The sequence below is a fragment of the Scatophagus argus genome, chromosome 7 (genome assembly GCF_020382885.2).
Source record: "Scatophagus argus isolate fScaArg1 chromosome 7, fScaArg1.pri, whole genome shotgun sequence".
NCBI classification, from domain to species: Eukaryota; Metazoa; Chordata; class Actinopteri; family Scatophagidae; genus Scatophagus; species Scatophagus argus.
Window position 1 is genome coordinate 20,445,789 of NC_058499.1, and position 284,662 is coordinate 20,730,450.

Sequence of the window (284,662 nt, forward strand, 5' to 3'; positions counted from 1 at the left end):
TTCAAAAATGTTAAAATGTATAATACCGCCTCTGATTGTCTGATAATGCACTGATCAATAGTCTGAGTAGAGTGTAGAATGCACACGTCTGCAGTGTAAATTATGTGCTAATCTCAAAACACAAAACAGTAAAACGAGCTCAGACTGTAAACTTTTTTGTGTGTGTAAAAGTCCAACATCTAAAAACATTTCACCCATTTTTTCTCACACTATTAGAACTGAAAGTCATAACTTATTTTTGTTATCTGCAATAACAAACTGGAGATGTGATTCTGAGGTCTGGACCCAGGTCACCATGGTCTGGACCTGTTACCCAGTGACACATAGTCGGCAGTGAATTTTCACAATGTCACAAGATGTTGCATTATTGTGGATCTATTTTGAAGCAGTTCTTGCCCAAAATTATGTCCACAGATGAGGTTAAAAAATTCTTACTTATTACCTACAGTTACATACACTATATTGACAAAGGTATTGGGACACCTGATCAATACCTGAACAGAGAATTTATTGACATCTAAATACACAGACAGCTTTGCAGCTATAACAGCTTCCATTCTTCTGTTTCTGTGGGATTTTTTGCCCATTCCTGCAGTAGTGCATTTGTGAGGTCAGACACTGATGTTGGACCAAAAGGCCTGAATCACAGTCTCTGTTCCAGTTCATCCCAAAGGTGTTGGATGGGGTTGAGGTCAGGACTCTGTGTGGGCCAATCAAGTTCTTCCACACCAAACTCATCCAACCATGTCTTTATGGATTTGCTTTGTGCACTGGGACACAGTCATGCTGGAATAGAAAAGGGTCTTCCCCAAACTGTTGCACCAAAGTTGGAAGCATAGCATTGTCCAACATGTGTTGGTATGCTGAAGCATTAAGAGTTCCCTTCACTGGAAGTAAGGGGCTGAGCTCAGGCCCTGAAAAACAGCCCCATCTCAATACTTTAGTCTAATGTATCTTTCTATCTACAGTTGCAGACTGTACATGGTGATAATGAAGGATTAAAGTTGCATTAATGAGTGTATTTGAGATTAACTCTGATCTGTCATGGATTACGGTTAACATTATTTAAATGTGTGTTTAGCATGATGGATAGACAAAAGGATGACCTGTTACATCTATTCACATAGGGAAACAAAATCTAACAAATGAATAAATGAAATGTTAAAAGAATCTTCAGTATATCTTCTATAGTTAAAGTCAGCCACTGACTGGTTGTTATCTGATAATTCATAAAAGCCCTAAACTGAATATGTGAGATTTATTGTCTTCCTTTAATCAATACGCACATTATCCAGAAAAGACACATAACCAGAACATTTTCTCATTTCATCAATTACTTTATTATTATTACTGTGATTATTATTGCATCAAAATATAAAAACAATTATTTGTATCTTTTGCTCTGCAAAACCAGGCTTTTATTTACAACATGTTTACACAGTAAAATATATTCAGGGCTGCAGACCACTGCTAACAGTGTTGTAGAGACGATTGTACACATCCAGAGCCCACGGGAAGGTCTGACTGTAGCAGATCTGTTTTCCTCTGATAGTTTGGACTCTGCAAAACACACAGAAGAGAAAATTTAAATCAACACTCGTGATGAAATCCATTTCCGTTAGAAATGACAATCCCAGCCTTGAATTGAATCATTTGCTGATTGTGTAAATCTCTACTCCACTGAAAGAGGACTGTGTACTGTAAACATAATCATAATCCTACATGTAGCTCAATATAAGCAAGCAAAAATATCATTCAAGATCCTGACTTGAGCACTATTAATATTTTTGATGGCTGTGGTTTTAAACAATGATGTTCAGTAGTTCAGTAGGACCCAGTGAAACTCCAGTTTATCCAACAACATTTGTTCATGTTTTAAAAGAAGTGTAATTAATTATTATGGACAGTGGAGCCTGGTGATAAAGGTGGTTGTCCAACTTTCCATTCATTTAATTATAAATTCTGAGAAATAACAGAAGAATGAAGCACAAACTTACATGAATGCCTTATTCTGACAGGAGCTGTGGGTCTTAATTATGCCAGATACTCGCTTTATCGGTAAATCACGTGTGAAAAAGTTGAAGCAGCAGTTTCCAGGTGATGTGCTGAGCTGCAGACCATAAGCTGTGAGGAAGGTAAACGGATGAAGTTACTATAAACGTGTGAGTGAGAAACCAACAAACAATTATAGCGAGGCACAAAAGAAGCCACTTACGCATGGCGTTGCAGCAGCAGGCGATGAGCAGCAGCAGCCACAGAGTCTTCATGATGCTATCTGTAAATTTGGTGATGATGATGTTTTTCTTCTGTCTCTGTTGTGATTGATTCTTGGCACTGCTCCATCCCATATAAACCCTGTCCACTGGATTACGTAATCTTTTCCACTGTCTAAAATTAAATCAGCTTTCTATTAATTCCACCATAAGGAGACGAAGAAATTCGCCCCCTCACCTACTGTCTGTTTTAGGAAAGGAAGTTGCACTGAGGGGACATCCCACAGAAAGCAGAAGTCTCAGCATGATCTTATCTGTGAATTTTGAGTTGGTGGAAAAGATATCAAGAGCGTTAAGTTTGTTACATGCTTTTTAGACCGTCCTTAAATTTATACAGAAGAATAAAATACATAAACACAATTTTAGATTATACTCAACCTTTATTTTTATGTTTCAGTTAAAGGGACATTCTTTGATGCTTTACTTTTCGTATTTCCAGAAGAACATGACTTTCTCATCTAACTTGGAACCAACTAAACATATATCCCAAAATATATATTGTTCCTTCAATGACTTGCACAGAACACAGCCTTGAGCTTTTGACCATCTTCAACATTACAGCTAAAGCACCTTTCTCTGGGCACCTTTGTATAATATATGATGACATGAAGTTTTTCCATCAGATCTAATTCTACTCATATTTAGAGGGTTAGATGTGATTTAAAATGCATTAAGTAAACATTCATACAAGCTGAGATGGATTTGTTTTCATCTTCATCTTCTTCCATTCCACCCATCCAGGTCTGAGTCGAGGGGGCAGCAGTCTCATCAGGAAAGTCTGGACTGTCCTCTCCCTGACCAGCTCATCTGGGGGGACACCGAGGTGTTCCACTGGGTGGAGCAGCGGCTCCACTTTGAGCTGCCATGCAAGATGCTGACCTGCTGATCAGGAGCGATAGAGCGCTTACCCAACTCTCACACATACAGTCAGGGATCATTATCTGGCACCGGGACACTTCATCATACAGACTGGTGGAGGTAGTGATTGACCCACTGATCCTCCAATTAGTGAACGACCTGCTCTACCTCCTAAACCACCTGTAATGGACATAGTGCTGTTGACTGTCCAGGTGACAGTTCTCATTTTAAAATAGCGTTATAAATAAATAGGATTTATTGAGCTAAAATGTCAGAGGGCTGGGGAATTATAAATTCAAATGCAAAAATACCAAGCACCAAAAAAATAACATTGGTTTCCATCTTCAAGGAGGTGGAACGCAATATGAAAAATACCCACCACCAAAAAAGAACATACTGGTTTCCACCTCCTTCAGTGTAAATTACATTACTTTGTTTGTCATCATGAGTCAGTTCAGTTTCCACTTTTATGCAAATCTGTGTGGTGCAGACCAAAGTCATGGCTGCAGTATGATGTTCACAAGATCTTATCACAGCTTTCGGATGCGTGCACAAACACCCAGCTTAGCAATGAATCTATGACCTATTTAAAACACTACTTTGCATGCATACACAACTCCATCATCACAATCTCTCAGCCATTTTTGTACTACCTCCAGAACCATATTTATTTCACTTATTCTATTTTGTTTTACCTTATTCTATTTTATTTTATTTTATTCTGCTATTATATGTTACTCTTTCTTACGTTCTATGTATGCACCAATCACCAAGACAAATTCCTAGTAATGTGAAACCTCTTCACTTACAATGGCAATAAAGACGATTCTGATTCTGATTCTGATTCTGAAATGAAAGAGAGAATACATTCAGACCTTTTCTTGTCCACAGACGAATGTAAGACTAATATCCACCATGTTTTGAATTCTGCGATACGTCAGACTAGGCAGTGTCACAAGGTGGTGAAAAACTGCCAGAGTATTCTTCTCCTTACTCAAGCATTTTTACTTAAGTTAAGTAAAATAGGTTTATATTTAAGTAATGCAGCAGTGTCAAAATTCTCAACCACAAGTTTAAGTCTTCATTACAAGTGCATAAGTATTATCAAGAAGAAGTAAGGGTTTTATTGTAAGTGATATATCACAGTTGTTGAGTTGTTTTTATTGATTGAAACTGTATTTTTAATATCATAGCTGGCTGAATTGGAGCTAATTCTAATGAATCAAGACTGTAGGCTGTCTTGAATTGAAAGCACTGAGAAACCCCCATTTTAGGCCACCATATTTAAAAATCTTCATTTTTGCTACACTGAATACATTTTCAGATGACAGTTGGTATTTTATTGATGTGATGGTCTGGAGTACAAAACAGCATATACAACATGTGACTAAACAAGGGCACATGGCAGGAATAAAATGCTAATAAACTGCATCATTTATTTGATCCAAGATAAACAAAACCTTTATAATGTATGTATAACTTTTGGCTTATCCAAATGTGATAATCAAATTAATTTAAACATAATAGTTGCACTAATTCTCGTTTTAATTCTTTTCTAAATGCTACAGGTGGTGAAGACGATTCATAAACTGACAGTTGGATTTATTGAGGGTTGCAAATGTATTTCAGGATTTAACTTTGATACACAGTTTGTTTCACATGACACTCCTGAAGTGAAGAAGAACATGCAGGCAAAAGGCTAAGAGGAGGAAGTTGCTGAAGATTCAAGACCTTTATTGTCATTGAACAGTTGCCTGTACAGCAAAAATAGAAGAGACAACAGACAATGGAAGAGAAAGTAAGACACAAAAGAAAAAGAACAAAATCAAGAGGTGGGTGATATGGTAGTTGAAAAGAAAGTTTTTCAAAATAGATACTATATAGATATGTAAAAAAATAAATTCTACAAAACACATTATACGTGCTGTCTGTATCCGTCTTAGAGTAACATGTCAGCACAAATAAAAGATTAAGGAGTATTATGATTTCTACTAAATTGCTCGATATACCCACAATGCAGAACACACTTGAGACTTGGAAGCAGTAAAAATGGAGTCTTTATCACACACAAATGAGAGTTCTTAGCTGAGTACAATGAGTCCAACTGTATCAGAATCAGCTTTATTGGCGGGGCTTACATATACAAACAAGGAATTTGACTCTGGTTAGTATTTGCTCGCAATGTACACAACAGATTCTTAACATATTAGAGTATGTTATGTCTTGAAGACAACAGCTTATGGCAATTTGCTAATTCAGACTTACATCTATTCCTTTCACTTAATACGGTTTTGCGTCAAAGGTACTGTATTTGTCCAAAGGGGAAGCACATGAGGGTGGAGCTGGAGGTTGAGCATAGGAAGCTTACGTAGTGAATAGTCTCATGAGATCCTGACCAGATTTTATTTCCTGAATCACAATGAGTGGATCACAGTACGAAAAAGTCATCTTTAATCCCAAAGACAATCACCTGCCTATAAGGTTCCTCAGCAGATTTAAAATTCACAGACCAACCCTCAGTATGTGCAGGATGTTACTGGTGTCTCAAGAAAAGTCACATTTTACCATTAATGACTTACTGTACTTATCCATATTGTTTACAATGTATGCTGTCTGTTCCATGTGTCAATTGTCTTATTGTCTATTGTATGTCTGATGCACTTCCCAAGTTAAGTCATTATTACTTGTTGTCCTCATAATAATACTGCCTTACAGACAACAGGTTTTGGCAATTCATTAATTCGGGCTTACATCTTTTCCTTTCACTTAATACGGTTTTGCATCAAAGGTGCTGTACTTGATTCACTGGTTAAATCCTATTCCATGCACGGCAGGTGGCGCTGTATCGGTTTTCTTCTGGAATTTGTTCAAGTAGCACTTCCGGGTTCTAATGTTTACAACTGTGAGCAGCGTTGAAGGCATAGAGCTGACTTCTTGGCTCATGAAAAACGTATTTTATGTCAAAAGCAGCATGTACTTCAAGTACTAGGATTTATATGCTGTGACGGTAAGTTGTGCTACAGGACTGCAGTAGTGATAACGTTAAGGCAAATGTTTTAACACACTAGCTGGCTAATGTAGCAGTCTCGCTCAGGCTAACTAGCTAACGTTAGCTGGTTGAAATCAACACCAGCTACTGAACACTAGCTGTTTGTTGTAATGTAAAAGTTATAATATTCTAGACGTGTTTGTTGCTCTTACTGGGAAAAAAAGGAAATGGATATTAGGGATTGTAAATACAGACAACGACGTTCATATGAAAATAACATGTTGATGTGTTTGAATGTACCTCCAACTACTCCAACTGGTGACTGCAAACTAAGTAGCCATGTATGATGGAAATACGGTTTGTCAAATAGATGGCAAAGTGAAATAAGTAGTTTTATTCAGTGGTTCATCATATTTTCAATTGACAGCATAACCACAGTGATGTTAAGTTAATAAATTGTTTATTATGTAGAATAGATAAGACGAAGATAAATTAATTGGGACTTGGCTTACATTGCAAATCTTTACAGTGGACAAGGCAGCAGCACACCATCATTGGGATCAGCTGCTGAGAATCCAACTGTAGGATAAACTATGAAGAAGAAAAGCAGATGCCCAAGGTCCAGCAGGACACAGACAACAGTGAGCATCAGTGAGGATAAGAGGCCACCCGGAAACAGAGGGAGGCCACGCAAGACTGTGCCTCTAACCACAGACAGTTTCTACCATGAGAACACTGCAAAAGACAAGACTGCAACCTTCAGTGTACCAGCAGCTGGCAACACACAAAAACATCCAGAGAGCAAGCCCAAATCTTCAGGTGAGTGCCTCGGTACAAGATTTAATGTGTTGCCTCTTGTCTTGTAAAAATAGAGTCGTACCAGACGGCATTAAAAAAAAAGGTACTTTGTTCATCTCTGGCTTCCTCACAAAAGACTTCAGTATGACAATGTCTGTTTCTTTGTTCCTTTGTGACGTCACCAAAATTCTGTTGATCGTAGTAAACAGTGGAAGGTGGATTATCTTCAAGAAGATGCTGCTTTTGGATGAACATTTAATTGGCATTTTTGGTTGGAATTTGGTATGATGTCCTTTTCATTTAAATAAAGATCATGTGCTTGAAGTCAAGGTTCCCAACTTGACTCACGGAGACTAGGTTAAAAATAACATCCACTTGGTGACTTTGGGTCACTACTGGCAGTATAGAAACACACTGATCTTTGATTTATCCCAGCAGGTAGACTGTCAGCCGCTATCTGTCGGCTCTGCCATGGAAAGTTTTCTCCACGCAGCCTGCGGCACGCATTCAAGTGGCCTCAGGATTCCATTGATATCATTGACGATGAGTCAGACACCACTTCCCGATCGCCCCTTTTATTCCACACAGACTTCCAGCAGCTGGTAGGGGTCCAGTTGGATCGTGACCCACGGTTATCTGAGTTTATCTGCAAAAAATGTCATGCTAAGTTCTACAAGTGCCACAGCATCCTGATCAGTTTTCTGCAGAGAGTCAACCTCCCTCCAGTTTGGAAAGATAACCCAAAAAGCCGGTAAGTTCAGTTGTCACTTTTGCAGTGTGTATTTATTGGATAGTTTTCAATTGTTCAGGCAGATAATCTACAAATACAAGCAACTGTTTGTTTCTTTTTCAGGAAGAATGCAAAGTGTCCAGAGTCCTCAGTAAACCATGACTCAACAAGTAAAGAATTTTTTTTTTCATTTGGCTTTGCTTTTGTTTACAAAAATTACATAAAACACATGTCAAGCTAACTGATTGCATTACTGTCATTCTGCTGTTTTTTTTTCCCCAGCACCACCATCCTTTACCTCAGACCCTAAGTGCCTCCACAGTCTGGTGTCCTGGGCTCACCACCACGGAGAGGCCTGCCGTTCCTGCCCCGACCTGAAGGAGGTGCTGGAGGGCCAGTGCTGGGGTTCTGTTAAGGCCATTTGGGGTTGCGTTGATGGTCACAGATACATCATGGACACTCAGTGCACAACTGCCTCAAAGCCAGGGTACACAAAGAACTTCAGCTGTGGAGTGTTAGGGAGTGGCAATGGTGATGGAGTGATGTCAGAGGAGGAAGAACAGGAGGAGGAGGAGGAAGACGAAGAAGAAGAGCAACCAACTGGACAGGCCCCAGTTGGAAGTATTAGCACCCTGACTCAACACAGTCCGCCTGAAGTCACAGCACAGACTCAGAGCTCAGCGTTGGCTCACTGGACCGGTAACACTGAAGGTGAGACTGAGATCCAGAGAAGGTGTGAGGCAGCATCACATAGAAAACTGTCAAAATGTTTGAAGGTCCACAGCCAATACTGTGATTTTCTTTCTTCTGGGGATATGTGATGGATGTTTTTTGATGTATTTTTTGATCAAGCACTGTGAAATTGAAATACAAACTATTACTCCTAATAATTAGTTTTCAACAACAACAACCCATTCAGTGTGTTAAGAACTGCTTGTCTTTCTTATGCCCAAGAGGTTTCTAGCTTCTGAGATTATTTCCTGTGCATGTGGCCCACTGAATATCTGCAATAGTGCTGCTGACCCTCGAGGGCAGTTAGATAATAATACATAATATATGGATTAAAAAATTACAATATAAAGAGTCATACCTTATTTGCAATTCGAGATATCCTGTCAACAGTTTACAAGCGCACCATATAGACAAAAGTATTGGCGCACCCGACCAACCAACAGGGACTTTAATGACGTTGCATTCTAAATACATAGACAACTTTGCAGCTATAACAGCTGGAACTAAGGGTCCTAGCCAAACCCCTGAAAAGCAGCCTGTCTGGATACTTTGGTCTATACAGTGTATATCTGGGGTCATAGAATTTTTTTAACTGTAACACCACAAGTGGCCACTGGGCAAAACTAGAAGCAAAGCTGAGCAGCTGTGCTGTTTCCAGGATGGGTTTTCAGTACATGTTTAGTAATACTAACAGTATAGCTCTAAGGATAGCAGTCTTGATTTTTGGTGATGCAGTTTAATGTGTGTGCTGATCTGTGATCTGTGTGTTACATTTAGTGTCTACACTTGCCTTGTTCATGAGATGATTTTTGAACTGTTTTATGCATACTAGTCCTGGTGTTTTTATGGAAATATTAACCTGTTCTTCTACTGCAGATGCAGACCCAAGTGTTAAGCACTCATCACCGTGGCTCCTTTTAAGTGTTTGTCTGGCTTGCGGTGTGTCTGTATGGATCCCGGACTCACACTGTGGTGGTTTCCCCTCCCTTAGATTTTACAGGTCATAACGAGGCGCTGTCTCTTGCTCCCGCCCGGCCAGAGGACCAGGCTGCTGACAGTGATCTGTCTGACAGGTTGGTTACGCTGTTCATGTTTCTCACCTGATTCTGTCTTTCCCATTGTCTTATAACCACCAATTTGTGGGGTGGACGCAATACTTGTAGATTAGTAAGTACTTTTCAGCCTGTAAAGTGACTGAAATCAAGTGATCGAGACTGACAGAAGGCCGTAACTGTGTGTGTTTGTACAGGGTCATCTCCGAGGATGATATAGAGGAGAATAGAAAAGAAGGGTTATCAGATGATGAGTTGTTCGAGCCGTACTCAGACAAGAGGTGGGCACAGGTTTTCTTCAGCAAAGCTTGTTGTTCTGCTAAAACAGCAGAGATGAGCTGGAAATGACTGCCGACAGGAACCCACGTACTGTGTTTTATGTACCTTACTCACTTTCCTCCCAGAGCTCGCAGGGGTGCAGTCCCCAACAAGAGAAGACGAAGCCCTAAAGCGCCAGAGGAGCCTAAAATCAAAAAGAAACCTGGACCCAAACCTGGCTGGAAGAACAAGTTCAAACCCAAAGGGTACGTTGGCAAATTTGCCACAATTTCACTCTTGCTTTTCCTTTAATACATAACCTTCATTTGACACAAGTTAGTGTAATATTTAAATATGTAGTTTAACTACTATTGTTACTGTTTTCATTTTCAGAGAAGAGCTGCCCAACATCTATAAGTGTACTTATCCAGGCTGTACAGCCGTCTATAGAGCTCCTGATGGTTTAAAGGTCAGAATTCACAAACTCCTCTGTTTGCTTAAGTGATTAACGTTCAATAATTCAATCAGTCATGGTGTATATCAGTATTAGGAATGCTGTAGTACTCAGTGTTAGGTGTCAAGCCTATAACAAGCTAATTTCACTTCATTTTTATCAGTAAAAGAATGATATCTCATATGGTGTACATTATTAATAGTGATAATTTATTATTAATCTATACATGTATAGCTTTTAATCCTTATATAGACAGAGACGATGTGGCCTATCATATTAAGAGAACAACTTTACTGCATTCATTCTTAATCCACCACCAGATGAGACAGCTCTTTTTCTCCACACTACTAAGAGAAGTCATTATTTGACACCTGGATGAACTAAGTGACTGCTTTTTTTATGGGCTGCGTCTTTAGAAGCACATCAAGGAACATCATGAGGAGGTGAGAGAGCGACCCTGCCCTCATCCTGGCTGCAACAAGGTTTTCATGATCGACCGCTACCTGCAGCGGCATGTCAAGCTCATCCACACAGGTATGGTCAACAGAAAGGTTTTTGTTTGTTTGTAAAACTGTGTTTTACATGTGCTTGAGGCCTGCATCACTAAACAAGCTCAGGTGAGTGTGGCTCTATGTAAGAGTTGATTAAGTGGGGTTTATTTTTTTGGCTGTAGGAGCAGCAACAGACTAAAGAAATCTGTCATGAGTGTTTACCTTACCACAGTGTTAACAGTAGGAAGAATAACAACTTCATTTGTACTCAGAATATCAGCCTAGGTTGAGCAGCTTAATGTAAGGAAGTAACTACTATATTTATTACAACAATGTGAGTGGTGCACACTCAGTGGGCTGACTCACCTGCCACATTAACACCTGCTCCTTTTGTTTTGCTGTAATGGCTAAATGAATCAGCCTGAACTTGGGCTGTGCCACATTAAACACACTGTACCAGTTCAACCAAGAAGACATTTGCTTTAGGTGTTAAATTGTAGTTCGACTTGTATTAAAGTTTGTCATGTGTCTGTTTCCAGAGGAGAGGAACTACATTTGTGACCAGTGTGGCCAAACTTTCAAGCAGAGGAAACACCTTTCAGTTCACCAGATGAGACATTCAGGGGCCAAGCCACTGCAGTAAGTACCGATGATGTAATTAGCCGCTTTAAAACTTCTGTAGGTCACAAACATGACATGACTTGATGGATGATTTAGAATTTGTTTTCTAGTTTCAATATCAGAAGCGCAAACAGGAGACACACATTGTTTTTTTTCCCCCCTTTAGGTGTGAGGTGTGTGGCTTCCAGTGTCGCCAGCGAGCATCACTAAAATACCACATGACCAAACACAAGGCAGAGGCCGACTTGGAGTTTGCATGCATGTTGTGCGGGAAACGTTTTGAGAAGGCTCACAATCTTAACGTCCACATGTCCATGGTGCACCCGCTGACTCAGGTGGATGCTCAGAGAGGCAGCAGCCAGCAGCAGCAGCAGCCGCCGCTTTACGACCTGCACACCATCACTCTGACTGGGGAGGTGGTTCAGCAAGACCAGGACAGGTGACAGCAGGCAGGCCAGGTCTGCTGCACAGGTACATAAACTGTGGGACAGGGACCAGTTCTGTGCATCTGTACTGTACGTTCCATTTGTTCACATTCAGATCATGGATTTTTTTTTTTTGGGGTCTGGCAGTACAAAACAGACTTTTATATCAGTTCTCTACCAACAAAGCCATTTTAGCTCGGCTTTGTGTCATAACGTCAAACTGTTGCCTTCAACATGAAGTGTATCAACATTTTAGTGGATCTTCACCAATAACTGTCATATGGACAGGTTATTACAGTTTTCAGGAATTACTTGTCATTCCAAAATGAGTCTGTTTCAATGTCAGGACATCTTCCGACCAAGTATGCCCCAAGTTTCGTTTTTCGCTTGTTTTTGGAGAAGCTCCAGTCTTTCCTACACTGGCAGTCGCTGCATTGCAACCAGACTCTCTTCCTTTAGTTTGTGACAGTAAAATACATTCTAAATAATAGATTAGAATAGATTTTAAAAGTGTTATCCTGAGTTTTAAAATTGTAATTCGTAAGTTCTCAGTTCTCTGATTTGGTGACACCTGCGGTTACTGCAGTAACAACAGCAAACGCTCATTGTACAGCAGCACTAAAACATGTTGGATTTGCATTAGCAGTAATTTGATACAGGTGAAGAGTGACCAGTGAGTGATGTCACTGAGATCAAATTACAAACAGTAACACTGGATTACATGCTGTATGGTTCCTGACAAATCCAAACCCCTCAATTTAAATCCAGTGCAGTCATTAACAATAAAACGCAATATACAGAAAGAGATAATTAGAGAATGTAAGTACATTGTATGATTATTCCTAAAAATGTCCACCATTATAATCTCCTGAAAATCACAAGGATTATAACTAGAAAAGACAACTACTACTTCTGATGCCTCTGTTACCGATCTGATGTGAAGTTACTCCCTGCCTGTGGAGTATATGGATCTATACAGACATTTTTATTTGATAGCTCAAGTACACAGTAGGAGCCACATATAAATGACCATATGTCCTACATAAATGCAATTGTAAGTTCTATAATGCAATATTCTTGCGACGTAAATATATGTAAAGCACTTGTATGTGCTGTGTAACCACCTCACAGTTGGGTAGAAATGTTTTCCAAGAATATTCACTTTAGTTTTATCAGGTCACTGTTTTTTATTAAGTTATTACAATGCTAAGTACTCTGTTTAAGAGTGTATCTCTGTATTGTAAACAGTGAAAAGGGCTTCAGATGTACATGTGTATAATAAAGTCCTTTGTGCAATATGTACAAAAAGACATGTCAATAAAATGTAGACTTTTTTTTTTTTTTTTTTACAAAGCTGAGTGTCTAAAGTTTTTTAAACTTTACGTAAAATATGAACAGTGAAGTGATTTTGATAAATGGCACTACAGGTATGAGTTTGTGTTACATCAGAACAAATGAAGTAACGGCTGTATATTAAGTTACCGTTACTCAGACCGTGAAACCAGTTCACTTCAGTTTCTCCACCTCATTGTCAGTTTGCAGCTGTTCAGAGGAAGTCCATCTCTGGGCTGAGGCTGTGAGAATCAAGGTGCACAGAAAGAGCTGCTGCCACCTCTGGGTCCAGGTCTGCACACTGGGACTCCAGCTGGACCAGGAAACCCATCAGCAGAGAAACGAGACAATAAGGAGTGATGAAGAGAGAGGGAATGTTTTGTTAACAGAAGCTCTTACCGAGTGGCTTAATACAGATGTGTCCTGTTTTTATTGGTTACCTGTCTGAGTTGGCCGGGGGACAAAGCCGCTGGAGACGACTGCGAGATCTCTCTCAGAAGAAATTGCTTGGCATCGCTCAGAATCTGAAAAGGCTCCATCTAACATTACATATAGATTTGATGTCAGAACAATGTCAGAGGTGAGGGAGTGTTGTTGCCCTCATCATGATATAACCACTCACCTGACTGTCAGTGCGTTCACTGGTTGGTCTAAGTGTGTGTCCATCCAGGAAAAGCTGCAGCAGACTGATGTAGCAGAGGACAGCAGTATGGAGGAACCCTGGACAACACACAGCTCTCTGTTGGAGGTCGGCACTCAGCTGGAGCAGCAGGCTAAACACACACACATTAAGTGCAATAAAAATAACTTACTGTTAGGACTGTAAGTCATGTACATACAGTACATGGGGAGAGTATATTTTCTGTGCCTAGAGTGACTCTGCTTTGCACATTCTAGATAAGAAATGCTGGAAATTGATGCATTTCAACTTGTGGTTTTGGGTGTTTTAAAAACATGAAGCAGCCACATGTTTACTTTCCCACTTCCTAGCTAGTTTTGGTCATATAATGTTAAAATCTGCCGACTGATTTATAGGGTAATATTATGGAAATACGATGCTCCCAAGAACACACACACACACAAAAACAAACCTGTAAAAAGCCCAAGGCATCAGTCGAGTAAACTCATCTGATGTCACCATTGTAATCGACTGGTAAACACCTCGCTCTAGAGCTGGGAAAAACAGACAGCAGACTAAATTAACAATGCATGCATATACCCGAGACAAACCCATCTAATGTCAGTGCTAACATTATATTTTATCTGCCAAATAAAGATTACCAAGCCAAACTGGAAACAAAATTGACAAACACTACTAGCAACTGATGTTAGAAGATATACACTGTACTGTTTGACTTAAAGATGAGCAGCCAGTCAGGGAAGTCCACCAAGACGAGCAGGAGGTCTGTGCATAAAGTCCTGGCTCTGTGATGGCACTTCCCCTACACAGATAATCTCAGTCAGAACACAGTGCGTTTAAAGCCTTTACTGCCTTAAGGGAGGCATTTTAGCAAGCAGGTCTTGGGTTTATTAGTGTCATATTGTTTCTGTGACTTTGTTCAAAGCTTAAACATTTGACCTGAAGGAGTCTATATGGCATAAATCAACACGTAATTCATTTTCTTTCTGAGAATTAGATGACATGACAGATACCACTTTCATGCCTGTACACTAACTTTGAAGCTGGTTAGCTTAGCATAAAGACTGGAAAGAGCTAAGAGCTTCAGAGGTAACAATCTGCTACAGCTGCCTTTTGACTGTAGTTTTAGATTTAATGGACTAAGGTGAGAGTGAATTGTGATCCAACACTTGGCATGAAAGCAAATGAGCGTATTTTCCCAAATGTCAAAACTCTGTCTTTAACAATGCAGCCATTTGACACTCCAGTTGAAAGAGGAATGCAACAGTGCAGCAGTACACTTCAATCCTACATTATTTATCCATTATTTTCATAAAGAAATTTCACAAGGTGTTGGTGGACTGGGACGGTTGGTGGTTAATTACCTGAGGATACAGGAGTGCTGACAGATAGTCGTTTACACACAGGAAAAGCAGAAAAACTAGCACCTGGAAGAAGAAATGAGACAGTAACAGGTCAGCAGCAGCAACCCCTGGCTGTCTACAGAGCAAGTGTATAATAAACAACAAACCAACTATTACTCACCAGATTAATCACCATAACTGGCTGCCATTACCAGTGTAACATGGGGTGGTGAAATGGCGTTAATATCTCACCTGTCTGTGCTGTATGTCCATCTCTGGTTGCAGCATTTTCAGAGCAGCACTGAAGCTGTCGCACCCACGGCATCGGCAGGCTCGGTGCAGGCTGGCAGCCAGCAGCAGAGCCGTGGCTGCAGGCACCGGCGATGACAAAGGGCCCTCCTCTAAACTGAGCACAGGTCACAAATTAAAAATCACGTTAATATGAGCCGTCAGGAAGACAAACCTGACAGTGAAATGGAAGCTGAGGGAGCAGTTGCGTTCTGCCACTTCTTGTTATTCCTTAGTCTAAAATGGAGATTCAGAGATGGTGGTTTGTGAGAATCGCGTTTTACCTGCAGGCCCAGTTCTGACAGCCAATGAGGAGCTGCAGCTGCTCTGGCACAGGCTCCACATCACATAGACGACGCCACAGGGACAACAGCATTGGAGACAGATGCTCCCACCAGTGCTACACACATACAAAATCATCACAAAATTTATTAATCATAAAAATTCTCTGGCCAACCTGAGAAAGCATGCGCATTAGTATCAGTGGTGGACAAAGTAATGCAGTAAAGGATGCACTGATGGTAAACAACTTAATGCAGGACCATTTTTTACCATTGCTACATCTCTCACCAAATGTACAGTTTTCATGACATAAAACAAATCCCACTTGTTGCCCTGTAGTTTCATTTTTTTTCTTTGCATTCACAAACAACACATGAAAAAGTGCTGCAAGAGAATCCAGAAAATGATGCTTGAAAAGTTCATCAAAGTTTGTTAGCTGTGTGGAGAACAAACGCTACCACTGTGGAGACCAGGAGCAGAGGACAGCGTAAACTGATCTGAGACCAGGCTTTGTTGACTTCTTCTGCTGAACGTCCACAACGTACACTGGCAGATAACATGCCCTGCAGAGGAAACAGACAGTAGATTTACTCTTGATCTTTTTTACAGTATGAAATGTGTGTCAGCTTTGATTTCTCTTCAGATTTAAGTGAAGTGATTCTCACTCTCAGGAAGTGTGCTGTTAGATGGCAGGACAGCAAGCCAGCTGGGGAGCACACGTTCCTCTGTAGAATGAGCAGAAGGAGAGGAATTCAGACAAGGAAAAAGAACACACACACACTCATGACTGCACTTTTCCAGACAGCTGATGATCAGAAATGCCAGAGAAAAAATTCAGCACCTCACCTGATGCTGGTTGACATGTTCTATAAGCTGGTTACACTCCAGACTCGTCCTTCCTCCTTCAGTCTTTACCTTAATGAATAACACCGCTGGGAGAGCCAGCAGTACTCTGTGAGACACACACACACACACACACACACCAAGTTTTCAGCGGCTACGTATTATTTGACAGAGATGATCTGCATGATATATTTGTGTGTGTACCTGTTCCATGTGTTCACAGTGTGTTGCAGGCTCAGCTTGGTGCTGATGCTTGGTGAAGCTGACGTCACTGTGGACAAGCATCTCTCAGACACCAAATCAAACAGGAAGTCATGCACATCAGCTCTGCTTCTGCCAGACAGGTCGGTCACTTCCATCTCATAGACAAGTTCCTGTAAACAAACAAACACACATGCCCTCTGATACTCATTACACATCTGCTTCTTATACACAGCTTTTCCCCCATTCATATGAATGTTAAGAACCCCGACATCACTATAATAAACTGTTTTTCTTGTGTCAGCGTACACACCTGTACTCTGGACAGGATGTCTGGCAGACAGGTCCCAGTTTCTGACACTCTGTTGTCTAGTTTTCCCAGGGTCTGATTGCTGTTGACACAAAATACACAGAACAGTAAAACTTTTACAAAAGGTAGAAATACAGGTGTATTAAATATTTTAAAGTCCTTCAGGCTACTACAGTATGACTGTTGGGCAAATTCACACAATATATTGTATTATACTGCACTATAATAAGCTATATCATGTTATATGTTTGCTTATACATACACATATGTATATTACAATTAGTAACCCACCAGTTATGAGTACTGTATGTGTACTGCTGCCTGTATTTTTGTGCTGTGTCTAATTGCTCTTGTAAAGTTTGGTTTTATCATATTCTTTGACATTATTATACTCTTATACATTTTTAATGATTTATTCTCTGTAGAGTCTCTACTTAACTATTTACTTATTCTGTCCTTGTGTTACTGTAACACCTGAATTTCCCCTCTGGGAAAGGACTAGCACTCACAAACTGTCCTCTTGCATCTTTTTATTCTTATTTCTATTTTATTTTTACTAAACACCTCAGACAGTTGGTTCTTTGTTTCCCTAAACACGTGTTTTAATTAGGTTGCTCCTGATGCAGTCCAGCTGGGAGCTGAACCACCAACCCTGCCACAGTTAAAAAGAAATCTATCACAATTTGCTGTCTTTGGTAAGTTTGTGCATTAAAAGCATGAATTACATTCATACAAGATTTTACTGTGAATATGTATGCAAAACCTTAAATGCTGATCCATGACAGCATTAAGCAAATGAGAGCAGAGCTTCTTCATGTCTCCTCCACAGCCTCCCTGCTCCTCTGGTCGAGGCAGGTAGAGTTCGAGGCAGGCCCACTGCTGGTACTCCTGACTACACACACACGCACACACACACAACAAATAACAGTTATTAGCTGTGCTGACTTTATTTCCAATGTATGTCAGATGGCACCTGTAAGTGTGTGTGTGTTTCCTGTCTTACCGTTCTGGGTCTGACAGGGCGTCTTCACTTCTGTGTACTCTGAGCTCATTAGCGAGCCATTCTGAGAGCAGCAGCTTGACAAACAAAACAGAGGTTTTGTTGTCAATAGGATCGACTGCTTTCCGATGCACACTGAACATGATCTTCTACACCATTAAACACTCACTGAGATAAGGCTTCATTCAAACCAAACGACCCAGTGGAGCCATGTTTTACCTGATACTGTGGTATGTCTCCCAGCAGACGGAACGCAGGGTGTCTCCACAGACACCAAGCGGTCTTCCTCCAGGTGCTGCCGGCGTCTGTGGCGCTGCTCCACAGGCCGGGCAGGCTCTCCTCCTGGTATTCAGCAACTGGACCACCAGCAGAGATGGGAGCTCTTCTGGCTTCAGGCAACAGTCTTGGGATGAGGTACAGAAGCTGAACATACACACAGTTATATGGAGAGTTAAAGCAGTAAAAATAATATTGTCAGAAAATAAAAAACTTACAAACACGTGCTTTGTGCTTCATTGGAACTCATCTGACTGTTTGATCTGGTGTTTTTATTGACCACTGCAGCAAATAATCTGTGGGGTAGATGACTGAACATCTGCTTTGGAGTGTGTGTCAAGGAATAGCATATATTAACATGTTCAGTAAACTGTATGAGCAGTACCTTTTAGTGTATGCGGCCTGCTAAAACAAGATGAACTGATTAATCAGTTGACAGAAAATAAATTTTCTTTTTTGATAAAAAGATTAATCTTTTAAGTCATTTATTAAGAAAAAAGGCCAACCCTACTCTGGTTCCAGCTTCTCAAATGTCAGAATCCACTGCTTTATTCTATTTTATGTTATGTTATCGTCACAAATTCAGTACCTTTGGATTCTGATAAGGATGCAAATCTTGGCAAATAAACTGCACTATTGACTCTTTTTTTTAAGAATGTGAAGATGAAGATGAAAATTTGTTAGGGGTATCAAGAGTCGTTTGTCTTCTGTCCACAGGTTGCTGCTGTTGTAGTTGAGTATCTGGATGTCGCCTATTCAGGTGAGTTCGCAAATTCGTTGTGTTCCCACAATATTTAACACAAACGTGACAAAGCTTGCAAATGGCATTTCCCATGTCCACATCGTTGGTACCTGGTTTGCTGTAGAATCCAAAGTGTGCCCACACATCTGCTTTAAAATGCGAGGGAGCCGCTCTTAACTTTTCCACGGTCTCAGCCATGTTGGACTTTCTCTAAAGTTCCCTCTTAGTGACCGCCGGACCACCGAGCCATACGCCGGCATCTATAGGACTGGAGGTTGTATTTGTTTTTGGCTGATGTTCGCGAACCGTGCAAACAATGTTTTTTTTATTCATTTTATTTTATTAAAAATCGATTTTTGGAGTCAGAAATCGATGTAGTATAAAGAAGTATTGCGATACATTGCCATAACGATATTTTTGCACACCCCTATTTCTGACATTTTATAGACAAAGTGGAAAATTGAATAAATTGAAAATATCAACAGCTTCAGGTTGGAACTGACAGATACAATCAGAGCTGTCCATGTAGCAAAAGTAGGGAATGTGAGTGAAAGACAGACAGTAGAATGACACACCTCTTCACTTTGTCTAAACACAGTAGATGGTTATATACAGTATAGCACAAGTCTGACCTACCTTCTTGTAGAGGCTGTTGAGGATGTAGTCCTGCTGTTCTTGCTGAGGAAGTGAGTCCCCTCTGCACAGCCCATAACACACAGCTGCCACACACAACCTGGACAGCAACAAGAAGACTGTGAGTCAACATGGCAGCCAGGCCAGGTGCCAACAACAGAGACATCTTCTGCAGTAAGCGTATAATGAGTCAGCTGAAGTTTGTAACCTCACCTGACACAGAAGACCATGTTGGTGTGTGTGCTGCAGACCAGCGCAGAGCTGAGAGCTTCTCCAACAGGTACCGGCTGAAGCAGAACGGGTGGGACCAGCTGAACTAAGGGACTGTGCGACATGGAGGCGTGGAGGTGGACCACAAACGCTGTCAGACCGAGTAAGTGGGCGCCGCTCAATGACGATCCCTTTTTAACAAGAGGAGGTTTGTACAACTGATGAGCGAAAAATTAAAAATAAAACACTCCGGGCATAAAGTGAAACAGACACAAAGTGGCAGACGGACAGAGAGTGTATAAATATGGGTTTATGTACCTGGTTATGAAACAGGTCCCAGAGTCTGTGTATAAGGCTGGAGAGGAGCTCTGTGTTCCCGAGCAGCACGCTGACAAACCTGGAGGCCCACAGGTTTTGCCTGGAGAGACGAAAAAGTTTCTGGTGAATCACACACCACAAAGAAACACAGTCTGAATGTGATCTGTGCTCCGAAAAGTGAATTCAATGACTTTCAATGTATTTTTCAGAAGTTGGCAATAATCAAACCCCTTTTTTCATTTGTAAGACTTTGAAAAAAGTTGTACTCCTCACTTGTTAGGAGGGTTAGCTCGGGAAGCATCTAACATGCACTGGCAAAAGCTTCTCAGGATCATGTTGACGACCTGAGGATATGAGGCAGAGATTTTTTAGAGTATACACAGAATTACTAATGCATATAGACAACAGATATAGCAGTATAGGCTATCTAAAAAAACAGAAACAATAAATTTCATCACAACATACTTTGAAGTGGAGCTCAGAGGATGGAGGAGTGCTTATGTCAAGCGTGATTACTGCCCGTCCAGTCGGCTCATCAGGACGACCAGGAAAGACGACACTCAAAGTGTGTGAGATCCTGGACAGCTGGGCTGACATCTCTGAGGATACAGAACCAACATGACAGGTATGGAAATGAGGTTGCGGATGTCAGCTTGGAAGAAACTGAATGACCTACACATTCACTGTATGCTGAATCATAAAGGTCCCCACACAGTTCTGGGTCTGGGAAGACTCATGAAAGGCAGAGGTTTGGAAAATACGAATTGAAAAGTTGAAAAGTGTTGAACACAAACAGTGTACTACCAGCTGTAACTAAAACCAGAGTGTGTTCAATAAGATGCCATATTTAAACCCACAGTGGGGAACTTTTGTCTCCTCCTTCTGGCAATGAGAGTTCAGATTTAAAAAGTCTGATATACTGCAAAATACAGAGAGGTTTATCTCATGGTGATTAATCAGCACTGTGTAATCTCATTTTGCAAGGGCTTTGATTTAATGGACAACATTTACATGAAAAAGTCTGACCCCACAAGCTTATGGAACACACACACACACACACACAACCGGATTAATAGCTCAATTTAGGAAAAGCAAACAGGAAGCACACATCAGCTTTGGATACACATCGCTGAAACAAACCAACAATAGACTAAAGAAAAATTTAAAAACTTCTTCATTACAGAACTGGAGCAGCTTTCTGTCAACCCCTCCTTTCAGCAGTTCAGTTCAAAAAATTCTTGTTTCTTAAAATTAAATCATGAAGTCTTTTCAAGAATTAGAGTATATTAGGGGTCTGTGTGTGTGTGTGTGTGTGTGTGTGTGTGTGTGTTGCACTCAATCCCCCTCCACCATATCGTCGTACCTCCGTCATTTCCCTTGACAAGCAGCTCTGTGAATTCCTGCAGATGAATCTTCAGGACCTCCAAAGGATCATCACTAGTGGTCAAACACACTAAGCTGCCTGAAAACACAACACAGTGTTCATGAAGGCATCTGTCAGTAAATGATATGACTGTACAGCATTACACTTGTCACCGTTTTCTACTCTTCATTTCAGCCATACGCAATGTATGTGTGCTGTGCCACTCTGGGATCTAATTCTAACGAAACACTGACTCATTTTCAAATATCTTCTCTGTATTATGTGGGCTACACTGAGGCCAACATGAAACACATGTCCACAGGTTCAAGATGTAGCTGCTGTTTTGCATGTAGTTGTTACATCATTAGAGTAAATTAGATGCATGTAATTGAAAAAAAAAACTACATAAAAAAAAATCAATGATGTTATTTTGTCAGTCAACAACAACTGAACATCATAAAGAATACCCACAATCCTGCTGCCTCTGTTTCTGGCAGGATTCCACATAAGCTGAATACTGTGCAGCAGGGATCTTATCTGCTCTGAATACAAACAAACAACTGTCATCACAGTGAAAAAACACAAAACAATCACAGGTAACCATTACTGGTAAAGTGTAACATTAAGAGTCTGAGAGAGACGCAGTAACACTGGATTTGAAGAGTTAAAATGCATATTTTACAAGCTTCTGATAATAACTCACTTTTTCAGAGCTTCTATGAAATTCATCCGAGGATCTGCTTTCACGGGCAGCTGAAATTGAAAGACAGGAAAACTTGGACTCGTGTGATGTGAAGAGTTGTGATAATTAAAATAAATTTAAAAAAAAACACACACATCTGAGACTGTGCAGATCAGACAAAGAATAATAGTGAGGTGAAGCTGCTCACCACTCTCGCTGTCAGCAGAGCGGGGAGGAATCGTGTTATGAAATACGGCCGCCGGAAAATACTGTGAGAAAAGATGTGTGAAAAACCTCTCAATTTTTACATCTACGCGAAACCCAGATTGAAAAGGACCCTCTCCTTCTGGGATGCAGCTGATAACCTGACTGAATACCTGGCCTCCATGACTGTGGCAGGGATTCTTCCTGTGCTCTCAAACAGAGACACTGCCTTCTCCACATCCTGGACAGCCTGGCACTGCAGCGACATACATGCAAACATTACACTCTTATACTGCTAAGATATTTAAAACAAAGCTCAAAAATTGTGTTGACAACACAAACCATAACATTTTGTCTATGAATTATATTCAGCAGACGATTGCCCTTAGAATGTATTGCTATTGTTGCACTGTATTTTTAAGGTAGAAAACTAGATTGTGCGCCACCTAGTGGTAGTAACCAGCAGTCTGTGTAAGAAACCATGGTTAGAAGACACACCAATGAATTACATACAAACCCATCACCATTTCGCTCAGTAAAAAAACTAAGGTATTGTAATGAGGGCTACACCTGAGACAGCCATTATTTTGGTAACGACCAAAATGTTTTGACGTTAATCTTAAAGTTAACATCAAAAGTCTGATAAGATCAAATCTTATGCAATTTTAATAAGTTGAGTTTGGTATTTGGTTTGTTATTGCAACCAAAACTCAGGAAAGAATGAACAAGAACTGAAAAAACTTAACTGAATTGAACTGAATAAACTGAAAAATAGATTTTTACTGCACATCTGTAAGGGGGTTGTGGTGGTTGGCAGTTGATTAATATACTTTGCTACTTCAACAATTATTTAACCAGGCGCTGAGGTGTCTGGTTGTTTAAATCTTAGTTCAAGCATGGTGCTGATTTTTGATTCTGATTTTCTTTGACACTCTCCTAAGTCTAGTAAATCAAAAAACACCTATTAAACTAAGGGTGTTTTGTACTGCGCCCTCTCATCATCTCTCGTTAGTCAGAATCAACAGGTGTTGATACCCCAAAATACCACTGGGTGTCACTGTTACCTGCACTGATGCTCCACCTGCACCAGAAACGTCTTCATATAAGGCCATGTCCTCCACCGACTCCTGCACGTACACACACAACACGTACAAAACACAAACGCAGGCGCACACACACAGACAGTACACTCAGTCTAGTACAGATTCTATTGGATTTTAGGATGTGTACGCTCATGGAAAGTGACCAAAATAATACAATTGTAATCACAAACACAATAATTCATATGTTTCCATATGAAAAATTCAAAATAAGGCAGTAATGATGTATTCGGGGTGTTGAACTTTTGGCCCTGCTGTTACCTTGAGATCTGCCAGTCTGGTCTTGGCCAGAGAGACGTACTCCATCAAGAGGCTGCGGTGTTTCACAGGGACGTATGGAGGGTGCAGGATGTGAACCTGTCAGGTGAAAAGCACAGTGAAGTGTTAAAATTCTCAGTTCATTTCTCTGTGTTTCCAGTGTTTTCTTAGAGCTTACACTATAACTTCTTCCTGATGTTGATGATTTGTTTCCAGTACTGCCTTTTGCAGTCTTGTAGGCAGACCAGAAGAGAAGTATTAGCAGCAAAACATAGTTGAAGAAGAAGTACACAGAAATGACATAGTGGTGTCTGTTATAGCTTGCAGAGGCAGAGCTGGTCTGAAATATTGAATATTCTTTGAACCTCAAATAGTTTTTACTAATAGTTATATGAAACCATATCAGAAGTCCACAGGTATAACACGAATAACTGGTTTGATGTTTTGAATCCATTGGATTTTAACAACTTACCATGTTTTCTCTATTGAAAAAATCTAAAACATTAATGAGTAAATATAGCCGTCAGTAAAAAGTATAATATTTCCCTCTGAAATGTGATGAGCTGGATGAATAAGGCAGTAAGCACAAGTGCTGTACTTCAAGCATACTGTACATGACTAAATGTACTCTGAATCCTGTTTCTACTTGCTCTTCAAGTATTTAATTTGGCTACTGGTGTCATTACAGGTTCATCTAATATACAACACATATCTTTAGCCCAGCAAAGTGAGGTTATTGTTAACCTCAGTAATGTTTCAGAGTCGGAGACATAAGCACAGGGTCACCTTGAGGTACTGTGAGGGTTCAAAAGGCACCAGGTCTGAGAGGAACTTCAGCAGAAACACCAGAGATTTCTTACTGGCTGCATGGTAGCCGCTGCTTCCACAGAAAGACATCTGAAAAGGCAAAAGAGAGTAATGCTACTGGTAAAAATGACAAACTTCTTAACATTAGCAGCATCAATTCAAATATATTAATAAACTCTGAGCTGTTGCAGAAAAGTCGATACGAAACCTTGAACCAGTCGCTGTAGGAAGGGAAGATGCCGGGTCCCTCCAGCGCACCCTGTCGAGCCAATAGGAATGCAGTTATCACGTTCTCCAGGTCGTAGCCTTCAAATGCAGAAGTCAGCAGTCTGGCCAGCAGCTCTGAAGGACGAAGAGAAACACAAGATTTTTAACACTGAAGTCAGTACAGCCACAAGTCCTTTTTACAACTGCCTGGTTTGAAACCAAAGTCTAATTGCTGTTAGTTTGTGCTTCCCTTGTGTATATACGAGTCTGATATATTACTTTACTGGTGTTGGAAATTAAGTTTTAATAGAAGAGCTATTTGCTAAATAAATCACACAACTACAAAACTGCTGACACATGTCCATTCTAATGTGTGAATCTGAATAAACACGAATGATAAGCTTTTATTATGCTGGTTTTTAGAGAAAACACAAATGCTTTAGCATAACAGTGGATAACAGTGGACATTGCATTTCAATATATTTATTCTCAGCACAAAATAATGGCCCCTTTTTTTAATCCACTATAACTAGTTTACCTTTGAGGCTGGACTGGGCACATGGATTGTAAACCAGCAGAGTGGACAGGAAGCACAGGACGTGTTTCCAGTTAACCTCATGGGTTTCCAAAACCTGCTGCAGGTGAGACAGCAGCTGCTCCACACTGAATATCACAGCCAGCTTTTACAGAAACACAGCAGCGATACAGAGGAGTTACAGCTTGTTGGAGCTAAGAACATCATCTCAGATAAATCAATACTCTCAGTGCTGTGTTGCTCTGGTCTGAAGGCTGTACACCTGAAGGCTGAAGTGATCTGACTGCTGTCGACAGCTGAGGAGTGAGGCTTGTAACTGCTGACTGTTCTAATGTTATGCTATTTTTTATTTTAATATAACACAGATATACAGAGTCATGCACTAGGAGAGACATCAGCTAGCAGTCAGAAATCCACAGATGGCTGTGAAATCCAAAGGCAAGAGAGAGTGACAGACTGAGAGCAGAGAATATTTATGAGAAGCTAGAAAATTGTTTAATACACGTATACGCTCTTACGTATAAAAAGTAATTTTAATCTTGGCAGAGCTCATTATATGTGAAGGTTTCCACACACACAGACACACGGCTGCATGGAAGATTTACCTTACGGAAAAGAGAGGTCATCAGTCGGCTGGATTTTGCAAAGGTCCACTCGTTCTGCTGAGCGATGGCATCTGAAACTGAGGACATATTATTTCATTTTTACATTCAACTTTTTGGAAATCATCTTTGTTATCATTATGCATGATAATATTGGCACATCATCTGTATCAGCGGATAATGGCTTTATAATGGAATATTGGCATCAGCAAAAAGTTAACATTTCTGCCAAAGCACTGAGTAAGTAAGTTAAGTTCTTATGTTGCACAGTGAACATGTGCAATTTTAAAAGTGTTGTGTATCTGCATCTGCCAGTTGGCTATTACTGCCTAATATATGAGATTCACTAAAGGACAGATTTGATGTTCCTGAAATTAGGTGGAAGTGCACGCCTGTGTTTTAAAGTGAAAATTAAGTGTAAGGGTTATAAAGAAAAAACAGCATTAAGCTGACAATAAGTTGTTTTTACCTGTTAGTCGAGGCTTGTACGTGAGGGTCTGTGTGAGGGAGTGTGTGAAGAAACACTGAAGGGTGTCTGCTGACGCTGACACTCCACACAAAGAAGCATCAAAGATCTGTATCCTGTACAAAGCACAGAGCAGAGGAGTAAGAAACAGAGATAGATAGATTGACAGATAGATAGATGGATAGATGGATAGATAGATAGATAGATAGATAGATAGATAGATAGATAGATAGATAGATAGATAGATAGAAATTCAAGAGACACAATACCATAAAAGCTCTCACAAATGACCCGTTTGCCCGGTGTTTTACTATGAGCAGCTGTTAGACCACCTCCATGTTTAACTGAACAGCTTCCTGCTGCAGACAGGAGGCTGTGAGTCAGTGTGTGAGGCATGCACACCGAGCAGAGAGAGCCAGTCACTGTTACTGTTAGATTGTTTTAAACAGCCTGATCACAATTGCCAGGTGCTCTGCTTTAGCACTTCAGGACCAGACAAGCACCAGGAATGTTCACACTCCAGTGTCAGAGTTCACAGAGAACAGGACACAGAGAGATCATCCAGTCAGCTGCAGTCCTGCTGGATTAAAGTGTTCAAAAAAAAAATGTGGTGAGGCTTCCAGACAAGCCAACAAGTCTGCACAGAAAGCATTGTGAGGGGCATCTTTTGAAGTTCAACGGCTACAGATGAATATGATGCTAAGGTGTGCAGAAAGAATGTAGAAACACCAGCTGGATTAGCAGCAGAAACCAGGATTTGCTGAGCAGCATGAAGCTGAGCAGCATGAATATTTCACTGTGGCTCAACACAGGAGCCTACATCCTTAAATATTTGTATCTTTTTCTCTCGGGATCCTCTAATCGGTTGCAAGCCAGTAAGTTGGATAACAGTGCACTTAAGATGATCCTCACCTACTCACAAAATCAGAAAATAACGTGTAAACATGTATTTAAAGAACCAGTTTTTGAAGATATCAGCTGTAGAGACGTCTGCACTTCCCTTGAATTAAAATAGAACAAGATGGCACTTCAAAGTGCCAAAATACCATGGAAAAACGCAACGTCTCCTTCCAGACATCCAGCCGGACACTCTAGATAATCCACAGACCTTGTTGTGAGCAGGTTCATGTAGGAACAAGTCATCCTTGAAGTCGCTCTTTAGGCCTGCACTATCCTCAGTTGGTAAGGGTTTGGTGCTCGTTCTTTGTCTTTTGTATTAATAAAGAGAACATCTTTCAGTTTTAAACTGTTGGATGGAAAAGGTAATAATATTAAGTTATTCTAATACGTCATCTTAGCTTTTAGGAAACTGGGAATGAGAAATATTGTAAAATTTTCTATTTACTGATATTTTACGGACCAAATGATTGAGAACAATAGATTGATTAAAAAAAAAGTCCCTGTGAGGTGTAAGAAATAGGAGCCAGAGAGATCTAACACAGTAAATGGTTCAATAAAAAGTTATGTTAAAATGCATGTATTGACTTGTTAGTTGATGAGGATCACAAAGTGCTATAGAATTCAGTAATAATAGAACAAGGTCACAGGACTGGTTTGTAATGTTTTAACTGAACCGAGAGGGAAACAGCACAGACTGTATGGTCACTATAAATAGTGTAGTGGTGCATAACTCTCTCTAAATATATTTTTATCTGTCTTTGTGATTTCAAAATTTATACAGAATAACACATTTTCTCAGAGGGCTGCAGCTGCTATTTCATTCAAATAAATGATGTCTTTGTATATTGCTAATTGTGCATGTTCTCCGACTATCTGACGTCTTCAAGGTTAATGAGACAAACAAAAGACACAGAACCATAGCTCGACTCCTGCTCCAGCACTCTGCAGCGTCAGGCTCTTTTCCACAGTGTCCAGAAACCCTGGGAAGTGGAGACAGAAAAACACTGTGTTAAAAAGTCAGACAAAGAAGGAAAGCACTAAAATAATACAGTTAAAGAATCAGGAAATGAGCTTTTGTGGTCCACAGGTGTGAATCAAAGTGCTTCCCTAAATGTTTCATTGACACAGGACAGGGTAAGTGGGGCAGGACCACGCAGACTCACAGAAGAGCATGTCGTCCAGCACTGAGCAGCAGAGCAGGGAGATCCTCTTGTCTGTAGCTGCTGACTCAACGCTCAGCTCAAAGCCAGTTCCCACCAAGACTCCAACCACAGCTAAAACACAGGAGGAGATCACCTTTAGCTGTAGCATATGTCATCTGGTGAACATTCAAGTGGACACCACAAAAGCATTTTGGTTGGCAGCTTTGTGGTTGCAGTTCACCAAATGGTAAAAGGTAGTTATTAAAATCACTGGTATACAGCAGCAAATACTACAGACACCTAACTCTGCAAGAGAAAACCCTGACTATTTTCTCTTTGAAATCCTCCTGTCTGGTCAGAGGTTTCTACAGCTCAGCTGAAGCAGATCCTTAGGCAGAAGAAAACAGCATCTCGGTTCCACACACAGTACACCATGATACGCTTTCTTTTCCCTTCTTGTCATTAAATTTGTTCTTTGCTTTTATTAAACAAACCTGATTGTATTCTGTATTGTGTGTATGGCACCAGCACTCTATAGGTGACAAACAGTTTTCAGTGTTGTAATCAGTTGTTTATTGATTAATTATTGAGCCCACGTCTTCCATGAGGCACAGCTACAAATAAGTGAGACAAATCTGTTTCCTTACTTGTCAACACTTTCTGTTGAACTTGTCTGGTCTCGTCTTCTCCTTGTGGAGGTGTCCAGCTGCACAGAGCCTTCAGCTGAGACACCAACCACAACCTAACTCCTTCATCACTGGAAGGGAAAAAAAGCGAGCAAGTGTGAGGGGTTAAGGGGGTGAGTGGGGTGAGTGACGGGTTAAACATCATGTCCTGCAGAAAGGTGTAGGTGTCAGCTATGCTTTTGTCTTTCACTGTCCTAGTGCCTTGGATATCCTTCTCTGGTGTGTCGTGCTTGTATTTGAGTCTTTCTGTGAACTGAACTCAGTGTGTGATTTAAAGATGGAACATCCACAGAGGGGCACTGTAACAACATAATCGACAACAAGGTGGTGTCGTGTGTGTGTGTGGCTTTCATCATCACTTCAGCCATTTCAAGGGTTCGAGGTTTGTTCATGTGTCGTTCTACAACACAGGATTGCGTGACGAAAGTTACAAGTTGCAGACCCTTTACATGACACTTTTTTTTCTATGGAAAAAATTATAATACTGACACTACTGTACTTGTAAAGCCATCTTAATTAATTGATGTAGTTTGATTTCCCATGTGTCATATTACTAGGTGATTTCAGGTTTCCTAAAATCAGAAGCAGCAGATTCACATGTTTAGAAAATATGTATTCAAATAAGATATTTCAATGCTATAAATTTATGAGTATTTAAATCTCAGCTTTAAGTGTTCAAAGGTGGCTTAACTTCACGGTTGTGTATTCTGTAGCTGATAAGATTCAAATTCTTGTGTTTGTGTTTGTAGAGGTATAAATAGTTCTGATAATTTTCTTTATGCCTTGTCATGTAGTAAACAGCTGCACGATGACTACACTCCACTGCCCGACACCCACCAAGAGGCAGAACAGAACAGAAAAAAATGCTTAATATCTCTTACCTCTCTAAAATGTATTTCAGAGTGAGGATATTATAAAAGTGAAGATGGTACACCACCTCCAGCTTGGGTATCCTCTGGAAAAAAAAAATCACATCAAATGTTTCATTTACTGAATTATTTCATTGTGTAAGAAGGCCAAGCTGAGCTGTCCCTTTTGTGGTAATTTAGAACAACTGCTAAAAGATAAACAAACTTAATTTTTGTTTTGTTTACTTTTGCACTTCATCAACTTTTACTTTGACTCTTCATAGAACTGAGAATCCAAAACAAATGCATTTTGAAGGAGCTTTAAGATTACAACTCATGCAAACATCATGGCAAGCAAATTACTTTATTTGGCTTCTCATAAAGAGCAAAGAGCATGAACTGTAACACACACACACACACACACCTGATCTCGTCTGAACTCCTGCCAGAACAATTTAGGGCAGAAAGCTCCCTGTGATAACAGTTCTCTGCTGGACTCGAGCAGAACACACAGCTGGACCTGCACAGAACAGGAATGGATATCTGCATGAATTGTTGGGGGACTTAAACTCATGTAAAGTACAAGTACCACAAAATCCTTTCAGTACTATCAGTACTATCACAGTATCAACTGTCAATCCCAACTCTACATGGGTCTATATTTAAAAGTTTAAAATCACCCAAACTGTCACTCTGAAGAGATACTGAGAAAACAAAATGTCTTTCTGAATATTTAATACTTAATATTATTGGTCAGTTTGTTTGTTTAAACATTACAGAGCTCACCACAACCCCAAATTTATTCTCTCCACCTGTGAGCAGCTCCTCCATTTCCTTTGTGTATTGGATCATGGGAGAATACAGAACAGCAACAGACAAAATCAACTGTATTTAGTTTGCATACTGCCTGTATTTTTTAGCATACTTCATTTTGTCACTTTATCCAGTGTAAACCCACTACATACTAGGCTTTAAGTTAGTGTGTAATTAGAGGATCTGGGACGCACTGATGGTCTGGTGAACAGCAGTCTTAAATTTGAGCGGGGATGTGATATACAGAGACCTCTACAATAAAAACGATTATAAACCAATGTTCTGCAGACTGAAGGTGCTGACAACTCGCTATGTTTTAGCTTGTTTCAGTTTTCTTCTAGTAGACCACAGCAGGAAAATATCTGAGATGCGAGTTACCTTCTCATCACTCCAGTGACACCTGCACTCACTTACTCGCCCATCATCATGAGATGGCTAACAGTTCAGATGGCCCTTTAGACTTAGCAAATACTCAACAGTCTACACTTTGGGAGGACACTGGTGGAACGTTCAGCTTGGATTTGGCCCCAAAGAAGTAAACTGTCAAATCCTACTGTCAAACACTCACTCGCTGAGCGAAAGGGAGCAGCTCTCTCCTCTTGTCATCTTCATCCTTCATTTCCTCAGGTCCAGTGATCTCCATCAGTCTCTCCAGCACCATCTTCACTGCCAGCACTGCCACTGGGACACCCAGCTGCGAGGCCTGACGCCTCAGCTCACACACTGTCCACAGACAATACAACACATCCTGTAGTTCACAGCATTTACTTTGTGTCAAAGTTAGGTTGTCACCATGCAGCACTGCTGTCAGGACCTGGTACAACTTCCATAAGTTTCCTTTGTGGTGCATAAAAAGAATCAAACAACATCAGAATACTGATAGCTGTCCTAGAGATAAACATTGTAAGAAGACAGACGTCATGAAAAGGTTATGTGAGAGTCCAAACACACAACAAACACTAAGAATGTCAGATGTTCTTGCTCATGACTGCAGAACCACACTTTTCTCCCTCCTTACACCCGTGTATCTCAGAATGTGTAAAGAACCAGATGTCTCTGGGAGTGTGTCACATGACCCTCCAATTTGACTTGTGCCACTTCGGCAGCATTGCTGTACAGCACAGAGGTTGCTTCTGAGACCTTGTGTCAAACACTTACCCACAAGTGAGCCTGCAATGGCAGATGAGATGCCTTCAGACCCTGCCTGTTTCTCCTCTCCATTCGGAGTGTGAAAAATGTTGCACAAATCTGGATTCTACAAAAAGCATAAAAAAAAAATACAGTAAAGATACACTGATAGCATATTAGTCAAAGATCAAGAACCACTGAATTTGAACATATCAAATCACTTTCATTTCCCCTTTTTAACAGGTTCCTAGCCAAAGCAGTCTTTAGCAGGTGTGCATTCTGCAGTGTATCAGATCATATCTTTCCTCTCTGCGTAGATGAGTATAAAATGTCTAGATTATTATAGTTTAATGTTTGTTCATTGGTTACGCAGCCCAGTAGATTCTGCCTTCACCCTGAGGTCTGCACACTCACCCCGACCTCCCTGAGCAGACTGCAGAGGTTCTGCTGCTGCTCCAACAGCTGTAACGTCGCCTTCTGCAGCCGCTGACCATCTTCCTGCTTCGGCCTCTTCACCACACGACCAGCTGAGAATACAACAGCAGCAAAGACACAGAAGCCTTAGAAAAGTGGAACCAAAACTTTTTTTCATTTCCATTTGATAAGATAATGCCCCAATGTCCCCCATCTAAGATTTTTTTCTTTAGATTTCTTTTATGTACAGAGAGCGTACATAAAAGACCCATGCCCAGAACAGTCATACATTTTGTCACTTGGTTATTTATGGATGAAATTATAGTGAAAATAGATCATTCTCCTTTTTGCTGGGGTCACCCTGGACCCCTTATCGGCTTGAAGAGCGTTTACTGAACGCCACAATCAAACAGTAATATTACAGCCATCAGTCGGTAATTACTGACGTACACTACGGACATGACACAAACGGTGAGAATGGACTGGGTTTATTTCCTTTTGAGAGAGCGTCTTCATTTCAGTCTCTATTCCCGTACGGCGTAATCTGATATTCCGTACATAGTAACGTGAGGGTCCACCTGTCAACTCACCGAGGAGGTTCGATAGCGTCCTTTTCTGAGAGACGGATTCACACGATGCACTCAGTGACATTTCACGGCTAAATGTTTAACATTCGTTGTTTAAGCAAATGAGACTTTTAAAATTAATACATGAACAGTGTTTCTGAAACGTAATCGCACTAAATGACAACATTAATTCCCTAGTTTGCTTTTTCCAACTGCAGCGGAACTATTTTGGGTCAGTTTAGCCTCCATGTTTTTCCCTCGCGCTCTTCTCTTTCATTGGTTCGTGCTAGAGCCAATGAGAACAGACTATCATAGTTTTTGAGTCACGTGACTGGTGCGGCGCCCAGGAGGGCATTTCCAATATTCTAACCATATTTAACACGTTTTCAACATAAAAGTCATTAATAATATGTCAATATAGTCAATAATATGCAATGCTAACTAATCAGGCTGGTGTCCAAAACCTTCATGGTTTGTTTTCTTAAATAAGTGCACTGTGAACCCATCTTTTACACTGGTAAAATGTTTTGTGTCATAATCTGACCTGGTTTTGAAGGCCTAAAAGGTCATCTCATTGTACTGTTGGAAACTGCATCAGGGTGTTTTCTCAAAGCTGAAGCCATCAGCCAGGTTGGGATGTGCAAGGCTAAATATGCTGAGAAAGAACATTTTAATAAGACCCACTTATCTTAAAGAAATACGTTTTTTGACATAGTCGGTGCCAGACCTCACCAAACCTCACTGAGTGACCATGACTGTACAGCAGCAGGCTCCATCTTGTCCTCACAAGGTGTGTTGGAGTGAAGATCATTCATCGCAGTGAACAGCGTCGTCTTCTCTCCTCGGTTTGCGTATTTTCTGGACTTCCCAGCTTTATTGCGGCAAGCAGCAGGAAACAACTTATCACTCATGGGAGTTGGTGAAAGGAACTCATGAAAACTTAATGCAATGTGTTCTCATGAATTTTTAACAGCCCCCTCTTCCTATTGTGCCACTAATGTGCGGGATGGTAATATAAACAGGAGTGCTGATGTACCGAGCTGAGTGCAAACCCACCAGCGAGGCACCGGGTCATCACATGTCAGCCCCATGAAGAACAACACACAGTGACACCTGGACCCACACACACCCACACACACACTTTCAGTTAATGTGACAGCTTTTCTCTGAGTCAGTCACTGTTGATGAAAGACCGACTGGTCCCGGGCCTCAGCAGGATTTCCTGTGTGTGTGTTAGTGTAACAAAGTTTGAGAAGGAGTGAATGAGGTCACTGTGAATAGCAGGTTATTTCACACATAAAGCAAACTAAATCTGAAGAACACCAAAATTCACACATAAATTTCAGGCACAAACAGGATGCAGCCTCTGACAGGGCCATTTTCAACTGTGGGACGAGAAACAATGTCATATTTCCTGCAACTCTGCAGTATAAAAGTGAATACAAAAGAAACAAAAGCATAACTCATGCAATGTTCAGTAAACATATTTGTTACTTAAAGTGGAAATATTAATTAAATTAATTAATCAAAAACAAAGATTTAGATTATACTGCAAATCAAGTAGAGAATGATTTTTTTTAATATTGTCTCTAAGGTGTTTATATATATTTGGACAGCAATCACAGTATCAGTATCACAAAAAGCAAGCTGAATGCAATTTATCCCTGACATCAACGTGTTGAACAGCAAACAGTGCAAACGATGCTTCGTTTAGTCTTTTATCCCCCAGTGTTAAAGGAATTCTGAGGAAAAAATGATAGGACTTTCTGAAAGGATTAGTCTAAGACTGACATATATTTAAAATTTGATGGATTTGTATTTTGCTTAATTACAGTTGCACAAATCCTTTCCATGAGCAAAGAATATGGAAAATTCAAGTCCTGGAAGAAATCCCATTTCAGTTCAGTGGAAACAAAATGGAGGAAATGGTTTCATTATGAAACCCAAGCAAACAAGATTATTATGTCTTACTAAGTGGATGTGCATTGGGCCTCTCTTACTTTTGTCATTTCTCTCAATAATAATCTTTCCTGCAATATTTGTGCTTTAATAAAATCACATTTGAGCTTGCTTACAGTGTCACAAATATTGTTTTTCAATCTGTTGTTTTTAATGACAGCAAAAAGGCCAAGTATTGAAAGGATAAAAGACATTTTTGATATTTAAAAAGTAAAGCGATCTTGTCCCCGGCTGCAGACATGTATTTAGTTCCAGTTACACTCATGTAGGTCAGGGAGCAGCTCTGTCCAGGAAAACATGCTTCTGGTGACAAAAATCAATAGCAGTCCAACAAAACGATGACATGTTCTAATAAATGAGCAAGAGGGACGCGGTAATGAACCAGAGAGATCTAGTTGCTCTTCCTGCAGTCATCATCCCCTTATGGGAAACCAAGAGAACTGGATTTCCCCTCCTGTGCAAGGCAGCCATAACAAACACACCAGCACTGACTGAGATGCCCAGCGAACCTCAGCTGCAGCCTGGAGGCTTTACAGCTGTGCTATATTCCTGAGAGCCCAGTCAAATCTGTCTGAACTCCTTTGTTTTCCACCACAGAAAGAGAGTTAATGAGAGCACAGAGAAGTCTGCTGCTCTTGAAGCATAAACAAGAAATGCAGTCTTTATATAAAAATGCCTTTGTAAAAAAAAAAAAACTTTCCCCTTCTTTGACTGGAGCTGCGAGCTGTTTTTTAGGCAGGAAAGGGAAGGTTAGTGTGCTGACTGTGAACAGTGAGCCTGTTTTCTGTTACTAGTGAAAGACCACAGAGCTGTTTAGTTCTTAGCATGAATCGCAGTGTGCTGTTCAACAAGAGTAAGCTGATAAGAAGTGAACCTTGTCCTCTTATAAAAAGTTACCAAACCAGAAGCATGTCACACAGATTTACTGCCCATACCAACCTTTTGCATGGTCTTTAACCCACCATGTGATTTTACTGCTCTGAGTTTACTGACTGTTCTTTCTTTTACTCTCTTTGATTCCTGTTTTCACTTCTTCCTTGAATTCTTTACCATTGTTATTTTATCTCTTCCTGTAAAGCACTGTGTAAACTGATTTCATTTGCCCAGACGTTCTTCCACTAATCCAAATGAACGACAGTGGTCTGTGGTCCTCACAGAGGTAAACAAATGATGTAAAAACCCTGCATCAACTTGTCTTTCCACAAACAATGTTCTCAGTATTCTGAATAAGGCATAGCACACACTGTAAACAGTGGAAGCATGCTGTACAAAAGATGCATGAACAAGTAAACATTGTTTCTAAGGCCCTTCTAAGGCTGTGTTTGTTTGAGGTGCCGCTGATTGAAGCTATTTTATACACTGTCAGGTGGTTTGATTTACCATAAACCAGAGAGGTGTACTTTCAGTGCTTTGGAAATCTTTATCTGCAAAGTAACTATGACTGTCAGATAATTGTGGTGTAAAAAGCACATTTTCCTCTTAAATGCAGTGGTATAGGAATATAAAGCCTGGTATATTATTATATTATTCCTGGTACAGTACTGAGTAAATCTACATAGTTACTTTTCACCACAAGTACTGGGGTGGCAGCAGATGTTTCAAAATTTAATATCTCAGAAGCTGCACAAAAGTCTCTGAAACAAAGTGTTTTGGTTTTTTGCATGTGAGCACACTGATCCTGTACAGTACGAGAGGCTATCGCCCCTGATTACAGTTGGAAAGGAAACAATGACCTCCTGTGCAGGTCAGTGCATGTAAAATATAAAGCTGGTATCAGTGGCTTTAAGAAATGTGATAAGCCAAAATGTTACACTGGGGAATTTCAGCACCTACTGTGAAGCTGATCTTTAATGCAAAACACTGAAGAGCCGTTAGCTTTACCATATGTGTGTGAAAGTGAAACCAAACAGGCACATGTTAGTATTCTGGTAAAACCCGGCCTGGTCACACTTTTGCTATAGCAAACAGCCCACTGCCTGCAACAGCTCTGACCTGTTAGACCTGCTTTTTTGGCATACATACTGCTGACAGACTGAAGCCAGTTTTAACAGTTTTCTTTATTTACTTTTTCTTCATTTCTCCTCTCTAATGTTCAAGTACATGGATTCGCAGATCCAGGAAACACAATCAGAAGCAAATACTTTCAAAACATCATTATGTTCTTGTTTGATTTTACGAACAATTCCATTTAACATCCCAAAATTCTCCCCCAGGCTAAGACACATGGACCTCTTGTAAACATAATGCAAATCAATCTTTGCTTTTTGATTACAAAAAGTAATCTGGTACAAAAATATCTTTTCTTTTATAGGTATTTCTCTTTTTAGGAATATTTACATTAAGTACCTCACAGTATAATCTGATTTTAAAAAGTACATACTGTAAAATAAACACAAAAAGGTCTCAGAGGGGTAAAAGGCCTTTGGTTTTCATGAAAAATACGAAAAAAACAACAAAACACAATAAAATTCATTCACTGTCCTGTGACCCACAACAGTGATTACTGGATTGGTGATTGTTGGGTGTCTCGTAGCCAAAAGTGTGGGACACCAAAATTTCCACAGGATTGAAAGGGTTCATTCTTCAAAAAGTTCGGAGCAAAAAAACCGCGGCTACAATCAAGCGTCACTCCTGGGGACGGCAGGTCCACACAACCTTCGCTGGGCAAAGTACCCCAGAACGATGAGCAGCATCTCAGAGGTGCTGCTGAGGGCCACGATGAAGGGTGCCTGGGAAGCAAAGTCGGCCTCCGACCGGCGGAAGGACAGCTGCATGACAGCGAGTGCCAACAGGCTGTTCTGGACGCCCACCTCTATGCTGACCGTCTTCCTCTGTGGTGGAGCCAGACCTGCCAGCTTGGCCAGTACGGCCCCAACGACCAGCCCCAGCAAAGGCACCGTCACCCCAACTGCCACGATCTGCGGCTTCACGTTGGCCAGGATGGACGCACCCATTTGGTAGGCCATGAAGATACCACCTATGATGAGCACGAAGCTGAATGGTCTTATGAGTGTCAGCAGGACACGTGTGAGAGCGGGCAGGCGCAGCTTGACCAGCATGCCCAGTGAAATGGGGATGGCAATGAACAGGAGGGTGCCGAGTATCTTCACAAATGGCACGTGTAGGGCAGCATGGACGCCAAGCAACCGACCATACAGAGCTGACGACAAAGGCATGGCCGCTGCCGCCACCACTGTGGAGACCAGGGTCATGGAGATAGCCAGGGTGACGTCTCCTCCGAGCAGCAGGCTGTACAGGTAGCCACCCCCACCACCTGGGGCAGAGCAGGTGATGATCAGGCCCAGTGAGAGCGCTTTGGGCAGTAAGGCCAGCCGGGATACACAGTAGGCATACAATGGCATCACTAGAAACTGACCCAGCACCCCTAAGAGCAGCGGCACTGGGCTCCTCAGCAGACCCCTCAGAACCTCCACCTCCACCTTGCACCCGAAGGCACACTTGTTGACAAAGATGAGGGGCAGCAAGGCAAATAGCACAGGGTTCTCAGAGAAATGGGACAGACCACCCGACTGGATGAGCCGGGTGGCCGGGTCATCACTACCAGGCGCCACTTTGATGGAGTAATCCGTCCTCTCTTCAATCAGTACCGGAACTGAATCCTGGTCCAGGTCCAGCAGCTGGATCTCCAGCTGAGCCTTGCCTGGGAACCCGGAGCGGATGCTGATGATGTAGCTCTTGGATGACCCTGCGTGGCCACTATCCGTCACATTAAGTATGGAGAGGACCTCTGGGTCCATAGACCGGACTCTCACCGTCTGCTTCCAGCTCTGTCGGCCCTTCCTGCTGGCCGCGGCGCTCCGGTACTGGCTGGAGATTACAATCACGCCATTGGTGTTTTCTGGAAACTCAAATTCCTGCGATGACCCGTCTCCTATTCTGATATACTTGCTACTGCTGCTGCTGCCGGCCGTCAGGTTGGTGTCGTTGCTGCTATCGACAGTCAGGTTTCCGGTGGCCCACGCCCGGTCCGCTCCACGGGTAAAAAGGAAGAGACAACAGAATGTAAATAGCGTCCTCATCTTACCGACGCACAGAGGCGGAGGGGCGCCGCAGAGACACGCTTCTCCCCCGCCAGCGGCCTCAAACGGTTACACCGCCGCCCTGTTACACCAGGAGGGTAAATTTATCATTCTAGTCTCCGGAAGAAAACGACAGCGTCGGCAGCCGACTCCACATCTCGTCTGGTTCCCATTTTCTCGCTGTCTTTATACCGGAACCTAAACATCACCCCGCCCTGTCCTGTCCAAGCCCAGCTCTACGACAGCAGTCCCCGGCACACAGGAAACACTCACACAGGTCTCTCACGGCTTGTCTTGTGTCTGCTCGGTACTAAGATGTATGTCTTCTGAAACTAAAGTCTCGCTTCGTCTTCCGTTTTTAGCCTCTCCCCGGGTGATGAAGACTGAGAGCATTGTAGCTCAGCCGCCGTCTGCTTGCTGCTCACAGCTATTTTGGTAAAGTTGGATTTAGTAAAAGTCAAACTTCCGGTCGTGAACGGCCAAAATAAAACCCTCTCATTTAGGTTTTGAAGGCTGTATTAAATAAGATCAGCGGGCACCTCCTCAGGACCCAGACTCCCCTAAAACCTGGGTTTAACTGTATGCCAACTGCGCTTGCACAATCTATTTTAAGGACCTTCATTTCATTAGGTTTTTCGATGAATAAATTCACGTGTTTAATCAAACTACCAGCAAATCTTGGTCAGGTAGTATTCTAGCGTATACTTCGTATATTGCACACAGGGGTGGAGGAGCTGAGTGAATGAGGGCCCAGTGATTAATTGTTTTCTTTCTTTACCAAGGCCACCCATCGACATTGGGCCACCTGCAGCTCCATCCAGCCATAATGCTAATGCACATGTAAATCATTTATGTTAAGTAATATATACTTGACTTGACACACTGCGATCATATAGTTTCTGTTACTGAATATTATGTCTCCAAATTGTTACGTACACTCGTTTATTTAATCCTATGGGCTCAATTTATCAGAGAAATTACACCACTTCCTGTCTCTCTCTGGGTGAATGTGACTACCTTGACATAAACCTTCATTAATCCAATCGAAGCTACCAAAGCACCCCCCCCCCCCCCCCCCCCCCCCCCAGGGGCGGTCACATGGGAGAGGGAACACCGTGGTTTCTATCGGCTGGGTGGTGGGGTGGGGGCAGTTAGGGATTACCCATGACACACAGACACAGGATGTCATGCTTTCAATTTCATTTACAAAGTAAAACGGCTGAATCTCAATAAAGCGAAGACATAACAATAAAGTGATAAATGAGCAGATAGTAAAACCTGTTCAAGTTACCTATAGAGGGATGTTTGGTGTTACACAGAGAATGCTTCCAGCTCATCTCTCATTTTTAGACTACTTTCACATTGTTATTGTCTTTAATTCTCTCCAATGAGCAATACAGTCTCCATAGAAACTGTATTGCTCATCTCTGTCGCCAGCTTTCACTGTCAGTTTACCTTATCTTTGATCTCTGTAGTATCTTGTGACTGATCCATTGTGCTCATAGAGGAAAATCAACACATTCACACGTCCTGAGCAGTTTCCAGTTTCAAACGCATTGCCAAGTCGACTATTGCTTATTTGTCATACACAAACAGCAGACACAATTGAGAAACCCGAGACTGCCGCCCATCTCAGGCATGTGGCATTAAAGGGGAACTCCATTCTGTCAACGTAACCCCATGAGCATCCCTTTTTATAGTAACTGGCTCCTGCTGCTAGTCGCTCATATATTCAAAAGCCATTTTCAAATCATGATCTCACGTTTTTTCCAGAGGGTCAGCGAAGTTGTCGGGTCAGTATTTTCTAGTGTGAGCACCACTCAGGTTTATCCTGGATGTCAACTACCTCTACCTGTGTTAAAGTCAGTCCTGGCCCAGCTTGTTCATCAGCTATTGTGTTTTCATGAGTTGCGTGTCCTCTTTCTGTCACCACGGCTAAGTCAAGGCTTCCAGAAAAAGAAAAAGCGGGGGTGGCCACAGTGGAAACACTCAGTGCACGCCAAGACAACCTGCTGGGGTGATCGCTCTGGCCTCTTCTTTGACATTTCATAGAGCGACAGCCAGTTGTTTCAGGCCTGCCAGGCATGCACTTTTCCTGCCTGGCATTTGTGCTGCTTCCTTCCCCAGGCTGTCTAATTATTTACTCATGATATGATAATTTACCTCATGACTTATTTCACAAACAGTGAAGAAAGCAGACAGCAGGAAAGGGGGATGCAGAAAGAGTAAAGAGGAATGCTAAAAAAGCCCCTCAGTTACATTTCAGCGAGAAATTACTGGAATATTTGTTGTTCCTGCTGCAGCTTAAACTGTTTACCCAGAGAATCCAGCAGCCTGGCTTTACCTTTATTGGTGAACACACTGCATCTGTGTAAATATTCATGAACCAGCTGAGATCAGTGGTTATGATCAACCTTGTGTTGTGTTGCAGATTAGATATCATCATCATAATCTAAAACCATTGTGCTGAAATACCAACTTAGTGCCAGTCCACAGGAGGTTATCCTCAAATAGATGGCCAGTTTAGCAGAACAAGGGCCTTAGCTAGGTTTTTATTAATACAAAGGACAGGAGTCCAAAGTCTTCCACCTGCCTAAAGGTGTGTTCAGACACACCAGTACTAATTTTAGAGGTGGTGTGAGTGCACAAAAAGCCAGTGGAAGTGGATGTGAACATACATGGCTTTGCTCTAGGCTGCGCAAACTGCGGCAAAGTGTCTGAACAGAATAAAAAAGTTTCAACAAGAGTGAAAATTTGCCCTTATTCCAAGCCTTATCAAGTCCACCTCATAAATAAACAAAGGTCAGAAAAATTGGAGAAAAGACTGGAGGAAAATAACAGAAAGAACTGGAGTTCCTGGTTAGGTGTAGCCAAAGCCTCCCACCTATCCCAGCCTATCCCAGCTGACTACGGGTGAGAGGCGGGGTTCACCCTGGACTGGTCGCCAGTCAATCACAGGGCTAACACACAAAGACAGATTGTATTTTTAGATTTATACTTATCTTGCTTGCTGCTTTTGTTTAACCTATTTCTATATCTTTCACTTTTCTTTCTTGGTCGGGAAAACTGCAAGTGCAATGTCTGTACGAAAAAGAATTTCCCTTCGGGGATAAATAAAGGAATTCTGATTCTGAACCACACATGCACACACTCACACCTAGGGGCAATGTAGAGTAGCCAATTAACCTAATGCACATGTTTTTGGGATTGTGGGGGGAAGTCGGAGTACCCGGAGAAAACCCACACAGGCACAGGGAGAACATGCAAACTCCACATAGAAGGATCCAGCCCGGGACTTGAACCTGGAACCCTCTTGCTATTGAAAGTAAAATACATTGAGGATTTCATCCTCAACTAACCTCACTGCTTTGATAAAGCTGCATTTGCAGCAGCTGATATCTAGCAGCAGCAGCAAATGCTTTTGAAGCATCTACTGCTTTTTGACATTTCATCATCATACTTTGAATTTTCATCATACTGTTGTACATACATCACCCTCTGTCTGCACTCAGTACACAAACCACTGAAGTCAAAGGAAAGACTGTTTCAGAGGGCAAGATTTTATTTTCACAAGATTCATATACAAAACAAAAGTGCTGAAAAGTCTGCTGAAGTTGGAGTATAAATAAACCCTCCCTGTGTTAAAATGGACAACAAACTGAAAACACTGACAAAAGGGTGAAACTGCTCTGTCACAGGTGGAGGTGTGGCTTCAGCCAAAGGCGGAGACATCAAAACCAGTCAAAGCACTTAGCAGGCTACTCAACACAGAGCTATGACCTCAAAAAACAAGCAAAAAAACACCCTTTGCTCTTGATATGAACCATCTTATTTACCTGCATTTACCTGAAACATTGACTTTTCAAGTAAATGTGAGGTTTACATGGCAAAATGGGGTAACAAAAATCCAGCATGTCTTCTCCTGAAACTGTTTGGGCTGAGACAGATGGAGATGATTACTTTATTTTGGGAGCTTCCAAAAATATCTGAGTGAGGTTTCAGTATCGCTGGGGGTTTCAACACCTTAAATCAAACACCACAAAAGAAAAGAAAAAAAAAAAAAAGGACAAGCACCCGGAGCTCAGCTCACACTCATCACAGTCGGTGTTGATGTGAAGCTGGCTAAGTCCGACACGCTAATGTCTCAAGCTCATCTGGCAGGAAGAGGAATGGAAAATTCCTTGTTCTGACCAAAGTCTGTTGAGTTTCGGTTCGATGCTGTTGGCTTTCTAAACTACCATCCTCCAGGCACTGGCGGGAGAAGCACCTATGCAAGCAACGGTATCCCATATAAGGCGTTCAAAGCAGAATGCAGGCATGAATAATAATAAGGAAAGTAAAATGAAACAGCAAAATAACAAATTTTGACAAACAAAAGATTTGGTGATTGTCCTTTGTTGTATACAGTGTTATAACAATGTCATGAAGATGGTGTTACTTGGATGAATCTGATGAGGGAGGAGACTGTTAGTGTTACCGACACATCACTAGATATTTTCATTGAATATGCGTCTCCTTCCTCTGAGCAGAGTCATCCATTTGAAACATTTGAAACTGACAGAGCCCAGAGAATTTAAAAACAACATGTAGATACATATTTAACCCACCCTGCACCTTATGAGAACCAGGGACTCCCTCATAATCACTATGACTTCTTATTAAAACTTTTTCATTTTCATCATTGTATATAATGCATTTTGTACAACGGGGATCCTGCTTTATACAATACTACATCCAGAAGTGTGTGAACTGAGGAACTGAGTGTAGACTCAGGAGGAGGGGGTGGTGGTGGGATAAAAATAAAAAAAGGGGGGGGGGGGCGGGCAAAAGGTAAACTGAGATCCAGTGGGGAATTAGAAAGGAGGATGGAAACGGGAATAGATGGATCGAAATGGGAAGGTGAACCAGAGAGAGATTCATTCCTTCTCAGGTGATATTTCTAGCCAATGTGTGTGTGTGTGTGTGTGTGTGTATTTATAGAGCAGGGGGGATGGTAATCAATAGGCTCATGAAGTCCTCCTGGTAGGAACAGTTCAATAGAAACACACACAGCTCCTGTCGGCGTCATTAAGCTCATCTGCTTCAGCACAGCTTGTAAGCTCCGTCACCACCTGGAGGAGGCTTCAGTTCCGTAGAGCAGCCAACCTGCAACGTGTGAGAAATGTGGGACACTTTAATTGTTTTGTGAAATGAGATACAAACCTTAAAAGTGCAGGGACTTGAATTCCGTTCCACAACTATTTAGATGGGGAAAAACACTCCGTCTAGTTGTTCACAAAGTCAAATGGTGTTTTTTCCTTATCCTATTGCCAATAAAATTAACTGACTTAAAAGTGTGCTAATTTGGCTCTGTTGCAGCATCATCTCCATCTATAGTCACCACTCTGTGCTCCCACTCAGCAGGAATTAAGTATATTTCTAGCAACATTTTCATTTGTAATGCAGATGTATCCATTTGGCCCTGAAAAACACATGTCGGTTAAGATTTTAAAATTATTTCAGCAGCAGTATCATGATTCATCAGGTATTTAATTCACTATTTTAGCCACAAACAAGATTAAACAAGATAATGTGAACTCAAGGTCTATTTATTAGTTTTTCTTCCCCCAGAGATTTTGACCACATTTTACTGTCTTCATCAGGGTTGTATGGAATACGCTCAGTCAAGTATACCATGGAAGAAGGCTGATAAATGTGTTGGGCCAATATATCAGCTAATATCGACTTTTGCTGTTGTACTGTCACCTGCACAAACACTGGTTGATAAGGAGCTGAGGTTCAGAAATGCTGAAGATATGTTCAACTGAATTCATAAACACAATCTCCATGATGACAAGATTATTCTTCAACTTTAAATGCCCAACCTCATAACACCCGAAGAATATTTGCTTAGATTATGTGTTTATGCACAAAATGATCATCATTGGATTTGATTTATCTAATTCATAAAATTTATGAACACTTCTGACAGACCAAGCGATCCAGTACTGGGGACTGGTTAAACAAAAGGGGAAAATGCTACAGTGTGAAAATTTGGACTTTTACACACCTGATCCTGTGGCAGTAATAAAAAAAGAAACTGTGACAGAGAACCACTCATGCTGAATTGCCTCATTTTTAAAGAACCAACAAACAGAGCAGCGTGAAAAATGCTGTAATCACATAATCATTGTACACAGAAGGGCCCAGATGCGACTATAAATCTACAGCAAGCTTTTCTTGACTATCATACTGTGTATTAACTTTCAGCTTCCAGCCGTCAGCCTGCTTCAACATTAAGAGAGAACAGACTCTTTAAGCTTAGCGACACACTTTCCTGCCAGAAAGCTGTCAGTAATGAGACAGTACCACCTCTACATTTTAACACGTGCTTAATGAGCAGCTCACAGGTTGGCACAAGCTCCTGTGGTTGTTCCTGTTTCCTGTGTTGACTTGCAATTATGTTTTCTAGAAATACCTTGTGATTAGATAGAAAGACCACCACAAGGACGCAGCAGACAACAACAGCACTTGACTGAAATCAGCATCAGATTTATTTTAAGCAGCTGTTCTTGGGTTGGGAGTCAAGAGCTTAAAATAAATCTTTTTAATATATATATACATATATTGTGAGAAAATTCTAAAAATACCTATTACAACTTCTTAGAGGTCACAGTGAAATCTTTCCAACGAACTGTCCCAAACTATAACATCTTCAGTTTACAGGATATAAAACAGTTTGACTTAATCACTGACTTAAATGCTAATCAGTAATCAAAGTAGTTCTTGATCAAAGTTTTCCTGGCCAGCTCATTATTATGATCATGTTTGTCTGAGCCATTGACAATGTTAGGGCTTAAGTCTTAGTCAACCTGCAATTAAAGGATTTTTACAATTGTCTGTTTAATTTAACTGAAAAAAATGTCTGAAAAGTTTGCATTTTTGTCCATCTGCAGATATTTTTTTAACCAAAAAACCTAATGGCCAGTTTCTACCAACTCGGAAGAAGCAACTCTACAACGTGTTGTGTGTGCCATGATTTTCATGACATTGTACTTTAGAGCTTTAAGTTAAGCCTTTTTGCTTCTGCATGTGTAACTGTCATCAAACCACAGTTCATCTGACTGCTCTGATAACCCATATCACATTACAGTGCAGTTTCTTCCTTCTGTCTTGAAGCTTCTCCATTTAAGCTGCACATATGTGTTTCTTCCTTGTTACTCATGACTTTGCAACCACAACAACAGTGTTGTGTGTATGAGAGGGTAGCTGCTGGCTGTGCAGTCCAATTTACTGACCTCATGCTCTGTTCTAACTGCAGAGGTGACTAACAGATAACATGCTACTTGTAAGCCTGGTGCCACAAAACGAGTTTTACAGTTTTAACAGCTGAAGAGTGAAGACAGTCAGTGTCAAGAGCCAGAGAGGCAAATGTCGTTTCTACCTTGTTAATCCAGTAGTTATGCACATATTGTCTTGTACCAAGGGCAGACACTCGTCCTTACCGTCGAGACAGCTGGTCCTCTTTCTCCTGGCTCCGAGTGCTCTCCGCGCCCACTGAGGTGGCTCCTGCAGGCAGCTGGTTGAGCTGGTCCATCACCTCCAAACCGCTTTCCTCTGCTATTTGGTGGATCAGGTCATCCACCTGCTCCTGAGGTGTGGTCAGTGTCATTGCCGAGCTCATGGAGTCCTCCATCACCTGGTGTAGGAAACACAGTGATGCATTACGTGGGAATGGGACAAAAGAAAACTCACGCAAGAGAGTGCAGATCTGGATTTGATTTCTTATGACTTAAATTCAAACTTTTTAAGTCCATATCAGTTCAACTACAGAATACCCACCCATGGAGAGTTCTCAAAAGCAAACACTTCACCCAAATGCTGTATGAAAATACACACAGCCTGCAGTTACTCACTGAAGTGTGGACGTCGAGGTTCTGGACTTGACTTTCAAACTTATCCATGACTGCAGAGACCTTTTGGAGGTCCATGGAGTTCAGAGCTTTGTCCAAGGCCTTGGTTACCTGACCCATGCTTTTGGTTACCTGATGGACAAAGATGCCTTTATAATGTGTTTGCTTCATTCTGGAAAAGCATAATATCTCATCATCAAAACAGAGAGACTGCTGTGATGCGGTAACATGTAAAGCCAGTCTTTATAGCATGCATGAGTGAGCAGACTGAACACAGTAACTTACTCCCTTCATGGTAACAGCAGTCTGGACTTTAGAAGCCACCGCATCGACTCGAGATGCCATGCGCAGCCAATTAAGACCTTCATTCTTTTTCCGGATAGCGTTCTCTGCATAGACTCTGGCACATTCCACATTTTTCTGTTGCAAAGCCTGGTGATGAGACAAAGACAATACTGAATCTGCATCTGAAACACACCTTAATATGATAAACACTACTCAGTATAATCATCATGTACATGTGAGCTATTTCCCGGCATTTCGTGGACACCATGTATTTATTGAGGAGAATACATCATTGTTGTGACAATGTACTGTTGCAGACTAAAATGTGACACGATACTGACTCATGCATGTTTCATTTTGTTTTTTGAATACATAAAAACACTAACCACAAAAAAAAGAAAAAATGTGAAAAAGAGAAAAGTGGGCAATTCTGCCTTTATGAAGCTGTTAACAGCAAGCGTTTTGTATTTGTTCCAAAAAAATACAAATATAATTGTTATATCAATTAACCAAAATGAAAGTTTAAATAACTCATTGATCACGTCGGCATAACGGATTAGTTGAAATCAGTCCTTTAAGCTTTTGAAATAATATTACTTGTTTAGTTTTCTGAATTTCGTTTCCAGTAGTCTGACTGAGTGGACAGCATAGTGTAGATCATAATCCTTTCAACAGTAATAAAGGAACAGCAGCAGCATCTCAAATGCATGTCAGCCTTCTCGACAGGATATGAGAAATGAAGACTATCATGACTCAACAGGGAAATATCTTTGACCTCTGATTGACTGTTCTAATCCCCACCGTCATCTGGGTATTAATCTTCAAATTAAGCATGCATGTAAAATTGGGACAGAGATCACTAATGACCTCATAGGAGAAATATTTACCTCTCAAAACAATTAGTCATCAATGAAAGATTAACATATCAATTTCAAAAATCACCCAAGGTGCTCCTCCCTCAGTGCTTAAGCTGTATTGCCCCCTGCTGGCTGATGTGTGCCACTGACCAGTACAATAATAACCAGCTGATTACAAAAACGTTCTTGTCATGGAGCCTCAAGACTCACTACAGGCAGTAAAAGTTTATCAGATAAGTTAAAAATCTAAATATCGTTATAACTTGATGGATTACTAAAAGGAATGCATATCTTTACACACATATCTTTATTGTATTAATGTTGTAAGTGTGCAAAATAGGCTAAAACTTTACTTATTTAACTTCTCTTCTAGCTCATTTAAGTAACAGTTCAAGCAGCTAACACTAAGTCAGCTTGCTAACACTAATTGTTTTCTCCAATATTTTTATTGGTTTTTAAATTTGCAATGCAAAACACACATGGACAGTTAGACCCACAACAGGTCTCAGTGAATCCATTCACTCACACACACATTCCACAAACCTGTATGGAAAATAAAAAAAAAATAAATGAAACAAATATGAATGCCCCTATTTTCTAGCTCACAGAAGGTTAGCAATACTCCGTCTGTGTATAAATCTTTGACTGATTGGATGCCAATATTTTTCCACATTTTAAATTTCTTGACTTTCCGGCACAACCCCAAACTGCCACACCTAAACATTATCATCACTCTCTACAGGTCAAAAGCAAAGATTACAACATATCGTAAGCGTCAGAGAAAAAGGATGAATAAACAAGATGGCAGAGAGATGTTCTATATCAGTCTGGATGCTTTACATTTTTCACATGTGCTAAACATAGACCAGTTAATGAACCAGAGCAAGAACTGCTGGTTAGACTACATTAAAAACAACTTTAAAAACCAATCTCTACTGCTGTCTATTTTCTTTTTTCAGTAATATTTCCCCCTCAATGAATTTACTGCAGATGAGGATGGACTTTTTTTTTAAAGATTATTTTTTGGCATTTTGCCTGCATAAAGAGCTCACAGTAGAGAGGAGGACAGAAACATTGTGGTCGAGGTTATGATCACACTATAAGGTCGGCAGCTTATCCACTAAGGTGCCACAATGCTGCAGTGGCTTAAGCTTGTTCCAGTTTGCTCACCTTCTTGACTTTGGCCTGCTCCTTCTCTGACTCTTTCTCGGCCTTCTTGGCTAGTCTCTCAAGCTGCTTGGAAGTGAACTGTTAACCAAAGAAATAAAAATAATAAATAATCTACTTTTATTATATATATCACGCTCATGAGAATTAAAACCTTTTAACAGATACACACCTTTAGCTGGAAGAGTGTTTCTGTGGATAATAAGAGACAGAGTTAGAAGTGTATATAATGTAAACCGTCACAATGGATTGTCTATTACATAACAAGATACTAACTCTACGCTGTACATAAATTCTTTACTAAAATGGGGTTGCTGGTGAACGGAGAAGAAATTTTCCAGCTTGTCTGGTACGTGTACGTGATTTCTCACTGAAAAAGTACAGCTTTCAGCTAAAAAAACAGTGGACAAATAAGCAGCAAGTACTTCTTACCAACTCCATACATACATCTAGTCATAACATTGCCTAAATAATTAACTTTTTATGTCTAACCCTGATACAGACAGCTCACTCTTGGAAATGTACACCTTCGGCCTGTACACTAATGTATATAGTGCATTACTCGAGAAAAATCCGTAAATGGAACTACTGTCCCCTCGGAGACACATTTTGTTCAGTTTGATTTTTTTTTAGACTCTGACTGATACTCTTTGTGATAAAATACATATATAATAGATATATAAATGCTATGGGCTGCTATAAGCTGTAGCAGGGCAAACCCAAGAAAGTGTCTGACCGTGTCAACGTTTGTCGAAGCTACACTTACCTAATACTAAATGGAGTGAGACATTCCTGATTTAAGTCTTTTGATAAGAAACGTTTCTGTAGCGGGCAGCGTTAAAACGAGATGTTAACTGAAATCAAACCAAAGACTAAATTCATAGTCCGCCTGGTGACTGTATTTAGACAAGAAAAGCGAATGATGTGAAAATAAAAACAAGTCTGACAGCTAACCTAGCTAACCACCCATCCATGCTAACAAGCTAATGTAAGCTACCTGTTTTGGTGATACAGCTAAAAACAGAGACAACGTCTACCGAGACGAACCGTACAGCTGTTAAAACACGACATACCATCCATGTCAAGACGAGTATGGTTCCAGATGATGACAGGAAAAAATATCGTTCAGCTCTCTCAACAAACTAGTCAAGATTTTGTTTTGATACAACCGTGTATCTGACGCACAACGTACTTCCTGATCCAACAGCAGTCACGTGATCAGACCCCCCCCCACTCCACTCCCTCCCCTTCTTCGTGATATATTTTTGGCGGTTGGTGAACAACGAAATGGTGCATTACCGCCACCAGCTGGTGAGAAATGCGAATCGGGAAACTTGATCTACAGATAACCAAAACAACAACCATCATATTTTCTAAACTGAATTCATCCTCCTCAGACAAAAACCAAAACCTCCTGAAATTATTTTCAAAATATAACATGAATCACATGAATCAAAGTAGGTTATAGTTTCATCTCTTTGAGGCTCTGAAATAGATACTCTCACCTTCATATCTTTGACAATGATTTTTAAAATATTTTTTTCAGAATTTTCCTGTTTTTCCCCCCTCCTAAAGTCTGAAAGAGTAAACGCAAATCCACATTAATTGACTGAATTCTCTGAAGCATCTGTTTAGACCTGGGTATAATTGTTTTTGTGACTTCTATCTATCCATGTAAAATCTATGGTTGGATCTCCCAAGTTTCAGTGGTTGTAGTGCTGGTACAGATGCACTAGTTTTAATATTTCTTGTTTTGTTGCTCTCAGGTTGTTCCCTTCTCTCCACACCCCAATAATCTAATGCCGATCTGATCTGATTAATGCAATATGAATGGTCCTCAATGAAATTCTTTGTGTTTTCTTACATGTTTATAACCTTGGAAGTCCAAACCTCAGAAGTTTTTTTTTTCTCTACAATTCTTGATTATGTCATTTTAGTTTTAAATGTCTAATCTAATAATTTTGTAGAACATTTTCTTGCTTTAACCACTGAATTTAAAATCTACATAAATGACCACTCCTCAACTTTCCCAATAGCTTTCCTTTTCTCCCAGTCACTGAATGTAAAATTGATGGTAATAATAAAGTACACACTATAAACTTCCACCCTTCATCCACTTACACATGCGACCTTTTACCCACGCACATCTTAAATGTAACCTAATTTGAATGGAAGGCGAGATTGTTAGCTGGACGGACTCATGAACACTGTGGGTCGTGTCCGCGCGTGGAGTTCACACCAACACTCCGCGCTTTGCCGCGATTTTACTCACGTTGCCACTCAGCTGCTTCACGCAGTTATGGTTAGCTCACGTTTTTCCACAAGATCTTCATAAGGTTTTCGTGAGGCTCATTTGACTGAAGCTTCCTCACAACTTGTCCCTAGCAGAGAAGCGTGTTTTCTTTCGAAAGCGGTGTCCAGGCTACAGGCTGCTGTGGCCTATGAGGGATAACGTCAGTGTGGTTATACTGAGTGCAGGACCAACCTCTGTCAATTGAAGTGTCGCTTTGTGTTTCAGACAAAATGTCTTTATTTGTTAAGATGTTTGGTGGAGGAGAAAAGGTGAGAAAGAAGCCCTGCCAACAGGAGGAGATCGAGAAACTTCCAGAGAGAGAGGAGTTGCTGATGAGAAAGAAAGAAATTCTGAAGAAAAAGATTGACCAGGAACTTTTGTTTGCCATGAAAAACAGCAGAAAAAATAGGAGAGGTGAGATATTTTAAATGAAGTTGCATATTCCTACTGTAATTCTTTAATAAACATACAAGTAGCCGCATAAAGCTAATGTGAATGTTAGCTGACGTATAGCATGCTGTTAAGCTAGCGCGCCGGCTAACTGCTGATTGACGATGCAACCAAAACCACTGTAAGCTAACTTAAATTTAGTAGAAGTAGCTGCTTATCCAGAAGTACATTAAGGTGTTGGCCACAGCTATGAAACAAGTGTAATTGACCTTTACTGTGGTCTACATAAAGAAGTCTTGAATTTAAATAATATAAATACATACTGTATATACAGGAGGCAAGTTAAGATAGCAGACACACATGATCTGAAATTAACACAATAACTGAGTGCCGCTTCTAAAATTATGGTTTATTGGTATGGTTAATTGTTGTTTGTAGTTTTATGTTTTTTTGGGGGGGTTTTTTGTTTGTTTTTTGCCGTTGTCTTACTTTGTGGCCACTGTAATGACCTTGTTTTATGGATTATTACATTGAAACTTTAAAATCAAGAGAAATCACTGAGAGCCGTTAAAGGTAGCACTGCCAGTGTGTAAATAGAATAGCAAAATGTCTCAATGAATCACCTGATACTAAACATTAAGAGCAACTGCATCCCAGACAGACATCCCAGTCGTGAGGTCAGCTGCAGGCTTCCCTCACAGAAAACATACAGTATCACATACAGCTGTCATTACACTGAACTGTCTGATTTTAAGATATAATGGCTCAACACTTGATTACTGTAACCTTGCTGTTTTGCTGGAAAAATCCCATGATTCTGTCTTTCTTTTCACTCTGTTAAGTACTTTCCAATTCTTATTTTCCATCTCATCGTGCTCTCCTCCCAGGGGCTCTGCAGGCTCTGCGAAGAAAAAAGTGGTACGAAAAACATCTCAAGTACATTGACTGTGCTGTTAAGGCCATGAGATCTGCTCATGAACACACGTAAGACGAAAGATATCAGCAGCGAGGTCGTTTGAGTTAATGATGTGCATCAGAGTATAATGTATGTTCATATTATCTATTTACAAATGTTAGCACGAGCTTGGATTCATTTCACATCCACTGTTATGAACATCCTCATGTTGTATACCTACATACTAATATAGTTTTAAAGAAAACTTTAACTGGAACACAAACTTTGCGCTGGTTGTTTCAGAGATATTATCAACAAGGTGAATGACCTGATCAAAGACCTCACTGAGGAGAAGGATCCAACTCAAGACTTATCTGAAGCCCTCTACACATCTGTGGGATTCGGAGTGGAATTTGATGAGGTACAACGAGATTTTATTTCAGTTTTCAGACATTTTAGACATAGACTTTGGTTATTTGTATGCATTACATTGATATATAAAAACCAGCCAGCAGGATCATCAGAATGATACAGTTTTACAGCAAGAACTCACAGCAAGTTTTTGTGGTGATCTTGATAAGATTTTTTTTTTATGCTGTGGGTGTGTGTTTACCTCAGAATGAGATGCTGGCAGAGCTGCAGAAGCTGGAAAAGAATCTAGACAAGAGTCTGTTTGAGAAGGACAGAATAGAGGAGAAAGTCTCTTGTCCCAGTGAGTCCCTGCCTGGTAAGGACCATGTGGTACAAAACACGCTCACTGGTTAGTGGGTAAAGCAGAGGATTATCAAACCTTAGATCCAACTGCAGCACGTGACAGGTAACCATTTGGTAGTATGACGCTGCAGTGGTCAACTTCACATTAGTGAAGTAACTGGAAAACTGATGACGACATCCTAGAATTACTATAATACAGCAGAAAGGGCAGTTGGCTGTTGTATCAATCAATCAATCCAAATTACTCACAGTTTTTTCTCTCCTTCAAAGCCAAGACAGAGGAAGACGAGGTTGAAGATGATTTAGAGTACCTGCGGCGCTGGGTGAACGAACCCTTGTAAACACACCTTCAGCCACAATGCGCTGACATTAAAAGGAAAAGGTGAATGTGCAGGCTGTAATAATAAATAGGAAGAAATAATATGTTATTGTTCATAAGTTTCATGTTTGTGCGCACATTGAACTCTGAAGTCTCAATGAAAACGAACATGTAATTAAATCTAATGTGAGGCAGACACTACTGTATACTGTAGTAAAGTATGAGCTCTATAATACATACATGTTAACATTACTACATGACTTTATGATGTGGTACACCAAGTCCCCTTTATGATGACGGCAGTTTGTACAGTTTGTATTATGCCTCAACCCTCTACAGTGAAGTCTCAATGAAAACGAACGTGTAATTAAATCTAATGTGAGGCAGACACTACTGTATTTATACTGTAGTAAAGTATGAGCTCTATAATACATACATGTTAACATTACTACATGACTTCATGATGTGATATGACCTTATCTGAACTTGGCAACATGCATTGTCCCTGTCCCCTCAACCTCTCGTTTCAGCTACGTGTGCCTAGTTGAACAGCCTCCTCACCAGTGGCTCTTATTGTTTGGTTTGTTACTACAAATTGGTCTTTTTTTTATGCATGGGCTTTGCTGCAGCTGAGAAGCTTTGTTCTGGGTTTGTGAAACACAGTGTTGGTTTCATCCTGTTGGTTTTCCCTCCTATAAGAGTTTGTGTTTCAAGTTTCTGAATGTTACAAAAATAAACATTTATACACAAATGTAATAATGGCATCTAGCCGATGATTTGTGCACATGAGATTTGAATAATGGATTTTAAATGAGGACTTCAAGCACCATCTGCCGCTCCAGATAGTTCGAGGGGCTGTCATGGTTTTTAAAATGAGGTGTTATTGTTACACAAAGTGCTGTGCTTTTGAAACCACATCCTTAAAATGTGTCATTATGATGCTGATATGGTTTGATCATATTCAAATTTGGCATGAAAACACAAAAAAATTCTGTGGGGACACATTTTTAGCTCTGATATTCCCTGTCCTCAAATGAGCTTTTCTGTGTAGTCCATAGGAAAAATAAATTTGACTGTCAGTTTGACTCTTTGACTGTCAGTTTTTGCATGCAGCATCTGTGAATAACATAAAAAACGGTCTGCACACTGTAGCTCAAGAAAATGCACACGAGTAAACTACAGAAATAAAAAATACTCTTAACTCTCTAACCTGAACATGCGCATATACTGCATAATAAAAACACACCAGCTCTTCCTATTTACCCTTTAAATCCAGCATTTCTTAATACTGCTGTGAGCAACTGTGCTGGATTAACGTGTGTCGCCAGACAGAGCGAGTGACGGAAACAGGGAGGGAGTGGCACACTCAGGGAGAGGAGAGCAGCCTGAGACACAGCACGGGCTCTTAAATGCAACACTCCGATTGTGCTGGAGCATAGACTGATCAAAATGTGAGCATCATGCATGTACACGTGTGAGGACCGTACAGCAGCTGACTGGAGCCTAATGGGGTCTGGAGCGAGCCAGAGGGAAGAGTCAGGTAGGGATGAACAACGTGGGACTTCAAATAAACCTCAGTGGAAAACTCTGTGGATAAGACGGAGAATGAAACATACTGACAATATCAACTAATCAGTAAATCTGTGAGTTCTACAGATTGGATTCAAGCATTGCTGCCTTAGGAAAAGATTGAATTTCACAATTTTGTGTTTGTGTTTGTCCAAACAAGTGCAGGGTAAGGACACAAACTATCAGTGAGAATATTTCTGTGTGTACTGACATGTACCAGGCTGTTAACTTTTGAAGTTGCCATTTCGTTTTGCTGTCAGCCATCAAGACTTTACAATTCATTTGACAATTGGTATGTATCATCACTACAGATGGAGACAGTGTGTGTCCTCTGAGGTGAAGGTGCAGATGACCACTTTAATACTGCAGCATTAATGCTGATCAGCATTAGTGTAGATCACACCGACAATGCGAGAACTGGTACACCAAGTCCCCTTTATGATGACGGCAGTTTGTATTATGCCTCAACCCCTTCACCTTTGGACGCAAGATACCATTGTGTTCGCTGGCTTGAAAATATCTGGTGCCTTTTTCTTAAAGCAGCTGAATGTATTGAGAATAGTTGATGATCATCATTAATGATAATCGTTGTTCCTCTGTGTAGAACTGTATGAGGTAGACACAGCCCTAACACTATTAAAAAATTAGCCCAATCCAATTTAAAAGGTGCTGTTCCTCTTCATGCTGAACAGAAACACAGCGCACATGCAGACTAACACACACACACACTGCTGAAAATCCTTCAGTCAGCAGGTATACCTCATCTGACCTGTAGGTCGGTTCCAGGCCAGTGACAGTCCAGTGTTCACTCATCTATCTGTGAGGGCTAAATTTAGTATACAGGAAATTAAAATAGCAGCGGGAGTAGATGGGGTGTTGGTAAGGAGCACTTTCATAACTTCATTGGGTTCATTATCTTATCTTATGACCGTTTACCCTGACTGAGTGCATATTGGTTCCACAAAGCTTCAATAATAGGATGACAATACAAATGTGTACCAGACTGATATGTGGTGTCAGTCAGTGTGCATCTTCCACCTTAGATATGTCAGTCATTTTCTCTCGGTCCGTTACAGAGAGACCGTCCGTCTCACAGTCTACTGAGTCAGTTTCAGCTAACTTCTCTTCCGGTCCACCCGCAATCCTCATCACAGCTCCGTCACGAGAGGACATCTATGTCTCACAGTCCAGCATGACTATAGCTGATGCTGTCAAAGAACGGAGGCCTTCTTCCACACCCATTGTAGTGGGGAGGAAATTCATGACCAAAAAGTGACTCAGCATGTCCTGCCTCCGAAGGTAATCTGAACTGCTCTGTGTGTAAAAACAAGAAAACTATATGCAGTACATTTTTTGTGTAGCCCTTTAAGTACTGACCTTACTGTTACTGTCACTACACCCATGCTCACTGACAACAATAAATAGCACAATAAATAGCATATGTTCCTCATAATTGTATGTGAGGACTCGTGTGACCGCATCATCAGATGGGTTTAAATGTTAAAAAACCTACACGTGTGTATTTTTTCTTTATCGCAGAATTCAAAGAAGGACTCAAAATGGACTTCACAAATATCACCCAGAACCGCGCAAAGGACGTGTTTACATAAGGTATCCCAGCCGGTTCAAACTCCGGGAAAGCAATTGGTTGTCCCTTTCGTGGCTCGGAGCAAAACAGTATGGCGGCGCCCATGAACTGCTGCTTGTCGAGTTGAAGCCATTACAGTCATAAAAGGGAGGATATTCGTGTCTTCTGAGGCTGAAAACTCAAGTGAACGAATGGACACCGTAGGAGAGGACGAACCGGACCCTATAAAGCTCAAGTCCATTAAAAACAATAAAACATTCACAGTGCCTCAAAATGACAGGGTAAGCTCCGTGGCACTGTGTGGGGAAGGAGTTACTCCAAACTGCTTAGGAATCTCGTAGTTTATATGTTATCCAGTTTATCAGCTGCGATACACCAATCGTAGAGCAAGTAAACGTCTATCACAAATGCAGATGATCTAGTCAGAAATTCGGCATATATTTGGCCACTACAACGTTATATATAACAGGACAATGTCACTGTGTTCACTTTTGCTCAGTACAATCACAACCCTCCTACAGGGCTGTGTAACGTTAATAGCAAGCGAGAGCACAGCGAACCCACTACTGTGCTCCACTGTACGAATTGAAATTTCAGCGATACACATGCACTTTAGAGCTACCAATAATGGGCTGGTGTTTCTTAGCAGCTCCCCAGGCGAATGTTAGCTAGACAGTTATTAAAACTGCAGATTTTTAAATGGAGTTTGGTAATGAGCTTGTTACCTGAGCTTCTTAGTGCATATTGTGGAAAAGTAATTAGTGAGGCACATCTTCTTCTGATTTACTTAATGCTCAAGGTAACGTTAAGGTCTGTACACTTCACTACTCCAGTCAGCAGCAGCCAATCTCATTATTGGTTTCCACCAACAGATAAGCCTGCATTAAAGCAGAAACTGTCCACGTCATCCAGTGTTTCCTTGGTGAATCCTCAGTGTGCTCACCTGCGGGATACCTAAAAGAGGTATCCTGCAAGATACGAGAATGTCGTTTTTCCTGTTGAGTTAATGGCAAATTCCCCACAGAGCCAATTCTTCTTAAAGGCTCAAGGTGACGGTTTTGATAATCACCATTAGATGTCTTTATTGGGTTCTTGTTGATCATCGTTTCACTTAAGCCTCACTAAATATTCACTGTAGTTGCCCTGAATATTCACACTTAAGGTGAACACATAAAAGAGCTGTATGTCACATGGAGTGATCCAGAGAAATGCAGTGACTATGTACAGTCTTCTTCTGTGCCCTCTCTTTATCTTTTCGCTCTGTTTCAGTTTGGTAGCTGCAGAAGTGTCAGAGAGTTTGAGAAACTCAATCGCATTGGAGAAGGAACTTATGGCATTGTGTGTAAGTCATTAATGTTGGGTTCAAGCAGGTAATTAAAAGAGCACTTCATTAACAAGTGCTCAATAGATAAACTGTTTTGTCTTCTTCATACAGACAGAGCCCGAGACACCAAGTCAGATGAGATTGTAGCACTGAAGAAGGTCCGGATGGACAAAGAGAAAGATGGTAAGAGTGCTTCTTTAATGCTGACTCATATATGACTCATGTTGTTTTGCATTAAGGAAACACATCATGCTCTGGAACACATCGCTGGACCAGCTAATTAATTAATAAATTGAATTCTGAGAGTTTTTTTTTTTGTTTTTTGTTTTTTTTTGCGGGAATTGTCCCATGATGTCCAAAATCCCTGAACAGTTTAATTCCTGGTTTTGTTTCTGTAGTTTGGTTGGTTAAAATGAGCTGCTGAACCTGCTCTTTCTCTGTCAGGGATCCCCATCAGTAGTCTTAGAGAGATCACCTTATTGCTGAGGCTGAGACATCCCAACATAGTGGAGCTGAAAGAAGTGGTTGTTGGCAGCCAGCTGGAGAGGTAGTTCACACACATGCATGCACATGCACACACACACACACACACACACACACACACACATTATACCACAATGGTGTTTAGGTACATACATGTCACAGAGTTCACAAGCATGAACTTTCTACATTAACAGTTATCGCTGCACCACTCTTTGTAAGAATCTCCACTATTGGAGCCATCAGATCAGACCTGGACTGTGTTTTCATGCTGTCCCAACTGTAACATTAGTCACCACTGATCGTTGTACCCTGTCCATTTAACACATGATCACCTTTTTTTTGTACAGTCTATTTCTGGTGATGAGTTACTGTGAGCAGGATTTGGCCAGTCTGCTGGAAAACATGCAGACACCATTCTCTGAGGCTCAGGTAGGACGTGAATGAATGACTGAATGAATTAAGTTTGTACGTCTGATATTCAAATCCGATTCTCTCAGGAAACCATAGTTTACCCACCCATAGTTTCTGAGCTTGGTTTTGGATAACCTGTCCCATGATAAATCTGAGGTATCTCGTAGACTAAGTAGAGCCCAGGTTGTAGCCATACACCCATCAGCCACAACATTAAAACCACCTGGCTGGTATTTCGTAGGTTCCTTGGGGCTCTGATCAGTGGGTTTAAGGCAGTGGCTGATGGGTGTACGTCCCTCTGACAAGACTAATCCCTGATTTGATCTGCGTGGCTCCTTGTTTGCTGGGTCAGTCTGCGCTCTCTGCATCATAATATTTTCTTCTGTTCTTTCTCAGGTAAAGTGCATAGTCCTTCAGTTGCTCAGAGGCCTGGAGTATCTCCACCACAACTTCATTATACACAGGTCAGTCACAGACATTTAGTGGAAACTCAACAACTAACTCTCTCGTTGTATCATTGTATCTATATTAAAAAGTGATTAGATTAAAGATTAAAACTTGCTCTTTGTCTAAATTTTTAACTCAGTACATTTATGTGTCTATAATGTCACCCTGTCAGCTATCTAACTATATCTTCAGCTGTCTTAATGACTTATTTAATCTATGGACTACAAAACCATCATACCACATCATGATGGCTTGGGTTACTGGCTGTCTGTGCAGATTTAAGTAAATTCACATGAAAGCATGCTTAGGTCTTTGGAAGTACTATGTTTGGACAAAGTATGAATATAAGGTTGTCAAATAGTATTGATACTTTGTTACTATATATTAAAAAGCATCTAATCCAATCAGTACATACACACATTTTATGAGAAATCTAAAAAAATATTTTGAGGTATAGATAAATTTAGAAACATAGCCTTTATTTATTATTTATTTTAAATTTCAATGTATTTTGGCTTTTTGACCTTCTTGCCATGATTCAACAAGTTGTTAGGGTGTCCTCTCTTGAGGCTGTTGAGCATTATTCTGGGAAACGAAAAAAAAAGTTGCCAACACATTCAATGGTGTCAGCACAAAAGATGTGCCGATGAGCTCAGAAAGAGTTAAAGCTGTGTGTGAAACACAGTTTTGAATCCATCTCCACAAGATGTGATGAGTGATATCATGTGGTCTGGCAGCTGGCTCACTGTCCTCTTCAATCTTATCATCAGGGATCTGAAGGTGTCTAATCTGCTGATGACAGACAAGGGCTGCGTTAAGATCGGTGAGTCATCATCATTACCATAACCACCTCTGCAGCTCTCACTGGAGTGACATTATACATGTGATAGCATACGCTCCAGACTCTCCCGGTGCTGGCCTCTGACCTCTGTGTCTCTCTCTGACAATGACTGCCTTAGATTATTTACTTACCTCTTTTCTTCTGACTGCTCATCCCTTTATGTAAAACAGGTTCATTTTATCATTTTATGTAAATTCAAGTTTATATATTCCCTAATTTGAAATGAACTAAACATACAACATACAATTAACATTATCTCTGCTTCAATCCTTAATCCTTCTTTCATCAAGAAGAAAATCTGACAGTCTTCTGCATCCTGTCTGGACTGGTCATGATAACTTGCAAATATAGTTCAGTATTTTTAAAAAAGGCTCAGTAATGGTTACTGTAGCAGCAAATGTTACTCAAACAGTAAGAGTAAATAATGCATTTGTCAGGTACTGTTTTCACCCACTGCTTGATACATGTTTGGTGCTCTACTTACAGCAGCAGGGATGTGTGTGTGTGTGTGTGTGTGTGTGTGTGTGTGGGATTGAGATTCCTGAAAACCATAGGCCGGCAGAAGCAACCACCTTGTTTTAAATCAGTCTTTCAAGTGTGTTCAGCTTAGTATCCTTTATCTTGTTACCTTTTATAGTAGTATGCATTTTCTGTTTGGATTTTATCTAAGGCATCAAAAAGTACATGTTAGAGCCGAGCTGAAATCGATTCATTGGACAAAAATAAATCTTTAACTTACTATTTCCAGAGCTGTCAACTGTGTTTCATGATCTTCATCAGCAGAAGGAATTTGTTCTGTTTAAGCTCAGCTGAGGGCAAAAAGAATCTTAAATAAAGCTCCACTTAGCTTTAGCATCTCACTGACTTTATGGGCGAAGGAAACGCTTCATCTTATGGATTTGTTTTTTTGTTTCTGCTGTGACTAGCTGATTTTGGGTTGGCCAGGATGTACGGCATCCCCCAGCAGCCCATGACGCCTAAAGTGGTCACACTGTGGTGAGTGTCTGTGGGCTCCTCAGACATGTTTACACTTTATTTGAAGTCATGTCCAGAAGACTGTCACTGTACACTGAAGATGACCCTTGTGTTGCTTACACTGTCCTTGTGCAGCCTCAGTGGAAACTCTTCCTTTTAATCTCTCCCAGTAATCCTCCTCTTATTAGCTACATTACCTCAGACTGGTCGAGTCTCTGTCACGATACGTTCTCCTTCCCCTCCCCCTGCTGTCTGCAGGTATAGAGCTCCAGAGCTCCTCCTAGGGTCAAAATCCCAGACTACAGCCCTGGATATGTGGTGAGTCTCCAACCATCGGCATTGTGAGAACATGCAGTATACACACTGTGCAAGTCCACTTCATGCACTCATCACATTGTGGGACATGAGTTCCTCTGCAGAACGCAGATGTTTTTTTTACAATTTCAATTTCAATTATCTGCATCTTTTTTATTCTTTATGACTGTGAGAGATTTTGCAGACTTTCTCTCACAGCTCATAAGGAGTCTACTGGTAACACAGAACTTACTGTGATGTTTTCTTTGCAGGGCTGTGGGCTGTATCCTGGCTGAGCTGCTGGCTCACAAACCTCTGCTGCCTGGATCCTCTGAGATCCAGCAGGTCGACCTGATAGTTCAGCTGCTGGGGACACCCAATGAAAACATCTGGCCGGTGAGACGTCAGCGTAACCTGAATTCTTTCTCTGTGATATGTGATGATGAGTAATATGCCAAAGTGAGTATGTGTGTTCCAGGGTTTCTCTCAACTGCCCCTCATCAGCCAGTACAGTCTGAGGAAGCAGCCGTACAACAACCTGAAGAATAAATTCATCTGGCTCTCTGATGCTGGACACAGACTGCTCAACCTGCTCTTCATGTACAACCCACAGCGACGGTACACAACAAACACACGCACGCACACACGCCTCTTTTTCACAGGAGATATTGTAAGATGCGACAGTAAGAAAAGCACAGGTGTAAAGAATGAATGATGGCAGGGCGGAAGTTTTGATCTTTGTATCAGGAAGTTGGGGGTTCACCACCCCCAACCACCCGCTCAGGGATGTTACCCTTTTCTGACTTATTAAGAATGTCAGTGTTCAGTGACATGTCTTACCGCAGTGTTTGACACCGTTCAGTCAACACACACAAGATTCAGTTAACTGCTAGCAAATACACAGGAATGAGGAGATGTAGGACTTAAATATTTGGTACTACTAACATCACTAACCTTAGCAAATATGGTATTTCATAAGGTTAGCTTTAACATTTGGTAACCAACAATACTGCTAGTGTTTGTTAGCTAATATTAGCTGTGAGGTAGCTAATGTTAGCATTGACTGCATTGCACTGTGTGGTAGACCAGGACTTGTAGTGGCTACTGCCCCTGGACAGAGATGAAAATTGAGAACTGAGAGATGAAAATTGAAATTGTTCTGCAAAAATAGAACCATTTCAAATTAAATAGTTTTCTCAAAATGGTGGCCCCCTGTGGCCACACGAGGTAGCTTATTAGCCCTTAATGTAGTTCTAATAACTTCCTGTTTTTGCAAGTAATTCTGTGTGTGTGTGTATTATGTAGTATATATTTTTGGTACCTTTTGCAGGCATAGGTAAAACATTATCTCACCAAATAGTGGCTTTAATCAATTTAGAAAGCAATGAGTTAACGTTTACTAACGTTTACCAGTCGTTCGAATGAAATTTTCTAGAAAACTGAAAAATGGAGGAAAATCATGTTCACATGGGACTCAGTAAACATGATCTGTATGCATAAAAACAGATGAGAAAATTTTTGGCTCAAATGGGTTTACAGTATTTACCCAAAAATGATTACACAAGGCTGATTTACAGCTGTTGGTCTACAGTTCTTTGTCAGATATGTTCATGTCAGTGTCTGATTCTTGTCTGTTTCCCCTGATCCAGAGCCACTGCCAAAGACTGTCTGGAGAGTTCCTACTTCAAAGAGAAACCTCTACGTGAGTGAAAGGATTTTAGATACAGTATGTATCAGATGTAGTCTCTGCCCTCTGATGTACTAAAAATCATTAATCTCGTCTTCTCTGTGCAGCCTGTGAACCAGAGCTGATGCCAACCTTCCCTCACCATCGCAACAAGCGGGCCGCTCTTCCGGCAGAGAGCCACTCAAAACGGAGCAAAGTGTGATGAAGGCAGCAGTGCTGACGAGACACTTGAGTCAAAGACGACCCCATGGTGGAAACACTCGGTAATGTCGGTTTCTGTTCACACTGCGAGCATGAAACGTGGATCTGGAACTTGCAGCAAATGCAAACCTGTTCAAACAGAAACACAGCTGAAGCCACTAAACTCCCAACACATTTGCTAGCACATGTAGCGTCCAGTCTAAAGGCTGAAACTGCACATTCTGCAGTGTAGATCCGCGCAGTAGAAATCTCTTGTTGGGTTTCTAGATGCTTTTATTACTGACAAGGTCTGCACACTAAATAAGGTGAAGGCAATGAGGACAAATTTGCCTTGATAAATATGAGGCATTGTGTGCATTGTATTGAACATTTGTTACATTTTAGATGGGCTATTACAACTGTTTCTGCTATTTATTGATGCAATCCAATCCTAAAATCAAACCTGTGAAAAGCCGTGACGTGAAGTAGGAACTGAACCAGCTTGCTTGAGCTCAGCCCACAGTTACACTGAATCCATTTTTTTAACACTGTACTGTTGAAAATAGGATTCAAAGTTTTTGTCAAAATTAAAGGAATGGCAGCCTTGTCAAGATCTCAGGTTTGATCCTCAGTCATCAGTATGTGGCGATGAGCAGCCGTCTCTCCTGTCAAAGTGTCCTTGAGGTAAAAATCTGAACCATCCTGAATGTGTTTGCTTAGTTTTACTTGGGGAAATATGCTTATTTACTTTAAGGGTAGGTTGGATAAGAAGATTGATAACATCATTTTTCTTTTCCAACTTTGGACAAATAAAGTAAATAAGCATATTTTCTAAAGTGTCAAACAACTGCATTAAGAGCCTCAGCTTAATGGCTCAAAATGTACTGTAAATGAAAAGTGGCCTCATCAGTAAAAATCACTGAGAAGTGGTTATATGTAGGGAACGTGATGTTTACCCAGTGGGACAGATACTGAAAGTGTTACTGCAGAGTCTTAACACGCTTAAACCCCCGGCTATTGAACATAATAAACATGTCAAACCAAAAACTGTGCCTTGTTTCATTTGAAATGTCAGTTTTTATTAATGCAGGATAAATTAGTAGTAATGGTTACGTGGCCAGCAGCAGGTGAAGTTCCCTTACAGGGAAGTTAATAGCTGACCTTGCACTGAACCATATGTACCTCCACAAACACACAGCACTGAGCTATCACAACAAAGTCCCATCACTGAGTTAGTCAGACAAGCCTGACGCAGTAGTGAGAGGACAGAGAGTTGGTGCAGAACAAACATCCAATAGCAGTTTGTTTTTAAAGAATATTTAAAATTGACTACCTGTGACTCTGCATCTCGACGGTCAGCGGAGATAGCTTTCCTTACTGTCAGCTAGCTGACAACAGAACAAATACTGCTGGGAGTGTGAGAAGGGGAGCCAGACATGAGCAAACGGTAACAAAACAATACAGTAGTGTACTTGGTGTCTCTCTCTCTAAAGAAAAGGGAACAAAAACAACAGCACACAAGAGCTTCATCTTGAAATATTTCAAATGTAAACAAAATGTATCTATTATAGTCACTGCGGTTAAATGGTGTGAATAGGTGTGATCAAATATGTACAGTGTCCTGTAACACTGTTGAACAATATATGCCACATCAAACAATCCAAAATAAAAAAATGTTGACAGTGAAAGATGTTTGACTTGATTCTCTTTACATTCAGCACTGACTCAAACAAATGTGGCCAGACTGAGAGAAACACAAACTTGAGTATAAGAAAATCCAAAAAGGAAGACGGTACAGAGAGATAAAACACAAACTAGGTCTATTTAGTAGCTGTCCCGGGGCTTTCAATTATGCCACATGATCTTCCTCAGCAGATTCAGAGTGATGAAGCGTTTCCACAGAATTCTTCTGAAAACTTAATAGACTTCTCATCCACACTGACTTATCAACTGTGGTGATGAACATGTGATATAAATGAAAGCTCAAGCACTGTTAATAAATGGATCATCTGCTGTTTTCAGTGTCAACCATGAACTTTAAAGCTCAGGCTTTAAGCCAACACTTGCAGAAAAACATGGAAATTTGAACATGTACGATACTACTACAAATGGGCAAACTCCATCTGCAGAGGAAGACCATGTCACATGACCAAAATGTCCAGAATGGCTACTAAATAAACCCTGTGATGAAACTATTTTCTCAAGGGCACATAGAGGATTAACACTGAGTTTTTAAAAATCTTTTCAAGTTTTTGGATTGAAAAATGTGGTGCTTGGTTCTCAGTCAAGCTTGTCTCCTGTAAATACTGAAGCTTCGCTCAGACTGCTGCTAGCGCTGATGTACAGGCCTGACATACATACACAAAGAGCTGCAGAGGGACACGAGGCAGCGAAGATCAAATAATTGAGCTCTTCATCAAATAACAAAATAACAGGGCTCTCAACATAGAGACAAATACATTAAGACACGCAAGTTTAATAAAAACACTTAGATGCATTCACACACTCGCATGCCTGGCAGGAGGGCTATTTTCTTATTTTCTTGTTCTTGTTTCTTCTTCAAATGTCAGTGTCCTTCATTGCAATCCAACGCAAAGTGCACAATGGCAACAAAATGTACAGTCCTTCAGTCAGATAGAATCTAGAGTTTAGATTCAAATGCAGCTTTCCTCACATCGATGCAGGTTAGGTGAGTTCTTGTAGTGAATACGCTGTAGTGGCTGCTTTGTAACTAAACTTTGTCTGAAATGGAGTAAAGATATGGGGCTCTACTGTCCAACTACCAAATCACACCAAGATTTTCTATTGCAGCATTTGGTCAACTTCCTCCAAGGATTCAAAAATAGTGGCCTAGCTGATCAGAAGTAAAAAAAAATGCAAGATTTCCTTCCTAGTTCGAGCAGACCAGTCATTTATTCTGAAATCCACGGGAGGCAGTGAACCAAGTGCTCAGCTGAGAGATGAAAGCTTACAGGATGGTACAGCAGTTGACGGGTGGGGTGAGTGCTGTCGGGAGCAGTTTGATCCTTCAGGCGGACTTTGGAGAGGTGGGGAAGGGTGGGATGGGGCTCTGTCTCTCAGCCCTCCATCCCAAAGTCCTCTGTGAACTTCTTGACTTTCAGCAGATCTTCAGTGTTGACTGTGGGACGGGTGGTGGACAGAGAGCGCAGCATGTCCGACTGCAATGGAAGCAGAGACACAAATCATTTCGGTTTGTAAATATTCAAGTTCTCCATCACTTTACCTCCTGTCGGATTTTCTGAATTCTGATACTGTGAACCATGTTATAATTTAAACATGATCCATTATGTCTGAAAAACATTTAGCATACAGCTAGGAGGTTTTGTGACTGATACTGGTGCTGTGCATCAGTGTTGTAGCGAGCAGCACTGTATGGCATATACAACCCCGATTCCACAACAGTTTGCGTGCTGTGTGAAACGTGAAACAGAATGTGATAATACGCAAAACCTTTTTGACATACTCAATTGTACTTACAGAAAGACAACATATTTTATGTTGTTCCAGATCAACTTAATTGATTTTTATGAATATCTGTTTATTCTGGTCTTGATGCCAGCAACACGTCTCAAACAAGTTGGGTCAGGGGGCTACAATAAGCTGACAAAGCTGTGTACAGCTAAGAAAACACCTGCTGGGAACATTCCACAGGTAAACAGGTTCATTGATAACAGGAGATAGGATCACGACTGGGTGTGAAAGGGGGTCCGTGAAAGGCTCAGTCGTTCACAGTCAAGGATGGATATGATGGATCGATGGATAGAGTTGTGGTTCCAAACTGTTTTGTAAGACGTACCTCGCACAGCCCAGGCAGATGAACTCGAGTGCCCCTTCAATACCACCAGTTATGTTTCAAATGTGTTACTCTGAATTCATTTCAAAGTAAAATGTCCATATAAAAATATTACTGGATGTTACAATAGTTTCATACAATTGAACCATCAGTGTTTAGTTAAATGTCGTCAAGTCTGCATTTGTACTACGACCACATGGAATTGTAAAACTGGGAAACTATTTATTCATTAACTTTAGTGTATTACTTTTAATTATTAACCAATTATTTTAGCTCACCATTTCATCTTGTCAGCTCTCTTGTTAGCTAGCTTTCACACATTCTTAATTATTCTTAACACATTTTTAATTATACTACCCCTGGCTGGGAATCACAGCTCAGGAACACACAGTTCACTTGCAAATCACTGCATTCTGCTTTTAATTTACATTTTACACAGCATCTCAACTTATTCTGGAACGAGGTTTATAATAAGGAGCACAAGGCAACATGTTGTTGTTGTTACTGTGAAGGTCTGAAATAAAGAGATGCAGCATTGTTGACCGTTTCTGTATTGTTCATTAATATGCGAGTATCTCACCATGCAGACTATGGGCTCCAGTAGCTTATCACTAGGCACATCCATCCAGGTCATCTCTATGGCCGCAGGGTCACCAGGGGAACAAGGAGTCAAGAGGTCGTCCACCATCACCTGGTTGTTGCTTCGGGATGGACCGCGAACCTGCAGGAGAAAGGAAAAAAAAAGACATTATCCATAACAGACATTAGACTAATGTGTGCTTGAACATGTTTTTTTATTTCTTTGGTTTCTAATGATGTCACCTTTTTGAAGTGCGTGGCGGACTGGACCTTCCTAACAGGCTGCATGAGAGCATCCCGGACGATGATGCTGATGTCAGCGCCGGAGTAGCCGTCTGTTTTGTGTGCGAGCTGCCGCAGGTCGGCCTCGCTCAGGCTGTGCGGCGTGTTGCCCAGATGAAGACGAAACATTTGAGCCCGAGCTGGCTCCTCCGGCAGAGGGATGTAGATACGCTTCTCAAATCTGACACAAAACATAGATTACATAAATGGTTTACATTCAGAAACCTGTGAAAAGTAGCCTGGGGATAAACGTTAGAACAAAGAGAGCCCTGAACATAATGTAGATAAACTCTCAGAGAGAGAGGAATGTACAAATGCAGGACAGTATTTCAGAATTGTATTTAGCGAAGCAGCAAGACTGAACACAGATCATATTTCAGACTCGACCACAGCTCGACAGTGTAGGTACAATTTCCAATCACTTGAGAGAAGCTACAGTATTAATTTGAGGCCCTAAATGTAGATGATTCAAGCTGCTCTGATATGTATTAGGACCTGCAGACACTTGTATAAGTCATGTGAATTGTCAGTTTAAATTAAGTGTGTAAGAGTTCAGGTAAACCTTGTTCTGTTACTTTGTACTGCACTGTCATAACTTCCCACAGACTCTGAAAAGACATAGAACACTGTTGATGTCTTTGAATGACTACTGAAATCCACTTGTGTAAGAACAATTGCTGCTGATTTTCTGCACAGCTCCCATGCAGTACTGCTTGCCAGTGACCGAAAGTCATTGGCAAGCAGTACTGGTGGAAAATAACAATGTGCCGCTGAGATGTGAAGATCAACGATATGCCATTGCAATAACCTTTGATTTAACTTAGAGACTCAGAACATACTCCAGTTGTCCTGAATCAAATGTTTTTTTCATAGTGCACAGCTGCAGTGAAATCTGCCTATAAAAACTCATAAAACAAACTCAGGGCAAGACAAACACATTTAACTGTGGGGTGCTGAAGGGACCTCTGACCTCCTGCGGATGGCAGCGTCTAGCACCCATGGGATATTGGTGGCTCCCAGCACTAGGATACCATCATTGTTGTTTCCCACACCTAGAAAAATCAGAGAGCTTTGGTCAACTCTGTGTGCACTTCCTCAGCATTCATGCATTTGCATATTTAAGATGACTTTTGCACTTTTCTATTGTCACTTCTGCAGTATCTATGACCTGACATTGCATATTCTTCATTGTGCTTTATCATTGTACATTGCTCATTTCATCTGGCCCACCCTGCATCTGGACCAAGAACTCTGTCTTGATGCGGCGGGCAGCCTCGCTCTCGTTCTCGTTCCTGGAGCCGCACAGCGAATCCACCTCATCAATGAAGATGATTGATGGTTTGTGCTGCCGAGCCAGGTCAAACAAGTTCTTCACCAGCCTGGGAGATACAGAGAAAGACGGAGAAAACGAGACAGAGAAACACAAGAGCAGTAATATTAAAGTGGCAATTTAGGTCCAAGTGGATTTGGCGACACCTACAGATTGGAACATAAAGTACAATTTAATACTACAGGTCACAGCAGTTTAATGCAAAAGGCAGGACATAATAGTTCTTTTTCTGTCCTTGTGTGATGTGGTTATACGCTGCACATGACATTTACTGCGACTACTTTGTAACAAAAATCCACTTGCGTTCGCCAGCTGAACACTTTTAATGTGCAGCTGCAGCAGAAGAAAAAGTTTGCTTTGCATGAGCACTAACTTAATATCGCATTTTTCCAGGAACATCACCACCAACACCTAGCTCGTACTACACAAATATATAAATATTGCAACACTTTAATCAGTGGCTGAAACACCATTATGTTACTTCATCATGGTTACCTCATTAGGTGACTTAACAGACATTTATTTAAAGACCTCAAGATTATCAGGTTAAAGGTGGCACTAGTGACTGTGAGCATAAAAAGGGGTATGTCCCTAACAAAGACTGTGAATGCTGCAAGTCTGGGCTGGAAATGGATTTACTGGGGGTTGTGGACATCTTATAATCCAACATTACACTGCGTTTGAGCAGCTTCAAAAATTTTATCACTTTATTTTATCACAATTAACTATTGCTATTTTTGTAATATTGAAAATCTGTTGAAAAAGGTGAAACCTTTTGAATAATAACAAATACCACACTGTTTCTATAGCAATAATAACAACGGCAAGAGACGTACTTCTCACTCTCTCCCAGCCACTTGGACATGAGGTCTGAGGAGGAGACAGAGAAGAAGGTGGAGTTATTGGCCTCGGTGGCCACGGCCTTAGCCAGGTACGACTTCCCCGTCCCCGGAGGACCAAACAGCAGGATGCCTCTCCACGGAGTCCGCTTGCCTGACAACAAAGAGACCAGAAGTAATGTTGGTCATATGGCAGCACATGGATCAGGGTATTGTTCAACAACCTGTTCAAGTCCACCATAAGCCACTAGTAAAACAGAAATGGAGATTAACATTAAAACAGTTACCTGATGTCAAACCACATGGATGGAAAGCTTGTACTAAAAGAATAGCAGTACAGAAGCCACTATAGAGGTGATGACATTTGACAATTACGTTAAAACACCTAAAGTGACTTTTTATCAACTTTTTTGGTCAAAGACAACTGAAAACAACATAAAGTAATATAATGACATTTATCAAATATTCCCAAAGAACATCTTCAGGTTGCTTTGTTTTACCCACAGTCCAAAAGACTCAATTTTCCAATAACATTGTATCAAATTACAGTAACAAAGGGTAGTACAGTAAGAAAAGCCACAAATCCTCACATTTAAGAAGCTAGAATCAGAGAATGTTTCGCGTCTTTGCTTAATAAATGATTCACAAAATACTAAATTGTTGCTAGATAATATTCTGGGGTGGGTGATATGGCTCTAACATCATATAACAATATTTCCAAATATCTACGATATTAATGATATTCTTGAAGATTTGGCAAAATATTTTTGGTTTAAACTAGTGGTTGAGCTCGCCTCACCTCAACCTGATGTTTCTGCTTGAGGTGGTGAAATAAATTTGCTGTGCTGCCTCCTTTTTGTTACAACCTTCTTGCACTTCTTACATACTATCGTATTTTGTTACATGTGGCTGTTTGCTTTCTGTCTGTGCAACGGTAAGACACTGTTACAACAACAAGTAGGAATATTGCATTCATAACATTAAATAATTATTCCAGTATCATTGCGACCGATTATGATAACACAATTTCCCCCAGGGATCAATAAAGTATTTCTGATTGTGATTCTGATGATAAGGCATCCCCATTACTGTTGACTGATCCAAGCGTTTCAGCTCATTTGACTATAGACAATCTGCCTTTTAGCTACAAACACCGATAACAAACAAACCACACTTTACTTCTGCCATGCAGTATCTTTTTAGTTTTTTGATGTCAGTGTACTATAATTAGGTGTAAACAGAATCAGACAGAGAAGAGAAGATCCCACAGTACCTGTAAAGAGGTGAGGGAATTTGATGGGCAGAATGACAGCTTCCTTCAGAGCTTCCTTAGCTCCCTCCAGTCCAGCAACATCATTCCACCTAACATTGGGCTTCTCCATTACAATAGCACCTAGACACAAAGGCAGAGCATGATTAGAAGTGGCAATACCACCCTTGATGTGCAGTCAAAAGAGCTACTTTAAAGGTGATTGCAGATCTGTGAGTGTGACAGAAAAAAAGATCTTATAACTCCACTGAAACCAAGACTACTACTGATAAACAAGAACATAAAGTTACATTTGATCAAAATTTTTCTTTACTTTCTTCTCAATCCATTTAAAAGCAGTGTGATTTAATATCACACAAACTCTAAAACAACTTGTGTGATAGCACATTTAATTACCCATAAGCTGCTCCTGCAGTTTCTTCTTCTCTGGATTTTCTCCCTCGCTATCACTATCACTCCTAGATCAGATACAAACACACGGAAAGGATGACACAAATACACTAAAGACCACAGGCTTGAAAATGTTTCCTGAGAGCACTGAAGATAGACAGCATACTTGTCATTGCTCTGTGCCTCTTTGACAGGCTTTTTCCCCTGTTTGTCTTTATTTTTCAAATAGTCCTTGAGCTTCTCTGCTCTGTCCAGGTACTGCATACACTTTGCTCGAATACTCTCCTTTGCCTTGTCACTGTGGGCCTCATCTGAAAGGAAAGACATTCCAAATGACAATATGCATGAAACCCAATGTTCAATGTTTGTATCGACATAAGCGTATAAAACTAGATGAACTGCCAGGCAGGCTGCAGTACTTACATTTGATGGCATGTAGGAAATATTCCACAGCATGCTGGTACAGGCGTAAGGCCTCCTCATAATTCTTTGCCTTGTCTTCCTCTGTGGCTTTGGTCACAAGATCAATAGCTTTCTGCAACAGATGCAGAGAAATACAGTGAGAGAGCAAATGTAGATGTAAGATGGATTGATGTTGGAAACACAGATGCACAACTGCACATGTCACAACTCTAGCATCAACCAAAACAAAGCGCAGTATACACTTAACATGTTGTACATGCAGTTTCTGTGATTCTACAAACAAAATATAATGTGCGATTTCTTAAGGCAAAGAATACTATAATGTGCCATGACTCAAAGCTTCGCTTTTTCATTCAATTTTGGCTGTGTGCGAACAGGAGCCACAGCCCAGCTAACGGGCAGATAGTGGTTCTTACGGTTATCAACATTCTCCCGGAGAGGTTAAACGGTAACTTAGTTAGCAATTACAAATTCACGACCTAAACCAGTATTATTTAATACTGTTATATATTATGTAGTTAGCACGTAAAGCAATGTTCGATATATATTAAAACTGTTATTTTCACCACCATGCATTGGAAGCACTGTTCGCAGGCTTAGTTAACTAAACTGTCATGCTAACAACGCTAGCTGACTTTAGCATCAGCTTGCGTTCGAGCTGCTGTATGGGCTAAGGCAAGTTATATCCATTTGGAGCAGGGTACCGTTAGCTAGCAAACAGTAGCCTACCTGTAATGTTGACGTTGTCATTTCATCTCACTCTTCTGCTCTCCGCCCAGATTTCTATCCTCAGACCCTACCCAAAGATGGATATGTGAAGAAATGAACTCCTTCAAAGCCCTATGTTGTGAGTGGACAGATCGCTCTTGACATGACAAAACAGTGGCTAATATGTTAGCTTGCAAATGTGACAGCTCTGCTTCGGCCCAACAAAACCACAGCAACACTGCGTATACCAACAAGCTAGCTGATCCAAAGATAACTTCCGGTTAAAAGTTTCAAAATATGATAGCCAATGAAAAACAAACGCCATAAAAATGACAGAATATACAATCCCAGGAAGAATATACTATGGCTAAGATTTTCGCTAAATGCAATTTTATTTATTGAAATTCTTATTTCCGGTTTTATGGCGAAAACCAGCGTCTTTGCTAAAACCACCAACTCGACAAATGGCAACAATAGAGGTATGCGCTTCCGCCACCTGGCGGCCTAATTCATGCTATAGCAGGATTACATCAATACTTGAAAGAGACACATATGCCCCATAATAATACAGAAAATATAAACGTGCACCCCAACGGCAACTCCAACAGAAAATATCAATATGTAAAATGTAAGTAATTATGGTCTATATTACCTTACTTAAGACATAAAACCTGCATCTTTGAAACAAACCACACATCAACTTATATTCTTTGTTTTAGTTTTCAGTTTTATTGGTAGGTATTTACATTTGAGATTATTACATTGCTATCATACACTGTATACTGTATCTTGGAAGGAAGTCTAAAATACTTTGCATACGACAGGTTATTGCAGCAGCACTTTATCCTTTTTGTGACTTTTCAGTTCAATGATTGTGTTGGACGCAAGCTGCCACAGATATTACCTTTGGTTCAAAACCCCCTCTTTTGAAGCATTGCTTTGCATAGACAGGATAGCTACACTATCAGAACAAAAAGAGAAAGAAGATCAAAAATAATCATGTGGAAGAAGAAAGGAGTTATACATTCACAGATTTAAACGGGTCTGATTGGTTAGTGCATCAAGCTCAAAGAGGGACGGCCTGTAGTTTGTTGAAAGTAGACCAACTCCAGACAATCAGATTTGTGCAGCGTCAAATATGGTGAAACAGTCAGATGACGCAGTGCAACACTTCCCTATTGCTTCAAATGTTGCAGGAGAAAGACTTCATGTCAGGCCGTGTAACTCAAACCTCCCACATACACGCAATGTTTTAGGGGAAGCACAGGCTGCTTCTCCTTTAATGGCAACTCATCAACTACAGCTTAAAAAAGAATATTAGAAACATTATGATTACACATTTTCACTTTCATATAAGATGCCAAACAAGGTTATTCAAACCAGGACATCAGAGTCCAAAATAGAACAGAAGTAATTCAGACTGGTGATTGTATTCCTTATCCGAGGACAGAAGGGTTATCTTGTTTTCCTTTCTTGCATGGTCAGCGGACACAATGCTTCATTATTTGAGGCCCAAAAGAACACAGAGCCTCTACTGAAGGGTCACTTTAGCAGCATGTACCATGAACCATCTGAAGGTTATGAAAATGTGTTATCTAGAGTCATGCTGAACTCATTAACGAGTTAAGTCTCAACACAGGCACTGGACCGAACAGATGACCTAAAGGGAGGATTGTAAACTCCGCTCACCTTGATTTTATTCCAAATGGCCTAACTTAGTACCTAAAACTGAGGGGGATATAGATATTGGCTGTTCTGATTGTATTTAGTACTAAATGAAATGATACAATCTGCAATGGGATTAGTTTTTCAGGAGCTTGAACATTCTTTCTTGACCTTGTAAAAACTCACCTTAAATCTTGGATTTATGAGACATTTCCTGAGCTTTCAAATGCATCTCATGGTCTTGCATGGAGTTTGCCCAGTTCTCACCAGATGATCTCACCACATCTTTGAAATAGACTGAATATGAATATGAATAGGACTGAATGGACACTGGAAACAGACAACATCATTTGTCTTTCAACAGCAGGGGCCAGACTGGCCAAACTGCAAAAAGTGAAATTCTGGACCTTAGTGAAAGATAAAAGAATCCACTTTGAATTCACTTTTACTCCTAGTTATTATTCTCTGTGTATGTATTCTGTGTGGTATAAAAATTTCTTTCATTTCATTATCTGTTTTCTCTGGAGTACCTTATCTACAGGTGGCAGAAATTCTGTCCTGCTCAAGTTTGTTTCTTTTTTGTTTCCATTTTAGTCAGCTTCCTGTTATTTCATCCCTTTTATATATGATAAATATTTTTATATTTATTTATTCATTTTTAAATCAAGATAACACAGTCCTTAATCTCCACTGCCAATATATGCACACCTGTAATATGGCAAGTTCCATGCTTAGGTCACGTGATGACAGCTGAGCCATCTCCATGACAACTGAGCAAAGGCATGTGGGGGTTAAAAACTCCAAAGGAAAGCCTGTAAGTGGACCTTGAATAAAGATTATTTCCTCAAAGTTTCCCAGGCATTTTAAGACTGAAATGGAAGGAGAAGACTGTTAATGAGCTCAAAGACATACAGTGTGTGGTCATCTTTCTGCTGCAGGGGTTCATATGAGGTACAACGTCTCGACCGTTATAGTCTGGAATATTAAAATACACTGGTACTTCTGTCACGTGATGGCCCACCTCGAAACCTCGAAAAGCCTGCTAAACAGTCCTTAGCCACAGAAATGCTACTGTACGAACGGTAACAGGAGACAAGTACTCTCAAGCAAATTGGAATGCAATGATAGCGAGACGGAGACGGCGTGGTAGTGTAGGTCAGTAAGGGGAGGTAACGCACGGTCATCATACATCATCATCTGATACAGAGTTCAATGTCCAGAAGTCATGCTATCATGAGATATACACTTATAAAAACAAACGACATAAAAACAAAGTAACATGGTTTACACTATAAGAGTAATACTATTGCTCGCGCATGTCGAAAGCTTGAAACTCTCTTTTTGTGTGAAATAAAAAAGGAAACATTACAAAGAATGTCTCTGACTACATGTAAAAAGGCACAGTTGGCAATCCTGATTACAACAGTAGTTTGGGATAATGTGCTAAAAGGTGAGTCTGTCAGACAGCAGGCACACTATCAAGCCAACAGAAACATGTAGTACGGACACACATGCACACACCAACACGCAGGCCTTTCTTCATTCACACAGTCTCCGATCAGTCAACTGCATTCTGACTCTAAAACATGTCGACACAAAGACAAACAAACACATCAAAAAGATACATTGGAAGGCTGTCATGGAATGATAGGCATAGAGTAAAAATAGGGAGCATTTGCCAATCCGTGCTTGGCTGTGTATTAATTGTCTAAAAAAAACCCTTCCTTTCCTTAATCTATTTCAGTAACATTTTGCTTGAAGTGCATTGGTAACGGACCCTCATAAGCACATTACAGCATCTTTGCTTGTTTTTCTTTTTACGTCATATCGGATCATCGTCATCAAATTGAATACATTATCACCTGGAATGTTATGAGATTGTTAATAGCTATTTTTGGCATTTTGTACCAGCCTACCTACACTTCATGACTTCAAGCAAAGTGCCACTTCCTTTTTACCTGCCCTTGCAATAAAAGTCAGTGCAAGAGGCAGAGGTGAAGTTGGAAGAGAAGGCACATTTTTGAGACAATCAACAATACGACTCCCGGGTTAAATTTCCCCTGCAGCGTCACCTCAGGCCTAACTTCAGCTGTGAATGGAGAAACTGGACCAAAATGAAATAAAATAACAATAATAACGAATGGACCACCAGTATCAGCATGCTGGGAGTGTCTTCCCCCTCTTCGCTGCGCCTGGACCCGTCCTCTCATCCATGCTGCTGCTGTTTGTTGATTCACGTGAGCAGGCCCATTCGAGTGAGCTTCGCTGACAGGAAGGAGTGGAGGACAAACACCACCGGCTTTGGACCCGAGTGGAGGTCAAATACCTTGAGGATGGAGAGAGGGAGGAAGCGAGGCAGGAGGAGAAAAACAGCAGGGAAGATGGAAACAGGAAAAGAAAGAAAGGGTAAAACCTCTGCTGTGATATTTTCCTGAGATGCTCGACTCCCTGGCAGAGAGTTTACAGTAAAATTTCAGTTGCTCCCTTCCTTTCATCACTTCTACTTGTTGTAACTTACCAATAGATTTTTTTTTTATAACAAATAAATTAACTGGCCAATCACTTTAACATAGAGTCATTTGTTCTGATCCTTGACTGTACTGTTCATTGCATGTTATTGCAGCAGCTAACAAAACCTCAAGCAGAGGTGAGAAGCAGCCCACAGAGGTCCCGTAAGTTCACCAAAGGTTTGAGGACACATTCGACTGAAATGCTCTACTGACGTCAGCGTTTTGGTTTAACTAAAGGTTTCCAAGTGAATTTGTGGTTCTTTAGTGTTTGCGCTTCCTTTTAAGTAAAAGCTGCAGTCAAACGTTTGAGATTCAGCTGAGATTAGGAAATCATGTGTACCTTAACTAACTGAGATAAGCTGTTTCATAGTCACTCTGACAGAGCTTCTCATTTACACTCAACACTAAACTATTGGTTAATTAATTCATAAAGAAAAGAAACAACTTCTGATACTGAATAAGTAAATAAGACACTTCACATTCTAAAATATAAATAAATATTCTCTGGCTTCAGCTCCTCAGTTGTGATGATTTGCTGCTTGTCACTGCAAGTATTTTGCTGAAATCACTTGGGGCTCAAAGAACCTGATTGACAATTGTCACAACCTTTTGTCTAAACAATTCATCAAAAAATAATTGACTGAAAGATAAATGATGAAAAAGTTACACTGTCCTCATATCACATGCTGAACTAATCTGATTTCTCTCTGGCCGAAGTCTTAACTTACCATTTCTCCCTCCGGACCCCCAAAATCAAGGTAGAGGTTGCGTATTCCATCGTCAGCGGACATTTTGAGCTTCTCATAGGGGTATCTGTACAGCACTGCGCCCCCTGCTGGATCTGCCGGCTCCCTTGTCACAGTAAAGCCCTTCTCATAGTGCAGCGTCAGGCGAACATCTTGTCTGTTCAATGTGCAACCTGAAAGAGGGGGTGAGAGAGACAGTGTGTGTGTGTGTGGAGGGTGAGTAATGTGTGTGCTCATCGCAATATGTAGTAGTATATAATAAACACCGCACTATAGTCAAAGTGCGGTGTTTAGAAGACACTGACTGCTGTACTGTGTCAATAGCAGCAGCTATAGTGAACACCAGGCCTTAGCAAACCTTCCTTGTGTGGTCGGCAAAGCATTTGGGGTCAAAAACATTTGTTTGCTATGACTGGACGGATAACATTTTGCATTTATTAAATATTCATGACTTGCCTTCACTATGCTTTTTGACCACTAAAATCTTCCTAGCACCTTCCCAGACTCATCCTCCAGCAGTCAGCCAGTGTTTTGTTCATGTGTTTAGAGGGGGGGTGGCTTTGGAGGGAGGCTTCAATAAAGGGGATCTGACTGTTTTTTCGCTTGGATACTTTCAAAATCTGGTTTCAGAATCAGAATTCCTTTATTAATCCCTGGAGGGAAATTCTTGTTTTTACAGACATTGCACATGCAGTATTCCCGACCAAGAAAGGAGAAAAGTGCAGAGTATAAAAAATAGGATAAACTTAATAAAGATAGGGTAAACAAAACTAAAATCTCAAAGTACAGGTATTTACAAAAAACTGTATTCGAATTTTTAAGAAAAATTTAAAATACAGGTATGTGCATGTGTAAAAAGCCAATATGTACATTGTATATATACAGTGAGTGTGTCTATCACAGTGCTGAGTTTAACAGTTTGATGGCGACAGGCAGGAATGATTTCCTGTGTCGCTCTGTGGTGCATCGTGGGAGTATGAGTCTGTTGCTGAACGAGCTCCTGTAGCCGATCAGCACATTGTGGAGAGGGTGAGAGGGAAAGTCCAGTATAGTTCTTATTTTGGACAACATCCTCCTCTCAGACACCACTGTCAGAGAGTCCAGTTCCTCTCCCACAACATGGCTGGCCTTCTTGATGATTCTATTGAGTCTGTTGGTGTCCCTCACCCTCAGGCAGCTGCCCCAGCAGGCAACGGCATATGTGATGGCACTGGACACCACCGACTCATAGAACATCCTCAGCATCGTCCTGCAGATGTTGAAGGACCTCAGCCGCCTCAGAAAGTAGAGGCGACTCTGGCCCTTTCTGTAGACCATGTCCACATTCTTGCACCAGTCCAGTTTGTGGTCTAAGTACACCCCCAAGTACTTGTACTGTTCCACCACCTCCACAGTGTCCCCTTTGATGTTGATAGGGGTCACTGGAGCCTTAGTCCTCCTCAGGTCCACCACCAGTTCTTTGGTCTTTGTCACATTGAGCTGTAGGTGGTTTTTCCCGCTCCATGTGACAAAGTTGTCCACTACCGTCCTGTACTCTCTCTCATCCCCCCCAGTAATACACCCAACCACTGCAGAGTCATCAGAAAATTTCTGAAGATGGCAGGACTCTGTGCAGTGCGTAAAGTCTGTGGTGTAAATCGTGAAGAGGAAGGGAGAGAGGACAGTCCCCTGTGGAGCCCCGGTGTTGCTGATCACTTCATCTGACAGGCAGCACTTCAGGCGTACGTACTGCGGTCTGCCCGTCAGATAGTCTGCGATCCAGGACACCAGTGGGGCATCCACCTGCATCGCTATCAGCTTCTCAGCCAGCAGAGCCGGCCTGATGGTGTCAAACGCACTCGAGAAATCGAAAAACGTGATTCTCACAGTGCTTGCCGGCTTGTCCAGGTGAGTGTAGACTCTGTTCAGCAGGTAGATGATCGCATCGTCCACTCCAAGGCGGGGCTGGTAGGCGAACTGAAGGGGATCCTGAAGCGGTTGGACCATGGGCCTGAGCTGCTCCAGGACGAGTCTTTCCAGGGTCTTCATGATGTGTGACGTCAGGGCCACAGGCCTGTAGTCCTTGGGGTCGCTGGGACGCGGCGTCTTCGGGACAGGAACGAGGCATGACGTCTTCCACACCACGGGGACCCTCTGAAGACTCAGACTCAGGTTGAAGACATGATGAAGTACTCTGCTTAGCTGGGGGGCACAGGCTTTCAGGACCCTGGGGCTCACACCATCTGGGCCTGCAGCTTTGCCTGCACGGAGTCTCTGCAGCTGTCTTCTCACCTGGTCAGCTGTGAAGGTCATCGTTGGGGTGATGGGTGGGGGAGGAGTGCTTGTGGTACCCAGGTGAGAGTGGTCCACCCAGGCTTCTGGGGACGAGGTGTGAGCGAGGCCATCCAGATGGAATGTGGGTGGAGGGAGAGAGGCTGGAGTGGCTGGTTGCTGCAGCCGTACTGCTGAGGAGTCGTTTGAAGTGTGAATTGGGGTCCCTGTGTCGAATCTGTTAAAAAAACTGATTCAACTCGTTCGCCCGTTCCACACTGCCATCAACTCCTCCGCTGTTTGGCCCGTAACCTGTGATGGTCCTCATGCCACTCCACACCTCTCTCGTGTTGTTCTGCTGGAGTTTCCACTCCAGCTTCCTCCGGTACCTCTCCTTTGCCTCCCTGATCTTTGATCTCAGGGTACGCTGGATAGCTCTCACCTCCTCCCTATTGCCTGCTCTGAAAGCCCTCTTCTTGTCATTGAGGATGGCTTTGATGTCCTTGGTTACCCACGGCTTGTTGTTGGGGTAACACTTTACAGTTGTGGTTGGGACAATGGTGTCCACACAGAAGTTTATGTAGGCAGTGATGCACTCAGTGAGCCCATCAATGTCCTGGCCGTGGGGCTCACAGAGTGCCTGCCAATCTGTCACCTCAAAACAGCCCTGGAGTGTCTCATTGGCCGCGTCTGTCCATCTCCTCACAGTCCTTGAAGTTGTAGTTTACTGCTACAGTACTACTTTCTCCACCATTACCAACCCTAGCAGTATCTGTGTACTAATTAATAACTTGCCCATGAAGGTTCACTCAAGCTTATGCATCAAACTGGATGGGATGCAGTTCTCTGCCGCAGCCCCAAAAGTAGCGTGTCTTTTATATAAAAATCCTGCCTGGTGCAGCTGTGAGTGCATTTGATCCGAAAGCATTTCCCTGTGTATTACTGTAACCCAACTGGCTTGAATATTCCTGCACAACTGTGAGCCTGTGTAGCAGCAGGACAGCAAAGAGGAAGGAAAAAAAAGGCTGAGTCTTTCCAGAGCTGTTCCGTCAGCCAACTATTGTTCTGCACAGAGTGAACGCATTCCCCTCTGCTGGCTCCAACTTCTGCTTTTCCTACACAGAGCTGCACTTTCTGAACTGCTGCAGGCCTGCTGCTGAGACAGTCACTGTCAGGAGCTTCCTGTCACAGTCAAAGTATTTTTCTGTATACAGGCCTATATAAACATGGCAATATTTTATCTGTGCTTACTTGGAAAAACTGTGATGATTATCATCATGTACAAATGTTATATGGTGTTTAGGCTGTAGAAAAGTAAAACACCATATAATGCTTGGCATCCACTTGTTAGCACAATGACTTCAAGCGAGCCCACATCCTCTGTCTGCTTACTCACTCTCCCACACTGCGACCAACCTGTGTGCACAAACCTAAACTACACAGGCAGCGTATAAAACAAACACACACACACCCCTACATGCATGTGGGCCATATGTGTCCAAGGTTCTAAATCAACACTGTGGTATCTGTGTGGTTGTAGTCTGTGGTGTTGTGTTGCATTGCACTGCACTATATGAGGTGTTTCCTGCGGATACATCTACACTGGGGGTGACATTAACTCTATCCAACAATCACCTTAACTATAGTTTTAGTTTTTTATAAATCACTGCACGAATTTCCTTTATCATTTTGGATAATGTCTGATACATTCATCTCATTTAATGATGAGATAATGAGATGATCAGTTAAAGATATTGGGTTGATTAGTCATAAGTCACGGCGGAAGTATTAGGTTTCTTTACTTAAAGGTGCAATAACTAATTATTTTTATTTCTTGTGATTTTTATTAGCCATTTCGGTGCAGCAGAAACAAAACACTGACATAATTTTAAAGCTGATGGTCTGAACTAGTAAACAGTTGCCTATTTATAGATCAGCAGATTCAAAGTAACATTAGCATTCATTTGGAGTCATGTTTCTGCCCAGCAGTCACCTTTTAGTTCTGGTTTGGTGTCCACTACCTCCTCCTGAGGGAAATATCTGGTTCTTTAGCCATTAAATGCTCCACTATATTCACCAGCCAGTCTGTCTGCCTACTGTTTGGTGCTGTGCAGGTAGAATACAGTGAGCTTAACAGGGATTTTTTGTTGAAAAGAGCTCCCTGCTGCTGCTGCAACAAAGCTGTTGAGAGTACACAGTCTGAACCAAAACGGCAGAGAGGACTTATAGACATTTTAAGTAAAGGAAATAATACCACAATGTAAAACACTTCATTGTAATGAAGTCCTGTACTAAAATATTCTTTAGGTAGAAAAATTACTCACTATGCAGTGGTCCTGTTATATTATTGCATATCATATTATTTGATAATTATTATCATTATTGCATTACTATGTATGGAGCATTTAAATGCTGAAGCTGGTTGAGATGGAGCTAGTTTTTATACAAAACATAAGATAAGTTTATTGATCATTTATCGATTTTATTGAATAAAATCTCGCAGTTCCGCTGAGAGCCATGATCAGTCATTACAGAAATGGTTAATAAGTTCCCAACATTCAAGCAGCAGGAGATCTGAGTGACTGAAACAACTGTCAGCCCCTTATGAAGACCAGTTGTCTCTTATGAATCAATGTCTCACATACACACTCACCAATGGAGACTTCTTTGATGAGCTCGGCGGCAGCATGCGCCCCCTGCACGAGGGCTCGCGTCCACGAAGACAGATCCCAGTGGGTCTCCACTCGGAAGATGTGGGACTCGATGCCCCGGCCTGTGCCCGTCCGAGTGGCAAACACCAGGTCTGAACCCTGTGCAGGAGAACCCCGGGCGCTGCCAGAATGAACCAGTCTGGAGGGAGCATGAAAACATGAACAGATTTAACGTTCTCAAAGACAACTGGTATAGATAATCTGCATCAAGTCCCTTAAGTGTAATCAGCCACCACACTGACTGGTCTAGTTAGTGTCATTTCCTCAATAGGCTGAACTGGGTTTTGACATTCGTGTTGTTCCTTATTTGTTTTTATCTTCACAGGAGGGGGTTCCCAAGTATAGTTTGTGATGAAACTCACCTTTGCATTGGGAAACCCCTCTCCCCACACTCTGAACTGACTATAATGTAACCTAGAAAGGGTTTTCACTTTCATTTAAAAGAGAGCAACTATAAACATCCAGGGACTTACCAAAAGTTACAGCCTGTTGAACATATGTTGACAGAGGTTGAAAAGCACTGAACTGACAGCCTGTTGAAACCTTTTGACACTCAGCTGGTATATTTACTGATACTGACAGTCAAAAAAAGCCCCACCCAAATGCACCTTAAGACGAATATAAACCTCTTTGTTATGAAACAACAAAAGACAAACCAATTTCACAACTCTGATGACAATTAACTGTCTATCAAATCTATCAGAGGGTCAAGTCTGTGATCTGTTCTCTGATTGGGATTCTCATTTGTCCCGTAGCACAATCTAAAGTGTTTCCTGATGGAAGTAAAGAAAACCAGTCAGATGAGATTCGAACACTGGCTTTATTGCTGTCTGCTGTCTTTACCTTGTGGCTAGCAGAGGGTGTGTGAGCAGAGGTATGGACCAGGACTCTCTGCTCCACGGCACCGATTCAAACAGCAGGATGTCCTTCTCCGTCAGTGCCATGACCACTGGTTTGTACTGCTGCCGTCCACCTTCCAGCTGGACCTAAAGAAGAAAGTCAGGAGACGTCACTGACTATATGTGGAAAACATGATAACACCAATGAACTGAGATATGGGGTTAGTTATAGTGATGCACCAGTTTGACAGTGTACAGGTACTGCTGAGTTTGACAGTTCGACCTGAATTCTGAAAGTATTGAGGTTTAAATGGGCGGCGTGTGTCTGAGTCATGCCAGAGTGAGTGGAGTGTTGGTGGAGTTACAGTAAAAAGTAGCAACATTAAATCAGATAGTGTGTTTGTGAGAGCAACTGTGACGAGTAGGTGGGCTCCGCAGGAAATAACGCAATGCCCTGGAAATTTCCATCAGTGTTTCCTGTTTGAACCCGGTGAAAATAAACAGAGGAATCCATACATTCAACAAGACCTTGAATGAACAGTTCATCAGCGTGAAAAGGTATTATTCAGAGTAAGAGTGAACTGAGACAAGCCCTGGTTCACTTTTCAGTGCGCATGTTTAAATTTAGGCTTAAAGCTAATTTGAGAAAACACACTCTTCCTGTGTGCTGTGCAGGTTATGACATTAGAGCAGAAATGCCAGCGTCTCTGTTTGAGGTCTGGGCATGTGCAGTGATGTAGGAGTACTGAAACAGAAAGCTAAGCTAAACTGGAATTATCTCCTCGCAGATGTACGCATCTGTTCACCAGTCAAGTTGCAGTTTACGTTCATGTCAGTCCACACTTCTACAATATATGTAGTGACTGACAGAGAGCTTCATCACATGGTGCAACAACAATCATTTGAAGGTCATTCATTCATTCATTTTTTATACCGTTTATCTGTCAAGGTCGTGAGGGGACTGGAGCCTATCCCTGCTGACCTTTGACCTTTTGGATATAAAATACCATCTCTCCACCATTTTATTCTGTCAGATATTTGTATGAAATTTTGTCCGAATCAGTGCATGAATTCTTGTGACCTCTTCTGTGAGATCACTGTGACCTTTTTTTCTAATCAGTTCATCCTTGGTCCAAATGGATGTTTGAATGTTTGAATTTGAAGAAATTTGCTCAATGGGTTTCTAGGATACTGTGTTCATGAGAATGGGATGGACATGAGGTGACAGTGACAGCGAGTATTTTTTGGGTCTGTGTGTGTCATGAAAAATTAAGTAATAAGTAAGTTATTAAGTTGAGTAAATTGCATAATTAAGTACTTCTTGGTGCAAAATTTCAAAAAGTACTGTCATCATAGATGGACTTGTAGGTTTCTCTGTTGGTCTTTGTTGAACTGCAAATTTTAAGTTCTTTTAGAGGAATGGAATTTATAACCTTTAAAACCTTTGAAAGCGGTAGCTGATCTTCACTTAGTGTTTCTCAAAACGGCAAACTACTTCTGATTTATTTGCCACTGAGCATAAAGGTCAGAGGCAGCTGAAAATGAGAGACCTGCCAGCTGAATGCTGGAAGACATGACTCTTAGCGGAGCTGCTTTATCAGTTTTGCCTGCTTTCATTGTTTGCTCTAAGCTGGCCTAAGCATGGCCTCCATTGTATCATAGCTATTTAAATCTCATTGCTATCAGTGTGATACCTTTGTTGTTTATGTTCTTTAAAAATAGTTTTACAGTCTATTTTGCAGTTATATGCAGTATTATTATTCAACTGCTTCACTGCTTTAGGATATTCCATGTGTAGTATTCTTATCTTCATCTTGTTGTATGATGCTCCATGGAATCTAATATTTAAAGATTAGCAACAGAGATTAGGCAACAAGCCTTCAGCAACCGAAAAGGATTATCTCCTGCAAGATAGCATGCAGCTGTTAAACTAAACAAAGCTGAAAATACCTGTTCAGCCAACCAGCCGATGTGCTTGAGATGGGGGTGTGTAGAGGTTGTGGACGAGGCCCCCAGGTAAGCATTGATGTGAGCCAGGGTCTGCGGCAGCAGGGCGGCAATGTTGGTGTGGATGGCAGTGAACCAGGAGTTGGCGGTAGGGCCGTCTTTACAGCGCAGCACCACCGTGTGCTGGCCATCGGGGGAATGGAGCTCCAACAGCCTGAATGGGACAAACGAAAGGTAAGAACTATATCAGCACAACCATACAAGGACTAAATAACAACATAATAGAAACACCTCATCAAAAAAAATTAATGACAATCACAGGATGGAAGATTAAAATCAGAATTTGTCAGCTTTGGGTTTGCCCAGTAAACAGCTTGTGGGACACTTTAAGACCCATATTTCCTTTTTTATATATTTCAACTAAAAGTAGATAATATAATAATATAATATATTATAATATAAAAAAATCTTATAATATAATATAAGATAATATAATTATATAATAATAACTAGATTTTATTATTTTAAATATATTTGACACCAAGTATTAAATATATAATTATTAAACTTATTTGATATAGATGACACTTCTTGTAACCGTGAACATAATGACAACTACTGCTGGATTATTGTGGATGATGAGAACTACAAAAATATCTCTGATTACTATATTTATACAACTGACTTCATTTATCTATTATTATTTATTATTTATGTACGATAAATATCTAGGATTATTCAAGACCTTGCAATGTGAAACTGCAGTAACAAAGAGGAATGTAATATCTAACCAACCAGCAATGATCTGACAGTGAGGCGCACAGGATAATGGCTTGACCCACCTGTTGTAGCAAAGGTTAAATTGGTGATTTAATTCAGTGTCCTTTATCATAGTGTCCTTGTGTTATTTTCTCATTCCTTTCCTTTCATCATTTCAATACCTGTTTTTTTTTTTTTTTTTTAATGTTTTCTTTTTGAACTTTCTTTGGGTAATCATCAATCATCTCCACAACAAACACAAAAAGCATTTTTGTCATGATCATTATCTCTTACAGAACAAAAATTCCAATCTAATGAAGAGAAGCTGAACACAGGAAAAAACACAGACTCACACACTCAGCAGTAAAACACACACCCAACTCCTACAAAATCGGTTATTTCTAACCAACACTGAGAATGTTGTACCTGTTTTCCAGATCTGGCATGGTGAGGTTCCTGCTGATGAAACACATCTTCAGGCTTATGACCTTTCGGTCTTTGGAGGAGGAGGAGCTGCTGTGTTTAGGCGACCCGGAGTCCTCACTGCCGCTGTAGCTGGGCGACTGTGGGCGGATTCCATCCCACGGCAGGTCAGCCACCAGGGAGGGCTTCTTAAAGAGCGGGGAAACCTCACGGATGTACTTCACTGTGAACGGACACACAACAGGACATACTGTATACCCACTGATGGACATCCAATACAAGGTGGTATGACTGAGAGGCACTCAGGATGGCTGACGTTACAGTGTTCGTGGTTTGAGTGATATTTAAGAAGCCTTTTCCCTCACATCAAATACACTTTTATTTTGCCAGTGTTTTTTATTTATTCATTTATATAACTGATAAAAATTAAAGACATCATATTGGCACATATACTACAGCCGATCAACACAATCCTCCTCCTGACTAGCTAAACAGATTAAACGAACGTATATGATGGAAAGATACTCCTTCTCATCACAACATAATAAAGACATTAGTTTGCAGTAGTTTGGAGTAAAGCAAACCATTGCAATACCAAAATCAAGTTGTTGAATATCTACAGATCTCAAGTAAACAGTGTGTAGATAGTGTGACCATCTGTGGGATTCAAATAACATCCAGTCACTCAGGATACATGGTACATAAACCATGCCATAAGGAAACACTCAGAAGTCAGTATTTAATCTTCTTTTAAATGTACCTTTGGGCCTAGTCAAGGACAGATTTTTTAAGCACTGTTGGAGATAGCTGTGGTTTAATTCTCTCAACAATTGCCTTGAAAATTCATGAGGGATGGAAAACCGATCTTGTCCTGTGTTTGTCCAAAATGAAGTTTAATCACACCTAATTGTTCAAAAAGAAACGTCTCCAAATGGAAAGGACGCTGATCAGATTCCGGCCAAGAACCTGGAATGTAAACAGATGCTGGTATCTTCCAGCATGTCTTAAAAGGACATAGTGGTCCCCTGTGTGAAATTATCTCAGGAAAAAAAAGAGCTGACTTGGCCCTACAGCTGTGAGCTTGGCCGGTCGGCTGTTTGTAAAAGAACGGCTTTTGCGCCAATGCAATGGATTCACTATCCAAATTTGGTTCCGCCGCCTTGTATACCTCCTGGCCCCACAGGCACACAGTCACGTGCCTTCACTCGAGTGTCTTGGTATGTGTGTTGGACTATTGGGTCGGTCAGCTCTGTATGAAACCTGAGACAAGACTCTCAAGAGGTGAGGTCATTCTTGAATGTAGACTGAGGTATTGTAGAAGTGTGTGTGTGTGCCTGAGTGTATATGAGAGCCAGAGAAAGATAAAGTCTTCAGCAGCGTGCTTGCGTATGACTCCAGAATGAGCTCATCAGTTTATGACTGAGCCATAATGCAGAGAGAACTGCACAGTGCATGAGTCCCTGCATGCATGTGTGTACATTATTCTATGTACAGTATGACCCAGAGTGAAGGGCAGGGCTGGTAGTAATGTCAAGGCAACAAGCCAAGAAGCAGAGCCTCATTTCTCCAGCCCTCCTAACCACGGCACCCATATCAACAAGGTCTGCGATCACTTCTGCAAACGTAAGTGGTTTGGAGTAAGTAAGTGAGTGAGTGTGGGAGCATTCCTGAATGCCCATGTTTATGTCTGAGGGCCATATGGAAGAGGATGTCTCTACTGCAAGGCCTCACTTTCAGCTTAATAATCAGATTTGGCGCAATGATGTTCAGCTGAGATATTTTCCTTCCACAGACTCCAGGCTCTCTGTGGCTGTAGATGTTTATATATCTTCAAATGCTCGTCCCTGTACTGCGGTTATCAGCATGCAAGAGGTCCTTTCCGTATTGACTAATTTAGAGGGTGAAATTTTCCAGGGAAATGACGCTGTTTTCTTGTTGAGATTAAATTTAACACAGAGTGGGCACAAATCCAAATGAAGATGTCAGAAATATACTCAAGCAAGCCTGAGCCTGAGTGGAAAAGCTGAGAAAAATGTTGGGTTCATTTGTCATCGACATATCAGTCAAAATGTAATGATGGAGTAAAATGAACTCTCCTTAAAGCCTAGAAATAGTGTGAATATGACAACAGTTTAGATTGTGGCTCTACACATCACCATATAAAAGTTATGAAAGTAAATCAAAAAAAATCAAGGTACTGTGTGCCGCCACAAGAGCCCCACACTATTTGTATATATAAAAATCAGAACCTGAAAAACACACTGATTTGTGAAAAATACAGTCGGACACAATGCTGTATGTACATATGTGTTAATGTGACAGGAGTGCCTCAACAGTTTATTTCCCAGTACAAGCAGAGTTTCACATGAATGTTTTGTGTACAGGGGAAAGTGCCAGCACCGATTGAAATTGAAAATGGTTAGTTAGCCATGACCTCCAGCTGATGATATGCATCCAACATCAAGAACAGTTACTGGTAGCAGCAATGACACCATTATTTATGTGATCCTAATCATATTCTTTAGGAAAACCAAAGTTTTCCAGGAATGGGAGTGGGGTAGGATTGATAATGCAAGGGAACCTGACAGAATAATTTTTCAAAACCTACAAACTGTAACTTTCTAATTTATAATCCAAAGCCTGTTCTATTAGCACCCAACACCTAGTGAGGATTATGCAGTACTGCACTTCATCGACACTGGAACTGCGTCAAATCCCATCCAGTTCTCTGGCTATGCTTTATTTTGCTTATTCACATCTGTCAGAATTGTTGTCAGATAAATTTCACAACCAAAATTTGTTGAATCTCGATTGTGTGCTGCAGTGAAGCTTAAGAATGTTCTGTTGTGTAATTTGTTGGCAGTGAGGACCAATGAACATCTGCTTCTATTCATTTTCTTTTTTTTTTGCTGGGTCTAAATGGAAGGGCTGGGAGCAGTTGCAGTCTTTGATGTAGCTAAAGAAATCAAATCCATTGTCATGGGATGCAGCCTCTTTTAACAGATGCGATGCTACAAACACAACAGGCAGCTTTAGCCGTTGTGTTCTTTCTACCTGCTACACTGTTAAGTCACTGTTACTATTCTCAACAATGTGCCTGCAACACAGTGACTAATGTATCATCCTGTATGAAGTTAACATATGAACCACTTATATACCTAACAATAGGGTTGGACAGTTATGGGAGAAGTTTGCTTTAAGAAGTCAAGTGACATAGTGTATAAAGAGGGACAGTACACATTAAGCAGCAAGCTGTGCTGGATGAATGGATCAAAAACAGAACTTCCATCAACTTGGTTAGGTATAGGAAGGAATCTGGTCAAAAAATAATATCATGATCTATTTAATCACAGTCATAATGCACAAGCTAAATTGCAATCATTTTTCTTAGATCATCTCTGTTTTAAGTTACGACTGGGCATGAGTCATGAGGGTTATTGTTTGCTAGGTCCTGTACAAACATGATGAGACAACCCATTGCATGGCAACAAGAATGCGCATCATGCACACAACACTGTTTCCCAGGACTAAAGGTGCCTCTGCCAGGTGCTCAACAATTTGAGGAAAACATCTAATTGCATAATTTCTGATGCAGAGCCATACTAGCAACTCTGCCAGTCTTACGAGCTAAACGCAAATGCTAACATGCTCACAATGTTACCATACTGTTATTTAGAGGGTATAACATTTATCATGTTCACCACCTTACCTTACCTTAGCTTGTTAGCATGCTAATATTTCTATATTATAATATTTGCTAATTAGCCCTAAAAACAAGGCACAGATGAGGCTGATTGGAATTTCATTATTTTTTTTTCCCAAGCATTTGTTTGTAAACAACAAAATAAATTTTGACTTGATGATTGTACTCAATAAAAAGTCAAGAGGATCATCAAGGTGATGTCAAGGTGAGGTCACAGTTCTTCATGAGAACATGAATGCCTGGACTCAATTTCATGGCATTCAATCACGAATTGTCACTAAAAGCCAAATTTCACGATGGTGCTAAGGGAAAAGTCACCAGAGTTATTCACATATTATCATCTGGTCACAAAGAATATGCATACAGAAATTCATGGTAACCCATCTAACAGCTAAGAATACTACAAAAAAATACTAAAGGTTGGATCAGCCAAGCCAAATGGCTAAAAACAAATTTTTCAAGTCTGACTTTCATAAAGCCTTACAAAGATTTGTACCTATTTTGTCATTTAATGAATTAAAGCAATTAATTGGATTATTTGCTTTTTGCACAATGTGTAAAATGTCTAAATTGTGCCTGTAGTGGGCCAATCATGTGTCACATTAAATACTTGTGGTGATTGGTGGCAAGCAAACGGTACAAATAATCATTTTCTTCAAGAGTTCGGTACAAAAAGAATCAAATGCAAGAATCATTTGAATGGAGATGCTTAAATACTACTTGGTTCTGGGTTATTTTTGTTGATATCTTAAAAGATACTGAATACCGACACCCAGCCCTGAACAAGAGAGACAGATAAAGTGCTGGTTCTGCTTTGTTCTGTCTGGTTCTACGTGCTGGCTAGCCAGCTGTCTGCAGATATAAGGAGGATATCAACACTAACACAGCAGAAGAACTAGTGTGCAGAGTCTGTGCTGAAAGAGATTAATAAATAAAGTCTGTGCTCTACTTTACTTAATCATCTGACGCTGACAGCCTATAGCTGTGTGGGATAATCTGTGGTTTTTAACTATGCTTAATGATGACATATTAAAGGAAAAAAGAAAAATTGTGAAATGACCCCAAGTTTGAGAATTTATTTTACGGCCATAACAGCAAGCTCTACACGACAACTGTAGTAATACATGAAATACCAACAGATTTCCTGTTCATCTGGCCAGAACTAATAACTCTCCACGATCTGTCTATTTCCCATGAAATGCTTTTCCCCTTTTCCAATATTAAAGACAGATTCAGTGTTTTTTGCTTGCATCACGTCTGTTTTCCTGTCTATCTTGCCTTCGGTGCTGCTAAATGAACTCATTAGTTCTGTTAGACCTGTCACTCAGCTCCACTTTCACTAATTAGGTTTGTACACAGAGGACTACCATCTCATCTTGTGTGTGCATGTGCATGTGCTCACATATTTCTGTGTCTAATGCGTGTGAGGAAGATTCCCTAGAGATGCCAACCAACATCCCACGAGGTCAGTTCACCTCCCTTCATTCGTTACTAGACAGGATTAAAAAATGGCAGCATGTAGGAGAGGAGGAGAGCAAAAAGCAGAAGAGTCTGACTCAACACATATTTGATTGTGGCATTAGTTGTGGTGCAAAGTTACACGTAAAATGATCTGCCTTCAGACCCCCTTCCTCTCTTCTTCCTCACCCACACACACACACACACGAGTAATAATCTTATGGAATGGCCAAAATAACAAAATAATAGCTTACAGAACAGCAAGTCAGGCAGTCAGACCCCAGCCTCTGTATTTTTCCCCAAAAACTGCCCAGAAATTCCCCTGCGGTTTGGCCTGCTACTCTCTCCTCACTCGCTTTTCTCTCATTCCTGCCTTACTCTCCCTGTACATCTCCGCTCTGTTCTCCTGCTCACTCTTCCTTTCTGTCCCTCCTTCTCTGTGCACAGTCCTCCGTCTCTCACCTCTCTTTAGCTGTCCCCCTCACCCTCACCGTTCTCTTTCTGTTCCCACACCTCTCATGCTCTCTACCTCTGTGCCTTTTTTTCTGTGTTCCCTCTTCCAACCCCCTCCTTCAAAAACTGTTTCTGCCAGAAACTTAATGAGAACAACGTGTTACAATGCAGAGGGAGAGAGAGAGACTGTGTGTGTGTGTGTGTGTGTGGGGCAGATGGGGTCCCTCCTCTAGCACACACATGTGCAGATACTGTACAGTCAGAATAGCTTTACTAAGGCTGATCACTTAGTTGTATCGCATAGCTTTTCCAAACCTGTTATTTACTGCCTAATATTGTAATTTGTATTGCAGCTCTTACATTATAGTATTTTACCGTTCTTCTACTGTTCCTCTGCCTTAAACAACTTCATTCTTAGTAGTTAGCAACACGGCTAAAACGATTAGCTAATTACCTGATTAGTAGGTGTTTTTATAACTGATTAATGGTTTGCATTAATAGTGGCCCTGTTCAATTCAAGAGCCTCAGTGAGTCATGACAGTGAAGGGCCTGAATCCAACTGAAGCGCCTTCTGGTAGAACTACTTCATAGTTGTCATATATAAAATAATCATCGACTTCTGGGTGGCTGGCAGATTTTCATTTAAAATTTCGAGTTAAAATTTTCAACCCTGATCCCCATATTTAAATGATGTCCAATGGCTGAATCAGAGCAAATCCCAACACCTTATGTTGTTGTAAGAATTACTTCTGATAGCGCACACCCCTGCTCTGACAATGAACCAGCTAAATGGAATTCAGCCGTCATTCTTTTTATTATTTATGTCCAAGCTTTTCGTCTTACACGTCTTCATGAAACAGACCTACTGCAGCTGTCTCTATGACAGCTGTCCCAGTAGATTCTATTCAACCCAGAACATTTTTTAATATTAATGACAATACCATAGATCGCTAATACCAAGACAAAACTCTTTTTCCACCTTAGTTTGGGGAATATAAACATATACTAGAGGCCCTGCACAGCCTCACATGTGTTTTCAATTATTTCAGCTTATTGGACCTCTGCTCAGGTTGAAGGCAGGTGGAATGGTATTGGGAATTACACATTAGAAATAAACAGGACATTAATAGTGCATTTAGTGGTGAAATAAATATACAAGCTTAATAATGTACACAATCAGCATGTTCCTGTCAGCACTTCCCTCTTTACTAATTTTGAGCAACAGTGCTGCCTTCTGCTGTAATATTTTTTTATAGTCTTCATAGCTTTCCTTTATAATAACCTGTTCCTTTGGACTTGCACGCTATTGGTCCATTTTGTGTGGAAGAAGAGTCAAATTTTATGGGAATACAAGCGGAGCCTGAAGAAGAAAACCCGGGTTAACAAAGAAAGTCGATAACCACTGTCATTATCTCCGACTGTGGTTTTAGGTTTTGTTGAGCCAGCTCACGCGAAGAAAGCCTGGCCATGTCGAACTGCTACCACTAATCCAGTGTAAATACTGGGACTGTTTCCTAAGGCACAGTGTTGTGAGTGAGTAAGCAACAGCTTCCCTTAACGATATTCCCCCTGAGAGTAAGTGTGAGTGAGCACCCATGTTACAAACAGTGGTCACCTTGACTCTGTTTCATCACCAGTTCTCAGCTGCTGTTGTTTGAAAAGTGCATTTGAACATTTGTATTTCATTCATGCGTGAGATGAAAGGAGGACGTCAGAATTCAAATCCTCCTCATTGCAACAGCTCCTTCCACACTGACACGTCTCTCTCCTCAGATATTACACAAAGTGTTTCAGGACACTATGCTCTGCCTGTAGAGATTTAGCTTTACAATTTCTACAGTGGAAGCCATCTAATATCTCTATCTGCATTAGGCAGTCACAGAAAATGTTGCATGTCAGTGAGTAGGACTTTTTGTGGAAGATTTACAGGATTTTTACATCAATTCGATGAACTGGCTTGATTTGTTTTACACTGGATTAACAGATTTTGCATTAGGTTATTTATTTATATTATATATTTATTTTGGTTTTCAATTCATTTTCCATAGAAATGTACTCTATCAAGGACATACTGGTAACCTAGTGGTTAAGATGGGTAGCATATAATTTTAATGTTTCCTGTTTGGTTCAGGCATGCCATGCCACTCACTCTCTCTTCTCATATGCCCTGACTGCAGCATTAAAAATAAAGATGAAAAAACCTAAAGGAATTTTAAACGCTATCAAATAAATTCTATCAAAACTTGACTTTATGATTTCCACAGCAGGCCTACTTTAGACTAAATATATAAACTTCATATAGAGATTCTGTGTTATTGAGAATTCCTTGATATTAACTGACTGAGGTAATAATCAGGACAGCTATAGAGCTATCTATAGAATATTTTAAGGCATAAACAACAAATTAACCTGCCATAACTTATACAAACAGCCTATGTACACATTCGACTACATGGCTGAATAATCACACACCATTATGGAGACACTCGGAGACACCCTCTCTCTCACACACACACAAACACACACACACAAACACACACACATATAATAACAAGAGAAAGTATTCCCTTGATTCCTCAAACACAGAGTCACACCTGCCCCCCCTGCTCTTTGTTGACCTGGATCAGAGAATAAAAACCTTTGGGAAATCACGCTGTGGACGTGTAAACACAAGTGTGTTTATCAGCAACACCACAATGTAACATTTACGAAATTACATAAGCCAGTTTTCTAAAGGTCAGAGTACTGACTGAAAGGCCTGAAACTGTATTTGAATATGTGTGCCAACTTTACACAAAGGATAAAGCAGATTATGGACAAAAATAATCACATCCATCATTCTGTACTGGAGTGACTGTTAAAGATTACAAATGTCTACCCATCATGCTGGCAGTGAGGGCACAGATTGATGCTGGTTTATTCACAGTAGGTCCCAGCAGGGAGGACAAACTGATGTGGTGGAGCTGTGGTAAAGCAGGGCTGCAGTTAGTTACTCTGATTATTGATTAATGTGTTGATCAATATGTTTAAACTAGCTTTTATTATTAAACTGAGATGTGGTGGGGGGGCTGTTTTTCAGTAGTTGGGCTCAGCCCCTCACTTCCAGTGAAGGGAAATCTTAATGCTTCAGCATACCAAGACATGTTGGACAATGCTATGCTTCCAACTTTGTGGCAACAGTTTGGGGAAGGCCATTTTCTATTCCAGCATGACTGTGTCCCAGTGCACAAAGCAAAGTCCATAAAGACATGTTTGGATGAGTTTGGTGTGGAAGAACTTGACTGGCCCACACAGAGTCCTGACCTCAACCCCATCCAACACCTTTGGGATGAACTGGAACAGAGATTGTGATTCAGGCCTTTTGGTCCAACATCAGTGTCTGACCTCACAAATGCTCTGCTGCATGAATGGGCAAAAAATCCCACAGAAACACTCCAAACTCTAATGGAAAAGCATTCCCAGAAGAGTAGAAGCTGTTATAGCTGTAAAGCTGTCTGTGTATTTAGATGTCATTAAATTCTCTGTTCAGGTATTGGTCAGGTGTCCCAATATTTTTGTCTATACAGTGTATGTGCATTTTCCTCCAACATGTAGTGCAATGGAAATATAAAGTAGCAGAAAACTGAATTACTCAAGGAAAGTACAAGTATCACAAAACTGTTGTTGAGTACAATACTGGAGTTAATTGTACTTCGTTCCATCACTGGTTATACTAGGTTTTGACACTAAGATTTTAATTTTACTCCAAGTGTATATATGTAGTTCCAAATCTCAAATGTTTTGAGTTGAGTTCAGTGAGATTATTCACTGACAAACATCTTCCTGTCGCATCTGGAAATGAAAGTGACAAGAGAACCAAAACAGTACAAGCCATAAAACCTCAATAATGAACTGAAAGACAGTAAAATTCTGTTTATAGAGAAGGGGAACTGCAGAATTGATGAGAATTTTTTGTCACTATGAGTGACCGCTTTCAGACTACACTGTCTGAGGCATTGATTATATAAAAATATGATTGGTGCAGCTTTAAAGGGTCAGTTTGTCAGTTATAATTGAACATATTATCCAAAGTGGTATGCAGAGATGCAGATATTTTCGATTACACGTTTAGACAGTGCTTTTTAGATATCCGAGCTGAGATAGATAACTGAGTTTAAATGAATTTCATTTGTGCTGCTGACAGCTGTGAAAATAAAAATTCCATCTGAAGTCTACAGAATGTTTTCTTGACAGAAACAAGGATCTGGTTCCTCAGGATAATTCTCTACCCTCATTGTTTTCACTGAAACCACATTTAACAGAAGAAGTGACTACACATAAGATAACTCAAAAAAATACACTGGAATAAAAACACTGTATGTCTTTGTGTACATTGGATGAAGTGACCCTTTAAAGAAAATCCGTTCCAAATACAAAAAATAACCTCCATGGGGACATATTGTGTTTCCCTCTTCAGACAGCATTAAAAGTAGCTGACTCAAAGGAGCAACAACAGCTTGTCTGATCAGAATCTCTCTTGTATTCATATGACTGTATTTGGTACTAATATGTAAAGAAGCTAATTGTTTTGGCGGCGGCCCAACTAATGCAATCCCATATAATGCAAATTTCTGTACTGTCACATTCCACGAGGTTACTGAAAATTCTCCTGTCAGCTGGATACCACAGATGCGTCTGCAGATGGATATCAAAGGCAGCGCGGTACAGCACAGAGCCGACAAACTGGCGAGGCCTTTTTGGGCTGTGCAAACTCGTGCTCTGTGGCAGATCTCGCCCCGTGAGGACAGCAACGGACACAGTGAATGGACGTCTGGCTAGTTTTGGCCTTGCAAACAAAAGAAAAGAACTGTTGCTAGTCAGGGCTGTCCCCGTTTCATCAATAGCCCCTGTGTCTGGTATGTGCTGTTTTTATCCATCCAATTACTCACACAAAGGGCTCATCCTGTGTCTCCTTCCACCCACCGACAGGATAACCCAATAAGACACAAAGGGCTGCTGCTGCAAGCTTTAACTAATCATTTGGACATATGGGGTGTCTATCAGTCAGCTGGTGAGGGGAGGGGCAATAACCAGCGGCGTATCATGTCTGGGATATGTATGTCATGCGTTAATGGGGCAAAAAGAACTCATTCATTTGTTCCTATGGAGGGTGAAATCACCCTCATGAAGCACCAAACTTTAACTCTGACAAGATGACAACCTACATGGCTGTGGCTAAAAACATCATCTAACAAATGGTTTTCTTTGTTTAATTCACTTTGTTCCCAGCATGTTCAGCGTCAGAATGTTTACAACAAAACATAAGGAGGCAGATCACTGCACTTGAATGAAGAAAATGATCCTAGAGAAAAAGGTTCATCTTAAAAACAGGTCGGTAGATTTGATCACCTGGCTTGAGGAAATAAGAGTTGAACCTGGTCTCAGTAATGCATTAAAATTATCGACGAACACTGAGCTTTTTGTACACTAAAACAACGCTGCAAGAGAAGATCAAACTTGTTCCTTTTGCCAGCCTTAAACCAAGGCTGTAAAAAGCACATACGCTGCAGTCATCTGATCCACTGCTGTCACAGAAAATACAGATAATTCAGCTTTAAAATTGGTCCGACTGTGGAAATAAGCAAACACATGTCATTTTCTCTGTATGCACGTTTTAGATATCAGTGTGACAACCATGCAACCCACTTTTAAAACTTGTTAGTATGGACTGGATATCTTGAAACAAGATTAATTACCCAGTGCAAATGGTACTTGACAAGACTCTTGGATAAGAACAAATAAGATTGAATCATCCTAAAGGAGATAAAGACTTTCTAGAATTGAACTTTGTGTCATGTGGCTTCAATGGTAATAGAGAAGATAAGCCGTGATTGAGAACAGTGAGTTGACACCCATCACTCTCTCAGATGTGTTTCTCTATTCTCTCTCCCCTCATGCGGCACCAGCAATAAAAGCCAGCGAAAGTGTGTCGCAAGTGCGGAGCAGCAAGAATCATCCAAGCTGGAGCAGCCGTGTTGACCTTTGCCCTAAATACGCACATGCAAGCAGAGGTCAGGAATGTGGGCCACCTAAGCTAATTGCGAGAATATCTGGGGGGTTATGTATTGTTTACACGGCACAGGGGTCTGGAGACTCGTGGAATAGCCAGTCCACAAACAACACAGCTCACTGCCTGTCAGCTGACAAACAGTGACAGACAGCTGACACATTCTTCCAAACCGAGGCCCATGTCTGGACTAAGGCTGTGGCAGGAGGCAGCACATCCTCCTGTCTCTGCCTGAGGGCTGCTGGAGGGTTTTTTTTTTTTTTGTTATACTGATGTCAGTCGCAATGGGCCAAATTCCACTGGTGGTTTTGAAACGATACTTATTTCCCTCTTTGACGAAAGCACTTCTACTGTGTTACATTCTGTACAACGTCTGCATGTGTCATTTGCCTATCTAGAGATCTCCATCAACCAGCTGGAAAACTGTAAGAGATTGTGGTAACACAATATTTTGTGATCTGATTAGGGAAAAACTGATGTTAATACCTCTGGTTTTTATTTCATCAGCACAGTGGGTGGCTTAAAGTGTTAAGGATATTTTACCTTGGTTTATTTTGGGAGGTACAAAACAGGACTCAGTGGAAATGTGTCACACATTGATTACTTCCTACAATTCGTGCTTGTCAGTATTCATCCGGCGTTCATTCCAAACCATTAAACACTGCATTTAGCTGTTCCCGGCCTAAAGTTTCCAAACCCTAGGGGCCCTGAGGCCTCCTTCACTGGTTTTCCACTTTTCTAAAGATTGAACAGTTCTACATCAGCACAGTTAAGGACTGAAACTCATCTCCATGGAGCTCTGCTCACTTTCATAATGAGTCAGCACATGTCTCCAACAAACACATTTCTACGTGTGCGGCATGCTACGTCCTCCTTATGGTTCTTCACTGAACTTCTGAACTTCAGCAGATGTAGATACTTTTGTTGAATGCATGTCTTCCCACATCACCTTCTGCAGATCTCATTACCTTCTGCTAATGTGAATGTCTTGCATGTGTGATGCACTGAGAACCATTCTTGCTGACAAAATGCTTAACATTAATCTGCCCTCCATAACAAACAATACCAGTTAGTGTTACATAAGTGTTATATATAAGTGTATTAATTCAGTTAACTGAGGTTCACGCAATGCATTTTTGAGCACTAGGGCCGAAACAATAAAAAACACATCACCATCATACAGCATATAAAATTAAGGATAATGGGTCATCTATTACGTACTCCTGGTGACATAAAGAATGTAAATCCATGATTCACTCTCCTTTTAGCTTTGTTTTGGTCTCCATCAACTGAGAAAAATATCTGGCTGTTTAGCTCATAGATGTTTGACTTTCTTGCCTGCTCAGGTATAAGCAGCAAATATTTTTCCTAGAAACAGCTGCCAACAGGGGTTGAGACTGAAACACAGGAGTAAATATGCCACAAAATCAAAACATTTGGCTGAAAGAGGCTAGACGAGCTGCAGGGCCCCAAATTAGCACACACCACTCACCAAAACGAAGAAAAACTCAACATGTACACAAGCTAATTAAATAAATGATGTCTGTCCCCAATCTGCTGAGAAAGACCTACTTCCACGTTTTCACCATGTTTTGTTTTGGAATATATGACCACCAGTAACTGGCTGTCCACTGTCGCTATGGTTATCTATTCTCAGCATTTCCAATGGTAATATTTATTGGTGGTTAGTAGCACTTCACAAAACTCTGCTGAGCAGAATGCAGTAAGATGCGGCAGTAATGTTGCATGTACAGGGACTTTAATTTCTCTTCTGTGACAGCTAATAAAATACACACCTAAATGCCTTGATGTTTACAAGCCACATTATGACTGAGTAAAGTAACTGTACTACTCCATATAACATGAAGCACTTTTCTCGGACTGGTAAGAATCACTTTCCCCAAAAAATCCGCCAGACTATACATGACACACACACAAAGGTTACCCACAAGTTGACCCCGCTTAAGGGGGGGGGGGCTCAGCCACTCAGCCAAGTCAAGACTGTGGGTGTCCTAAGTAGTTAAACAATATAGTAACTGTATTAATTCATAGAATTGTTAATTGGGGTGAAGTGCTCATATCCTTTAGTGAAGTAAAAGTACTAATAATATTGTGTGCAAATACTCTGTTACAACTAAATGCTATGCACTGGAAAAGTAATAGTATGTAAGTGTAATTGGAAAATGTTCTGATTCTCCTCTAATGTTCTGATTCATGCATTAATGTCAAAGAAGGATTTCACTGTTGCAGGTGGTTGAGGTGGAGCTCAGTTTGAATTATGTTTTCAGGGACTTCAACTAATGAGCTTTTTCATTATGGATTCATCTGCTGTGTATTTTCTCCATTCATCGATTGATTGGTTTGTATAAATTCTAAAAAAAATAGTCAGAAATGTCATCACAATCACCCAAAGTGACACCTTGGCATTGCTTGTTTTGCCCAACCAACAGTCCAAACCTCAACATTATTAGGGAAAAAAATAAAATGATGATGTGTGAAGATGCAGTTTTATGGCTGGCTGACAAGTGTTTTGGCTGGTAATTTTTTTCAGTTTATTAGCATTGCCAGACAAACCAAAAAGTTCATTTTGGACCCTTAGCTGATGACCGTGACCAACCTTTTTCACATTACACATACAATGCAACAAGGGCCAAACAGGCTGGTTCTTTCATTCTACACTAAAAATGATACTGGATTAACTTGTTAAATGAATGGGCCTAAATGAATAAAATATACCAGTACACAAGTGTCATATTTCATCCTCTAAATGTAGTCTATACTGTACTTCTATGGATCTGACTTTTATGTTTCCACAAACAATAAATGACACATTACATGCTATGTTTTTCTTCTCCTTTACGTTGGTCAGTGTGTTCTGTTATTGTTGTTTTGGACATGCTGGGCTTAAACACACGTCTCTTTGTACGTTCTTGTGAGATGTGTGGTTATAACGTATTTTGTGTGGATACGACATGCTGATTTCCGTGCAGATCGTTTACATATTTTTGCCCTTTTTGACAGTCACACAGTGACATATACCATCTGCTTATGTTAACTCTTATCTTTAGCAAACCGCAGCCATTCATATACAGACTAGGACAATGTGTCTAACTCTGACTGTGACCACAACTGTGGTTACTTTCCTGTTTACACAAACAGATGATACTCTGTGGATATTATTTAAACATAGATCGACTGTGGCTCTGTTTGTTGTTTGTTTATCTCAGTATGTCAACTGTTGTATCATAACATGTTATACAAACGATGGTTTGAGTAGTGAAAGCTAAAACCCACAGAACATGTGTGGAGTATCTAAACAGTTCACCAAGCAGCGTGCATCCTGCTGGGGCCAAAGGTGTGGTGGTGCTGATGAATGAATTACCTTGTAAGTATAAAATGAGCATCTCTTCACTTAGAATACATCTTAAGCTGTTCTTGTACCAAATGAAGCCTTCTTCTCCACCCAACCATCTGGGCATAAAGCAACTGGTGGCTTTTGGCAAATGATTATTATTTGCATGCTCCATTTTTTCAGGTATGTTTTAGTCTGATAATGTACCGCAAGTTCATTTTAACCTCACAAAGGTGTTTATGCGTTTATATAAAAAGTACCAACGTCATATTTCCCAGTAAGTGTGAATATGAAACAGCAGCGGTGCACAGAGGGTGTGAAGCCGGACCACATGAGTGTAATCTCGGCCTTCTGCACGTCCCCGCTCTCGCGTTGGCCAACTTACCCTCCAGCGTCACTTCTTTCCCTGCCTTCTTGAGCGCCTGGACCGCCAGGTCGTGTGTTGCCTCTCGAAGGTCGTTCCCGTTAACCGACAGGATCGCGTCGCCCACCCGGAGAGCCCGGCTCTGGTCGGCGGCGAGCCCCGGGAAGATCTTGGAGATGAGGATGGGCATCCGGTTCTCGCGCCCCCCCTTGATACTGATCCCCAGCCCGCCAGACTCCTGTTTGACAACTCGGACTTTCCGCACAGCTTCCGAGGAGCCGTCAAGACTGACTGGAAAGTCGCCTTGCCTCGATCCGAAGCTGGACCCGGGACTGCCGTAGCTGGAGCCGGGGCTTCCAAAGTCAGAACTTGTGCCGTTATTTGGGTACTTCCCGGCGTTGTTTATACCGTAGTTGCCGTCGTACGGACCCCGACTAGCACCCCCGCGCCCCGGGCTGCTGCTGCGCCCCCGACTCCCGTGGTTCTGGTTCTGGAGCTGGTCTTGACCCGAGGACGGACCGCGGCCAGCGTTCCCCAGACTCGTTCCCGGGTCGTTTCCGTTCGACATGCCATTTCGCAGGCCCGCCGAAGAGTTGCTGTAGTCCCAGTGGTTGTCCCCCCGTCCGGTTACGTCCGCTTCGGCCGTTAAAGTCAGCGTTTCTCGGGTGAGTTCGGCGGCCACTCGGATCCAGCGGTCGCGGAGCAGGAGGTCCAGTTGACCGTTTTTGTCCGCTCTGGTCCAAACTGCCATTCCTGGACTGTTAGCCTGCTCTGAGGCGGGCCGCTCTCACACTAAACTCATCATCAACTTTTTCCTCTTTTTCAGAGTGCGCACAAGCAGCGACTAGGCTGCACTGGCCCGCATCGACACACCCACTCCCACTGTGGCTGCAGGCAGAGGGCGAGAAAAAACACAAGTACTCCCAAAAAAAGAGGGAGAGGAAAATGAAAAGAACAACTGGCTGTGATGGGCCAGCCTAAGAGGGCTTGTCGTCGACTTCAGTTCCTAAAGCTGTCCGACTTCCACTGGAAAGCCAGCACAGACCAAAACAAGACAATATCCGTTCACATCCTTCAAGATAAAATAAATGACCACGAAATCTGTTACGGACCGTAACTAACCAGCAGAATTAGCAGAAGGTAATGGACCAAACAGGTTTTAAATGTAAAACGAATTCTCACTCTTGTTTTTCCAATGGAACAAAAAGCAAAAACTTCTCCTCCTGGTGCCCTGTGTTAATAGAAAAAAAATTAAAATTAGCCTCTTGATGTCCCTGTGGTAGATACGTCATAAAAGTGTCTTTTGCATTGCATTAAAAAAGAAAAAAACAAAACATAATGATGTGCAGTCTATGAAGTGCAGTGTCAAATACAGTGTCCTACATGTATGCCTAAATACTTCAAAAGGTGTGGTAATGAAACATTAAATCTGGGTCATGTAACAAGACAGTTTTAATCTTAAACAGGGTTTGGAACTTTTATTATTATTATTATTATTATTATTTTTACCTAAAAATAAAAATGCCTCCCAACTCTCCTGGGATCCCTCTCTATACAGGTGGTTCCTATTTTATTTTGTTCTCCACTTCCCCTCAGACGGTTCGAGTTCGGCACTGACAAGAACATAATGCAATACGAAATTAAAGAAACGGGATTTTAATTCAGTTGTGCAATTGTGCAAATATCTTTGTGAAACTATTATGAAATCCGAGTCCAATTATTTGCACCTCTGAAATCCTGACTGAGGTAATGTTTATAAAAGGGCATGTTGGAACCCGAAGCAACAAAGAAATTGACACAGACAAACGCAGCTATCACAGATAGACCATAAAATACACATAAACAGCATTGAAAAATTAACGAACATACAATACGTTTGACGAATTAGAGCTATTATTTTGAAATCATAATCGACCAACTTCCTGCTTTTTCCTATCAGATTCGTTCTGTCTTCACGCAGTTTGTCTGTCGAAAGAGTGAGCCGGATGACAGGAAGAGACAGCCAATAGACATGTAGACCTGTAGCTTATTTATTCATGATGATGGAGGCGGGCCCTCCATACCGTATTATAGATCCACTGGCTGGTGACAAAGCCTGCTTAAGTTCACTCTCTGTGCTGGCTCTATTAATGGCCATTGCTGCTTACGATAACCTGTTGCTTTCATATTCTGTCAGCAGAAAGTCAACAGGACTGCTGCTGTTGGTGAGTTTAACTCTCAAGGCAAACTACCAACAGCCAAAAATACGTATTCAATCATGAAGATCTTTTTCTCTATGAGACTTATTATCATCCAGTACCTGCTGTATTATCTCCAGTCAGAGCCAAGTTTATTCTTTCACAGAGCGAGAATTTAATGACTGCAGGAAAATTAAGGCTGCGATGGAGAGATGACAAAAATGTGCAATAAATGAATCCAAAATGAATCCAAATATTTCCTTCAGCTGCTTTGTTTTCCCGTGATCACCAAACAGTAACATTATAACTTTTCTTAATGCATTTAATGCAGTTTCTCTGTCTGGATTTTCTTGATGTAGACTACGGTCATCAGGTGTAATTCACACTGAGTAAGTCAAAGTAAAACAGCATGAGTGCTCTTTAACCGTAGCTGCAGTGCAGAAATACACACACACACAGTTCTGACAGAACATGGTTTCTCGCTTCACGTGCCTTTGTTCTCAACTACCTAACACACTTCGTCACATCTGTGAGCATTTTACCAAATGGTCAGTTCACCTCCATTCATTTTCTACGACAAGAGCTCATCTGCTGTACAATTCAACAGAACCACAAACTGCAGCCTGCAAAATGACCAGACAGTTGAATCAACATTTCCTTAAAACAGTTCAGTCTAGAACTGAACCTTAGGCAGCATTTACTGTTGTTACACTGCTATATTACTCTGCATTTGTTTTAGCTAGACCTAATAAAGTGATACTGTGAGACTGTGTGTAATTAACAGAGCATTACCTGCTCCCTTGTTACAAAAATAAACAAAGAAACCTATCTAGTGTAAACAGACTTGATGCGCTGAATAATGGAAAGTTGTCTGTTTTCTGGGCAGGTTATTATCATAAAATACATTCACTGTTATAAATCTTAATCCTATTAGTCAGATTACAGAAGATTCAGTGATTCAGATAGGCTACCTCTCAGTTGCTTTCACTGACAGCTGCTTCCCAAAAACAGAGTGTAAAAATTTCTTTAATTGTCCTGCAAAGCACAAACTGCTAGCAGCAAGTGGTATTACAACTTCTGTGTCAGGAATGACATAAAGCTGACATGAACATGATGTCAGACTGAAGAACAGAATAGAGTGAATAGATTTAGCAGCTCAGTCCGATCATCAATCTATATATAATCTATATCCCTGCAACACCTGATCTTAATCTCACACTCGGGTTGGTAACCTCTACATAAAAACACAGCAATGTATAGCAGTGCAAAGCTTGGATCTGAATGATTCAGGGGGCCTGGAGCTGGTAAGAGATCCTGGAACATGCCTTACATTTGGGGCAAGGGCCCCTCCGTGGGGACAGTGATCTCAGTGCCTGGATTTTCTATCCGTACCCCTGACATTAATTTCCAAGTTCTTTCCTGAAAAGCAGAGAAAGACAGAGGGATGTACACAACCTGTGTCACTATGGCTTCACATTGAGGAACTCCTCTATACAGACAAAAATATTGGGACATTCTAGCAACAGGAACTTTAATGGCATCACTCTCTAAATACACAGCTTTGCAGCTATAACAGCTTCCACTCTTCTGGGAAGACTTTCCATAAGATTCTGGAGTGTTTCTGTGGGAATTGTTGCCCATTCATGCAGTAGAGCATTTGTGAGGTCAGACACTGATGTTGGACCAAAAGGCCTGAATCACAATCTCTGTTCCAGTTCATCCCAAAGGTGTTGGATGGGGTTGAGGTCAGGGCTCTGTGTGGGCCAGTCAAGTTCTTTCACACCAAACTCATCCAGCCATGTCTTTATGGATTTGCTTTGTGCACTGGGACACAGTCATGCTGGAATAGCAAAGGGTCTTCAACAAACTGTTGCCACAACGTTTGAAGCATAGCATTGTCCAACATGTGTTGGTATGCTGAAGCATTAAGATTTCTCTTCACTGGAAGTAAAGAGCTGAGCCCAACTACTGAAAAACAGCCAAGTAATAAAGAGCTTTGTCCCAGTACTTTCGTCCATATAGTTTATATATGCTGTATGCACTATCCAACTTCATCCTGTCAGTCTCCAGTTGTTACCTGGTTTGTTGTAATCAGGACAACTTCCCTTCTTGCAGTTCCTAATCAGGCTGTGGTGCAGTTTAAATATATGATTAGATGTGGTTTTATATATATTGACAAAATGCTAATACTTACAATACTTACAAATGTTTTTTTTCCTCTAAGAAAGAAAAACAAAGGAACACATAACCTTATGTGTCCATTTGTTAATCAAGTACAGCACTGTGACCACCGAAGCTGTTACAGAGCAGCTGAACGCAGCAGTGAACAGTAAAAGTCACAGACGCAGTGCTGCTCGTGTTTGTCATTAGATTTTATTGCAGTTGAGGTTTACTTGGTGTTTACAAAACCAGAGCAGATTGCAAGCGTCCATGGGGAGTGAGAAAGGCGGGAGTTTCATCTGCTCGCTTCACATCAGCATGGTCATGTTGCGTCAGTTAAAGGTGCAGTCTGTAGCTTCAGCCCGTTACATTCACAGTGTCGCCGCCATCATAACTCGTCCAGCTGTACCTGGGACTTTACGAGCTGTAAATGTAAAAGAGGCCTCATTACGCAGCAGCCACTTGTTACAAATCCCTTTTTTGGATGACTAAGAATAAATGTTACAACGCAGAGTACGAGCTTATAATTTTACAATTCTGTTTCTGGGTCTCTAAGTTACATTCATGACAAAAACAAGGCAACCACAGAGAGCTAAATTGCTAGGGTTACACGCTGACTCTATGCTGCATAGCTTTTATCCTCCTCAAACAACCACCACCAAACCCCACCTCCACCTCCACCTTCTCTCTCTCTTACTCACAGTGTATACTACTCCCAACCACCACTACTTTCCTCCTCTGCCCTCTTCACCCGTATGCCTCCCAGCAGCTGTGAGCACCGAGGACTGAAGTCATGGTATTGTAGCAATGGCAGATACAGACAGAAGTGTGTCAAACTCAAACCTGATGAAGTGACCAATAGGGGCTCTGTGTGTGTGTGTGTGAGCACATCTGCTCGGTGAGATGGTGAGATATGGAAGATGATGTAGCTGGGAAGTGGATGATGAGTGAGGTGGTGGTGGTTTAGAGTCACGATAGTCCTACTAAAAAAATGGGTTCTACACAGCTTAATAAAATGTTTTCGTAGGCTGATATATCAGAGCATAACCGTTAATAACACCTTTAATAGTCCAACCAAGCAATAGTGAAATAACAATCCTCACTGGATTATGTACTCCTGTTTTTTATTTATATTTATCTCTGAGTCATTACTGATGCATGTAACCACTAGAACCCTTCAAGAACCCTACTTTTCTGTGCATGTGTGTGTGCGCGCAGTGTAGTGCAGGAGAACAACTCATTAAGGAGTCTGTGTGTAGGCAGAAGGGGATAAAGTGTCAGTCAGTCTGCTCATTGGTTCACACTGTTGATGGTCTTGGTTTGGAGCAGCGGCGAAGGAGACGATGATGACGCGTGAAGCCTGTGCTGTTGTAGGGACTGAGGGAGCTGGGCGTGACACTGTGACAGCAGGTATGGTGGAAGGTGACGCCGAGGGTCTGGTTGAGGACAAGTCTCAAGGTGGGATTGACGTTGCAGCTGTGGTCTCTGAGCAGCAGCAGCAGCAGCAGCAGAAGCAGCTTTGGCCTCTCTCTTGGGAGTGTTGTTGAGGATGTCCAGGCTTCGGCGGCTAGAGGAAATGACATCAGCAATGAATTTGGTGCATTCAGCGCAGACGTCGCGCAGCGTGCAGCCGTGAGCATACAGGTGGGGGAAGTCCTCCTCCACTGAGCGGCGGGACAAGCTGCGCAGGGACCTGCAGGAGGACAGGGAAGATTTGAAAAGTTTTAGAATTTATGCAGAGGAGTCGAGCAGGGTAAAACTACCAGTATGTGCGAAAGAGTTTTAATGTTATCTGCTATCTGACAAAATCCTATTTAAGCAGCTTGTGTTTAACAAAATGTAGTTTAATGGCCAACTCAAACCTGCATTTAAAACAAAAGGAAAACTGAATTTCAGTGGATTTACTGCTCAACGGGCAAAGCACAAAAAATCTTTCACAAATCTTGAACATCAATAAAATTTGACATTTGAAGGTGCACTTTTTTTCCTTTTTGCATGTGAAGATACAACAGCCACAACATAATATTAATACACGTGTTTTAAAGTGCTGCTGCTGAGATCTGATTTGCTGCTACAGCGCAGTGCCAATAAATCAGCACACGAAGCATGAAGTGAACAGAGAACAAAACTCAACGGTGAGTAAATATCATAATGTATGGGGTGAACTGCCCCTTTAAACTCAACTGAGTTTAAAGGCCTGTGATGGAGAAAGAAGTCAGAAAGCAAAAAATTTGGTCCATAACTGTGTGTGAAAAGAAATATTTTCCTGTGGGAAAGGCTCCTGAATTATTAACGCTTCACCCCAATTTTATTTTTTTTTATTTACCCTTGTTATACACAGGCCGCTGGGTCACAAGAAAACAAGAGCATGAATAACGTCAGCCATCAGGTAATTTCTTACGAGTGCTTGTTTTTCTGTTCTCTTGTTCACAGAGTTAATCGTGACATCTTTGCTGTGGCAGCATTTTAAAATGGAATAAAACTGTTGACTGCAACAACAACAAAAAAAGACCTGCTGCGTTGGTGGTGTGGGACCACCATACTCACTAATGACAAGATTATGGTAATCTTTTCTGATTAACACTAACATTTGCTGTTATAAAACCTACTATTTCAGTCTTTTGAGCTACACGCTCGGCTAGTGATGACAGCCGATCTGCATGCCTGCATTGTCTCTCTCTAAAACACACTGTCTCGCTCTCTCGCTCCATCCCTCTTTCCATCCATCTCCTTGCTCTCACTCCTGTGTGTCTTCACACACGCACAGTGAGTGAGGATATTAATGACAGCTGGGTAATTATTACATAATGGCTGCTTAGAGGCCTCTGAAGAAGCACAGCACTGATTATGTAACAAAAGGATGGGAGGAGGGAGTAGACACTGGTGAGTGGATTGAGCAGGCAATCTGCAATTGGTTGAGGTAAGAGGCTGTATCTGCTTAGGCTGGAGAAGGTTAGCAATCAGTAGCGTGAGGGAGGGGCAGACTTAAATAGATTTAACCTGTGTTCTTAACCCGGCGTGTGTGTCCGTCCTTGGATTGAAGAGGCATTGTGACTGGCTGAAACTGGGCTTGTGTCACAAGCTGTGAGCGCATTCAAATGTCAAGTCAACTTTACCTTTCGTGAACTTTGCAGACGACACACACGGCAAGACAAATTAGTTGGCATGTTCAGCAAGAGAATAGTCACGTATAGAAGAAGAAGGAGAAGAGTATAGGGACGGAGCCCTGCTCGTGGGCTTACCAAATTAAAATACAGCATACAGATTATTTGGATTTGTTCCCATCCTCGTTGGTTCTAGCATTGCTAGTGTCTGTCTGTGGACCCAGAACTTTGGTCCTGAATGAAATATGTCAGCAACTACTGGATGGATTGTTTGGTAAACATTTTACTGCTTCCCTTTGGTAACCATCTGACTTTTCACTTAGTGCCATCATCACTGGTGGTAAACAATCCAGTTTCTGAACAAATACCTCCATAACTCGTAATGTCCCATAAGACTCTGTTGTGCCCTCAGTTCAGTAAATGTTAACATGTTAACATTATACATGTCAAACGTTTTCACTTTGAACATGAAGAAGGCTGTCATCAGACACAGCAGTGCTTTGAGATATGTTTACCACAGTCCCACAGAGCTGCTAGCCTGGCTGCAGTGTGCTGCAAGTGTTGCTAGAGCCACATCAGTTGTGGGACTAAAAATATAAGGTCTGTCACGAGAGGGAAGGTCAGGGGCATAAAAAAGATGTAACCCCCCCATTGCGAACATGAGGATACAAATTTCAAGCTAATTTGTCGATTATCAGATGGAACGCCTGAAAAGCTGAAATTTGACAAGGGCAAAAGACCGAAGACCAAAATGGAAAAGGAAGATAAATTTGATCAAAAATGTAACAGTCAAGCAAAGTTCACTGTTACTCCTCACCGTAGATAAAGAGTCATATACACCTTTCACACTGGACAAAAAAACCCTATGAACATCTGGCTTTTGTCTTCAGTGGGAGAGGGGACAATCAGCATTAACTGCCAGGTAAAATGACTCTGCAGCAGTCACAGATAGTTACAGCAGTCTGACCAAGCTAGACATGCTAATTTGTGCCCCTTTTGCGGTGCTACCTTGTGATGTGTTGAAGTATGCTACTAATAGTTAAATAGTTTTCTAACCATCTCCGTTCGAGCAGTGCTCAGACATCGTTCAGTCTGCGATGAGCTTGAAAGAGAGGCTGAAATAAAAGATAAATAAAAGAAAAGCAACCACTATAACATTGTCACTGGTCTCTGTGTTGCTTTCTACTGTTTCCTGTTTTTCAGCATGTTTTATGATGTCCGTACTCATAATAGGAAAGGAGCCAATCGCCTAATTTTTTTTTAGGAATTTTACCCATATTAAAAGAAAAAAACTGGTTTAAACTTCTTTGCTATGGGAAGATTCAAGTACAAATCTTGGTGGCTGGTGGGTGGTCTACAGACAAACGCAGACTCACTTATAGACTTGGCTTTTTTGTCCATGGCTCTTTGGAGTACTGTGGAAGCCCACAGTGTACACAGGAATATGGGCCATCTTCTTTGAGGGGATCTTCATCTGCAGCACATAAAGAGGCGTAACAAGAGACAAACAGTGAGACGGGGAAAGAGAAATGTTTCGTGAGGGGACACAGTAGTCTTGATGGCAAAAAACTTTCAGAAAAGTATTTATACACTCTCCGAGTACAATCAAGAGATTCAAACACACAAACACAAAGGACTTAACACTTACACACCAAATAACTATGGCCATTAGCTGTCACACAAATCACAGTCAAATCAACATCTAATCTGAACAAACACACAGATTTCAATACAGATAACCCACAATAATGTTGCACAACACAAATGAGTCACAGCACCCCGACGACAGCAACTACACAAAGAATTTAGTGTCACAAAAAACACACAAAATCCAAACAGCCTAAATCTCAAACCTACAGAGCACAGAACCACACATCCCACACGGCCTGGGACTGAGGCAACAAATCAAAACCAACAGAAGAACAGAAGAGTTGATGTCAACAGAAATAACAGCCACTTCACTGGACAGAGTACTTGACTAAAGGAAATAATATCTTAACAGGAGGTACAACAATAACCCATTTAAATCGATAAGCTCAGAGCTCAAATAAGCTCAGAGCCATACATAAAAAACATTTGCCAAAAAACATAAGCAGAGGTGTTTAAATTTACCTTTGCGCTGCAGGAGTTACAGACAGATCTGTAAGAGAAACACAAAGACATCAAGACAACTGTAGTCCTACTTTCCATCGATGGTATAACACTGCACTCAGCATCTTAAGGCTAACACGATGTTAAACCCCATCCCTCTTCTGCTTTCGAGTTGTTTATCTAAAGCATCTGATGACTCTTGAAATGATCATAGATTTCCGAGTGACTCCTACCCATCTGTGGAATGTCAAGAGTATCTTACAAAGCTCCACAGGCTGCACGAGGAACCTACGTGTTTTATCTTTAAGACCACACTTGTTATCATAAACTCTGATCCTTCAGTGATATTTGATGTAAAATGGTGGCTTTTATCGGGAGAATAAGAAAGTAAAATTCCAAATGAATTCAACAATTGGTCTGCCAGTTTCTCGTCTAATATAATAAACTTTCCATTTATAGTGCATATGTCACATGCTTATATAAAGCAAGTCTAAGACTGTAATAACTGAAAGTACATTCACGAGAGATTGCATGCTTATGCAAACAGTGGGAGGAGGAAAAATAAGATCCTACACATAAAAATAAAACAGTATTTTTAGATTTACATTTCAACTGAGTTAGACCATATATTAGTTTGACTACAAATAAATAACTCTGGTGCTACAGAAGCTTTAAAACATCATGCAGGCCTTCATTCTGTTAAAATCCAATTCTCAGAAAATATACAAATGAACAGTTAACTGAATAAATAAAATCTAAATGGTGGTGTGGGATGTTCTGGCAAAGTGAATCTTGGCTACGGTCCTGAAGCAAAGATCAAGAAGCATTTAAAGATACAAGTGGAACATAAGATAAACATGTTTAAACATGTTTAAAGATAAACAACAGAAATTCCTGACGAGGGAGATGGAAGTTTTCTTTTAACCTTTTACACAATAAGCAGGTAGACGGCCATGAGAAGAGAGGGAATTTCACTCTGCAGCAGCAGCAAACCTGAGAGAAACAGACACACACACACACATTGAGTCCATTTACTGTAAACACATCAGAGCGATAAACAGCAATGAGGGAAGTTCCACTCTGTTACCTTGCCTTTCCTCAGGTTGTTGTAGAGCTCTTTGCTCTGAAGAAACTTCTCCATCTCTGCTTTGACCAGCACTCGTCGCACATTGATGACCTCATCCACCGTTAAGGCGAGACTCTCCACAGGGTGGCTGAACTCCTCCTGAACACAGCCGACAGGAAAGGGAGGTCAGTCATAGTAATTCAGATTTCAGAGTCACATAACTGTTAGTTTGACAAATACAAAAAGGCACAACATTGCACTGTGGAATTTTTTGAAACTCATCTGATCCACTTGAAGCATTCCTGATGATGTGAAAATGAATACTGAATTTTGGCTGCAGAAACAAATTATGCATAACTTCATAGTCAACACAAGAAAAGTCAAAGATCAGATAGATTAGAGTAATCTTAATGATGCTGTGTCAGAAGCTCTGTGATCTTTTTGTATACTGTGGCTCTTCAGTGTATGGGGGCTGAAGTCTTTGGGTTAGAACTGATGACGATTTACCATTAACGCCTTAATATTTCTCAACACTGCCAGACAAGTGAAAAAGATTTTTCTTAAAACTGAACTTAAGCTTTCATTCCATAGCTTGGCAGCAGCGGTTAACAAAAGCAATGTCACCACAGGGTCCACGCGTTGATGATGTTGTGGTATCGCTAGTAGGTTGAAATAATCTGTCTGATTAACATACACTGCCAAATTTTTTCCATGTCTTTTAAGAAAATGCCTTTGCAGACTTATTAACAGAGCAGTTTAACTGTTGAAAGGAGTGCAGTGCAGATCCATTTCCAGTCGGACCACCGAGACCTGAAGCAAAAGAACCAGCTCTGATGCTAAGTGTGATGCTAACTCACCATCCACTGGTGCTCATCTCCAGCTGTGCAGCCAGACATTGTCTCTGACCCCTCTGTGGTCTCGTCAACTGAACTGAGAGACAGGCTGGCCGGAGAGGGCGGCACCCTGCCTTGAGCTGGGAAGGAAGCTGGAGATAGGAAGGAAATTGATGAAAAGAGAAAGGGAGGGAATAATGAGAGTTTATCAGGGGAACTAAATAAGACCAAATCAAGTGAGGACAGCACATCAGAGAGTGAATGAGGGAAGGCCACAAATCCCAGTCTAATGACTCCATGAATTACACATCAGTCTCTGTCTCAGATCCCAGCCCTTCAGAGTGCTTGTTGATTGACTCTTACACTGTCATGTATTATTCATCTGACTTCAGCGGAGTGATTCGGCCCATGCTGCTACATCTGTAACTTAGAACACAGTGAGAGGGATGCTGATCCAAAAGAGGAGCACAGAAAAGGCTCAGTTAACCAAAGGTGGTGGGGGGGGGGGTTAAAAACAGACCACATGCAGGGAGCTTCTTCGATCCTGCAAATGGAAGATGTCAATTTGGCTCTAATGGAAAGCAAACAAGCTGAGAGGAAGGCTGGAACAGGCCAGTAAACATCATTGGTACATATAATTTGGATCAGCTGCTGATGACAGCCAGGGCTTACAGGCTTATGTCCTCACATTCACGCAGTTGATGCTGGAGAGTCCCCTGTTGGTAAAGTCGTGCATTACAGAATAAATGTCCAGAATTGGGAGATTTATTTGGCTTTGTCTGTGGTTTGTGGCATGCAACTGCGTGGATCGGTTTGCGGCCATCTGGAGGCTGAGAATGGATTGAAGTCAGCATTGTTTTTCAAACACTTACCTCAAGCCGCTAATGCACCAATCAGGGCCATCAAACCGATAACATCCTCCCCGCGAGTTACAATCCAAACCCATTAGCTTCTCCACTCCTTCATTCAGTTAGACCTTATCCGCACATCTTTATATTTGATTAGAATCCATCACAAAACTCCCAGCAGTTTCATGGCAGATGTAACTACTGTCAGCTCCCTGTCAGCAAGGGCTGTAAAGACTTTACCACTGCAGTGGACTCACACATCAGTCAGCTCTTATTTCAGTCAGGTAACAGTAATTTAATGTCGTATAACTGAGGATAGGATAGACAGAAGTGAGGACATATTATACTGCTGCCACAACAAGTAAATATTTTTTTTTGCCTTGAAGGTTGAAATTGTAATAGCAAGTACTTGCTAAGTTTTGTCATGACCTTTTATTTAATCCTACTGCGTTCCTTCCAAACCTCAAGGCAGAGGAGCAGGGAAGTTTTCAAAGGGTGTTTCAATTAGTACCCGAGGAGCTACCACTCATGAGCACTCAGTTGAACTTTTTGTGAAGGCTTGGCTTTCATGTCAGTTTATGGCCAACTTGTATGTAAAAATATTCAAACCTCCAGTTCACTAATCCATGAATGAGGCGAAAAATACAGACTGTACAGAAGTGTAACTGGCACTGTGTCTCCCTCAGTGGGAGGAGAATTGAAACTGCAGGAAGTGTGAATCAACTGCCACCGAGAGCCAAGAGACTGCAGGTTTTCACTGCATGTAAATGCTTCAGCAGATGATCTCATTAATTATCTTTCTTAGAGTCAAATAAGAGAACCAATGACATGAGCCGCAGTGTTTGAGAAGTGCAAAAGTGTAGAGCTATGTTAAATGTAAAGCAAATGAAACAAAAACATGCTGCAATCCAGCATAATACCCAGCCCTGGAAAAGGGGCTGATTACACCTAACATACATTGTTTATGATAACCTTAATGCTGGCTTTACTCTGTTCATGTCCCAGTTACATTGCAGTGTGACAGTGAGCCAGCTTGATTTCAGTGGTACAAAATCAAGCAATGAGCAAACCGGATCAATACAAATAAATATATGTAATGTTACAAACATTTCAATTAACTTTTATTTTTGACGGAATAACTAAAGAATGAGACAGGGAGAGAAAAGCAAGCAGCAACAGGTCACGTGTTGGAATCACTCCCACATTGCTGCTGAGGACACAGGATCAGTACATGGGATGCATGCCCCAAATACTTTAGCACATTTTAATTTAGTTGCTGCTTAGGCAATCGATCAGCAACTTCTTGCCAGTCTGTCTCTCTGGCTTTTGCTTATGGCAGCTGTATTAATTTTTCTTTCGTCACTACATGTTTTAGTTAGATGTTTGAATTCTTCATGTGCTCTGCCACTCAGCTGTGGATCGATTTGATCTGTGTTTGACAGCAATGGCTGCTTTAGAATAATTTGCACATGTGTTCATCTTGACTACCTCAACCTGTCTAATAATATTTAGATTGCATGAGCTTGAATTGATGTTTATGAAACCACTTTAGCCCCCTACTGATTTGTTAGGTATATTCAAGTCAGGCGTTGGACTTCAGCTCCCCCCGTTTTTTTTTAGCACGCTGCGTCACAGGAACACACTTTTTTCAGTACTCCTTTTACAAATTTCATCTCATAACTGATGGTTGTCCACACAATCCTGCAAATTCAACAGAAAGTCTAGCAGAAAGTGTCGCTTTGGTAATGCAATACTTTTAGTGAGTGGTGATTACTCAAGGGGTTTATCCTGATATCATTCTGATATCCTGAGAAATATTAAACAACTTATTCAGAGCCTCAGTATTCCCAGGATGAAGGTGTACAGTTTTTTACATATTCTTCCATGCCCATGTAGAGGTACGCTTTGTAGGGTTTGTAAAAGGCTTCCACTACTGTGGAGTTAAAACTCACCACTCATTGTCAGTTTTCTGTGATATTTATTGATCTAAAATGAGTGCTCTGTAAATCAGATGGTATTTCACTTTTGCACTACTGTATAATGCCACAAATGTATTTAACCTCTGACAAACTGAAGAACTATCACCAAAGGTGATCAGTCTACATGAACCTACTGACCTCTGTAAATGGGAGGCGGCCTGGTGCCAGTCAGTGTCCTGGACCGAGGCCTCTCTCCCCTCAGCCTGACCACCCCGTCCAGCTGGGCTGACTCGGAGAGCGAAGGAAGCATCTCACCACGGAGCATGGCCAGATCGTGCTCTGAGAAGGAGCGATCTCTTTTGAGAGGTGTTGGGGAGCTCTCTGCTCTCCTCAGCTCCCCATTTTCCGGGGACTCCTCCTCCTGCAGTGGGCGGGTGGGGTGGAGGTTGGAAAAGGACAGGAAAGGTTGGATGGCCGGGGAGGATGAATAAAAAGGAAGTGAGGGGGCACAGGGCAGGGACAGTAGAGGTAAGGAAAGGGTTGGATGTTAGGGAGGAAAATGAAGAAAAAGTGAAGTGAGGAACTGAGGGCAACACAGAATAAGAATGTGTATGTGGAGAAATGTCATCTAGCCAATGTACCACAGTTAGGCTGAACTGCTCGCTCCTGACAACAGATCACATCAAGTCTCAATAATGAACATGTGACGAGAGAGCAGCAGTGAGCTCAGACTCCGATTCAAGTCAAGATGAACCGAGACCTGAACTCCTCTGTTAGCTCAGCGTGTTGTAGTGCTCTGCTTGGATCATGACATTGACTCCATTTAAGAAATTTACTGGCAATCAAGATGCAAGATACCTTAAATAACTTTGAAGTATCAAATAGGACCTAATTTTATAGCAATTAAATAAAATAATTTTCATTTCTAGACCATAGAGGTCTTTACCACTTGGATTATATTTCTTGGTTTGAACAAGTGACATAATAGTCTGTATATTATGGAAATCTTTGATGTGAAAATATTGTGGCACGTGTTAACAGTGTGGTAGATTGATTGTAACACTGGCTCAGCCAGGACCACGATAGCCTGGATGAAGACGTTTCCATGAGTGTGTCCTTGTTTTATTGCTACTTGGTTTGTTGATTTTACTTAAGTAGCAACAAAGCATATCACCTCAACAAATACAGAAACACAACACAGGAAGGAAAGAGTGAGGGAAAAAGGAAAGAGTCAGTATTATTGTAGTACCGCATGCCTTAATTCATTTTCCTGTTCAACTGAAAGAGGGGAACATTGCAGAGTGTTTTCACATCTGGACTGTTTGGAGCAGTTGTTTCAGAACAAGAAACGTTGAACGTCTGTTTGGGCACACATGAACACAGCACTCACACTCGCATCGGGCTGCCAGCAGTTTAATATGTACTAATATGTGATTTAAGCACGATTTCAAAGGCAAAACAACCAATCAATCCTTCTGCTGATCATGAGATCTGTTCCAGAGGCAATCTTATAACCAATGTGTAAGAGCCATGTGTATATTTATGCAAATCAATCAATGTATGTGTCATTTGGTAGATTGTGAATCCCCTCCATATGTTATCTTAACCTACAATAATACATCTTGTTTTATTGGCTGATTCTATTTTCTGTTAATAATCTGAATCTGCAAAGTCAGTAGTAACCTGAGTGATCACATAAATGTGGAGTAAATAGTACAATATTTGCCCTTTGCTACTCTACACAGGCCTCATAGAGCTTCAGAGAGCACAGACATTACTACTGAATGTGAGGGGCCTGTCAGGGACCACAGAGGAGGTATGAACTCCTGCGAGGGACTCTGGTTTGTAAGGCTTCTGTAAAACTTCTACTTTAGGCTGTAACAAAGTAGAAGAGGAGGAGAAGGAGAAAAGAAAAGATGGGCTGTACCCCTGCCGCCCTTTCTCACCTAAATTTGGTTTACATAAAGCACATTAAAAAAAGACCAAAACAGCAAACATGAAACTGAGGCAAACATAAAAACAGCAGGTACTACTGTGACAGTAAACATGCCTTTTCCCCTGGATGAGACATAAGTTAGTTTTGGCCTGCAGGTGGCTCCCCCTTTGGGCCACTGAGCAAAGTTTTAAATGCTGAGGTGCAAGAGAGACGCATGCTGTCAAGTTTTGACAGTAAAACTAACAGACCAGATTTCCCAAGTTGTTGCGTCTTTGTACAAAGGAGAAGAGAATTCATCCCAGTCACTGTTCCACTTTTCACTTTGTGCTATCCTGCAATTGCACAGAGGCATCTTAACCCATTTAGGCAGGGAAACAAAGCATGTGCTGCTGTGAAAAACACTAGTCAGCCCTCAGAGACAACAACAATGGTTCCAATGAATCCTTTCCCTCACTTTAAATATCTCAGTGCTGGAGTTTCTGCCTAGACTCACCTCAAATATGTTCATCTCTTCCATCTCAGCCAGGGTCGGAGCCTTGAGCAGGATGCGAGGGCGGGACGACGGTCTGGGCCCGGGCTCCGCCATGGACAGGTCAATACACGAAGTAGATTTGACATTACAAGGACAAGTCTGAGCCAGGCAGGGCAGGGAGCCAAATGCTGAGGGAGGAGAAACCAAAAACGCAGTCAGGGAACAAATAAGTCTCAAAAGCACTGAGATCACAGGGCAGTGATTCAATGTAGTGTTGCATTTTTGCATCAATAACTCAATGCCACACTCATTTTAAGACATGAGTATAATTACTGCTGCATTTCAAGATTCAGAGAAAAAACTGTAACTCAGATGTTTAAGTCTTCAGCAGACCGAGTGTTGTCCGGGAAGGTGAGCAGAGACAGTAAGTTTTTGGGAAATCTGGTCTCAGTTTTGAAAGAACCTCACCATCCTGGAAATTATTCTAACAATGAGTCACAATCCTAACAATCCTAAAGTCTAACTATTGACAAATACACAGTATACTGCTGTCAAAATGCTATACAATGTATGTTTTCCAGTGGTGGAATAGTATCTTGACAGTGCAAATAATTTAATTCACAGCGTAATTTTCTGCCATGTAATGTGTTAAAATACTTAAGTAACTTTTATATTGTAACAAGTAACAAAACATATTAGTTTTCCAAATTAAGTAATCAGTTAATTAACTACTGTTTCAAATAAGCAGTGAGTTATTTTGTAAAATATTATTGTAATAAATTGTAATTTAATTGTAAAAGCGATTAGACTACACCTGTGTTTTATTCTTTTCACAGAGGCTATGCTTATATGCTTCTGCCAGGTTTGTGGTCAGACTGCACTGCTGCCACCCACCAGGTAGACTAATAGAGTTGGACAAAAGGATTAAGAGTATCACCTGTCACCAGCATAGTTTAAGAAGATTATTTGATTACACAACCATACTACAACTTAATATGAAGAAAACTTCCCTTCCCCATCCCTGAGGAGTGGGCAGCCAATGTACAGCAACTGGGGATCAACTTCAAATTTAAGCCAGAAGGTATCGGTGAGTCTAGCTTAACAAGGCAGTTAAGATCGTCTTAGTTTGATGAAAGGGGGGAAGTTAAATTCAGAAGGTGTGTGTTTGTATTCTTCTGTTTAAATCTGGAAAATGGATGCAAGAATGTACATTCCCTTCTTAACATTTTGTGAGTTAATTTGGTTTATTTATTAGGTCGCCATACGATACAAGCTGCAGCCATCAGAAATCGGATTCCTTTTTATCAATGGCAGCTTTAAACAACGCAATCTGCTAAGCTTCTTTATAAATGGCCCACACACTGAATGACCTTGATCTGTAAATAGCTGGTCAATATTTGTGAAATGCAATGCCACCTCCACATGTACTGTATCTCCATATAGCACACATTACACATTACAAACTTGTCTGTGATGCTACTGTAGTGTGACCCTCACAGGCTACATTTCAGAATGTGCAGTGTCAGCCCTGAAGTGGGAGCATTATTCACCTTCAGTACATTTATTTTCTACAGCGTAACAAGAGTGACTCTAAAAGTCATACAGTCACTTTCAATATTACATTAATTATGATGTCAAGAGCAGCCACCAGACATTATCTTTGACTTCATGCTCTTCCCCACCATCCAACAGCTGGAAAATGCTTTAAGATTCCTAATTCCTAATCATATGAAATATTATGTATAATAAAAGACAGATTTATGATGTTTTACTATTTAAATTGTACTTTGACCTGGTGGTAAGAGGCTTTAATTTAATTTGGTGGATGATTACGTCTTACGTCTGGAGGCAGGCGGGACCACAGGCCTGAGCTTTCTCTCCTGCTTGATCTCAGCCAGGACCTGGTCATGGAGGGACTGCTGCTGCGGGGGCGGAGGGGGGAGGCTGCGCTCTGAAACCTAATGAGGACAGATAATTAGAACACATCCATACTTATGAGACATCTGAAGAGAGGATGAAAATATGTACATATTCATTCATACTTTGCAACCCATTCCAAAACCCAGTGTTTCTTGGCAAGGTGTAAAAGCTTTGACAGCTTTTAGACTATCAGTGGACAATAAATCTCTCTGATGAAATATGACATGTAGTACTACAATACTGTACTGTACTGTAGTATTATTGACAGCAAAGAAATACAGGTCAAAGATAATTCATTACTATGTAACGGGAGAGAATAAGAATTTCCTTTATTTGCCCCACAGTGGGGAAATTTGTTTTGTCGCAAAAGGCTGAAACACTTTGACTTGTATGTCAAATCACACAACACAACAAATCACTCAGCATGTATTATTTATTTGTTATGTGCATGAAAGTTTCAGAGGTTAACATAAGAATGTCTTAAATCTGCCACATAAGATAATTCAGTCTTATTTAAAGTGACAGTTTTTGTTTCCAAGCCTGGTTATTACATACAGGATTCTCTGCTGTTTCTGTATGATACACACTCAGCGGGTTGCAGGTTATTCTGTAGACAGCAAATAAAGAAGTGTACATCCAAAAGTGCAGTTGTTGTAGCGAGCATCTTTAACATGACTATACCCACTCACTGGTTTAAGTGGAGGTCTCGATCTGATGAAATCCAGTATCAATTCATGGGCATTCCTCTTCACTCTGGTAGGGATGTCACCCCCCACCTGGCAAAGACAAGAAACATAGCACCAGCTGGAGCTCAGGAGTAAGATGCAGCCACTCTTGGATCTTGACGTGTGGCAGGATTAGCTACATTATTAGATTTTTTTTTTGCCACTTGGGGACAAGGCAACAAGCTATAAACACAACAATGACGTATTATCAACTGATAAAGTTAATATGGTAGACATGTTAGTCAATTTACCTATTAACGCATCCTGCAGCAATGTTAGCATACATTTGAGACCACCTGAAAAGTCTCATTTTAGTTCAGTATTGGTCACCGCTAACTGCTCCCAAATGCTCCACTATTGTCACTACAGCTGACTGTTAACTTTGTCTACTGTTCGGTGCTGGGCAGGTGGTGTACAATGGGCCGGACTCAGGGTTGAGAGGAACTGCTGGGCTGAATGATGATTTTTCTGTGCAACTGCTGCCAGAACAACAGACGGCTGATAGAGGCTTCCATTAGTGTTTGTGTTCTGAGGCTGAATTATGCATCTGCCCGTGGAGAAGGCCTCAAGGCCTCACTCGTATGCTCACTACATAGTATTTTCTTCTTGTAAGAAAGCCTGTACCGTATGTGGCACAGTGGACTGCATGAAAAACAGGGCATTGGCTTCAAGGTCACAGTCTTACTCCTGTCCGCCCTACAAATCATCATGTTCCATTTGAACAAAGTCAAGTGATGAGGAAAACATTTCTTACAGGGTTAGCATTTCACAGCAGAGACACTTCAAGATATTTCTTCCTCTCAAGATCTGCTATGGTTTGACTAAGCGGCTTCCAGCAGTTAATACATCTACTGGGATTTCAACAGCATTAAGCACCTAACTGACATTTCAAATGCTTTTATCTTGTACTCCTTCTGTTTGCACTGCTTCCTAATCAACTGACAATTTCATCTTCCTTTGTGGCAAAGACGTTGGCATTTTAACTTCTTTCATACCTTCACTACCATATGATATTTAACGCTTTTAAAGCTAAGTCTTGTGTCTCACCATGACTTTACGCAGCTGGAACTTGCGAGCTCGTATGTCCTGCATCAGCATCTCAAAAGGTGTGAGGCTGAACTCGGTGGGCAGCGGGTTGAACGGCTGCTCCTGCACCTTCTTCAGCTTCACTCCCTGCCTGAGCTCCTTCATCAGCTGCACCCACAGACGTGCCTGGGATGCAAATACCAACAACTAGAACAACAACTCAACAACACTGTCTTCCTCTGTCACACACACTGCGGTATTGTCCTCCCTGTATCACTGCGCCCTCGTTTGTCTTTACTCACCCAGTCTCTGTGTTTCAGTGCATCCAGCTCGGATGTAGACTTGTCTTCCACAGCCTCCTCTGTTGTGATCCTCTTCAGCATCTGTGCAAAAAAAAAAAAATGCAATTTTGTTTTTATTTCCCCCAAATGTAAGCATAGTTACACTGGTTTATTGCAAAATATTCTGATGGTGAAAGTTATATGTCTTGTTGATCATGTTGTTTTTAACCTATGTACATAAAACTGTTCGGCATATTTTGCTGTCTGCAACAATTTCGTTTTCAAATAGTGCCACTTGGGGGGACAAAAAAATCTAAATTAGCACACAGCGGCTTTAACCTTAATCATTCCACTTAAGACTCAATCGAGTGGTTAAAAAAAGATCTGAAATGTAACCAATAAACAAAGTGGAAAACCATGTGCACTCTTCTCTTCAAAGTAAGTTCTGTTTAATGGAAAGGTAAAGTCAAAATAAGAACCCCTCACTGCAAAGCCAAGAGCGCACAACTCCTGTAAGGTACTGAAGGTAAGAGCTAATAAAGAAGTCTGCAAAATGTGACAGATGTCAGATCATCATTTCACACTTCACTGTCCTTTGCAAATTCAACTAATTTAGTGATTTGTTTGTAAGCTGCCTGATTGGAGTTTCATTAGAGTTCTTCTTAGCTGTGGTGCCTTGCCCCCAGATTCAGCCATTAAAGGTACCCTGGGGAGCGCTGACCACTAATGGCATTAGCAAAGGCAAGGAGGGAGAAGACAGCTAGCTAGTTAGCAAACAGTGGATGTAAACAATGCAGAATTTAAATAAGTCAAAGTGAAATAATCAGTTTTACAAATGTCTAATGATGAAGGGAATGCATTTTAACAAGCTTGTTAGGCCAGAAGCAAACACACAGTCTGTTTTGCTGAGAAATGCTGAATGTAAACAAAAGAAAACTCAGGGCACCTTTAACTTGTTGAGTACATCATTACTACTGATAAAAGCAAACACATTTGTTACAATAAATGGGAATAGTTTGCTTAACACAATTAATTGAACAAATAACTAAAGTACTGTGGAGCATTCAAATCTTGCTTTAAGCAGCATACATTCAACTACTGGACGTTTTTGCGCAACATCTGGATATCCACCTGTTAAATGACCCAGTGTGTACCCTCTGCATGTACACGTGAAAAGAACAGCACAGTGATTCTGCTGCAGTTCAACTAGGGTCAACCACTGCAGTGACACGACAGAAGTCAGGGTTTGAGGTTGAGCATTGGAAGGAAACTGTGGAGGCGGCATCTTCAGTCATTTATCAGCCTCTGCTTTGTAGCATGTAAACAGCATTTCAAATTCAGAGAGTGCACAGATAATGAGGTGCAGGCCACTGGAGGCAAAAGCAACAAAAGTCCACTGAAATACATGAAAAGCAGGTCATGCATCTATTTTCCTGTATTTATTCTCTAAATGTTCTCAGCTACATTTGCATAAAAGTATGCAGGTCTTACTTTAATACTGACATGAGCTAATGTACCTCTTTAGCATCTCTGATCTTGATGAGGAAGGTCTGCAGCTCCAGAGTCTCCACAAAAAGAGCCCTGCAGACAGCTTGGTAGTGCTCTGGAGCTAAGGTAGGGTTGGCCAGCCGAGTCGCACACAGCGCCATCACCTGACGGAATGTACACACCGGCTTTATCACCCCCTCCTGCAGCTGCTCCTCCTCCAACTCCTCTTCCTCCTCTTCCTGGCCACTGTACCCTTCATCTGTTGTACCGTTCCTGGCAGCTTCTCCGCCCTGGTCCCCCCCTGCCATGCGCTCGATGAGGCGCTCCAGCTGCGGGCTGAGCTCCCGCTCCTCGCTGTCGTCCAGCCCCCAGTCCAGAGCTCGGTAGATGGCCACACCCAGCGACTGGACCAGCTGAAGGGGTGGATGAGGAGGCAACAGTAAATAGGCTGTCTTATATCAATTTCTCACACACAAGTTTGTCCAAATCCAGTAAAACACCCAAATGGATGCAAACTAATCCACTATAACAGTTTTTGGTGTACTGGCAGCAGTTAACAGTAATTTTGCTTCATAACTCATCATCTCTCAACCTCAACAGTAAGCATTGCACAAGAGATTACAGAGAGAAAAACTTTTAAATTAACATAAAGGGAATTTACAAGACTCACTGGAAAGCCTGAATTCCAGGTGACCTCAATTAAATTCTATAGTGAAATGACAGTGAAGCAATTTGTGCTTCTTCCTTCTGTCTCACCTGACGCTCTGCAGCGCGTGGAAGACGAGGCTCGTCACCGTCATCTGAAGGGACAAAGGAGCGGATACACGACCAGTTAGGACAATTCTGGGAGATTTTGTACTTTTATTTGACAAAACCTCTGAGGTTAATTCACTTTAGCCCATTTTCAAACAACATGAATGTTAATATTAGTTTTTCAAACTTCTAAAAATTAGTCTAAATTCAATAAAAAATGTGTTTATGGAATACTTATAAAGTAGTGATATACGATACACACAATGAAAAAAGTTATAGAGAACAATGTAAAATACTCAAAAAAGAAAGGAAATGTTTATGCAATAAAGAATCTAAAAATAAAACAAATGCCTGACAACCAATGTTTTCTGTTTCTCTAACTAATCGTTAGTCATGAAAAATCGTTCTTTAAAAACTTGTTGGCTAAATATCGGTCTACTATAGGGCCAGATGAAACTTTCAGCGGTCATCATGCTCTGGCGTTTGAAGTGACTAGACTGGTTTTTCTCCAGAGATCAAAATAAATGAGTTCATCTATTTTTATATAAAGATTGTGTTTTGGGATATTAAGCTGGTCTTATCTGACAGTTCCCATCTTTTTTACCTAATAGAAGTTCATTTTCTTATCCCAGGAAAGCAGAATAATGGTGTGAGTCTAATCAAATGGTCTTAAAAACTATTTGTATTATTGTTCATTTTGCAGATTACACAGTTCCTGTGAACTGCTGATATGTTTTACTAAACCTCAGAAGCATTTTGTTCTGATTTGTCCGAGGTTTTTCTTATCGAGCCCCTGATTCTGCTGCCATGTAAGAGAATTACTTCTCTGTCACTTTAAAACTCTAATCCAAATTTTAATTGGAAAGTTTGATTTGAATCGTTTTTATCTTACACTGGACATGATTCGGAACGTTTTCTTCCTGTCGAAACAGTTAAAGCCTTGTTAAAATTTCTTGAAGCACTGAGTTTCAATCAGTTTCATATGAAAGGGAGCATTTGGGAAACCACAATAACAGACCGGGGACAGCCCAGGTAACTAGCAAAACTAAAGCTTTTAACAGCTGGCACTCTCAGCAGTGATTTTAAAAGAAGATATTTAAACTCTAAACTAAAACTTAAACTATACTAAATTTGATTCGTCACTTCCTGTTGTTGGAGAGACACACGGACATATTTCTTAAAAATGCAGTCAGGGGCACCTTTAAACAAAAAAGAGGAATGCTTCCAAGAGGAAAACCCAATATGTCTCATTAACAGTCATGCTGTGAACTTTATGGCAATTATAAAAAACTAAGTCAGCCTGTTTTCCACTCAGTAAATCAAATGTGTTCCTCCATATGTCCCACAGTCATAACTTGGCCATGTGCTATTGTGTCGCAGCCAGGTTTGGAGTGCATGTGTGTGTGTGTTTGTGTGTTTGTGTGTGTGTGCTTGTGTGTGTGAGTAAAAAAGCTCTTTCTTCAAGCTCGGATGTCAGTAATGACACCCGAGAGGCCTGAAACTCCTCGATCAGCAGCTCTCACTGCAGAGAAACAGGAGAACGGACAGACAAGAGAAGCAGGAGACAAGACAGAGAGAGAGAGAGAGAAACTGTGGACACAGTTTCACACAGATCAGGGAAAAGAGAGACAGATGAAAGGAGTGAAAGATAAAGCAATACAAAGATGAGAGAGATCAGCAGAAAAAAAATGAGGAACAGACAGCAGAGGGATGGTTGTGGTGAAGGGCGTATGCCGGCCTGCCACAGCATCCTCCCCTGTCAATACCAAAGTGCCGAGAGCAGGACAAGGACCTCAGACAGACAGAGCGTCACTCTGTTCCCCATGTGAGCACAGACTCTGCTTCAGTCTGCAACAAAAGACAGCAACCGACACAGAGGGAGAGCAAAGAAACTCTATTATGATGCCCTTCTCACAGGAGTGAGATAACATGAACCCCTGCAAACCCGTCAGACAGGTTTAAATAATGTGCAGCTGGGGACATGTAACCTATGATACCTCCGCCGCTTTCCCACAGTTATGGGTCAGTCAACACAAAAGAGAGGGATTGAATCTGCGACAAAAGCACATCCAAGAGCCCTCAAGCTTAAATGTTGGAAAACACAATAACCCAGTTAGCCATATGGACAGAGACAGGATGTTACGTGTTCCTGTACTGAGTTGCAGTGCTTTTTGAGCCACAGAATAGCCGTTTTGACAATAAAACAAACTAAATACATCTAACAACAACCTTAACAAGTTATGAGCTAATTGAAATGGAAATAGGATACTTCTGGGAATGCTGGTCCTGATAGGCTACAACATGACAGGGGACAACAAGATCACATTAGCAGCTCTGTGAGACCATATTAAAGCAAATCAAACTGTTCTGGAACAAGGCAAACTTGGTAGTGGTTGTCATGCTAACATATCCATTGCTAATTATCACTGTGGCTAATTGCCACTAGCAGTGAGCGAACACAGGACCAGTGGTCTACAGCCACGCTAACAACTTTGTGAAGCTAAATGTTTCAGTCAGTGTGGTGACAAGGACAATATTAACATGACAATGTTTAGCAGCTCTAATGTTTACCATGGTCCTTGTTTTAATTTAATCCACCGGAGTGCTAGGCTTTGCAGTCTGTGTCCAAATAGTTTCCCACTTGCTCTGTAGTGCACTGTGTTTTATTTGACTGAGGGTGGGATTAGTGTAGTGTCTTAAAATACTCTCACAGTGGAATAAAAACCTTTACACAATGTACTATGTCACATAATGGAGATGAAAATATGAAAAATTATAGTTGGAAGACACTGTGCCTGAAGAAAAATGATGAAATCCCACACAGCCACAAAGCACAGCTGAGGCTGCTGGGAACGTCACTGGCTTGGTGATACATGGTCATGAACTACAATACTTCACATGTTCAAACTGTGACCCAAAGATGGTGCTAAATGAAAAATCACCAGAGGAAATGTACCAAGTTTAATCCATCCAATAGTAGAAGAGAACTGACAGACCAACCACACCTGGAGCAAAGCAGCGAGCATTGCTAGAGACAGGGACGATTTCTGATCAAATGTTTAAATGCGCCAACTCGACAATCTTCTGTCCCTTCCCAGTATCCACCACACCCCACAGTGTTGCTGCTTATTAGTTTCAAGCCACGCATAATTTATTTAAGCTAAAGAAAATATTCTGTCCTGAAACCCTGTCAACCGCCCCCTACACACAAGCTCGTAGACACTAACACGCGCACTCTCCCAAGAAGAACTTTGCCATCTGTTGCCATGGTAATAAGGTCTGGGAGACCAAATTCAAGGAAACCACAAAGTGACAGAGAAAGAAAACTGGGCTGGGAAGAGAGCCAGTTATAAATGAATAAAAGAGACAGAAAGAGTGGAAAGAAATAAGAAAAATAAACTAGTGAAGCAGGAACTGAACACTTTAATCACCTGGAACCATCTTCCTCTCTGCATGTCATGTGTAGCAGGGTGCAGCATTTGAACTTCGAGCTACATGTCAAGCATATCAGGCCGAAGTTGACCTTTGCACACATTTTTATATCATAAGTCAATTTATGGCAGGAGGGCAATAATCAAGACGGATAAAATTAACTAAACTAACAGCCTCTTTATATGGAGGTGATTTCTAAAAAAGGAAAAACTAATGGAAGCAACCTTGCAAATCAACTTTTCAGGAGTCCTGTGTGATGCAGCAGCAACTATGTAGTCAGCGAGATAAAAACTGCTTTCCGTCCTTCATCTTGGAAAAAAAAAAAGCAACTGACTTTGGGTGATGCAAGCATTTGATCCAACATGTGCCTGGACTTTGACTTCCTGCTGGCATATCAGTGAATCACTGATAACCTCTCCCATCAGCCGTATCCTGAGGAGCCCTTCAGCAGCCTTCACATAAAATCTCTAAAGCAGCTTCACTTCAAACTGAGAAATTAGTGCATTCCTGAAGTTCTTCTGAATCTCATCCCTCACTCTCTATGCTTATTGATTACAGATTAAGATGCAGCCCAGTCAATGCAGGAGGAAGACATCCACAGTTTAGCAGATGACAGATCAGCAGCTTTTCAGCCCCTCATACTGTACACAGACATTCTCAGAGCACTGTGGTATATGGGACATTGCAGCTGCAGTGAAACAATCAGTTCTTATGGGGGACAATATGATTTCCATTAGACCGTCTTAATAATAAATATATGAATGAGGATAAAGGCACTGTGCCATTTAAGTGATTCTGGCTCACATAAAGGCAGTGCTGCATTTGCAGCGGAACGAGTGGTGCAAAGGCATGTAGCTGATCCACGGTCTGAATGGTTCAGCACATGTGATCATAGCATGAAATACAGTTTTATGGCCACTGTTACTTTTTAAAGGTAATATTTTCAAAAATTGTGATGCAGAGGGGCAGTGAAAAGATAAAGACAGATGCCTGCTGTGCTTCACTCTGACGGCCAATGAGAGCCATTGCTTTTGCCTCCACTGAGTGAAGGCCTGTTGGCTGTGACTTTGGGTTTTTAGTGATGGAACTGTGAAACTGGACATGCTTGTCATCATAGAAGTAGGTAGTGATGTTCATTGCTACTTCAGTAACAATCTGCTGCCTAGACAGATTTGTTGTTTTCTTATTCTGTGATGCAATGGTACCTTTAAGTAATACCTCAGCCAGATGTAAGCTATTTCATTGAGGCAATGGTCTTTTACAGTTGCTTCTTATTAGATATCATTTCATGTTTGAGAAATTTGGGTCCTTTTATAAGTGAAAAATAATTCATCATAAAAAACAAAACTGTATATGAGACCAGACCCAGTTACTGTTAGTGTTACCAAATCATTTTACTGGTATCAACTTTGACAGAAAGAATCTGTGTCTGGTTTTCTTTGACTTCCTGGTTTTTATTATGTATGAATACTGGCTTTTTAAAATTATTTGAATCCATGAATGACTGTAAGGATGCCGTTAAATGTCTGGAGATGAACGCTTTGTAACTCAGCGATGCTGAGCATGAAAAAAGTTTCCCTCGGATGACAATAAAGTTTATCCTATCTTAGCGACAAAAGTAGCAAGAGCGGCACAGTTTCTCAACATGAGAAAGTTCCTCATGGGCAGAGGAGCCCTCTCTAAGTTTCCTCAAAGTGATGTATTGATTTATTTTTCATTAATAAAAATACATCTTTAATTGATTAGAAAGTTTTACAGCAGTGCTTAGCTTCTTCAGTGAGAATACTGCAACGCGGTTTTGCTGTGAAGCACCAGAAACGTTTTGTGCACTAAGAAACCTCACCCGACTTTCCACTAGCTCGGACGTGAGGGGAAATTCCTGCCTTACGTGAGCTGATTGCAGTGCTGTGATTCAGAGTGAAGTCAGATAGTTATATAATTTAGTTTATGAGCATTTGCTACAGCGTTACCTGCTAATAAGAAAGACAACGTAAATTCTGAGAGGACATATTTAATTTAGTTTATACTATTGGCCTTTTTGTTATTTTGGTTGAATTTTATTTCATTTTTGAACATTTCCTTCTTATTTTATGGCTGTGGGTTAGTTTTTGTTATTTTTTGTTTTTAGAAAGAAAGAAGTGAATGATAACCAGGGTAAAAACGAGCAACACCACAGCAGCAGTGGTCACAGAGACCACTAGAGCTGCAATGAGTTAGTTGATGAGTTGATTAGTCAGTCACCTACAGTTCTGATAACAGCGTAAATGTTTCGGACAGACTCACTACAAAAGACTCACTTCATGCCCTTTAAGGGATTTGCACCACTCTTTGTATATGGACTGTGTTTTATGGATCAGTTGAGCGTAAACCAACACGGGCTATGAGGATAAACAACTGAGCTAATGAGCACTGAAGATCTCCTCAGTAGGAGCTGAGGACTAATGATCACAGCAACTGTTAAATGGCTAACCTTCCCGACCCGCACCCCGTCGGTCCATGTGGGGCATCCCATCAAACTGAGGAACACTTCAGAGTCACTATAGCCTGAGCAGAATACAATTATGATTACAATTTCACCTATACAATATGTGATGGACAGCAGATCCCTGGGAGTGAAGTTTACATCTACGTCTTCTGTTTAACAAAGCATGATTTTGCAGTCACCTAATGACAATAGTTTAAGACTGCTGTCATGTTGTTGTCGGGCAACGAGCATCAAGCATCTCCTGGAGACAACCTGGAAACTTTTCCTGTTAGATTCCTTAACAGGTGCTAAACAACTGTTACAAGGCATAACAGCAACACAAATGTGACAATTTGTTACACAGTGAATAAGAGCTGACACAATCCTTTTTCACTGAGGTGTGGGGACTCACATTCCTGCTTAACGTCTGTTTAGGTCTTCTGTGGCCTCTTACACACACAGGCTTTAATATTGTGGATGTATGTGGCTTTAGGTCAAAGGCACAGCAAAGGTAGTACACAATATGATCTAAGACCTTTGAGTGGCTTTCAGCATACTCAATGTAATACGTTACAAAAAATCCTTTAATAAAACATCATTTTCTGGAAACAATGGACCTACAAATGTGGGAATATGAGGTGAAAAAGCTTAGACCTGATTTAAAAAGTGCTTCACAATTTACTGAATTTATTGTAAAGTGGCACTGAATTGGTCACCACAGGCTTGGGAATATATAGACCAAATAAAACCTCTTTAAATAAAGTTAGGCCTCAAGCGATCTCTGTGCTAGTCAAGACTTCTGGAACGGGTTTCTGGGGCCAGTCTGCATTGAGAACATAAATACTTCGCAGCCAGTAGGATATTATGCAGGTACAGGCTTAATTCAGTGGGGAATGCAGCTAGAAGAGAGCGAGAAAGTCTTTGGGGTTCCATCCATTCTTTGAAGTCTCCAAAACAGTCTGTGCAAGGGGGAATGCTAGGGTGAAGCTGTGCTCTATGAATTATTAATCATTTACCGGCATAGCACAAGTCATCCTTGTTGGCATCCAGAGCGCGACAAAAATACAGAGTTAGCTGTCCCAATCAACATCCAGTGTCCGTTCGTTAAAGGGCAACTCACTGTTCTCTAAAACTGTAAAGCAGTCTGGTTGAAGGTCGATTAGGCAGGAACGTAATGTTGTTAGAACGATGCGCCTGTTTCTCTCTTAAGGGCAGGAAATTCCTGTGTACCAAACTCCGTACGAAATTTGGATAATTTCGTGTGGTATTGTTTCTAATTCGAGGTTCCTGTGAGATTAAACACGATTCAATGCCTTATATGAAAAACTAGAACACACTCTTAAATCCCGTTATGATAAGACCGGACAGGCACTGTGTAGTTTAGTAAATTTCTTTAAATTAATATTGGTCAGCTCTGTTTTATTGTCGCCCACCTCGGAGTAACGGTAGTTTATTAAAAGACAGCAGGCGGACCAGTTGGAAAAGTCGACATTTTACTAAAACCGAATTGGAAAAGGGCTCCGAACATGCCCAACATTGTCAATCTGGAAGCGATAACTTAATTTACTTTTTAGAATTTAGTTCTCATCCTCAAGTTTTATTTCGGAGCTATAGCAAGCAATGGACAGTTGCAGAGGGAAGTTGGGGGCATCAGCAGTCAGTTACCCTACCGTTGTGTCTTGGCTCGTGCTGTAACGACACGGTTCCGTCCCTGTGCAGGAGAATGGAGGACGGGTCCTTCACCCGGCTGACTCTGGCTGTCGGCGGGCGGGGCACTCTCAGCCCGCTGCAGCACTGGTAGCACACCGCCCATGCCTGCTCCTCGTTGATGGGCTGCTCGTAGGACTTCAGCACCTCTTCCAGAGACAGTTCCCGGGGCTCGGCCAGGTCCCGCGTCTCTCCGCGGTCCGTGGGGGCGGTTACCCGTGAGTCCCCGTCCTCGGCGGTTCTGGTGGTGGATCTGGCCATGGCTGCGAAACCGACGAGCCCATCCTTCACTCGGCAGGCACCGAGGCCATTTATGCTGTCCGCTGACTCTTCTACGGTCCCCGTTCTTTTCTCGACGTCTACCTTTCCTCAACAAGCGCAGCTGCACCTCATTAACCGCAACACAGTAAAATCAACCATTGTAAACAAAGCGCATCCGGTCCAAGTTTTCAGAAATAAAATCAGCGTTAATCAACACGTTGCGACTTTTCTGAGCAATGTGAAATATCAGAGTAAAATATAGTTGTGTAGTGAATCTAAACTGTGTGTTTTTCTTCAATGTTCTAAACAGCTCAAACCAAATTGCTGTTTTATTCAGCATGAAAAAGAATGTTTTGCCTCTATTGACAGCTGCTACTTACTGCCCTTGAGAAGAGCATTAAGTTCGCTATTGCTGGAGCCCAACTCTAAAAAACTGTTCAGGTCTAATATTGTTTCACCTCTTTAAGATATGTCACAGAAAACCGATTTACACACCAACCTCGTGCTTTCAAAGTTTTTACTGTCACACTGTATCATATATATAGTGATTTATTTCACATACAATACAAAATGTGGCATTCAATATAACTGAGTCGAAACACTATTGAAATTCTTTCTCAGTATTTTGTAGCAATTTACAACAGCCAACAATTAGGTGCAAATAATGGCACGTCATAATAGCACTAATGGTGGTAAACATTGGTGCTATTATTTTGAAAGCAAAGTTGTTACGCTTCCGATCATGGCCTGTCTCACTCTGGCCGACTTGATTAGCTTGTTGCCTTATCTGCAAACGAGAGAGACGAATGGATCTGCGGGAAAATGTCAATCAAGGGCCAGAGAGACAGAAACCATCCTCCCGGCTGTCGCATTATCCACCTGCTAGTAGCTGCCGAGAAGAGAGGAACAAAATAAATAAGATGTCGGAAATACAAACTTCATGAGTCAGTTCTTACTTATGTCTACATATTCCAGAAGTGTTTAAATGGTGTGAAGCAGTGGTGGCTTCAGTAGGTCTATTCAGCTCTTCCTAAGTGAAATAATTAACCAGTTATCAATAAATATAATAGATAAATAAATATAAATAATAACATACTAGAAAAATACTCGAATACAAATGTTTTGAAAATGTTACTAATATTAAAGGTATTAAAAGTTAAAAACAGTAAATTCTAACATTTGAGAAGATGAAACCATGAAATTTTGAATGAAAGAGTTGCTGATTCATTTTCCACCAGTTTAACTAATTGTTTCCGCTATTAGTTTGTAAAGTAAAGCTGTCAGATAAATGTAGTGAAGTATAAAGTGCAATATGAAGGAAGAGAAGTACCTCAAATTTATACTTAAGTACAGTTCTTGACTAAATGTACCTGCAACATCTGATGCTAAATGGTAGACTGTTGTGTTGGGGGTGCCAGCTTAGTAAGGGAGCGGAGAGCTGAGCCAGCATATGTTTACGGTGGTGACAAAAAACGTAACACGAAGCAGATCAACAGAACAGAAGACTTGATGTTATCATCCAGGCTGCCATCACCACAGCTGGGAGGTGGAGCCACAGCTAAGTCTGCTCCAAAACAGTGATTTTTGTTTACACTACAAATATAATAGAATTTTTCTAAAACTATGCTGTCACTTGCTAATTCAATTTCTTCTAGTGTTCACATTAGTGACTCAAAGAATCATTGTTTTGTTTAGAGCATATTAAACATATTCTCACCCAGCTCTACCCAGGCCTCTTCTCCTTCAGAAACCATGTTGGTGCCATCACAGATGCTACATACATGTTTTCTACAGTCAAAGGAACACTTAAAAGCCCTGAAGAGCTTTGGTGAGGTGCATTGAGAAACTTTATTTTCTGCATACAAATTGTGTTCGCATATAAAGTTGAGAACGAACACAGGGTTTCAGAGAATGATACAAGCTATAGTTTCTGTTCTCAACAGTAAAAACATGGCTGGTTTTACATGCCAAATTAGAGCCAACTTACTCTTGTCAAGTTCCATTGTGGTCCATGCTTTCCTATTTCTCAATGTCCCAAAAGACAGTCACACATGTAAAAGCATCTTAACTTTAAATTACATTAAGTGGCTGTGTGGGTAAAAGCAGAAACAAATAACTAAATAAAAATATAAAGGCTCACAAATTCCAGAAACATCCACATTACATAAACTGCTTTTTATCTGAATGTGATGCCCACACCCCAGCCTCTTCTGAGGTGAGAGTCTTTTTACATTAATGTGAGGAGTTCAATAATATTACTTCATAGCCACTGAAAATGCTGGATTCTGATTGGTTGAAAAGTGTATAGTGTACTGTGTTACCCCTAACCTTTTAGTGAATCCCCTGCATTTCTCTTCCCATATTGAGAAATATGAGTAGCAAATCCTTGAATCTAAAAAAACACGTTACATGAATAAAGGTTGTTGCAGATCTCTTGTAAAATAACATCTGTGGCTCCTCCTCCTTGTAAGAATACAAAGGTATCGGTTATAGTTTTTTATTCATTCTTTGGATCATAGCAGTGGTGAAGACATAACAGAACATGAGGGATTTGAAGACAACACAAAAGTCCCTGGTCAGACTCAAACCTGTGATGTTGTCTTTCACCCATTAGCCACAGGGTTAGGTTCTGATGCTTATTTTAAATAAATGTAGCACTGCAGCAGTTACTTCATTACAAGTAAAAGTTCTACATACAGAGTATCGAAATGAATTTAAAGCTAGGAAAAAGTAATCATGAGGCAGAATCAATTCCTCTTATGTATTATGTTGTATTTATTGATTATCATTACTGATGTAGTGAGGGGCACGCAGCATTTCAAAGAAATCGTTTGAATCACTGTTAAAATGCAACTGGTTACTTGCATTACTGGCAGTACGTCTATAAGTTGAGTATAGTGTAATCGAGATCTGAGTAAAGTAACTACAGACTTTAGTTTAGAAATATAAGGGACAGGCCTGTCAAAGACATCACATTTTCATTATGGCTAAAGGCTTTATGATATCGATTATAGGTGCAATGTGTATAGAAAATCAGAAAAGAAAGAAATGCTGTCAGCTAAATTCACCTTTAATTTAGTTTATTGTGCGTTTTGTCGCTTTTTTGGCAAATGAATTATAGTCAAAATGTGAGTGAGGTGAGGTGGAGAGAGAGAGTGTAACCATAACTATACAGAACTCAAAAAGAACAATTACACGAAATGTTTATAATGAAAAGACCTTGGACTAACAGCTGTGCTCGACTATTTATCAAATATGTATAACTAATACAATATGAATATTTCCTATTTTAATATCACCGTCGTCATCAATACTGATATATTGAGTCAATAAGAGAGTCAAAAACATAAAGAAACATCACACAGACACGCTGAAGAAAAGTGAATGCACCTCAAAACTGTACTTAAGTACAGTACTTGAGTAGGTCTACAGTATTTAATCATATTCCACTACCACTGATTTTGTGCTTGCTCATATCATGTGTGTATTTATTTGTGCACAGTGTGTATTTATGACATTATATTACTCTCAGATACATAAAGTGCTCAGTGAGTGTATGTCCCAAAGACACAGGATGTGTCATTATAAATGTACAAAATATTATATATACTGTATATGTAATTGTACGGGAAAAAATACATCGAGTAATTATGGGCAGTCCGTGTGAATTCTGCGAGAGGCTAATGGTCTGTACTTCAAGTTTTTTTTGTTATTTACTACAGAAGCTTTTCTTACAGGTTCCTTCCTCAATCAATTTTAGTTTACATTAGAAGACACATACAACAAATATTAAATGAGTCTAATACTAGACTCAGCCAACAGGTGGCACCCAAACCTAAAGCAGAAAACCTAGTGATCATCATCATCATCATCACTGACATTGTGAAGTCAGGTTCGTAGCCACACTGCAGCCACAGGTTAAGTTGTTCTTCATGAAATCAGTCTCAACTCTGTTCAAAACACTGAAAATCCTACAGTTAAAAACACAATGTCTTGATCTTGTTTATTTCTTTCCACTTAGAAATAGCTCAAACAGCACACTGTTGAAGTTGTTTGACCATATTTCAGTCCCAGAATGAGTTAGAAAAGTTGAAACGCTTTGGCTTGTTACCCCTCACATATACCCGTCCCCATGATGTCTCTGAGGCCACTTGCTTCAGAAGAGGCAAAGCCGTTTGTCGTCTTACAAAAGGGAAAAAATTTAAAGCAGGACTTGACTTTTCTTTTCTTTTTTCACTCCCTTAATCATCTTGTGATAACTTCGACTGTCTTGTGTGCCACATGGGAGGTGTCCAAAAACTGTTTGGAATCAACTGCTTCATACAACTTCACATCAAATAATACACTTTACATTACTGTTCATTTATTTCCCAAAGTATGCATGTTTCCACCTCACCTCAGTACAAATTGAGCTTGGAGGGACAGGAACTTTATCTGAGTTCTGCTCAGCTCTCTCTTTTCAATACTGCCGAACAGATTTTGACAGGGGTGGAATACCTGACAGGCCAGTGTGCAGTCCAACACTCTGGCCACTGTAAAACCCATCCATTTCTGCACACACACACACACACACACACACTGAGAGAACACAAAAGTGTACTCAGGCAGACACAATTACAGACTCTCATCTTCAGCTCTGATCACTGACGGGGTGCAGAAATGCTTTTCGTGTTGTGTTTCTGCTGAAGACAAAACACATCTGACATCAAAATGTCAAATGCGACACACTAACACTGCATTCACACCAACAGCGCATTCTAGTATGAAGTACATTTCGTCTCTGCTGTCCTGTTTGCCTCATGCTAGCTGCTTCGTGGCCACGTCCATGAGAGGACATGCTTTGGATTTCTCCTACATGCTCCCATCTGTGATCTGATCGCATAGTAAATTCGCACTGAAAGATGAACTAAACTGTAGGAATGCATGCCAAAGCATAACCGCCTGCCTGCCTCAAGCTGGCCTCTCCTCCTCTGTGGGACCGTCATCACTGTTAAACACTCTCCATTTGGGACAGGAGGAGTACACACAAGTGACTAACAAAACCAAGAGTACCGGTAATTATACTAAACCTAAAGCCAACACAAATGAGCGATGGAGAATGTACACAGATATTAGCAATGAAAACTGAGGTGTTGAAGATACAAACAAAGACAAGTGCTGTAGGAGAGACAGAGAATACATGGGTCATTATGGAGTAAATTCACATGAGTGATGAGTGATGGCAGCAGGCCCCAAAAATATCGGCTTTCTCAAAGTTGCATTTGCTTGTAGTGCATTGCTGAACATGCACTGACTGCCTGTCAACACTAGAACGCTTTCACTGTGCAGAACCGAGATCCAGATTCCCTGTGCGCAGGGACGAGTGTACTATACCAGAATGAGCCCACACAATAAATGATTAACATGGTTAATAAATTCTGCAAACACAAATCAACTTACATCAACATTATATTCATTCATTCATTTTCTATACCGCTTATCCCTCAGGGTCACGGGGAGCCGGAGCCTATCCCGGCTCACCCCGGGTGAGAGGCGGGGTTCACTCTGGACTGATCGCCAGTCAATCGCAGGGCTGACACACAAAGACAGACAATCAAACACTCTCACCTCACACCAATTAATATAATGTGCATGTTTTGGGGATTGTGGGAGGAAGCCGGAGTACACGACTATACTGGTACACTGAAATGCAAACTCACCACAACTGCAAAATTCTTATGAAAAAAGTTGTATACCTGGGTTGGGTCAGTCTGGTTTCCGGTTTAGTTCCAAATAGTATGTGTATGCACATGGATATTAACAGTATTTTATAGCCCTTGTTTGAGCTCCTCTGTCACTACAAAGTGTACTGTCATACAATACTGCTGTCATTTCACATTTTAATCCTCCCACTCAGCTAACAATGGAAGGTGTGTGTTCATCTTAAGTCTCTCTGCTCAGATCTTTTACTTAGGCAAAGTTAGCAATATCACAGTGTAAAAAACTTTACTTAAGTAGAAGAATAAATGTATATAGTTAATCTACTGCCATGAATTTCCTCCTCAGGGATTAGAAAAGTTTTATACCAATCTATTATCACATCACCGTTTTTTTTGTCAATTGCCTTTTGGATTATTAAACTAAATATGCAAAGTAACTAATCAAATAAATGTAGTGGAGCAAAAAGTGTGAGAAGTATGAATTAGCAGAAAATAGAAATATACAAGTAATGTCCAAGTACTTCAAAATTACACTTCAGTACGGAACTTGAGTAAATGTACTTCATTACTGTCCACCACTGCTTCTCTCTCACTCTTCCTGGAGGTGGTCAAAATGTAAACAGATGAAAACTCTATATCGCCTGTGACATTCAGGAATAAAGCTATACCACATGAAACACTACACCATGGGTATAATTCTAGTTGGCAGAAGAGAGCAGATGGCCAAGCAAAGGCCAAAAAAGGTGAGTACAACTGTAATCATTTATTATATTGTTATCACTTCAGTATTGTAGTACTGAAGCAGTATGTATTATTATAATCCTTGATGTGATACTGGAAAATGTTTGTAACCAATACATTTTTGAAACAGCTTCGTAATGTAGACTGTGGACACGAAATCTTTGTTTTGCTTTTGTGTATTGCATTTAAACTGTTTTAAGGTCACACTATGATCCACTGTGATGGAGCTGTGAATCCAGACAAACCTGCTCACTCCACCAAGCTGACTGATTCTGACAGAAGCTGTAATGAGGTGACATTTCTGTATGCATAACATACCATACCCTCAGTTATGTGCCTGTAATTATTTGACTCACAGACTCACAGACAATCAAATGTTTGGACAGATTTATGATAAGAGCATTCTTGGCTCAGTGTGTGCAATGTTCATGACACTATGACAAAGAAGTATGTATCGGTTTGCCTCCGCTAAGGACAAACTGACTTCTCTGTATCGGTTTGCCTCTGCTAAGGACAAACTGACTTCTCTGTATCGGTTTGCCTCCGCTAAGGACAAACTGACTTCTCTTTGCATCGGCTTTATTTTTCTTCTTTTGCTCAGCTGTTACTAGAACATGTAAACATTAGACTCTTACAAGAAACAGAAGAGTTTAGGTCAAGACAAGACAAGAAGGGTTTAGGTCTGGAGAATGAAGCGATCCAACATTCTACAGTGGGGAGGAGGTTTGTGGTTTGCAACAGAATGGATGAAAATGTAGTGTGGGAAAGGGAGAGCCTTAGTTAGATTACAGTATGTTTCTATGTGGGTATATGGATGGGTGGGTAATAGAGCAGATGTATGAGGATGTTGGCTTAACTTGTTCTAGTACTTATGAGATAAAAGTGGGATCATTAAGCTTTCACACTGACACTCCTTTCGTTAGCCCCACCCTGGGCTTACTATACACTAGGCCTGTTCCAGAGGAGGTTCAGCACAGAGTTAGTGAGGTTATCCCCTAAGCAAACATAAATGTGCCACATTAGTCACATTTACCAACAGACACTCAGACACTGAACATGGGGCTAGTACAAATGCTGTGCCAATCATACAGCTCAGGGTTTAGTTTAATCCTGGGTTAACAATGTATGTGTTTGATTGGGCTAATCCCAGGTTGAGCTTCTATCCCAGGGCTAAGGATAACACCATGGCCTACGATTACGCAGTGTGAAAAGAAAACACACGGGGAAACATTTTATTTCTTACCTTGTCGGCAATCTCCTCGGAATCTTTTTAAACCTATCATCCGTGCATCTCTCTTCTCTCTCCCATTTTATTGTCTCCAAGGTGGTGCAGTGGTTAGCATTATCACATCACAGAAAGAGGGTTCCAGGTTTGAATCCCGGTCTGGGCCCTTCAGTATGGAGTTTGCATGCTCTCCCTGTGCCTGTGTGGGTTTTCTCTGAGTACTCCGGCTTCCTCCCACAATCCCAAAAACATACACATTAGGTTAATGGGCTACTCTCCATTGCCCCTAGGTGTGCTAGGTGTTGCCATGTCAGTCTAATCTGACCAGGGCCTTCAGAATCAGTAGTGCTGGCCCACGCAATTTAGACTATATTAGCCATTGATTGTTTCTTTAACCAATCAGATTTCAGAATCCTCGCTGTGACGCTTCCCAGGGCCAGCTAGCTGCCTCTGTGAAGCGTCAGCATTCTTCCGCCCTCTAATTGGTCACTCGGAGTAAAAGTCACAGCCAAGTGCGACTAGCAGTTCTGAACTGCTCCAGATGACATATGACATTGTCATATTGCGTTTTTGGATAGTATTGATGTTTTTTTTTAATAATTGTGATGTAATAGTGGTTGTATTAAGAGGTGGACTAAGTCAGGTATGTCCCCACTGAAGGCACAGGTACCAAATGCACGGCCCGCCACTGCTTTTGGTCCAACATCAGTGTCTGACCTCACAAATGCTCTACTGCATGCATGGGCAAAAAATTCCCACAGAAACACTCCAACATCTTGTGGAAAGTCTTCCCAGAAGAGTGGAAGCTGTTCTAGCTGCAAAGCTGGTTGTGTATTTAAAATGCGATGTCACAGAAGCGCCTGTTGGTGTAAATGTCAGGTGTCCCAAGACTTTTGTTTATATAGAGTGTGTCCTTTAACAAATAGATTAAGTAAAAAATTCATGAAGATTCATAAAAAACTTTATCTAAAAATGTCCTTAAAACAAACTTCTGTAAGTGACTTAAAAAAAAAACTCACACATAGTTTTTCTTCAAGAGCTTCATTTCAAAACAGGAGAAATACAACATCTTAAGAGACAGTGTGTGCGACAGGTGTTTCAGTCCACCTTCACATCTAGTACCAGAGGAGTTCTTAGTAGTAAGAATATTTACTTTAATTTCACAGTATGCAGAATCAGATGGCAGATTCCTATTTCTAAATATGACATTTTTGTAAATAGGTAAACATGAATATTTATTTCCCATCTTCATCTGATGTATCATCTTCTAAATAAAACCCAGAAAGTCCTTGATGAGACTATTTAACAGGAATAAACATAGTAGGAGGAGACACCGATCACAGTTCATGTAAAAAAAACAAAAGAAAGGAGCCAAATATACTGTAGTACATCTTCAAGTAAGGTACATCAAATCAAATCCAGCCACATCGCTGCAGTTGCACGTGTAATGACACCTCCAATAAATAAACCTTCTCATAAAATGTGAAGAATGAATCAAAAATATCTAACCTATACAGAATTTCTAAAACACATTAGAAATTACTAAAATGTACATTAAAACATGATAATCTTCACAAAATAAAACAGGTAAACAGTTTAATCAGAACAGTATCAAAAAGGCACAAAGTAGCACTAGAAGACATTTTCCAGCGTTTTGGTACCAGATAATGAAATAAGCAAAACAACCAAATGGCCAAAAGTCTGCAGCATACTATGTACTTAGGTTATATAAAAATTCATAGAAATCTGAAAGAAGGATTTTGATTCAGTCCCCTTTCTAAAATCTGTCAAATCAATCTGCTGAATGAAAACAAGATCTAAGAACAACATAACATTATCAGAAGTCAAAAACCAAGCCAAAAACAAAAGAAGGAAAGAAAAGATGGCACTAGGCATGGATGGAAACACAGGAAGAGATGGAATTATTTTATTCTGTCTTTGAACACACATTAGCTCATTACTGGTAAATATTATTAATGATGCATAGTCCCCATGTTCTCCCACAAACAATCTACCGCACAAGTATCAATATCATACCAAAACTAGTATGCACTGATATATGAAGTATAATTAATAGTGACAATGAAATTATTACTAAATTACTTAACTAATAAAATAGCCTAGAAACTCCCAGATATAATTTGCTAAAATCAAACTGGGTGAAACCAGTATTAGAGCCTATATATATATATATATATATATATATATATATATATATATATATATATATATATATATATATATATATAAATATATATAAAATATGGCATGAAACAAAAACCAGAATTGACATTGATGGTGAATCAAGCAGAAAAAACAGAGAAAACTTTTCTTAAGTATTAGCAAAATTTGCATTTTTCGAATAAATAAGTAATATCCATCCATCCATTTTCTATACCGCTTATCCGTCAGGGTCACGGGGGGAGCTGGAGCCTATCCCAGCTGACTACGGGCGAGAGGCGGGGTTCACCCTGGACTGGGCGACAGTCAATCACAGGGCCAACACACAAAGACAGACAACCACACACTCACACCTAGGGGCAATTAAGAGTAGCCAATTAACCTAATGTGCATGTTTTTGGTATTGGAAGCACCCGCCCTTAAAAGTAATATAACAAAGACAACTTTGTTGTGTTGGCAGTGGAATGTTTGGTTCAAAATTAAACAAACAGAGGAGTCAGGGGCATAAACGTAAATAAAATGAATGCAAGGATGCAAACTGAGTTTGTCTGATGATTTGATGTTATATTGAACTAATACTAACACACATCTCCCAAAGGCAACGAAGATCATAGAGGATTTCTTCAAAATATCAGGCTATAAGATGAACAGTGAAAAAGCTGAATGGGTACTAACTATTGAAGGATCTTCAACCTTTCCACAAAACTTAAGGAATTTTCAATAGAAAAAACCACGATGCTTGCCAGTCAAATTAATGGATAAATCAGCTTAAAATGATGTGGTTTCCTTAATCCTTTATGAACTATTTTTAACGTGACCTACTCCTTTACTCAACTATTTTGTTTGGTCTCATAAAGCACAGATAAAACTCTTCTTCAAAATGCAACAACAGACAAATGTCTTTAATAATCAAATTATTATCAAATTATAATTATTATCTATTATTATGCTTTACAATATTTTTTACAGACCGTATAACTAACAACACAGCTGAAGAACCCTGGATAAGTACTGGAAACAAACACGTCTCACAACCTATGTACATATCTGCTTACAATATAAAAGTATCTAATTTTATTATTATTATTTGTTATAAATAGTACATTAAAATCATGAGACAACGATAAAAACAAAAATTAGGAGTGCAATTTAGTAACCCTGGGAACACACATATTTCGAATTTTGCCAGATTTGACGAAATTCCCCCAAAGTGTTCCTGAGATATCGAGTTCACAAGAATGGGACGTACAAATCGAAAACTAGAAAACATAATGTCTCCAGCCACAGCATAAATATGTAGAGCTAAACTGGGACTCTTGGAGCACAAGGGGTATTAATCATATTTCAGATCTAATTATGCATAATGGGGTTACATCATTTAGAGTTAAAGTCACTTACAGTTAAAAAACTGGATTCATGAAAATTTTAAATCACTCTATGATTTGGTGGCAGAACCCTTTAAGGCATTCTGTTTAGAACGGGAAAAAAGAAGTATTTGACTGGCAGAATATACAACATGCTGCTGAAAGAAACTAAAAAGTTGGATGGTTAATAAAATAAAAGCACTCCATTTTAAAGACGCCCACACAAAAAGAAAGAAATGCATCAGTGTTATTAAAAGCTTCACCACAAATGAAAATCTATGGTTAATACAATACATAACCATTGACAAGAATATTATACAGTAGAGATAAAATTATTATCTATTATCCAGTTTAAGTGTGGCTCTCAAAACTCATACCTTCTGCTTTTGTACGAATGTAAACAATATAAATATGAAATGAAATCCAAATTTATCAATTTTATATAACAAAAATTCAATTCTCAGTTGAGCCGTGTATTTTTCAGAATGCACAAAAATAAAAAAACACACCCTACAGGATGACAGATTGTTCTCCTCCTTTGTCTTATTATATTAATTATTACACATTTGTTGAAAACAAACTGCAAGCAAATCCTCATGGTGGACAGCATGGAATTAAATAATTATTAAAAAGCAACTTAAAACAGACAGGAAAGCCTATAAAGAATTTATACCCTAATCCAGTCCAGTGTAGTCTTTTAGTATTAATGTCTTCGTCATTCATGTTTTGTCTTGTTCTGACTTGGATAATCTGTTTTAGCTGGTAACCAGGTGAACTTATATGGCTCCTGTGGCGCAAGTAAATCTATATCAAGTTTCTTCTGCTCTTTTTCACTGTTAACATTCCTGTACCCCAGCAATGACATTGCCCCCCTACACACATCCTGGATACGTTTAACCTTGCTGTAGGGCAGCGTGGTACGCCAAGCCTGGGAGACATCAGCAGCATCTCGTGAAGTGATTTCGAAGGCCTCTACCCTGGAGCCTCTGCCTTTTCCATGGGTCACCTTGTAGATCCATTCCCCCAACTTACTGGTCATCTGCAAACCTACAAACTCATATATGCTTTTTATCTCCTCAAGTGGGTTGCGCACCAAGTCCTCATAGCGGACCATTTTGTAGCGGCCTTTGAGAAATGGAGGGGGCTTCAGGATGGCTCTCTCATTGATGCGCACATGGCTACGGCAGATCTCCTGTATGACTTGATACTGCACTTCAGCTGCTGGTATCTTTTTATAATCCAAGAGGATGGCATCATCATTTACAAATGCATTGGCTGACCGCTCTCTAGACCGCACCACAGCCCGGGGGTCTCGGACCAGATGGATGATGCGGAAATCTAAGCTTGGGTCCTGCAAGAGCGGGTATAAAGATTCCAGCTCAAAAAATCGCACTGCTTTTAACACCACATGACTGTAGGTAACACAGGCATCCTTCACCTTCTGCAGGCCTTTAGTATCACATTTCTTGGAACACTGACTTTGGTCGCTGAGCTCATTTTGTGGCGTGAGAGAACAGGCTGGAGGTGAGCACAGAGCTCGACTTTGACTCCACATAAACAAATCAGAAACATTGTGGTTTTCTGGCAGACAAGCCTCTATTGCAGAGAAGTCACAAAGGAATATGCTCCGAAATAAATCTCTCGTAACAATTCGGAGCAATCTCATACTGGATTTTGGTAGTTTGTTCCATATGTGCCATCCAGGCTCCATAAGATAGAAAACAGATGGATGCTGACTGAACACCTGACCCAGGAAAGACGAGCCTGATCGCCAGGATGACAGCAGCAGAACATGAACTTTGCCATCGGAGGGGGTGGAGGTGCAGGGGCTGAGCTGCAAGTACCAACCACAGAGCAGCATCACTGTTGTCCCTTGCAGGATCAATACGAAAATCATGGTGCTGCCATTGATTCTGCAGCGGAGCATGATGGCTGTGGATCACCTTTAGTCACTGGTGCTTGATGAGGACACTTCTCTTTTTGTTCTTCTGCGGAGCTGCCTGTTGCCTCTGCTGCAGAATGACATGGCATAGACAGACAGAGACAGAAACTGATATGTTGAACAGAAAATGCAACTGTTGCACTTGCTATAATTCAGTAGATCATGAAAAAGTATCCCACTTTGTTTCCAAAAAGTACTATCAAATAGTTTTGGTTGTTCCAAAACTGGTTGTTGAGCCAAAAGCAATGTGAGCAGTTTCAGAAGTGGTTTTAGAAAGTTACGTTATTAATGTGGTATGTATCTACAGCAAGCTTCACAGCTACACAGTAAGTTAATGAAAATACACAAAATACACAGACTCTGTTACTGGATACATAACAAAATGCATAGAAGATGTAACCATCACCAAGGACATTACAGTAAGAGCAAATGAAAAACCCTGGTTTACCAGGGAGGTACGTGAGCTCCTGAGAGCACGCAACACTGCTTTCAAGTCTGTGGACAAGGAGGCCCTCAGATCGGCCAGGGCCAACCTGCACCGGGGTGTGAGAGCAGCCAAGCGTGCCTATGGACAGAAAATCAACTCCCACTTCACAGATACAAAAGATCCAAGACGCCTGTGGCAAGGCATCCAGTCAGTCACAGACTACAAGCCAGCCCCCTCACTGTGTGAGGACAACACAGACTTCCTCAACTCACTTAACACCTTCTTCAGCCGGTTTGAAGAAAATAACACAACAACACCTACAAAAGCCCCCGTCAGCCCAGACAACATAACACTTCAACTGGACCCAGCGGACGTGAGGAGGACCCTACTCAAGGTGAACCCCAGAAAAGCTGCAGGTCCAGACAACATTCCCGGGCGTGTGCTCAGAGACTGTGCAGACTGACGTCCTCACAGACATCTACAACGCCTCTCTAAACCAAGCCTCCATACCAGCAAGCTTCAAAGCCACCACCATTGTACCACTACCAAAGAAGTCACCAGCATCATCATTAAACGACTACAGACCCATAGCACTCACTCCCATCATGATGAAGTGCTTTGAAAGACTGGTAAAGGCCCACATTACATCCACCCTCCCCACTACTCTGGACCCATATCAATTTGCATACCGCCCCAAGCGCTCCACTGATGACGCCATAGCAACAGCACTCCACCTCTGCCTGGCTCACCTGGAAAACAAAAACAGTCACGCACGAATGCTGTTCATCGACTTCAGCTCCGCGTTCAGCACTGTCATCCCCCAACATCTGGTGAACAAGCTGAGTGAAATAGGCATCAACACTGTGCAACTGGCTGCTGGACTTCCTCACAAACAGACCGCAGACAGTCAGAGTCGGAAACAACTCCTCAGCGACCACCATCATAAACACCGGGGTGCCACAAGGATGTGTGCTTTCTCCTCTGCTGTTCACACTGATGACCCATGATTGCTGTGCCAGATCTGCAACAAATCACATCATCAAATTTGCTGACGACACAACAGTGGTGGGACTCATCAGTGACGACAACGACTCAGCATACAGGAAGGAGGTACACCAACTCATCAACTGGTGTGAGAGGAACAACCTGTCACTCAATGTCAACAAAACAAAAGAAATAACTGTGGACTTTAGGAAAAAACAACCAACACACATCCCACTCTTCATTAATGGCAGTGCTGTGGAGTCTGTGAAAAGCACAAAGTTCCTTGGAGTGCACATCACAGAAGACCTCACATGGACCACAAACACCACCTCCCTGGTCAAAAAAGCACAGGCACGACTCCATTTCCTGCGGAGGATGAAAAGAGCTGACCTCCCCACATCTGCACTCACCATCTTCTACAGGGGTGCCATCGAGAGCATCCTGACCAGCAGCCTCTCTGTCTGGCACGGCAGCTGTCTAGCTGCAGACAAGAAGGCACTACAGAGGGTGGTGAGGACTGCAGAAAAGATCATCAGATCACCACTACCAGCCATTCAGGACCTCTACAACTCACTGTTCCAGAAGAGCAATGACCATCATCAAAGACCCCACTCACCCAGCACATAAACTGTTCTCCCGACTACCATCAGACCATCAAGCCATCAGACTCATCAACACACTGACGAACACTCCATGAACATTTCACGACATGTCACTCGCACTTTACTCTTCGCACCTTACATACTGCATCTACACTACTGCACATACCGGTATGTCCACTGACTGTACTTCTGCTGCTGTGACTGTGTGTGTGTGCGTGTATTTATTGTACATGTTTGTATCAGTATGTTGTCTTTTTACTGCACACTGTGTGTGTTTGTTTGGGTGTATGCCTATGGGTGTGTGTGCGTGTGTGTGTAATTATTGTCACTGTCTTACCTACATGTTTAGTTTTTAACTGCACATTGGAGACTGGTCAAACACAATTTCAATTTTCTGTGCTAACCCCTGTTACATAGATTTTTGACAATAAAGTACACTTTGACTTGACTTTGACTTTGACTAAATGGCAACTTCAATATCAGTTTGCAGTTCATTGGATGGGAACTTTTGGACTGCAGCCTTAAGATTAGTTGTAATGCAGTCTGAATGATGACATTAGCATTAAAATAAACACTAGACACAGGCCAGTAAGAATTAAGTCGGTTTGATGTTTAACCAGTGTTAAAGGCAGTGCTTCTCAAATAGTGGGGCGCGCCCCCCCGGGGGGGCGCGGTGCGATGCCAGGGGGGGCGCGTGTGACCCTGGGGAACATGCTTTTTTTGCCGTACTAGAATAAAGTGTAATTGCACATCCACTACAGTAGTTGGCAGTGGCGCTCTCATTGTCAGAGTGTGCGCAGGCAGTATTAGCTCTATGGTGTAGCGGCTTTTTTGCACCGAGCAGGCGATATGAAGTGCAGTAAGCGAACCCTTAAGAGACAACATGAAGAAATTTTTAACAGGGATGAGAAGAAAGGCGGAGAGAGACGAAGATAATGAGACAAAAGTAACTCACCCGAAAGCTAAGACGAGGAAATATGACGAAGCATATGTAGCGCTTGGCTTCACTGTGACTACAGTGGGAGACGACAGACCGGTGTGTTTACTGTCTAAAAATGTTGACAGCGGACAGCATGAAGCCAAATAAATTAAGGCGCCACTTGAAGACATTACATCCCAATCATGCTGATAAGCCGCTGGAGTTTTTTCAGCCAAAACGTGCCGAATATTGCCAACAATCATCCCGCTTTGTGAATACTACTTCAGTAAACCAGCGAGAATTGTTAGCATCCTATTATTACATATTATTAAATATTATTACATATTATTATTATTACTATTATTTATAGTCGCAGTGGGGGGGGGGGGGGGGGGGGGGGCGCGCGAATTGTTTTCTACTTGCTGGGGGGGGGCGCAACAGAAAATAATTGAGAAGCACTGGTTAAAGGTTAAAGGTCAAGTACAGAAGCCATGAAGGGAGATACATAAGACTGTGGCTTAAACATGTGGTTTGTATTACAAATCATACATCTTCTGTTAAAATTTGTTGCCAGCTATTTGTTTTTACCTGTTTTATGCATATGCATATGTATATGTGTGTATGTTATGTTTTGATTATTGCTGAAATGTCTGACTGATTGTTAGGTTTCTACTGAAACTGGCTCTTTCCATCCTGAGCCAGCAGTATTTACTTTACATATACATACATATGACTTAAAACAAATATGTTTTGTCTCTGTTTGCATAATCCTAGGCTGTTGCCAACAATGTCCTCCTCCATTTTCTGCCAGATGTCATTTCTTCAGATGTCATCGGCATGTGGAGTTAAACACACTCAAAGTGCCACACCCAGTATCATCGCAGAGAAGGAACCACGCACTTCACTTGGTTGATCTCTGCACACAAACAATTCCCCACACCCATCATTGTTTGAGGAGGTTTATGTGCTTCAGAAAAAAAAATGAGCATCCTACAAAATGATCCTCCTTGCTATCTAATCTGTGCTGAGTGATGGAAAACATTGCCATTTGGATGATGGCAGTAGAAATACTGAAGGTAAATGTTGCAACATACCATTATAAATAAAGCACTACGGAGCTACAATATCAGTCTTTTTGCTACTTAGTTGGAACTTTCTGTTTCTGGCAAAGCATTTTGGAAAAAAAGAGGAAAAAAAAAACAGGTTATAAGTGCTTTTCCAAAGACTTTCAGAGTTTAAAATCCTTTGAAAGCCCATTATGGGAGGATAAAACAGTTCAGTGAAACAAATACATCCAGCAAAAAAGTTCAAGAGGGAAAAGGAGAAACAGACACAGGGCTGTGGACTGTTCTTTGAAGTTTCCAGTGGGAGACGAAGATCACTGCTGACTGAGGAAAGCCATGCAAGCGTACCATGATCTGCCGTGCTCACTGAACAAGCCCTGACATGATCTTCTCACCTTCAGACCCTCAGGATACAAAGATAAACACCAGACATCATGACAGATCCCTCTTCCTCTCTCATCACCTTCAACCTTAGTTCATCATATATACACACTGTTGGTTTTCATTCAAATATTTACTTAGCAGCTTATATTGCTGAGTAGTAAGCTGCTCTTAGGAGTAAGTTTGTATATTTGCGGTAAGGACATCAATACTTTGGGAGGACAGAATTGTCCTTACCAATATTTGGGCAAACTTGTTTGTATTGCTGTTGTATCTTTTCTCATTTAGAAACCTTTAACAATTTACTTTAATGGTTAGAGACAGTTTTGCAGTTGCACATTAATGTCACAAATGCAATGCAAATATCGTGGCAGCAAAACTAACAACTGTAGTTATAAACTTGATTGGACAGAGGAAACAGTATTAAACTTTTGGTTTCTGAATTTAAGATTTTAAGCTCTGATGGGGCTCAGGATTTATATGAACATGGACTGTGTGTGACCTTTGCGTCTGTAGAAGAACACAGAACATCCTGACTGATCCTACTGGCATGTCGGGACATTTAAATAGCCAGTAAGTTAAGATGTTCTGCCTCCTATGTAAATGTGCACAGCATCTCTCCATATCAATGTGAACATACCAATAGATGGCTATGCTGACTGGATGAATTATAATTATAAAGAGAGAATGGGGCTATGACATGGACAACGTTACGAGGACAGAAGGCGTACCCTGCAGCTAAGTGTTGGTGTGATGGTCGTCAGGATATGCTCTCCTATATAAACTGCAAATCCTCTGCCAATGTCTAGTAAACAGACGTATTGACTGTGAACAGCTACTTGGTATATTTATATTTATATATTTCAACATATGTGGAAGGGAGGTGAAGAATGAGGAACACTTTTTGGCTTTGATCTACAAGAGAGAGGTTGTTAAAAATAAGGAAGCATAACTTGTTTCAATTTTAACTTTGGAACTTGGAGAGGCAGAAGTACAGTTTGCTAAAAGTTGCCAAAACGAAGGGCAGGGGGAAGCCTTTTTTTTAATTAATTATTATTATTTAAAGAGTAACTAAACCCCTAAACCACGTTGTTTTCTGCTGAAAATCAATTTAAATAGGTATTTAGTAGGGTTACTGATTGATTCAGGTCCAAATCTTGACATTTTAGTGGAAAGTATTTGAATTTTCCATTTTGTGTTATAAATGTGCATAGGGACAGGTGGGACAGGTGAGACAGGTGGAAACCTGGCTATCACAACTGAATTCTGCGAGTGGCTGAGCTGGAGGCAAGTGACGTTTTGGAGTCAGCCTACGTCACCAACCACCCCATACACACCCTGAGTTTAACTTGAGAGAAGTATTAGCACAAATATGCATTTTTAAGAACATACCATTAAGCTACTCTTTACCTAGCAAACAACAGAGATTCAGCCAGAGACTCTGAGTGTCTTTAAGATCGATGTATCACTTTGTTCAGAGCTTAACAAAATCTAACAATTTGTTGTTAGAAATAATGAATGGTCACATATGAGATAGCTAACTGTTTTTTTTTAAAAAAAAGAAAAAATAGGGGAAAAAAAAAACACTGGTAAAGATGGCAGATGTCTGAGTATTTCTTTATGAACCAAAGTATAACAATTTTTGTCTGTACGGTGGCTCAGAAGTAGACGGGCACTCGAACCAGGAATCATAACGATAATGGGAAAAACACAGGAAAAAACACGGCATACATATATAATATACTAAGATCAAATGTTAATCTAAACAGTTACTCTAAATTAGTCTATGATGTATAATAATAGTATGTATTCTATTTCAATTTATGTAATTTATTAATATATCATATTAATTTATTAATACATATTATTAATAAATCAAATGTTACCCAAATATACACAAGTCAAGTTTAATAACACTAATTTAAACTGTATTTGGTTTTTGGTGCACTATTATACATACACTGAAATAAACAAAAGAATAAGAAACCCTCTTCCATGCTTTGCAATACTTTTATTTCAGCCCAACTTGAGAAAAATTGAAATTAATAATAGCTCAGCAGGCTGTTCTGAAATCAGACAGCTGGCAGCATAGATCCACCCAAATGCAGCATAGCATTTGGGTGGATTTTTGTCTTAAATAAAGACTGTTGTGTGGTGTGACGAGAGCTCACAGTGACCTTTGATCACCATAACTTCCCTCAAGGCTATCCTGAGCCATCACATTCACGAGAATGGGATGGATTGCTGACCAACCCAGAAACATAATGCCTCATCCTGCGGCTATTGGCAACATGGAAGTATAAGCACACCATGACTATACTGTTGGAACAGTGATAAGATCAACTTGTGTTCTCTCCAAGGTTGATATCAGTAATTTACAGTTAAGCTGACAACCCCTGACTGTCATGCCCTGCTTTCAAAGTGTGCCAATTTGACATATTTATCTTTTGAATGTGCAAAATTTTCCTACTGGTTTGTATCTAGATATCAGCGTCTCAAGACTTCATAGATTTCCTTCATTCTGCTTCATCTGGTACACGTCAGCTGAATCAGTTTGCACATTCGTTTGTAAGGTTGATGAGTTAGTCAGAGCTTCATCCCACAGTCAAACAACTTAATTTGTTTTGTCATTGTCTATAAAAGAGTGCAAACACAAGTCACATGCTGCATTTTCTGGTTCATTGGTTCTGACAACAACACTGAATTATCACTGATGCAACGAATGGTAAACGTATTTATTTGGGGGTGCGTACACTATTTGGCTGATTGCTGTCCCTATTTTTTATAGGTTAAAAAGTGGTTGCCATTGATGGTAACCAAAGGCCAAGAATTGGTGGCCAGTCTCTCACAATGGCTGACAACGGCAACCTGGCAACTGTTACTATCGAGCTCTGTCAGAGCATGTAGACATGCTCACATTCCTCAACTGCAATGAGGGTGAGGGGGGATATGGAGAGAGTGGAGTAAAGGGGTGCAAAGGAAAAAGTGAAGGGGGTGGAGGTAGAAGAGAGAAAGAGAGAGAGAGAGAGAGAGAGAGAGAAAGAGGGGAAGAGGCTAAGTTTTGTGTGTTTCTGCTTAGATGTTTATTAGTGTACTAAGATTTGATTCAGGTTCCTCTAGAATTAATTATCCTGGTAGAAAATAATTTAAATGTTGCTCAAATTGCACTAATTTTATTGCTATATGTAGACATTTGTATTCCTTTAATCTGACTTGTACAAGCTCTTGCTTTAAGTTTATTTTTGGAGAGACTTTATGTTGTTCTATAAAACAACCATTTTTGTTGCGGAATAATGTCATGCATGTTTTGTTTCCTGTTACATTTGTTTGTTTTTCATCAAAGTGATTGAATAAAATATTGGTATATTAATAAGGTTTAATATTTATTTTTGGGTTAATAATTCATTTTCTACTTAATTTCCATATTAATCAGCTAATACTTCGGCATGCACCAGGCTTAAGACTTTTTATTTTATTTACTGTTTTATGTTAAACTTTAGAACTAAAAAAAGTTGAGTCAAATGATCATTGTGAGAAATAAAAACATGTGTCCGACTGCATGTCAAAGCGGTCTGAACTTTCTTTATAGAGTAAAAATGTATGCCGATGACACAAATTTAATAATAATGAGTCTAAATTAAAGTCTGGAACCAGTTTTCAGAAATCTCAAGTTTGAAACCAAAGTGTGATAAATGCACACTCAGGCACACTGGATCCATGGAAAACATTCAGTTACATCCTAATTTGCCTTTCAGATGAACAAAAGGACCAGTCAATATCATGAGCATATGTATTCAAGAGAAGCTCAGCAATTTTCCTAAAATAAAATTTGAATGTAAGCTCAAGAAAACAGAAGAAAAAAGAAAAATTGTCATCACTGAAAAAGTATCGGTTCAACAGGTTTGTTATGAGAGTAGCGTAGCTCCTGCATGTGGTGGAGTGACAGAGAGCGAGCAGCTGAAATGTCACGGTGAATACAAACAGAGCAGAGGAAAACGTTAGCAGTAAACTGTCAATCTGGCAGCAAATGTATAGGTTACACAACCAGTCTCACTGTTTCCCAACTGCTGGAAAAGTGACAGGGTCATTCCCTAAGCAAGAAGTGACTTTGGCCCTGCAGGAAAACAATCGCCTCTCCTGCACTCCCCACCTACGATCTATTAACTGAACATGAGGCTAACGTGTGAGACACCACTAAAAACAAAGTCCATTCATTTTTATTTGGTGATAAAAAGATATGAATTTGTCTCAACACGATCCATGTTCCTCACACACACTGCTCTTCCCTCTCCTTGCTGATTATTTGGTTGGATCGCTATTTCCTTACCTGCCGTTTTCTTAATCTATCATCAGCTATTAGCTGTATTTCTCACTGAGGCTGTGGAGAAGCTCTTTGATTGGTGGAGGTGACAGGAAAGCACAACTGACAGATCCCAAGATACAATCTTCACAGTACGTGACTGTGTGTGTGTTTGATAAAACTATGGTAAGCCTCAACAACAATGTAGGATAAACAATTCACCTATTTTCATCTTGTGCCAACAGACACACACTTCCTTCTTTCTTGCTTTGTGTTGAGTACTATCTAAATAAAGATTTCTACTATCGACTTTTTGTGTGTAGGCTGTTCGACTGATTAAGACAGATAAATTCTGACCTTCTGAATATATTTAGTATTTGAATGACAACTAGTAACGGTGTTAGAATCAGGATTTTTCGGGCTGAACACTGATCACTGGAAGCAGCATTGGCTGATGATGATCGCTATTCAAAATACTGTTTCTTTTCTTATTATCTATAGCTGTTATTAGTGCCATAATAAAAACACTATTAAAATAGTTGTGTTTATGTCACTCAACTTAAATAAACAGGTTTGAAACAAAATAACAGTTATTTGTAAATTATAAAAAACAGGACACAGAATTTAGTAGGACCAAATTTGGTAAAGATTTAGTGTGTCTATCTCAGTTGTCTCAGTCTTTTTGTCTGAAGGTCACTGTGTCACTGTGGAAGAGCTATGACTCCATCACTTGATCTCTGCTGGTATCTTGTTACTTTCATTAAGTTTGATGAAATATACACTGATATTAAGTGTACACGCTGGAGTTACAAAGTCCAAAGTACATTTACTTCCAAAATGTACTCAGCTGAAGTACTTCAGTACATTTATTTACTGTGAACTTGTGTTCTTAGATTAAAGTGTAGTTCACTGTTTAAACTCTCAGTCCTGCTGTGTCTTAAGCTTCACTATAAACTATTAGCTCGGTTAGCTGTTGGCTCCTCTAGCCAAACACACAGCATGACTGCTGCTCACCAGATCCTCACAGCTAATGGCTAACTAGCGCTCCTCATGCTCTCTTAGTTTAACTGTTGAACATATTTGCAAGTCCTGTCAGCTAGCCGTTTGAGCAGGAGGTGATAGGTGGTGCGGTGGCGCAGAAATGTTTCAGAATCTTCATATTTTTTATTGCTGTCACTGAGTAGCCAGCAGTTAGCGATGATAACTATAATAATAATACCATGAGAAAACATGCTCCAACTTGGTGAGTGATCGGTTAAGTTTGTCATTTGCTAAGTGATCTGTTTGTCCCAAATATGTTCTCCGTACCCTGAGTGACTAAGGAATTTGTCAGGGATGACAGGATGCCATTTGATCCCTGCAGTCTGCTATGGCAACTGGAGTGACTGCTCCACCTCGATTCATAGAAAAGGAAAAACTAAGCAGCAGGAAGTACTTTGACTTTAAAGTGGATTTCTTAAAAGAATTCTACATATACTACATACAATTCTTTTCATGATAACATCACATTAATAGTGTATCCAGAGTGTTGCCCTTGTTGTCTGTACCTTGAAATACAAGTTATTATTGTTTTTGTTTGAGACAGCTGGCACTGTTGCGTAGCCATATGACGACTACCATTCTAATGTTCAGCTGACGTCATCTGTCATCCAAATATAGTATGTAAAAGAGAGTGTGTGTTGAAGTGCATGGGGTTTCATGTTTTGTTCTTCTACAGTGGTAATAAATTGAATATCGAGAATCGTGTATCTTCACCCGTGTCGATCACTATATTTCTGGTATCGTGACTTTCCTTTCAGAGACACAGCACGCATGTACGCAGCATCAACATCACTGCCTCCACCCTGACTCCCAACACTGGTGCCTCTCAGGGCTGTGTGCTCAGCCCTGTCCTGTCCATCTTGTCCACAGGTCCAGCTGGTCCCACACCAGCAGACTCTGAACAGCTTCATCGCGCACGCTGTGAGACTTGAACTGTTCGGCTCTCAAGCTCATCACTATGACACTTCACTAGCACTGTGCGGATACATGAATGTCACTTTACCGCTTTACTCCATTCAGTTACTGTTTACAGTTTATTTGCTTTTCATAACCAGGCAGGAGAGAGAACAATGTTGTACCACTTTCACTGCTAGATGGACTTGATCAGTATAACAGGATTTTGATTTTGTACAACATCATAAAACTACAATACCTTATCCTGCTCATCCTAGTTAGGAGGATAATGAAACTACTCTGCCAGGAATGCTATGAAACAGCTGGTCTTTTTGTCCACTCTTTTGGTTGAAGGTTTCCTACAGTTAATTGCACTAAAAATGTTCATATTTGAATTATTGGTTGGTATTCAAAAGTTTAACTAAAATAAGAGGTCGAGCTACTGGTCATAATGCAGCAAAAGTCTCTCTCTCTCTCTATATATATATATATAGTGATACTGATCCACGTACGAGTGCACTCGCATTACCCCCATGACCCTGTCCTCCGTCCCGGGGTCTATTACAAGTCTGGTCACTGAGCCTCAAAGTGGGACACCCCAGGAGTTCTTGAGGGTGATTCAGAAATTCGTTCAGCAAATGTGGAATTTATTTTTGTTATCACTGAAATGATCCCACTTCTTTTCATATACATCTCAAGGTCACCGTTTTAGCCGTGTGTGTCCCCTTTTCACTAGAATTTAACGGGTCGTTTTTGGAGCTTCCTGTGTCTTGTGTTTAGCCACAAAAAAAAACCGTTTGATAAACTCCGAGCCTGGTCCAGGTATAGATAAGTTTACTGCGTCTAGTCGTCAAACAAACTTAGTTTGTGCCTGAATTTAGAGGGCGAAAGGGACCTAATTATTCATGCGCTGTCCCAAAAACTACGTCCGCAAGTGGTCCCACGGCAGCTACTTGGTTTTATCACCAAAGGGAACCGAGTGGAGCAAGAGGATGTTGCTCATTTTTTATTTAGCCAACATTTAGCAGAAATATCTTACCTTCAGTTTGGTTTTCTGCGGACGCAGTGCTCTCCGTCCCGCGGTCCTCTCCTCTCCTCTCCTCCCCTCCCTGTGTCTGTCCTCGGCCAGCAGCAGCTAGTCCCACGGTTGTGTACAAAGCGGTGTTTTGAGACGTGGCCAGGGGCTCTGCTGAGCTAACTGGTTCGGGCTCATGTGTACCTGGCTGCAGCCCGCGGCACGGGGCGGAGTCCAGTGTATATGTTGAACGTTCAATCCCACCCGAGGCACTGCTGGGCTGGGCGGGGGCTGGTGGCCCGAGATACACGGGGAAGCTGGTTGTAGTGGAGCACCATCAGGTTGAGATTATCTCTGAGAGTTTGTCATATTTTGCTGAGTCATGGCTAAATTTGCAAAACATAAACATCTGTGGCACCGCCAAATACTTACCTTACTCTCCTTATCACACAGTAACCTGCTGCAATAAATTAATGTATCAGTTCTGATAGTAAACAGAACATTAGGCTACATTAACCAACAACTAAACTGGTTACAGAAATGCTGCATAATGAATGTAAGGATTTCTGAAGGGTATGCATCGGTGTGCATTTAGATGGTCTATTATTCAAACCCGACCGAGTTTAGATTTACAGGATATGGTGGCTTGAAGAAATAATATCCGAGCATGGAAATTGATGTTATGCAAGTCAAATAAATGATTGAACAATGTTTATGGCCTAATAATTCTAAAGAACCAAGAGTAATTAGAAGAGTGCGCTCTTTCGATGCTGCTGAACACGCAGCGCTCTAACCTGTGGGTGCTTCACCTTGTTCTCCAGGTGTATTTATGCACTCTGTTCAAATCCCACATCACCTCACGTAACAGAGCAGGTGGAGCATCAATAAGAAAGACGTCACACGCAGCATGCTGCAGATCTGAGTAACATATGAGCAAACACTAAATCAGAGCTGTGCCACTTTTGCCTGCGCTGTGTATGTGTTATTGTGATTGTCAGACCAGACTGCAGAGAGAGCTGCTTATGAGGATGTCCTGTTACTGCTTCAAACTTACACACACTATAGACAGAAGTACACAGACACACCTCTTTATGGGGCTGTTTTTCAGGGCTTGCGCTGGGCCTTGACTCCCATTGAAGGGAAATCTTAATGCTTCAGCATACCAAGACATTTTGGACAATGCTATGCTTCCAGCTTTGTGGCAAACGTTTGGTGGCCCTGTTCTCTTCCAGCATGACTGTACCCAACTTGACTGACTCACACAGAGTCCTGACCTCCACCCCATCCAACATTTTTGGGATGAACTGGAACAGAGATTGTGATTCAGGCCCTTTGGTCCAACATCACAAATCCTCTACTGAATGAATGGGCAAAAATTCCCACAGAAACACTCCAAAATCTTGTGGAAAGTCTTCCCAGAAGAGTGGAAGCTGTTGTAGCTGCAAAGCTGTATTTAGAATGCAATGTCATTACAGTTCCTGCTGGTGTAATGGTCAGGTGCCCCAAGACTTTTGTCTATATAGTAAACATTTCAGAGCCATTTTACAGCTGCTGGCGCTGGGAGTGTGACCGTTTGGAATGTAAACACCCACTGATCACAATTAATTGAATGGAGTGTGGAATTTGAAGAGTAGTTTTCTTTGGCAGCGTGTCTAACAACTACATGTTTAATGCTGAAGGAGAAAGATGAGATTACCATGTGTCTATTTGTAAGAACTGTCCAGACTGCACATTGGTTAACACCGCAGCGTCTCGGTGACTGAACCATAAGGTAGAGAGAGGTTGATCACAAGAGTCATCCAAACAAAAATACAAAACTGGAGAAACTGGAAAAAGGATGCACCTGGTTCCTGTGTGAGCCAGACTCATATCCTGTCCCTCTGCTCTCTGCAGCCAAAGTCAAAGCTCTTTGGTCACCAGTATGTGCCTGTTGGAAGAAGAGAGAGGAGAGGAGGGGATGACTTTGCCCCGCGGCACGTATGTGGAATCAGTTTCACGCAGCTGCAGTTAATGTGTGAAAGACAGTGCTTTGTCATTCGAACAACAGTCAGGCTTGGTGATTCTAACAAACTGATTTCTGATTTTTTCACTGCATTACTTAAATCAATCATACTCATGCCTTGATGAGACTTAGCCCCAGTATGGGCATCAATAATGCTGCCACACTAGTTAGTCTACCAATTGACTGAAGTTTTTATATATAGCTTGCATAATCGCAACATGTACAAAATGGACAGGTACACCACGTTTTATACAGAGTGAAATCTTTGGTTTATGGCTTATTACCTGCAAAACTAATGGCATTCCCATAAGGCTCATCTGTGCTTGGTCTGGTGAGTGCTAATTAGCAAATATTAGCATGGTAACATATTAAACCAATGGACATGACAAATATACCTGCTTAGCATCAGCATATTAACACTGTCACTGTGGGCATGCTAGTGTGCAGTTAGCATTTAGCTCAACAACACTGTGCCACTAGCATGGATGAGGTCTTTCTTAGTCTTGTATTTGCCATTCAAATGAACATTACACTTTCACTTCACCTATGAAGCTAATGTGGTACCTACCACTGAAACCTGAAACATGAAAATTGATAGAGCCTCTGCAAATATACAAAGTACTCTGATATATTTTATAGTTTTTGTTATTGTGACAGAGCACCATTATTAAAGTCAGATATTTCAATAAACACAAAAATGTCCTTCGTTCCTTATTTTGCATTCTGCACTGCATCAGTCCACATGAGGGTGGTTTCAAAATGGCTAAATTAAAAACATTTTAAGGGCAGATGAGAATATTACGTACTGTAGCTGAGTAAGCAGGGTGTGACTCTCAGCATTCTGCCTAACCCAAACTGGCAGACTCAGTGGTTTAAATGAGCTAATATAGTGGTGCTGGTCCAAAACTACACATATGTCATCACAGACACATGCACGTAAAGCAACAATCATGGCTTGTTACAGTGAGTCAGAGGGAAAATGAAAACCTTGACTATTGCCTCTGAGTACTTCAGATTATTCTTCTTCATTTTAGACATACAGCACAGTCTGTGTTGAACATTCATTAAATACACATAAAGCAGATTATAGCAGAGGCCGCTGTGATCAATAAAGTACTTAATAAAGTGGCTTCACAACCTCAGTCCTATATATCAGTCAAGCACAAAGCTTCTCAATATCTCAGTTAAGGATAAGTAAGTGTCTACTGTCAGGTGTATTTTGCTCACAGTATGTGGTATGGGCTATGGCCGATAAACTAGACTTTCAAATGTATACACTACAGCAGTGCTTCTCAATTATTTTCTGTTGCGCCCCCCCCCCCCCCCAGCAAGTAGAAAACAATTCGCCCCCCCCCCACCGCGACTATAAATAATAGTAATAATAATATGTAATAATATTTAATAATATGTAATAATAGGATGCTAACAATTCTCGCTGGTTTACTGAAGTAGTATTCACAAAGCGGGATGATTGTTGGCAATATTCGGCACGTTTTGGCTGAAATAACTCCAGCGGCTTATCAGCATGATTGGGATGTAATGTCTTCAAGTGGCGCCTTAATTTATTTGGCTTCACGCTGTCCGCTGCCAGCATATTTAGACAGTAAACACACCGGTCTGTCGTCTCCCACTGTAGTCACAGTGAAGCCAAGCGCTACATATGCTTCGTCATATTTCCTCGTCTTAGCTTTCGGGTGAGTTACTTTTGTCTCATTATCTTCGTCTCTCTCCGCCTTTCTTGTCATCCCTGTTAAAAATGTCTTCATGTTGTCTCTTAAGGGTTCGCTTACTGCACTTCATATCGCCTGCTCGGTGCAAAAAAGCCGCTACACCATAGAGCTAATACTCCCTGCGCACACTTTGACAATGAGAGCGCCACTGCCAACTACTGTAGTGGATGTGCAATTACACTTTATTCTAGTACGGCAAAAAAAGCATGTTCCCCAGGGTCACACGCGCCCCCCCTGGCATCGCACCACTATTTGAGAAGCACTGCACTACAGTAACATCTGGAGCTGTTTTGTCAGGACATTTTTTATGTCTACCTCAAAGAAAGAGCAGCCACCAGGCTAGATTTTGTTTAACATTAATAAATATGGACCCATTTGCTAGCGTTAAGAGGTTCTACAAGTATACTCGTATGCTTATGGTGGACCATAACCATGTAATTATGAACCTCCTGGATGTCCATCAGACCAGGGATACACAAGGATTAGAAGAAATAATGGCTGTCAGTGAGAAACTGAGTTTTGGTCCACGTGAAGAGAACCAGTGGAGAGCTGGGCAGGCGCCTTGGTGAGCGACTGGAATTAGATAAAGAAAACATCACATTATTGTAAAGTTTGCTATCAGAGTTCAGGCTCACAGGCACCCATAGGTTGGGAAAGGTTGAACTAAAAGACTAATCTAACTAACTAACTGTATATGGCAGTCATAATTAGAGCCACCTTGACCATCTTACATCTCACATCTCACCAGCGTTAACAATTTAATACATGATAATATATCGTTACAGTCTATTCTTTTGCATCCCTTTTATAGACAATAAGAATGACTGAACATACAGGGTTAGTGACTGTTTTAAATTTAAATGTCTGTTCTCCTAACCCTCTTGCTATTGTTCTACTGTAACTGCATCAGAGTAGTCAAAAAGTTTCCCTGCCGTTACTTTTCCTATTTCAGTCCAAGGATTAAAATTAGAATGAAAGATCTAACTGAATGAAAGCATTACCTCTAAAGAAGATACCAAATGTTACACAAAGCTATACAATGTATAACACAAAAATGAATGAGCACTTCAACAAAGAATATTCTTTAATGCTTATTGTGAAAACCGTCAAAAATATACAAACAGTAAAAATATAGAAAGCTTTTTTAAAATTTTCTTTAAAGCTCCACAGCTTCAATCAGTAGTAAAAGAAGACATTATTCCGGCCAAGAATGAGTGTACTTGAACGTAAGAATGAGAGAGAAGGGCCTGTGTAAAAAGCTGTCCAAGAAATAGTTAAAGTATAAACAAATGTGTCACTCAGCATTGGTGTGTAAGATAGTGAGGACATACTAAAAAGACAAATCTTCAAGAGATGAAATTGAAGAGTAAAATTTAAAGGCTCTCTACATTAAGTTTTGCCACAAGTTTTGAACATTTTATTACATTTCAGTCAGTGTATTGTTGTTGGTAAGCCACTGTGAAGCATGTAAAATTGTTCCTAAAAATGAAACCTGGTGGTTTTTGAATACCTGGAGGTGAAAACACTATCACTACATCATGACAGGTGAGTTTTTCCAACTGGTATGGGTACAGTGGTTAGAACCTGGTTCTGGAAAACAAATCTCTGTATGCGCTCAAAGATCCAGAGGAAGATGAGGAGGACACTGACGTATTGAATCCAGGCAAATTTGATGGTTTCCCAAAAGCCAGGGCGGTAAGTGGATGGAGACGGTTAAGGAAGAAATGATAAAGAAAACTTCTAATATAGGCCATACCTTTGGCCGTACCTGCAGAGAACTCAACTCAAAGAGAATGAGGAACAAAGAACAATGTATGAATAGTTTGCAAAGAGTGTCACCTATCCATCCATTCATCAATTTTCTATACCGCTTATCCATCAGGGTCGCGGGGGGCCGGAGCCTATCCCAGCTGACTACAGGTGAGAGGCGGGGTTCACCCTGGACTGCTCACCAGTCAGTCGCATGGCTGGCACACACAGATAGCCAACCATACACTCTCACACTCACACCAATTAACCTAATGTGCATGTTTTTGGGATTGTGGGAGGAAGCCGGAGTACCCGGAGAAAACCCACGCAGGCACAGGGAGAACATGCAAACTGAGTGTCACCTAAATAAAAGGAAATATTTGAAACTTAGCGTTTTATTCATCAAAGTCCTGGTTACTCAGGACACACCACAGAGGCTGGTTTTCACTGGGAATTGTTATACCAAAAGATGGATACATTATCTGGCAAACCAATTCTAGAAATTTGGAAATTCGTGACATCTCTGTACTGCACCTGGACAGCGCAGTCTGTAGCTCGGTGCTGTACAATATTTAAATGATCCTCTCTCTCTCTGTCAGGTGAGGATGAAGTTGATGTGCTGTTATTGATTTATAGTGTTCCAGCGTGTGTACGCAAACACAGGCAGACAGGTGCTACTGTGATGTGTCATAGCATAAACCACAGTGTGTGCTGGATTACACAAATACTACGGTAAGTGCATTGTGCAGCTGACAACAGTACGAGTGCTGCTTTTTGGATTTTAATTAACGCAATATTATGATTTATCCACATCTGTAGCATCACATAATGACGTTTAATTGATCGTCTATTAATATATCAAGTTAGTTGTTTTATTTTTTGCTTGATTTAAAGATAATAATAAGTCCCTCGCATACTTGGCACAGTTCAGGGGGCCCACAACGGGACCTTACTGCATATGTAAAAATACGTACAATAGTCAATGAATTACACATTTCAGAACAATTTTGCAACTTAACAAAGTCAGCTTGTCATGAAACTGAAGTAGAAGATCGCGAAAATATGCAATTAAAAAACTACAAACCCAACAGCCACATAAGTGACGTCGTCTCGTTTGACACTCGGTGAAACGGGTCCTGCATGCTGGCTAGCTTACACCAGCATCACCTATCAGCTAACTCCCTTTTCACACAGCTGCAGCTGTCAAGACACCCAGACGTATTGTGGTTGTCACTTCTTTTCGTAGTCTTTCTGTGTCAGGCTCACGACCATGTTTGTGTAGTGATGTATATTGTAAAAGAGAAGGGATGTAGTTCACTTCCTTGAAACGCATCATACGTATAATTCATGGCACAATTCAAACAGGATCAAAAATGATCTGTTTCTCATCACTAAATACCATACATATTTTCTACAAAGTAAAGTCCTATGGAGGATACCAGAAGGGGAGGGACTCTATTAGTAGAGAATTGTAGCCTTTAGCCTTGTTTTTCAGGTCTTTGAACTACTTAAGGGCTTTTCAACAACTATTCAACTGCCTCTTAATTAAGAGCCTTTCAGTACTACAAGTGATATGTCAACTGCCTTGAGCATTATAACTTAAACTGCCACTCCTATTCCAAACCTGGTGGTTTGTTTTTTTTCCAGCAATTTTTAGTACACTGTAAATAATTGCTTACAAAAGTAATAATTTATAGTTTGTTATAATCCCTTTATTAAATCTTTATAATTCTCATAATCTCAAATTAACAGATTAAAGTGAAGTGTTACCCTAAAAGGTATATAAAAAAATGCTTCAAAATTAGGTTTGAGTGTATTTAGTGTTAAAACACACATACACACACACACAGACCCTTTCATACATTTAATTAAAGGATATCTTATGACCTCCACAGGGTAACGGATTTCAGCATTGAGCTGAAAGGGAGCACCAGCAGCTCGCCCCACAGTCCACACTGGCATGGGACATGACAGCACTGTGGTCACTTTGGAAGATAAAAAAAGCATTAAAATGACAAAGCCAAAATGATAGCTGTGAATGTGATAAACTGGGTTTAAATCCTACTCAGGAAGGTGGTTTAGCTTGAGCTAAATCTAGTCACACAGTATATTTAGTTGCAATAAACAAGAAAGAGCAAGAAAACAATATAATAGAAGCCTTTGTTGACTTACAATTTCTATTCTGGTAGCTCCCAATTATGTTGTTGAGGTCATAAGCATCTGCAAAGGGGCTGGAGCCATCAATAACCGACACCTTGGCATCAATAAAGGAAAAAACAGAAACAGAACAATACCTTAACAAAAATCAATATCGTACTGCAGGCATCAGAGCAAATTCATACTCCATTTGAATATTTTTACACCTACTCCTACTAAAGAACCTACTAAAGAGTTCATTATGGGCTTTACATGAAACAAGGCAGGCCCCTCCATAACAAAGCTGGAGAATAGTGCTTTGTAAAGGCAGACCTTGTGGACATGATGAAAGCAAGTCCCTCTGAGAAAGAATGGAAACAAATTCAGTTCTCCTTCTCGTTTCGGAAAATGGTCGCCTCCTCCTCAACTGCACAGTTGTGGAAAGTATTTTGTCGTGCTTCTCACTGAGGAAAGGGCCAACAACCAATGTGTCGCCTAGAAACGCAGCAGCACTTTTGTTTTTTCTTTTTTTTTCTTGTCTGTAGCTACAGTGCAGTTGTTGTCTGTACATCTCTGTGCTGACTGCCTTGATGAAGTTTCATTATGAGGCAGAGGGTTTATTTCTGTACAATGCTAATGCTTATTTCACCTGTTGCAGTGGGTAGCACAGTTGGTTAATTAATCTGAGTTTTGTCCTGTTTTCTGGTTAGGTTTTACAGAGAAAGGCGGCCGTACTGTATATTTAAGACAATCGATTGTAAGTGCTCACCTGTAGAATAGGAAGTCTGTCTTGTTACTGTTGTTGGTTTACACGTCATGGCTCTGAGGCCAGCAGATTTTATTTTGCAGATTCATGTATTCTTAAATTATCATCACTATCATATAACATCATCATCATTAGTTGCCCTTTTTAAACAATGTAACACAGATTTTTTTTCTTGCTTTATTGTGAAGTGCAGTTCTACACTGGGTAAAGTATTCTAGCACCAGTGTTGGGAGCTAAAACTCACAAATGTCCTGTTGATTAGGTGTCCCAAAACAAAACAGATAAAGGCAAAACATCCAGAGCAGACTGTAAAACAGGCCTCAGCCGTGTGTCTTGCTTGTGTTCGTAGACTCATCCCGGCAGAGTGGCATTAATTCAACAGATAATTTCTGGTGTATTTCCGCCCTGCATCGAAAACTACCTGTACAAGCTGCTGATTTTGCAAATGCAATGTTTTCAAAGGCCAAAAGAATATGGAACAGAGTTTATCAACACACCTTCAGAGGGTCTGCATTCTTGTAGGTAATAAGCTCACAACACCCTGCCCTTCTCACAACACGTTTCATCAGTGCAACAGTATAACAGTAGTACCTCAAATAGGATTCAGTGATATGCTGTGAGGCAAAAAAATAAAATGGCCCGATTCACCTAGCTTGCACTGTTTGTTTAGGCCGCAGCTGGTAAATGTATAACGCATAATTGCTGGAATGTCATTGATTAATCCTCTATTAAAGGCAGTTCAGACTGATATCAAATGCCATACTGATGAGCTATTATTTTTTTAATCTTTAATCCGATCTCCTTCATTTTTTGCTGTATTACTGATGGTTTATTTGTGGGGCTTTCTGATGAAGCATTGTTTCAAACCGCTCACTCATTGTTGCAAAATGTAATGTGAATGTTTGACCTGATTGTCCTTGTCATCCTTGTTCACTTTGTGTGATGTTCAAAGTTTGGCAAAAATGGTACAAACTCTGGCTGCAGCTGGCACTAGGGCTGGGCTATGAGAAATGTTATGATCACAATCATTTTTTTCCATACTGATCAATATAAATATCAATAATCAGAAAGATATATAGTTTGAAAATGCTGCTATTTTGAAGAGTATCCTGATCATGACTGAAGACTGATGAAATCAGAGGGCTCATTAGTTAAAGAACATTTGCAGAACATTTCGGCTGCTGATTGTAAACACACGGTTCAAAGTCCGCCAATAATCAGAGTCTTAATAGTTGAGAGAGCAGAGACAGAGAGTGACAGTTATCACAAACAAAATAGCGAATCACAGAAATAAAACATTATTTTTCTGTTTCAGAACAGTTGCATTCTGAATCACCCAGACCTCTGCACGGCCCTCTTGATTCTGTGTGAGTACGGCTGAAGAGCAGGCTTCAACCCGCCTCTCCTGTCTGGGCAGACCGAGACAGCAGAGGAGAGAGACCATGGAGAAACAGCTTGCTAACCCGCTTGCTATGTTTCTACAGAGTACTGACCTCATGATGTTATTGGCTGGGGACTATGCATCAATGCACAAAGGCTGACGCCCAGAAATGTCCCAACACAGCAAAGGAAATACAGACAGAGGGCTGGATCTCTGCAGCTACTCATAGGTCTCTACAATGCTTTTATACAATGTTTACAATATTGTTTTTAGACATTGCTGTACATTGTGACTTTAAACTTTAAACAAATAGAACAACATAAACTTAACCTTAATAAACTTAATAAACTGCACAAACATGGCTTAGTTTAGAATAGATTCTGTGATAAAACAATATAACGAATAACACCTAAATGTAACAAACATCAAACATGGTTTATCTGCCTTAACAAAATAATACAAATTGCCTGTCTTGCTAGACCACATTTTCACACTCTCAGTGTGGCTGCTGGTAGTGCTGCTAGTGTGGATGTATAAATGGTGTTTAACCGCTATGTTTCATAAAAAATTTGCATGCACCCATCACTACCCCAGCTTCCTGTACACTGCTCTGGCAGGCTCTGCGCCAGGCTTGGATCATATCACCTACAGAGTCTCAGTGTGTGGCATTTTTTGAGACCATTCATGGTTGGCAATGTCTACTCTATTTGAATTATTGGTACAAAAAGAAAACAATAGGAGAGGCAAACAAATCAGGTGGACAGAGAGAAAGACAGTGAGTCGGTGTCCACTCACATTGTAAATGTTGTGCAGTCCTCGGTGTGGCAGGGGTGTCCTCTGCTGCAACCTCAGGTCTCCACTGATGAACAGCTTAGCTCCAGGGACGGAGGAAGAGTGTTGCACATAGGCCAGGCTCTGCATCACCACTGTGGACATCCGCTGGCAAAACGCAAGAAACTAAATTAATTCAGGTGGAAAATTAATTACGAAGGCTAATCCTAAAATCAGTTTAGAGAGTATTTAAACTGATAAATGTATTAACATTAGTTATTCTAATATTCAATTAAAAAAAACAAAACAAAAGTAAAAACAGTATCCCAGTTCAAATACCATTAGGTCAAACCTTGCATTACACAGCCAAAGAATTGCATATTTGAAGTAGGGCCTCAAACAGGCAAAGTAGTAATGCAGGAATGATCATGATGATGACCCAGTCTCGTAATAACAATTCACTGACTGTAATCTTTAAATATTAACTAAAACAACCCTGAATTAGGGCTGAGTTCAGGTTAACTTTGTTAAGTTTGTCATTACCTCCTATCCAGCTGAGTACAGCTTTCTTAATAGTGGTACAAAAATGTGAAGCATCTACATGTCATCTCATGTATGGTGTATTGTGAATGGCTGGATAGACTTGGTACTGCAGGAGAATACATACAAAGAGCTGGTAGCTGAAGGTGAGCAGCAGCTGGACACTGTACACTTGCTCCTCTGGTTTTAGTGGTAGCTGCAGTTGAAAAATCAGGAGGTCCAACTTCCCATCCTGATTCTGGTCCTCTTCTCTCACCTGAAGAAACCATACCATACCACTGAAACCGTACTGTGCAGCAGTTTGCCAGTCTGATAACTAGTTTCTCATATCCACCGTAGGCTTTTCTTATTCACAAGTCACCTCTACATCTGACATTCTACGCTGACAGTGTTAAAACAGAAACATCAGGGTGGATATTATATAAATACAGGCACACCCATGTAGGCACAAACGACAAGGTGCAAGGGAAACTTGTGTACATATAAGTGAAGTGCTCTCAATGTCTTACAGAGACAGCAGGGATCCGGAGGTTGGCCCCAAGCATGTTGTTAAGATGGGGGAAGGTGCTCCAGGCGACGTAGTCTCCCTGAGTACTGGTTGCTGCCACCAGCAGAGTCTGGTACTGGAACCTCACAACCGGTTGTTCCTCATAAGTGCTTCTTTTGATCCAAAAACCTAACATAACGTAGTATTAAAAGGCAAGCAAACATTTCTTCTTGTTTAATAAAACCGTCAGGCGTATTTACACTTAACGGAGTAACTTAAGTATTTATCTATACTTCTGTTGCTAAAAGCATAGATCCTTATTGTTTAATGGCAGGCATTGCAGTAATGTACCTTGGCTCCTGTAAGCAACCAGCAGAGGAGCGATGTAGGTAAGGCATAAAACGATAACCACAAACACAGTGGCTTTCGTACAAACACTCGTTTTGTACCGAAGCAAAGCCGGGTGAGAATAGACCTCGTAGAAAGCCATAGATAACCGCGTTCGTAACCGTCGGTGTTGTGTATAATCAAGTCAACCGGATAGCTAGTTAATGTCCAAGCTAGCACAAATGCTGAGGGAATATGGATACGGTACGGATATGGATACGCTAGCAGACAAAAAATGGTAAGTAGGTAAGTAACGCTCATCTATCAAACTCCGAAATTCGTCTCTGACATCGTATTTTAGCGAAACGTGAAGTATTAAATGCTATTTACGTTTGACAACTAGCAAGTTTAGTACCATGCACCGCGCCATCTTGAAATTTAGCTTAGCGTCTCCTGGTTACCATGGCTGCTGAGTTCCCGAGTTCCTGAGTGCCCCATTCCAGCGCTACAGACACAGCAAAACCTCCTGTTATTCAGACTTCGGTTTGTTCACGCATGTTTGTCCCCTTTGCTGGCCCTGTAGTCACATTTAAATTTCATCTATAAATGAATTACTTTTACGGTGTTACATATTTGGAGCGATTCGTTATTAAATCAAACTAGACACAAACAAACTGAGCATAGCAAGGCTACTTGACAACTTCCAGAGAAACTAACTGTAAGCTCCTAAATTAGCTGAATCGATTATATGAGTAATCATTGCACAATCATTTATTATGATTTGTACAACAGTTTGTAGTTCTTTTCAAAAAGTGAAAGCAATGTTGTAGTATAAAAGGCTGGGCCCCTACTTATGCAGCCTAATTGGCCTCCTTCCCCCATTTTACAAACATACAATTACTATATTATACTATACAAACTCTATGTTATATAAATAACAGCAAAACTACGTTATATCCCTACTCAGGAAAAAATACCTTTTCCAGGGAAAATCACACTAATGAAAACATAATTCTGAATATTATATTCCATTTCTGCCACACATTCTACTAATGGTTTTTTTTTCAGTGTTTTGGTTCATTTTGTCAAATGAAAAAACTAGAGTTTGTGACATCTTATGTAAAGAGGTAAATATGACACAGAATATCTGATTTATATTTTGTGCTGCTTTTGCGGGTGCCTTCATCATTTCAAGTGTTCATTATAAAAAGATGTCAATCTACCACGCTACCAAAACTTTTTTTTGGTTGATTAATTCCACTTTTTTTAAAAAACAAAATGATTGCTTCAAAGTTTGCACAAAGCAAGTTCTCCTCAACATCGGAACAGTTACGACACTTGACTCTCGGGACAAACTATTTTTGTCCATTTGACTGTGGAGCAGTCCACCTTTCGGAGCAGGGAACCCCCCTGAGAGATTTAAATATTGCTTTAGCTAAAATAAATAGTCAACAATAGCTAACTGTTTACTTATAGTACTATTATTAATAAATTTTCAAAATTGCAGATAAAAACAGACTTTTGAAGCGCCCTTCCCGTGTTGGGCCATGGGTACAAAGTTCCACTATTCCCCTGACATCTGTGTTGCATCGGACCAGGCTTGTCCCACCACAGCAACATAGACTGTTTAGGACTGATTAAAATTAAGAAACAGGCTAGTTGCAGTTTTTTTCATGGGGGTTGCCTGACTTCACAAATGGTGAGGTCATGCGCTGATGTAAGACAAAAAGGTCTGGCTGACAGTCTCAGTTCCAGTTCATCCCAAAGGTGTTGGATGGGGTTGAGGTCAGGACTCTGTGTGGGCCAGTCAATTTCTTCCACACCAAACTCATCCAACCATGTCTTTATGGACTTTGCTTTGTGCACTGGGGCACAGTCATGCTGGAATAGAAAAGGACCTTCAACAAACTGTTGCCACAAAGTTGGAAGCATAGCATTGTCCAAAATGTCTTGGTATGCTGAAGCATTAAGATTTCCCTTCACTGGAAGTGAGGGGCTGAGCCCAAACCCTGAAAAACAGTGTCATACCAAACACTGAATCCAGTAATAGAGAGGTGTGTCTTAATACTTGTTAAAGTTAAAGTTAAAGTGACATATCTTGTCATTGGAGGGAACTCACTCCAACGAAATTTGTTCTCTGCATTTAACCCACCCAAGTGACGTGCACACACACACAGCAAACCCGGGGCAGTGGGCGACCGCGTGCAGCGCCCGGGGAGCAGTGGGGGTTAGGTACCTTGCTCAAGGGTACCTCAGTCATGGACACCGGGACGGGGAATCGAACCAGCGATCCACCGGTTACGGGTCCGACACCCTAACCGCTGATCCACGACTGCCCCTTGTGTCTATATAGTGTAGTTACCTTTGGGTCCTGTACATGAGTACATACTCTAATTATCTATAACAATGACACGCTGCAGCTGTTCAGTCACTTCCACTGTGTGGCTGTGTACAAAGTGGTTTTGTGGATTGACTGGCAGTGAGCTGGGAGGGAAATGTGGTCCTGTGCTGCTCTTCGGGAGTTGTGGCAATGCTGGCCTGAATACGGAGCTCTTGGTCTGGCTATTGGCTGGACCAAAGTGGACATTGTTTAATCCTAAAGATCTAACAGAAATATAAATAAAATAATTAAAAAAAAAACAAAGAAAGTGAAGGTTTCTTTTGTGATCATGACACCCCGTTCAAATGTTTACATTTTTATGACGCTTAGCAAGCAGTGCTACAAAACACACAGCAAAAGCTACACACACATTTTGACAATTGAGACAATTGTTCATTGCTGCCAGCTAGTAACCACACTGACGATGAGGTGAGATCCATAGCTGCCTGACTAGGATCAGCAGGTGACTTTGTGTAAAGTGGTGTAAATATGAGGCAATACATATGTGGAAAAAAAGAAGTAACTAGAATTCTTGCCACGCCTGTGCCTGGTATGTGTATATATGACAGGGTATATACACTTCTCTCATGCTTGTTGGACATCCTCTACGTAAGTCTATTTTAAATTTTAAAGATAAGAAAATAACCCATTTTCAACTCATTCAATTGAATCAAATTACTTTTAGGTCCTAAACATGGTACAGCTTTTGATTTGTGGTTGGAAATATTAGTAGTTAGTAATGAAAGAACTTTCCATACAAGCCACTATTATTATTATTATACTGTAATATTATTGTATTGTACTACATTATTATGCTATTTAGCCGGTGAATGCTGAGTCAACATTCACAACCATATGTTCTTCTACTTTCCTTATCTGCTGCGTTGTCTTTGAACTCCTTCCACATTATCCAACATATTAAAATCATTAAATATCAAAATGTTCAGCTAATTTAGGGCTTTATTGCTATGTTTTAGATTGTGTTTGATATCTTTCATGATTTGAGACATAGTCAACATTTTACACAAAAAAGTTCCTATTAAAGTAAAGGGACAAGATGTTTAAAAATGCCACATTTTCCTGCATTTCAGCTTCAGTGCTCAGCCATAGTTTCAGCTGGTTATATATAATACTATATACAATAATACGTATCATAATATATTAAGATATGTTATTACATTATATAATTGTGGAGTATACTACATTGTTTTACAGGTAGGTTTGTTTCAAGTGTCCAGGTAATATCCTACATGTACTCATAGTTTGTAACGGTTTAATTAATGGATGGACTTCTTTCCTGGAGGACTTGAAGGTAGCATCATACACAACCCCGCTGTCAGACAGTGACGTCACCACACAGCGAGACGGACAGTTGAAGGCTTCGGGTACAGAGACTATTGTTGACGTTTTGTTTTGGTCGCTTTTGTCTGGATTTTGGGACATTTCGCCGACATTATTCCCCCTTCGACTCTACCATCACGCCTCAGTGCGGGGATCCAGCAAAGATGAAATGGATGTTTAAGGAGGACCATTCCCTCGGTAAAGGGGTTTGGGTTGTTATGAAACAAGAGATCTTCTTGTCATGTCATGCACCCTCCTTTCTGTTTTGCCTTCTCCGCCTCGTTTTTTTTGCCGTTTCATTCCACTCGAATGCACATATGCATGCTCGTCGCAGAAGCCTGCAGATTCCTGAAGTAAAATGTAAATCAATAGTGCTGCATGACGTGCTACACATGTAAACATGTCCAATGACGACTGCCGAAATCGGCCACATATTTAACATGGATCACCATCATAAGAGTCGGCAGATTTCCCCTTGAAACGTGTCTTTCATTAGCAAATTTTAATGTCGTCTTGCATTTAATGGTATTTGGTTCCTGCCAGAAACCCCCTGGTAGAATATTGGTCAAGTGTAGCAGAGAGTGGCAAAAAATACTCCACCGAGATGCACTTTATCCTTCTAGTAGCCTACTTTAACTTTTAACATTGCTTCACACTGCTGTAGGCTTCCACTCTCCAGGGTATATTTTGTACAAGACTGCCAGAGTTTCAAGGAAAATGAATAATATAAAGCAGGACATTTGACCAAAATGAGCAGCTAGTGTATATTACATGGTGAAAAACGTCTACTTTGTCCTTGTTCCGAAACTTGTTCCACTAACATGAACATTTTGGGGAATGTCTATTTGCAAGAATGTTGAATAGAGTTTGGTGTAAAGTGGTCTCCATATTCAGATAGGTGGGGGATAGATGGTTTTGTAACTCCACAAGCAACACATCTGTCGGTTCCTCTGCTACTTTCAGCTTCTATGCTCCTATTCTCCTCAGATACCCTCAAGTCTCCTTGTTAAGGAAACACTCCTGTTGGGTTTGTAGAGATGTTTCTAAAATAGGCCTCTTATCTGAGCAAAAGGAAGCAGGCAGCGTGCTAGGCTAAATGGATCCACCACACCTTATCACCCATCACTACAGCCTCCTCTCTCTGGCCTTTGTTAACTGTCTGCCTGCTGCATCTGTCTTTGCTCTTAAGGCACTCTGGAAATAGAAGCACTTTCACGTCCTCTTTGATAATGATCAGTACTAAAATGTTCAGTATCGTTTAATAAAACAGTTGTTGTGATTCAATTCTTAACAGTAATCACTGACACTATGGACCAGGCTTGGATGCATTTGGCACAAATGAGAATCTTTCTTTGACTTCCTGTTTGTGTCCCGTCTCTCCCTCAGAGCACCGATGTGTGGAATCAGCCAAAATACGCAACAAATATCCTGACAGAGTACCGGTGAGTGAGTGGGCGGTGGTGTCGTTGGCAGTGGGATGGAGCTTAAGTGTACAGATAGAGTGAGTGACAGAATGTCAGTTGTTAAGGAGTGAGTGACTGGATGAGCGAATGGCAGTATTCAGTAGGAAAGAAGAGAATGAGTGATGAGTGAGTGATAATCTTGGTGGACAGATTAGGATTTGGATAGAGCCCAGAGTGCACTGATTGTGACCCAGTGAAAAATATCAAATGTCAAAAATGGAGTATCCATAACTAAGTCTGAGAACCTTAATGATTTCCAAAGTTCCCGCTGTCTGCTTTGTTAATTACCTGAAGATAGATAGATAGATACTTTATTGATCCCGAGGGAAATTCAAGAAAGCCATTGATGCAGCAAAAAGACCAATTACTGTATTTACATGGCGTCTCACAGGTTTGACTCCATTTAGCTCTCCCCCCATCCCTATGATTTTGCTGATAAACTGAATTAGTCACATACATTTATTAATCACTTAAAGCCATGTTTCTAATTTTTTCAATGTTCTTTTTCAATTTCCCATCCAGTAGCTTCAATATTAGGTTGAATATTTATTCCACAATGGTGAGAATAGATGTAGTAACCAGGCATAGCTTTTAGAATCTAGAATACTATCTACAGTACACAAAGTGAAAAAAAAAGAAAAATAAAAGCTACTAAGTACGACATACATCAATATAAATAGTAACTGCTCAATGTCATGAAACAAAAATAGTCACAAATAATGTCAGGGAACAGGGTAAAGATACAAAAGTTGCAGTTGAGGGAATGGAGTTGATTGCTGAATAAAGCGTTATTGTGTCCAGTATTGGCGGCATACCATACAGAAACAAATATAAATATATAATTGACGTATCAACAGAGGTTCTATTGGACTCAAAATCTGAAAGTTAATCAGTCAGCTAATTCTGCTATTACTAAATGCTTCAACATGACGTTTCATATTTTACTTAAAGGTTTGGCATTTCACTATAAGCACAAGACACAGTAGGCCTCAACCAAAGGTCCTTACTAGCTCGAATTGGTTTGTATGCTAACATTAATACCCATCAGTTACTACAGCTAGTTTCAAATAAGGAAAAAAATGTTGATGTTCTAACCACTAATGAAAGTGTCATATATGCTCATTTTGTGTTTTCAGGTTTTATATCAAAATATTTCCTGAATTGTGCTTTAAATTTGGTCCAAAATTCAGTTATGAGGGGAAACATCAACAAACTTTCATATGGGGGCATAAAGATAACGATGAATGATATTGTAGATAAAAATCAGAACTAACACATCAAATGTCAGCAGTATAATACCCAAAGTAATGACCCTCAAAATTCACAGTCCCATTCTCCTACTGATAAGTGACTGATGTTACACTTCATGTAGACTTCTCGCACTGACAAACACACCACCGCTGGGAGGAAGGGAACATAGCACCATTGAGGACAAACACCTCAGGTGAGAGTTGCATATAGAGTGATATTATGGACAACATAAGGTGTTAAACTTCCTGCCCCGAAGGAATACAAACCCAGAGCCTTTTGTGTTTATAATAATGCCTGGTAAACTCAATCTTGCATGCTCCACTGCACTGTCAGATCGTACATAAGACCTTCAACACTTGAAAACAAAAGCAAGATAGAACAGCCCAGTGGATCAAATGACAATGAATCACATTGCTCTCAAAGGAGTTGCTCTTAATGATGCACCCAAGAGTATTATCACCCTGCTCTTTCGCTCACTTCATTAAACAGGTTAGCTTCTTTCACCTCGATGTTTTGAATTTACCACCCAAAACGTTACAGTTTTTTATAGGAGCCAAGCATGTGGCTGTGTTTCAGGGCCACACCATCAGAATCAGAATCAGAATGACTTTATTGCCATTGTAAGTGAAGAGGTTTCACATTACTAGGAATTTGTCTTGGTGATTGGTGCATACATAAAACGTAACATATTAACTTTGATTCATTAATCAAACAATCCAAATTAAAATAGGTGTTTTACCTGAAATCAAATCCTAATCTTAACAAATTAGTTTTGATGCCTAAACCTAACCAAAGTAATCTATTCCTAAAAATAACCAAACTGCAACCATTAGCATCAGTTGAGCGGCATTCCGATCATGTTGGTGGGTATCATATTTACGGGCACAGACCTCCATCATAGACCATCTGGCCCCCAAACGACAGACAAAATTTGTATAGTCTAACTAGCAAATATAATGAAACATTTAGCAGCTAATTTCCCTCAGGGCTGAATTCTAAATTTAAAAAACAGACCTAAAAGGATAGTGAATGTACTTATGTTTGACAGAAAGCCGACTCTAAATGAATAACGTTCCTTTGCTGTATCTGTACGCAGGCAACTCTTTGCTAATACTTTAGCTACTTTACCAAGTCTATAATATGTCAGATGTGTGTCTGATGTTCAGTTGTTGAAATGGACAATTGCCATTACATAGCCAAAAAATGTATTTCTGCTCTTTTCATTACTGACATTTCATGAAGACTGCACTTAAACAAGGTTCCTGCAGTGGCCCTTATAGGACATGGAAGACTTACTTGTCAGGGCTCAGCAATAACACTCACTGGTGACATATTATACTGCAATTTTATACAGCTACTGCAACCAGTATTAGACTCACTCCAGATGCAGCTGTAAAACTCACAAGGTTTGGCTGGACTCCATCAGGCTAAGAAGAGTCAGACAAACTGATATTTTCAAAACTGAGATGTTTACTGAGATTTTCAACCTGTGCCACATCATACAGTGTAAAAAGCCCAATTTCTATTGATGGATGTGCTCCAGGTGATTGTGGAGAAGGTTTCTGGCTCTCAGATAGTGGACATTGATAAGAGGAAGTACCTGGTGCCCTCTGACATCACAGTGGCCCAGTTCATGTGGATCATCAGGAAACGCATCCAGCTGCCTTCAGAGAAAGCCATCTTCCTCTTCGTTGACAAAACTGTCCCCCAGTCAAGGTAAGAGCAACACTGTACTCTGAAGCTGTCACGGCAGAAGATGAATTGAAACAGTTAAAGTTTAGGCTTATTTGTGACATGAAGATCCAAAGTAAATTTAAATGCAGTGTACAGGTCACTACAGACTGTGTAGCTCTTTGCTGATGATGCTATTTGTTTGTGGTAATTCTGTTCAGCACTCAGAATCATTGTTGAAATTGATAATTCATGAAGCAGGGAAAAGGGTTTTAACAGTTTTGTGGAGAGATTTTTAAAATCATTCATTTAAACAAGTACTCAAGACATTTGCTATTTAATGATCCTTGTTTATTAACGACTCTTTATGATGGTTAGGGTAGATTTCTGTTACACATTCAACGCTGAGCGGTGAAAATCCTCTTGTCAAATAATTTGATCAAACTGTAGATAGATTGCGCTTCTGCTGCAGGATCAAGTTCCCACCCACACACCCACCTGAACCAATTGCGGGGAGCCCTCAGCTGTCAATCATGACATTTCACTCTCGTCAAATAACTAATTAAAACCAAAAGCGTGATACAACACAGTGATCTTTTCCATCTTTGAGAAAAATTTGACTGGGTTGCAAGAGTAAATCCTACTTTCATGAAGGTTCTAATCTTCAGTTTTGTGTTGTTTCTACTATTTTATTCAACCCGTGGAGATCAGCTGCACTCTAAAATGGTTTCAATCCAAACTTAACATCCAAACCTTCATGAAGGGAGGTTTTATTGCAGCATTGTTGTTTTTGACTGCATTAGTTTTAGTAGGTGGGAGCAATAAACTTTGTGTGTATATTGGCTGAAAGGCACTACAGCACAAAGCACAGAAATGCCAAGAAACAGTATCATCTTTACATCGTTTGTAAAGAGAGCGCTGACAAAAGAGCTGAGCTCTTGGTCAAAACAAAAAAAAAAGGCGTATCTGACTCCAAGTCAGTGTGAACTCACAAAACATGTTGCCTTTCCCGGCTGTGTTGGGAAATACCTTTTGTATCAAGATTGTGTGCTAAAAAGGAGTGAGATATATTGGTATATTTTTTGGGTTTCTGACCCGTGTGTTTTAGCTGCTGCTGCTGCACACAGTGCTGAGGTAGAGAGCGTTTCCCACCTGCACCTGCTGAATGTCACCGGAAAGGGAGCTTGTAAAGCTGTTTGCCTCTAACGTCCTGAGTTTGTATACAGATTCAAATGAGCTTCCAAATGAGTTCCAAACAAGACCATTTATTTCAAACTGGAACTATTAGATAACCAAACCTCCTCATCCTGGATTGAGTAATATACACCTTTTTTGATATTCTTGTGTATTTTAAGTGTATTTTCAGTTGATGTTATGAGATATGCCACACATGGAAGGTACTTTTTACCTAAAGAATGACTGGTAAGTGTCTGTTTTGCTTTCAACAGGAATGTTTTTAAACAGGAATGTAAGAAATAGTACAATACTGCATGTTAATAAATAAAGTAGATATGAGCTGGGGAGAATGGTAAATTAATGCTGTTCTCGAAGGCACTCGGTGTCTATAGGCACACCCGGTCCCTGAGGCCTTGACCTTTTTAAAGGGATATGCAGTGAAAGCTAAAGACTTGGCCATTGTCGTACTATGTTTATGTGCCCACCTGCGTTGGGAGGAAAGAATGACCTCATAGTGTGTGAGTAAGTTTTCTATGAGGGTGAAGTTCCACCCATGCTCTCAATTTACACTTATTTTCACCAGTTCTTCATCTTACACTCACATATAGCTATTGAGATGCTGATGTGGTGCAAATACATCCAGTATATCTGTGGAATCTGACCTGCTTCCCAGTGGGTATTTACACGGTTGGGTCGGATTACTTTGAAATGTAGCCGGTTACTGAATACAAATTACAATGCAATTTTTGTAATTAATTTATTAATGCAAACAGAATACATTTAGTATTTTCATCATTTAGAGTTGCTCAGATCAATTACCCTTACAAAAAACAATACGAGCATAAACTATAGATGTACTGTGTGTTTATTCTACATCACGTCGGTTGATGTTTATTTTGTGTACGTGTTTTCTGCCGTTTCTGCTGCTGTAGTCAAAAAAATGTAGGAAGAGCACATACTCAAAATCTTCATCTACCATTTTCAGTGTAAATAAAAAAGAATAAAATCTCTATTATCATCTTCAAAAATATTAGTTAAAGTTGAAACAGACTGGATTACCAGTCACACTTCATTTTCCTGGGAGATTTTTTGCGCCTGAAAGCAGACAGAATTGCATAGTGAAAGAGGTTTAAAAGGAACCAATGTCGAGGGCCTTAAAGTTATAATTGTCTTTAATTGTCGTGATATCAAACCCCATTTTGGTTCTTTTTATGATCTCCATTTTTGCTGTAATAGCCTCTCAATGTATTTAATCTATGTAATGGCGGGGTCCGTGTATTCACAGGAAATAATGTATACATGTAATCCATCTCATTCACCTCACTTGCTACAATAACCATGTGTCACCAAATATCTGAAGGGTCACAGCTTTAAGTTCTTTGTTTGTAAAAGTAGCATTATAATTACTGAATCCCACAGTAACCCTATCAGTTAAACAATGATACCTGAGTGTCAATCAGTAAACGTCGTCTCCAGCAGCACTGACCATGGGTATATACATATTTTTGGCATTTTACCGTAGTTCATGTTACCTAAATGAAGAGACTTAAAAACCTGACTTTCTCCTGAGAGGAATGCTATTAGAGAAATGTGATTCGACCTTTGTGTTGCAGTAGGATGCACCTGGAGCCTCATTTATAAAACAGAACTTCCGATTAGTTTTGATCTTACGTAGGTCCTAGGCGGGAAACCAACGGTGAATATGACCTCATCTCTAAACAAAGCCTAGATGTGAAATAAAGTGATTTTCCTGCTGGTTGTTCACTACAGCGGTCACACACTCCCAGGCTGCATGTTTAGCTTTGTTTGTCAAATTACATCTACTCATATGTGTTGTCTGGCTTCAAGCTCCTCCACCATCAACATGATGTCATCTTCCAAAAAGTTTGATTTTATCTTTTGATTCATGGCTACTCCTGATTAAACCTTCATTTGTACTGGCATTATACAAGGGAAAATCACAATGCAGGTGCTTAAATCAACTTAAATCAATTTAACCTGATGTAAGAGTTATAGATCACAGTTGCATAAGTTTCAAAGAATAGAACTTGCTTAAGCAAGGTTTTTTAGGCTGAGCATCACTGATGAATTGAACATAAGCACACCCAGAAATGATCCTAAAACTAAGACTAAGTAATCTAAGAGTATTTTATACATGATGCCTCTGGGCTACAGATTATCACAGCAGATACTTCTCAATGATGAGTCAGCAGAGGATTCTGGACAAACAGGAACTGAAAGACAATATGACACCCACAGCTTCCTTATCCTACTAATTGATCTCAGATTCATAATAAATATAAGACAGATCCCACACAGGTAAAATATATTGTCTAATATTTATCTAACTGTGGAAAGACAGATGAAAGTGTAATTCCCAAAGTGCTGTGCCCTCTGTAAACGTCACAACTGATCTGTTGAGTGCTATCCACCTCTGACTGAAAGCACAAAAATTAAGAAAGATGCACTCCAAAGCCAGTTGAGTTTCTCTTACCAACTGACATTTATGCTGTCAGCCAACAACAAGCCAACAAGCAACAGCAACAACAAATAGAGTCCAAGTGTATATGTGAGATAAGCTAAAATCATCTGATGATATCTGACACGTTGGCTGAATGGTTGGGTTTGGTTGGTTTAAATCCAAATGCTAGTGGAGGCTTCCATCTTCAGAAACTCAGACTGGAGACATAAATGAATTGGATTCTACTTGACTCTGTGTGTGATCTAATCTGAGTCTGGTTTCTGCTATGCTGTGTGTTGCAGTCTGACTATGGGCCAGCTGTACGACAAGGAGAAGGACGAGGACGGCTTTCTGTACGTGGCCTACAGCGGAGAAAACACCTTTGGTTACAGGGCCTCTTCTACAACAAAGGGTTAAAGCTTCACTGAATATCAGTTTCTCTTCCTCTCCCTCTCTCTCTCTCTCTCACACACACACACACACACACACACACACACACACACACACACACACAGTAGTGCCCAACATATAATAGAGTACAATGTTTCAGACATTGATCTTTTCGTGCATTACATGAGTAAGGCACCTACACACTTGGCACAGTCATTTATGGTCAACTTTTGATACTAAAACACACACATTTTGGGTAAAAATGAAAATTAATTATTAACCAAAATACTACGATTAACAATCTTGTTCTTTTTGTTTTTCGACATGCTCAGATTATTAGTGTCACTGTTGACTTTAATGATTAGACTTTTTATGATTTAAAGGTCAGTTGTGGAGAGAAATATCTTTAACACTGCCGTACAATTAGAATAACAACCACCACACATTGTAGACATGTCAGATATCAATAATTTCAACATTTGTATTACATTTAGGGGGGAAAAAAACCCAACCCAAAAGCCCAATCATGATACGTATTCTTTCAGTCTAGATTTTTGTTCAGACATTTCTGTTTTGCTGAAGTGAGAAAGAAACCCTATAATCACATGACTAGCATCACTAACCATGTTACAGATGTGTTTGTATGGCTTGTCATATCATGTGTGAAAATGTTAGTGTGTACAGGGACACTCAGCACTATGATAGGCTCGGAGAACGATTGTAAACACATGAAAGAAGCAGCTCATGTTATGGAGACATTGAATGAGGGTGCTCAGGGTCAGGGCCAGCACCGGTCCCTGGGGTGATACTGAGTGCTTCCCAGTCTGGATGTTATGTATTTGCACATTATGCTTGCTGAAGAGATGTCAGCACCATCCAGGATATCTCATGATGCCAACAGCACGTCATGCACCTCAGTGAACGGCTAAAGAAATCCAACACTTTACTTGAAGTTGATTGTGTTGTGTATTGTGATATTATTACACTGACATCACAGAGCAGCAATCTGAAAATTAAAACTCACTCAGCTGCTCTTCTTATATCATCAGTCTGTAACGCTTCAGTAAAGGCTTCCTACAGTTCCCAGAATGCCATGCGTGTGTGCAACCATGTCTTTTGTGAATCATGAGGGTGTTACATGCTTAAAGGAAAAAAATCAACCTAAAAACAAAAGCAGCACTTACGAAAGTTTTTGTATCAGCAATGGACCATGTGACTATGCGCAATGTGAAAAAGGTCACTGGAAGACATGAACCCACAGAGAATTCTTACTCTGCAGTCTCCTTCAGCTCTAAGTCTGTTAAAGCTCATTGTTTTGGTTTGCTGGTCTGCAATCGCGGCTCTTATCAAGCTAGTTTCCAGATGTGGCAGGCAGCTGTTTTTAGTGAAAAAACCAGCTCTGACAGACCTACTGTAAACATGTCTGCTACCTGCTCAGCAACAAACGATTGGAGAGTTGGACAAAGTTAGCTAGTATTTAGCAGCCGGGGTGGCATTTTTTTTTTAGTAGCTGGTGGAGACCAAAACAAAGCTGAAAGGAGAGTGAATATTGGACTTAATGTCATCAGGCATCAACGAGGATTTAAATGAATTTTAATGTTACTCCATGCCTGCTAGATGTGTAAATAGGAGTGTGTAAAAGGCTTAGGTCAAACCCTAATTAGCCAGAAGCTTGTCCTTTTTTTCCTTTTTTGTTGAACATTCAACAACATTCTTACATTCTGGCAAATGTAAGAACTCAAAAGTAGAGGAAGCAGTAATTCAGTATTTTCCTTGAATGAAATAGGGAGAGATACACAGTATTTGAACATGTCCCTAAATCAAGATTTAATAATTAATATGCACAAGACTCTCCGTGGAAATGTTGGTTAATAAAATCTATTTTTATTGTACAGAGTGTTCTCATACTGTTAATCATTGTGTGTGGGTTTCATTTATTAACCTGGTCTCTCTGGGGCTCTGTACTTTCACATTGCATACAAAAATGGCAAGTTGTGGGTGTGGGTGTGTGTGTGTATATATATACACACACACACATCACTGTAATTCACATTTCCAGTACTTCAAGTAAAGAGTTGCTCACATCTTTGGCTGCAAAGGTGTCAGAGTTATAAAGTCACAACCACTTATAATCTTTCTACTCTTCACTCAGATGACCCTTGACAAGCTGATGCATTGGCTGCAGCTGTAGTTGTTGGTGCTGAATCAGACAGGTGTCTTTGCACCCTTTACTTGACCCATTAAACTATTAATTTTTGTGAACCACAAGGCTAACTGAGACTTCAAGGCATGGTATGTTTATGTGCAATATATTGATTAAGTGCTATGGTAGTCAGTATTGTTTTGTTTCATTAGTGTTGTATGATTGTTCAAAATATCTGGAAGATATAAAGGAATTTTAGATATTTGAAAAGAATGGGTAAGGTAGCTGGAAGACCTGACCAATAAAAATGAATGTAAAATGAATTGTGACGTGTTTTTGTCTCGTTGAAAAGTAACAGAATAGGGAAATCTTAATGCTTCAGCATACCAAGACATTTTGGACAATGCTATGCTTCAAACGTTGTGGCAACAGTTTGGGGAAGGCCCTTTTCTATTCCAGCATGACTGTGCCCCAGTGCACAAAGCAAAGTCCATAAAGAGATGGCTGGATGAGTTTGGTGTGGAAGAACTTGACTGGCCCACACAGAGTCCTGACCTCAACCCCATCCAACACCTTTGGGATGAACTGGAACAGAGATTGTGATTCAGGCCTTTTGGTCCAACATCAGTGTCTGACCTCACAAATGCTCTACTGCATGAATGGGCAAAAATTCCCACAGAAACACTTGTGGAAAGTCTTCCCAGAAGAGTGAAAGCTGTTATAGCTGCAAAGCTGTCTGTATATTTAGAATGCAATGTCATTAAAGTTCCTGTTGGTGAATTGGTGAGCTGTCCCAATACTTTTGTATATAATGTATGTTAGCACATTTACACTAAATTTAAAGGTAACTTGTGCAGCACTAGAGTGCCATATAGCAGTGTTTACAGGCCTTGACACACATGCGAGCCATTTCACACTGATCCACTGATCCATTATGTTCACAAAGACAGTGAAGGAGAAGACTGCTAGGAAGATGACATGGACGCACACAATGTAGGATTTTAAATGTCATACTGTGATACTTAATAAATACGCCCCAGCGTCTGATCAGCACACACATGCTGTGTCCGAAAATGACACGCAGCTCACTGCATGCTCAGTATGTGTGATATCGCTCAACATTCCTAGTTGTGTGAACTTAGACCTACTGCTCAGAGAATATCACGTCAGTTCCTTTCCCGTTCCGAGATGCATAATTATGGCAACCCATGCCGGCAAGGGACTAATTTTAAAAAAAATATATTACATCTCGCAAAGTGAAACCACATACTTAATGAATTACTTAAGTGCTTCAGTTGCTGTCAACTCTCATCTGTTACTGTAATGTGTAATGTCCAGTGCTTTTGGCAACTGGTTTCATGCTAAGATTTCAGACATAAAAAAAAAATAATAATAATTTACATACTGTTAGCCCCGCTAAATAGCATGTTAGGTTGGCTTTTTGGAACAAGCCACACACTCCCACGTGGAGACAGTGATAGGTCGTGTGATTTCTGAAAGCAGTCAACATATCATGTTACTGCATTCTGTGGTTCATCTCACTGGTGTCCTCGTAGAGTCTTTAGAGCCAGTTGTTGCGTGTTTGTTAGTCTTGCATTTGCAGATTTTGCCCCTATCACCACAGTCCTCGTAACTGTTGTGTAAACAAACAAAAACCATGCAGTATTTGTGTATTGTTTCATAATAGATTGGTGACTAGTTGAGAGAATGAACATCAAACATTGAGCTCAGAGTGAGTTGTATAGAACTTGAAGCAAACCACAGTTGGCACTCCATGTGAATAAGCAAGCAAACATTCACTAACCTTTACAAAATATTCAGCAAACACCAAACTAATCCAGTTAGCCGCCTTATCTACAGAGCTAAAGCTTGTGAAAACAAATCATTACTTTAAGTAATAAATCAGTCAATCACTCAACTCAACTGTTTCCACTGAGAGAAACATGGTGACAGAGTTTAATGCGTTAATCTTAATGCACACAAAGTCTGTAAACGCAAAAGGGTGTGTTGTCAGTTCCTTAAACAGAGTGAAAAACATTACAATTAATAGCTGTTTGGTTATTTTAGTGAGCATCAAGTATGCAGTGAATGTCATTCTATGTGTGAATGTTCAATGTCATTCAATTCTTTAAACATCTGTAACGCAGAGGAATGAGACTGACGTCAAACACACAGTGTAAGGCTTCCTTCTTATAACCTGCAACAGGTTGTTCAGCATTAGCTGAGCTGAAATGGGTTATTATCCCTTAGTGGAAACTGCTTAGCTAAAGCAATAACACAATGGATCCTCAGTTCCTGCACTCATTTGGTATCTGCAGGTTCAACTTGTTCTTTTGTCTTCGTGAGTGCGTGTGAGTGTGTCACACTTCATGAGTGTGTCACATGCTCTGGAAACAGCCTGGTCATGTCTACAGATTACCTCAGACTGAATACAGACATGTGTACAACCATTACTGTGGTGGGTTTGACTTCAAACCACCTGAGCAGAATGCTTGTGGCAGGGAACTCGCAAAGGGAGAACATTCAGACAAGGACTGGGAATTCAATGCAGAACCTATTTTCCTGCGTGCTGTGATTTCAGAGCATGAAGTCCAGGCAGCTGCAGTCAGAACACGTTACACACATTGTGAAAATAAAACCATCATCGTCATGCTGAAGAGAGGTCAGCAACGTCTTTGAACAGCATGACCGGGCAGGGCGTCATGCTGTTGCTAGCAGTGACACCCGGGGCTAAGCCAGGGAAAATCAAATATCCCCAAACAGCTGACCTAACAGGCGTTAGGAAATGAATGAACTCTGATTAGTCAAGTTTGTCCTCGTATTAAGTGTGACATGTTGAAGGTGGTTCAGTATATACCAGCATCAATGTTTGAAATGTGAGTTTCACAGGCTCACAGAAGAGCGACAGCTGCAGACATCACCGTTCTTGCTTTAACAAAGTCACCTTTTCATGGATCTTGGGGAGGGCAGTTTGGCTGCAGGTAGTGGGCTGTCTCAGCGGAAGAGCAGGAGATTTCTGTCGCTGCGTGGCCACAGAGGGAAGGCCTGGCTGTGGAGCTGCTGCCAGGCCTGCTGGTACGACTCAGACGCCTGCTTGTAGTCCCAGTAGGTCTGCAGCTCCGGTCTCCTGAACAGACACACATCACAGGAGCATGAGGGGAGAAACCCCATTACTGTTCACACTCTGTGTTCACACGACCATTTAAACAAATCTCCCCGCTGTGATTAGTGGCCTAATGTATCACACACAAGGTTAATACACTTCAAAATGATCAACATCGGATACCTTCTCTCTCAAACAATGCTTTGGTCATGCTAGAACATAAAGCAAACTCTGGTGCTTTTTTATGTCTACGCCTCTAACAGACTAAATTTAAGTCCAGGGAGTGTTCCTCACCCTGCATGTTTCACATTTTTTTGATATGTGTATAACTGAACTTCCTCTTGATTGGACAAGGCTAAGCACCCCAGTGACGTTGCTTAGTACCCACGAGTATTTATTTTGGAAGATCCTTTAAGTGGAGATCAAATTCCAGCAATGGATAGCAGCAACCATTATGTCAGACAGGAAAATGTATGCACAACAATGGACGTCAGTTGTTATGCAGTCTGAACTTATCCCCTTGTTGAATAGTATCTTTTCACTGGCTCAGCTTATAGCTCAGCCTTTAGCCATTTATTTTTGTAAGACATCTAATGTAAACACTATAGAACCAATCTCTGTGATATTTTGTACTTTTCTTTTTGTCAGTAAATCCTATAAAAACCCCCCAAAACTAACAATGACTTAACACTAACAAGAACGGTCCCAGTGAGCTGTTTTCTGAAATTTCTGAGCCTTTTTTTAAAGAATAAAAATATACCCTGGACTTTCTGAAGGTTTGTGTCTTCAGTAGGAACAAGTGGACCACTGATTTATACAGACTAGTACAAATATCAAAGAATATAAGATAATGCTAGCCTTATCCTTTAAACAGCACATGTACAGCACATGTATATTTGTGACTAAGAGTTTAGAGTTCACTAAGAGTCTAACCTGGGAATAACAACCTCTTACATTACAACGAAAATCACTTCAAAAATGCACCAAAACCACCAATGCCTGTTGTTTTTTTCTTCCCAAATGCACACTGTAAAAAAGGCCACCTGTTACAGGATTAGCATGTGCTAACACATGATCAGGTAACTTGAGTCACTGCTTTGTGAGTATGTCATTTCTGCCACTCATGGTCTCACAATCAAGACAAAAAAACATTGTTTGGTGAAGCAGTGAAGTCGTGTGGGATCGAAAATAAAGCAGATAAAAAGTGGACTGTTTGGGTCTCAAGTAGCTGCTTTGTTTAATGATTTATTGCTGTAAATGCAAACAAATGGAAACTTCCAGGCAAATTCAGCTGTCTCTCCTTATCCGACACACCACTGTTGTTGCTGATAATGCTGTCATTGTATGATGGGATGGATGCAGGAGTGTATATGAGTGTGAGTGTCCGGCCGGACAGGAGTGGGATCAGGTTATCTGCTAAAAATGCAGATAAACAGTGGAAACACTGTTCTCCCTTTGGAGAGGATTGTCAACACACACACACACACACACACACACAAAGTTATGTTTCCTTCACTATTGGGGACATTACTTGAACTTACATTCACTTCATGGAGACTTACCCTAACCGTAACCTTAATCTAACCTTAAACTAAGTCTTCATGGTAAAATGTAAAGCTTTACATCAACTGTTGGTAACCCTGAACATAACCACGGACTCAAAAATCAGTTTCCAATTTTTTTCCAGGGATTCTTGCCTATATGTCTCAAAGTCCTATATGTCCTATAAGTCTCAAAGTCACACACAGTGAATGCCACAGCACACATTCCTATGCACACACAATATTCTTTGTGTAATCTCAGCAATCTATGTGACACCCTATACCTCTTGGAAAGAACTACATGGGCCATTGTGTGAGCTCCACTTGAGGGAAAATATCAGACTCTTAAAACATAAACCTCTGCACTTTAAGGCCTGTTGCACCTTGTCTTCATAACGCTGTTACTTGTGGTCACTGTCACACATAAACATTTGCTTATTGCTGTTGGTAGTTTGCTTAGCCATCAATTCGACATGCTTCAGCAGCAGATGAGAAGAGAGTTACCCAAAAGGACAAAATGATGAAAGCCAGACTAGATCTTTTGGAGATCTCCATTAGTGTTTTGGGCTGTCCAGATTTTTATTTGGGGCTGTTTAAAACCACAGAGGGCTTATCAAAGAACCTATTGTGTATTACCGGAGAGAGCTGGGAAGTGCTGAAGGGTCAGTGGCTGATACCAGAGACAGGAAGGAATGAAAAAGCTCCAGTTTACACAGAAGAGACCTGAGAACACACAAACATGCAGAAATGGCGTCTGAATTAGTCTTGGTGTGACTTCTGTGTGTACTACATGTGATAACATGCATTACTCATTTATATTGTAATAATGAGAGTGTGTCGGCTCTACCTGGCTTTAGCTGTGCCGAGGGCCTTCTTGGTGACTCCGTGTTTGTAGCCGTTAGCAGTGACATCTACTGGCTGCTCAGTCACATTACACCAGCTGATGGCTGTAACACATGCAGACTGGACAGGCTCAATCACAGTATAAATACTGTCTTCTCATGATGATTTTGTGACTTTTAACTTTCATATCAACATTTATATATTTTAGAAGTTAGTATAACATCAATACCAGGTCTGCATTACTCTACTATGTAAGTACATAGGAGAGGACCAGAGGGTTTCCCTGGAGCAGGAGAAAAGTCACTAGAGAAATATTTGGTATCTTTGTTTTTTTCCTTTTTTTTCCTCAAGATTATGTTTCTGTGGGAATTTTTGCCCATTCATGCAGTAGAGCATTTGTGAGGTCAGACACTGATGTTGGACCAAAAGGCCTGAATCACAATCTCTGTTCCAGTTCATCCCAAAGGTGTTGGATGGGGTTGAGGTCAGGACTCTGTGTGGGCCAGTCAAGTTCTTCCACACCAAACTCATCCAGCCATGTCTTTATGGACTTTGCTTTGTGCACTGGGACACAGTCATGCTGGAATAGAAAAGGACCTTCAACAAACTGTTGCCACAACGTTTGAAGCATAGCATTGTCCAAAATGTCTTGGTATGCTGAAGCATTAAGATTTCCCTTCACTGGAAATGAGGGGCCCAGCCCAACCCCTGAAAAACAGTTCCATAAAGACGTGTGTCTGGATACTTTCATCTATATAGTATATGATCCAGACGGTTCAAATTACCTTTCTGACTCACCAACCATGGTTCAGGGCCATCTACTGCCCAAGCACAATTTTTACCAGGCAATATAATAAACTGCCTTTATGTCACATATACATAGTTTCAGTACATTTCATTGAGATAATGGCCTTCTTTGAGTTACTTGTCAAAAAGTACACGTACCCGCATTTGTTTCTTGACAGATGTTAGCTTGGTCTAGATATGCATTGTAACCTCAGCCAGTGCAAATCTGGGTTGTTCTTAGGTTATACTTTGTGTCTGACAACACAGGAATAAGCCAAGCCTTAAATGAAAATCAACTTGTCACCCAACTGATTTCACCTTCATCGGATGCAGGACAAACAAATCTCTCTTTCCTTAAGTACCCTGAGTGACACACTCACTTATGATTCAGGCACTTCCATATTCTTTAGTGATTCAGATATACGTGTCATTCAGAGTAATACATTATTATGATGTGAATCCCAACAACATAAATGCTGATTACAAGTCAGAAATGGATAATTAATGTAACTCACATGGGACATGAATGTGGAATTAATGTTCCTCCTGGTCAATCCCACCTGCCCATGCATGCATTTGTGTGTGTGTGTGTGTGAGAGAGAGAGAGACGACCCCACCTGCACCACAGGGGGCGATACGTCCCTGCCCAGCCTGGTGATGGAGCTCAGTCTGGCCATGGCTGAAGGTGAACTCCAGGCTGGACTGGAGCAACACGAGTGGACAGACAGAGAAACCAGCCGGGAGGTCCGATACATGGGAACACCTGGGGAGTACAGGAGGAATACAGTCATGAAAAGTCTACTGACTCCTTTACAATGAAGGAAAAGCACCAACAATGCTGTATTAACAAAATCAGTTACTGCTGCTTTAAAAATGCCATCTTGAGTGAATATTCTTTCATGGAGCTCAAAACTTTTACCTAAACTGTGCTGATTAAAAAGCTTTTTCATGTTATTCATTTAAAAATGGCTTGTCTTCCAGCTGTCTGAAAACATTATCAAATGAAGAGTTAAACTATAACACCTATTAATGTCATAGTTTAACTCTTGGTTAAAGGGAAACTCAAAGACGTTTCATTTACAATGATATTTATTAACTGGCTTCATGTTTCAGCATTACTTCTCACCTTGTGACTAAAGCTCTGTGCATAACTTCTTGGCTGTATGGACACTTCCCCACCACCACAGTGCTGAAGTAGAGCGCATCCTGTAGGTAATGGGACAGCAGTGCACCCTGGAAGCCTAGCACAGCCCATCGGGCCAGTTTGTCACTGCAGGAGAGGGACAGGGTTCGCTCTCCTCGCCCTGGTTTCACACGAAGCACCCCTATGTTGTGGTATCCCACCCCAGGGTGCAGAGGGTCAGCTAGGCCACCTGGGACACACTTGGCCCCTGTTCTGTGAATGTCTGGCACCTGTGGATGTAGTCCAGCACTGCCAGAGAGGCCTCTACTTTTCATCTCTAGCAGTACTGAATCAGTTTTTGCAGACTGACTCTGTGATGGAGTTTCACTTTTAGATGAATTTGAAAGGAACGACTGGGATTGTTTGAGGTCTTCTCTGTCCTCCAGCTTTTTCTCTGCTGTCTCCAGTTCCTCCAGACGAGGCAGTTTAGTATTTTTCCCTTCACTTGGTTCCTCAGCTTTTCTTTTCTTGTCTCCTCCTCCAGCAATGCCACCATCGCCCTTTACAGATGTGACAGGAGGGCAGGGCTGGGACTGGGTGTCAGTCATGGGGATGATGGAGGCGTCACCACCTGGTAAGACACAAGAAGTTCTAGGACAATTCACTGGCATGGGGACCGAGTTCAACTTTGTAAAGGCGGAAACTGATATTTTTGACTAAGACTGTCTGACAAGAACAGAAGTCTTTGAAACAGCATTTAGATGAACATGGGGGAGTCAAACTGTCTTTCTATAAGAACCAGAATTAACAGAAACTGTAAAGAAAAAATATTCAAGAAGAACAAAGCATTATAAGAGATGTCAAACAACTCATGAATCATGGAAAAATCTTGCACTACTTCACAAAGAATACATGCCTTTAATAAATATGTCTACACTGCAACAGAATATGTGCACAATATATGACCACAGAACAGAATATGACCACAACATATATGTGGTCATTTAAATAATGCAGATCACCCCACATAAGCTGCTAGTGACCACATTAAAAACTGTGAAACAGATCACCCGTTGGGTACACTGGGAACATACTGGACTCACAGGGAGTGTGACTGGTAAAGAAGAGGAAAGAAACTCCAGGCTGAAGCTTCCATTTGCCCGGCTCATTTGCTTGACAAAACACAGAGCTGACCCCTCCACTCACGGCCTTGTGCAGCTCCTGGATCAGGTACCTACAACGTCACACACACAAAATGCTACAGTCTATAATCACACTGTAAGTATCACCACTGCCAGCAAGCTACTGGGAACACATGAAACCGAGCACGAATGCACACCTGATACACCCCCTTCTGGCAATGACTTCTGCGTGGCTGTCATTAAGTACATCACCTAAACAGAAGAGAGGATCAAGAATAACAAAATATACTGATGTAAAGGTAGTTTTCATACATTATTTTAAAGCACTGATTTGCTGTAACCTAATGTCTTCAGAGGCGACAGCAAAAACTAGCTTCCCTTCAGTAAAAAGATACTTTTCCATTACAACACTTGAATGCACCATTTTTGATGACGTTTAAATCACTTCTCACATGTGACTGACACATTCAAACGGGACACAAAGGAAATATTTGACTGGGCTGCCAAAACAAGCTGTCTGTATCTCTGTGTGACACTGACTCTTGTACAGTATGAACATGAAGACCACACACCACTGGGACTCATAGCTGCTCGTCCAATACATTTGGTCCCAGTTCCCAGAGAAACGACCTCCTTTTCAACTGCGAAAGAGGGGGAAAAAAACATTTCATTAGGACGACATTTATACAGACGACATCATATACTCCGCCCGTACACTAACTAATTTGCTTTCCACACATTTTCATATCCAATTTGTGGTCTTTGTGTTTTAATTCGTTTCGGAGTGTCTAGGTGTTAGTGTGAATAACCACACATAGGCAGAACATTTCTTTAGTCTGTTATAGTCTTAACATTTTATGTTTTGTCCTCTGCAGCGTACACTGGACAAGGTCGTATTTGTTCTCCTTTGAAGTCTGAACCAACGGTGTTCGTTTACGTACATTGAACGTTACTAAAAAGATCCTAAAGGGGACTTATCGTTACTTTTCTTGCCACTACGTACGGTACATTAACGTCGGCTAAAAGGTAACGTTAGCGTGTTGTGGGCGTATCATATTTGGCAGGAGAAAAGTCCTAGTAAAATGAATCTAGGTTTGAAAACAATAAAGAAAACACACATGTTCTTCTACAGTTCATGCCGTAGTCCAACCTGTGTCAGAGTGAGCACACCGGCTGATTTTGACCACAGCAGCCAGCAGGGTCCACTCTCTGCCCGCCTCAGGCTTCCCTCTCCGGGGAAGTTGGTTGAAACGCTCGTAGCACAAGCCGGCAATTTCATCCGCGTTAAGCATGTCAGGAGCGTGTATGTGGAGGCTGGCAGGTTGTAGAAATATTGTTGAAGTTAATGGCGAATATGTTAAAAGTGTCACAGTCTCACATGGTATTCAGGTTCGTCCCAAGCCGCTTTGAGGCATCTAGAGGAAACATAGAAGTTACTTCCGGGCCGAACCAAGAAATACTTTACTTTCACAATAAAGGTCCTCAATTAACGGAGGAGGGACAATTTTAAATTTAATACGTAAATAGAAATATTAAATACGTTTAACAGAAATAGTAATTGTAGCATATTAGTAGTATTCGCTGTAGTAGGTATTAAGTGATGGAAGAATTAGAAAAAAATAGGACATCATCAAAACTTTAAGTGATCACTAGCTCCTTGATTCCAGTTCATTAAAAATTAAAAACAAAATACATACATACACTGACTGTATAAAAACTTCAGAAATGAAATACAGTTCACACATTCAGGTAAACGCTTTCAGAAATAAATGAAAAATATTAAAAAATAGCAATGCCACGGTGTATTATTACTTTGTACTGTCTCTTATATTTATATGTCACGCAAATAGAAATTCACATCATTTTACTTGGATCAAAATTGCTAACACCTTATTATGTTAGCAGCCTGTTCATGTAGCCGTGTAGACCTACGTTTAACTATGTTTTGGATCAACAACCTTAATTTGCGCAGTAACTGTTGCTGTGGTTGCTGAGGTCCTTAAATGCATCTTACCACTGATGGTTCTGTTACATCAGACCACTGAGAGGTTTTGGTGTTGCAGAGGAGCAGCACTCCACTGAAAAAATCACAAGTAATAAAGTTGATCGAAATTAAACAAGTCACACACATTTTGCACTGTATGCAAATATGTGATATACCAGGTGTTGTTCCTCAAACATATTTAACCGTTTTTATAGTTGTTTTTTGTAAATTGTTATACAACCCACTGAGCTATTTGACTTGAATGAATTGTAAAATATGTATATGTTCATTATTTTATTAGTATTTATACTTTGCCATCACAAGAACAACAGTGTATCAGTCTGGTCTCTGTTAAAGCTGCACAAAAGTGGAACTTTATCTCAGCACATAGCGGAGAACTCAGCACATATTGTTTATACTTTAAGAAGCGGATAATTAGCGGTCAGCTCTGTCAGCACTAAAACTCAGACTGTCTGTGCTGTAAACTGTCTGTCTGCTTCAGTCTGCCTCTGGTACCTGCATGCATGTATTTTATATTACGTGTAAGTGCTTTTAATGTGTGTCCAGTGTTTGCTTCTTCTGTTGCACTTAGTGCGTAATAACGCAGCACGATGCCTATTTAGTATACGTTTCTGTTAACATTATTCCCCATTTCAACACTTTACATGGCTTGCATTACGTGCTTTTGTGTTGCAATGTTCTCTGTTGCACTCGAGATGCTCTGTGTGATGTTTATTCATTTTGCTGGTAAAACCCAATTTATCAACCGTTTACATTCGGAGCTCATGAAGCAGAAGCTCCAGTGGACTCCCATCACCGGTGAAGTCCGACTCCACTGTGAGGCTGACATTTGCGTTTATGATCAACTAAAGGATGGACTGTCACATTCATAATCCCCTCAGGATGGAATGAAGTAACTTTGCTCATGCGCTGATGTTTCATCCAATGCCATCACCAAATACCTGCAAAGCAACACTTACTTTATGTCATATTATGGCTGTATGTAGTCCTGCCACAATCATTATGTTATATCACACATATCTAAGAGTCACTGATGTGTGCATGACCTTAATCATTTTTGTTCTTTGAAATTATGTACTTGCATTATTGTATTTTTAAATGTATGAAATTATCAGTGACATAAAATTGCAATAATATTGTTTATCACAAATACTTCTGGGGCGACATGCGGCACAACAGAAGTAGTTATCATGACAGGCCTACTCTTGGACTTCAAAACTGATTTCAGCGTTTGTTCTGAACAAGTACTGAGTTATTAATACAGTAGGAATGAACAGGGTTTGCGATTACAGCTCACGTCACTCACACCAGCTACGTCTCCAGTCTGCTGGAGTTAAAATGCAGAGGCTTTCTGAGGTTTGGTTTGATTGGTTGATAGTTGATTGCTTTGTCACAATGAAAGATTCGAGGCGTTTCGGGGGACAAAAATTTCTCTTCAACAGAAAAAAAAAAGAAAAAGAAACATCAACCCTGCTCAAGATTGAAATCTCATTTATTTCAGCTATGTACAGGAGAAAAAAAAATGCTGAATTTCACAATTAACAGAAAAATAAAAAATTAAATCACGTCTCATCTCTCTAACCTCTGTAACAGAGGTGCACTAGTTCAGCTCTCTGCCGCTCATACACAGACACACACATGCACTCATACGCTGCTTCTCTTTCTCCCACACTCTCCATCTCCCTCTCTCTCTCGTCACTTTAAAATGTTAAAAAAATGTATTTGTCTCTGGTAGATATGTTATACTGCATTTGCGGGTAGCTGTGCTGCTGTTGTGAGTCGCTGTCGACATTACAATGATCCTGTCGTCGGGTTTTGGTGCGTTTCTAAGCAGTGAGAAGGGGTTTGTGTGTGGGGTGAGACTCTAGTCAAATATAATTCTCTTTGTGTGCCATCCTGTCAAACCCACATAGACATACACACCATTTATATGTGTATACACAATGGCATTGATGTGAGCAACCACACACACGTACGCACGAGTAAGCACACACTGTTCTTCCTGTGTCTCCGTCTCCTCTAACTTGATCCCATGATTCAGTTCACAAACATGAACATGATCCTCCCCCCAGGTGAGGGGCCAGTAGATGACAGGTGATTTCTCAGCCCTGTGATTAACAAATGCAAAATAATAATGTCAATAACAAAAACGATCCCACTGAATTAAGTGTTCCCCTTTAGCCGCCTCGCTTCCGTTTCACGTGTCACTCCTGTCCAAATCCCTCGGTCTCCTCGATGGCGAACAGCAGTTTCTCTCGGAGCTGCTCCAGGCTTCTGTAGGGTGGCAAGTCCAGACGATTGAAGCTGGGGGAAGAGATAGACAGTCATTCCTCTCTGTGATTACATTGTGATCTTTACACAAGTATGTCATTTATATATTTCACTCAATAAAACTATACAACGTGCACATTTTCTTGGTTAAAGTTATTTGGACTTTGGACAATGAAAACAAATAAAAAACACAGTCAAACCTTAGTGTCATAACGTCATACTGAAGTGGACTACATGAACTAGCAGACCTGTTTTCACATAAATGATTCATTTATGTACCAACACAACAGATATCATTTGAGCACTGAAATTAATGTTGCCCCTTGGGCACAAAAATGTGCAGCAAAATAGTCTAAGATTAAAGGGCTACTTGCTCGCTTTCTGGGAGCTTCTTACAGTCCTCCTCCTGTCTTACACGACATCACTCAGAAAAGCTTGGGCCTTGGAGCGGGGATGATTTTGCTACACTCTGTTCACCGTGTTAACAGATGAGGCAGCAGCTTACCATGTGTGGCTTCTTGGAAGCCAAGTCTCCTTCCCCACTTTGTCTATGCAGAACTTCTGGGGACCGTTACTTCCTGAGTGGGTAAAATCATCACATATCAGAATGAATGTCATCATAACTGTCTTAGAAAAGCATATGGATTTGTTTTACTAATTTTAACTATATATATATATAAAACTCTATTTAACTATATATATGATTTTAAACACCATAAATTATGTAAAAGCCAGGATGCAAATAATGAGCAAAAACACAAAGAAGTTTTGACAATCTGCAGCACAGTAAGGTGTGCTTTGAGTTTCTCTTTTTCATCCATCTATTAATTCCAGTTTTTCCCTGACAGACGGAAATGTAAAATGCAGATTTTTCAAATTAAAGCCTACAGCACCAGTGACAGGAAGACTGCGATCAGTTTAATGGGAAAAATCTGCTTTTTCGCGCTGAACTGCATTCACGGTGTCCTAACATCGATCAGAAAAAACAGAAGCGTGACTGAAGCGGAACTGGTTGGTGAAACGACAGACAAGAGACACGGAGCAGCAGCAGCTGTTGGTGGAAGTAGTGATGCGGGAAAAAAAACCATCCAAAATGACTATGACGTCCTTTGCATTACGCACTGAGCTGCTTTGTTTTTATCATCTGACTTGTTTCCTCAGAAAAATGAAATCTCAACAAACATACAAAACAAAATGACAGACATCATTACTTATGTCAGAGACACTTATTTGACAAAGCATTGCAAAGGACAGTGACACATCATGGATGCTGTGCCATCTACCTATGAGCTCAGCGAAGCCTCCCACAGGCAGCCGACACGTTCCCGTTACAAACTGAAGCAGGCGGATTCTCTTCTCGTTGTCCATCTCTTTCACCACCTGCAGGAACACAACTTCATCATTCACTGCACCGACACACACACACACAAAGCAGTGCTTGCCCGTAGACCCCATCACAGCAGATGCGTGTGTGAATTTAGGTCACGGTTTCCAGAACCTCCAACGTCACGCCTTGTGCTCACTGAACCGCGGTGCGTCCATACCTGCCAGAACCAGTTGATCTGCTTGCTGTTCTTGGTGTAATGTCTGTAGATGGTGTTCTTCTGCCAGTCGACCAGATCGATCTCCTGCATCCCACAAAGCATCAGCTGCAACACACAAAATGACATTTGAAGTTGAGAGTGCAGCTACGTGGCCTTTCCTCTCTATGTATGTGTGACTCATCAGCAGGCAGAGGACAACACAGGACGGGACAGGGCTAACGCAGTGAGTCACACTATGTCTCATCTTGACTCCAGACTAATTTAATTCACTGTGTCTGTCAGACTGAGTGTCTACTGAGACGTGGACTCATTTAGATGAAAGCTCAGCTGCAGCGCGAGTCAAGGAGAAAGCGTTCATCAGTCAGGATCAGGAGAAATTTACAAACCCAACCAAGGCTACACACTCACTACAGCTTCCTGTCTTTTCATCCTGCTCGGCAGAGGATTTTTCCAAATCTTGGAAAAAAAAAATTGTTTAACTGACAAAAATGAGACAAAACTAACTTTCACTGATGACGCGACAATGCTTTTAATTCATTCAACACCCCCTTCTCCAACTGGACCTGTGCAACTTGCTAACAATTTTTAACACTCATCTTTAAAAAAACTTGCTTCTGTCTAGAAGTTTCTGCATTTTCTGTCATCCAGTTTTTCTTTTTTAAAAAAAATCATTTTATTATAATTTATCATATGTAAAAGATTCTCTTGTATGGAAGCACCAGAAAGCTATGTAAATGACATTTAAAGGAAAAATATACTTAAATGAAAGTCCATGAAGTGTTACTGCTGTGTATTACATATGAGAGGAAATTTGGGCCAAACAAACATGAGCATTAAATAAGACTGCAACCAAATGGGTCCTAGAAACATAAATATATTCTAAAGCCTTAAATTCATGACATTTCTTTGACTTTCAAAGGACCTTTCTGTTCCTCTCACTCCTCCTCACCTCCAGCTCCTTTTCGTCAAAGTAGCGAAGCCACTCCAGAGGAACCACCTCGTTGAAGCCGTCCAGGAAGGCTTTAGTCTGCTCCTCCACGCCGCGGGTGAACCTCCAGTCTGTCAGGAGGCTGAGGGAAGGAAGAGAGGTCGGCGACATCATTTTGACAAAGTTTACATGTTTCTCCGTGTGTTCAGCTGCTTGTGATAACTTACCTGATGTACTCCTCCTTGTTTTCCTCGGTGACCAACTCATTCTCTCCGTCATCTTTCAGCTGGTGAGTGGAAACCTTCCCGAGGATCTCCATGTCCTGTGCAAAGTACAGCTCCACACCGCACTCCTCCAGGTTGTTCTCTCTGGACACACACAGAAACACAACCTAAATGCAAGGCAGCAGACTTCGACTGAGGGATAACTCTTTGAAACTGCTAATTTCCCGCTACTCTGCCTTTTTGACACTGTGTGGGAGTTTTGTTAACTTCACTGGGACTGAGAAAATCTGGCTCTCACTTAAAGATAAGATGAACTTTATTGATCCCACAGTGGGGAAATTCATGCCTCATCAGTGCAGAGATCCTTAGAATATAACAGATCAAATTTTAAACAGTTTTTCCTGTTGATTTTATGTTTGTAATTAATAAGTCAGAACATGTAATTTACTGGTGGCATAAGGCCCTACACAGCTTTTTTTCAGCTTTTAATTAAAAAAAAAATAAAATCAAAAAAATCAAACCACAGTGATCAGTGAAAAAAATTTCTTAGTCATTATTTCCTTACACTTTACATCCTCGGGTGCCTAAGATGACAATAACACACACATTCAGATGGGACCTATCCTGTCTTACTTACTTGACCCACATGATGGAGTTATAAAACTCAGGGTCTATGGACTCCAGGTCTTTGAGTGTGGGCTTCTTGTCCAGCATTCGCTTGTAGAATGGCAGCGTGAAGCCGGTGTCGATGAACTTTCCGTGGTACAAAGCCTGCAGGGAGGATTTGTTACATTAAAAACCCACAATGAGGAATGTCACCCAGTCTTCACTAAACCTGATGATATAGCAGGTTTGAGTCACTGGATCTAACAAAGTAGAGATGTGAGGGGAGTATTTTTCCTCTCATGTCATTTGGATATTATACTGTTATTGTATAGCCACTGGTGACATATGGTTCAGATTTGTTCCTGACAAACTAGACACATGTTCTTTTCAGTCGCTCGGCGTTTGCGCTGATGATTCACTGGGGATTGTTTCGTGCCCATCTGAGTGTGAGAAATCCTTTAACAGCCAGTCAACTTTACAAAAAAAATGAATGGGGCTTTCATTTCTGAAACTGTGGCAGCCTGATATAATTGTTCTCCTGTCAAAATCATTTACCTTCAAAAACTCCAGACCTGCTCATAGACACACGAGTTATTGGGACAAAACCACGACTGATAATTCACATACTATCTGTGTCATAAATGTTTATGCTACGCACTTTTTTTCTTTGAATGTAGCTTCTGCCATAAGTACATCTTACTTCATATCACATCCTGTGACTTAATCTGTGCCTTGTATGCTTATTTTAAAGGGGAAAACTGCAAGGAAGTCACTTAGATTAGATTACGATACAGAGACAAAACACTCACACAGCTTCAAACCAAGTCCTCAGCTCTCCTCTGTGTGTGTGTGTGTGCGTGTGTTCGTTCGTAGAGACGTAGAGTGAGAAGACTCAGACAGACGGAGCTGTTTAATGTTCAAGAAACCCACAGTGGACTCAGAGCTGCGACGGGCCAAAAACAACACAAGCACACACTAACTGACTCGGTCTGTTCTGTCCTACTGCATCCATACTGACCACGTGTGTGTCTCACAGCCAGTAACACACACACACACACACACACACACACACACACACAGACCGGAAGATTTACAGACAGAGGAGAGGGTGTCAGTGGAAAGAGACGGGTAAAGAGGGAAAGTGAAAAAAAAATAGTTAAAGAAAAGAGAGCAAGAAAAGAAGGCAGTAAAACAAGTTTGGTAGTTGAGACGAGCATCTTTATAAGGCAAGTCAGCAAAGTGCGTTTTTGGACTAAATATAGGCAGCTGCTGGCGGGTGTGGGCTGGGTGCGGCAGTGAGGTCATAGTGTGGGTGAGGGGCGGGGTGGCAGACGGAAGGAGGGGTGGAGGGTGTCGGTTTTTGGGGCCTACAGCTTTCTGGAGTTGATCCCAGCGAGAGAGAGAGACACGGTATAGTACATACTATAAATCATGTTACTGAAGGTGAGAAACCACTGGGCTGAGCACATCTTCAGAACGAAGCATTGCAGTCAGTGGTAGAAGCACAGTAATTACTGGGATTTATTCCAGATTCATAATGAGGTGATTTTTACACCTCACAATAACAGATCTTTGATGCTGTGTTTGTTGCTCCAGCTCACTGCCAGTCAATCAAGGTTCAAGTCCAGCAGGTGACCCTTGCTGCACGCCTGTGTCTCTCCTACAACCATCAATTAAAGGCGTAACGCCCAAAAAATAACCATAAAAAACAAACTATCCAAATGGAGCAAGCGAATAAGAGTTTGGCTTCACTAAACTCTCACTTAAATCAACTCATAAATGTGTCAGCACACACATGTGGACACAACATTTCTGTCTGTGCTGATTATTCAGGGAAAATAATCTCTACATCCTGCTGTCATACAACATTTAAGTGCACAGAATAAGAAGGATATGAAATGTTTCTGAAGTACAGAGTTCAAGTCGCACTCCTCTAACACTTTTGGACTCCCAATGGACAGCTTAAAACATGTCAAAACCGATGGAGCAGAATCAGATATTTTAGGTTTTTTATTCATATAAAAATACAAAAAAACAATTCAAAAAGGAAGACAGCGAGTGTTTTTCACAGAGATGTATACTTTGTCTGTAACAAAAACGGGATACGACAGAGGACCAGAACCCCTGCTTATACCAGTCACTTAACAAAGAAAACAATTAAACAACAAATTAATTTTAAATTAAAATTAATTTAAATTAATTAACAAATTAAAACAATTCATTTACATTTTCACGCATTTTGTTTCAAAAGCTGTAACTCTGTTACCCTGATAACATCTGAGGCTTTGACTAATACCTGGAACAATCAAATCAACTATAAGGTCTCCATGCAATGGAAACGTTGCTCCCCACTCTGGTAAACAGGACGAACCTTAGATACGACAACAGGAGATATTTCTAGTCTGCTCCACTCGGGTTCAGCTGTGAGCCATAAAGCTAATGTTATGCTAGCCAGATTGAAGTCAATAACACTGTGGATGGTTGATAAACAGCAAATATAGTATGACAGGATGTCCAACAACAAGACTCTCCTGCTATCCAGCCATGTTATTTCACCAACATAAATTTCAGTCTCACTGGAACTGCTTAGTAGTTAGTGGTAGTCCAGGAATTAATGGCGCACCCTGCTGCCAGTCAGAATCAAGTACTCAGTCAAATCTTGAAAGCAAACCAAATCTCAAGTTTGATTTGAATAAAAGTATTTCAAAGTGAAACTCACCATGGCAATGAAGCGTCCAATGAAGCGGAAGTATGTGAGGTGGTCGGGGTTGATGGACGAGGCCGGGTTGATCTGCAGACAGTAGTTGTTCTTGCCGGCGTATTCAAAGAGACAGTACATGGGGTTCAGCACCTCGTGGGACAGCAGGAAGAACCACTCCCTGCAGAGCGAGAGGACAGGAGACATTAATGCAGGAGAGGAACATGGGATACTTTCTTCAGGACGAGTGGCCGAGAAATGACAGCAGGAATGTCAGGCCAGGAGTCAGTGCACTTGCTCGATCACTTTCCTTTTAATTAGTTAATGTATGCGATATTGGAACAATGTTTTTTTTCAAAGACAGTTCAGGAGGGGAAGCAAAAGAGCAGAGGCTATGGCTTTGTTCAGATTGACAGACCAAATATTTTTTGTTTTGAGCAAAAAAACCCAAAACACACGAAATGTGATTTTTGCACATCTGTAGGTGGTTTAAACGGCAATTAAAAATGGATTTCTACACATGCCTCACAATCCGGACGCTCTGACTGGATTATTTCAAATGGCCTTCTGTGTTACTCGCAATGCGACACCCAGAGCAATATCTGCACAGTCTGTGGACAGATTCCTGTAAGTAATTGTGTAAGATGACAGATCTCTGTCCATTGCTCATGTTTCATGTTTGCTGAAGAGCCACATAACCAGCGTACGTAGATAGTGGTGCCTATGTCATTAAAATGGAAACCATGCCGACGGGCTGGTGATGTCTGGACACACAAATCTGATCTGATCACTTGTAAGTAAAGGTGCAGACAGCCTCTCTTAAAGATCTGATTTGCCTGCAGTCTGAACAAAATCAAAGTGATCTGTTTGGGCAGGAAACAAACACATTTTTGTTTCTTCAGGAACAAGAATAGAAATATATGTGACAAATAGATGATGGTCAAAAGAAGACATCTTAAATGGAGACAAATCAAAGTGTATTTAATCTCTGAAGAGAACATGATCCACAAGCACAGTTTATAGGGAAAAAAATGAAACAAAATAACAATAAATAAAATTGTAAAAGTGACAGTGAAACACAGTAATTCTACCTCTTCAGACACTGTACGTTTGTGTGTCATATCAGACACAGTCTAAGCACAGCTGACACTTGAAGTCATCTATTATGAGACACAAGGAGACAATGGCAGGAGATCCTGCCTCTCAGTTTGTTCCATCACATCACCATATTATAGCGAGTCTATCACTCTCAGGCTTTAAGTACGACTCAAGTGAGTTTAGTTTCTAAATTTCCTTCATGTTTCGCACTGCTGAAGATAAGATGAACTTTATTGATCCCACAGTGGGGAAATTCACTTGTCGTGGCAGCTCACAAGAACAGAAAAGAGTGCAAAAAGCAAAAAGTGGGCACAAACAGTTACAAAAACTATAAAGACAATAACTTAACATGAGGATGTGATATTTTTCCTTTTTCTATCTAATTACGGTAAGTAAATTGAAATAACTGCCTTCTACATGTGGAGAGGCAGTCCCATAAAGCAGTGGGCATCAACACTGAGCTCTGAGCAAAATCTGATTTTATTTGTTTAATTTACTTCAGTACTCTTGGATTACATTCCAGTTCTGATGTGACTTCAACAACAGTTTCCTAACGGTTACCTAATCCTGAATTAAATTAAATTCTGAATTTATGAATGAATGAATCCTGACTTACATCTGGGGAAACGGACTAAGTAAACCTACAAGTTCTCATTAAAGGAATAGTTTAGATCGCTCTCATGTGAAGATAAAGTCATTGCACATGGCCGAGAAATGTAACTTATGAGAACGTAACTCAAGTAAAACCAGAAACTGGTGTTTTCTTCACTCAGTTCCCCCTCCCCAGATTAAAGAAATCAGATACTCTGCTTCCATAGTTTCTGGTAAGCTAAGCTAATCATATGTTAGCTCAAGCTTCATATTCACAGACGTGAGCAGTAATGATCTTCTCATCTAGCAGCAGGGAATTTTTTATTTTTATTTTTCTTTTTCGGTGTATATACATATACATATATATATATATATACATATATACATGTATATGGTATGTGTAGATCAGCTTTTAAAAAATAAGGACGTTATCAACCCACACAGGATTGTATAAATTAGAATATGCAATAAATCAACACATTTACATACATAAATGATGAGAAGACAAAACATATAAAGTGAAGGATAAATATACAATAAAAACACACAAACAGACTGTGTAAGGATGCATGTTAGAGAGAGAATGAAGGCCCACCAGCAGCACCACCACCAGCTGCTGCACCTGAACCATGCGCTCCCAAGGCCCCTGCCCTCCCCCATGGGGTTTATGGGAGCGGGGTATGGACTGACGGACGGACGGACGCAGACACCTCCCAACATCCCGTCCGTGGTTCTACCCTGTGGTAGAACAGCATGATGTCACCTACCATAGGGTAAAACCACTGACGTGACACCGGAGACAGAGACACAATGCAAAACCAAACAGAAACAAGATGGGAACACCGCCAACAGAAAAATAACAACATATACAGGAAAGAAGACCCGGACCACAGCGGACGCAGGGGGCAGGATGGATACATGTGATGGTGGATGGAGGGATGGGGTGAGGGAGGGAGGACAGGAATGTTGTAAGTGGATAGGGGGTGTTGTACAGTTTCAGGAAGCAACACTTAAAAGGGGCATGAAGCAATTTACAGTATGACACACACAAACACTTTTTTACAGTTGGTTAAAACAGTTTCAATCCTGCCCGGGACTGCAGTACACACCAACTTAGAAGCTGAGGTAGCTGGTGCAGAGAAGAAGAAGTGGGAGGAATAGGAACAACACACCATCACCGTCACCAACATCAAAAACAAAGGTTAAAATAATGTTAATAAGAGTCCCTGAAAGAACTGCAGTACAATTCACATAACGACACAATGTGAGGAGAGGAACGGAAGTGTGTTTGTTATACTCTCACCTGGCAATGCCGCCATAGTCCAGCCCCTCCTCTCCTCTCATAATGATGTAGAGTCTGCGGCGAAGGTCGTATGGCTTCACATTCATGATCTAATGACGAGACATGCATACATTTTATTAAAAAATGTGGAGGAGTGGAGCTAAAATGGAATTTTTACCAGACACATCTGGTCAAGTATTCTAATGACTGCAGATCATATTGTGATACTGGAATCAGCCAATGACATGCTTCCATGATGTTAATGACATTTTGTGTAGGACATTTCAGTGTAGGACAGATGTGTCCATCTCTGACCTGCTGAAAGGAGTCTTCAAACAGCGTCTGTCTGGACACTGAGATCTTTACATGGCTGGGCAAGGCATTGGACTGGACAGAGACAAAAGAAGAAGAAGCAGTAGTAGTAGTGAGAATTTGAGCAGAATAAATACAGAAATTATTTTCAGGTTTAAGTAAGTATACTCCTGAAAAGTTTTGTGGAACACTGACAGTGGATGGTTACCACAAGCCTCTTAATTCTCACCTCTAACAAATAAAGGCATCAACCAATCACACTGTGCAGCACATACAGCACTGCCCTGCAATAAGTAGCTGATGCAGTTTACTTCTGGATGTAGTCAAGTTGGTAGCTACATAACAGTGTGTTAGCTAACATAAGTGTTATATTCTATACTGAACATACCTCATGAATCACAAAGCTCAACAGGAGAGGCACAAAATAGTAGATGCTGCCACCTAGAGGTGAACTACTGAGCTGCGTGACACAGTCAATCCTTTTGAACCATTTCAACATGTTGCAACTGTTGAAAATTTGCGTTGCTGCCATTTTTGAATTTTTGTGTTGTTTATGTGTTAAATCCACCATGTGTAAAGGCCTTCAGTATTTGCCAAAAACAGCCTTTCTAAGCTGAGCATGGGTAAGTAGCTGTGTTACAGCCGTACGTTCACGCCAGGTATTGGCTTTTAGTCAATAATATCTGGTCCACCACTGCTGATGAAAATAACAGCGTTCAGAATTATGACAAAAATTCTGGTCTTCAAAACCCAAACTGGTTCTGACTTCAAGTAACTAAAAACTTTATTTTGTCACTTTTAGTGTAGCCGTAATGGTATCCAGCCAGGTGTGTGTTGTGTTTAATGTTTTATTTACTAAGCTGTGAGATATCAGACTGAAACTACCTTCATCTAAATACAGTGAAGGTGAATGGCACTTTGTTTATGAAGCTCAAACCACTGAAAAACTGCTTACAAAACATGTTTTTCATAGCTTGGGTGAACAGAGTTAAACTCCTGTAATGTACACCAACACACAGATCAAGGTGAGGTGTGTGCACTGGGAGAGCTTTATTATGGCTTCAAACTGAAGTTAACACTTACATGGCACAGGAAACGGAACTGGTGGTATTTCCACCTGAAGCTGCGGTCATAAGCACCGGGTGAACCGCCCTGCCGTGACCTACACACACACACACACACACACACAAAGAAGCAGAGAAGAGAGGAACAATGTCGATTTTACGCTGTTTAACCAAAAGCCATGGGGAATCCTGACTTGAATAATTCCAGAGTTAATCATCTAAAACAAACAAAACTGACGGCCTTCGTGTCTGAATAATTTCAGCTATTCACTGATCAGCTGATAAATAGAAATGGCCTCCTTTTAGAAGCCCTGATGTTGCAGGTCACAGGCCAGACATTCAAAATAAATATGAAATTCACAGCAGCCATTCTGCTCTAAATAACAACTGGGTACGTCTGAGTCTCAACGACAGAGGTGAGACTGAGCCTGCAGCTGTGTTAGTATAAGCTCCACCAACCCATTGCACACACATGCTGGATATGTGCCTCGTCAGCACCGAAGAGGCTGAGACCCAGAAAGAAAGAAAGAGCGAGCGAGACAGATAATAGGAGAAAGGGAGGCGAGAGAGTGAAATGAGGGGAGGGAAGAAGAAGGAGGCCTCTAATGTGTTGGGTTTGTGCTCGCCGTGCTGCCAGGCACATCTCGGTTTGGGTTAGGAAATGAAGACCGCAAAGGCTGAGTGCTGGCTGTGGACACACACACACTCCTGCAGGATCCAGCAAAAAAACAATGAAGACTCCTTCAGACGCTCTTTCAGAAGCGGCCCAAAAATACACTTGAGTATCAGCAAGAAAAGAGGCTTGCAGATGCACTCGCATACACAAACACGACACAAGCTAACAGACACTTGCATGCCCAACTTCAACCAAGAAAGGCACCAACACTAGCGTATACACACACACACATACATACAGACGCCCACACACACATGCCAGTGCAGTCAGCAGTTGATTCTGTTGTCCAACATCTGCACATTCTCATGACTTCTGCTGTAAGATTTGAGAACGCTTCAAGGCAAAAAAAACATCCACAGGCTGAGGGAGAAAGGTGTGTGTGTGCTGGCGTGAAAATGATGACTTTGTTAAAATATCTGTGGCGCTAAGGTTGATTCTATGTGGTCCAAACAATATTTAAAAATAGGCAAAGAAATGAAAGGCTATGGATAAAACACGTGCTCAGTAAGGATGCAGATAAAGAAAATAAAGGATGATGTAGTTTGATAAAACAGAGTTTTGACCTTTTTTATAATCTTGTAAGGTTTTCACAAAACGAGGGGATTATTCAAATAAATATCTGCAATGCAGTTCTGCGAGATGAAGGCAAAATCATTGTGCAATCATTTAGAAAAGAAGTTAAACTTAGTTCAGTCTAAAAGTGTTTTTGCCTGAACTGAATGACAGAGATCACTTCCTCAGAATGTCTTTGCCTCGGTCTGTGACATACTAATTGATTTTCTAAAAAACCAACAAACAAACAAACAAAAAAAAAAAACAGGTTTGGGAGAAAGGGCTGAAAGAATATTTACCCTGACTCAAACCCAGGTCGGGGGTCTTTAAAGGTGGTGGTGCGCGAGTTGTGGTCCACAAAATATCGGACTCCCTCTGCGGTGTACTTCATCTCCCAGCCCGGGGGCAGGGGGTGCTCCTTGATCATCCTGCAACAGGGAGAGGGCAGTGAGCACGGTCCCAGCCGGAGGGGCCCCGTCCTGGGGATGAAACCAACACACCTTCCCGCCAACCTGCTGATCTAAAGCCCTGGACACTGAAACAAAACCTCTGCTATGGTACAAAATTCACAGCAGTGCTCAGGTGGAGTTTACCTCCTCTGAAAATCAGACTGCCACAGCCGGAGAGGCCTGCATAAAACCTTATTTTATTAAAATATATTTTACTATAAAGAGTAGTGACTCAGCAGCATTTTGAATATGGCCAAGATTTCCTCGTTTCACCCTTCCCGCAGCTTGAGCCTCTAAGGTATTATTATTATTATGGCTGAACCACAGAGCATCAGTTTGTCTGAAAAATAAATACCCAGCCATATTAGAGAAAATCTTATTGCTGTTCTGAAGGTATTTCCAGGCTCTCTGTTACCCATCTGGAGAAAAACATATTCAGTCTGTTGCTCATGAAAAGATGTTTTTTAACTCATTTCACAAGTTGTGGCTCAAGTTGTGTTTTCTATCTAGGCAGCCGGAAATGACCTCCCCGAGTGTCCTCATGAACATCAACAGAGAGAATTATAGCAGCTAATAAAACGTTCGTATTTGGATCATTTTTCAAATTAGGCAAAGACATTGAGATGGCTCCAATACTCTGAGGATTTTGTAAATGCCTTTACAACTGTTGTATAAAGACATTTCGTATTTGTCGGAGGTCATTATATTTGCTCTGTGACTTGAATGTTATGCTTCCCGATAAGAGGCACAAACTTGTTGAAGAGTCCGACCATGAAAGAGGACTGAAGTATCAAGTCTTCTAATGTGTGAAATGTACTTTTATCAAACAATTGGCTGAGAAAGGTTCGACTAGAATGAGTGAGGTGAGAGAAAAATAATTTGAAGAGCTCAGGAAGGGTTTGGGGTGGTGATGCCAGAAAAAAAAAAAAAGAAGATCAAATAAACAGCAGATAGATCGTGGAATATCAGGCCGTCGGTTTGGAAAATAAATTCTGCCACGTACCTGTAAACTCACTAAGGTTAAAATTTGTCTGAATGGTCTCAGAAAATGTGTCAAATGCTCCTTCACTTTATGTTCCATAATAATCCCTTATCAGTGGCAGACACAAAAATGTGTATGAGGAGTATGTCTTCTTCAGTACGAGCAAAACACCTAAAGCGACGCACCATCTCACAAGCAGGCCAACGCATGCACACACACCAACACGTGTTAGTACTTTTTGCTTGTTCACAATCTCACCCTTGGGTCCGAGGGTCGTCCCACTGTGTTGTCCGTGTGTTGTGGTTGACAAAGTACACTCTGCCATTGTCCTGACGCTTCTCTGTGGACGCAAGCAGAACAGAAAATAAGAGGATTCGTAAAACTCCACAATAAACAGACAAGAACCAGAGAGACGACTTGACTCTTTCTCGTTTGGGGTGAGAAGAAAAAAAAATATTTCACCCCCTTGAGAGAAAAGCAGCAAGTTTGTGTGATATTTCACTGTGGCTTGCTCCGAATACCTCACCAGGGAAAGTGTGTGTGTGTGTGTGTGTGTGTGTGTGTGTGTGTGTGTGGTGTTAAAAAGTCAAAGGGACCACATTGTTGGGAATATTTCATTTAAGATTTGATTTAAAAAAAACTTAAGCAGCTGAACTGAAATAGCTGAAGGACTACATCTGAAGTGCCTTAAGCAGAATACAACTGAATGGAAGCGTGTAAAATGTTCTGTGTGTGTGTGTGAGCATGTACGGTAGGCCACTGGTCTCATGAGAGAGTGGATGGTGCCCCATCCTCCTCCCTCCATCGCTCTGACATCTTTTTCTCATTAACGGGAGTGTGTGGAGGGCCCAGAAACAGTAGTGCTCACATTGCAACTCTTACTAGCTTTCTCCTTGACTCACTCCACCCCCACTTTACTATCCAGTTTGAACACCCCCCCCCCCAGTTTCTTTCATTCGCTACGGTCTCTTTTCCCTTTCCTCCATCTTTCCCTCTTTTCTCCTATCTTTGTCTTTTTGAATCTGAGCCTAAAAAAAAAAAAAAAAAAAAAAAGTGAGGGAATCAACCGCAGATGAAAAAGCGCGCGCCAGAGAAGTGAATCTGAGCCAGCGATATAATTGAGGTTTCTCGTCTTGAGGTACCGCAACATGTTGAAAAGGCATCACGGGCAGGGAGTGAGGGGTTCTGGAGAGCACACAGCAGAGTGATGAAGCCTGTGAGAACGATGGTGGGACGGGAGCTGCCAGCGGTGTTCATTTATGAATGAATGAATGTGTGTGACATGATTCTGCGTGGATCCGATTACATTACTCATATGGGAAAATGCTGGATGATGAAGAGTCCTATCAATAATGCGGCCTCTGTAATTTGCGGACTTCAGAGTAGAGGCAGCCGGTACAGTGATGAATTGGTATATATTTATAAAAAAAACCTTTTTTTTTATCCAGGTTTTCAACATTGGAATGAAAATCGAGAATAGGAGCAAAGACGTAAATCAATCACAATATGCTCGCTGGGGACTCACCAGCCACAGAAGAAGCGCTATTTCTGGTATTGCATAAAGGCTAAAAATCATCAAAAATGTGCTCAGTGGTTCTGTGAGTGAAAATGATGCCATGCTGCAAACATTTTGCAACACTGTCCTTAAAGCTCACAGCTATTCAGAAAAGTGAAAAGCAGATTTTGAGTGACTTAAATCAAGAATCCACTGATTTTTCTTGACCCATTGCATTCCTTGAATGTTGACTGCTGGCATGAGTTGTCAAAAATACCTACATGCTACTTGCAAGACTGGTGAGGGTTTCAGGTTTTGATCAAAAACAGATTTAAGAGTGGAGTCCAGACTGATCAGAATCACATCAATATCAGACATCAGAAGCAGGTACGAAGGACAGAAGACTGACCAAAATGTGGTCTGCTGACAGAAGGCAAAGTGAGCCCGTAGAGCCAGTTAAGCTGAGTGTCTTGGCCTGGAGTGTATGCACAAGGAGTGTGTTAGGCAAACTTACCCCATCCAGGAGGCAGTGGGCCGAGAGGATCATTTTCCACCGGAGCACCGGAGGGCTGAGGGAGAAAAAGACAGAGACAAAGCAAATCCAGTTAGGACACCTTTTCTGTCTCTCTTCTTCCACCTCTCATACTTCCTCTCAGCGTTTTGCCCTCGTTCTATGGCGCGGCGTGAATTTCTTCTGCCTGTCCGCTCGGCTTCTCGCCACCGCATGATGATGATGAAAAACATCCCAAAAAATACAGAAATGAGGGAAAACCAATGAGAGTTCAGAAGAATAAGAAAAAAACCAAGACATTTAAAAAAAACACGCCAGTGAAACTCACTCAGTAAAACTGTCCCAAAGGTGGATAATCGAGTCTTCGATTGACCTCACTAACTCGCGCAAAACCTGGGATGATGACCTGTGGGTAAGTCAGGCTGGCTGAGGTGTGTGCGTGGATGTGTGTGTGTGTGTGTAAGTGTTGAGGGCAGAAGGGGGTGGGGGTGGCTCCTCTCTGCTGCAGCGGTAAGGGGCGACTGAGGGAGCTGGCCGGCTGGTGGCTCGTATGCCTTCCAAAAGCTACACGCTCGGTAGGAGGATAAAACAACAACTCTGTTCCAATGAGCTCAGTGGCTGGACACAAGCCCCACCCCCCCGGCTTCCCGCTCACCTCCTCAAATACACCCCACCTCCTCCTCCTCCTCCTCCTCCTCCACCCTGGCACCCTCTGTACCCCACCCTAAGGTCCTCCTCCTCCTCTCTCTTGCTCTCTTCTAGCACTGCTGTGAAAGTAGGCAGGGAAGTGCGATGTCTGAGGGAACTGAGGGAACATTCATGCTTGTTCCAGACTGGACACCCCCGCCCAGTCCAACCCGCCTCCTCTCCGGCCGCCCCAACCCACCCCGGGCCTGACAAAAGGCACCTTTATTCACCCTGGGCCTGGAAACCTCTGTGGGGTTTACTCGGGCTGCACTCATATACACACATGCTGAAAAAATGGAGTGTGTAGTGTGTGTGTGCGTGCCACAGTGTGGAAAGTTTGTCCATGGCAAACAGTCAATGTGTACGTTCTTATGATGAAATACACACACACACACACACACGAATATATTAGCTTGAGTGGAAAAGTAGCTGAAAAGATTCTTGTTAGGCATTTGTGGCCACTACTTGGTTTTCATGCTAAAAGATGTTTATCAAGCAGGCTGCTTTAGGTGTGTCACAAACAGCTTCAAAATCATTACAGCATTACAGCTTAACAGCATAATGGTGCTGTAAATAAAAAGGTGGGTACACGATTTGGTTTTTTTAAGATGCCGCAAACACCACAGCCCTCAATATGGAAAATCAAAAAGTCTTCAGAAATTGTGGGAAAATATAGTTTTGTATCTTCCCTGTCTATTAAAGCTGGTTTTGGCAGCACAAGTAGCACTTGTTATCCTTCATTGACTACAATGAGATTAAAAAAAACCCAAAACACTCTTTTCCAAATGAGAGCCGGTAGGTTTTTTTTTTTGTTTGTTTTTTTTTTTTACAGAGATGTGTTGCACCACTAAAGTGATGATTATTTTCTGAGAGGCCATAAAGCAGGGCATTATCCATCGAATGTCAGCGTCACTTTACACAGCATTTTCCAAAAAGAAATGTGACTGTGCCCATTTAAAACAGCTCTGTCATGGAAACTCTGAGGGACTCGGGATGGAAAGGACGAGGCCTGCTGGAGGAGCAAGAGTGGGCATATAACAGGGTTAAAGGGTGTGTGTTTGTGTGCATGTGTGTGTGCATGTGTGTGTGTGTGTCACTCCCATCGACAGCCAATCTATGCCCTGGAGCCCCACCCTTATGGGTGTTCTGTGACTAAAAAAGGTAAAAGGAGAATATAATGATATAAAGACATGATGACTTCATCCTGGCTCTGACCATTCAGCTCCTCAGCAGCTTCCAGACAGAGCCAAGCTGGAGGGAGGAAAAGAAAGAGACTGAGAAAACAAGGGAGGGAGAGGAAAAGAGGGAAAAGCAGCATGTTGGCAAAAATGTGTGAAATAATGGCTTGGTGTTATGGATTTGGAAGGGATACGCAAGGCAGGTTTAAAGGTCAGGTGCGACAGGTAAAAACTGATCGTCGCTTTTGACATGTTAGAGCACCAGTGTGGCTTCAGAAGATATACAAACCTGCTAACAGACTTTTTCATTTATACAACTGTAAAAAGAAAGAAAGTCACATTTATGTTGCAAAGACAACCTGCTGCTCGCTTTCCACATCTCACAAATGTGTGTACACAGCAGAGACAGCGACTAAGAGGAATCCAGTAAACTTGAGGTTAGTGAGTTCATCAGCAATTCAAGCACCGAAAACAAGGTGGCTCATCTGTGTTTCAGACACATTTAGTCAAGAAAGATGTCCCTGATCTCAAAGTGATTCACTCCCTGCCCAGCGTTCAAACCACCATGCGTATTTATAACTGCAGCTGTTAATTTTGCAGAAAAAATACATTTTTGTCGGTGAATATTTGCATCTGCTGCAGGTAGCAACCAAAGCTGTTCTGGGGACACTTTTACAATATAATGTAACTAATACATTTTTTGTCAATCAGCTAACTGAAAAAGAAAATAATCACTTCAGTTGAAAGTCTTGAAAAATCTTGCAAGTGAAGCTCTGAGATGAAATTGTTTCACACTAGCTGTTCCCAAGGTGAAAAATGAACTTTAATGTTTCACTTTTACAATCCTTCTGTAAATGACCATCTATCTGAATATTTGTCTAAAAAATGACTCCACGGGAACAGTGAGACAGGAGAAAAAGTGACTGCATGAGGTGAAATCTAGTTTTTGGCGGCATGGCATGGCGAGCAATTGGAGGGGCAGCAGAAGCTGCTGTGACACACAGAGGTGAAATTCGTACTATTTCTTTAACTCTGCCATAACTTTGTCAAATCTAAACACACAGCGATGACACAAACACACACTGTATTGTTAAGACTCAGAGTGACTTTCTGAGGACAGCATTATGTCAAATTTCCAATGCATACAAACTTCCATAAATCTGCTTTGAAATCATAGATAAAGGACACTCCAGAAGTTGCTTGGGAATCATGACAATTTCCAGCATGACAGTTTTCTTCAGTTTCAAAGCGATCAAGCGTCTAAACATCCAGGAAGTGCTTATAACTAATCTGGCAAAATGGTGTTGTCTCCATAGCATCGATCTCTTTATTAATTCAACCGTAGCAAGCAAACAAATGCTCTTTGTCTATTGGTGTAGTTTGAAAAACATAACAATAGTGCTTTAAGACATGTGAATACAGATGCATGTATTTTAGAATGATAATATGCAAAGGACAAAGTGTCTGCCTGGACCGACTGTGTAGATAAAAGCACCACACAGTCAATCACACTCTCTCTTTCATTCATATCCTCTGAACAAAACCGGCGTCAGTGCAGTTTAAATCCGGTGCCCTTTCACGGCATAACCCACTTATAAATGTGCTTTATGGAAACATGAGCACTGACAGTTTGTGTGTAAACATGAGTGAACGTGACAGCCGTGTGCACGTGTGAGTTTTCTGTTCAGCCGTGGGAGTGATAAAACACAGGGCTGATTCAGGTGCTGCTGTTAAGGGTCCTTGTTCCAGTGAAAATAGACAGAAAGTGGAAGAAGGAGGTAGGAAGAAGGAGACATTTGAGGGATGGTGAGAGGGGCAAATGGAGAGTGATACAAATAATAATAATAATAAAAAAGAATAAATAGGGGGAAGGTATCTGAAATGAGCCAAGATAAAACTATTTTCGTGTGATACAGAAATGGGGATTTTGAGAGGGAAACTGAGATTGGAGGGGGGATTTTGGAGATGGAACAGAAAGATGAGAAAGTGGGAGGGGGGGAGGGGTGGAATTAAAGGAGAAGATGGAGGCAAAGGAAAGGAAGACTGGTAGAACTGAAAAGAAGCGAGGGGGGGCGGAAACTGTAGTTAATGACTCTGAGGCTGCTCTCTGGGGTTTCTAACGAGATGCAATTACTCTGAAAACACACACACACACAGAGAGCCACTGTCGACCAGCTAAAAAGTTTATATCTGCAAGTATCCGTCTGTAACTAATATATAAAAACTCTCAATGCTTGCACACTTTTGTTCTTGTGTTTATGAGTTTGCACAGGCACAACTTTCACCTCTTTGTATGTGTGTGTATGTATATGCGTGTGTAAGCGTGTGTGTTCACGAAGGCACCCGCTACAGTTCCACGGGCCATTTAAGAGGACGACGGGCCTCTTGACCCTCTTTGGTTGTCATGTGTGACAGAAAAGAAATGTGGCACCTGACCTCAACATTACAGCCCTGTGAACACATCTGCTCAAACACACAATCACATATACACACACACAGAGGTGGAGCATGTGATTGAACAGTAGGGAATCCTCCCACACACACACTGTGGCTACCACACAAACACCAATACAGGAACTTGAAAAGTCACAGTAAATGACACGGACGTCCCAAAGTATTTTAAATCATTTGTTTTAAGTCACTATTTTGCAGAGAGCGTCCACACAAAGTGATCGCGTCAGTCGGGCAGCGGAACATGTGGCTGTGCTCACAGTCACAGTATGAGCCATTTTGTGTTCGTTTCCTTGTTCACACACACTGGGGCCATAAATAGTCACGGCTATCAGCAGTGTGGGCATTCCAAGACAGAGCAGTGTACTATCAACATGAAGGGCAGACCTGCCTATTGGCTTTTCTCACACACACCGCAGGAGAGGAGGGAGATGAGGAGGGCAAGGGCAGAGGAGGAAGGAAAGAGACAAAGTTTCCAGCTTAAACAAAACCTGAATGTCTCTGACTCGACACAGTGTGTGAGTAGTATCATTTTGAAATACCTCAATTAATCCTGACACAGCTATGACTGAATTTTGTCTGTTCAATCATCACATCTAACCAGGGCCGTAATTATAATTACATATAGTGGGTAGGACACATCCATTCCCAAGATTCAAATATGTTCCCTCCAACATGTTGACATAAAGAATAAAAAAAACCAAATGCCTCTGCTATGACAGACAACCATACACCACCGTCCACAACAATCACTAGCAAATTTAACCGGAACTTCAAACTCGATGAAGAAAAACGTAACAAATTATCATTATTATCATTACAACCGATAGTATTACAGAAGTTTATTTTTTATGTTGCAGATTCTTCTTCTGTACAGTAAACTGTATAGCTGTCATTACTTACTACTTATGATAAATAGCATTATTAGTGTTCGTCTGATTTATTATCTGTTTTATTACAGCAGTCAGTTTTCATTTCACAGTGAATGTCATCATGATCAAGAGGTTTTTTTGGGCAGCCCCAGAAAAGCAAAAAATCAATGGAGAGCAGTGAGAAAATGAGTAACGGTCAGAAGGTGATGATTACTTGATTACTTTAATCATGGCCATTCAGATCAGAAATGGTAAGGAGATCCAGTCCTGAACATTAGGACAAGAAATACCATCAGTTTACTGATAATACTTCTCTCATGTTCACCACAGTGTGTGAAGAGCAATGGTACAAACCCTGTTGCCCATAATATCTGGACTTGCCTTCATATAACAACATTATCAGACATTATTACAATTTGCTATTAAAAGTTGAACACTGTTTAGCTGCTGGGTGGGTCATGTGCGTTTTGAACAAAAACTGCACTCATCACACATGAAATCTGACGTCGCTGGACACAATTACATACAGTGTAAGACGGCCGTTAAGTCAAATATTTATCTCTGCTATAAACCCTAAGCAAAATGTCTCAAAATGCTATATATGAAAAAGAGGTTCTGAGGATGATACTGAGCTAAAATGTTTTATCTAATTACTTAAGTACATTTTATATAGTGCAGGATTATAGTGCAGGATATTTTAAAACTAAGGTTAAAGGTGTTTGGATGCCTTATATGCAGAAAGGAATATGGTTGGATTTGACCTTACATTTTTTTAAATGGCCTCTTTCTACCACAGGAATGTAAAAACATGTAACCAGGGACTCCACATGACCTGAAGTCTGAGGAAACTTGTGAGGCTTTGGAACAAGACTCTTTCTGGCAACACCGCTGTATTTCAGGGACATTTTGGATGTATTCCGGTCCAACAGTCTGGAAACAAAACACACATCCTGGATATATTCCATTATAAAGCTTTAACTATGTCCATTGTTTGCATTGGGATCCTTTATTTCATTATTATTTTTTTTTTAGAAACCTCTTCCATCTTTTTAATTTGTCTATCTGCTGCACTGGGAGGCCTGGACATATTCATTTGTCTCTCTATTTTTTTTTTTTTTTTTTTTGAATCCTTCAAAGTATCTACAACTTGCAATTTAATGTGTTTTTTTCCTGAGTGATACCAAAATTTAGATCCATGAACTCCTCCACAAAGCTGACAGAGAACGATAACTGCATATCCATTATAATCCTGCAGTGGAAAGGAGCTAAAGGATACTAAATTATGCTTTTTTGATACATTATAATGCCTTTCAAAACCTACTTTTAGGAATACAAACACTGTTTTCTACAAGGCTCCTGTTTTCGGCTTTAACAAAGTAGGCCAAGCTTCTCAAACACAGTGCACAAGAAGTATGTTGCTCAAACAACAACGAAACATGACTAAGTATCTGACAAAGCATTTCACGCCAGCTTTGGTACTTTCAATAATATTCATGTGGCACTGAGGTTCGATACTCATCGCTAGAGCAGAAGAAGTTACATCTTGCTTTTACTGAGGTCTTAATATTCACATAATTAGAGAGTCTTAGACGAAGATGGGAGCTGTACTTACTCCTCCAAAGGGCAGCAATAACAGAAGACTATTTCAGTTATAGTAATAATATTGGTGCCAAAATCTATATTAAACTATAAACAGTAATACTATCACCAGGATCCAAAATCGTCAGCGGCCAAGAGCTATTGTAAATGCCAGAGGACAATAAATCTGTAAAAGCTAGCAGCTATACCACCTGCTCACATTTTGTGTTCAACTTTTCACAAAGAAGTTCTGTTTCTCAGGAGCTTGTGTGTTTAACAGCACAGGTGTCCGATGAGGGTTTATGTTCAGGTGCTCTTACTTCAATAACGTGGGGCTGAGCAATAAACAATTCAAGCCTGAATACTGAGGAAGACATAAAAGACAAACGCAATTGTGCACTAGGACAAATGCATGCACAAATTTCATAAGAACTGAAACACTAGCTCATACACACAAACAAAACACACACAGTGCAGGGTGGGGTGTTTTTATAGAAGCCTATAAGAGTTTTAAGGCTGTTTTTAATAATGGTCCATTGAGAAAGCTCTGTTGTTTTTGTCCCTTAAGTCTTTACTGTCTGGTTGCAGTCTGACCTTGGCTACTTCACTGAGGGCACAGCGACTGTCAGAGACACGGCCGAACCCCAACTCACTCAACAGGAAAAATACCATAAACAAGTCTCAAATAACATCTTTAATCTATCATACAGAAGCCACCGTCTTGCGATTGTTAGCTAACACACAAACTTTCACTGTGTCGGATACACCGCTGATCTCACTCAAAACAAGTATTAATGTGTTTGTTCCTGTGGTGCATTTGTGGGAACGGCCAATTTAAACAAGGATCCATGATGTGACATTTTCAGTATTACACCGTGTTCTGTGAGGAATCTGTGAGCGAAAAACTACAAAAAAAACTTGTTTTTTTGAGGGTCAATCTTCAAAAATACAAGGTATCAATTTATGTCAATTTAAAACTTTTCTAAAAAATGAAATCCTTTGCTTCTTTTTATCTGTTGTTTGTGTCAAGCTGTTGTTCTCAAATCAGTCAGGATTAAAAAGTTTGTGATGCTTAGTTAGCATGAATAAAACAGAATGTGATAATTGTGTGCTAATCCGTTTTGGCATCTACTCAACTAGAAACAACGCAAAGACAACATATTTAATGTTTTACCTCACCAACGTCATTGATTTTTGTAAATATCTGCTTGTTCTGAATTTGATTCCAGCAACACATTTGAAGCAAGTTGAGACAGGAGCAACAAACGACTGATAAAATTGTTTACTGGTCAGAAAACACCTGTTTGGAACATTCCACAGGTTCATTGGTAACAGGTGATAGGATCATGACTGGGTATAAAAGGGGCATCCTCAAAAAGCTGGGGTTCAACACTTTGTCCAAGTCAGGACTGTATAAAGTATATTACTACATGGGCTGAGGAACAAAAAAAAAACTGTTGGCCAGTGACAGCCTGGAGTACCTGGTAGAGGAAGCGCTGGCTGAACTGGTGCATGGCGCCCTGCAGCTGGCTGCGCTGGCTCTGCCACTGCTGGTAGTTGCGCACAGACTCGGCCGTGGGCCTCTGCCATGTGGTGGTTCTTGTGTTGTGGTCCACGTAGTAGTACCGGCCACGCTGGTCCACTCGTTTCTCCCAGCTGAAGGGGTGCACAGAGAAAGGGGGGATAAGAGAGGCTGTGGCTTTCAACAACAACTTTATTAAGCACATCAAGAGTGGGTGGTGGTATCAAAAAGCAGCACTGTTGATGGCAAAGGCACTGGGATGTTTAGAGACAAGGAAAAACAAAGGCAAAAAAGGAAAGAAAACAGTCAGAAGAGTGAGACAGAAAATGGGTTGGAGGAGCACAAGGGGGAAGGCAGGGGAGGGAGGAGAAGTAAAGCTGAAGCAGGGGATGAAGCAGGAAAGACAGGGAAAAGGAAAAATGGGGGGAGGGATGCTATCCCCGATAGACCGTACATCAGGTGAGTACAATGACATAACGTTTTTTAACACTCTTCCTGACTTTAAATGTCACCAGTAACCACCTTCATGTGATCAGTGCCCGGCAGTAAAGTTGCTCTGCAAAGCAGTGATCCAGGGACAGAGTAAGGTTAGTGGATATTCACATGGCAGGACCCCAGTATTTTTATTTTTTATATTTTTTTTCCAATCATGGGTTTGGAACTGCCTCAGACATCAAACAGTGTAGTCACTTTAAATGCAATGCCAGCGCTCAATTATGAAGAAGGGGGAAAACAATGGGAGACGCCAGGTTTCTGAGTGACAATAACCATGAGCTGTGGTGTGTCAGTGCCTGCCAGTGGCGTCACTTGAAGCTCTATGTATATCCTGTTCTCCCCCTCTGAGATGGGGTGGTCTCAGACATGAACTGAGATGTTCTGTCTAGATGTTCCACAGAAACACACACATACGCATTAACAGAACTCCACACACACAGACCAGTTCCCCAGGCTCATTCGGCTGCTATTCTCATATCTCTGACTTCAGCGCTCCAGAATTTGGAAGAGAAAACAGCGTCGACTTCCGTATGTTAACAAAAAGCACACAGCGCAGATACCAACGGACTTGAGAAATGCACACACATACACGCAAAAATGAATAAACACTCATGTAGATCATTACAGCCTTTCTACTGTAGCCCCGATGTCCATGGCCTTTCATAACTAGGTGGAGGACTGTATCTGTGACACCTTCTTCCTCTGAAGTAAAGTGGTCCAACAGTCTGAATATAAAACACCAGCCACTGCAGTTAATGTGTCTATACAGTGCATTTTAATCAGTCAAACTCTTAAACATTCAAAATTGCCAGATGCTGCCTGTTTGGAGCAAATTTCTGAAAGCTCTATGATACTAAATTAAGTATACACTAGAACATGAGACTTACACAAAGGTACAAACACACAGACAAAATCGTCTCACCTTCACACACTTTCAGTATAATCAGTAATACTGTAAAACCATCAGCTTTTTGCTAGCTGGGTCCTCCCAGTGGTCCAAGACCTCTAAATAGACCCACCTTTGTTGGACCAAAGCTATTAATGCAAACTCACACACACAGTCAGTGTGCATTCAGTGTGCAGGAGGAGAACTGCATGAAAGATGTGAAACAGGGCATCTGGTGAGGCCTACATGCTCAGACAACTTTCTATGGATGAATACATGCCCCACCCCATTTCCAACAACATTAATGGTTGGTATTTATTCAGCAATAGCAGCTCAGTATATTTAAATCCTTTAACTACACCTCCATGTTACAGTTTTCCCTTGTTATTGCCACCGTCAGCCTTTCCGGTATGAGATTTAAACGGTGTACCCACACACAGGGGATTCACAGGAAACAAAGCAAGCAAGTATCCCTGTTCCATGTTTAGTGGTGCCTCTCCTTCAGCAACAGCTAATGCAAACCCAACATTTCCTCCTGCCGCCGGTCGAACTGGTGAAGCACCAGGTAGTCTTTATTGAAAAGGAGCAAAAGGTGGCAAGCTATATTTGTCACAGAGATTAGCAGTAATTATAATAATAAACTTATTCATGGAGCACCTTTCCAATACAAGGAGGACCAGAGGCTTTAAATAAAAGTGATAATCATGAAAACAATAAGAACAACAGCACCATCAATAAACTAACCAATAAAACATAGCACAAAATAATGAAACATAACAATAACAATTAAAAACAATAAAACCAATGGTGTGCAAAGGTAAGATAGAGGGGTCACACAACGGACAAAAGTGACAAAAGCTCTGTCAAATTTGCTTCTTAGTCTGGATTTAGGATCACCCAGATACATAGCTTGATATGTAGCTTGGGGCCAGACACTTGTGGTCTTTGAAAGGTGAAAAGTGAAATTTTAAAATCAACCCTAAAACCACCAGGGTAGACGTAATGGGTACTCCGCAGAGACGGAGAAAGGTACTATTGTACACTAAGTCTTGTAGAGAACTTATAGACAATGTCTTTCTCAATTTTCCACACTTGCTGCACTTTGTGACATCTCCATCATGTTATCAAGAGAAAAGTAAATCACTTCTAGTATGCCCTACTGTTGTGTGCAAAAGGGCCCAGAGAGTCCAGAATTTCAGGAGAAATAAGGTACTTGGGATACACATACACCACCTGGTAGTACTGTCAGTTCATTGTTTGAGTGTATTCATGTGTTGAGAAATACAGAATATAACCGAACTCATCCTTTTGTTGTTAACACGTCTCTCTAAACCTAGAAGCTAGAAATGAAATCTTAAAGATACAATATGGACCATTTGCACATTCAAATGTATAAAAATGACTAGAAGTTTGTTAAATATTTTGTTGAGAGGTGTATTTACATTCTCCCAAATGTTTCCAAGGATGTCCAAATCAAGAGAAATCCATAGTGCAAATCAGGTCAGCAAGTGTCAGAGAGTGAAGAAAGAAGTTATTCATTATGGTACTAATGTGAGATGGCAGCTTTAGGTTATTTCATTCATCGAGTATCTAAAAAGTCTCAAAAACAACAACTAACAGTCTCGGTGACAAAGGACAAACCCTATGATCCAGATAAACAAGATAAATTTTCAATTGAAAAACATTGAATAACATTCTGGCAAGCCAAAAAATGTTCTCACTAACTGTATTGTATATGTGGACAGTAAATGATATTTTTCAGGGTCTAAAACTCACATTTGCGCAGAAAATTTTAGCAGAATGCTGACATATTCAGCATTAGTATCTCACTTAGAAATGAGGCCACATGGTCCCCATTATCATCCTGAAGATTTCAGCTAGCTCACAAACAACAGATAACCAGATGAGCTGATGTAAGGATTTGAATAACAATGATACTTTGTTGTCTTCTGAAGGGAAAATCTCTTTTCCCCTGTGGTTCACAAGTCAGGCACAGCTACACGACAGCAGCCCAGGAGCTAGTAGGTATAAGTATCTTGCTCAAGGACGCCTCAGCAGAGTGGATGATTGCAAACACAGGAAGTTATTAGGTTGAGGTACAGTCTCTCTGACCACTGTGCCTCTTGAGCTTTCTTTAAAAGGGCAGGAAAAACACTGTTCCCTCTCTGATATTAGCACTAGCTAGTTATTTACTGGAGCCAGGGAAAATCCCAGAGCCCACAATGGCCTGTCTGAGAGTCTCTACTTAGATCTACTAGCTGATTTTAACTCTCCATACTGGCCATGTCATCAATTATCTACCCTGTGTATTTATTGGAATTACAAGTGCACAGTCTTCTCATCATGAACAGTACAGATTAAGATTCTACAGTGGACCTCTGATCACTCATTACTGGCCGAATATACTCCCAATCACACGGTACACAGACAGCTGTAGACACCACCGATGAGTACTACCTGTATTTATAAAGCTTTCTAGAGTCCACTTGAGGGACACATTTCACTCATGTGCAGACATATTCCATAACTTGTTGTAGTGTAAAAGAAGCGAAATTTGTGGCACACAAACCATAGCAGACCCGACTTACGGCTGAAGAAAGTATAATTTTGGCTTTGTTCATCTCTGCTGGCTGACAGCAATCACTGTGAGCTCTTAGCTTCTTTCTCCCATTCTCTATTGGGATGAAAACTGACACGTGGTGACCAAATCAAATCAAATCAAAATAAGCAATCTGCTCAGCAGCTCAAAGTCATCATGTTGATCAAATAGTGGCGGGACAAATAACTGATACAAAAAATCTACAATGACTGGACTACAATGCTTAAAATATGGATGTTGTTACAAAGAAACAAATTCTAAAATGCGGAAGCTTCACACACATCGTCAGCCGAACAGCACAGAAGATCTATACATTCAGCACAGTTTGAAGGTAAACACCCAAGATTAGTGTCAGCAATTCAGAATGTGACCGCGTGAAATATGGTCACAATTGGTCCTGTTGCTGCATTGTGCTGTTGATTAATGGACGGAAAACATTATGTCACAGTGAAGCTGACCATTGACTTTTGGGGTATAAATGTCATCACTTCATCGTTTTATCCTGTTAGACATTTGTGTGCAATTTTGCGGTTGCTGGCGAGGAGACATAAAAAAACATGGGGGACAATCAACACAGAGAAGAACAATAACAATAATAGAGTGAAGCAGAACCTTATCACTTATCAATCTGATTATTTCTCACTTCACCGGGTGAGTTTATTGTCATGATCAGCCATGTACCACTGCCACTTAACAAAAACAAAGCTGTCATTTTGTTTAACAGCTTGTAAGTTGAACAGGAATTAAACTCATTTCATTCATTGACAGCTTTCCTCCAGTCAGAAACAAACATTATTTTTTATAGTTAAGTGCTGTTTTTTATTAAAATGTGAATTCAGATATTTCCAGAGTGAAACATTTCTATTCAGTTGCAGTTCAACATTTGCCAGTTTGTGACTCAGACCCCATTATTTCATATTAACTGTTAATAAAATTCTGTGAAAATCAAAGTACTTCACAGTGTACTGCAGTGAAGAAACACAGTGAATAGCTTACTATGTGATTTGATTTTTTTGTGCCTTTTTTGGGTTGTGTAAAGTTTCATTTTTCATTCCGACTGCAGAACATCTTGTGATATTCCTCGGTGGATTGTGTCAGCATCAAACATGAAAAAGAAAAAGACTGTTACACAGCAGCACGGCCACGTTAACACACACTGCCATGAAGAAAGCCACTGCTGTCTTGATTGATGTACTGATCACAGCTTTGATTAAATAAGCAAGAGCTCTGTTCTTTAGAAGACCGTTTGACCTCAGATGTTTGTTGAAGTTACTACTGCATTTCGGTTTGGTACAGCTGCTCCCATTGTGAATATGCAATGTTGAATATAAATACAAAATGTTGCTTTACAATCTTGTTTCTGTTGTTTAACTTTGTCCAAATAACATTGTCCAAAAATCATGAAAAGGACTTCTAACATTGTGGCTGGCGAGTGCGGCTTTATGTAAACACGGTGTCAGATCTAATTAAAGAGGTCCTCTTACTGCTAGACTAAAAGAAAGCGTGTTATCAACATGAGCAACTTTCCAGAGTGGTTGAACTTGTGATGCATCACTAGTAACAAACTCTGCATTATACCTGATAAAGAACAGCATGACTCAGAAGCTCTCCTCGGCCTGGCTTCGGATGGCTTTCATTATTTCATCTTCCAAAACCTCGATTGCTTAACTCACCCCACCCTGCCCCCCCAAACTTCTAAACAGTTCCTGGTGTGTGCATCTGGAGCACCAGGCCGGTATTAGTTTGCTAATTGATCCTCTGAAGGGCCACGGTGGCCAGCAGCCAACACAGTGGTGGATGGAAGTACATATGGCACTAAGAAAGGACTTTTGTTCTCTGGGCCCCCACGCTCTCGTTCCTTGCATGGAAAAACTGAGATTGGGGTGGAGGTGGGAGGTGGGGGTGACCTTTCCCAAAAAACAGCCTCTCTTTCTCTCTGTCACCCAGTTACACACTGAAAATCTACAAATAATTGGTGCAAGTGAAAATGTCGTAAAAGGGCTGGACTCTGGCATGGGTACTCTGCTCTGGTAATGCTGAACACAAAGAGAGGGAGAAAACCATATCCTTATTATGATGGCTTAGTATACAAACACTACAATCTACAATCAAAGTGAGTGATTTAGGACCAATTACAGTGTGTGTAGTTATAACTGAGAGAGTTGTTCTTAAAACAAACATACGAGAAAAAGAAGGGCTGGACTGGACGCTGACCAGACTGGATCATGAACATTTTCTGGTTCTCACAGTTCTGTAGTTCATCTGCAGGGCCTGGTCACACCAACATTTACAAAAGCAACATTTGGAGGCAAATTCAAATCATTTCACAGGAATTGATCAGATCATTTGTTAGCAGAGCTCTGACCTTTGAGAGAATGGAAAGCTGGAGAATCCAAAATGAAGGCTGGTTAGCTGTGCCTCACCACTAACTTTTATTTAAACTCGTCCGCCGCAGCATATAGAGCAAGAGAAATGGTCGCTATGAGACAAAGGTACAAATATGTTTTTTAAATGAACTGTGAACTTGAGCAGAGGAGAGCTATAGTGACTAACTATAAGCCTATAAGTTCCTGGCTGGCTAGCGTGTTTGCCAAGGAGCTGTTTGAATTTTCCTCCAATCACCAAGCATGTGAAACCATGTGCCACGAGCTGAGCGAATGAACCAAGCTTCAACAGCGTACACATGTAGATTCTCTCAAACCTCTGTTTGTCCATGTAAAAAAAAATTGTCCTCATTAAGTGCAGGTTTAACATCACTGCACTCTCTGTTCTTATCTGACAGAGAGACAGAGACAGAGAACCATTTGTTGGTGTTGTAAATACAAACCAAACACGTCATCTCAAAGCAATAACCGAAGGACAGACACGAGCACACTATTTGGGATGGTTTAATACTTGCAACCAACAAATGTAGTAGTAATATTATGGCAGTAATAATATGAAACGGTTAAAACGATTTACTTTGCGGAAGTACCCCAGGGCAGGCTAAGGTGTTTACCACAACTATTTATGCTCTAGAAGAAACAAGTTATGAATGTGGATTTTCACGACTTGACAGGATTTTTGCTCGTGTCAATGCCCGTACCGGTTTGATCATATTGTGAACATTTTCAAACTTAGCAGTATGTACATGATTTCAATAAAATATGTCATAAATGTAACGTATAGAGAAAAAGCAACAGTAGCATCTTTTCTTTTCCATTTTTCCTGTCAGATTGACTGTGTGACTGGTGAGCTTGCTACACCAACAATTGTAGTTGTGCAGTTGGGTCTCCTCTTACGGAGGTCCTCAATTCTTAATGCGTTGTGGAAAGTTTTTGATCATTTTTGTGCCAATATTTCAAATCTAGTCAGCATGACATCCATCATTTTTGTCATAGTGAGGATTTGGCTTTGGTAGCATACTACATGCTACATTTAAGCAAATCAGTTCGTACTGCTGGTATAGGAGGCAGATCAAAAATAGCCACAGTACAACGTTATCTTCGTAGGCTGGCTTGTTAGCTCTAACATGTATTTCTTTCATATTTTCTCCAGGCAGGGGCTACAAATTGGATGCGAACAAGGCTTGTAACACCAGTGATTTACAAAATGTGGTTCAATAATAACTTCTTTAGTCCTCATGCTGCTGTACTGTCTACTGTCTACTCTCAGTTACTTCATGTGTTCAATAGACTACCGGTCATTTTTGAAGAGGTTTTTATCATATGAACTGCCTCATGTTCAACAACCAGATTTGCACTAAGGGTAAAAGTTAGTCAGGTCCAGTCAGGTCAAACATCACAGGTTTACCTTAGAGGACTTTAAATTCTGCACTAAACAGAATGCACTTCATCTGAACCCAATCACAATGTTTGTTTGCTTGTTTGTTTGTTGCACAACGTTGTGAAACCAGAGTCTCCCGCAGGAGATTAAAAGGAAAAACTGTATCTGAGGTTTTGTCCAAAATGAGTCTCTGAAATATAAGCACTTTGCACTGAAGCGGCTGAAAGAGGTTTCTTTTCTCAAAAATAAACATCACTGAGTTCATCTTGGCACTCTACACTCAGAAAACACATATAAAAATGTGACAGGCATACCCCGGTGGCAGTGGTCTCTCCCAGGTTGTGGTTTTGGTGTTGTGGTCGACATAGTACACTCTCCCATGAGGCAACACCCTCTGCTCCCAGCTGCGCGCACACACACACACACACAGAAAGAGACAAACACTGCATTTGCTTATACAATTCACACATTACAAAAATATTACCAGCACATAATTAATGTAACTAAAACAAACAAACCTCCCTGATACACATAGATCAGTTGGAGAAGAAAGGGACTGTGCAACAGCATGTGAAAACACACAGATCGGTACTGATGCTTTGAACCCAGAGGAAACACTAGCTCTCTAAACGATCTGCTATCCTACGTTGTTTAGTCCTTGCAAATATTTACTAAAAATGGGACATCTGTGTTTGCAGCGACATATCCTTGTGCTTTGTTTTGCCTACACATGCTATTGTATTTCAGGTCAATAAAGCTCATCTGACCTGAACTAAGAGAGACAAACACAGACGAGACAGTCAAGAAAGCAACAACACATCAGTGGACCAAGGAGCTTTCTTCACATTTACTATCCTACACACTCAGAACTGTATCGGTAACACATGAGAAAGTGTGGTATTATAGTATTAGAATTACAAGTTAAAGGTAATAAATTGCAATTGCATCCATTTTTGTCATCTCACACTGAGCTCATTTAGCATTTGTCATGACATTTAAGATAAAGCACACATGTATTTAATAACCATACAGCTGGGCCTTAAAGAACCTCCTATGGTGCCAGCAAGACTATCAGCATGGAGCACCGACACAATTGTCAGAATAACAATAATACAAAGCAATGCCATTAGTTCCAATTGTGCTATTCCTGTTGTAATGATTCAACAAGTCTTCTGCCTATAAGCAATCTCTGGGAAACAAATCTTAACTCTATTTTGACTGAAACTGGATATTACTGCTATTTAATGTCTTGATCACTGATTGATTTATTCTGACTTCCAAAGTTAAATTTGAGGCTGACTGTTGCTATGGAAATATATCATTTAAAAAAAGCAATAAGTGCAGTCTTTTATAGCTGCAAGCAGCAATATAGCAAGAAGGCTCCATTTTTATTACTGTACGCAGTCATGAGCAGAGCAAAGGAAATTAAAATTGAGAGTAGATTAGTTTCTTGCACTTAAAGCTAAAAAATTAATGACCTCTGATGTCTACTTGAGACTACATGCTTGTCAAGGTTCCACAGCTGCAGCACCTACTGCACAAGAGATTAATAATGCATGTTAGGAGTGTTAAAATGTACTGTATATGAATGCTATGGTGTCACCTTTATGAAAACTCGGTTAATGTGGTATGGATCATTTTCACAATTTAAATAAACCTTACAAAAACATGTTCTACAATTTATCTCTAAACTGTAAATTAAGAGGAAAAATGTTTTTGAAGAAATGTTTTGAAAGGTTGGGGAAAAGTTTACGAGTTTACAAAACACCAGATCAATATTCTTTCTTGTTTCAGCCGTGTTCAATTTACATCCGACAGGGTTTCGTGCATCATTCATTAGCTCCTCTAATGTAAAAAGAAATGATTACTGTGTGTACGATGTAATAATATTTTATTTGCAATGAACAAACAGGAGCCCTTCAACACATTTAGTGCTTTTCATCTTTGCTTTTCATTGCCTTGAGGGGTTTACATGTGCTTTAGTTGGCGATCAAATCTTTTTTTCTTTTATATTTATATTTAGCTATCATACTAGAAGTTATTAAGGAAATCTGCACTACTTCAGATTGCAAATGGAATGGGAGATGTTCTGATGCACTTTATCTCTGCATGACCCTTACCCTGCCGGAAGCGAGTCTGTAGCAGACTCTGTGGTGCTGCTGCTGGTCTGTTCGGCGCCAGATGTGGTGTTGGAGCCAGGTTCCGATGGTGCAGCCAGACCCAGGGCGTCCTGACCTGGAGAGGGGCTGCTGCTGCTGCTGCTGGCAGCTGGGGATCGACCAGACGGAGAGGACGGAGGAGGTGTGTGACGGGACACACCCCAGCGACTATTCTCCAGTCCGTTAGAGGTCAGTTCTACTTTGTCTGAGAGAAGACATGAGAGGGTGACTTATCATGTCAGCAACACTGCGCAAAAGTAACAAAACAAAAGAAACTACTAAACTAAAGAAACTACTCCTAGTACTAAACTGATATTTTTTATTCATAACTCATCCACTGCATTCATGTGCTACTGAGGAGGTCTGATATCTGGGGCATCCAAGTTGGCTGCTAAACACTCGTACATTCTAGTGAGCTGTAAAAATCAACCCAGAGGACAAACCAAAACACAGACATCAGCTCTGCAAACTGAAGACTGAAGACATCTATGTTTTCATTTTCTCAGATTCACTTCATAGTAATTCACAATATTAGAGTCACCAGTACCAGTACTTGTTAATGTAGGAAGGCATTACACTGAGCTGCAATAGATATTATGCAGTTTGTGCAAACACAGTCTGCATGAATTCAGGTTCTATAATCAGGGTAATAACAGGGTAATAATCTTTTTGAGGTAACATGGACAGGTAACCTTAGCATAAGTCTAGTCAGTGTTCATACTTTCTGTTAATGTGAAAGTTCTGTTAAAACCAGGTCTGTATGTAACAAGGTCAGTTGACTTTTCGTATACCTGCACTGCTTCCAGGGCTGCTGTGACTCTTGGAGGACTGACGGCGACCAGATGAGCCTGACGCGGGGCTCTGCTCCTCATTCAGCTCCCCGTTAGTCAGAGAGCCACCTCTGGAGCACCCTGGGGAGTCGCCCTGCGAACCGCCCACTGAGTGCCTGTTACTCCTGAGAAGCACAAAGACACACGGGGAGAGAATGGGATGAAGAGAAGGTGAGATGAGAAAGTGAAAGAAAAGACGATGAAGGAGAAGATGAGACAGAGGAGAAAGAGGACAAAGAAATATCAACGTTTGCACTTACTGGATGGAAGAAGATGTGCGTCTTACTCGTTCTTTGATTCATGTCTGCTTCCTCACCCCACAGCTTTGCTCTGACGACTTATAATTAGACCTATTGTTTTTCCTGACTTGGGGGAAGAGACCTGGCACATGTATGAGCGTGTACATGGGCAAAAACGCACACACAAAGAAGCGTCGGTGTCGGCTACTTTTCCTCTCTGAACACCCTCATATTTTCCTGACACTAAATATAACTTTGCTTTTCCGACAAGAACTTTCAAACAAACACGTTGGCTTTCCCTCCACAGGACTGAGGAATGCTGAGGCCAAGCTTGGGCAGGCATCAACAGGGATCCAGATTCAGGGCTGAGATCGGTTGTTTATTCGCCACAATAAGGAGCAGCAGCAACAGAGGAAGGAAGCATTAGTTTGATATTAACACTGGGTGTTCGTGTATGTGCTGCCGACCCTGATGATCGTGTTTGTGTGTGGGCATCGGGCTCCTCGTCATGGGAGGAAGCAATCGCCTCTACTCTTCTTTCTCTCCGCAGCATCTGTTCTTACACAACTGTATGGAGATGTTGACTGCTTCTCCATGACAGCCGTGGTTTGGGCTGCTGGCTTAACTGTGTTTAATGCCCCCCTGCAATGTTTGGAGGGAAATACCATCTGACCCCATGCACCCCCACCGCAAACCTTTGAAATGAATGCAGTCTGCACCACTATTTATTATCCCACTACCATTCTAGCCGGTGAGAGCAGCGTCTAAAACCACACTCAGGGGGGAATAACATGCTGGCACTCTGCAGAAGGGCTTCAGTCGACCATACTGGCAAGGGCTGCCTTCGCTTAATCCTTTGTTCTCTTTCATTTATTTTGATTACATTCATGCCTCGAGTTTATGATTTTCATATAAGCGTTTTGCAAACAGTGTTTTAGAAGGTCACGCAAGTTTATTGTTAAACTATTATTCTTGTTATTATACCACAACTACTGCACAGATTTGAAAAAAACCAGGTAGTGAATTCTGTTGGATTTAGATGCCTAAAAAGCCTTCTTAGATGCCCTCTTCTGTGTGTGTGTGTGTGTGTGTGTGTGTGTGTGTGTTTCCTGACCTGCTATGAGATGCTGTACTGGGAGTCTCCTCACTCTGTGTCCTCCTCAGGTTGGGCCTGTCTGACTGCAGCATCTCTGCAAAGACACAGAACACCATCATGGTGAGAACCAGCTAACAGCAAGCCATCAATCACAACACATACAGAAGGGAGAGGAAGATCTTGAATGACAGATTGAGTAGAAGACAGAAAAGTGTCCACCTTTTGAACAACTCACACTTACATCAGCAAACGCAGCTTACACTCAAATTTAGGACAGCTTGCACATTTTTTAAAGCATGAGGAGGGGGAAAAAAAAGACATCTGAACGTGAAGATGCTCCTCTCTCATTTCCTCATTTCATCTCTTCACTGGCAACTTGGTATCAGGCAGTATTGGAGAGCCTACTTGGACATGGCATCATAGCTTGGTTTGCTGACCTTTTGCAAAATTAAAGCCCAAACTAGTCCCGACTCATGCACACTGCATGGAAGATAATCGGTATAAGTGTGTAAGTGTTTACGTGTGTACGCAATGGTCACAAATGAGAACCTAGAGCGGTGAGGAAGTTCTCATAGCGAGATGCTTAGGCCTTCATGTGTTTTTATATATATATATATATATATATATATATATATATATATACATATAAAAAACCTTCTAAAAAGAAATCAAAACCATATAGACTTGAAACATGTGGCAATGGAAGCAGTTAGTGGTTTAATGTAGACCATTCATCCTTATATGTACTGTGTAGTCTGTGCTGCTCTGTGTGTGTGTAGTGGTATGTGGTCTTGGTGGTGTGAGGGAATGTGTGACTATATGTTCTGTCTCAAGTGTGACTGAAAACCATAGGTCTATAACATGCTTTTCTTTAACTTTCCCCTTTACATACACACAAACACAGCACCTGCCTATGTGAAAGACACTCACACCGGAATCCCAACAGCCTCAAACAGTGTGATTTTATCATTTATTATTTAGATTTTATACTTCCTGCTATCTAATGTAATGCCAACAGGTAATTGCTGACACTCTCTCTCTCTCTCTCTCTCTCTCTCTCACACACACACACACACACACACAGAGCACTGGTTTGTGGCTATGAAAGGACTTCTTGTGAGCAGACCCGATGGACATACAGAAAAATAAACAGTGGTCTTGAGGAGAAACCATTGTGTCATAGCCTGCTCACTCAGTTCATCACCCCCTCCCTCTGAATGGCACAAGTCTAATTACTGGACTGCCGTGTGTCTGTGTGTGTGTAAAATAGAATTTCCAGTCAGCAACACAAAAACATCTTAACAACTAAATTACACAAAAACAGCAGTGGACACATCTCAAATCATCAACTACTGTGGCTGAATGGAAAACTTTAGATACCTGTGGAAAACCAGTTAGCTGGGCAGCATGAATGAGTTTTGAAAATGAATGTTATGTCCAACAGTCAAAGGTGACCTCCACCGTCCAAAGTCCAAATATATTCAGTTTATAATGATATAACAGAGACAATCAGGAAATATTCAGATTTGAGAAGATGGAACTGCAGAATATTTGGCCTTATTGCTGACTAAATCACTTCGATACATAACCAACTGTTTGCCAATTGACAAAATTAGATTTCTACTAATTGTTCCAGCACTACTGTACAATAATCAAAAACACTGATTCACCTGCCTTTGAAATTTTTTATTTTATTCCATGAGGTAATATAAATTTGTCAACTGTCAGGGATCTTGTTATTGTGTTATACATCACATTAGATATCAGTATGTATATACTGTATATACAGTATATATACAGCTTCAGTATTGGTGGTTTGTGTGACGTGACTGTATTACAGTATGTAGCAGTATGTTTGTGTCAGAGGTATAGTGCTATTTGTTTATGTACTGGAGTGCACCTATGACGCACATGTATGTGTGCACATGCATGGTTAGGTTGAGGTTGAGTGTGCTTGTGCTGAGGTGTACATGTGGCTTCTGTTTCTGTGGGAAGGGAAATTGTGTATATGTGGAGTGTGTATGTAAGCATCTAACCTTTACAAAGTGCCCCAAGAGTTGAAATCTTTTGGCTCTGACTTCTGTTTCCCCCCACCTTTCAGTACAAGGGTGTGCTTATAAAGCCTGCTCTGTGTGTGTGTGTGTGTGTGTGTGTGTGTGTGTGTTTATGTGTGTATGTGTATATGTTTCTGTGCGCATGTGTCAGAAAAGCTGCCAAGGGAAATGAGTAAAGCCTCCAAACTAACAGAGGTGCGTTCAGAGCGAGAACACAGAGCGCCTTAACACCACCAGAAAGCAACACACTTCCACCTTTATATACTTCGGGCAGCCCACATATGCCTGTACACACTCGCAGAATGTAAAACATATGCACACGTGCACCCATGAATACACACATGCTCAAAAACACTCGTAAGACTGTAAAACATACACATACAAAGACAAGTGCCTCAGTTTAAAACCCTAGTTTTAGGGGGTACACTTCAGCCCCTCTGCTCAATAAGCTCTCCTCCCCCAAAAAACACACACATACACATGACCTCTGTCATCCCTGCCCCTGCAAGCCAGGAGAGGAAACCCCCCCTCGCTACCATGCACACAGCTTCGGGATCACAGGAGGCGATTGTACTGCTGAGCTGCAAGCAATGAGGCTCAATTACGCAACTCTCTGAAACAAATTAGACAAAAGCACTCCTGATGTCTGTGATTAAGTGTGTGCATGTGTGTGTGTGTGTGTGTGTGTGTGTGTTTCCGTGTCTGTGAGTGTAAGAATACAGACTTTAAACAGAATGACAAACAATAGGCCATACATATGAAGAAAACTTTATTTATTTTACAAAATTATTATTTAACTGCACTGTGACGACCTCCCATATACTATATTCAGGTTTTTGTTTTTTTACTTTTCTTTAGAATTGTTTAAGTTTACTCTCATTAATAGTTCCTCATTCAAGAAATATGCTTATTCGCTTACTTGATAGGATCGATATGTGGGGCTTGAGTAAGGAGCAGGTTAACATAAAGCGTAGCATAAAGGCAGGGGCAAACACAATGTTGGGGATCCCACTGCTTTTCTTGGGACACCTCTCACCCTAACCAATATCAGTCTCACCCCTCATGCATCACAACTAAACCTAATCCAAGGCAACCAACAAAGGTAACCAATCACAGGTAGAGTAGGGTGGGTAGCCGAGAAAAGCAGTTGTAATAATGTGGGGCAAACAGCTGGTCTGGTTCTGTCCAAAGGTAACAAAATGTGCCTAATATGCACCTCCTACGCCTCACAAATAAACAGGTTATATCTTAGGGGTTTTATTGGTAGGAAGTCACTGCTTCTAGCCAAGAAATAGTCTGGCACACAAACCCCTCTAACGCCACAACATGTTTTTCTTACACTTCAGTTTTTGTAAAGCTAAGTTAACTGCCTGCTGGATGTAGCATGAGAGATATAGCAGTCTCCTCATCACAGTCAAAGCAAAGAAGTGCATTTTCCAAAATGTAGAACTGATAAACTGTTAAAGCAGTGGTTCCGTATGTTGCTTGTGGCCCCTTTAAAAAAGAAGTGTCTACTTATGACCCCCTGATCATTTAAGTCTAAAAGTGAACAAAAATGCATGATAAGTCCTTAAAAACAAACAAAAAAAAAAACCTCACAAAACACACAAGGTATTTTTCCTGATTATGGTAGTAGTGATAGTATGCAGCAATGGGAAAAAAAGTCAACCACAGACACAACAGTGATTTTGGTGAGTGAGTTCTCAGAAGATAAAAACATGGGTATTTTACCAATCAACCTGTCAATCAAAACCTCTGTGTATCTTATCCTAACCGCAATCTAACTCCAAACCCTAAACTAGCCTCCTCCACAAGAAAGACCTCCCTTTACAGGAATTTTCTCGTCATGCTGTCCTTTGCAAACACACGGGGTACAACACCATGCACACAACCACCTATAACACACCTTCTCTGAACCTCTTTTCACATCTAAACTGTCACAAAGAAACACATTTATAGAGCCATGCTGTGGCAGGCCTTGGCCTTTACTGTTGGCCCTGTGTTCATTCAGCAGAATACACTGTGGGCTCTGTGTGGCACTCTATGAAAAGCCTTGTGTGTGCGTGTGTGTGCGTTTTACACAGAGAGGAGGTGGATGCATGGATGTGGCTATGGCTTTAAGAAGAGCTTAATAACTGCGTGTTTGTTATAAAGACACTTAGTGTTTGCTTCCAAACCATAAGGGAAAGTAAAACGTTAGCGCAGTGCCTGGAAGCGGGAAATACTGTTGACTAAGAGTCAAAAAGTCTGTGGAGGGTTTGAAATCCTTCCTCTCAGGGCTATGAAATGATTTTATATTGGTTTGGGAATATTAACATATACACATGCAGATCAAGGTCCATGAATACAAGTTGGTGAGGGGTAATATGGTGGCAACAGTGCAGTTGTACACAGTAAGTATTTTGCCCCGGTATTAAGTTACTTAAAGTTTGCCAATATTCTTGACATCTTAATTGGGCAGGACAAAAGACCTTCTGACTATTTAAACATCAATCGAACTGTATGCTGAAACCCAGGATTTGCTGAAATAAATTAATCCTCATGTGAACCGGGTTCCGTTGCTGTCAGATTAGACACGATGCAGCAGAGAAGCTGAAGCTTCAAACAAAACTATGTGCATACAGGTTGAAATTAATTCAAATACCTGAGGACTGTCAGCTTCCACTTTCTATTTTACACAAATCAATTTGCGAATCTAAATAATAAACAGAACATAAATATTGATTAAAATCATAAATTTGAACAGTCTGAGAAGGGCCAACATACAATATTCAAAACAGCAGATAAAGCATTGCAGAGAAACCCATGGGGGAACAATTTAAAAATAAATGTTTTTCCTGATCCAAAACTGTGTTGTACTGCCCAGGGGTGAAAGTAGCAAAAATCCAATCAGACTTAAATTCGAGTCTGCAGCATGAAACATCTAACCTTTCCTAATGAGAGGAGCCCTGAGGTGTGGGGGTGGCACGGCAGAGACCACACTGGGAAAACATGCAGAGCTGTTGACATGGGGCCAGTAGAGGGAAGTGTGTTGAGACTGACAACAGCCTCGCTGATGCTTTCTGGATCACTTACAGATGTGACTTTACAGCTGATGCCACAACACAACAAGGTATAGTGGTTCAGACCAGACAATACCACATTAACTAGTCTTTTACTGAAGCAGGTAAATGACAGAAGATTGTATTCTGGAGGGGAGCAGGATGTATTCCTCATGTGGTATTTTATTAAAGTCAAAATTAAACGCCTTTTTTAAAATGCCTCTTTTTTATTGTTTTAGATCACATCTTCAGTCATATTGTGCACCTATTTAACAACATACAGGAAAAAAAAAATCCAATCATGGATTCTTCCTGTTGAACAAAAAATGATTTGTGCTTGCACAGGACAGAACCAACCAATATTATGATAATAGCAACAACATTGTGTGTCTGTGTGCTCCGTTTCTCCAAAATATCACAGTTCTGCTAACCCTATAGCTATGTTTATTTATTATTAGCATGTTTATTTTTCAGTGGTTGGTGACGTAGGCTGCCTCTAAATACATCACCTGCCTCCAGATCTGCTACTCACAAAATTCAGTTGCAATAGCTTAGTTTCAACCTGTAGAGGGCAGTCCCTATGCATATTTATAACACAAATGTAAAATTCAAATACTTTGCACTAAAATGCATTTAAATATTTATACATTGATTTTCAGGAAAAAGAAAAGAGGCTTAGTTACTCTCTAAAGAGGTGCACATCAGCTTTGCCTTTGGAGCACCTGCAGTGGCTGAGTGTACACACTGAAGCTACCCTGTACCCACTAATGCAGAAGTGTAAACCAGCCTTTAAGGCCGTCTAGTCATTCATTTTCAGTGATGGACTGGGCATCTTTTAAGCTACCAGAAGAACTGGTAACTGGCAATTACGTTTTTATATCACATCACATATCTAAAGAATAGTGTTTATAGTGTTCAGTATTTTCACTTGCATGCATTACAACATTTAGATCAGGGGAATTTTAATTTCAACATAATAATATGAAAAGTTATGAAGTTATGAGCTTTATGACTCATGTATTGTTTTGGAATCAAGTATTTCAATCTTATCTATTCATCAATGCGTGGCTGTTTTGTTTTGTTTATTTTAAACTTTGGTATGATATTATAACAATACAATGTTTAACTTTAAGTGATCATATTCTGCTATACAATTGCACAATTATACTTTTCTGTCATCATGTAAACAAGATTGCAAAGACCAAAATATCTTTGGTCACAAACACTATTAATCCAAAGTCATGTGGGTAAGAAGTGACTTTGGAAAGCGGCCATTTCACAATGTAAAACCTCTGGCTTTTTCCAAGTGGGGAAAACATTCCTCACCAGGATGGAGAGACATGCAAGCATCCTACTGTACAAACAAATGCATGTGCATGTGTGCAAATGTGTTAATGTGGTTGCTGGCGATTTTAACGAATATTTAAGAGACATGGGAAGGGAAAGAGTGAGAGGAGGAGAAATGGTTTAATATTGTGGTGTATTCTGTACTAATAAGCTGTCTGGATTTGTGGGAAACAGTGCATGTGTGTGTGTATGTTCATTTCTTTGCTGCTGGGCAAAAACCTTGTATTTTCAAAATGACCACTTTTCAGACAACTGTTGAAACTGCTCTCAGTATTCACACCATCATAAATTTTTGTGTTTATGTTTTTAATAAGGCCAAAGGGTCTTTAGGATTTTTAGGTATATGTCATACATTTACTTTGACACAGATCTTCCAAACTTGTACGCACTATATTCACAATTCAGTTCATTTGTTTCATCGAGTAAAATGTCATTGTGCAAAATGTCATTGTGCCTGACATCACAGCAATCATTTTACTTTTATCTTTTAATATTTCTTTTCCATAAAACACCAAATCACCCCTCTGAGCTTCAAAAAGTTTTGCACAACAGATACATAAATGCACATGGCCTCGGCGTGACAGCTCCTCTGAGCATTTCAGCGTTAATACCTTCACTTCTCTTTGTGCACGTGTGTGTGTGTGTGTGTGTGTGTGTGTGTGTGGTAAAGGCGGGACTCACTGTCTGCTGCCGTGCTGCCATTGGGCAACGAGCCCAGATCAACAACCATGCCGTCCAGACAGACGTTGAGCTCGCCTCCCGCTACAACTGAGCCTTTGTTCTCTGTCTGCAGCACCAGACTCAACTGGACGTTCTCCACTAGAGGGGGGAGGTGGAACGACAAGAAAGAGTGAGAGGGGGAATGTTTGAGACGGTACAGGACAAACGTTAGGGGGTTAGAGGGAAGGGAGAGTGTAAGGTGAGATGGAAGGAAATTGGTCATCCTCTGTTACTGCTCCAAGATGAGAAAATATTGTTGAAGCCACAGTGTACTATCCCCCACAGTGGAGGGCCACCCTGCTGAGACATTTGTGAACACAAGAGATATTGGATGGACAAAAATCAGCCATCAGAGCTGAGTAATGTTTTATCTTTAGTAATAATGCTGTTGTACTTTAGTTCTTAGTGGTTTCAGAAGCAGAAGTGCCACTTGTTCTTAGTGCCTAAATTAGTGCTAAGGACAGAAAACGGTCAGGTGCTAAAAGACGGTACTGACTGTCTAGCCAGATTTTATTTATTCTAAGAGCAGACATTATTCAGATAAGATTTCTGATTATCTGGTAATGCACATTTTTTAAGGCTTATGGTTTATGATGGCAAATTCAGCCTTGGCAGGTTTAAGAAACGGGCTCCTCAGGGCAACATATATTGCTCAATCTCCTCCTACACATGATGAGACAGCTTCCAGCAAGTCAGTTCAGCAAGATTTTGTTTTTGTTTTTTAAGTCAAAAAGTTAGTCACCATTTCGGAAGAGACCTAAGAATTCCACAGGAAGCTTGAATGAGTCGGGTCAACGAACTGAGGACAAAGGAGGAAATTTTCCTAAAGAATATTCATCAGGCGTTTCATTACTCCAAAGACATCTACAGGGCAGCAGACCAGAATATGATCCCTGTTGGTCATCGTGTGTGATCATTTAAATCATTTTCATGAACTGTCATCCTAATTGATCACAAGGCAGTAACACAGGAAGTGTTTATTCAGTACCTAGGCTGACTAGTTCTAGACAGTGTATTTACAACAGATAATAAAATTACATTTATTTCTAAAAGACATTTACAAGATAGATTTTCACTTTAAAACTAAAACAGTGTCCAGATTCAGGGACTGGGAGAACAGACCTAATCATCCTCATTAGACTCAAAGCCTTCTCTGAATGGGGTTCTTATGTTTTTTTTTTGTCTTCATCTGGAAGATATCCTGTGTATCCTTTGCTATCCCATAATCCATTTTGGGTCAGTCAGTTATAAACAAGGCACCTGTCCTCAGGTGGTTATCATTTACTGGTAAATATATTATTTGAAGAAGACCGCTGTAAGGTTTAAATGAAGGAAGCCAGGTGTTAATGTCACTATTATCACATGTGCTGACTGTTAACAGTCTTTACAGAACGGATGGTTCACCCGAAATTGGAAAAAATATATGTGCGTTAACTTTTGCACGGTGATATGGAAAGAAACACCTCCTACATGAACCTGCTATCAACAAGGTCTGTGGATTATTTTAAGTAAACAGGTTATGATTCCTGAAAAAACACATTGCTGTTGAGTTTTTCAGTTTTTCATTTTTTCTTTTCTTCTTCGAGGACCACAAGTGAAGTGCCATCTAGTTCCATTATATTCAAGATAAGCTGCTGTAACAACATGAATTTCCCCATTGTGGGACAATAAAGGAAATCTTATCTTATCTCCAAAATTCTACAACTCACAGCAAAACAATCCACATGGAAAACAACACAGGAAGAGGAAGAGGAAGAGGAAACATAAATTTTTGATTATGGGATGAACTGTCCCTTTAACTTATTGTCACCATTTTGTGGATAACATCTTGTTGATAAACTCAGAGATATGTTTCTGAATTTAGAAGGATGAACTTAATATATCCTTGGCTTTTGGCCTCTGCAAGGCTAGACTGTCTTATTTCTAGGTGAGCTGAAGAAAACACTTTAATTTCTTTCTTTTGAAATTCTGTATATTACATATTTTATATTTACAGCACACATGCTATAAATTCACACTTGTCTCTTGGTCTTGTTTGTTGATTTTATTTTTTAGATGTGACCTTACATAACACTGTGGGGAAATATATCAGAATACCTTCTACATTTGTTTCTGTGTGTGCGCTCTTACTCTTGCCGTCATGTGTGCGCAGTGTGTCCAGCAGGTCTATGGTGGCGCTGCCCAGTAGCTCCTTCCTTAGGGTGTGGCAGCTCCACAGCTTCAGATCCAGACGACTCTGAGGCGTCACATTACTGCGAAACACAAGGCAACACGAACACCCAGACACACACTATCAACTGGGTCCTCTTACCACAGAACATTAAAAATAAACAAATACTGTCTATCAGTTCCATGCTTACTGCTACTGCAACCACGTCTGTGTGTGCTTTTATTTTAAATGAACTGTGTTTTACTTAAACTAGTTTCTACAGTCTAAGTAAAACTTAATTTAAATGTCAGCCAGCGTAATGGGTGGAATATTATGATATCTGGACCTTTCCTTCTTTGTCTCTACCAGTTATGAACGTAACAACTGAGTACGTTTCTGCTTGTTTCTACTTGTTCATGAAGAATAAAATACAAGATTATATAAGTCAGCAAGTGTGTGTGCAATGGTGTTCTTACAGGGTGAGGTCTTCATTCCACTGCAGCTCCAGGTGTCCACTACGTTTGCCTGTCTTTTTGGTTTCGCTGGTCAGGCCGTCAGCGGTCACCTCAACGAAGGAGCTCAGCCGAGAGTGACGGTTTGGCAGCTTGGGAGATTGAGGCTTCGCTGAAACCACTGAGTGTGCACGCGCATGCACATACATAAACACACAAAGAGATTAAAGAAAACAGTTATAAAAGAATACATTAGGGAGTGAAAAGGTGCCTTTTTGTCATGCTGCTTCCTCTCCTGGAAAGGACAAGTGCTCGAGTTGCACAGACTCACATGGAAGAGAGTAGAATTGAATAGACTATGATACACACTGTCCAACTGTGGTCACAGTCCAACCACAATAAGGAAACATTTCATGTGTGTGTTACAGGTCAAAGGTCTAGATGTCATATCAACACCACCTCATCCAGTTTCTTTTAAATAATATGCTGTCCACCTCTGCGCCCACCACTGAGACTGGGCCCCTAAAATTAGGTCATCTGCAAACAGAAGGCCTGTAATTTGAGGATTTGACAGAGGAAATACAAGTCAGCTCATCCCAAACACAGCAGCAGGCATAGCATAAAACTGCAGGATTTCATTGGTTAACAGTGAAATACAAATTAAGTTTACATGGTATATTTGGAGCACATCTGACGAATACACCGACGACAATCCAGTCAGACGGATCAGGATATTAGGTTCCTAGGCGGCAGTCGTGTAACCTTCTGCTGAAGGTGCATTTTGTTATTCTGGTCCTATGGAACAAACTGTCTGCTGACCTGAGATCTGCCACAACTGTATTCTCTTTTCAGAAGCAAACTGAAAACTTTTCTAATTTCTTAGTTTTCCGACCAGTTAGGCTACTATTACTGCTATTTGTGTCTGACTGTCTATGCTTGTCTGTGCATGTATGCATATGTGGTGTTTATGTCTGAAGGGTGGATGTGGGCTCCTTATTGTCATCAGGTGGGTGAGTGTTGGGGCGAGCAACGTGGTTATTGAATAATATCTTAACACTTCAGAGCATTTCTGCAATGATAATGTTCATGATGATATGAAAAAATACAGAAAAATATGTTTTGCTTAATCGTGCACATCCTTCTAATCTCTCATCATACCATTAACAAAAAATATTTAGGAGCAGATTATAAGAGTCAAAAAACTGCCAAAAAAAAAAAAAAAAGAATTGTTATTTTGATGTTTTTTATTTTCTGAGATATTCCTGCAGCTGTATCACTACCAATCATGGTTAGCTTTACTTTTTTCCATTCATTTCCTGTTTGCACTGCCATCAGTCTGGGTTTTATTTGGGTATGCAAGCTTATGACTTTCAGCACTCCTTGAGTTTTTGATTTTAATCCTGTGGGAACGCATGACATATATTGTACGGATCTGGAACCTTGTGTTTTGGTAGCAGGACAAGCTGACAGACAAATATAAACACTGCCCTCTAGTGGAAGAAAGGAAAAACATCTGCTTTGCCTCTTTCATTCAATGTCATGGCAAGTGTTCATGCACTGCAAGCCAGGTGGAACATTCCATGACTTCTCAAGGATGTTCAATACCTACAGAGAGAGCTTCTGCAGCCTAAAAATACTTTTTCTTTCGGGTTTATTTATTTTGTGATTCAGTTTCCTCATCGCTTTGACTGTAACAACCTCATGAAATGAATACATAAAATGAGTTACACAACCCCTGTATTACCCTCATGTAAAATGAAGCTTCCTGATATTCTCTGGATTCTAACAAAGAATTGATGAAAGTCTTTGAAACCCTCTTAATTCAATCAAATCTACAGCTGGACTTAGACAGGCTTAGTGGCTTTGAATTCTTGTGGGCCTGCTGAGAATCTTGTTAGAGCATGTGTCAGTCGTACAAGAGCCGATTTGTTTGTCCTGAATCACTTCTGGATTGCAAACTCACAGCACACAGCCTGGAAGTGCTTCTCAGGGTGCATCAGATTGGAGTGGTTGGATGAATAAATGATGACAGAGAAAAAGGGTTCTGTCTGTACTCCTTCCTATCACAGACGAGACATTAGCACATCAGCGCTGGCTGACACAGGCTGACGATCTCTGAGCTCATAAACATCTGGCAAAAACGTGACTTGTCTGCAGCTCTCAGAAGAGAACAGAGTGAAACAGAGTGGTGGAAGAACACCAGGAAAAGAAAAAAAATCAAAAGTAGGTTCTGACAGAGTGAGCGGGGAAGGGAGGGGTGGAGAAAAGGTAGACAGGGGTTAAGAGCAGATCAATAGTGCAGTAAATGTGGAGGTGAGTCAGAACTCAAGCGATCAAAGCAAGAGAAGAGAAAGCGCTTTAAAAACTCACTGTACACCACCTGCTCAGCACCAAGCAGAAGACAAGCTGATGAACAAAGTGGAACATTTAGCTGTGAACAAGCCAGCAGATACTTCCCTCAGCAGCTGGAAGAGACCAAAAGCAGAGCTAAAAGAGAGTCAATACCGGCTGTAAACACAAGTTCACATGAACTGCTTTGACAAGCTCACCATGACAACTTGCAGAGCATGTTTGCATTATAAGGCCAACTTGACTTGGCCAGTATGTAAAATTATAATGTATTACTAGATCTATCTTATTTAAGTTGTTACAAGTTATAAAGACAAGAACGTACTATCACCTTTTATGTACAGTATACATTTATACGGCAAGCATTGATGGCACACAAGTCATGTTTTGGCTATCTGAAGTCGAATATTCACTTCTTTTAGGTTTTTTTTGGTCAGTTCCACTTCTTGAAAAATTGTCTGCCTTTTTATCTGTTCAGAGTTCCACTCTGTTCACTAGCTAGCTACAGTGTGTGCTGTCCTAAAAGGAAATACACAGTGACAAAATAATTTTAAGTGCATAATATTATGCACTTTATGCAATATAGTGAGGTTTCCCTTAGCTGACTGCATTGGTCTAACACATGGGCTGGTAGGGGCCTGTTCAGTAATGCAGGTCAAGCTAGGTCAGTCAGGTGGCTTTACATTTAACAAGGCTAATTTCCATGCAGACTAATTAATGAAACAAGTCGGTATGGTGGGCCACAAGATTTGTGACATGAAAGGGGAAACACAGACAGTGTAGTAACAATGAAGGTGCAACTTTCACAACAACTCTACTCTCTAACATTTAGTACTTTTGCACTGCAAGTGACAAACCCTGCATTTTGGGAGCTAAAACATTTCAGAAAGAGGGTGAATAGAAGTGTTGCAGCAATGTACAGTATGAGAGAAATAATGGATTTTCTGAACATTAAAGCATGTCAACTTGTTCTAGTAGACCCCTCAAATAAAAGTACAAAAATGAAAATGAGCATAATATGGCTCTTTAACAATACTGGGGGGAAAAAAACACACCAAATCTGGTATTTTCAATTTTACTTGGATCACTTGTGTTTTCCTAAACCTGTTATGAAGAAAATTCATCAGAAATCACATGAATTTTACATTAATCCAATGCAACAATTGTCATATCTTTGTGCAGGCAACAGCTGTGATGCAAGTGCTCAGCTGGTGGAGCACATAACCATTTGAACTACTGTTTCAACAGAAGCAAAACTTAAATTAAAAGTGATGAACCAATTTGTGAGCTACTTGAGCTGCATTACATCACCATAAATGAGAACTTCACAGGCTTGATATTACATATTTGGAAGTCTACATATATATAAGTCTAACACCCTTCCACCCCCCACTGCCACCCACCCCAGGGGTTGCCTCAAGTCACACAACACAGCCAAAATACAGCAAACAAAAATAAACATTAATCTGGGATCTGATCAGATAATGCCTTTCCTATTTTACAAATGCTGTGAAACACATTAGCCGTGCAAACAATGAGAGAGTTCTCAAAAATGGCTGATCATCAGCAATAAGTGCAAAACTGACACAAGTATAATGTCAGTAAGGGGTCAGATTGGCCCATTATTTTCTAAAGAGAAGCAGGTAAAATTGAGAAAGAGGGGTTTCACAAGCTGATTTATCATAGAGAGGATGTTATGATTAATCATCATGCTGCCTAATGTGCGGAGTCAACATGAACACACGCACAGAAAGATGTACTGAATAGAAACTCATAAACTGCATATTTGCAAGAATTTCTGAGATGAACCACACACACATTTTTTTGTTGTGACGCTGCAGTAGGGGAAATTGTCCTGTTTTGTCTTCGTTTTGGAAGCACATGCAACACCATTAACTGACTCTATATGTCTTGGTTAGTCAGCAAGATGACAAAAAAAACAAAACAAAAAAAACAAAATACAGGATCATTACCTTTCAGGATCAACTGAGACTTTTCTGTGGTCTGGGCAACGCCAGGTCTGTTCACACTGGCAGCTGCCATGACCTCACAGCTCTGAAACACAAACACACACGCACACAATATTACAGCATACTGTCACTCCTTCACAACATTAGAATAATCCTTCCAAAAGTACAGTGAGGTATATTTAGCAGATTGACAAAATCAATTTCAATAAAGTCAGAGACTTGTGCCCTCCAACAGACACAGTGAGTGCCAAGACCCAATCAACATCACCTTGAGCAAAGTCAGAGACGTAGTGTATTGGACTGAATGCAATGGTAACACCAAGGACAAAAGGCAATAAAACTGATCTATGTATGGTATGAACCTGTTGTTGAAATCGGTAATTTCCACTTCAAGTAAAGATCCCAACCCAAAAACTGGTTTGTGAAAGGAATCCTCCTCCTGTTATCAATGTAACGTTAATTGCTGCAGCACCAAGGTTACTGCTACTGGCATCTCAGCCTCAGACTGGACGAAACCCTGTGGTGCATGGCCAGATGTGACCTGGCAATATCAAAGCGAACTATTAACTGCTGTATTAACCAAATGACTACCTGAAGTCTGGTTGAGGGCTACAGAAAGACGAATGAAGGCAATCACAACAAAAGCGCACAGCATCTTCAGTCAACCTTGCGAAACGAGCTGGCCGGCGAGGCACAGTCAGCTAAACCCGCCACTCAGTGGATACTGGCTAAACTTCATACACACAAATGAAGATTTAACTGTCCCTGCGAAAACAGCTGTCATTGTCCCCGTATTTGAATATTTTTGGCTGCTAACCACCAAACACAAACACGGAAGATGATCAAGACATTTCCTTGCATCACCGTCAAGTCAGGATAAGACAACAATGACTTCCTGCCTTTGTTTCTCAATTAAATCTCAACTGACAAATACAACTGTGTCGCAATGTGTTATGACTACTACAGCGCACGTAAGGGAACTCAAACACTACATTCTGAGACATAGTTCAAATGAAAGAAAATCGAAATACGTAGCTCTCTACGATACTGTATACAACAAAACTGTGGTCTTCACGTCAGTGATGCAGTTATACATTTGTTTTGAAGGAGACTTCGCAAAATGTCCGGTTCGATGTGGCCAATGATGGCTAACTTGACCCTAAAAAGCTAACTGTTAGCGAGCAAGCTTCGTATGGGGATTTTATAAAAGGACATGCGGATAAAATCTGTTCTCATCAGTTGACAACGAGTAAAGCAGCATTGTTAGTTACATAGTTCATATCAGAACACGCTATATCAATTGAAACACTAACAAATTGGCCTTAAATGTAGTCTTTCCCGTACCTTTTTCAGCTGTGTTCCGCTGCTGTCGCTAGTGAACTTTCATTTCCGCCTCAGTGACATTATCACGTGACCCGATATACCATTTCGATGCACAAAGGATTGTGGGTTATAAACAATGCTGAACACCACATATTTATTTCAACTTAAAGGTTATGCTTCACTGTATTTGCACATAAAAAGAATATACAGAAAAAATGTTGTAGTGTCATTAAGCAAGGCACGAGTCACATAAACAGCTATCAAAATAGGAAGTAAAATATAGCTGAAAAGAAACCAAGCCACCAAATAGGCAGTACAAGTGAGCACCAAAACATAACTCAAAGAAAACTTCTTACAATGAATTCAAACCACATTTCATCTCACTGGCACAGTTTTAACCATTATTTTTTCTCTATTTTATTTTTGGCAGCGAACAAAGTCAAAGCACTGTGTTGAAATATTATCACCTTACAAAAATGTTTTGGCCACATGTTGACTGTTTATTTGCATTTATTTAATTTATTTGCAAATATTCGGTTTCTCACACTTTCCATGGCCTTCAATATCCATCTCCTCAGTTGCTAAATGCTCCACTGTGTTCATTGTGTCTGTGTGTGTGTTTGGTAATGGGCAACTAGTGTGCAGTGGGTTTATCTGACTGCTTTGTGTTGAAAACAGCTACCTGCTTCTGGAAATAGGATTAATAAGAAAACTGTCATCTGTAGAACCAAAACAGTGAGCTAAAAGGCTTCAACCCCTCCTTGTGAACCCCACAGAGCCATGGTGCCCTGTAAGGAGGAAAGGGATGAAGGCCACCTACAGACAAGTGGAACTAACGTTCCCCTGTTTCATATTGCATACACAAAACTAGGCTCACTTCCTAACAGATGAATGTGTGAATTTATGCATTCAAGTTGCAGTTTATATCCATGTCTGTCCAGACACATATATGTGTGGAAGACTTTGAATGAATTTAACAAAATGTAATAACGATTTGAAATGTACATTGTACCTTGTTTTTATAGTTTTACAGAGCAGTCAACGTCTTTGGAAACAGGGCTGTATTATAAATCTCTCTTTGCATTGCACTTGCTTTACATTCTGCTCTCTCACTTTAACCTCAGGCCCCAGTGTTTCTCTCTCTGAAATATACAGAAGGCACTGTTTGTCAGTGTATCACTGTGATTACGGTAGACATGATGTGTTTAGGGCTCATATTGGTAAATGCCTTCGTCATCACTGTGATGAGTAACATCATGCTCATCCTGGTTTGAAGTGCTGGTAACTTCTCAGCTGTCCCTTGCTTGGAAAACAAGTTTGACTGCAAAGGGCATTCTTTATAGATTTTATAGAAGTCGATACATGCAATGTCTCGATGATTTTCCTCACTGTTGCTCTGTCCAGTCTTTGCTGTGCCTCAGTGACCTTGTGTGCCACAGTAGTCAATCAGGTGTAGACTTGCACTATCAAGTATGTCTGTGTGAGGATGACCCCAAAACTATTTCGTGTTGCATGATGCTTTGAATGGCAGTATGCGATAAAGCTTCACATGACGCCTGAGGTCAGCTGAGCAGAGTTTTACTTTATTCATAAAGGAGAGAAAAGAGGGGGGTAGAACAGGAGAGGATAGGACAGGCGGTGATAGACAGTAACTAAGTACCTTTACTCAAGGACTGCAGTTCAAGTACACTTGAAGTAGTTGCACTGCACTTGAGTATTTCTGTTAAATGCTGCTTTATAATGGGTGGCATGGTGGTGCAGTGGATGTCATGTCTGCTCTTGTGTGTCAGCCCTGTGATTGGTGTGCAGCACCTCTCGCCAGTAGTGAGCTGGGATAGGTTCCAGCTCCCCTGCAACCCTACCAGATAACCGGTATAGAAAATGAATGGGTGCTACTCTATAGTTTCACTCAGAACAATTTCACTTTAAATACTGTTATTTCTATTTGATTGCTTAAGGTCAATCATTAATTTTAGGATGATAATTTTACACACTAGGGTAGGGTAGGCAGGTATTTGAAATATTAAGGGGTACATATGAAGATCAAAGTACCTTAATAAAATAACAGAAAATTGGAAGAGTATTAATTGGAATCATTCAGTGCATTTTTCTTTTCAATTATTTTGCTTTATCCTAATTTTATTTGACTAAATTGTCATTTGCATTTGAAGTACTGGTCTCAGATTGAAGCGACAGTCTCCTCTGATGTGCAACTTGTGTCACTCTGTGTCCTCCTCCAAATTTTGATGCGTCTCTTCCACCATGGCTTTTGGTTCTGCTTTCCAGCCATAGACTCCTAAAGCAACAAAAGATTTATTTTACTCTTCTTCTAGAGTTAACGAGCCATGGAAAAATAGTTCAGGAAATAAGAAAACAAGCATGTTTGCTCAAACAATAAAAGCATGTTTGCTCAAACACACACAAAGAGGTGACAAGATTTAGCAGTTAGTTCTTCCAAAAGTAAAAAACAGAAAAGCCAACACAACAACATCAACAACAATGTCAACAACAGCTAATAATGGTACCAATCCTAAGATCTAACTCGCAGCAAGTTATTAAATGAACTTATTTCCCAAATTGCTGAACTCTGGTTCAGCAGAGGCTGCAGTAACTACTGCATTTTCCCCTGCATGCAATACTACAATACTGTGTTTGGCCGCTCGTGGAGCATAGTACTATATTATACAGAATGCAGATATTTAACCAATAAATTCTTATCTGAACGTAGTTAAGATATCAAACAAGAGTATTTCCGTGGAATTCTGGACCAACCATTTCATCCAAGGCAGTAAAGTCCATCAAGAGAGTTTACCTGAAGCTGGGTGTTCTCTTCTGTCAGACGCTTGACCTCCTCTTCCAATGAGTTGGTCTTCTTTCTCCACTCTTCGTCTTTTTGCAGCCACATCTTCTCCAGCTCGTACCTTCTCTCCATGTCTTGTACTGTTCTCTGCCAGCTCTCCTCCTTTTCACTCAGCTCCCTCCTGTAGCTCTCTTCCAGAGCCTTACACTTACTTTCCCACTTTTTCTCACTCTGATAGAGCTCTGGCTGGTTCTGCTTCCACAGGGTCATGATGTTTCTGCACTCATCTATCTTGTCAATCAAGTTGGAGTCCAAGCTTCTCTTTTCTTTTAACTCCTCCTCCAGCTGGCTCACTCTCCTCTGCCATCTCTCCTCAGATTCCCAAGGTTTTGAGGCTGCATTCTCCTTTCTGATCCTGATCATCTCTCTCCAGTGACCCTCCATGGCAGAAAGCCTTGCAAGAGTGTCCTCTTTCTGAATATGGAGACTTTGTTCAAGAGAGGTGATTTTTCTCTCCACCTGTCTTCTGCCTTCAAACAGCTCTAACTTGGATTCTCTCACCTCCTCTTCCATCCGTTGGCTGTGTGACTCAGCAACTAAGCAGCTGATCTTAAAACGTCTTATTTCTCCCAGCTGGTGTTTGCTGAGGTCTTGCCAGATTTTCTTTTCCTTTTGAAAGTTCTCCTCCATGTTCTTTATCCTGGCCTCCACCTCTTCCCTCTCCTTCTTGGCCTGGATGTTAAGGTTCGTCAGGTCCTCTAGAGCTTTAGAGATGTTCTGTTCCTTCAGTGTCAGCCTGGCATTCTCCTCTCTCAGGGTGACATTTTCACGGGTCAGTCTCTCAATCGTATCATGAGCTGAGAGAAGAGCTTTATGAAGAGGGTGCACAAGTGATTTGGGAGACTTTGCAAGGTGTCCTCCCTTACTGAGACCCTGTTCTGCTTTTGCACCATCCTTGCTAGGTGCTGTTGGAAATATTGGTGCACACCACAAGCCGAAAAATGGTCGAGCACATTGGCTCCGGAAAGACTGCAGTTTGGAAAGATAAAAAAATATATAGTCAGCATGAATGTAATCCTACTGTGGAAGAGAAAATATTCTCAGATAACTTGTCTAATTAATGAATACTCATGAAGTCTTTAGCTGAAACACAGACACAACGGGGAGATAATATATGATTGAAAGTGTAAAAGATGTGGTTTTTCTTTTAGTGCAAGCTGAAGCACTCTGAGGTGGGCCAAGGATGCTGTAAGCTTGATTTGTATACTCCACATATTTATAGAAATTTTAAATCTTACAAAAAAAATGAAGAAATGTTTACACAAATATTTTTCATATTCAAATGTAACTAAAGTAATGCTGTTTTCTTCATGAACACCTAAATTTATAACAGCATAGCACAGTGAAACTGCTAAGGATACTTCATTAGCGAACAGGTAGTTTAAAAAAGTTGGAATAACTGGTCTAAGTGTTTGACCGTTTAGTGCACATCAATACACATTCCTTTAGCATCAAGCACTGCTCGATTAGGTGTACTGCAAAAAAAGTTTTGTGAGGTTTCACTTGCAAATATTTGTTCTAAAAAGCAACTTGATCTCATAGTTTTGCATTTTGACCAAAAGCTTCTAGATTTATATCAGATGCTGGATATCCTACATGCATATGTGCTCATGATGTCGGAGCTCTCATGGAAAATTAAACTTTTTCAGAAGGGGATTAGCACTAGCGTGACATAGCTGCTGCTGAAATTTGAACCTACAGAGAAATAATGTAGATACACAGAAATAATAATCTCCTTTGTTAAAATATCTTAAACTATATTTGTTAATCTTTACATAAACTATCCAGCAATGAAACACTTGACCAGAGAATTCTTACCTCTTGCATTCTTCTCTCGCTTTTTTTCATGTCTGAACAAATGTATCGTACATGATCTATCAATACGCCATTGTTCACTGGTGATTGAGAGAAATGTGTGTCACTTCTCATGTGTTTGAGAACAGAGAGAATTTGGAGGAACTCTGCTTTATGAAACAATGTGCTATAGAATCCTGCATTCAGAATCCACGACTCAAAGGAAGGAAACTGAGTGTTCCATTGAACTCCGTGTCATCATAGCAGAGGAATGTAACACATTAACTTTTACATTTGGTGTACGTGTATAGATTTGAAGTATTTGCTTAGCACCTTACCTAGAGATTTCCATATGAGGCCATGTTTTAGTTTCACCCAAATAAAATATATATATATATGGATCATTAGTCCACAGCATCCATAACATCTTACATACTGTATGTTTATGCAATGGTCTTATTTTCAATAATTTATGTTATGTTTGGAGCAATGGTACCTGTGTTACAGGACTATAATGACACATGACAAATAAATTTCATTCAGTTTTCTTTTTTGTGGCATTGCAGCTTTGAAATGAAATACACACAGTCACAGTAGTTAGGAATCGAATCATCACAGTTATGATAGTTTTTCATCCTATAGTGTTATGTTGCTTAAACGTCCTACAGGGTGGATTTGGTTTGGTTAACAGAGGTTAAAATGAAGGTCACAACAACATGTTGTCAATAAATAAAAGACACATAATACATCATGCACGTAATCATTATTGTTAGTATGCTCAGGCAGCAGGAAATTACCATTAGTCACTGGTAATTAGTCAAATTAATCACCTTTAGTCGTAACTGGTAAGTTTCGCCACAGGAATCCAGCAGTCCTCCTGCAGCTAACGATGACACATATGGCTGTCCAGCACGACTACAGCCACTGCTCCGCTAGAGAAGCTCTGTACTTTGCTGAGGGGTCCAGCCTTGAATTTTTGTGGTACTTGGTCATCTTGTAACTTTTTAGACTCTCCCTACATTTGTGGTGTCCCTGAGCACATCCAGAGAGTCATGTATCGACATTACACAAACACCACAATGAAACTACACATCAAACTGAGCCAGTTACATGGGCAAAATTGTCATCAAGGAGAAAACAGACCCCATGTCTGGGTTGTATGGTCTCTTTTCCAGTAATGGAGTAGATTTTGTTTCTGTGGCTACCCCATTAATGTGCCATATAAACATCAGTTTTTGGTTCAACTGTGTGCTTTGTGTGCTGCCTCCACAGGTCACGACTGTGTTGACAATATTTTATCAGTGACGTGCCAGCAACATGCAATTCTATCTCTCTTTTGGTGAGATAAGAGAATGAAAATCTCAACAGTGGTTTGTAGTCCTCTATGCAAATTATGTGCTGTGCATGTATAATTACTGTGTTCGAACAATCCATGTAAGCAACAGGCGACATACTGATATTCAGTAAACGGTTAATCCAACGGTTAATACGGACTTACAAAACATCTCAAAACACTTTTGCTGTCATTAAGCAAAGGTGCTGAGATGAGACAAATCACTCTGCATTCAAGGTCTTATGTGTTCTGTAACAGAGAGTTAATTAAAAACACACAATTAAAAAAGCAATGTTATCTTTCAGTGGTTTTCATTACATTCTATAAAATCACGAATCATGAGCATAAACCCGAGCTTTTCTAACTGTCATTAAAACTTGTGTGAACTTATGTCATACAGTCACACTTGGACTCAAGTGGTTAAACTATGAGGTACAATCCTTCCCTGTATTTCCTGATTGGACTGTATCCATGAAACTTACAGTAAACTCAGGTTAACCAGGGCCCCTTAACCACATGTTGACAGAACAATGTGTCAGCAGCAACCTTATCGTCTGTGCTGCTGACTAACATCATTATAACAGGAATGAACCATGGCTGAGATTGCTGCAGCATTCAACAAGTTTTAGATGTAAAAAATCTGACTTGAAACCCCCTCCAACTCACACACATACACACACACACACACACAATCAGTTGTTTATTGCATGAACATTAGTCATTAGTTTAGTTTGAAAGTCAAATAGGTCCATTAATGAGTCTACACAGCATAAACAGCATATATTGCCGAAATGGGTAGAAGTTGTGGATTATAAGACCAAAAAGTTTTCCTGACATCATCACGGACAGATAAAAGCAGCCTCCACTGACCTTTGGATCTCTACTGTATACAGTACAATAGGACAGAATTTCTTTCAGACACTTCCCCTTGATTAGTGAGCCTGCAGGAGAACTGTGCTGGGAAGACGGTGTTCTGATGTCAGTGGTGAGGATGATGATTGATGATGAAGATGAAGGACGCTGATGTAGTGGTCATGAAAGTAGGTGGTCACAGCCAGAGGAGGGCCCAGCAGCAGGCATAGCCACACTAAACCATTGCCATAGTTTCCTTGGAAATGGTTTCCAAGGAATACTGCAACCAGAAGCTAGAAGGAGAAGACACAGTGTTAGCTGTGGAAGGAATAGACCAAGACTCAGACCTTACCCACATGTATACAGATATTTTTCTAAATGGATATTTATAAATAAAAATTATGCACACACAACCTTCTTTTACAAAATACTGTATCTCTGTCCACATAAGAGTGTGAACGTAATTCCAAACCTTCAAACAAGGATTTCGGGCCAATAGGTGACGATAAAGTCTACAACAAGTGAAACCAGAGAAGAACATTCTGAGCCTGCGTAGTGAGTTTATTCTGTTTAAACAAAATGATCCCAAACTGTAGAAAACCTCTAAGCTGTGGATCAGTTGTAAGTGCCAAATAACTTACATTCGTAGTCCAGCATTGTTGTTGTTTTAAGCATATGCTCTTTACACGAAACAACAATGCATGCACAAAATGAGACGATGAGGTCATTGTTTCCCCAAAGGCCCTGTTCAACATGTTCACATGGACAGGCATTTAAAAGAATCATTTTTATTGACCTAAAACACTGTTTGTGTGTAAACCAGAGGCCAAAACACCTTAGTGGGGAGGGCCAGGAAGGAGGCAAGTAAAGATGATTTATTTCTTCCTTTCACATGACAAGGTGTGTTCGTCATGATCATAAAATAAGAGCTTTAAGGTTAAAATGACTCCTACCACTGAGAACTTATGGCAACTTACAGTAAATCTTCCTCTTAGGCCAAGTGTATTATCTACTCACACCCATGGTCTGATGGAGTATTATTTCTCTGGTCATGTTGTGCTCTCTGCAAATGCTTCTTCACTTCTCATAAATATGGAAAGGTCAGCTCTGACTAGCACGCCATAGTTAGGGTGTTCTTACCATGCAGGAGTTGGAAAATTACAGTCGTAGTGACAGGAAATCCTTGTAACTGTTTAAATACATTTGTTCCAAGTTTTGTCCTCAGAACTGAAGGTACCTCTTCACTAGAGCAAAATATCTGTGGGCTTTTATGTGAATGCTGTGTGATAACTTAGCAGTGAGCCAATGGAGCACGCATGTGGAGCCCCTCCAGCCACAAAGCTTAATTTAGAGTCAGGAAACTTTTGAAAGAAAAATTATTAACATTTGCAATGAGAAAATGTACTGGTTTTTACTGTTTAAGTGTTTCCTTGTATTACTGCAAGTGACGTTAGTTAGTTACAAAGTTGCAGTCTGAACAACTGAACAATGAGCTGAAACTCACTATGAAGCTCGGTCAAGCTGCAAGGAACTGCAGAGTCAGGTGATACTTCTCTGTACGATGTCTCGTGATACTTTGTTATTATAACAATATAAAATTTAAAAAGTAAAAACGAAAAAATATCTACTATACTACTTACCTGTCTTTTTTCCCCTGGTGACAAAACAAAAGTCAAATTAAGTAAGGGGTGTGTTTGATTTTTTTTATTCACCTGTTCAGTAAATGTAACAGTCTGCTAAAGTTGGAGCCAAAGCTATTTAGAGGGGCAGCAACATTGTTAGTGTGTAACCAGAGTCCCTCAGTGCCTGAGGCCCCATCCAGGTTACTGTCCCCCCAACCACCACTGATGCGAAATCCTCACCTCAAGTACCATCATGATGAAGATCCACAGTCGACAGCTATGCAGGGGCAGAGCAATCATACACTGAGGACAAAAACATCACAGCAGCTCATTATTGCAGTTTGTTTGAACTCTCCAATCTCTCAAGTCTAATATCCATAGGGGAAAAGTTCACTAGTGGTCCAAGCTGACCAAATAGACAAAACTTACTTCATGATCTAATTAGTGTTGAGTAGCAATAAACAGCTTCTTGCTCATTTGACCCTCTACAAATGAACAGGATATTCACTATTGAGATTCTATACCAAAAACAAAATGCAGATATTAGTGCTTATCTTAAAAACTAGATTTTTAAACCAGATTTCCAGTATCTTATGTTGTCCTCTATCAAACAAATCAAATCACAGTAAGGAGTAAAATTTGCTTTACACAGCATGAGACTGTACCTCACAAAGAACAGCTGACATCAGGAAGACCAGCAACTCCGCACATGATTGGGCAACATTTTTTTCCACCAGCCGTGTGTATACATGTCTTCAAAGGAGTGAAAACACGTAGCAAAGACATATAAGAGAGAAAGTAAAATGTAAGGAAAATTATTTGCTATTCATGTCACCTTGTGTGAAGGTTGAAGCCTTAGGTCTTAGATCCGTCAGACTAAAATACCTCTGACACCATTTCTGATAGGGAATATTCCAGTTCTTCCAGAAAGTGATCAGACTTGTCGCATTCCTGGGAAATGACATAATGAACCACAATGGGTTAATGCTGAATGTGCAACAACAAAAGGTGCAGAAAGTATTTTGTGCAACTGACCACCAGTCTCCATAAAAATGACGATCACCGAAGCATAGCAGCTCCGCCCAGAAATTCAGGTAGGAGTGAGTCAAGAAGAAGAAGAGGAGCCAGAGGAAATGGGTTGGTGCCTTACATGAAAATTTGTGTTAGTAAAACCAATATTATGTACCACTGTGCTATCCACATCATCACCACTGTCTGGGGCCACCGTCTTCACAGAGATGACCTCTGTTTACATCATGATACACTGATATTTTACTTTGACTCAGTGCTTTACTTCTGCCAAATCCAAACTCATGTATCGAAAGGCAGTAGTAGAATATAATATAATGCAGAAATACCATTCAAAAATCACTCACCACCAGTCCCACCAGGTGCTCCACTCTCGTAGTGATGTTCATACTCTATAAGAATGAAATAAAAGTGAACTCCAGAGGTCTGGAATCTGTGTTTGTCCTAATATTTACAATTAAGAGAGATTATGTTTCACTCACAGAGAAAGAGTTTTCTGATCTCTGGAAGATGGGCTCAATCCACTGAGAGAGAGAGAGAGAAAAAGACTCATGGTGTAGTAATGGCATTCAGTCTAAACACATTCAGAAACAGTCTACAGCCATGCTAGCAGCTCTTTGAGGCTGCACTTCAGTACAGTGGTGCTTCGAGCTAAATACTACTATTAGCATGCTTACATGCTCACACTAATGATGATAACATGTTGATGCATAGAGCGTACAATCTTAACCATGATGACCACATTAGTTCAGGATGTTATCATGCTGATATTTGCTAATTAGCATAACAACGTGAGGCACAGTTAGTCCAATTGACAGAATGGCATCCCTTCAGCCATCCTATACAACAATGACTCATGAAATTATTAGAAACGGCATTTCAACTCAAAAGAGCAGATACATCATAACACTATACTATCAAACTGATATACTATTACAGTTGGCTCAATGCTAAAACCATAGCATATATACAATATCACTAATTTGAACATGTACAGTGGAGGGTGTGCAATATTTTCAGATAACCTCACAGATCAGTGTTTGAAGCAGACTACATGTTTCAGCCATTAAACAGCAGCTACTTATTACTGACTTCCTTTAGTTTTTAGACGTATTAAAGAAACATTTGTCACATGATTGACAAACATGGTGGCATCGCAGAAATTTTATAACACATGTAGTACAGTTAATTTTATGATATTATGCACTGCATTCAATTCACTGATTATTTCTCACAGAATGTACAGAACATATGTGTATTCAGAACATCAGAACATGCTATGTGCACCAATAAGTCAGACACAAGATGTTATGATGCACTACAATATTGTGTACTACTACATGTCAGTACATTGACACTACATTAAACAGTGTAAGTTCCCAGGTAAGTACACAGTATCATGTACAAAAGTTTCTGTACCTGCTGCACAATTCCAACCATGATTTGGATAACAATCACCTAAAGGTAGAAAATGCCACATTTAACAAGCTGCAATGTTTCCATCTGTAAGACCTACAGTATATCTGCACATCAGCTCTATCTGACAAGGAGAATATCCTGTCCATACCAAATAAGTAGAACTTCTTTAAACTGTTTTAACCTTATCTTACTAAAATACAACACATGTGGTTATAAGAATGTCCTTTTCATGATAGCATTTACTAACATAAATGAATGAGAATATGTAAGAAAATCTCTATTTTGTATAGACTTCATCCTCTAACAATTGTCACTCTCTCCAGTTCTGCTGTGGCAGTGTCTTAGGAAGCTGACAGGGTAAAGAAACACTCCTCCTTGGAGTGGAGCCCGCGCCACTCTCTCAGTATGCTCAGGGCTCTTGGCGTAACCGAAGGGATTCCCAACCCAAGTAGAAACAATCCACAGTCTCCCATAGTATCTCCCATAGCCCCTTGTTTGAGCAGGTGGCTCTTGACAGCGGCAATGTCGGGATGCAGGGAATGTGTACTTTATATCGGGAAAAACTGGAGACAGCAGCCAGCCATCTGCTAATAAAGAGCCTTTTCCCTGACTACCAGTTTGCCCTCCTCTCCACTGAGTGTAATGCAACTGTTCAAGCACATGTTTTTCCCTGAGCATCATGTGGGGGAAACATGAGAAGACATAATGTGTGCACAAGCATAATGTGTCAGTGGTGAAGCCGCCTCTGTCCTTCACACACAACGAAAAGATTTTTTCGTCTGTTGTAAGCAGATAAGCCGATCCGCTGATCAGTACGTGTCCGTTCCCCCTGGGAGAGTAACGTCACGAGTTACGTCACACATCTCAGTGTTCACAGACCCTACTGGGAGGGGGGGAGGAGTCAGTCCCAAGTCCCAAGTTGTAGGGGAGAAATGGCCACGGCCTCCGTCTCTAAACAGAGACTGCCTGAAAGACTTCGCTCCACTGTTGAAGGGCAAAGACATGGTGGTGAGGATAGACAACAAAACGGCAGCAGCATACATAAATCGCCAGGGCAGTGTTCATTCGGCTCAGCTGCGTGTAGAGGCCAGGAGCATATTGCTGCGCTCTATCCTGGCCATCCCGGGAAAGTTGAGGCTTGCCCCCCGATGTGGTGCACACAATTCAGAGTGCCAAAGCTGCTTCCACTATCGCCTCTAAGGCAAAGCGGTCTGTTTTTCAGCGCGGCGTGCAGAGATGGGCACGGATCCCACATCATGCCCTCATCCTCTTGCGCTAATTTTTTTTCTGTCTTTGTCTTTGATAAAATATATACTGTAGCAATTTCATCCTGTCATGAGGGCTAAGATGAGACAGGGAAAACATCGCATGGTGCCTGTCCGGTGTGTGTGCTGTCTCATTATGTGGCACCACAGCAGGTTTCAGACAGACACAGTCACAGAAATTGTTTGTGCGTTACAGAGAGCAGGGAAAACCTCTCACTAAACAGCATCTCCCAGTGGCTGTGTGAAGCTATCACACGAGCTTGGACCTCTGCTGAGGTCCCTTTTTACTGTGTGTGGTCATACATTAATACATGTATTTCATTCACACACCTGCACACCATGTGTTAGACCGGCTGAGAAACCATGAGCTGCTTTTGTGTTATTCTCATTTTTATCCTCTGTGTGCTTATAGGGCTAGTAGATTGGTGTGTGCTGGTGTTTGGGACCCTGGTAATCCAGTAGGGCATAGATCACATCCAGCTTCACCCCTTATCCCAATAGTGACAGCTCTTAGAGGACGAAGCCCAAAAAAATGAAATACGAATGAAAAAATTAAAAATGCTGAAGAAAGCTGAAGAAAAAGCTGGCTTAGCTTTTGGGGGCACATTTCAGGTCACACAGGGTTTATATACTGTGACTGTGTACCTGAGGCAGGCCCAGTGCACAGCACAGCAGCACAAAAGATAATCTTCACAACTGCGTATGTGTGCAAGGGATGAACCCAATAGCGACAGCTCTTAGAGGGCTACGCCAGACTTATAGGATTTGTAACCAACATTATTTTGCTTTAATAACTGAATGAAATCAAATCACGATACATAAAACAAAGTACAAAGTAGGTTTATTGTATTTGGGTGTTATCCAGCACCAAGTGGATGGACAGTTGACCTGACAAAACTAAATACAAAATGGACTGACATTAAGTTTTTATGTGTGAGGGCAATTGAGGGCTCTTTCTTTTTTGAGATGACAAAAAGCCAGCTGTTGGGAACACATTTGATTGGTTTTCATTTAATTATGATGCAGCAAATGCATGCCTAAAAATCAAATACAACAGCAACATTTCACTTTATTTCTTTCCTTTGTTTTAACTTTTGCCTCTCAGGTCAAACAATTAGTCACATTGCTGTAATACGGGATATGATATATTTCTCTAAAAATGGTTTGTGTATCAAACCCTCAGTGATAATGGTGCCGCTGTTTAGCTCACCATTTCAAGCAGCCTGTGCAGGAGCTTATTGATGCGGACCTTGGGAGTACATGGGAAGTCTCTCTGGTAGCACAGAGTGGGGGCAAGGAGGAAATAATATAAATCTGAGAAATCAAAGAGAGTCACAGAGGACAAAATGTAACATCAGTGTAATCAGTTAATGTAAAGAATTTAATATGTGTGAGTATCAACCCATGAATGACAAGCAGTTTCACCTCGGAAAGTAAGATGCTCGGTGTGGGCTTTTCCCCCAACAGAAACATTCTTGTCTGTCTCTGAAAACACGCACATATAAAAAGCAGCAGTTGTTGGATTACTCTCTGCTTTGGTTATGAAATGAAATCAGTGCCACCTCTGGAAAAATACCTTTGTCAGTTAAATGAGCCTGTCGATACCAGCGATTAGTGTCCTGGTAAGAATAAAGCTTCATTGCCAGAGCAGTGTAGAACCAGAGAGAGAAGAAAGCTCCACCTGGTGGACATAATTTAAATATATATACATATACATAATATCAATCAAAATATAATATATCATACAAAATAACTGTTTCTGCAGGCATATTGTGAGATTCTTCTGTCCCCATCATTTTGCTACAGAAATTGATCTAACATATTGAACTTTATTCTAAAGTCTGCCTGTGCTGTTATGTTTCCTATAATGTCAGATATGTCAGACTAAACTATGGGGGAAGTATATCTGCAAAATGATGCATCAGAATGCTTCCAATTCACAGAATGGTGTGGATGCATATTTTGATAATGTGCTAAAACAAGCAGATAAGAAAAGGAATAACTGAGCTGATTTTCATCAGTTTTGACAATATTAAAGGTAGATGTAATGATGATACATATACTTATAGTTGTTACCTGTTGATATTGTAGGCTCATGTACAATGACTGCAGTGGGAAATAGCAGGAGCAGCCCCAGATTTGTGAGATGTAAACGATGAGTGTTGATGGAGGACAGCATTCCCTGACAGGAATAAATGGAATAAAAGTGTTTAATTGACAGTTATTTAAAATTGACAAATCGCTTGATAAGATATTATTGGAGCTGATATGTCTTCAGAGGGTCTTTATTTAACACTATCATGGTGTTGATGTATTTTCTAAATTAGAACCACATTGATCACAATTTGCAGAGAAAAACAAAATGCACCAGTCTCACCTTTTCCTGAGACCTCTCAAGGAACAAAGCAGTAATGGCAAACATGTTGGCAGCTGGAAGAGATACAGATATTTTGTTAATTCACAACCGGTCTGCAGTTACAGTCCCACCCTAGAGTTCATGTTATGCTCTGTTAGTAGATTTGGGATGTACACCTATTTAAAAATAAATAAATAAATAAATAAATAAATTACATAATGTCTTTTGTGCCTCCAGAAGCGATGTCACTTGAGTCAACATCGGTTGGGTCTGAAGACTTAAAGTTTGACCAGATGTTTGAGGACCGCTTCTCATCTCTGCAGGGGGTTGGAGGCTCAAGGCTACATTAGTCATAACCTCTGATCAAACTGGCAGTGATCATGCATAGTGGCAGCACAGTGGGTAAGGTAGGCATCAAATTTTGACAAGAAAAAGCAATGTATGAAAAAAAAATATATATCTTTGGCTTGTGCTGCAACAATTTTGACTTTCTTAAACTGTGCAGTGTGAGCCAGTCAATGTTAAAGTGGTGGAGAACTCATGAGGTTAATGTAAAGTAGTTCTATTTTTGTTCTCTGACTGTTCTTAATTTTGTTGCAGTTCTATCTAAAAGAGTTTCTCACCCAGTATGAGGTTGACAGATGGCCAGTTGCAGTTGTCCTCAATGAGATGCTCCAAGACCTTTTTGACATCTATCAAAAAACCGTGTCTGTTAAGAAGAGGAAAACAAAGGACAAATGTCTGTTTAAAATAATTTATATGGGACAGTTTCAATTATATGGTTTGGAAAAATCCCACAGACTTGCTAAGCAGATAGATTTAACCCAGTGTATGGACTCCCAGCCACATTCTGTTTGCTTCAGTTTCCTTTGACAAGGCTTATTTAAATAAAGTTTCCTTGTACACTTATTCCTCGTGTCTGCATACTTGGTCCTCCATTTTATGACTCTTAAAAATGTTGGGCACACATTTTAATTTCAGTTCTAATGGATTTGTTCTCAGCTCCATTAGAAGCTAACATAACAACGAAACGATAAGTAAAATCTAATTAATGCAAATTATGGATATAATTGGATACATAAAACACATGGATATAATTTGCATTAATCACAACTCGGTATAAGGAAAAATTTACAGTAGATGTAAGGTTTGCATGTGTGCATCAATTCATACTTACTGTATAAAATTTTCCAAGAACAGGTGAGCATGAGTCAGTACCTGAAAATCAGAACGACATGCATGCACACAGTAAAACACCAATCAGGTAATAAGTTATAAGTCAGAGATAATCTTCAATTTAAAGTACATGTTTCATAACAGAAACTGTTAAAATGATCTAAATCAAGCAGGAAGCGATGAGAGAACTGACCAGGAGGATAATGATCCAGTTGAGGATGCCTCTGTATCCAGTGAAGCTGCTGTTGGAGCTCAGCAAAGAGTCCTGGACACGATGACAACTGGGCGAAGACACTTGTTTTAGTCACCTTTAACCAGCTTTGTGAATCACCCATAGCAGACTCTATGCTCACAGTGCTGACGTCTGTGCTGGTGTTATTGGTGTTAACATGTTCTCACACTTGCCAAAAAAAAAAAAAAACAACAAACAAAAAACAACTCTCCATCCCATTCCTATTATTTCAAGAGTAGTTTTTGTTCACTCTCAGAAAACAACAGGTTTGCACATTTGATGGAGTTTCCTGAGAGTAAAACACAATCTGCACAGAATGTAACACTGCTGCTGGGGTCACTGGTTTCAGATAGAATTGGAAAACCTTAGTATCACTCTGTACCACAGCTTCACTGAGTCCTGATGTCTAATAGTATTTTTATCAGTCAAAAAGAATCAAACACACAGAATCCTACAGTAGGATGCACATCTCTGGATTCATTAGATTTGTGAAACTACTTCTGATAACTAGAAATCTTTCTGTAATTTCAAGTACTTCTAGTATTACTTAAGTACAAATTTGAGGCACCTGTACTTGATGGCCCTTTAACATAACTTCATATTCCTACTCTTAACTATATTTGTTCATATTAGTTACTTTACAAATTTGGTTTTTATATAAATCATGTAACAAATTTGTGTTATACAGTTTTAACATCTAGACAGATTATAAAATGCTTAGAATTTGTTTTACCTTGATCAACTTCCCCTTTAAAATGCTACTTTCATTTTAATGCATCAATAATAGTCCAGTAATATAATGTATAACTGAAATGACTTTGAATTTTTGGACATTTAGTTAGCAATGATTACATAATTTTGCATACGTCTCATTTTTATGCAGGACTTTTAATTGAGTATTTGACAGCTTAAGTTTGCTATTTTAACTTCAAAGATTTAAATACTTCCTCCATTATTCAAGTCTTGCAACTGCTATTTAACAGCCATGAACAAGTGACTGAAGCAGCAGAGGAAGCCTACCAGAGCAGAGATGCGTAGGGATGTTCTTGTTCACTTGGTGAATCAGTGGCAGAAATGGGAACACTGTCATACAGGCTAGCACTGTCTTCTTCAGCCGAGGAAGAGGAGCAGACAGACGAGAACCTCTTCCTCATCACGGCCATCTTTGAGTTTAAGAGCTCGTCCACCGGAGTTAAGTTCAGAGATGGTGCAATTCACTTTAAGAAAAAACAAAAATGGGCTCATCACTATCATTTACTTTGATCTGAAATGTCACAATGTGGTTATGATTTCTTTTATATCTAAAGAAAATTTTAGGTTTCCCAAACACCTGGTGCCTTGGCAGGATAAAGAAGAAGAAATATATCCATGAAAGAGACAAACACAAACAAAATGCTGTTTCAAACAGACACTATTTACTTGGCTTTTGATTAACCTAAGTAACCTGGATATGTGCCTTACATGTAGCACCTGTAGCCTCCAGCAGACTACAGAGAACTGGGCGGTTGTATTTTATTACATTTCCTGTTATCTTTTTTTTTAATATATATATTTGATGTCTTATCTGTGTTGAAACAGGGGCCTGTGGTGTGTAGGACTGAGAGTAGAGCAGTACATCATTTACATGCAAACTGCATTTCATAAGCCCAGATATTTAAGGCAAGGGGTTCCCAAACTTTTTCACATAAAGGACCCCAAAACTGACTGAGATGAGATCACAGATGCCCATTTCATAAAATCTTGTCCCAGTCTTCCATCTGACAAGAACTTTGCTTTTAGATGTTTTGTTACAGGGAGTCAATAAAACTCGTGATCAAAATAGTCATACATTGGAACGCCCTTAAAGACCCCATCAGTTTGAAATCCATTGTAGGCCACCTTCTGCTCTATAACATCGAGAATTTTAACTAAATTGCTGTAGTAACTTACCAGCTCAACTCTGTCCCTCCAGAGGAAGGCTACGTATTTTCCAATACATGATTCCAGACTTTATCTGTGCGCCAAGTCCCATTGAGTTAATTATGAACGCGGGATATGCTACGAAATAATATGCAATTAATTTAATTAGATACCACCCTTTGGTTTTGCTATGTCGGTTATTCCGGCGAGCTTCTTCCTGCAGTCAAATACACTACGGTGGGAGGTATATTATGACATCATAATTATGAAAGTTGGACTTCATATTGATATTTTTATTGCTGCTTGGAAGAATACATACGCCGAATTAAATAACTGCTCTAATTGATTCAGGACTCATATGCTTTTAATATTGCATGTTAGATTTGCTGCTAAAGCATGAAACTTTAAAATAGCCAGAGATCTGAATGCAGCTCGGCCTGACCTTGTCCAGGGACTGAAACGGTTTACCTTGTCATCCGCCGCAAAAACACAGCATCCTCTGTGGCAGGTCGACGGCGATGAAACCTACATCCCACAACATGCACAGCTTATCAGCCTGCTGTCCACATATATGTGGATACAATCGTGTATTTTTTGACCCTGGATTCCATTTGGGAATGTAATACTCTCATAGTCGCTCTAGAAGCCCGCTGGAATCAAGATTTCGCCTTTTCTCATAATTCAAAATAAAAGTCTCCTGGAAGAAAAAAATCGCTGTTGTGCAGCCACATCGTTTTTACTGTATTATTTTTCATCCATTTGTGTGAATGCACTTTTTATTTAGATCTTATTTTTTATATAATAGTGTAGCGATGTATTTGAACCAATGGCCATGTATTGATTTATTCTTAATGTGATTTTAGTGAAATAAGGATTAAAAAACAGACTTGACATTGGACGGACACTACTGCTGAAGAATAACAGACAACCTAAAAACGTACTGGCTCTAAGTGAATCCAATTTGGATCGTGATTGGCTTTCTTAGTGAGACAATTTTAAGAGATTAAAAAAACCCTCCCTGTCTGCCGTCTAATCCTTTGAACAAAACGGTAAGACCTTGTAGGTCATTTATCTCACCGCATTGTTCCCCGGTGTCCGGGATCCGAGATCCGAGAGTGATGATGCAGCGGTTGTTTCTGTAAGTTTAGAACATCGCGTTAGGCAACAGTTTCAGCTCGTTTGAACCCACAGAGGTCTGTAACGTGTGCTTTTACTTTGAAGCTACAGTACCTTCCGTCTGATTTTACTCTCTCTCTCTCTGACTTCACAGAGCTCACAATGGGATGCTGGCACTCTGTAGTTATGATACATGATGAATGATAGAACATATCTGTGTTAATTAGCATAAAATACACACAAATACCAATTATACCAATGGGTTATTTCATGTAAATCTACAGGCATAACAGTAAACTTTATTTATTCACTGTTGTATTGGTTTCTCTAATCTTTTTTTGTCTGTCTTTGCAAGGGAGACCTTTTTAAATGATTTTATTAAGATGGTAGGTATTTATTTTGTTGAACTAGTCTGTATTTTTCACCATTTTCCATGTGTTTCAGCTTTTGCATTTATACAATCAGAAAACTAAAAACTTAACCAAAAGTAAATTCAAAGCTAAAGCAAATTAAAGAAAAATTAAAAAAAAAAAGCAAAAACAAAACAAAAAACCAAAAAATAAAAGAAACACCAAGTTCCCTGAAACAGATTTATTTTAAAAAAGTCACATTAACAAAATAATGATTGAATAGTTTAAGTGTTACACTGCCACCAAACAAAACTAAATGTGTATCATTGTGAGATATTGTGGCTTATGTTATGTTATCAGATCACTGCTGAAGTTGAAATTATTTCAAGAATACATGTCCAGACAAATGAAAATCAGTTCCACATCATTTGTAATTTTGTCCATGTGGATCTCATAAGACTAATGAGCGGTGATTTTTAATGATGAAACGTTTAGTTTTTACCATTCTTAGCTCAAGAGTACTCTTACTGGTTCAAATTTCCCACAGCTCACTGATTGGCCTTTGATAACAGACACATACAGATCCAAGGTCAGCATCCAGAGAGAATCCAACAATAACTGTGTCATGTGACCTGAACAGTGATCCTTGATGAGCTTGCTGTTAATTGCAAAGCTGTGTGAATGCAGGTCCTCCTCTGTTAGGCAGGTGGCCCTCAGTTGATGGTGAGCACGTCGCTCTGGATCTCGTGGCTCAGCTGAGTCTGCAGGTCGCTCAGCTTCTTCTTAAGAACAGCCAGTGCTGACATGACGATGGTTTCTGGTCGCAAAGAGCCGCATGACTCCACATTATAAAAGAACCTGCGTAGGAACAAAGTCACAGGTGAGCTATTTGACTTGTGACAGCAGGCTACTTCGTTGTTAGCATTATTATACACTAATTCAAAGCACAGACACACCACATTTACAACATGAACCCCCATCAAACTTAAGTATGAAAAAGATCCTTTCCTCACCTTTCTGGCTTTCCGTTGGGGTCATAGGGAGCCTGAACCTCATCTTCCTCAATCTCTGAGTATTCACTCTTTGGCCTGGGAACCAGAGTGACATAAAACATAATTCATCATTCAGTCATTGTTCACTATTTGATATTTAACATTAATCCTTCATGATGAGCCACTCTGTTAGGGGGCCCACACTAACAGAAGTGAAAACATACCACTCCTCAGGTCGTGGGTACACTGTGTGCCTCAGTGCATTGTCGGGGTCATACTCAAAGGATACCCCCGCGGTTGGGTTCCACTTGGCGTGCTCTTTACCAAAGCCCTTCTTGGCGTATGCCCTGAGCCGCAATTCCTGACCTTTGCGAAGCTTCACCAGTAAAATGTCTGTGTTGTGTCAGTAAATGAAGCGGACAAATTGAGGAAAAGGTAAATGTCTAAAATGTGGGACAAAACGATGGAAAGATGACATGCCCTCAGTACAGCTTACCATCTTGTTCAACATAGTCATTGGGATCATTGTCTCGACTCCTGGAAGTCACCTGGAAAACAAAGACTGTCAGCTTTTTCTTCTGCTTTCACTCCCCTCTAATGACTCCAGGAAAAGAAGGAAAGACTCACTGGGATGACTCTGGGGTTGTTGGACAAAAGGTCACGTGAGGTGACATGACGCGTCTGGTCTTCAGTACACCGGACGTCCAGGGTCAACTCAACAGAACACTCTGGACAAAAATCATCACAGGTACAGTCCTGCAAGAGTATCACATAAAAACTTTCAAATATATGTGGTCTTGAGTATTTGGAACAATCTAAAATGTATTTCCACACCAACTGTGGCCCATTTTTATTGGATTTAAAGGTCATTGGGCCACATCGCCGATGGCTGATCTGACAGTAAGCTTACCCTTGAATACTGCATTTTGTCCACGATGTCATCACTTGTGAGAGGAATGAGGCCTGACAACACAGGAAACATCATTGCTGGTAAAGAATCAGACCTCTCAGGTCATAATGCAACAATATATCACATTACTATCAAGTTACATTGAAAGCTGACCATAAATACAGTGATACATACCAACTCTGTGTGCAACAAACTCATCATGCAGTACTGATGAATTGGCATCAATCTGGATCCAGTCTATTGCTGCATATAAAGTAATGCAAGTTCAAGTTAATCATTTACATAATTTACATTTGAATTTCTTGATGCTTTTTAGAGGGAGAAAGACAGGCATAAGCTGCTACAGCAAATCTTACAGCCTTTTTCACTTTAGACATTTAGATATGTCACAGAATGAAATGCACAGGTGGGGAAAATTTGCTAACAATGGCTCTATTTCATTACTGAGTAAGTCATGCCAGTGAGCAAGCATGCACAATACCAGAGTCCTGAAGTGACAAAATGACTGCTGTGAAAAATGGTCTTTTGTGCATGCTAATTCACTGGATTATTAGGACAGTGGATGAATGAAACAGGGCCATTGTGAGTGTTATTAATGACGACTGTGTTTTTCCATCTATGACAAGATGTCTGCTGAAGAAATGTGCATATGACATAGGTTGCTGCTTGCTACATCAAACTGGATTGTAGATGGACCAAAATACTATTTCATTTTACGATTTCTTCTTAATATGTTCACATAGTACACATATATCATGTTCAGACACCCAAACAAACGATCCCACTACAGGTTTATAGTCCGGGAAAACAAAAAGTTACCTATGGTGGCAACCTCTGACATGAAGACACGGCGGATAGAGTTTGCAACCCTACAAAAGCAGAGAGGGTTTCCTTTAGAGGTAGAGATACACTCAGTGAAAAATAAAATAAAAATACACTCAATTAACGTTAACCATTCATGCTGCTGGCTACATATCGCTACCGAATATGTGTCCACTTCTTACGTTAGCCAGATTCATCTTCATCATACTCACAAAACTTGATTACGGAGTTATTCAGTTACAAACAGCATTACTGTTTTAGTGCGTGGTACCCGGGTGCAGTTGTTTTACACGGAAGGTCTAGCATCAGTTTTGCTTCTGAGAACAATAATGGCTGCCTCAAACACTTTCAATAAGAATCGAAAAGTAAGTGAATACTTACGCCAAATCTGTGTTTTCAATAACAAACTTAACATTTTCGTCTGTCAATTCTGTTATCTTCACCGTCGGTTGGTTAGCATACGGCATTATTCGAGTTAAATAACACTAAGCTTAGCGTTGTAAAATCGTGCACACACTCCCCTACCGCTGCTTCAGCTTGAAGGCCTCTCCGGAATTATTTACTACTCGCTGATTGGCCAGGAGATGTAATTTCGATTATTGATTGGTCGCAATGAGGCGAGGGGGCGGGCCTTTATTTAACATCCGGGTTATTGAAGACTGGAAATTCCTTTTCAGAATAAAAGTGCACACTGTCGTTATAATTATTATTATTATTGGTAGAAGCAGTAGAATATAAGAATTTAACCTCAGTAGAAACACATTTTGGTTCTATTTTCACAATATCTTTTTCAGCACCAAGCCAAAAAAACCCCTGGAGTTGTGCTTGACTGAGATCACCTATAGCGAATGACTAATTTCATTTTAAGCAAAAAAACAAACAAACAAAACAACAACAACAACAACAACAAAACAAGCAAACAAACAAAAAACCGAAAAGAAAACAAGCAACATGTTTAATATACAATAATAACCACTTTATTGAAGTCCATCAACAAAATTGCAGCTCTTTTACACAAAGGGAAAAATAATCTGAGCAGGACAGTGAAATCTTGGACAGTGCAAAATAAACAGTCACTGGTTCTGCAGGTGAAGACAGGTCATAAGTGAAGAGACACTTATGACCTGTGACAAATGATAACTTTCTCTTGCTGAATTAAAGCCATAATCCAATAATTTCAGACTCATACAGTTTAACAGAAATAAGGAGGAGGGAGGAGAAAAAAAAGGAAATTGATCTTCAGCTCATGACACAAGTCAGACGGTCAGGATCAGTGTGAGTGGTGTTTTACATCATCGTCTCTGGTTCATTCCTGTCAGGTTCTTCAGCTGTAAACGCAAGACAAACATCAGCAACATATCTATCAACACATTTAAATGTCTTTATCCAAATGTAGTCAACGTATAAATCAGTGTGAATAATTGTAGTTGATTCAATTATTTAGATTGCCATGAGAAAAAGTTAAAAAATTAAGGGCACAGATTACTGGATGGCACGTGCACATCTAAAAAACGGGGAAAGATCAGAAGAATGCATATGGATGATAAACACGAAGCAAGACTTACTGTAACAGCAGCTCCCATGAGCCCCTGCGCCACGGCTTCACCAGTCGACTGCACCTACACAACAAAGAGGAACAAACAACAAATGACTGAACAATTAGGTCCAATGTGATTTAAATACACGCTGATCTTATGTTTCACTCCCTTTGTTCTGAAGTAATTTTATAGAAGTTTACTCAACATTTTACTTACTTATTCCTACATAAGAATCAAAAGGAATCTGAAACAACTCCTCTGTGACTACATTTCATTTCTTCATCATTTTTTATGCAACGCTAGATTTGGTGCACTCTACCTGTTTTGCTGTAGTGGCCATGTTGACGGCATCCTGAATGCGATTGTCAAGGAAGTTCCAGGTGTCCTGAAAGTCTGGAGACGTATCCTGAAGCATCACCAGCTCTGTGGTGTTATAGATGCCTGTCAGCACTGCCCGTTTGGTGTACCAGTTCATCTACAAAAAAAAATGCAATGAAATTTTAAACACAATGTGCCCTACATTGAAATGCACACAGCAACAATTTAACACGTACAGAAGAATACACTGAGGAAAAAAAGGGCGACAGCAAAACAATGAAGTGAAGAGAAAATAAAGTGACAGAGAAGAATTAAATTTCAATTCAAACAATCATCATTTGAAAACACAGGGCTGAGTGATAAGAAAACTGTGCTTCAGTGGGCGCTCAAAGCAGCTGCAGCTAATGACACTGGCTCTGCTGGAAGTTTAACTCCCAGTTAGATTAAATTCATCACGATTTTACTCTGGTTACTTGCAGCCTAATATAAGCTGAGTACAGATTCAGAACGATGAATGGAGCTACGATAAGACAAGGGGCAGTCGTGGATCAGCGGTTAGGGTGTCGGACCCGTAACCGGTGGATCGCTGGTTCGATTCCCCGTCCCGGTGTCCATGGCTGAGGTACCCTTGAGCAAGGTACCTAACCCCCACTGCTCCCCGGGCGCTGCACGCGGTCGCCCACTGCCCCGGGTTTGCTGTGTGTGTGTGCACGTCACTTGGGTGGGTTAAATGCAGAGAACAAATTTCGTTGGAGTGAGTTCCCTCCAATGACAAAATATGTCACTTTCATCTTTCACTTTCATCTTTCACTTTCACATACAGATATACATATTTGTGGGACAGCTGCCAGCTAATCACTAGTCAGTTTCTATGGCCATGGTGTAAGCAGCGACAGAGTCAGGTGTGGGTTGGGGCAGTAACCTGGGAAGTGGCAGGTCTGATATTGCGTGGGTTGTGATGAAAGGGGGACAGGAAGGTATGAGAAGTAGAAGAAGAGGATCGAGGGTGATAAGATCCACTCACGTCTGTGGATCGGTCTCCGGCGTAGTACCAGATGTCGTCCACCAGGGTGGAGAGGTGCTTCAGGCTGTCTGGGATGTTGTGAGGAAGGAGCAGGATGCTCATTGCCTGAAAACACACACACACACAAGGTCATGGATCATATATAGTTTCTGCTTCCGTCCTGACCTCTGTCAGTGAAGTCGATACACAAATGAAAGGAGACACAGAGGCGGACTGTTCCTTGTGTTCATGGTGCACACTGTACCTGTGGCCATGATTCGATATACGGGATGTACATCCTCAGTCTGGTCTCTACAGCGTCTCTTAGGAAGTCAGCAGTCTTCTTTGGTCTGCAAAATAAAATTGGAAAACTGCAGTTTTCCGTTTGCAGCTCTAAAGGTAACAGGCATTTTGCAGCTTACGAAAAGCATTAGGCTGAAGGTCAGCGTGTGTGTGTCCATACTCAGCCTGGCCCAGCTGGACCTGCTTGTCTTGTTCAGCCAGGATCTCAGTCAGCTGCGAGTTGCACTGGGTGATGAAGTGTAGGACCAAGTCTCCAGCTCCGTTGTTGAACATACCAGTGGAAGCAGAGGACAGGCCCAGTGTCTGGTACCAAAACATCAACAGTTACAACAACACACAGGTGTTCAAGAGTAGACTTCAAACCTTCCTTTTTGGTAAAGCTTATAGTTAGAGCTGGCTTGGTCTGGCCCCTAGTTATGCTGCTATAAGCTTAGACTGCTGGAGATCTCCCATGATGCACTGAGCTTCTCTCTCCTCCTTTAACGATCCTTCCACACATATTCATGTCCTATCAATGCATGTCGCTAACTTGACTTTTTCCCTGGAGTCTTTGTGCTTTCTCGTCTTGCAGGTTCCCATGAATCGTGTCTGGAGCTCCTGCTGTGGTCCTGCTTGATACCAATAACTTTTATTACCACCTGTTACATTTCTGCATTATTATTATTAATAATATTATTATTATTAATATTGCTACTATCATCCTCATTATTGTTAATATTGTCTTTCCGATACTCTGTTGTTATGCATCTCAGTCTATGTACCCCCGACTCTCTCTCTCTCACAACCCAAGCAGTCATGGTTTCTGCCTTCTAAAAGGAAGTTTTTCCTTGCCACTCCGTGCTTGCTCATGGGGGTTTTGTTGGGTCTCTCTAAAAATTTAATTAAAGAGTTTGGTCTAAACCTGCTCTAACTGGAAAGTGTCATGAGACAACTTTTGTTGTGATTTGGTGCTATATAAATAAATTGAACTGAATTGAACTGAATTGACTTAAACATTAATCAAGAGAATAGTCATCACACACTATCTGAAATCTCCATTCACAACTATGCTTCTTATTTGGGTTCTATTGTTAGTGAATTTTTCGATTAGTGCTTTTCGAAACGTTTTTATCAGAGACCAGTAAAGAGGGAAACGACTTGCAACAAAAGGTCCCCACCTGGACTCAAACCTGGGATAGTGCAGTTCACGGTCAGCATCTTAAGCTCCCTGGCCAGGGTGTTGTACATCCTTCAATTTTAATAGCTTTCATTCACATATTCCCTCTTGCATGGTGAATTTACTTCACTTTAGAAGATGTGAATCTGATGTGGCCTGACAAGTTTATGTCACATAGGGTGAGACAGAACAAATAAAATCTGTAAAAGAGGAGGAGGAGGTTGTGAAGGCTGTCGTACGGTGTAACACAGAACGCCAACCTGTTTGCTCTGACTGTTAGTTGTGTTTACTACGTTTAAGCTACTCTACTTTTCATTTCAACAGCAGCTCACCTCAGCACCAGCAGCAATGGCTTCCGCTGACCAGCCATGCAGTGGCACGAACTCCAAAGCAGCCGTCAGGATTCGAACTTGAAGCTGCTCCTCAGTTTCGTATTCCTCGCCCTGCTCTCCACCCTGGTCCTGGTAACTTTCCATAGACACACAAAAAGCCATGTTTCAGCATGCATGCAGCACAGAGAGAGAACATGAGTTAAGCTTAAGAACAGCAAATCTCCAGATGCATCAGAGGGAAACAGTGTGAAGTTCAGTTCCTAGAAACCCTGTAGGATGAGGTCAATTGGCAAGACCGCCTTAGTAACACTGACAAAACCTGTGCCCTCTCACAAAATAAAAGTTTCCCACAATAGCCATTGTACAGGCTGATGTGCAATGATAAAAATAACATGGAATTAATTTAACTCATCATCCAGTTTGCAGCAATGGGGGCAGGTGCAAAACACAACCATGCAAACGTGAGTCTGCATGGAATTCTTTATTTATATTTCTGTGCTGTTTTGCATATTTGTACTCACAATAACATGAGTATTTTATATTGAGTCTTGGTACTTTATTGCAGGTCAGTGCTGTGTAGCTCTGTATTGTGTTTACTGCCTGCCTCTGTATTGTCCAACCTGGTGTTTGGCCTGGAAGCTTCCTCAGATGTTGGGTCTTCCTGGGAAGCTTCTGCTGTGTCTTGTTTGGCAGAATGTGCCTGGTAGTGCTCATGGTAGGTTGTGGATGAGGAGGAGGGGGGTTTGTCAGACTTGAAGTCGTCTTGAAGCCTGGGTGCTGCACGGTGGAAGCTTCGTGTCAGACGGCTGCACTGGAGGTTTGTTGCTGCTGGTGCAGCCACCACTGCAAGGAGACATATATTCATTTATTTGGTTGGAGGAAAATGTTCAATTCCTTAATTAAATATCACAAATATATATTAAAACTCAAGCTCAACATCCATTGCCAAAAATACTGGAATTCTGCACTTTGATATAACTCATCTTATCTTCATCTTATCATCATCATCTTAACTCACAAATGCCTCATTTAACAACCAATGTTCTAATTTAAGACAGCACATTCACCTTTCTATTGGCACTTTGCACCGCTCTTGTTCGGTTGTCTCCTTCCTACTGCCGTTTGCAGTATGTTTTACAAAATGCCAAACCACAATCCAAGATGAATATAATCAGTACCACAGGCATCACTGAAGATACTGCATGTTTTTGCTTTAGCTTTCTTTCAGTTCTTACTTTACTGTGTCAGCAACTGATGCAAGTTTAAACTGTTGTACCTTGTGGGAACATATTTAGATGTTGCCTCATGCTCTTTCTCCTCTTCTTAAACAATCCTTCACTGTAACCTTCATAAACTTTCAGCACACAACGGTGGCACAAAGCAGCAGACTGAGATTCAATCTCTCCTCCCTATAACATGGATGAATGATTTGTGTATTGCAGACACCTTGTACGAGAGAAAACATCCACACACACACGCTACAACCTGCATACGTTTTTGGTCATATACCTCCTTTAGGCATTTGGAATATGTAATATTATATTCAGGAGGAGATTATGCATAATAGGAAACAGTGGCAGTGGTGTTGTATGTAGTATAATACGACTACACCGTCTGTATCTTTCATCAAAATCATTCAGAAACAAACAAGACCCTCTATGTTACGTGGCCAATTAAGGAGAAAAATACTTTGACAGCTTGCATAACCAGAGAGAAGACGCCCTCCAGTTGCAGAAACTTGTGTATGCAGTGTATGCTGAACTATTGGGGTCTGCAAAACCGCTGCACTATGTCAACCAACAGTTATCCGCCGTATGGTTGTGTTTTTAAAGCCACAGCCAACATAATGTTGTCCCAATTCTGTCCTCTACGATCACCTTCTGTGACAAGTGACTTTGGCAAGTATAGCTAACGCCAGCACTGGCTCGTTTCACCTCATCCAACAGATAACAGCAATACTGGACATTAGAGGACCAATATCTCAGGCTGTCCATTATTAACATGAGGCAACAACACCGCAATCGTGTCTTACCGCTGCCCAGCCCCCGAAGTGCCCTTCCAGCACGTACACCTCTCAGCAGCGCCGCCATATCTGAATTAGGAGGATTTTTTTTAGACACAGCTGCGTCACTTTTGCGCGACTCAGTTGTGAAACACATACTATTCAAGCTAGCAAGAATAGGACCTATAATCAGCGATTCTGTCTTCAACGTAAAGTTAATTAAGCGTTCAATAGGAATACATGAAAAAGAAAAAACAAATGAGGCGAATGTGCTTTTTTGTGTCTGAATTATTAAATTTATTTTAATGTGGCCCTAAAAATATAGCCAGCCAAATTTTCACCTGAAAAGTCAATACGCTACAATCGCTGATTAGAACAAATAATGATCATTTTATTTTGAAATTTCAAACAAGGAAACGCATTTGTACTTTGTGTAACTTGACATTGAAACCTTCCATCTAGATAGTAGACTGTGAGTACCTTCGACTGAATTGTTTTTATTTCTGTAATCTGATCACCAAAATAAGAACAATCCTACAGACACGTGAGTATGTATTTATTATTAGATTGACATGTACCGGACTCTTCCGGTCTAAACAACATGTTTATGAACTTGATAAGCACCAGAGTTTTCTGCGTCACGTTGTTTGCTTTAGGTAATGCTAACCTATGTTTTTCACCTGTGTCAATAAACAGACTAATCCGTTAACTTCTATTCAGTTGGGTTTAAACCGTTCACATTTAAAGACTAACGACAAAACGAAACAAATAACCACATTTCTTGGCCATGTAATAATATAACAGAGAAATGTCCTTGGCCAAAAGGACTAGTAAGAACCTTCTAGATCAGTCCACCGTTTTCACATATGAGTAACGTTAATGAAAGTATTTTAACTCTATTAGTTATTACAGTGGGCTAGCTAGGGACAGCTGTCTGCACTGTTCTTGGGAGACCGACAGTCTGACTGGCTGTTTTTACGGTAATGTTGTGAGTCTAACCAAGCTAAGAGGGGTTGTTAGAAATCTACCAAGAGAGCTCATTCCTATTCTAATAGATTTATGATGGCGTCTTCATTTTCAGATGACAGGCAGGCAGGCAGAGAAGCCATTTTTCTGACATCTTAAATGATTCCGTACTTTTCTCCAGGAAGTCATGGCAGACCTTGGCATCAAATCAGGAGACAAGGTGCTGCTGGTTTGGACTCAGCCCTCAGAACCAGCAGCCCTGAAACAGTATGCAGAGGAACTGGGTGCCATTGTTGGTGCAGAGGGCAAAGTATCAGTGGAGAATATGGAAAGATTATTGCTATGTGAGTGACTTTTTTTTTATATACAACTCTATTTATTAGACTGAATGAATTAGACAAAATTTGGCACCATTGCACATTAGAGTCTGATTTTCCTGTCATCAAAAATGTAATTCTGGCAGAAGTGGATTCTATACAGAGTGTGACAGTTGTTGAAGGCATGAATCAAAAAGCCAGGACTAAAACGATCCTGTCTCCTCCTCTCCTCAGCCTCCCACTCAGCGTCCACTTTTGACTGTGTCCTCTCTTGCCTTCTGGCTGACAGCTTCTCCGTCCACAGTTCAGAGACTTTAGCAGAAATAGTCAGAGTGCTCAAACCTGGTGGGAAGCTAGTTCTGGATGAAGCAGTTACAGGTGAGAGAGAGAAGTGCTCTTCTTAACTCTTTCAAACTGATGTTTAAAGGCTGAAAATGAGGTCCTTTTCAAAAGAAAATAAACAGTATGCACCTTTATGTTAGAACTTGAAGCCATAAAAGGAAAGAGTTTTTTTATTTTGTGTCTCCCAGCATTCATTCACCTCATGGTACTAAAAACAGATCATTATGTGTAACATGGACATAATTCATTCAAAAAGTGAAATGAACATAAACTTTCATCATTTCATAGTTATAATGTATTTCCTGTGTCAAGGTCATGGTGTTGAGCTGATAAGGTTGTGACTCTGATTGTCTTACACCGTGACAGACAGATTTCTTTTGTGTTCCAGGAGTTGAAATGCAGACTGTGAGGACTACTGAGAAGTTGATGTCGGTTCTAAAGTTGTCAGGCTTCACAGCGATAACTGAGGTGAGTGGGTGGGCTCATTCATGAAGAACATAAAAACCTAAAATATGCCTCTGTTCACTTAAGTTTTCTGCAATTACAGTTGCTCTGTAATACTTTGTTCACAAGAGGGAGGTGTCACACAGTAAAACATGTATGACTATCTTGTATGATTTGTGTGACTATCTGCACCAGTTCAATCCTTTTTGACTTCCTTGCTTCCTCCTCATTAAGGTCAGTAAAGCCGACCTGAGTCCCGAGGTGTTGAACTCCCTCGCAACGACCACTGGTTACCAAGGAAACAGTCTGTCTAGAGTCCGCATGTGTGCCTCCAAACCCAACTTTGAGGTGGGCTCATCTAGCCAGATTAAACTGTCATTTGGGAAAAAGACGCCAAAGCCTGGTAGGTTTATAAGATCAGTTTTTCTTTTTCTGTGCGCCTTTTTTGTCCATATCTGCTAAATCTATAATGTGTCTCATAATCATACAAACATAACCAGTCATGTATCTCACTCTTTGTTCAGTGCAGGTTACATGAAATGATGCATGTGTGTGTTAATTACTTGAAATTTAAATGCTTATTTGTATTGACGATGTGGAGCTTTGTACGCAGACAAACAGAGTATCAATTTGTAAACAAATCTGCAACACTTTTTTTAAAACTCAAGTCTGGTATTCAATTAGTTAGTGTCCATTATCAGCATCAGTACGTGTGAACGTGTGTGGGTTTATTCACCAGTGATAACATGCATAGTCACTGATTTCCATACTGTGAAAATTGATGTGAAGCTAACATCTGCAAACATCTGTGGTTTCAGCAGAGAAACCTGCTCTGGACCCCAACACTGTCAAAATGTGGACGCTGTCAGCCAATGACATGAATGATGATGATGTGGTGAGTTACGGATTTTGATTTTTTTTCTCTCCTGTTGTAGAAACTCATTAAATACAGCTTGGCCAGCTCTTGACCGCAGCATATCACTTCACAGCTAACGGGCCTGTACATGTTCAGCACCACATCATGCACACATCTTTCCATACTCTGCACTTCCTGGATGTACAGTCTCTCTGTTATCCCATCTGTTCACCTTCTCTGTAGGACCTGGTGGACTCTGATGCTCTGCTGGATGAAGAGGACTTGAAGAAACCAGATCCAGCTTCTCTTAAAGCACCCAGCTGTGGAGAGGGAGCTGGCAAGAAGAAAAAAGCCTGCAAGAACTGGTGAGTTCAAAGGTTTTTAAAGCACAGACAAAAGCACATTGTGGGTGTGTTGGAATGCAGTGCTAATATAAAGAGATGGGCTTTCAAAAAAATCACTTATTGTACGTTTACACAATATTTAATAGAACTTAAACCTTAAATGATCAAGTATGTTGTATGTTTGTGTAGCACATGTGGTCTTGCTGAAGAGCTGGAGCGGGAAAGTGAAGGAAAACAAAAGAGTAATTTGCCAAAATCAGCCTGTGGAAGTGTGAGTATATTCTCACTTTGCTTTCTCATGTTTTTTTCCTGTTGTACAAACCTGTTGACAGGTTGAAGAAATAATGTTTTCCATTTCTATCTGTGCCAGTGTTACCTTGGTGATGCTTTCCGATGTGCCAGCTGTCCATACCTGGGGATGCCAGCATTCAAACCGGGAGAGAAGATTTTGCTGGACAACGAGACGCTGACAGACGCTTGAAACACTGGATTTCACACATCACATCGCTCATGATTCAAAACATTACATTCCTTCTTTTTTTTTTTTCTTCCATCCACAGTTCCCTCCACAAAAACACACAGTGGAAAGCTGCTTTTTCAGTGGCGTCACTGCAGATGTGATGGGAGTTTTCTGTCTGTTCAGCGAAATGGCATCTGTGTGACAGCTTTGAAATTGCAACATGCATCATCTTGTTTCTGATTATGCCTTCATGTAGCAACAACAGCAAGTTGTGTACACTTTAGAGTTTAATTTGAGATTTTTTGCAATGCAGCTATGACAACGAGCAAGCACGAGATTTCAGTGAAATTCAAAAAAAACTGCACTGTCATTGTAGTTTCAATCCTGCTGTTAATTATGCAAATGACGGTGTGAGAAATACCTGCAGGGCTTCTAGCACTGAAAGCTCGAGACACAGTGAAATGCATTCGTTCTTTTCATGCAAGGTTCTATTTACATCTGACGTGAAGTAAAAACTACATGATGTTCACCAGCAAAGCACATGAAGGTCCATACAAACTGTCCAATTCAAGGTTATTTATATATATATATATCTAAGGGCAGTTTGGTATAAGTCATGTTGTTGCCTCTTTGTGTTTCATTTTAAAACAATAAAATAAAGCCATCCTAACGTTTAGAAGTATCCCATTTATTTTGCTGGCTGTGGCTGACGCACACCTGATGGGTTCATTCACACAGAGTGTACTTCAGCACATTAATGGCACCAAAAACAACACTGAGCGGCTGTGGGTGAACACACATGCAGTATTAACAGTCTTTGAAATACTACTGGATCAAAAGAGCTCAGCAGGGACGTCCCTACCCTGCTGGTCCCCACAGTCGGTTCCTTCAACGAGACACAAACTTCTGTCATGCTAATGTGACAAGAAAGATACAAAGAACTGCTCAACCAATATAAAACTTTATAAAATTTTTCCATAACAATGCATTTGGCTTTGCCAGGTGGGTGACTTTCACAAGACTTTCCTCGCCTCTGGTACACAACAAGCTTCAGATTTCTGGTTGTGTTCACCCTCACAAGTTACTAAGACACACACCAGTTTGCATCCCTACCTGCACCGAATTGACTGATTATCCAGCAGCCAGTCAGTGACTTCGACCTTGGATGTGATGGATTTGATTTATTATTTGTTGTAGAATTGGTAAAAACTTCACTAGTTGCTTGTGCTAGTGCTTTCTCCATTGACATGAATTAGTATAAGGTTAGCATCGGTAACATTCTGACTTGTGGTGGACAGTTTTCATATCCCACACTCTTAAAACACTGAATACTGCTAAGTTTCAGCCAGAACAATAAACCCATAACGGCTGAACCACACGTTAAAAAAGCACCCACGAGGGCCACAAAGCAAACAGTGACAGTGAGGTAAAAAGCATGAAGCGTCAGTTCTCCTGTCAGATTGCTGCACGTCACGGGGACAGGACGCTGAAGTCCATCTTAATGTCTCCTGAGCTGGGCTCAAAGGTGAAGCTGTAAGACACTGCGGCTCTGCCATCACCTGAGCTCTCCCACGGTGAGCTGAGAAAATACACTCCCTGTTTCCTGTGGCGAGTCCACTCACACTCACCCTGCAGGAAGACAACACAGCCAATGTGTTAGGAAATGCAGCAGCAACAATCCTGCTGTGCACGTCACTGAACTCCAACCAACTCATGCTCTTTGTTTGACAATTAACTCAGGAGCAACTTGTCACTTAAAAAGATCAAGATCAATCTGAGCTCAACTTCTACATATCATATATTCATATATATATATATATATATATATAGATATATATATATATATATATGCCGATCAGCCACAACATTAACACCACTGACAGGTGAACCCAACTTTGAGGTGGGCTCATCTAGCCAGATTAAACTGTCATTTGGGAAAAAGACGCCCAACCCTGGTAGGTTTATAAGATCAGTTTTTCTTTTCTTGTACGCCTTTTTTGTCCATATCTGCATCAGATAGCATCAATCATACCTTTACAATGCAATGTTCCACAGGTAAATGTTGGGTTCTAGCAATCATGTGTATGTGCTTTGAATGACGCCACCCACCTAAACACTGCAGACCAAATATACAACCCCCCATGGCAACGGCTCTTTCCGCCAGCAGCAGCCTCCTCCAGCTGGACAGAGTACCCCGTTACATTTCAAAAACAGCTCAGGAATGTCTTAAGGACCACAACAATGGCCTGACACCAGGAGGCCCCACTCTCAATGCACTGGACCCAAACGATCCAACATTCTGATGCTGGTAACCACAAAATAGCCCCAGAGGTCCTGTGTCCCTTCCCCTGACAGGTCCGAGCTGTTTTGGAAGCACAAGGGGGACCTACGTAATGTTAAGCAGATGGTTTTAATGTTGCGGGTGATCGATGTAGATTTTTCTTTGGGTTTTGGACTGTTAGTCGGACAAAATGAACAATAACTAATCAAGACAATGACTGGCAGATTACCTTATAATGAAAATAACTGTTCGTTGGAGTCCTAACTGTGAGGCTGATCAGACACAATGAGATGAGTGCAACAGACAGAACCAAAATATAGCAGGCAGGAAAATGTCAGGGATTAAAGATGATCAGTATGTTAAAGCAGAGGCTAAAGGTGAAGGCTGTGATACCTGCTCACTGACTGGTCCAGTCAGACCTGCACTGACAGTGATGTCATCGGTTAGCTGATACTCCATCCACAACACAACACCATGGCAACGACCAGTCCTGAAACAGATATTTAGACAGACTGTGAACAAGGCTTCTCATGTCAAACACACAATGAGGAGCTACCTGCAGCTGTTTAGTCTCAGGAAGGAAACAAGGCCGGTCCAAGGCCTGAAACAAATCTCTGTATACTGAAACAGCACTAGGACCTGAGTAGAGGAGGTCTGGGCTCTGCTTCTAAGCAAATGCGAGAGTCGGCAAAGAAAACCCCTGCCAATTTTATCTCAAATCAAGTTTTTGAAAAGATCCAGCCCAGTACCATAGTCTATAAAAGCTGCTGTTTCCTTTACACTCCAAATACTGACTGATGAAGAGTATGGCTAAAAGGGACAATCTTTTGGCTACAAGCTAATAGCACCAGGCTACATTATTTACTCTGAAAATTCTAGGTTCTGAGCAAGACTTATCCAGTATTTATGAAACAGGAGATACTATACTGGTACTATACTAACACTGATTTTGGTCATTTCCCCAGACTCAGTGGGCTTCACACTGACTTACTGTAATTGTTAAGGACAGTGGTGTATACATGAATTATCATTTCTGGATAAGAGGAGGATCAGTTTACACTGAAATAAATATGTAGTCACTCACAGACTACTTTCTTGTCTTTTCCATTTCTTTCTTTTTTTTTTAATCAGTACTTTATACCTGAGAACAAATACAAATCGTTTTTCTAATTTGGAAGACAGAGGAAAGCTCAGTACCTTATGAAAGGTAGTGAGCCCTGACTGCTGATTGGCTCGTGAGGGAGACACTGTGTGAAGTCAAAGGTCATGACGGCTGTGGACTGGGTCAAAGCACGGCACGGGTACTCCCAGAGAGGGTGGGGCTCCGCCTCACGGGACTCGCGGAAATCCAGAGATTGCTGAAGGGACAAGTGTGGCAATTTATTTTTTAAATAAGTATTTTACTTTTTTAAAAAACATATTCACAGGTTTAAAGTCAGGACAGACCTAACTTAAATACACAAAAAACTGACATCACTACAGAGTCAGTTTTCTGATTAAGAGGATTTCTCCTTCATTCTGGACATATCATATTACCTGGAGGTTAAGCTAGAAGCAAACAGAATTTTTTTTTTACCTGGACCATTTCATCCATGGGTGTGACATCAAAGCCCTCACATGTCCCACACGGTGCTCGTATCCTCCACAAATCCTAACAAACGTGGAAAACACAAACTGAACCTTTAATAATTATCATTCATTTAAAAAATGCAAATGTGACCATTTCAAACTTTGCATGAGGATCTTAACAAAACTACATTGTCGTCCATAGAAAACTTCAATCTCCTAAAAAAATAAATAAATAAAATAAAACAAAAAAAAAAACCTGAATGAAATCTTTCTGGAAACCTACAAAAAGGACAGCGGATGTTCCTTCCTTTATGCTTTCTTTTTAAATGTTTGAGGAAATGTTGTCATATGTGTCACCTGGAACTCGACAGCCATCATGTGAAGCGTGGCAGAGCAGGGCAGGATGGTGGCGTTGGGCCGGAGGAGGCCTACCAGAGCTGTCCGACAGTACCAGAAGAACAGGGAGTGCCAGGGCAACAGACTGGTGCTGAAGTACGGTTCACCCATCAGGACTGAGATCTGTGACAGATGTGCTTCACATTCACTCCACTGAGATAAACATTTTTTTTATTATTTATTACTTTTTTTTTTTACATATATATATATATATATATTAACAAACATCCTCTCAACTTCTCTCCCTGAACAACCCTGAGCAGCTGACATGTTCCCAGTACAGCATTTAACAAATACAATTACACACTTTGACAGCCAGCATGTACAGCCAGCATGCCTTAAAAACAAATTTAATGACCTGTGAGACGCTAAAACGCTCCATAAAGCGGAGAGGAACAGCATAGTTTGTGATAATTCTCAGTGGGTTTGTCACTACAGTGTAGCAGCTTTTTGTCCATATTTTCATTGTATTTGATGGATTTTAACATACATTCTTTTTTTTTTTTTTACACAATTTTTTCA

At 40.7% G+C, this 284,662-nt stretch overlaps 21 protein-coding genes across 39 annotated transcripts in view; 5 read left to right on the forward strand and 16 right to left on the reverse strand.

Annotated features, from left to right (window-relative positions):
- Positions 1-1,304: 1,304 nt before the first annotated feature.
- On the reverse strand, positions 1,305-2,459 carry LOC124061399 (C-C motif chemokine 4-like). The gene is made up of 3 exons (XM_046393169.1): positions 2,216-2,459; positions 1,998-2,124; positions 1,305-1,560 (listed from the first exon to the last, which is right to left on the reverse strand). The coding sequence occupies exons 1-3, from the start codon at positions 2,346-2,348 to the stop codon at positions 1,452-1,454; spliced, it is 369 nt and encodes a 122-aa protein (XP_046249125.1). The 5' UTR covers positions 2,349-2,459; the 3' UTR covers positions 1,305-1,451.
- Positions 2,460-5,984: 3,525 nt separating this feature from the next.
- Positions 5,985-13,639, forward strand: znf276 (zinc finger protein 276). Of its 4 annotated transcripts, none has more exons than XM_046393165.1 (13): positions 5,985-6,138; positions 6,650-6,939; positions 7,354-7,669; positions 7,772-7,818; positions 7,931-8,359; positions 9,372-9,453; positions 9,630-9,713; positions 9,837-9,956; positions 10,084-10,159; positions 10,561-10,678; positions 11,175-11,274; positions 11,423-11,727; positions 13,217-13,639. In XM_046393165.1, the coding sequence occupies exons 2-12, from the start codon at positions 6,714-6,716 to the stop codon at positions 11,697-11,699; spliced, it is 1,875 nt and encodes a 624-aa protein (XP_046249121.1). In that variant the 5' UTR covers positions 5,985-6,138; positions 6,650-6,713; the 3' UTR covers positions 11,700-11,727; positions 13,217-13,639. The 4 variants fall into 4 exon arrangements, with proteins under 4 accessions (XP_046249121.1, XP_046249120.1, XP_046249123.1 ...); XM_046393166.1 differs by lacking the exon at positions 13,217-13,639 and adding an exon at positions 6,592-6,617 and having other exon boundaries at positions 5,987-6,138; positions 11,423-13,004; XM_046393164.1 differs by lacking the exon at positions 13,217-13,639 and having other exon boundaries at positions 11,423-13,004.
- Positions 12,896-33,109, reverse strand: LOC124061396 (Fanconi anemia group A protein). Of its 2 annotated transcripts, XM_046393158.1 has the most exons (42): positions 32,845-33,109; positions 32,255-32,367; positions 31,871-31,967; positions 31,281-31,435; positions 30,324-30,419; positions 29,933-30,006; positions 29,013-29,122; positions 28,387-28,497; positions 28,140-28,203; positions 26,327-26,439; positions 25,861-25,937; positions 25,259-25,400; positions 24,722-24,855; positions 24,493-24,603; positions 23,710-23,805; positions 23,413-23,475; positions 22,522-22,604; positions 22,353-22,413; positions 22,166-22,215; positions 21,934-22,004; positions 21,463-21,561; positions 20,565-20,698; positions 20,373-20,443; positions 20,100-20,199; positions 19,785-19,972; positions 19,575-19,671; positions 18,140-18,343; positions 17,924-17,997; positions 17,684-17,812; positions 16,924-17,002; positions 16,614-16,783; positions 16,413-16,518; positions 16,232-16,291; positions 16,025-16,129; positions 15,569-15,684; positions 15,249-15,402; positions 15,018-15,080; positions 14,362-14,455; positions 14,105-14,186; positions 13,636-13,786; positions 13,454-13,552; positions 12,896-13,326 (listed from the first exon to the last, which is right to left on the reverse strand). In XM_046393158.1, exons 1-42 carry the CDS (start codon positions 32,903-32,905, stop codon positions 13,228-13,230), a joined length of 4,356 nt encoding a protein of 1,451 aa, XP_046249114.1. In that variant the 5' UTR covers positions 32,906-33,109; the 3' UTR covers positions 12,896-13,227. The 2 variants fall into 2 exon arrangements, with proteins under 2 accessions (XP_046249114.1, XP_046249117.1); XM_046393161.1 differs by lacking the exons at positions 28,140-28,203; positions 28,387-28,497; positions 29,013-29,122; ... (4 more) ...; positions 32,255-32,367; positions 32,845-33,109 and adding an exon at positions 27,432-28,103.
- A 3,708-nt stretch (positions 33,110-36,817) lies between these two features.
- slc10a3 (solute carrier family 10 member 3) lies at positions 36,818-39,272 on the reverse strand. Its single transcript, XM_046394943.1, has one exon. The coding sequence runs from the start codon at positions 38,817-38,819 to the stop codon at positions 37,398-37,400; it is 1,422 nt and encodes a 473-aa protein (XP_046250899.1). The 5' UTR covers positions 38,820-39,272; the 3' UTR covers positions 36,818-37,397.
- A 3,086-nt stretch (positions 39,273-42,358) lies between these two features.
- chmp1a (charged multivesicular body protein 1A) lies at positions 42,359-50,245 on the reverse strand. Its single transcript, XM_046394870.1, has 7 exons — positions 50,094-50,245; positions 49,193-49,212; positions 49,024-49,101; positions 46,997-47,143; positions 46,715-46,843; positions 46,304-46,497; positions 42,359-43,964 (listed from the first exon to the last, which is right to left on the reverse strand). The coding sequence occupies exons 1-7, from the start codon at positions 50,098-50,100 to the stop codon at positions 43,943-43,945; spliced, it is 597 nt and encodes a 198-aa protein (XP_046250826.1). The 5' UTR covers positions 50,101-50,245; the 3' UTR covers positions 42,359-43,942.
- A 923-nt stretch (positions 50,246-51,168) lies between these two features.
- LOC124062545 (charged multivesicular body protein 4c-like) lies at positions 51,169-54,387 on the forward strand. 4 transcript variants are annotated; one of them, XM_046395400.1, is made up of 7 exons: positions 51,169-51,322; positions 51,562-51,727; positions 52,591-52,687; positions 52,902-53,019; positions 53,217-53,310; positions 53,583-53,694; positions 54,162-54,387. In XM_046395400.1, exons 1-6 carry the CDS (start codon positions 51,221-51,223, stop codon positions 53,651-53,653), a joined length of 648 nt encoding a protein of 215 aa, XP_046251356.1. In that variant the 5' UTR covers positions 51,169-51,220; the 3' UTR covers positions 53,654-53,694; positions 54,162-54,387. The 4 variants fall into 4 exon arrangements, with proteins under 4 accessions (XP_046251356.1, XP_046251355.1, XP_046251358.1 ...); XM_046395399.1 differs by having other exon boundaries at positions 51,170-51,322; positions 53,217-53,325; XM_046395402.1 differs by lacking the exons at positions 51,169-51,322; positions 54,162-54,387 and adding an exon at positions 51,329-51,473 and having other exon boundaries at positions 53,217-53,325; positions 53,583-53,898.
- Positions 54,388-56,306: 1,919 nt separating this feature from the next.
- On the forward strand, positions 56,307-64,013 carry cdk10 (cyclin-dependent kinase 10). The gene is made up of 14 exons (XM_046395247.1): positions 56,307-56,499; positions 56,740-57,069; positions 58,058-58,130; positions 58,224-58,295; positions 58,557-58,659; positions 58,943-59,024; positions 59,403-59,470; positions 60,224-60,276; positions 61,221-61,290; positions 61,528-61,587; positions 61,836-61,959; positions 62,042-62,181; positions 63,213-63,265; positions 63,358-64,013. Exons 2-14 carry the CDS (start codon positions 56,980-56,982, stop codon positions 63,450-63,452), a joined length of 1,083 nt encoding a protein of 360 aa, XP_046251203.1. The 5' UTR covers positions 56,307-56,499; positions 56,740-56,979; the 3' UTR covers positions 63,453-64,013.
- A 474-nt stretch (positions 64,014-64,487) lies between these two features.
- vps4a (vacuolar protein sorting 4 homolog A) lies at positions 64,488-73,468 on the reverse strand. Its single transcript, XM_046395246.1, has 11 exons — positions 73,087-73,468; positions 72,358-72,469; positions 72,101-72,245; positions 71,941-72,002; positions 71,548-71,667; positions 70,272-70,428; positions 69,336-69,484; positions 69,076-69,157; positions 68,067-68,286; positions 67,825-67,965; positions 64,488-66,609 (listed from the first exon to the last, which is right to left on the reverse strand). The coding sequence occupies exons 1-11, from the start codon at positions 73,105-73,107 to the stop codon at positions 66,508-66,510; spliced, it is 1,311 nt and encodes a 436-aa protein (XP_046251202.1). The 5' UTR covers positions 73,108-73,468; the 3' UTR covers positions 64,488-66,507.
- Positions 73,469-73,774: 306 nt separating this feature from the next.
- On the reverse strand, positions 73,775-103,142 carry sntb2 (syntrophin, beta 2). The gene is made up of 7 exons (XM_046395245.1): positions 102,313-103,142; positions 86,919-87,138; positions 85,737-85,947; positions 83,791-83,933; positions 82,890-83,086; positions 77,969-78,159; positions 73,775-77,056 (listed from the first exon to the last, which is right to left on the reverse strand). The coding sequence occupies exons 1-7, from the start codon at positions 103,040-103,042 to the stop codon at positions 76,964-76,966; spliced, it is 1,785 nt and encodes a 594-aa protein (XP_046251201.1). The 5' UTR covers positions 103,043-103,142; the 3' UTR covers positions 73,775-76,963.
- Positions 103,143-106,825: 3,683 nt separating this feature from the next.
- Positions 106,826-133,128, reverse strand: spire2 (spire-type actin nucleation factor 2). Its single transcript, XM_046395244.1, has 15 exons — positions 132,657-133,128; positions 125,094-125,137; positions 124,367-124,750; positions 122,871-122,951; positions 122,590-122,754; positions 121,507-121,593; positions 120,738-120,855; positions 118,919-119,085; positions 116,688-116,910; positions 113,747-113,874; positions 112,911-113,048; positions 112,749-112,816; positions 111,845-111,872; positions 111,109-111,206; positions 106,826-108,321 (listed from the first exon to the last, which is right to left on the reverse strand). Exons 1-15 carry the CDS (start codon positions 132,952-132,954, stop codon positions 107,919-107,921), a joined length of 2,430 nt encoding a protein of 809 aa, XP_046251200.1. The 5' UTR covers positions 132,955-133,128; the 3' UTR covers positions 106,826-107,918.
- Positions 133,129-143,128: 10,000 nt separating this feature from the next.
- On the reverse strand, positions 143,129-158,039 carry chst6 (carbohydrate sulfotransferase 6). The gene is made up of 2 exons (XM_046394930.1): positions 157,758-158,039; positions 143,129-146,176 (listed from the first exon to the last, which is right to left on the reverse strand). The coding sequence occupies exon 2, from the start codon at positions 146,089-146,091 to the stop codon at positions 144,880-144,882; it is 1,212 nt and encodes a 403-aa protein (XP_046250886.1). The 5' UTR covers positions 146,092-146,176; positions 157,758-158,039; the 3' UTR covers positions 143,129-144,879.
- Positions 158,040-162,531: 4,492 nt separating this feature from the next.
- On the reverse strand, positions 162,532-170,096 carry tmem231 (transmembrane protein 231). The gene is made up of 7 exons (XM_046393998.1): positions 169,647-170,096; positions 169,318-169,484; positions 168,936-169,064; positions 168,293-168,436; positions 165,387-165,468; positions 165,094-165,199; positions 162,532-163,164 (listed from the first exon to the last, which is right to left on the reverse strand). Exons 1-7 carry the CDS (start codon positions 169,783-169,785, stop codon positions 163,002-163,004), a joined length of 930 nt encoding a protein of 309 aa, XP_046249954.1. The 5' UTR covers positions 169,786-170,096; the 3' UTR covers positions 162,532-163,001.
- A 3,222-nt stretch (positions 170,097-173,318) lies between these two features.
- Positions 173,319-182,890, forward strand: gabarapl2 (GABA(A) receptor-associated protein like 2). The gene is made up of 4 exons (XM_046393999.1): positions 173,319-173,541; positions 174,730-174,785; positions 177,601-177,773; positions 181,668-182,890. Exons 1-4 carry the CDS (start codon positions 173,508-173,510, stop codon positions 181,780-181,782), a joined length of 378 nt encoding a protein of 125 aa, XP_046249955.1. The 5' UTR covers positions 173,319-173,507; the 3' UTR covers positions 181,783-182,890.
- adat1 (adenosine deaminase tRNA specific 1) lies at positions 174,182-193,883 on the reverse strand. 2 transcript variants are annotated; one of them, XR_006843813.1, is made up of 10 exons: positions 193,587-193,883; positions 193,009-193,077; positions 192,634-192,688; positions 192,398-192,528; positions 191,298-191,925; positions 190,789-190,934; positions 189,390-189,489; positions 189,179-189,265; positions 186,843-187,025; positions 174,182-177,798 (listed from the first exon to the last, which is right to left on the reverse strand). XR_006843813.1 is itself a non-coding variant. In XM_046393997.1 (9 exons), exons 1-9 carry the CDS (start codon positions 193,726-193,728, stop codon positions 186,893-186,895), a joined length of 1,491 nt encoding a protein of 496 aa, XP_046249953.1. In that variant the 5' UTR covers positions 193,729-193,883; the 3' UTR covers positions 185,815-186,892. The 2 variants fall into 2 exon arrangements, 1 of the variants encoding a protein (XP_046249953.1); XM_046393997.1 differs by lacking the exon at positions 174,182-177,798 and having other exon boundaries at positions 185,815-187,025.
- Positions 193,884-195,915: 2,032 nt separating this feature from the next.
- On the reverse strand, positions 195,916-247,617 carry wwp2 (WW domain containing E3 ubiquitin protein ligase 2). 3 transcript variants are annotated; one of them, XM_046393537.1, is made up of 24 exons: positions 247,508-247,617; positions 246,167-246,248; positions 241,869-242,025; positions 241,374-241,495; positions 239,205-239,342; positions 232,100-232,175; positions 230,708-230,871; positions 229,878-230,121; positions 228,072-228,161; positions 219,972-220,146; positions 211,728-211,782; positions 209,977-210,058; positions 208,587-208,715; positions 207,079-207,157; positions 205,999-206,070; positions 205,705-205,793; positions 202,734-202,893; positions 200,046-200,179; positions 199,412-199,552; positions 199,206-199,326; positions 198,257-198,361; positions 197,996-198,092; positions 197,218-197,290; positions 195,916-196,745 (listed from the first exon to the last, which is right to left on the reverse strand). In XM_046393537.1, the coding sequence occupies exons 2-24, from the start codon at positions 246,234-246,236 to the stop codon at positions 196,646-196,648; spliced, it is 2,673 nt and encodes an 890-aa protein (XP_046249493.1). In that variant the 5' UTR covers positions 246,237-246,248; positions 247,508-247,617; the 3' UTR covers positions 195,916-196,645. The 3 variants fall into 3 exon arrangements, with proteins under 3 accessions (XP_046249493.1, XP_046249495.1, XP_046249494.1); XM_046393539.1 differs by lacking the exon at positions 239,205-239,342; XM_046393538.1 differs by lacking the exon at positions 208,587-208,715.
- A 1,960-nt stretch (positions 247,618-249,577) lies between these two features.
- LOC124062156 (golgin subfamily A member 6-like protein 6) lies at positions 249,578-252,331 on the reverse strand. Its single transcript, XM_046394707.1, has 3 exons — positions 252,165-252,331; positions 250,299-251,315; positions 249,578-249,782 (listed from the first exon to the last, which is right to left on the reverse strand). Exons 1-3 carry the CDS (start codon positions 252,273-252,275, stop codon positions 249,666-249,668), a joined length of 1,245 nt encoding a protein of 414 aa, XP_046250663.1. The 5' UTR covers positions 252,276-252,331; the 3' UTR covers positions 249,578-249,665.
- A 1,829-nt stretch (positions 252,332-254,160) lies between these two features.
- LOC124062297 (diacylglycerol O-acyltransferase 1-like) lies at positions 254,161-266,430 on the reverse strand. Of its 5 annotated transcripts, XR_006843894.1 has the most exons (19): positions 265,792-266,385; positions 264,445-264,641; positions 263,386-263,473; positions 263,194-263,234; positions 262,640-262,725; positions 262,038-262,090; positions 261,737-261,842; positions 261,237-261,341; positions 261,086-261,145; positions 260,871-260,974; positions 258,396-258,434; positions 257,459-257,500; positions 257,324-257,368; positions 256,983-257,092; positions 256,833-256,898; positions 256,613-256,700; positions 256,377-256,465; positions 256,188-256,250; positions 254,555-254,618 (listed from the first exon to the last, which is right to left on the reverse strand). XR_006843894.1 is itself a non-coding variant. In XM_046394957.1 (18 exons), exons 2-18 carry the CDS (start codon positions 264,585-264,587, stop codon positions 254,406-254,408), a joined length of 1,452 nt encoding a protein of 483 aa, XP_046250913.1. In that variant the 5' UTR covers positions 264,588-264,641; positions 266,401-266,430; the 3' UTR covers positions 254,161-254,405. The 5 variants fall into 5 exon arrangements, 4 of the variants coding, with proteins under 4 accessions (XP_046250913.1, XP_046250912.1, XP_046250914.1 ...); XM_046394957.1 differs by lacking the exons at positions 256,377-256,465; positions 265,792-266,385 and adding an exon at positions 266,401-266,430 and having other exon boundaries at positions 254,161-254,618; XM_046394956.1 differs by lacking the exon at positions 256,377-256,465 and having other exon boundaries at positions 254,161-254,618.
- A 585-nt stretch (positions 266,431-267,015) lies between these two features.
- On the reverse strand, positions 267,016-270,076 carry polr2c (RNA polymerase II subunit C). The gene is made up of 9 exons (XM_046394960.1): positions 269,895-270,076; positions 269,511-269,560; positions 268,866-268,934; positions 268,692-268,744; positions 268,409-268,537; positions 268,278-268,329; positions 268,006-268,174; positions 267,803-267,877; positions 267,016-267,647 (listed from the first exon to the last, which is right to left on the reverse strand). Exons 1-9 carry the CDS (start codon positions 269,978-269,980, stop codon positions 267,503-267,505), a joined length of 828 nt encoding a protein of 275 aa, XP_046250916.1. The 5' UTR covers positions 269,981-270,076; the 3' UTR covers positions 267,016-267,502.
- Positions 270,077-270,467: 391 nt separating this feature from the next.
- On the reverse strand, positions 270,468-276,495 carry coq9 (coenzyme Q9 homolog (S. cerevisiae)). Its single transcript, XM_046394128.1, has 9 exons — positions 276,196-276,495; positions 274,784-275,006; positions 274,164-274,299; positions 272,836-272,978; positions 272,638-272,722; positions 272,394-272,498; positions 271,371-271,526; positions 271,079-271,132; positions 270,468-270,841 (listed from the first exon to the last, which is right to left on the reverse strand). Exons 1-9 carry the CDS (start codon positions 276,320-276,322, stop codon positions 270,806-270,808), a joined length of 1,065 nt encoding a protein of 354 aa, XP_046250084.1. The 5' UTR covers positions 276,323-276,495; the 3' UTR covers positions 270,468-270,805.
- Positions 276,496-276,504: 9 nt separating this feature from the next.
- On the forward strand, positions 276,505-279,993 carry ciapin1 (cytokine induced apoptosis inhibitor 1). 5 transcript variants are annotated; one of them, XM_046394130.1, is made up of 9 exons: positions 276,505-276,637; positions 277,313-277,475; positions 277,683-277,826; positions 278,179-278,258; positions 278,469-278,637; positions 279,053-279,129; positions 279,334-279,455; positions 279,624-279,705; positions 279,805-279,993. In XM_046394130.1, the coding sequence occupies exons 2-9, from the start codon at positions 277,319-277,321 to the stop codon at positions 279,913-279,915; spliced, it is 942 nt and encodes a 313-aa protein (XP_046250086.1). In that variant the 5' UTR covers positions 276,505-276,637; positions 277,313-277,318; the 3' UTR covers positions 279,916-279,993. The 5 variants fall into 5 exon arrangements, with proteins under 5 accessions (XP_046250086.1, XP_046250091.1, XP_046250085.1 ...); XM_046394135.1 differs by having other exon boundaries at positions 276,512-276,637; positions 277,317-277,475; XM_046394129.1 differs by having other exon boundaries at positions 276,587-276,709.
- A 1-nt stretch (position 279,994) lies between these two features.
- Positions 279,995-284,662, reverse strand: part of prmt7 (protein arginine methyltransferase 7) — a 10,257-nt gene continuing 5,589 nt past the window's right edge. The window contains exons 13-17 of the mRNA XM_046394127.1: positions 284,102-284,263; positions 283,752-283,826; positions 283,373-283,533; positions 282,569-282,665; positions 279,995-281,523 (exon numbers count right to left, since the gene is read on the reverse strand). Coding sequence (XP_046250083.1) covers positions 281,365-281,523; positions 282,569-282,665; positions 283,373-283,533; positions 283,752-283,826; positions 284,102-284,263 — 654 coding nt within the window. The 3' untranslated portion in view covers positions 279,995-281,364. The remainder of the gene's footprint in view (positions 281,524-282,568; positions 282,666-283,372; positions 283,534-283,751; positions 283,827-284,101; positions 284,264-284,662) is intronic.

Excerpts from the sequence above, each read along its gene's own strand:
- LOC124061399 (XM_046393169.1), bottom strand. The coding sequence starts at position 2,348 with ATGGGATGGAGCAGTGCCAAGAATCAATCACAACAGAGACAGAAGAAA. Across the intron at positions 2,125-2,215 it reads CTGCTGCTGCAACGCCATGC|CTTATGGTCTGCAGCTCAGC; the intron begins GTAAGTGGCTTC and ends CCTTCCTCACAG. Across the intron at positions 1,561-1,997 it reads TGTCAGAATAAGGCATTCAT|AGTCCAAACTATCAGAGGAA; the intron begins GTAAGTTTGTGC and ends TGTGTTTTGCAG.
- znf276 (XM_046393165.1), top strand. The coding sequence starts at position 6,714 with ATGAAGAAGAAAAGCAGATGCCCAAGGTCCAGCAGGACACAGACAACA. Across the intron at positions 9,957-10,083 it reads AACAAGTTCAAACCCAAAGG|AGAAGAGCTGCCCAACATCT; the intron begins GTACGTTGGCAA and ends TTTCATTTTCAG. Across the intron at positions 10,160-10,560 it reads GAGCTCCTGATGGTTTAAAG|AAGCACATCAAGGAACATCA; the intron begins GTCAGAATTCAC and ends CTGCGTCTTTAG.
- LOC124061396 (XM_046393158.1), bottom strand. The coding sequence starts at position 32,905 with ATGTCACTGAGTGCATCGTGTGAATCCGTCTCTCAGAAAAGGACGCTA. Across the intron at positions 20,200-20,372 it reads CGAGCTAACCCTCCTAACAA|GCAAAACCTGTGGGCCTCCA; the intron begins GTGAGGAGTACA and ends TCGTCTCTCCAG. Across the intron at positions 15,403-15,568 it reads TGTCAGAACTGGGCCTGCAG|TTTAGAGGAGGGCCCTTTGT; the intron begins GTAAAACGCGAT and ends ACCTGTGCTCAG.
- slc10a3 (XM_046394943.1), bottom strand. The coding sequence starts at position 38,819 with ATGAGGACGCTATTTACATTCTGTTGTCTCTTCCTTTTTACCCGTGGA.
- chmp1a (XM_046394870.1), bottom strand. Across the intron at positions 49,102-49,192 it reads AAACACTCTTCCAGCTAAAG|TTCACTTCCAAGCAGCTTGA; the intron begins GTGTGTATCTGT and ends TTTGGTTAACAG. Across the intron at positions 46,498-46,714 it reads ACCTCGACGTCCACACTTCA|GTGATGGAGGACTCCATGAG; the intron begins GTGAGTAACTGC and ends TTCCTACACCAG.
- LOC124062545 (XM_046395399.1), top strand. The coding sequence starts at position 51,221 with ATGAACACTGTGGGTCGTGTCCGCGCGTGGAGTTCACACCAACACTCC. Across the intron at positions 51,323-51,561 it reads AGCTGCTTCACGCAGTTATG|ATGTTTGGTGGAGGAGAAAA; the intron begins GTTAGCTCACGT and ends TTATTTGTTAAG. Across the intron at positions 53,326-53,582 it reads TCCCAGTGAGTCCCTGCCTG|CCAAGACAGAGGAAGACGAG; the intron begins GTAAGGACCATG and ends TCTCCTTCAAAG.
- cdk10 (XM_046395247.1), top strand. The coding sequence starts at position 56,980 with ATGGACACCGTAGGAGAGGACGAACCGGACCCTATAAAGCTCAAGTCC. Across the intron at positions 59,025-59,402 it reads CACCATTCTCTGAGGCTCAG|GTAAAGTGCATAGTCCTTCA; the intron begins GTAGGACGTGAA and ends GTTCTTTCTCAG. Across the intron at positions 61,960-62,041 it reads CCAATGAAAACATCTGGCCG|GGTTTCTCTCAACTGCCCCT; the intron begins GTGAGACGTCAG and ends TGTGTGTTCCAG.
- vps4a (XM_046395246.1), bottom strand. The coding sequence starts at position 73,107 with ATGACAACGTCAACATTACAG. Across the intron at positions 72,246-72,357 it reads TTTCCTACATGCCATCAAAT|ATGAGGCCCACAGTGACAAG; the intron begins GTAAGTACTGCA and ends CTTTCCTTTCAG. Across the intron at positions 71,668-71,940 it reads ACTGCAGGAGCAGCTTATGG|GTGCTATTGTAATGGAGAAG; the intron begins GTAATTAAATGT and ends CTTTGTGTCTAG.
- sntb2 (XM_046395245.1), bottom strand. The coding sequence starts at position 103,042 with ATGGCAGTTTGGACCAGAGCGGACAAAAACGGTCAACTGGACCTCCTG. Across the intron at positions 83,087-83,790 it reads CACCCTCTGCTAGCCACAAG|ACTGGTTCATTCTGGCAGCG; the intron begins GTAAAGACAGCA and ends TGCTCCCTCCAG. Across the intron at positions 78,160-82,889 it reads CATCAAAGAAGTCTCCATTG|GTTGCACATTGAACAGACAA; the intron begins GTGAGTGTGTAT and ends CCCCTCTTTCAG.
- spire2 (XM_046395244.1), bottom strand. The coding sequence starts at position 132,954 with ATGGCCAGATCCACCACCAGAACCGCCGAGGACGGGGACTCACGGGTA. Across the intron at positions 122,952-124,366 it reads AGATCAGAGATGCTAAAGAG|ATGCTGAAGAGGATCACAAC; the intron begins GTACATTAGCTC and ends TTTTTTGCACAG. Across the intron at positions 120,856-121,506 it reads CGAGACCTCCACTTAAACCA|GTTTCAGAGCGCAGCCTCCC; the intron begins GTGAGTGGGTAT and ends TGTCCTCATTAG.
- chst6 (XM_046394930.1), bottom strand. The coding sequence starts at position 146,091 with ATGCTCCGCTGCAGAATCAATGGCAGCACCATGATTTTCGTATTGATC.
- tmem231 (XM_046393998.1), bottom strand. The coding sequence starts at position 169,785 with ATGGCTTTCTACGAGGTCTATTCTCACCCGGCTTTGCTTCGGTACAAA. Across the intron at positions 168,437-168,935 it reads CCTTCAGCTACCAGCTCTTT|CGGATGTCCACAGTGGTGAT; the intron begins GTATGTATTCTC and ends GCGTTTTGCCAG. Across the intron at positions 165,200-165,386 it reads GAGCTACCAGAATAGAAATT|TGACCACAGTGCTGTCATGT; the intron begins GTAAGTCAACAA and ends TATCTTCCAAAG.
- gabarapl2 (XM_046393999.1), top strand. The coding sequence starts at position 173,508 with ATGAAATGGATGTTTAAGGAGGACCATTCCCTCG. Across the intron at positions 174,786-177,600 it reads AATATCCTGACAGAGTACCG|GTGATTGTGGAGAAGGTTTC; the intron begins GTGAGTGAGTGG and ends GATGTGCTCCAG. Across the intron at positions 177,774-181,667 it reads AAAACTGTCCCCCAGTCAAG|TCTGACTATGGGCCAGCTGT; the intron begins GTAAGAGCAACA and ends TGTGTGTTGCAG.
- adat1 (XM_046393997.1), bottom strand. The coding sequence starts at position 193,728 with ATGCTTAACGCGGATGAAATTGCCGGCTTGTGCTACGAGCGTTTCAAC. Across the intron at positions 189,490-190,788 it reads TATCGCCCCCTGTGGTGCAG|CCATCAGCTGGTGTAATGTG; the intron begins GTGGGGTCGTCT and ends CATGTGTTACAG. Across the intron at positions 187,026-189,178 it reads GCACTTCCCAGCTCTCTCCG|GAGACCGGAGCTGCAGACCT; the intron begins GTAATACACAAT and ends GTGTCTGTTCAG.
- wwp2 (XM_046393537.1), bottom strand. The coding sequence starts at position 246,236 with ATGGCAGCTGCCAGTGTGAACAGACCTGGCGTTGCCCAGACCACAGAA. Across the intron at positions 241,496-241,868 it reads TGGAATGAAGACCTCACCCT|TAATGTGACGCCTCAGAGTC; the intron begins GTAAGAACACCA and ends TGTGTTTCGCAG. Across the intron at positions 239,343-241,373 it reads GCGCACACATGACGGCAAGA|TGGAGAACGTCCAGTTGAGT; the intron begins GTAAGAGCGCAC and ends TCCCCCCTCTAG.
- LOC124062156 (XM_046394707.1), bottom strand. The coding sequence starts at position 252,275 with ATGAGAAGTGACACACATTTCTCTCAATCACCAGTGAACAATGGCGTA. Across the intron at positions 251,316-252,164 it reads GCGAGAGAAGAATGCAAGAG|TCTTTCCGGAGCCAATGTGC; the intron begins GTAAGAATTCTC and ends TCCAAACTGCAG. Across the intron at positions 249,783-250,298 it reads AAGAGAACACCCAGCTTCAG|GAGTCTATGGCTGGAAAGCA; the intron begins GTAAACTCTCTT and ends TTGTTGCTTTAG.
- LOC124062297 (XM_046394957.1), bottom strand. The coding sequence starts at position 264,587 with ATGGCCGTGATGAGGAAGAGGTTCTCGTCTGTCTGCTCCTCTTCCTCG. Across the intron at positions 256,899-256,982 it reads CATTTTTATGGAGACTGGTG|GAATGCGACAAGTCTGATCA; the intron begins GTCAGTTGCACA and ends GTCATTTCCCAG. Across the intron at positions 254,619-256,187 it reads TCATCATGATGGTACTTGAG|CTTCTGGTTGCAGTATTCCT; the intron begins GTGAGGATTTCG and ends TTCTCCTTCTAG.
- polr2c (XM_046394960.1), bottom strand. The coding sequence starts at position 269,980 with ATGCCGTATGCTAACCAACCGACGGTGAAGATAACAGAATTGACAGAC. Across the intron at positions 268,745-268,865 it reads GTTTGTTGCACACAGAGTTG|GCCTCATTCCTCTCACAAGT; the intron begins GTATGTATCACT and ends CTGTGTTGTCAG. Across the intron at positions 268,538-268,691 it reads ACAAAATGCAGTATTCAAGG|GACTGTACCTGTGATGATTT; the intron begins GTAAGCTTACTG and ends ATACTCTTGCAG.
- coq9 (XM_046394128.1), bottom strand. The coding sequence starts at position 276,322 with ATGTGTTTCACAACTGAGTCGCGCAAAAGTGACGCAGCTGTGTCTAAA. Across the intron at positions 275,007-276,195 it reads ACTTCGGGGGCTGGGCAGCG|TGGTGGCTGCACCAGCAGCA; the intron begins GTAAGACACGAT and ends GTCTCCTTGCAG. Across the intron at positions 271,527-272,393 it reads CCGGAGACCGATCCACAGAC|ATGAACTGGTACACCAAACG; the intron begins GTGAGTGGATCT and ends TTTTTTTTGTAG.
- ciapin1 (XM_046394130.1), top strand. The coding sequence starts at position 277,319 with ATGGCAGACCTTGGCATCAAATCAGGAGACAAGGTGCTGCTGGTTTGG. Across the intron at positions 277,827-278,178 it reads TCTGGATGAAGCAGTTACAG|GAGTTGAAATGCAGACTGTG; the intron begins GTGAGAGAGAGA and ends TTTGTGTTCCAG. Across the intron at positions 278,259-278,468 it reads GCTTCACAGCGATAACTGAG|GTCAGTAAAGCCGACCTGAG; the intron begins GTGAGTGGGTGG and ends CTCCTCATTAAG.